The sequence below is a fragment of the Larus michahellis genome, chromosome 1 (assembly GCF_964199755.1).
Source record: "Larus michahellis chromosome 1, bLarMic1.1, whole genome shotgun sequence".
NCBI classification, from domain to species: Eukaryota; Metazoa; Chordata; class Aves; order Charadriiformes; family Laridae; genus Larus; species Larus michahellis.
The window spans coordinates 83,269,310-83,555,269 of record NC_133896.1 but is presented as its reverse complement, the minus strand read 5'-3'; the positions used below and the strand labels follow the sequence as shown (position 1 = coordinate 83,555,269).

Here is a 285,960-nt window from a genome sequence, read left to right as displayed (position 1 = left end):
GATTTCGAGGATGAAAAAAATAACCAAAACCTTTGCAGCCTTTGTTTAAGCCTTGAAAAACTATTTGCGTTTGTACTCACTGTTCCATATAGCTTCCCCTTGTTGTTCATTGCAATGAAGAGAGCACTTTTCACACCAAACAGGCTAACAACACCTCTCTCTACAGTGGATATTTCAAAGAGACCTAAAAAACGAGGAGTTCAATAGAAGTGTTATCGAAGAATTCATAGCTAATCAAAGGCAATTCAGAGATTATTTATTTATTTTAAAACATGAATGAACTTGTCATATTTTCTTTATTAGAATTATCTCCCTAGTCTAGCATAATAAAAATGCACAGAGAAGATCTTGTTTTTTACTACATGCTATAGGGTTTAAAAATAATTATTCTGGAATCATAGTCACATGCTGTATAATCTTTTTGCTCTATCAAACTCTTTTGATCTGTCAAACTCTCGGCCTTTCTAATAAGTATTTTTATCTAATTCGCTATGATTACAGAGTGTTTGTTATTCAGCTTTAGAGAAGTGTGGCTTGCATTTTGAACCTCCCCCCCGCCCATGATATCTTAGCTGCAAAAGATTTTAGCAACCACCCTCTACAGGAAATTCAAATCCATAGGGCTAATGCTCTTCTTTTAATCTTAGAGTTACAGAACAGCACCCATAAGAACAAGCAAGCCAGCAACAACAAGCCCCCTTCCATGACTGAGCGTCCCAGAAGCACTAGTCAGCTAGGATTTAAAAATCACGCTTTGGCACTCTGAGTTGAGCGACAACACCCAAAATTCAAAAGGCAAATGAGAAGGTGAGGAGTGAGCAAATGCAGCAGAGAGATAGTTTTCAACCTGGTTTGTCTTTTCTCAACTGCTCAGTAAAGCAGAGTAAAAATAAATTGTATCTAAATTAGTCTAAGCATTTGTGACATGTTTCAGCCTGGAGGTTTCTAATGTTTATTGATCCCAGAGACTTTTAAAAGGCAACAGATGTAGCACAGATTAATAATATCAAGTAATAACATTTGCATTCTATGAAGGGTAATTACTAGAGTTCACAGCAATTACGTGACATCTATTCTATTTCATTTCTGGATGCAACTCACTGTATTGGTTTTCATTGTGAACTCCGCTTATCCTTCCGTCTGGGAGGATTTGAAGGTGAAACCCGATGCCCACGTTGCAGTAAAGCCTCCGCTGCCTCTTGATTCCTAGCAAATAGTCACTCTCCCAGTTCACATCTGACTTCTCCCCTGACATCCCAGCAATGGACCTGGACAACAGAGATTGCCATCCTCTTTCCAGCAATGTGCCATTAGTTCTGCTTACAACTGGATGTGCTGAAGCAATCCCAGCTAGAAAACCCAGGAGAACGAAAGCAGGCAACGTCCGGTGAATGCTGGCTTCGCAGGACATAGTGATGAGAAGTCTTTGTGCAGTGGCCATCCGGTTCATCTCCTGGGCACGTGGTCAGAATTAATGGCCCTAAAAATACCGCCCTTCTTGTTTTTCTCCCTTCAGCATGGTGGCAGAGGCTTATTTTTGGAAAGCAAACAGAGATTGCTGACATGAAATTAAAGCCCGATAGCAGTTGGGTTGGAAGCAGAGTCAGGCCAGCAGGACTCAAACTGGTGGGGACCATGTTTTGCAGATCCTGCTCTCTGGTGGGCAGCCTCAGTTATATTTGATTGACCCATCTTTATAGTGCAGAGGCCGTCCCTCCCCACATCATCACTCTGACATCAACAGCTTGCCAAAGGTAAGCCTGCCACGGCTGTAACACTAACCTGCCGTCCTCCCCGGCTGGCTGAGGTTTGATGAATGCTGTCACCCAAGACCGGAGGCAGGAGTGGTGTTTCATTGGCTGTTGAAAGCAAGGGAGTTAAATTGGTCGGGCAATCGGAGGCCTCACAGGCGGCTTCCTTATTTAGAGAAGAAGGTGTAAAAACAGTTATGGACCTCATCAGCGAGCAATGAAAACTTTGCGGTCACTTCCTTGGTGGCACGATCGCTGGGTGTACATCAGGGCAGCTCAATATCTGGGGAGAATTGGCTTGAAGTGACCATTGCTCTTTTTGTACATACCTAGCAAATCCAAGGCACCTCCTACTGTAGTGGCCCACGTGCTAGCTTGGCTGTACCTCTGAAAGGAGTGCTCCTGGATGGTTAACACAGAGGTAAGCTGTGTTAAAAGGGAGAGGAAGCCCCGGGGCTTGCTCTTACTGTTTTTAAGCAAACACATTTCTGCTGCTTGCAGCAGAGGTTCTCCTGAGCAGGGAAGCAAGGCGTGCAGGATGGAGCATTGATCTTGCAGTTACACGTAGCTGGGGACATTGATATGTTCTTAAGTGTTCATGTAGTTCACTGAGGTGACTTCCAAATGATCACAGATATTTGGGGAGAGTGTGTGCCTCCCACAGTGATCCGTGGTATCTGTGCTGTTTTAGGGTTCTGGCCTTTTGAATACTCTTGCAGGGGTGCAATTGTGTTTGTGTTTGCAAGACAAAGGCTTAGGTAATACATTGAAGAACAGGAAAAAGGGAAATGACCACACCTCCCTACCAGTTTCACTGTCTCTTTTCCTCAAGCCCAAATACTCTTTTTTTATGATAATGTATGAGCATCTTAATTTTCCTCTCCTTCCCTTTGCTCAGACTGTCTTACTTGTTTCCCTTCATTTTGCACTGATGCTGTTACGGCTTCTTTGGAGCTGGACAGATTAGAGTTTTATCTTAATTAGTTTCACGGGACTTATTAACACATTAGTGGTAGGAAAATGTCTGAGATTCATGCAAATATTTTTGCCAATACGTCTGTCAGCTTTTCAACGCACAGAACTTGCATCGTCTATGTCATTTGAGATGCCTGCACGTTAATAAGGAGAGTACCTGGAAGCGTAATTGAACTGCGCGCACCCGGCGTGACATACGGTTTCACATTAACAGGAGTGTAATATGAGGCCTTGGATACTGCAGAAACTCAAGCAGGAGCACCGTGAGTGAAGGGGAGGCGATGGCAGCCCTGAGGCAGGTGAGCAGTTAGATTCGGTGACGTATGAAAAGCTGATTATTCTCTTGAGAGACACTCAGCTATAAAAAGATTGCAAACCACTGGACTAGACCCTGGCTTGTGCCAGGTGGCCTTTCAAAGCCCCTCTGCTTTTGTTGAAGCAGCACTCGGAATACCTTTTACCTTTTGCTCGCAACGATAATCTTCAGACCCTTTTCTCTCCTGCTTTCTACTTAATCTCATGATTTTTCAGCTATGCAAAGGGCATATATAATTTTTAGCAAGGAATTATACTAGTATTTTACACCCCTTCAGCATAGCTGCAATCTTTATGAGAGACCAGTGTTGGTGGGAAACAAAGCCCAGGGTCACTGCTATAGGTATGCAGCACTGATTTCCTAGATTGTCCTATGCTACAGTCTGAATACCTGCCCATTCCCAATGCATGTCACGCCTAGAAACATTGCCTGATCTCAAAGCCATCACTGTCTGCAAAATATGCATTGTAATATTTTCTTTCCAATTGATTTTTTTTTCACCTAGGGAATTTTTCAAGTGCAACTTTGCTCATGATCGGTGTTCTAGGAGGGAAATCAGAATACAGACGCCAACCAGCAGGCAAAACAGCATTTGGTGGTTTTGTACGTTGAGGGAGGAGGGTACAGAGCTGGCTTTCCATTACTGGCTTTTGATCACTGCCACTGCAGATTCCCAACAATCTGTTCTGATGGCTCAAGTCAAAGGAACGCTTTGTGGGATCCACCCTGTCGTATCCCAGTACTCTCGATCCTAGAATGAATACTAAATGATAGTACAAAAAAACAGGGCAAATTCTGCCAAGTCTATGGGATGCATTGCTTTGGTTTTCAGTCAGCCCAGCTGGAAAGTGACTGCTGAGAGCTCTGGTGGGCCAGGGTAGCTAGACCAGGGGACAGCCTCCCACCTGCAGTTTCTTGCTGAGCTCACATACTGTATGGAAAGGGTGGCCAGATTGCTTGCTTACAAAAATCAGGACTTCTCTTGCTTGATCTGGAAACCATAACAAATAGCTAAAAGTTTTTATTTCACTGGGACATCTGGCCCTCATAAGTCTTGGTATCTGGCCTAAGACCAAATGGTGTGCAGCTGGGAGATGAAGTGTATACTGTTGTCTTGTACTGCTCAGCAATTCTGCATCGGAGCTGAAATGAGTCTTGAACCATTCTGCAGCCTGATCTGTGGCCAGCAGGTTGCTGAGTTTCTGTATATTAGCAATGTAGTCTAAAGATGAACTGCCATGTAAATTCTGGAGCTTCTGATTCAATTAGGCAAGTCTTGTCTCCTCTAAAAGTTGTCTCACTCTGGTTAAACTTGTCCTCTTTGCACATAAAGTAACTATTTCCAGAAAACACACTATAACCCTTTGATTTTCAGGTAGCTTGTTGTTATGGCTCCGTGTGTCCAATGAAATTTGGAAGGCATCAAGGAAGACACCAATAGCGTTTTCAGTAAAATAAATCCTGTGAACTCCAAATTGGTAAAAATGTACTTCAACTATCATCCTTACTCAAAATCTTAAGACCCAGGATGACAGTGCTTACTGCCTAATTAAAGTAACAAGTTTTCATTGTCAGTATTTTAGTACAATATTAAAATAACCCCCCTTTGGAACACAGCAGTGCAGATCCACTTTCGGATAGTCTAGGAAAAGCCATGCAGCTGAGCAGTAACACGATATGGATGCAGAGCACGTCTTTCAAAAATGCTTGATGACTTAGGGTCCTAAGCTCCATTTTCAAATCTCTTAAAAGTCTCTCCCTATTTTAGGGCCTGGAAAGAGCAATGGCTCATTCAAACACAGAAGGACAGATTAAAATCGTTCACTTGGCTTGTGTTGAAGACCCAGCCTGGTGGCGAAACAGAGGAGAAGGGAGATTTCCAGGTGATAAATCTGACTGCCGTGGCCAGGCAAGTATTGCAGATTCTGTATAACTTGCATAAAACTCTGTTAGCCCAAGTATGACCATGGAGCCCCATCGGACCATCTTTAAGCTAATGGGGTTTCTTGGCCAGCATGTAGAATTTGTAACACAAATACTAGGACTAGTTATGAATGAAATATGAATCACAGTATGAAAGTTAGCAGAAAAAAACAGTAGAAGAAATGTTGCAGGGACGGCCTGTATTGATATCCAAGGACCCGACTAATAACCATAAAAGTGGTAAACAATGAGGAGTGTGCTGTTGGCATCAAGACTAGATTGGATTAGGGCCACAGCATAGGTGATTGATCAGCAGAAGACCTGAGCTCTGGTAGCAGGAGGATGACAAAAAGGGTTATAGCACACCGCATTTGTTGTTCCTCTTCCTGTTATCCAACAGAGAGGCAGATTTGTAGCCATACAGATACCCAAAATGAATAAAGACGACAATGGATGGCAACCTTGCCTAAGAATCTTAGAGGCTGAAGCTAGCAAGCTTCTGAAGCAAAAGTACCACCTCATTATTACTGCTGATTCCTAAAGCAAATAAAAGACCTGTTCGAAGCCAGTTTGTCACCTCCAGTCAAAAGGAACCTAAGATACGTAGTGAAGACCTAACAGGGGGGTTCCTCTTCCTCCATGTCCGCACAGGCCACTTGGGCACATGCATCTTGGTGCATGTGCATACATCAGTAAGAGAGTGGGTTAGTTAAACAAGTTAGAAAGTAATTTAAAATAATTATCATTCCATTCTGCCCCAAGGGCCATCACTGAGTTTTCACATGCTAATTTCCTATAGGCAGGCACAAATGACAGTACTTATTCCTGCTATATTTTTGGAGGAAAGAGGGGGGGAAAAAAAAAGCTAGCTTGCTTGGAAAAAAGTCTGGGTTTACTGCTTATTCATGCCAAATTCATATTCTGAAGAGGGTATGTCAAGCACAGAAATATCAAACATACCCATCTTTTTCCCCTGAAGAGTTACCGCAGAAGCTAGTCCACAGGGACACAGAGTAACTTTGCTGTGTGTGCACACAGACAGGGTAATGGGCAAATCTTTCTCTTAATGACATGACCACAAATTCCTTCTTGCAGCAAAGCTGTTCTCGATGTACCGTGATGGAACAGAGCCAAACTAGCATTCCTTATCTTTTCTGTTTTCTGCAGAAGAGCTGTCCTAGATTTATGCCTGTTTATAGCTTGGCGTGGAAACTCAAAGGTATGAAGCCCTGTGGGAAAGGAAATTGTGTTTCATCTTCTCTTCTAGGTCTGGGAGAAGAAGGTAGCCCACATAGCCTGCTGAAGCAGTTGGCGTTGAGCCAGAAAGGGAACAGCCAAAGCTGCTAGTGATTGCACTGACTCCCCTGTGGAGCTCTTGCCAGTGCAGGTGGAAGGAGACTTGGAGATTTGGAGCTTTCTAGGAGTGCAGAAAAATCCTTCTGTGTATTTTATTGCAACTGGCTTTCTGGTCTTTCTCCATTCGTGGCACAGTAAAATCTCACCAAGAGCAGTTTTGAGGTGTCCGTGTCTGCCTCTTGAATATCTTATAAAGGTTGAAATGACTGTCATAAGACAGACCAGTGATTCCATGGTGAACCTGTGGGTTCCCAAGCTGGTGTTCTGCACACCAGCCCCCTCTGCCTCTCTCATCACCTCCTCAGCTGTTCCCACTCCACAAGGACAGGCAGTCTGAGGGCAAAATGCTGAGCTTAAAAAAAAGAAGTGACAGCCACCAGCCCCCACAGAGATCTGTTCAGTGTTATTTATTAGAAGAGTGGAATGACGTGGAACATGTTTAATTTGGTTTTAGTTTGTTACGCGTATGGTTTTCTCATTACAGCAGGAACAGGGACACTGCAGGAACAGGGATGCTAAATGCCCCAGTTAGTTAGCATTATTAATAGGAAAGCAAAAATAACTTGTTTTTGTTGGTGGTGATGATGAGGTTTTGTCTAAGAGGCCAACTGGCCACATGTCTGGGTGTTTCCTAACTGTGGAAGCCATTCAGATCATTTGCTGTAATCCAGTATAGAAGGTTAAAGGCAATTTCTGCCATTTACCAGGTAGCTATGTCTTCCTTGTGCTGTACCATTAGCTCAGTTGAGGACTTTCTCTTGCATGTCAGTTCTTCACCTATTCATCCAGATCCCTCCTCAAATTTCAGAGAAGTCTGAATCCTGTGCTTTTTGTGCAGTCATCTGAACTCTTTCCTGGTTTTGTCAAGCTTTTTTCCTGCAGGGCAGGCAACACTGGGGGTCTAAAGCTTGTAGTCCAGCTTTTATAGCCATTGTGATTCATTTGTTTCATAGAAAGAATCCTGCCTTTGACATCTCCTCCTGTCTTCTTCCCCCACCCTCTCCCCATTCCCCCTGCTGTGTTGGTGGGGGAAGAGAAGATAGGAAGATGCTGGGTGGATAGATACTGCATCCCTGAGTCCTGGCCACGGCTGCCTGAGGCGTGGAAGTGAAACCCCTCAGATCCCTGGTACTTAGGGAATACAGTTTAGTCTTTAAAAGGAATACAAGACTTGAACCAAAGCATAACAGATGTTTCTAGCAGACACCTGGATCGTCCGCTGGTCCCCAGGAGGTGAGGGAAAGGAACACTGCTTCGTGTTTTGGCTGCACTCACTACATCTGAAGTCTTGAAAATCCCATAAGGCAGACAGGTGTGTAACCCTTGTTGTCGTGTTGCTCTTCCACAGAGGAAGGCTGAATGGGTTACTGCAGAGTGAGGGTATGTGAGAGTTACTGCTCTCCCACCACGAGAGGAGAGACTGGTACTAGGAAAAGAGTCCTTAGGCTACTTGGGGTGGGAAACTGCTTTATATTCGGACACCAGTCTGAAGGTGCCTACATTTTGGAGGGTACATATGCACTGAAGGTCTAATATTTCACTACAATTGATGGGGATCTAGTTAGTACAGTCAAGGAGCCCAGTAACTGACACAGCTCACCAGCCACTAGTTTCTTCCTCAGGGTGAACTGAAGCACTCTTGGGACCTCCCTACCTTCACTGACAAGCTTGTGTTTCACAGGAGCTGAGACACATGGAGACACCTAAATTGAAGTCTCGTAGTCTGGAGATTAATCCCTTCCCCGGCACCCTGCAGCCTACCTGCCAATGGAGCAGCAGACTGCAGGTAAAGGTATGCGGACTGGTGTCAGATCCAGCAGCATCTGCAGTGGCAGTGTCTGTTTGGAAACCTCTTGCATCTCTCTCCCAATGGCACAGACACGTTTCTCAATCAGAGTCTGAAAAGCAATCTTAAGGCCATAATCTGAAGCCTTGCAGACTTCACACGTACTTGTATCAGGTGGGTGTCTCAGTATCCTGGCTGCAGTATCCTGGATGTTTTGGGGGGCTGGGGGGATGTTCCAAAGACCATGTTCCATTGTTTTGTGCTGGAGCATTTGCGCATTGCCAGCTACTTAAGGGTGGGTGGAGAGTGGCTGCACAATATGCCTCATCCTCACCCTGCTTGCATCCAGATCTGCATGTGGGAGAACTTTTTAAAGGGCATCAAAATTCCAGACTGTGCTAAGTGATCCATGCAGAGGTTTGGAAACCCCTGGCTTCTGTAATCAGCTGCATGTGCTTTCCATGTGATTAAGCACCCTAGGGCTAACAGGAGTTCAGGAACACAAGTCTCACCAGTCACCTCCCAAAAGCTGGGTCATGCTCTGAATACTTTGTGGAACCACAGCAAGAAAAATAGATTCTCCAAATCCTTTATGTTTCTGAAATTAAATTGCAGGAGCCATGGGACTCCAGCTCCCTGTTTCTTCCCCGTCATACCCATGGCAGGTTTCGCAGACTCAGCCTTATCCTGCCCGTTGCAGAAATACCTTGTTTCTTCCTTGGGTGTTTAATTTTTTTGGTTTCAACATCATTCTGCAATGTGCCCATCGCAGTATTGCACGTACAAAAAGAGCAACCATGTAATAGCTCATGAAGGGAGGAAATTTAGACTGTCAATTATATTACTGAAGAACTCATCATGTCTTCTCCTTCCCTTCCCCATTAATCTTCTCTCTGATTCCTTAACTCCCTGCGTAACTACTGAGTCAGAGTCACAGAAAGATTTATATTAGAAGGGACCTGGGGAGTTCATCAAGTTCAACTTCCTGCTCCAAGAAGTGCTAACTCTAAGGCAAGAGCAGGTTGCCAAGCCAAATCTCTAACATCGTCAGGCAGCAGCCAGAACAGGGCTGCTCCACAAGGGCAGGCAAGGCAGCAGCTGAGGGTGACTGCAGTGTGGGCAGCAGCAGTGCCTCCAGCCAGGGCACAGTCAGAGGTCCTCACCAGCGCCCAAACTGGGTGAGCAGAGCGGGAGTGCTGATACTAACAGGTCCCATCAACAGTCCACGGCTCAGCACAAAAAGGCAAAGTAACAAGACAGGTCCCAGGTGAAACCAGGAAATCCAAACCGACAGCACAAGAGCCATTGGGAACCAGACAGACACATAAACACTTACGCTGTAGCTTAGGCCAGGACTGAAGGCGCAGCCCTGAGCTTAAAGGTTGCTCCTGGAGCCGTGGGCAAGAGGGTGCAGTTTGGAGGGTACAGGTAGAGCTGTACGGAGCAATTATACCTGCCAGGTGCGCTCAGCGCTCTGAAAACGTATCCTCAAAGACAGGAGATTCCCTACCCTCCCTGAGCGCCCATTCCAGTGCTGCACCACTCTAAGGGGTAAATATCTTTTCCTTATAGAACTTTGTCCTTAAAACTGTCCAAAAGATTCAGTGCTTTGCCTTCAGTCCCTGGGAGCATAAATCAGGTAGCTGTCAGCTTGAACTTTTCAATGGCTCCAAAATGTCATTTTAGCTTGAGGATGGAGATGGCGTTTCCCTTTCAGGTTGCTCTTTATATGAACCTCTGTAAATAGGCAAAGGTAAGTGGGAGGGTAAGGCAGTTTTACTTCTTTGTTATTTAGTATAAATAAGTTGATTAAAAGAGACCCAAAGTTAAATTTGATCTATAAGAGTAACAGTAGATTTTTCCTTCCCTCTTCCAAAATGTGCATATAAAACTGTATCCCGTTCTCATCACCAGAGCTGTAGTAAAGCTGCAGGCTGCATTCTCAGAAAGCTACCTAGGTGGGTGGCTAAAGCTCAGTTAGCCATCAGAAATTCATCTAAAGAGGAAGTTCATTGTCTAAATGAAGAAATGGGGCTATTTCAGAAGTGATCTACATTCTGGTCAGGTTTGCAAACAGGATGAGTTTTCATATATAAATGCGGTAATTCAGGTTTTGTTCCTTTAGCTCCTTTTCTGAATAGAAGGAAGAGAATATGGTAATTTTTAGCTCCTCAACAGGGTGAGTAATACAGCAAAGGGGGCTCAAGCTATGCCATAGCATATTGAGGAAGTCCAATTTTGTATAGACCTTCCAAGGGAACAGGAATACAAGACAGGTGAGCTGTTTAAGGCTATATAACTGATAAGACTTAGTTCTGCAAAGAAATATTAAGGGAAAAAATCTGCCCAAGAAATGGAGAAAAAAGGAGAAGAACAGCAAAACCACTTCATTTTGAGACAGAAGGGTGATGGTGAGTTATTCAAAGATACCAAAAGAGACTAGAGGGAGACTTTTGCAGGCATACGGATGGAAATTTATCTTGGAAATTATGAGGATAACACCAGATCTGCAGGGGCATACAGGAAAAAATAGAAAAGGTTAAAATACGGACCAAACACTAAAAAATATATGGGGAATAGACAGCTAGTCAGCATTGCGGCTTACATCATCAAAGACCAAATATATGCAACAGGTGGCTGGGACCTAATTTTTAGCAAGTTGCACTTTTGGAGTCTGTGATTGTTGGCTTCTGTGGAACCTGGGACTGTTCACACACTCAAAATCAGGCACATGCTGCAGCAGATTGCTGAACTGGCCTGACTTACAGCGGCAAAGATAGGCACACGTAGAAGTAGTTCTAAGATTAGAAGCATTATGGAGCAGAGGGTGTAAAAAAGCAGAGTGAGTGAACCTCTTTGGTTTCAGTATTGGAGAAGAGGGGAAGGAGACAAGACAGGCTATATCTCGGTGCAATAACAGGGTTAGTAAAGAGATTATAAAAAGAAACATGGAAAAGCTAAAATATGGAGTTAAAGAAGTGGAACTAAACCATAATATCAGTTCTGGTCGTTCTATGAGACCTGTACAGTTCCTGCAGAAAGCTGTTAGAGCTGCGCTCTGTTGGTGTCTTCTGTGCTTGAAAAAGGGATACATTTATGACATATATGCAGCATTCAAGTTTTGTGAATTTTCCGCATAAGGATGAGATAATTTCCCTGATGATATCCAGGACTTTATTCAAAACGCACCTTTCTGAGACAAACAAAAATATTTTTTCTTTACTAGGAGGCTAAAGCTCTAAAATGCTACAAACAGTTTAGCAATACCTTGATCCTTGTCAGTTGCCGAGGGCACCTTCAGCCTGTCCTTGAACATCTTCCATGTCCTTCAGTCCCCTGTACATCCTAGTGGCTCTCCACTGGACTCGCTCTGATTTGTTGACCTCTCTCTTGTGTGGGGATGGCCAACACTGGACACAGCACACCAGATGTGGCCTCACCAGCGCTAGCTACAGGGAAAGAGTTGTTTCCCCCAGTCCTCGGCCTCCTGGCTGCATTCTTGCTAGTGCAGCCCCGTCTGTGGTTGGCCTTCCTTACCGCAACTACTGGTTTAGGTTCAGCTCGCTCCCCACCAGGACCCCCAGCCTCTTCTAAAAGCAAAGCTAATACCTCACCACTCAGTGCTCAGCCTGTACTATTGCCAGGAATAATGTCTTCCCAGGGCCAGGGCTTTGCAGTTTTTTAATGCCAGGCTGAATGAGGGTCCTGTCAACCCACTCCTCCATCTTTTCAGGGTCCAGCTGGATGCCAGCTCTACCCTCATTGCATCAGCTTTTCCTACAATTTGTTGAAAATAAACTAATCTAGTACTAGTGATGGATTCTTTCTCAAATGCCTACTACATTTACACGACACGTTGTTTTCACTCTCCAAACTATTATTCATTGTGATTTTGTGACATGTGGTCATCCCATATAGTACCCATAGTAAAAAACAAAATAAATAAAAAAGGTTGGGCTTTTGCCATAAAAGACCTCGTTCTTTAAACCTCATATTTTTAACACCCTCTTTTTGATCTGTGTATGATTCTAGATGTTTTGCTACTAATCCACGACTGTTCAGCACAGTTAAACTGACTAAAGCTTCCCTCCAAGGCACACCCCAAAGACAAGATGAGATCAGTAAACCCAGTTTTAATCTCTTTGATTACAATGGTCATTGGGTAATATTTTTAAAGCCTGCAAGTCCCGTTTTCAGAAAGGAGACCACCGCTCTGTGTCAAAACATCCTCTGCTCCCAGTGCATCGAGGGGTCCTCAATGCTAGTGCCATTTTTCACACTGGAGTCTGGGAGCTGTTGAAGAGCTGGCTGTAACTAGAACACCAGTGCTCTCTCTCCAAATGTCATGCAGTTTTGCAAGTTTCTGTGGTTCAAGACTGCCTCCTTCCTTGCCTTGAAATGATAATTTTTGATACTTACTCTGATATAAAAGTAGCAAACCTAAGCACAAAATAAATGCTTTGTATTTGAGGCTGCAGCCACCTTGTTGTTTCTCCGTCAGGAACTGCAATGTAAGGTATTTGTTGTGATGGCTTTTAACATATGGAAGATCAAGATCAGATTCCTAAAATATTCTGAAAACCAGTTATAGCTTTAACAGTGACTGCAGTTAAATATAAAACCTAAGTAATTTGTTCTATTAAAAAGTCAGAGTCTTATTTTTATCAAGTGATGTTATGAGGGCATGTTCTAAATCAGCCAAAAGTTCTTGTAGCTATAAGAGTTTCATTTGTGTAATTTTTAACAGCCCAGTTAAGTTGGTGTGGCTTCTTTACGTGTTTTCTTAGTGCAGAATTCTGCTTCTGACACTGGCCAGATCAGGTAGACTCTAGAAGATGAAACATTTGAAGAAGACACAAGCAAGGAAAATGCAAGAGCTAAATGATAACATTGAGTTTATTTTTCCTCTGCAAAGATGAGTCTCGTTTGGAAGGGTCAGGTGCATTCATATAACACACCTCCTCTTGACATCCCTCTCCACACTATCACGCACTTCTCCGTATGCAGGGGCCAGTTTAAGATTACGCAGCTAATGATGATATGCAACTATTCCAACCATCCTTTAACCAGAATGCGTTTTCTATGCAGGATTAAAGAATAGTTTGTCTGATGCACCCTAGACAGGCGGTATGGAGCAGGGTCAAGGCAAGCATGTATCAGAGCTCTGAAATTTCCTTTTTGATCAAGCAAGGAGTGCGCATATGTTCACAGCTGGAATGTGTGCTCAGCTTACTTCAGCGGAGTTTCAGCACTGACCTTTTGCTGCATTCCTCCTGCAGCAGTAAAATGGTTCTGCTTAAGTAAACTGACATATACCACGTGCAAACCCAGCTGTCTTCTCCAGCCCACCATTTCTCCTACTGTTACAAAAAGCCTGAAGGCATTGGGAATGCTGTAATTTAATGTTTAACAGCCTATCATGAAAATAATGTTGTGAAAAATGATTGTGCTCATGGCACAATAAAATCCACCTTGAGAAAACTGTTTAAGAACTGGCCACAGGACTGCATGTTAATGGGTCCTGGATTGCTGTACTTTATTACTATCCGGTTGACACAAACACAAGAGGTTAAAGCCTCCTACACCATCGGCTGCTGAATCCTGTTGCCGTCTCCGGCTTAGACCATCCTTACCCCTCTTTGGTTGCTTTGTGTTTGCCACCTTTGTTCTTGTTCTGCTTTGCTTTTCTAAGCGTCTGGCAGGTCTGGCTCGTGTATTACTCCACTGTAAAAACTCAGGTGGTTTATGCAGCAAGCAGGTGATCTGGCAGGCTCTTAGTACCGGGCAGAATCCTTCTTTACAGAGCTACTTATGATAGCCGCGTGTGAGCAGACCACAGGGAAACACACAGGCCGTGCCCCTGTACTGTGGTACTGCACTGCACGCAGACCGAGACTCTCCAAGATGGCTTGTGATTCCAAGTTACCCCTATTTATGATTAAACTTCAGACATGTGGGCTTGGCATTCAGAAAGCACTGAATATCTCCCATCTGAGAGCCAACGGGCTTAAGCTGCCTTAGTTTCGATACTCAAGACATTGCTTGGTGTTTGGATAGACAGAAGAGATCTTTCCTTTATGTGTGTGGCCTGAGCTTCCCAAAAGTCACAACTTTGGGAAGTTGTCTCTGCTGTGAAATGCATGTTTCCCCATAAAAGAAGCAGAAAATACACAAATGACATGGGTATAGCATGTATCGTATACAGCCTGCACTGCCACATTCTTGATGCCTTTTTGAGAGGGCAAAGCTGAAAACCCTGGTGAATGGGAAGGGCAGTCAGGAAACATCCAAAGGCTCTTTTTTTTTTTTTAATTCTCTCATAGGAATTAGGGTGCTGCCTCCACTGCCCTGCTCAAATGAATACCTCAGCCTTGATCGAGTTTTCTTTCCGCTGCCATGACATCAGCTGAAAGATTATCACCTACTGCTGCTCGTTGCTGCTGCCTTTCACTCAAAGGGAGGTGCGCCAGTTTATACATGGCAACCAAGGAGCTCTTCTCATCCACCTCATTTTGCCTACGGAGGCTCAGGGAGGCATTTTGGGGAGTGTTTCACTCGGTGGGGGTGTCAACCTTCAGCAGAGAGGAAGGCAGCCAGGGTGACCAGCTGCAGGCAGTTACCCTCCCCGCGGGCAGAGCTGCAGCCAGAGAATAAGGAGGGTTCAGAGCTCCCCCAGTTTTCCAGCTCCCGATGTGTGCGGTCCCACGCACGTGCTCAGCCCTGTGTAGCACTTTGCATGCCGCGGGCTGAATCCAGAGCCCCCTTCGCCTCCCGGGCAGCAGCAGAGGAGCATTAGTCAGCTGGGAATGACAGCAGCCAGCAGACTATGTAGGAACCATCTACTGTAGTCATAAGGGAATACTAAAGGGGTTCGCAAGGGCCACCAGATTCAGGCCCTTCTTTCAGGTCTGGATTCGTAGCCCCAAACCCTTTTTTGAGGTTAGGCACCAACAAGGAAGGGAGGTCAGCCTGCTCTTTGCTGCCATGGCAGGGATGCCCTACGGTTGTATATATTTGCCACTGCATAAGACTGTATCAATCTCTTTGAAGCAGGGAACTCGGTTTACAGGCCCACTTTGTCCTGAAGATGTTCAAATCCAGCTCTCCCCTGAGAATGGCTTGACCATCAAAGGAAAAGAGTGTGTTAAGAAGCCAGGCTTGGCTGGAATAAGGGATGAATGAGAAGAAACTGTCACTCTTAGAGCAGGTCCCAGAAGCTAGGGAACGTATGGATGGGGCATGCATCCTCACTGCATGATAGGTGTGTTGCCAGTCTATCTGAAAGCCTTGTGTGGAGCTTAGTCCATACACCCAAAAAGACACCCAACCTGGTTTGGAAGCACTAATAAATGCTGAGGCTATTGTGGATAGAAATAGAGTTAGGAACAACAGCCTTGACCGTTAACTCAGCCACGAAAATAACTTTCTGTTTTCATTAAAACCTTATTAAAGTGGTGCTTAAATCTGAGCATAACTTTAAGTCTGGGTACACTTTACATGTCTGCAGTTAGACGAATACTTGTTTTCTGAATTAGGGCCCTACACACTTCTGCAGAGCTGTAGTCATAATTAAATTGTTTCTCCACCTTGACTTCGGATTTTGTATATACAGTGGGTCTGATTTATTTTAGCTGTGAGACAGACGAGCTCTAAGTTCTCCAACAGCACAAAAAGAAGTCTGAGCTTTTGGGACTCAGAGAATTCCAGAGCACTGGGGGTTGCCAAATCCAGGCTGAATCCAGACGGGGCTGATGCAGCTCCATAGACCCAGTTCCCCCCAGTAGCAAGGCTGGGCATGCATTTCTAGTAGCCATACATGCACATAATACGTACATACATATCTATGGTTCTACAGACCAACACAGTCAGATAACACTCAACCAAACACAAACAGCACCAATGGCCTCATCCTGTTACATTCTCCAACTGATGAGGATGAAAGCCCTTTAGTGGTAAATGTATGTGTATGTATGCATGTATGTGTACATATACATCCATACATACATTCACACATATATTTGTACACACACACCATCCCTCCAGCAGCTGATGTGCTTTTAGACAGTCTATCCAGTAATTTCCCCTGATCTTTGGTCTCCCCTGCTGCTGTCACTTGGATGTACGAACCCCTGCGTCCTGCAAACCTTGTTGCTGGTACTCAGACTTCCTTGCATACCTACACAGACACACACACGCCCTACAGATCCCCCCAGTAACTGGACGGAGCTGTTGAGTCTCCCCAGTATCTGGCCCCTGGATCCCTATCCTCCCCGTCACCGCAGACATACACAAACAGGTCTCTCCACTAGCCTTCCCAGCAGCTGACCCCCAGACGCCCAAGTCCCTCCAGTAGCCAACTTTCAGACCCTCTGGTTGTTTACGGCCACTCCAATACCTGGCTGCCAAGACTCTTATCCTATTTGTAGGTAGTGCAGCGTGATATTCACTAGCAAGGACACACGCTGACACCCACACCCACACAGCAACAGGCACGCTTTCCCTTCTCTCCAGTTGCTGGCTTCTCAGTCTCATGGCCCTTTTTGACTTGTGGGCCCCTCACCACTGACTGGCACTCAGACCTCCATATACACACGTGCACACAGAACAGAGAGCCCCTCACCTGGGAAAATAGTCAGGAACAAGAGTTTAATAAGACAGAAGAACCTGTGGTGACCAGGTGCAGGGCATGGCCAGACAAGTGCACTGACCACCAACCTGTTTACAGGCAGCTGTCCCCTTTTGAGCCCCTTATTGCTCTGTTTTCCCACACTTGTTCCTCCCCAGTCCACCTTGATCCCTCCCCACCTCTGGTCCTTTCCCTAAATATCCCATAATATGTCTGGTGCAATCCCAAGATGCTTTTTTCTCCGGCGTTCCCTACTGAGTCCCACACCCTCGTAGGCAGTAACCCCCCTCAGTCTGTAAAGTGCCATGAAGAGAGCCTCTCCAGGTGACTCACCTGTGTGTGTGGTGTACAAAGACAAAGAATCAACATGACTGAAGGACCCTTCCTTTAAACTCTTTATATATGAATAATGAGCTCTGCACATCCCAAAGATTTTTTATAAATTAACACGGTCCCTTTAATTGCAATATAGGTGTAAGATCATGCTATCATAGAAATGTTGGTTGGGAGGGACCTCTGGAAGTCATCTAGTCTAACCTCCCACTTGAAGAAGGACTCTTGCCAGCTCTAGAAAAGATCAAGCCATGGCTGACCTTCATGCTGTATTTCCAGCCATAGAGAGTTATCCATCTAACTTAACATATGATGATTACTATAGGGCTAAGAATAATTCTCTGACTAGGGTGATCTTTTGAACACGCTGCTTGGTATCTGTTTCAATTTATTGCAAAGACCTTTTGCAATGTATTTCTCTCTTTCATTCTGTCTTTCTGTCTTTATTTGTTTTTTTATCTGCAAGTTAAATGTTCAGAGCTTTTCCTTCTTCTGCAAGAGACCAGATCTTGTGAAAACAAAAGCACCTGAATAGTGTTACCAATGTGAATAAAATGTGTGACGTTCTATTAATTTGTTTCGTTTTTCATGAGATTTACACTACCTACGCTGATACACTGCTAAGAAGGGGGCTTTGGGAAACGTATGTTTGAATGGTGAAGAGCTGCATATATTATTACTGGAAAACCAGCTGCCCACTGGTGGTTTAAGTATATTATGACACTTACCCAGCACTCTTGTACTGTATATCTCCATTTCGCAAGGGTGAGTTTCATAACCCACGGTTTTCAAATTAAGTAGCTGAAAGGGAATATCTTGGCTAAAGATGCCATGAGGCATTGGTGGCACCGAGGAAGCCAGTCTTGTTCTTCTGACTCCCAATCTGGATTTTGAGCCTTTAGATCTGGCTGTTAGATGATCTTTTGTTTAGAAGAGCTGCAAACATTTGAGGTCTTGCATATTTTGCACACATTCATCTTCTTATTTAACCATTACAGACTGCTAGAGATATGCTGGGAAGTGAAATCTTGAGCCCACTTGCAGCCAACAGCAAAACTCCCACAAAGTTCAGCAGGGCCAGTATTTAACATTATTTTGTCATAAAAAGCCCTGAATTTGGCTTAGGCATGCAATTGAGTGGAGGAGACTGACTGCAAAGTCAGCCTATATAATGGCATCCAGCAAAGATTCATCATATGGAAGTTTTATGCTTTAGCTTTTCAAATTCTGTAGTTTCAGCGTAAACAGCCTTGATGGTGCACTTTACAGAGCAAAGAAATTTAAACAGATGGGCACAGATTTTCTAGGAAACGTCCAGAGAGATTCATCTCTAGCTTCACCACTCACATCACATTAAGTAAAAGTTACTTGAAAGTATTGTCTTAGTGTTGGTTTGAGTCATCCTCTTGAACATAGTATTTTATTTTTATCTGCATTATTCTTTTGATCAGCAGAGAATTTTCTCGTCTTCACTATGTTTTTCTTTTGTTTTTTGAGGGGGGAAAGCCTGCTAAATTCCCCTAGGAAGTATTTTATGTATGTGAGAATTAAAATAGGCTAATGAACCGAACCCTAGTTAATCTGATATCTTAGAGATAACAGTCCTGGCAGAAGAGCTGAGCCATTCTAGTTCAAATCCTGCTGTTTTCAGGGGGGGAGAGCACGGCTGCTTACGTACGTTGGTCTGACTTGAAGATCCCTGTAATGGTCTTTTTTTCTGGTATGGGTCTGCAATTATAAGTAATTAACTTCAATTGACCTGTGGGTGCTGGTATTTTCTCCTGAGGTCTTATCAGAGTTTGGACATGCTACTTACCCCACCGCAGACCACGATGGTCTGAACACTGATGGTTGCTGGTGCTTTTGGCTGCAGAGGCACAAAAGGCAAAGGTTGTGACAAAAGTCTGGCCAGACGGCAATCCATTTAATAATAAAGGGATCAAAACTCCTAGGAGTTGATCTGGAGATCTCCAGTGCTCTCGAGTCACTGACTTTTCATTTTCATTAATTCCAGTAGCCTGTGAGTTAGGACTTGCGTGTCCTGGAATATGTAACAGAGGCTGGTCTCACAGAACTTTGTGTCCTGCAAATAGTGAATTAGATTGCTTAAAGCAAGCAACCAACAAACACAAAAGCAACAGGCAAGCTTCCTTCCTGCTGAGGGGTGCCTATGGTGGGGTTAACGTGAACCTAAGGCAGGAGAGAAAGCTACGGGAACGAGGAGTGGCCTCTGTGCTTCACAGGGAGGAAGGTTGCTCCCATCTCTGCGTGACAGAATATCCCATCCGCTGTCCAGGTGATTTTTAATGCCTGGGTGATTTTAAATGATTTTAACTTTTCTATAGCCTGATAATGTTCCCAGTAAGTAAAGTTTTCCTGATCAAATGCATTTAATCTCTCTGCAATTTATCCTACCATTATCTGGCTCACAGTATGTAGCTACAGCGCTAACGACAACAAGCCCTTAAAGCCTGTCTTTTGTGTGACTGCCAACCAAATGTCGTTCAATCACTTGAGCCCTTCAGTGTCTGTATCAACTTGGTAGAATAAATTGTTTGATGCAATGACAGGAGTTTTAAAAGGACTAGATAATTTGAAACATAAGGAGTTTGACTTTGCTGCGTGCAGGTACTACAGGGTGAGGCAGCTAATTCCCATTAAGGCTACGGTAATCAGAACATAAAGCTTTGCCTTCTGTACTGCTGTGGTCACTCGTGTGCTGGGTGTCATGCTGAACATCCAGAGGTTTTACTCTACTCGCGTTGAGCGCTACATCTCTCACTTAGCTTTGCCTGCACATCGTCATCTCTGTTGGGACTCAAAATAAATGCCGGCTACTGAGTGATTCAGAAATACAAGTAGGAAGTGTGTTATGGGGAAACTTTGCCTTCCTTGAGGAGTCCAGAGTGCATCGATGATTAAAGGCAGAACTGAAGAAGCAATGGCCCAATCTGCACAGCAAGTTCCGTCTACTGAAACAGCAGAAACTGTCACTAGTAAAATCATCTGCACCAAGGAAAACACAATATCTCTCACGGTTAGGAAGCACTTCCCTGAATTATTTTGAAGGTTTAGAAATCAAGTGAACCTCAGAAAGATGCAGCAATTGCCAACGACATATTTTTATCTGCAGTTAGTATTTCTTAACAGGAAGGATCTCTAAAGAGAGCTGAGCAGGACTGGCTATCGACGCAAGAGTGGTGTGTACCATTTCACATGTAGTAACATCAGCTTGCAAGACTTGCCCATAATTTATGGGGTGCTTGAAAGAAAGAACCACTTCCATGGGCAGAGAGAATTGCCTGAAATGGCTAAAAACATATCCAAGATAACAACTGGTGGTCAGGCAGCGGTTTCCAAACAGCTACTCAACAGAAGTGCTCACATCCTCTTGTGTAGCTGGTCAAGCTTGAGGCCAAGCTCCTGTCACTGACCCACTGCAATTTCCACCTTTTATTGATGAGCGAGGAAAGATTCATTTCTCAAAAAAGAAGTCTTGGCTGGCTTGCGCTGGTAGGATTTCCGCTGCGGAAATAGGCATGCAGAGGACTGATAACGTGGATGCTGCACACACGAGGAGTGGCGGAAGGAAGCAGGCCCCTGTTTGTGGAGCGATGCTATTTCTGCCGGGATTTAAAAGTGTTCTTTGGAACAAAGTTGAAACAGTCACTATAAATGACTTGCATGAGTGAGTACAGAGCATTTTGGAGGATTATAATTTATGCCGGGCAGGAGCTGTTATGGTTCAGTTTAAGGCACTTAAAATTAGACTTTTGGGAGACAACCAAACCAGCTTCAGCTCTGGTAACTTCCCAGTTCAAGACACTCCTAAATTTATATCTACAGGGTCCATTCCTGTGTGGGGACAAGGGCCTTGAACCCCTGTTGAAACCACTAGGTCTCAAAGATGCTCTGATGATGTTTGGCACCATTACGAATGAACCAAAGCCCATTAGGGAAGAGCTGACAATGTCATGTAGCATATGACTCTTTACACCCCCTATCCAAACCTGAATTAATTCAACAAGAGGCTTTCTTCCCCCAAAGTTTTGCCTTCACAGAAAGGGCATCTTGAAGGAATGGAGAGTTTTTCTCCATAGTATACTCCTTTGCACAGATTTAAAACCCATCAACATAACAAGCCAACTGGGAACAAACCACGTTTGTCTGGACCCAGATGGTCATGCGTGTGCTTCCCAAAGATGGAAAAGAAGGAGGGAGAAATCAATCCGTTCCATCTGAGCAATCAGAAATGAAGCCCTGTCTTGCCATCTCCCAGGCAGCTTAAGAGTACTTTATAATGCAAAGGCATAGCTGTATCCTCTTGTCATTTTGTAAATTACAGAGTGGATATCTCTCCATTCTCAGAGAAATTTTTGTACATTATAAGACTGATTTCCAAGTTTTTTGGAAATACTGCTTCTCTAATTCTTACGTATTTTTCTTTGCTCAGTTTTATCCCTGTTAGTTAAGTTAAAATCCTTCTTGGAACATGCAGTTCAAACCCGCCTCCTCTTTAATCTTTGCACCCTTTAAATATTTACAGATGGTTTTCATATTCCCCTTCAGTTGTCATTTAGCCAGTGTTACTCTGTATCTCTTCAAACTTAGCACCCTTGGAAGGGCACACAAGGCCAAATTCTGCTCTCAGTTACATCTGTGTAATTTTGGAGTAAGACAGTGATCTTTAGGAGACTTTGAATTTACATCAGCAAAACGCAGAGCAAAAGGTGGCTCCTAAATAAAAGTGACTGCTAAACAAAAACTAGGAAGACAATCAAAACTAACGTCTCATCCTCCGGGCCCTGGACTGCACAAGGTTGGTGGCTTTTCTATGACGGTATCTTTTGCTGTATGCCTAGCGACTGGAGCGAAGATTTAGGAGACGTTGTGAACTGCAGCGGCCATCTGAAACATGCCAGTATGTCTTCTCTTCTGAGAAGTGCAGATATAGCACATCATCACGTGCTAGTCCATGCTGATTTCTTTTATGAAATATTTGATACTAGATACTTCATATTTATACGTCTGTGCTACAAACATGACACAAGAACCTTGTTTTGTTCAGTGAATTTTTCTTCCCTGTGGGTATTGATAAATATCCCCACTAGAGAAAATTTCTCCGCCTTTTCTCAGCCCCGCATAGGACTGGTTGAAAGCACCATTCCATGGCAGTTCTGAAAGGAGAGAGACTGGTCGGTGAGACAAGAACTCTGCATCGGGCACTTAAGTCCATAGTGCATTTTCCAATGAACGAAAATACTTCATGCGTGAAGAAAGCGCCCAGAGGAAGCTTTGCTAACCAACGCTATCTCATCTTCCCCGAGCTGCACTTGCCACCCCACTCTTTATACTATCTTCTACCACCTCTGCAGTCTTTTTTTTTGTGGCCTGCTTGGTCCGTTCTGCTATATTCTACTAGCCATATAGTGAATGTTTCATGGTCTGCAAAATCAGCTTAGTTACTTCCCAGCCATACCCCTTGGCCTTGTCTAAATTGCATTGCCGTTCCAGCTGACTTACTTGTACGGACACTCTTCCTTATGCCACAGCCACATTAGAGGTTGTTAATTTAGTCAGTGTTTTCTGCTTGAAAAGCATTATTAAATTTAGCAAAAAAGACCTGCCAGTCAAAGAAGTTTCTCTGGGCTGTTTTACAGTGCACTCTTCCACTCGATTTATTTTCCTTATGCTTTGGGCCCTAAATACCCTTAATTAGGTAGTATTAGAGGGTGCCCTCCATTTCTCGTCCACTCAGCCCAGCTATTTCAGGTGTGATGCCTGAACTGCTGTCACCTCTGCAGGTCATCCACTTTCCCAGCCTTCCCATGGGCCTAACAACAGACACCTCCTCCCAGGAGACCAGTAGAGGCTCCCTCCTCCTCCACAGACAGCGGCCACCTTCCTTCCGCTTATTCAATGGGACACAGGCAAGGGACTAAACACCTTTTTCCTTACCCAGGGTACAGCGATATATCTGTCTGAGCCAATGGGTGGGTCACTCCTGCTGTATTCTAATCCTGATGTACACAGCATCCTCTACAATGATGCTGTCGGTAGGTCCTCGAAGCAACGGACTTTGGACGTGACACTTTGCCCATAGAAGTTGTACCAGGGCATCTTATATAAGAAGGCAGAGCTTGCAAGACTTCACATCTTACATTGACTAGTTTCAACGGCTTTTCTCTTTTGGAGCCTTTACTATAAAGGGTGAAGACTGTTTTTCTCCCTTTGCAAGTTATTCTGGCAGATGTGGGAATGGAAATAAAGAACCACGAACCACATTTATTTTCCCATATTCTGTCATGATCTCCAAAAAATAATCTTAGAAAGAACTTTGCAGGCTTCTTGTGGCTTCCTCTATAGCCTAAAATCACCAGGACAGCCTGGATCATGTGCAAGAAAGAAGTTAGCACATTCCAAATGGGAATTAAGATGCAATTTATATGCCTACTTGAGATGCTGTGAGCACTACCCATGCTTAGCCGGTACCCACCTATGGAAGTGCTTGGTATTGCAGCATGGGAAGGAAAACTTTTCCAGGAACTTAAATGCTCTGCTTCCGAGTATTTATAAATTCATCTGCATTTCGTGACTACCAAGCACATTGGCAATTGGCTATGTCCAAGATCATTCAGGTTATCAGTTAGGTTGTCTTCAGTCTACATGCTCACTGTGACTCAGTCTGGTAGATGTGCCAGCTGTGTGTCGTGCATCCAGGAAAACACTGCCATCATACGAAGCTCCCCACTTAATATAAAAGCCCACCCATTGGAGCACTTGCTCAGCGTGTTCAACACCACAGTTCAATTTGCTTTATTATCATCTGAGGGGACTTGAAGCCACATTTGCTACCAAGCTACAGACTTTGCCGATGGAGGGGTATTACCCCGGTCTGCCTGTGGCAGCTGCTTTTCCAGCAAGCACAAGGTGGAGCACAGCTTACGACAGACGAATGGGTCCCATCTGCTGACCACGCTACCTGTAACCGCTGGACTTCTTTGCCTTCTGGGTTTAGTCCAGCTTTCCAAAGTAACTTTGCTAACGAACAGCTTAAGCTCTTCTAAGGACTCCTTCATGCACGGAATACCTCCCTATTGCTGCAGGCAGTCTCTTTCCCTCAAGCGTAACAAGTTTTACCAGGGTACTCAGTTCATCACTATCTTGCTTCTGATGACTGTTGTGGCTGGTCTGCGCGTGCTGATCCTTGTGATGTGTGCTTTCTTTCTTCCACTTGCTTCTGTGCTTTGGGGTTAGATTAAAACTTAGTGTTTAAACACTATTATAGCATAAAGTCAAGCCCTTGAACTTACACAACCAGAAATGAGGTTGTTTGTATTTGTGCATAATAATATATTCTTGCAATTCCGCGGTCCCATGGGAAAACAATTCTGTGGTTGCTACTGACTTCTACCACATCCAGTATACAGTATGAAGTAATACAGTTATTTTTATGCAGCACTGATGGCCTGTCCTGATACCTCAGTGAGGCAAAGATACAAGAAGAGGGTAGGCATCTCTTTACACTTCTGACCTGGTGTGAATACCAGGGAAGAGCACGTATTTTTGGATACAGTACAGGCAAGAAATAAGAGTAAATGTGGCATGCAAGACTGATGCTCAAAATACTACACAAGCATAAATTAAACTTTCCTCTAACGAGGAGAAAACAAGGTACTGATCAAACGAACTGATCAACTCTTAAGCTCACAGCAATAACAGAACTGGGTTAGAACTCATAATCTTAGTCATAATTTCCTCCTTTAAATTGTATCCCCTCTCCCTAATCACCTCCTGTGACTTCACTCATCTCTCATACAATGGGAAAAGTTATAAAATAACATCTTTCAGCTGCGCTTCATTAACTTAGATTCTGCTATCCAGGGTGAACTATTGCAGAGGGAAAGACTTGAAATGCGATTATTACCTCTCCAGGCAGAGACGTCTACTAACAGTGAAATTTCTGGAATTACAACAGGGTAAAAGCAGCCTGGCCAGGACGAGGTCTGTAAATCTGTTTCTCAACTGTCTGTATTCTCCTCCTCCTTCTGTTTGTTACCAGTCACCATGTAAGCAAATGGACACAGATGATGTATCTGAAGACAACAGGCCGAAGGTCAGTTAACTATGTCCTTGACAAGATGAGACTCTCTACATTTTTTTTTTTCTTGTAATAACTTCAGTTCAGATTCTGTAGAGGGCACCTGCGGTTTGTACTGGTCACAAGCAGGTTAAAAAGAAAGCTAAACAGTGACTTTCACTCCTCATTTCTCCTGGTGGCAATAACAATTTATTCAATGCAAGCCACACATACAATTTTACGCAACATTTTCAAGGCATTAAATACTGTCATCCTTCCAAGGAACGCTGCACTGTATATACAAATAGAAAACCTCATGCCTATTGAGTCATTTTCCTCTTAATCTCAAATAGCTTCTCATGACCCAAACACGATTTCTCACGTGGCTTTACTCCATAAATTGCAGTCTGTAGGCTACCGTTCTGTACGGCTGCCAGGTACAGATCAAACAGAAAGTACAGTTGAGGTCATCCCACCTCTATATTCTGTTTTTCTACAAAGACAGCTAAAAATCCGCTGGTAGCACTACCTCCTCGGGAACAGATATGAAAAATGGGAATAACAGATGTTGTATCAAGTGTCCTTTAGACAACGGTTCAGTTTGGCAGGCCAATTCGGATTTTACAAGGGGCAGGCTTCAGTACGATTTTAAGCAGAACTAATAGTTTTCCCGTACCATTCCTACCACTTTGATTTTCCAAAACCTCACCACTAGAGCTTGCTTGTTCTTTTTAGTATCGAAGACCAATTCATTATTATGCTGAAAAATACATACGTAACCCACTGAGGACTGAAAACACACAGATTCAAAAAATTAATTTTAATTTTTCTCACAAATTACTGGCAGTTTTACACTGGTGGTACTAAATTAAATGGTGTCTTTGGGTTTTGGCAAAATAACAGGAGAATTCAGGCATTATTTTTATTAATAGAGTCTAAAAGTGTAAGCTAGATGATTTGCTCAAGATTTTTTGCTGTTTTACAGGCTACTTCTTGATAGATGTCCTCACTGAAGAAAAAAAATTAAATAAATAGAAATACCAAGTATGTAACACAGAACTCTTTTATAATACAGATAAGTCTTAAGACTTATAAAAATGAATACTTCTGCTACCGCGCCTTTCACAAACAGAATAGTGGTTAGAGCATTTGCTTTTCTGGGACCAGTTTTGATTTCAGCTTAAGGCCAGCAATGTAAAATGAGCTCTAAGAAGATTAATCCAGCTCCTTCTAGATGAATTTACATCCTTCTTTTCTAGAACACCAAATTAGGTCACATTACTTGCATGGTTCAGCAATAGATGTTTGCTGGGTCACTTACATAGCTTCTCTACAGCATGCAGGACTCGATAAAAATACTAGGCTAAGAGTTCGTTAATTACGTAGTAACTTTATAAACATCTTGAACTGCTTAATATTCCTTTGATTCTCTGTGAGAATTTTAAATTATGCCGTTTCCCCTGAACAGAGATTTGCAATCTTCACATTTATCAAACTAAATGATAATATTTAAAAAAACCCCAAACTAACACACTGAAAATAGAAAATAATTTGATTTTGAGTTGGCTTCCAGGACCTCCAGTTTTCAAGTGCGGAATTTCAGCAATACATAGAAAGAGACTGCAGATTCTGAGCCAGTTCTGCCAGGATCCCCGAGCTTCCTACAGAACAGAACCGTGGACTTCAGAAAGCTACCTGGGACCTTCACCACCCCAGCTGCTTCGCTGTAAGCCTGACTCTTCCGGCAGCCCTGAGAATCCCAGTTTCAGACAGGACTTTCCCTGTGGCCAGTCTCAGCACTGAAGGATCGATCCCAGCCTCCTGCCGGGTCCACAGCTGAGCTTAAAAGGCTTGACTGTCCAACATGGGGGAAAGGTAGTTCCCGACCTCCCCGCTACCCAGCATCATGGGGAGGCAGGGGCTTTTTTTTTTTTGGACTGGATTCGTTTGTCCCAAGAAATTTCAGAGCTGCATCTTGAGCTGTCTCCCCAGCATTTCTGATTAGATTGCTTAGTCATAAAACATTAATAATTAATAGGCAGCAAAATATACCTGTACCACAAAGTAATGAGAACACCATTGTGTTGTTATTAAGTTGTTCACGTGACAGACTTGTCCATGTGAAATCTTGAAATAAAGCAAAAAGTTAACATACTAGATCAAAAAATAAGAAAGGAAAAATAATTTAAAAAAAATTAACAATTCTGTGATTTACAAAGTGCAGCAGGCTAAATGCTTGTTTCATTCATTTTGTAATAGTAAAATGGTAAAATGAGGCAGTGATACATTCTATTTTGTGGTCACTGTGACCCTGGAAAGACAACTGTGACAAATTACGTCAAAGTTATTCTAAGGAGACACCTGACATTGTTCATAGTTTTTTAAATGTCACTGAGTAAATTCAGAAAATGTTTTTAAAACCCAACAACCTGAAGTCCACCCAGAAGATCCTATTCCTACCATAAGCTCTTATTCCTACTACTTAATTATGGGAATGACTTATATTTCTGTAAATCACATACAATAAGTTACATTGAACATCTTTCAGATAAAGGTGAGGAATTCAACATTAATACTCTGCTGAAACAGAAAGCAAGAGGCAAAAATCAACTGCTAATACCCATCTACAGACAGCTTTTATCTTCTATTATGATGACATGATTCTTGAAGTTGCAACAAATACCATTTCAGGGTCATCATCCCTCAGAAAAGAGACATTCCAATCCAGAATCTCTGTAACCTCATTCTTTGTCAACAGCATGCATCTTACGGATGCAAAAAATTCAGTGCTTAGAGGTCAAAGTCAATGTAGAGGACACTCTGAAGATTTGTGGAAGCATATTACTCAGTTGGTAAAACATTTCCTCAGAAATTGTCTGGAAAAAAGAAATTAAAAAGATACACCAGTAAGCTTTGGCTTTTTGCTGTAGTTTGGAAGAATTAAGTCTCTCTCAATTTTGTTTCTTGACATTTAAGAAAATTGCTGTTTTTCAGAAGAACACAGAGACCATTTTCAAACTATATGTTATAATTCTACTTAGTTTAATCAAAAGAAAAAGATTTACCTAAAAATACTGTTTGGCTATTTGTGTGACATATCTGTTTCCAGTAGATTTCTCATTCCAGTAATTGATTACTTCTGCCTAGCACAAGCAGGATGGTGCTGTTTGTTATCTACAGGACTCCTGCTCTCCAAATTCCAGAATCAGATTCAACTTCAGTACTTGGTTTATTCTTGGCTTCCTCCTTGCTCAACCCTTTACTATTTTGTCAAGAAATACATGTTATTTCTTTCCTAACATAACTCTGATTTGTATATTACTTCCAGTACCACTTTTTAGAACAAATAAAACTTAGTGCTGGCCACCTTTGGAAAACTTTCTGTTTCTCAAGATCAGCTAGAACACCAAATTAAGTAGTTTCAGAATCTTAATTTCAATTAACTTCAAATAGCTAGAGTCATCAATGAGTCTGTGGAAGCATGACTGAACTCAATGCATTGCAACTTTCCAAGCTGTTAGACAATATAACTAATTCACATCTAAACTTATGTAATGCAAAGTTAGGCCTTCTCCTCAGAGTAAATAATAGCAGAAAAGTATCTTTTTCAAAGGTCAGATATTCACCATTTGTAAAGGTGAACTTCCCAGTTTGAAATTCTAGCATCCTCAGAAGGTACTACAGGATATCCAAAAATATAACCCCCTCTATTGCTGTTTTATAGGCAAGGGACCAAAACCACAGTGATGAATTTAAGCTTACTCGAAAAGAAATCAAAACTGCTAACATTTAACTTCTTGTTCCAACAGTCTCCTAGTCTGGCTATGAACTCGGTTTAACCTACCTGTGGTACCAAGAATTGTACAGTTCGAGAAATTCCTCCATCCCACGAGGCCATTTCCATCATGAAACCTAAAAAACAGCATTCATACTGTATGCAATACCTACGCAATCTTCCCTGTCAATTACACCATTATCAAGCAGTGAGTGAGTTTTCACATACAATTAGGATTTTAGCTGCCTTAACTAGGGATAGAATCATAGAATCATAGAATGTGTCGGGTTGGAAGGGGCCTTTAAAGGTCATCTAGTCCAACCCCCTTGCAGTAAGCCGGGACATCTTCAACAATGTCATTAATGTCATTAATCACATTTAAATCAGACTTGGCCAATCCCCTGACTGAAGTCTGCTTTAACTGGAAAATCTGATGAGTTCTAGAGAAAATCAATATACCATTGAGGAGCAGAATAACCAGTGCTACTGTATGGCACACTGCTAGCCAGCAGAAGCAAGAGATTTCTCCAAATATGACGGTTATGAGTTCTTTCAATGGCTTGCTTTCATTGAGAAATAGCTCTTTCCTTTAGCTCTCACATGATCCCATCCACATGAATAAGTACAAGCCTCTCACCAAAAGTACACTGACAATCTGTCAGCAACAGAAAGTACCTGGACTTACTTGTATGGAAAAAGCTCAGCACTCATTTACTGCTCGTTACAATACAGCATTTTTATGCTAGCATTTCCTTACTGTAACAAATGAACTACAAGGTCCACAGGAAAACACTCGTGACAAATATACTCAGAAAAATACCCGTTTAATGAAAATGGCTATGTGGATGATATTTCATTGTGAATTACTAAATGTCACGATAGGAAGAGGTTCCTTGAGTAGGTTGTAGAAAGAACATTAACACTACTAACATTTTAAATACTTGAAAAGACCGGTTCAAGTATGTAAGTGCAGCACACAAGAACACAGTAAGTAATAACACCACTTGGAAAAACAGAAAACCAAGTTGAGTCATGACAACCTTCCAGCAAAGACATTAATTAGGGTATAAATTTGTCTTGGAAAAATGTGGGGAGTCCTCATTGTTTGAGGAAACCAAAATACAAGAGACACCAGAAATTACACTATAGAGAACGACCAGCTTTTGCTCTTCTTCAGAGATGGCTCAAAGCAGCAGTAAGGCAGTTGCTGCTATGTTTAAGTTGAAAAGATACTTTTGAAACATTTTTAGTCTCCATTCTAAGTGTCTGAGACTATTTCCTGGTAGGACAGTTACTAATTTGAAAGAGGAAAATCTAAGTGTATATCTTAACAAGCATTAAATTATTGAAACCACCTTTTTTTTTGTAAAATATACAGCCTGAGCTAAGGCTGGGTGTCACCAGATGCAACACAAACAGCTGAAGCATTCACTAACATACCTTTGACGCACTTGAACACAAGCTCCGCCCTCTTTAAGCACCACGGAATGGTCATTTCCTAAAAATTAATAAAAGAAAAGCCTCAATGCCCAATGGATCTAACCAGCCAGAGTAGCAGGGAAGTTATTAAAAATAATGCATTCTTGCCTTAGAACCACATTTTTCCATCAGGTATTCAGGTAGCATTACAGGCCACAAAGAGGGATTCAGTTTTCCAGACTATTCTAGGCAGGTGGTATATACCTTATAGGTGACCATAAAAGCACTGCCACTGCTTATTGGTAGGAGAGCCCAGCGTCAGAACAGTCTATACTTTTTTAAGCTGAGATCTTGAATAAAAATATTGTTGATGACCCTATTAACGTCACTGGAAATGGGTCCATTCAATTCCCCTGTGGACCTTCAGAAAAATGTGTAACATCCAATGGATAACGGTCAGATTCATGCTTCCGCTAGCCAAAGATAGGCTCCTGACCACATCTTAACAGCAGTAACCAATGATTCCTAGCTGTTCTCGATGATTCTAATTAAGGTTTATTGGCATACCCACTGCCTTCAGTAAAAATCTTTTCTCTAATACTGAAACTGGAAGAAGCCCTTCTCCCCTATAGATGCATATTAACAGACAGCAAATTCTTACCTAAATATCAAGATGGGATACGAAAATCACACTGGTTTAAGATATCTTAAGATATGGCTACAAGCACTGGTCTAAATAATTTAAGTAACAGTTTAAATGCTTCAGTACACCAAACATTCTTTGGCTGTACACTACAAAGTGAATATTCCTAGTCAAGGACAGAATGACTGTCACTGTAAACACTTCTCAGAAAGAAAATAATACCTATTTGTACTCTTCAAAATCAAAATGAGCCCTTCCTAGTCTGAGTACAGGAATATAGACGTGGAAACAAATTTATCATTCTATGTACCTTTTCAAATTTACACTTTATGTAATTTTATATTCAGTAAAGCCAGCCTTTATTTGGCAATGCCAAACACGGTGCAATCTGTCATTTCCAAAGAGCTTAATTTCAGGATGAAAAAAAGTTACTTGAGAACCAAGGTTATTTAAGAACGCAAACTGATAATACTGAAACAGTATATTGAACATAGCTGCATTAAACAACTGCTGAAAGCCAAAGTTCCTACTTAGGTGGGAGTGTCTCCTGCCATGCCCAAAGTATGTAATGTGTTAAAATCAGCATAAGCTAGAAATCAATTTTCAGAAAACTTTCCTTCATGATGTAAAACACTGCATAAATAGATGCTGCTTGTAGAGTCTACAACACAATAATCAGACAGAACAATGCTGGACAAGATTTTTTTTTTTTCCCATTTCTAAGCTTTCTGGAAGAAATATTTGGTCTTTGTTATAATTTATTTGCCTATGTGTGCTTTCTGTCACAAGTAACGTAGGCGTTTACTGTTAGCTTTGATCACTGTTACGGCTTAGGTAAAAGCCAAGTGTCTAAAAAGAAATGTCCTGTTGCTCTGAAGGCAACTCAGGAGTACCTTGCGTAATCAATAAAGGGAACTAAGCCTTAAAAGGACTGATCAAAACAGCAGGATATGACACCATTCCTTGGACTATTTCAGAGGAACATAGATGTTAAATCTTGTGGGCACTCATGGAAATAACAGGTTGAATCCAGAATGTCACTGCGTGCAAGCCACAAGAACTGAAAATGACACAGTAGTGATTCAATTCTAATCCATCTTCAAAAATGCAAGTTCTCACAATTTTGCCATGTTATCAGGATTTTTCTCTATATGCAAATTAAGTAACAGCTAAACGATGAAGGACTGGCTAAGTACCAACTCAAAATACAGCGCCGGGGACAGGAAAAAATAAAGCAAAGACCCCCTCTCCTATAGTGAGTTTCGGTTAATAGCATTCAAGCAAGTAAAAAAAAAACACCTGGGACTTTTGGTTTTGTTCACTAGCAGAGAACACACCTCACTCCTTTTTAGGATGCAATGATTTGTTGTCAAATTAAGATTTCTTCTGCTTATTAAAAAAAAAAAAAGAAGCCTGATTAGAAAGATATGTTGCAAACCTTTTTATTCAAACAGATCTGACAGACTCCCTACATGGGGCTGCTGCTTTTCTAGAGCTCAGGGCTCATGCCTTTGCAGAACCATGTCATAACTAGGTAATGAAAACACTGAAGTCCATAAATGTCCTGTGGGAAATAGGTTTCAAATCAAATTTCAGTGGTTAATTTTAGTAAGTTAAGAATTAGTAAGATGTTTACTCGAATTATATCTACGCAAATCCTAAACACTGTACGAGCAACTATACATTTAATGGCAGGAAACTCAGACAAATATTTGAGGTTAATATACCATCAATACTCTCTTTACATAAACCATGTTCATAAACATTTGTTACACAGTTTATACTCCCTTCATTTCTACTATTTTTAAAAACATTTTTGTCTCATGGTAATAGAGACAGCTGCCTGAGATCCTTGAAGAGTCAAATTTTTCTCAGTGTTGCTGTGTGGACAGCAGCAATAGCTCCTATGTTGAAACTACCAAGGAAATGTGCCAGCTCTACCACTTCTAGCGATATCATGCCATTAGAGCCATTTCAATCCCCAGTTTATATATCAGTTTATACTAGATTGAGAACAGTGATCAGACAGTAACACTCCAGTTGTCCTGAATTTGAACTTGTCTGCTTTTGCCTTTCTCAAGTACCGAACTCAGTTTCTTTCCTTCATTCAACTTAACGATCAGAACAGAGAAATCAGGTTTTGTTGTTCTCGTCATAAGAAAAACTAAGGAAAACAGAATTCCTAATTTTTTTTTTCACAGAAAAAACATAAATTAGTTTTATATAAAGGTCAAATAACAATGAAATGTAATGGCTTCATTGAGACTGACACACTCGTTACTTCTGTGAGGTTATAAACACCACTCTTCCATCCATAAAAGAAAACCTTTGGGAAAAGCACAGCCAAAATTCATGATGAATGCCTGTCACAGCATAGCATGCAAACATCTCTGCAGCTGTGCTCCTGGTTAACCACTTTACAAAAATGTTTTTATGTAGGTGGTAAATGCAGATTCAAAACTGGGGCTGCTGAAGGCACCAAGTTCAGGTTAACTTTCAGAAATCTGTTATTATTCACTTTTCCCTCAACAACAAGTTACATATTTGTGTGTTTCAAATTAGGTCAGCCAGCTGCAAAGCACTGTAATAAGCAATGCTGCTAATGCAATTCACACAATGCGGTTTTGGCTAAACATACACTTATCATACAGGTCACCTTCTGCTTACTCTGCAAAGACTTAAAACTTAATATAAAATGTAAATTGTTTTACCAGAACCTTTTAAGAACCCACTGATAGACAAGAAGATAATTCTTCAGTTTCACGCATCCAAGCATCAACACACTCTCAAAGCAAGTTGAACACTTGGTCTTGTGCTTTATCAGTATTTTAAAATACAGATATGCAAATGAAGGCTAAGAGTAACAAGGTTTGAGGAAAAAGAAAAGAAAAAGAAAAGAAAAAGAAAAGAAAAAGAAAAGAAAAAGAAAAGAAAAAGAAAAGAAAAATAATATAGTCATATGGAAACTTGATTAAGAAAAAAGGTCAATAAATTTATGAAACACAGTAACTAGGTCCCATGAGTAACCCGGGCTACTGTCCTGCAAGTAGATTACTTGTACTTGTGCCCCAAAAAAAGGACGATACCATAGATGAAAAATTTCAGAAATAATATCATCTGTTCCTAAAAGTATACTTTTATGTATGGAAGTATATCCTTTAGAAGTTCGTTATTGGACATTTTTAACTTTCACAATAATAGACCCTGATCTTGCAAAAGGGGTCACTTCTACGCTGTGTTCCAATCAAATTATGTTAAAAAAGTCACTATTAAAGTTAATCCACTGGTGAGCCTTTATCTTACTATGAGTCAGGCATTTTCAAAGAAGGAAAGGCAGCATAGAAATTTACAACTGAAAAATCAAAGAGTAATTTACAAAAAACCCACAACAGACTATAATTATCTGTGCAAGGGCATCAATAATGGCAGCATTACTTATTTTTCTCATTTCTTTAAGTTTATAGACTTGTCACCTCCTAAGGAGGTGAGGCATATGGATGTACTGCCTGTACACTGCATCTCTCCTTGCCTCCCCACCCCTTTTTCTTCTCTGCTATTATCTTGTGTGCCAGATGCGACAGAGGAAAAGAAGTTGTCAATGGTATTCATTTACTATGCACTGTGAAAGCTTACAGGTGAGTAAGAGACAAGCTCTACATTAGCGTCCCACTGAAGAAAACAATACAAAAGCTCAACACAATAACTAAGCTCACTGTATCTACAAAGAGCCTCAGCAATATGCTGCTTCTTGCCCAGTTAGTATCTGGGGGACTTAGAGAGGAAACAGGGGCAGAAATTAAGGATGCAAGTGATTAGGCAATGAAGAAGGAGACAATTCAGAGCAAAGGTGAAATCTGGTTGCTGCTGTGTAAGGCTGAGGTGGTGTTTAGGGATACAGAACTCTAAGCCAAGCTTTGCTAGTTCTGCTCATAAAACTTAGTTTTGAGGTTTTCTAACTAGCAACAATCAAAACTGGGGATCTGGTATCACTATCACATCAGCCACTCTGAAGGTTCAGTGTCTAAGCAAGAGCTGTTGCCAGAAGACTTCCAGGCATGTAGTCCCATCTTTCATTAATACTTGTGCAATGAGCTGGATCAAGGAAGTGAGGTGTCCAAAATGAGGGGTGGGAATAAAAAACTAAAGCGATTCACCAGGCTGTAACGCTTTTAACTGGTTCATTTCCTTCATTTGGGTTACCATATAGATACGAGTGCCAGCACAATGATGTGGCAAAAGCATGTGACTGGGATAAACCATCCCATTTGGCTTAAACCAGCATAAAACACACCTTTTGCAAAAAACACTTTCGTTCCATTCTATAAGATAAAAACAAACCAAATCTTTACATTTACTTACTTCTGACATATCATGCACCAACAGGAGAGGAATACTAATGGTAGTAATGTCATGTGTGCAGCAAACTTTGAGAATGTTTCTGAGTCCCATGATTGCAGGATCCCGAGCAGTTATGTTCCCAGATCTTACATTATCATCCACACAGAGGTGAAAAGCAACATGAATTTCAGAAAGATTTGAATGGCGTGTAATGTAGAATTCTCCTACAGAATAATATAAACCAAGAAGGCAAGATATCATGGTAGTGATCTGTGCTGAACAACAATTGTTATGCAACGTAAGGACAGGGTCAGTTAAGACAAAAGGCAAATACAAATATACACCGGAGATCAGAACACATACATAATGAGATAAAAAATAGTTAGAAACCAACTGATCTAAAATCTCTTGGAATATCATTGTTTTACATTCATCCTACACTCACTTCCCTGCTTTGATGGGTTTCACTGGCATCACAGACACCTGGTGTAATAAGACATAACAGTGCCAGTACAGGCGGATATGATCTATATATAGCATGAAACAGAAAAACAAACGCAGAGGAGGTGTAATACTCAAAATATACAACGTAAGCACTGAATTGCAGACAGATGTGGGAGGCGGAAATATACCAAAAATGGATAGGTTAAAATAAAGGATGTGAAAAGTCTGTGGAAAAAGATAGTGGGTTACGTAACAACTGAGATATGTACTGGAAGACGAAGGTATCAGTGATCGTTAGAATTTAAAATAATTCATAGTAATGGGAAGATCAGTTACCGAGTTGTTTTCAAAAAGTTACCAAGACATCTTACTGGGTTATTTTTAGACTCGCTATTCATTTATCAAAGGTAAAGAAAGGATAAGGGGCAGTGAAATGCAGGTCTCTCCATCTTACCTTTCTGCTTGAGATAAAAAGTCTATACTAGACTCAACAGAAAAGCTGGTATACAATACTCCTACTGTTTCAGTCAACATCTTTCCTCAAACCTGTTGTCACTGGTCATTTAAGTTAAGATACTACCTTTGTACTGGGACAGCTGAAGCATGGGTATGTACTCCTTTCTGATGACTGCTAAGGAGGTAGTAATCCCCAGCAATGATCATCTAAGAGTAATAATACACAAGCCACTGCAGCAAGATTCACTGGGATTTATCTGTTAAGGACCCGAGTTGATTTATAATCCACTTACATTAACAAGATCTAAGACAATCATGAAAGCGATATTAAGAAGCTCTCTTATTCAACCATGGGTCGTGTGGATTTAACTCCTCCCTCCTTCCACTGCGTATTCATCTTCAAATTCCACAGAAGCTTTCCTTACTAAAATTCATAATACATATAGAAGATACTTCCTCTCTGAGAGGAATGGATCTGTGCATTCTCAAAGTTAAAAAATACATTCTAAAATGCTTTACTGTATCAGGACAGTGACATATATATAAATATTTTCAAAAATAAAGTTAGTTGCTAGTCTTTAAGTTTCACCTTTTCCCAAGATGCTCAGAGATCCTTTTTTCACCCTCAAATTCTGAAAAGAAATTTTAGGCATAGAGACGTTAAGTGATTTGCCCCAAGTCACATGACGCAGCGGCAAAGCTGGGAATAGAAACCAGATGTCCTGACACCCAGTTCTCTGCCTTAGCCACAAGAACATCGTTCTCCTCTGATTGAGGTCAACTTGGGTTTGGTTTATAATTTATGTTCTGACTTTAGAGCTAAAAATGCACATCTATATAACACAAATTGCTTTAAGAGGAGGGGGAAAATGCAGCGGAACTCACCCGGCAAAATATTTGACTGGTTTCGTTCAATATTCTTTAATTTATCTTCATTTCCACTACTTCTGTTTTCTGTACATAAATACATAGCAAAAATATTTAAACATATAATCTATTAATTACACTTTTTCATGAAAGTTTGATGTACTAAGATGATATCTGGCTTGAATTTTTACCATAAAGTTACCATAAAGTCCCCCAAAAGCAGACGGATGGACAGGAAGTGTTTTTGCTGTCTTTAAAAGACACTGAACTGAATCCTATCTCAAATCATCAGCTTTCTTATTTAATCATCTTATGATACCTCTTCATTTGGACAAAAGAAAACACAACATTCTCAAACATAATAAACTTTCCAAATCACCCCCACAGCTACATAGTACCTTGCTATTGCTTTTTAAATAATGTAACTATTTAAAACAAATTTGTTTCTAGTATTACAAGCAAAGACGTTTACATAAATCAGCAGTATAAAACCAGCTTTCAGTATTTTCCCCAAGCTATAGCAATATGCAGGCTCCTAAGAAAACTTGTTTCTCTATGTACTGTTATGAATCTATTCATGTTACTGACATATTTAAACAACATAAGTAGTTCTCTGCAAGAAAAACAAAGTTTCATGATGTACAAGTACTGCCTTAACACCGTGTGGTCAGAAAATATCACAGCCATTTGTAAATATAACTGCAAAGTAAATCATTCACAAGGATCTGGTCAGCACTAAAAAGTATACACATTTAGTCAATTTATTATTCAGTTTTTAGCATTCACTTTTACAGAAGGGAAAAAGTCATAACTCCTCTTCTGAAATTTTTAAAGCTTTACATTTAAATAAAAATAAAAAAGTCAAGTAAGATAAAGTCTGTGTGTCTGCAGGCAGTTTAAACTGCAGAGGAAAGCACAACGACCCTATACACGTATGCTGTTAAAGAGTGATCAGAACCTAAGGACTCGTACACTTATTTTTTATTTTTTTTGTGGTAAGGTATGTCTGTTATAGCACCAAAGACATCACGTGAACATGCTATCTGTGAAGAGAGAACTTCATGCAGACTTCTCAGATTTTATTGATAAACTCAAACATTCTGTTTTATAGATCAGGTAACTGAAGAATACTGAAATCAACCTTCCTGTAACAATAATCATTCAGCTGACCACTATTCTATTTCAAGGAAAGTAATTTTGGTTGTCACTGACCATGATGTCTTTTCGACTTACTGCTACGCTGTGCTCTGGCCTTAAGTACAACCTTCTGGACAATTTCAAGCTGTTCTTGAATTCCAGGAAAATGGAAATCCGTGCATTCTTGGCAAACAGTTGCAAAATCTAGGAAAAAAATAAGATCAAAATCCACATCATAAGGCTGTGCTTAGTAACATTACATAATTCTGCTCTACTGTTCAAGCAAGGCCAGTTACAAAGGCAACCCGTCCCAAAACTAGACAAAGCCCTGCTGTACACCACTTCAAATTCTAAAAAATTTATGGCAGAGACAAAACGTTTTTTGAAAGAAATTAATTACTTGGGGGAAAAAAAAAATCCTTGACTGCTGTTGCTCTTCAAACAAAACCCAAAATAACAGCAATAATATATGTGCATTAAATTTATTTGTGCCTTACAAATGATGTCTTATGACCAACAGTCCTTCAATCTGTGATACTTTACTAAAGCATATATAGTAGGTACTTTCAGCAGCAACAACGGCATTCCAATTTGCTTTGAAAAATCAAAACTATTAATGAAATTCATCAACAGTGTATCTGGAAAGCTGGAATTACAGTTCTTTCCTTTTAGTTCTCAAAACACAGATCTGAAAGCTAAAGAAAAGTGTCATCAGCTGAAAAGAGCTGCAAGTTTATTTTCCTGATAAGTATTACATCAGATTTGGAAATATTATACTGATAATTAAAATCATAACATACTGCTTCTGTGACTGGTATTCTAAGCTCCTTATTCTGATGTCCAGTCATCTCTCCAAGCAACTCAATGGGAGCCAAAACAAGCTATCATCAAGCTGGACTATACTAAGCAATTGTTACTTATTTCCCATTTTGAGGTACCTGCTCTAATCCTCCTTAAAGTTCTTAATGTACTCTGCCTATCTGCAGAGCACCGTATACTCCTGCGAACAAGCTGCAACAGGAACTGGCAGGGTAGAGAGAAAAATCTTAATATATTTTATCTTTTTACAAGAAGTCTTGTCTCCATCATAAAACCTATTTTCAAAAGGCTTTATTAAATTCTAGTGTCCAAAACCAAGGGAAGAAGCAGCTCATGTTCCAAAAGATTGTGTCTTCTGCGTGTATCAAGATAAAATATGGTCACAAGACATTTTATTTGAAAGAAACAAATGAAAAATATCTTGTATTTAAATTAAAATTAACTTTAATTATAGTTTATCATTTACCTGAGTGGCTACACCTACTCAAAACCTGACTCACAGTAGCCCTACGAAGTCCCAATATAAGAGACTTGAGCTAGGAAATATATAAAGTAAATAAAGAAACTATTCACCTAGCTTAGAAAAACAGTCTGAATGAAATGAGCATGTTGAAAGTTCATGTATAAGTTTAACTTTCTGTTCAAGGCTGTTTTCTAGAAAGGCGTCCAAGTCTGATTTCAAAAGGTATTTTTTGCTAGTTGCTCTTTACACATTGCAAGAAATACAGAAAACACTGCAGTCATGGTTTTCGGTCTTGCAAATACCTCTCATACATCCTGAATTTTGAGATAAATGGAACCATTTTTGGATAACAGATTTACCAAAGATGCAACATTAAGATGTTTGCTAGACAAAGCAGAACTAACAAAATACACTAAAAGAAGCATATTCTTAAGCTTCCTCAGGATACAGCTAAACAAACATCAACCACGTAAGTTGCAGGACTTCATGTGCCTGGAGCCCGTCTCCGTTTAATACTTGATGAGTGGCGGCTGGTGTTCTCAAAACAATGTCAAATGCTTGGATAAACAGCATGCTTACATGAAGCTCATTTACACCAGCTACCTTTGAAAACCTCAGACATTTAAGGGAGCTTCTAGCCCACCACAAAATGAGGGCTATTTGTATTTTTCCCCATCTTTAAAATGGAAGCACAAAATTGTTTCTGCACTTTTATAACCCAGAAATTTAGACTTCACAAGTCATTACCTCTCTATTTAAACAATAGCATCAATGTATTATCTAAAGGTCTTCTATAGAGCAATTCTACGAACCTTTGAACCCATAGCATATTTATTTCTTAAAGAGCCTGTTAGGAAGGAGAATTGGTTCTGGCTAGTGCTCTTGCAACAAACAACTTTAACAGTTTAAGAGCAAAGTCTCCTCTCAAAGGTGTTTATTACTACTCTTCCACCAGAAGCTACCACTTGCACCACAGAGTGGATTTAAAGAAGTGTGCCCAAACCTTAGTTGCTGCCTATAATGATTTGGGGTCTCAGTACAACCAGATATTCACTAATGGCTTAAAGTAATATATCCGACCAGGTCAGAGGAGCTGAGATATGAGACACATTCATTTCTGCAACAATTTTAAAAAGAATGGTGGTGCAGGCAGCTATGGAATGTGCCCACAGTTAAGTTCGCCAAAGTCCCTTCAGAACTCAAAGAAATCAAAATTTATTGAGGATTATACTTTAGATTGTGATACAGTCCCTTATTTTCCCCTCTACTGTGGCTGCAAGATCTAATTGGTGGCTAGAAGATGCAATTTTGTGCTTAACAGTATTACTTAAATGTTTGTCTTCTCTTATCACCTAAGATTTAGTACAAAACCAAATCTTCTCTATTTGTTATTAATTTAAATATTTAAGCAGTAAAAAAAAAAGTAACCAAAAATGAGTACAAGTATGAAATAATACTGTCGGAACAAAGCAACCTGGAAATCATCAACAGCACAAATGCAACTGCAATTTTCACTGGTATACTTCCCCTTCCTTCTTGCAACAAGCCCGATTCCACACTGGTTTTCAGAGAATAGGAACAACCAGAGTCTATTTTTTTTATGGCATGCTAGAATAATGATGAGTAATAGGGGCTCCAGGCAAAAAGACATTTCAAGTGTAAATATTTTGGTATTAAACTTCAAGAGTAAGATGAGAAACTCAATCATGTGGTTCAGAGAAAGCCCCAGTGACCAAAACTGAAACAGGAACAAATACGTTTTATTGGTTAACCTTGATACAAAATGTCATCATAGTGTCCAGTTACTCCAAAAGGCACACACTTAAAATGGCTACTAATCAAGCTTTCCAAGAGTAGGCAATTAATATCCCTATTGTTCATTTTCAATGGAATTCATAATCCTGCAGATACCAAAAACACATGGTATTTTTATATATTTACTTATCAATTTAAAATTTTAGCCTATTTCATTTTCATCTTTGCAAATAGGGTTCAGTATGCTAACATGACATTAGAGAGTTATAAGCCCCTATAGTAAGTCAGTCTAGGGCAGGGAAATCAACATTGAATGTTCACTCTAACATGTTCCTTACTCAAACACAAAACCTAGGAAAGAGATGAGAGAGAGAACAGCGTTATCAGAGCATAACTCTGTCCCCCATCCTTATCCATACCCGTTTTTGCATTTGTTACCCTTTTTGCAATACCACGTTCAAAGCATTAGGGTCTCTAGTAAATTTTAATTCCACAGGGAATATTTTTTGTCAAAGAAGAGTTTTTAAGTGACATTCATTTCCACTGACACAACATACCCCATTAGAGGGCTCACCTCTTTTGATGCCGCTATATGAACTGATACGGTTATCTACCAATAAAACCAGGCCACAGAGAGAAGTTGAATAGAGAGACATGGCGGTTTGAAGTCTGTGAAGTTTTACTCCACTTCGATGATTGCGCTTATGTTTACAGAAATCCAGCATATCGGCTCTCAGTAATCTCAAGTTATGCATGGTCTTCAACTGAGCTCCTGTACGGAATATAAATGATTTTAAAACACGCATTAAGAGAGGAAACTCAAAATTGTTACTAAAATGCAAGGGATCAAAGTGCTACCCTAAGTTTTGTGAAAAAGGTCTGTGAGGGAAATATAATCAATGATACTCAAAGAAAGTTCTTAACCATATATTCAGTTTTACATACATATCAGCAATTTACAAAATAAGAGTTAAAATACAATATTTTCCACATACAAATTTTACAAAGCAATGCTTACCTATACCTGAAATGAGCCTTGTTCCCTATTGTAAGGCTATGGATGAAATACTAATGCAGTCAAAACAGTGTAAGAAGTCTCTATTGCATAAACAAAAAATAAAAGTTTTAAGCATCTATTTTTCTGTTAATTTATTGTGGAGTTGAATTTAATACCCACAGTTTCTTACCAAACATAAGAAAAGTTAAAACATAACCTTTAACTGCTATGTGTTTTGATGTTAGTATGCTTTTCTACACCAGTCACCTTGCTAGAGTGGATAAAAACTTGCTTCTAGAATGTTTTCCATTAAGTATATTTCAGGTAGCTAGATACTGTTTGATACAGTTTATACCATACTGTACTTCAATTACAAACTGTATATATTATAGACATTAACAGTCAAATACTGTAAATAATAGATGGCTTAGATACATTATTTATTAGCATCTGTTATTATGTTTGGTTTTGGTGTCAGTTTACTTACCCAAGTGAATAGTAAAACTTTCTTCTAACAGCCTTTGCTCTTCATAAATTCTTCCATTTCCTTCTACAGATTCTCTCAGTTGACTGGGCTGAACATTAATTTCATCACTAAAATAATAAGAAACATACTGAAAAGTTTATTGTAATTTTTGTTCAAGACCAGCAATATTTCTGAAAGCTCTCTAAACTATTTTCAGCTACTTTGTGGAAACCAAGGGACTAAGTCTATTTGAATGAATTCCACCCTTATAAGGTTTTGCCTTTCTGGCATGCAATACTCCAGGTGCATACCAGCAGGAAGAGCAGACTCCGCTGTTAGATTTACATTACCAGCTCATTTGTAAAGCATTCTGAGATTGAGAAATAAAAATAAATCATAATACCTAGTTATAATAAGAATATAGGATAAAAGGGGGGAAAAAAGATTTCTTCTTAGCCTATTTATAATAGCCCAAACCTTATTTATGAAGTTACTAGATAAAAATGTTTCTTCCCCGCCCAAAATAGGAGATTTAAAAAAAGCCAAATCAAATGCTCCACAGTGTTCAAACTAGCCAGAAAGATTTCAGATATCAGTTTTAATTTTTTTCATAAATTCAACTGTCTGGTAGTAAGTGATATGATAAGGACTGTTTCTGCTACATGAAAGAACTTGAACATCTCTCCAATTTGTTTCTGCATTAATACAAACAGTGAAATAGTGTTAAAGACAGACATTGTAAATAAAAGTAAAAACCCCGTTCGGCTCAAGTTGTAGTTCAGTGCATTGCAACACTTTCTAGCACAGAAAACTTACAACATTACACAATGAAGAAACTCTTAAAAATATACATATTTAATTATGATTGTTTATTTGCCTTTGATTTGCTTTGATTATGCTATTTAAATGGCTAATCTGAAATAAAGACTACATAAAAGCAAGTCCTTTGAACTATTACAGATGGAAGTCAGCATCACAGAGGAATTAAATACCTGACTGAGCTGTTGTTTGGATTCTTTAGATCCTGATGAAGCTTTATCACCCATTCCTGATATTCCTGCTTCTGGATAGCAGTAGACTGTTTTAATTCATTTGTCCATTTGTTCTCCAAATCCTAACAAGACAATAGTGATAATTTGAGTGTTTTGGGTTTTCTGTTTAAGACAATTATTTGCATGACATATTCTAGTTCACTGAACTTAGTTTACCTGCTGAGATTCAAAATGCTGAGCCGCTAATGAATTTACATCTTGATCTGTTAGTGATTTCCCTAGCTCCTGCATCACCTTATCCATTTCTGCTCCTTGTCTGAAAGAGAAACAAATATAGATTTACAACAAGCAACACTTCCAAAAAAAATGGCAGAAGAACACCCGTTGTTGTTGATACAGTTACAGATACAATGATCAGTTGTACCAGTCAACTCGTCAATGCTCACCACAAGCAGAAATACAACTGAACACATAGTTGAAAGATACGTCACGTCAGGCAATATTTTGTCCACCTGCTCATATTGGAATTGGAATTCATACACTTAAAGTCTGCCCTCACAGATATTCAAAAGAAGGTACGACAGTATCTCCAGATATGCTAATAATAGCACTTTGTTATCCTTAGCATTAGAACAGTTTTTGAAATGGACCTACTCAAGTCCCTTGCTTTCCTCCCTCCCTAACCACAGTTGATCCAGGCAGGTAAACACCAGGAAGCAGGCTAAATGCACCTATTTTTAATAGTCAGATGAGCTTCCAGCTCAAACTACATTCCGCAAGGGGACATGGAGTTAAAGGGCAGATTGTCCAATACCTACTTCCTCCTTACTCTTCTTAATCCCTGGCTTCACTTAGTCTTTCACATTAAGCCCTTTCTTCAGCAAGGAATTGATTTACCCTAGCACAGATTTAGCAATGAATATCCACCAAACAAATTTGAGTTGAGGGTCAGGGATTCCAAAGCAGCTCCTGTGTAAACAGAACAACACCTACACTCATCTGGGACAGTTTCAGCTGCCACCAACACATGGAGTTTCTTGATTATGACAAATAGATATGGTAAATTCCACCAGAGTCAACACATAGTTAGATCACAGTAGAGCTCTACAAAATTACTGCTCTTTGGATTAAGTGCTCTTTCTTCCAGATGCATACTTGATAAGAGTCAATAAGCAGAAAAAAGTTTTGCTAGCACAGTATTGGCAACATGTATCCCCAAATTAGAGATATGTAAGATTCAGTCTGGAAGAAACTATATAAACAGGTATGCATTGCATAATGTGAGCTTAAACAAACACAAGTCAAGAGGAATATTGCCACTTAGAATGCTAAAACATACCTACTTAGAATATTCTGGTATCTCACAAGCTTCCCTAGTATTTAGTACCTATACTATATCTATATTTGCGTGCATTCATTTTTCTTAACCTAATTAGTCTCGAAAAGAAAACTCTGCATTGTATGTGTTCCCTCTTGTGGGCAGAGCAGTCACGTACAGCTATTCAGGCTTATTTGGAAACTCAGGATCCCACGTAGACTTTCCTAAATTTCATATTCAACAAGTTTCTGATTTAAAGTTGGTTCAAGCCTTTTGCTCATCTTTTCACCCTGTGGAACTTCCAATTTTTCACTGAAATTACATCATAACAAAGGCAAAATACGGTACATAAATATATTTTATTTTTTAGATATCTTAAGCACTTTACATTGCTATACCACTTACAACATGGACAGAACAGTGGAAATCAAGCCTTGTATTACGTTGATGGCCTTAGCCTACAATATTTTCAGTGACTGAGGATAATATAAGATAACTGACCCTAAAAATATAGGCTACATATTATACAACTTTAAAGAGGGAAACATAAAATTAAAATAGGCGTTACATAGACTAATACAAGTTGACACACATCATTCTATAAGTTGTATGCACCCAGTGGCATGCACCCCTATTTAATAAGATTGGGGGGAAAAAAAAAAGAAAAAAAGAGAAAAGGAAGGAATACCTTTCCCGTAGTTTTTTCAATTCGACATCTCTTTCACTTATTAATTCTGAGATACTAACAAAATAATTGTGTTCCAGGTTTAACAGCATTTCAGAAGCTGGAGAATGTATCAGGTCATGATAAACATCAGCAAAATCTTCATCCCAGCTGGTTTCTTCAGGTTTTGCATATTCTAATGTTGTCTAAAAATAAGAGATTTTAAAGCATATGGTACCTTTGGGACACGTAAGGATTCCCCACAATGGTGGGGCAAAACCAACTGGGCACGCACACTGTTGCACAACCTTCAACATACATGAATTATCCTTCCTAATTTGAGCTTTCTATATTCTGATGTAGCTTTAACATTTTCTCCCCTCCCATACTCTTTCTCTTTCAATGCAACTAACAGCAGAAACATTAAGGTTTTGACTACAGTGAGGAATACCAGTTTTCCGCCATCACCAACTTGGAAAGAACAATAATATCTGCAATATTTGCAGTTGGTGAATTTTAGATAGGGCCCAAAACACCAGCTGTGCAAACAAAAATGTTTTGCTAGAAAGGATGACTAACCTCTGATGTCACTAGAAGTTGATCAACAACACTGATTTAAGAAAAGCAATTTTTATTGAAGAAAGAATGGCCCAAAGATGCCAGTTTTGCAAGCTCCTTTATACTGAAACACTCCTTACCTTTGCAATCATTCCCACCAGACTCAGCTGACAAATTGAGATTGTATCATTGAAATGCAGGTTAGAAATGCCAAGAAATGATCTAATCGTAACCCGTACGCTCAGGCTCAGCTATACATAGAAACCGCTAGCACCAGACTGTACACTCTTTCAATGTTTTATCACATTCCCATGCTCACCTAATACAGATTTTTCCTTCTTAAAGGTTAAGTTAACTTCATTTTGTTAATGTTCATTAAGGCAGATGATTTACTTCCAATTCTCTTTATAACAGACATATGTTTTGGAATTTTTCACCACTTTCTTCTATATTCCATGGTAAGCAAATGCAATTCCTATAAACTTTTCCTCAAATGCTGCAGTTTCTATCATTCTTTTTTTGCTAGGACTCTTCCAGTTCTTTTACATTCCACTATTTTTAAGATCACATGCAAAACTGGACACATTATTCCAGCTAAAGCCTCACCATTGCTAAATAATGTAAAATAGTCACATGAACTCAGAAAATGAGCTGAAAAGTCTCTTCCAACTATACACCTTCTCTTTGGAGTTTTCATTGCTGATTTTCAGATCTAGGATAGGAGTGCCACTTTACTATTTCTTGGTTTGATTTTAATGCACTATAACCCTCAGGTCTATTTTTGTTTTAGTATTACTAGCTATTTACCTCTTGATTTTTTATCTTTTAACTCTACTACATTCAGGAAAAACCTGATTGTAGAGAGAACTCATACAATAAAGACTTAGTGATCCCTTTCAGATAAAAAGAAAAAAAATGTAAGAATTGATCAGTAGAAGTGAATTCCAATGCAGTTTTGTGTCTTCACAGAAGTGATTCTGCCTGTACACGCACACCCACTCTCACAAAGCAAGTCCTTAATATTAACTTTTCAGCCTTAATCTTACCTCTTTATAAGCTTTAGCCCAAGTATCTGCCAGCTGGTTTATGTCTACTTTTCCTGATTTCACTGCTTCCAGAGCCATTTCAGCTTCTCTATCGTAATCTTTTATCGTTTCCTCTTCTATGAACTTATTAAGAGATTGCTTCAGGTCTATTGTAACAAGAAGAAAATTGTCCATCAACAAAACACATCAGTGGAAGTATCAGCTATCATCTAGGAAGCATACAAATAAAGTTTTTCGGAAAACCTTTTACTTGGCCACCTTACTTGCTGGTGCTGACAGTAATTTTCTTTAATGTTTTGCTGTTTTAAAACCAAAATTTTTAAGACTGTTCTAGTAAATACCCTTCGTTTGGTTTTCTTAAAGCAGGTTGTAAGACACTTATGGAAACGGGTATATCACACTAATCTAAGAAATCAATTCTTACCGTTTTCTATAAAGCATGGCAGATTGTGCAGAAGCATTAGACGCCCATGCAAATGACTAATATTCTCTTGCACAGGGAATTTGAGAGGCACAGTAAGCACTAAATGTTGATTTCCTGCACTGAATTTGTACACATAGTCTCTCTCCCTAGTGCAGGTCTTTCCTTTATTAGGCTTCATCTTCTTGAGTTGATTTCCTGCATGAGAAATGAAAATAACGTGAGTTACATTCTTCCAAAATCATAAGCAAAAAATGCTAACTAAAAACCTGGCTTTGTTAATAATTAACAGCTTCCAGCAAGCAAACTTAAACCCCCAAATGTTTCACAGGTACTCATCTCAATTTGACTTCCAAATACACAGGTCGGAAATGAAGCATAAATACCAGTTCCCAAACCACTGAATGCTTCTAAACTGTAACTGGGTGTATCAATATATGAATTTGGGTAATTACTCCTACAAATTACAGTATAGGCCTCTTGACTTAAAGGAAGAACCAGGACAGAAAGAATCCTCATAAACAGCAAACTTTAACTGAAACACTGTAGTTGCTAACACGCATGACTCAAAATCTGAAATCCTTCACATCACATTAGGATTTTATTTCTTCCTTTCTGCAGGTGGTAGACTTGAGGGTGGGAAGTTTGCAATCATTTTTAGAAAAAGCTTATTTTGTCATTTTATAACCTGCTTAGGATAGACCGTCATTATTTTTAAATGATACCGCTAAAAATAGGCCGAAAGAAAAGCAAGAGAACCGTCTACAGGATGAAAATACAGGACGGGAGCACATACCCGTATCAGTAATTTTTCCCTCCACTAGGGCTCCACTCCATTTGCATCCCTCTTTTCTGAGCAAAGCTGGTACCCACTACACCAGCCGACGAAACCTCCCCAGCGCTAAAAACCACTGTCCAAGGCGAAGAAAAGCAGAAAACGAAAGAAAAAACGTATATTTCCACAGCAAAATTAACGGGACGAGTTTATAGGTTTGGGTGTTGGGTTTTTTGTTTGTTTTTTTTTCTTTTTTTTTTTTTTTTTGTGAACGAAGCTACATGTTGGAAATGGACTAACCGAATCAGTTACAAATCGCCTCAAGACAATAACCCGATGCCTCTGACCCCGGCGCGGCCGAGCAGCCGCCCTGCCCCAGCGGAAGGGGCCAAACACCCTTTCCACAACCGGCGCCGCTGCTGCTGCTGCTGCTGCTCCGTCCCCAGCTCCGGGGTGCCTGACCGGCGGCCCACGCCACGGCGAGCAGGGTTAGCTCCCGTTACTGAAGAAGCCGAAGCAAAGCCGGCGGCGGGCGGGAAGGGCCTGCGGGATCCCGTCCACCTTCACCACCCCCCCGCCCCCAGGAAGGCACCAAACCCCCAGGGTAAACATGGCCCCGCAGCTGGGATGGGGCAGAGACCGGGGCCGCTTCCTCCGTGGCGAAGAGCGGTGCCCTCGGCGCTCACCTGGGTGCCGGGCGGGCGGCGGCGGCTGCGGCGGGGGGGTACCCGGCCGCTGAGGGAGGCGGCGACACCAGGAGGTTCCCGCCTCCCCGTTAGAACCCGCGCGCCCGGAGCCGCCGATTCGCCACCCGCCCGCTTCCTGGCGAATCTGCCGGCAGCGCTGTCGTCACCGGCACCGTGTGCCCCGTCCCGCCCCCACGGCCCTCGGCCGCCGCGCGCCGCCCGCCCACCCTCCCGCAGCGGCGATGGCGAGGCCGGTGAGGAGGTGCGGGCGCGCGGCGGCGCGTGGCGGAACGGGGTGGGGTGGGGTGGGGGGAGCCCCCGTTGCTGCCGCCGGCCGGCCCCGAGGCGCTCGCGGGCGCCGGCAGCTCGCGCTCGGTGGCGCTGGGTGGTGTTTCCTAGAAAGCCTTCAGGCGCGCGCGCTGCCGGTGGCCGTTGCCAGCTGAGGGAGCGCGCGGGTCCCCCTCGTCGGAGCCCCGCGCCGACAGACCTCGGGCGCGGGGGGGACCCGAGGACGGGCCTGCCCCGTCTCCCGTCCCGCTGGAGGGAAGCGCGGGGCCGCTCCCGGGTGCGGGCGGCTTCCCTCGGGCGGGTCGCGGGCTGAGGGGTGGGCTAGGAAGTGCGGCCTGTGCCCTCTCCGGTTAGGATCGCACCTGCGCCGGCGGCGGCCTCGGAGGTGCGCGGGAAACGCGTGTCAAATGCCTGAAAATGACCCAGGGGATAAATAATCACCGTTGCACGGTGGCGGCTCTGGGGCGGCCTGTACATGAGAATACGGTGCTCCCACCAGAGCAGCTGTTTTAATATTTTTTAAAAAATCTAGAACCTAGTCCTAATAACCACGTTGTGTATGGTAGCACTGGTTATACATATGTTTGAACGTGTGCTTTTTTTCTTGTTAAACGATTGACCCAAACCCCAAGAGTTAGCAAGGCAAGATGCTCACTCTGAAAGGATCAATAGTGTATGCTTTTTTGCCCCAGGAACAAGAAAGTTGTCGATTATTCTCAGTTTGGGGATTTGGACGATGATGGTAAGTGGCGTGGTCTTGTACGTAAGAAAAATGCCAAACGTTAATGTAACCACCCAAAACATCTCTAGAGTGTTTTTTATTAATTAATTCATTCATCGAGAAGGCTGTTAACTGTTTTCACTGGAAGTAATCGGTGCATACTCTTAGATACCCTAATTAAAGAAGAATATGATGCCTGTAAACCAGAGTATAACAACAGTATGTCAGGAAACTGGTGGATACATAGTGTCTTGTTGCAGGAAAATCTTATTTCTCTCCCTCCCTCAGTGTTCAGTGGTGATTGGTGGTTCCATGTCCACCTGCTTATAAGGTCACAGGATTGTAAATCAGAATATAACGGAGGTGTGAATCATCTGTACATAGGTCTAATGTTTCTCCTACACCTCTGTGTCTTGATGGGTTTTGGTTAAGGACATGGCAGTCAAATTTTGAGTTTGTTGATAAGAAGACTAGATTGCAGGCTATTTGTTTTCATGACAGGCCTCCCTTACTTCTAAGCCCTAATGGGTGCTATGCATTTTTCTTACAGAATTTGGTTGCTCTGTTGGGTTTTGGAGGGGTTTTTCCCATGCTGTTTGCAGGATCTAGGGGACAGTTTGAATTGGTGGGAAGGGGAAGGCAAAAGTAAATAATTTTTATTTTTGCTGTGAATCATGTGGATTAGTGGAGCGTCTTAGTTTCAGGAGTTTAAATGTGGTGCATGACTTTTCTTGATTTACTAGTGACCACATATGATATTAAAGAAAAGTGTAAATTCTCAGAAACATTAGTGATCTTGTCTAAGGTTCTCCATCATTTAGAGAATACTGAAAATTATTATTTTTTTCCTTATTTTGCACTGTGATGTGCAGTGTCTTCAGTTGGAAGAAAGGCAGCTTTCATGCCTTCTAATTTTCTTTGAAAATTGGAGAAATGCATTGTATTTGGTAAGAGCCAATATGAAAATGGTAGAAAAAAGGGAGCAGGCAACATTTTTTAAGACGGGGAGCGGTTCCCAAAGCACCAGGAACTCTAAAACTGTTTAATGACATTGATTGCTATTATAAGTGATTGCTCTTCAGCATATCAAAAGGTGAACTTCTAGTTATTGAAAAGCGGGTAACACATTGGACATTGAAGCTTTATTGACATATTGGTACTAAAAATTGAAATAATTACCTCTTGAATAAAAGTATATGCAAAAGTGGTCTTGTTAGATTTTAATTTAAAATATATTTAAGAATAGTATAGTTATAGTTGTGTTCTTTTAAAATAGAAATAATTTCAAAAAGTTTATCTTTGTTATATTTTCATTGTGACTTCTTTTGGTCACATGGAAGAGTACAGCAAAACTCATTAAAGCTTATTGCTGTTTCTCAAACAGATGAAGACTTTGCATGTATAGCTGCACCTTCAAGCAAAAAATCCAGAACACAGCTCAAGGATCCAAAGAAGGACAAAAAAGAGAAGCAAAAAAAGCCACACATAGAATTGACTTTGTCACAAAAGCAGACACCTTGTAAAAGGTAAGAAATGTTGAAATGTGGTCAATTCTGTATAAAGCCAGATATCACTAATAGTATTTGTTTTTTCCTTTTTTTCCACCCCCTGGAGTTTTAAGCAGCTGAGAATAAACAACTAACTTATTAGTGTGATAAAGATTTTCAGCCTTATTGGTATCGTTGCAAACCAGGGATCATGTAATTATGCATAAAGTCAGGAAAACTTTCCTGGGTTTGGTAGTGGGCTATGTCTGTTTTGTTACTTCTCTAAAAAACTCCAGCAAGTGGCCTGCATAGATGCAGAAACAGGTTTGCATGTCTGATCTTCTCTGGACATCTCTAGGGTGCAAAGTAACTGTAACAATTCTGAGTTACTTAAGAACTCCTAAAACTGAGAAATATAAAGCCAAGTTGGACTCCTTAAAAAATAATATATTTAAAGCTTGATAGAAAATACAAAGCCAGTGACAATGAAAAAAGAAATCTGATTATTTTGGTAGTAAAGTTGTGTATAAATATTACATTTCAGTGTGGTATTTCAGGCAAACATAATCACTTCTTTCTGTGATAATACCAGTCACTAGTTCATATATATACATACAATGTTTTGCAATCATAATACTTCTAAGTATAGTGTGGTTTAATTATTAGTGTGTACTTTGTCTAAATTATTTTAGGCAGTAATTTTCATAATATGATATGCTATAAGTATGTATTGAAATGTTAATCTCTGTACAAGTATATGAATTTTTAGAAGTTCAGTGAGTCAGAAATAGATCTGTAACACTCATGTCATCATTTTATTATTTAGCATGTTTGGGGTTTTTTTCTAGGATATCCTTGGATGACAAACTTTATCAAAGGGATTTGGAAGTTGCCTTAGCCTTATCCGTCAAAGAAAAATCTGCAAATATCCTTGAGGTGCAAAATTCAGAAGAACAAGGTTATTTTACAGTTCAATGCAACATTATATTTATATGTAGTGAATTCAAACATGACAATTAATTTTACAGTGAAATAGGTTGGAAGTTGTGTTTTATTTCAAGATATCATGGTAAGGAAATGAGAATTTTTAGGTAGTACCTGTGTTCTTGTGTTCTTATATTTTTCTGTGAGAAAAATAACTCTTCTGTAAGATCTTCCAAACATAGTTTCTTTAGAGAGAGACAGATAAAAATGTTATTTTCATTTCTTAACATCTTGACTTTTTATAATGTTTTTTTGTATACTAATATTTTGTATTATTTATTGTTTGTTTTCTGAATTCTAAAACAGGTAAGAATATTGAATCAGAAAATGTACACAGGAGACCCCCTTTTTCCAACTGCAGTGTAGACAGTGAACTTTTAGGTAAGTTGTTCTCATACTCTGTCTTTTCAGAAACAGCATTTCAAGATACATTATAATAGCTTACCTCTTCCTTGTTTCCATTGTTTTCTGTTTTTCACTTATGTGAAAAAAAGAGTATCTTAAATAAAGACTGAAGGATGAAGGACGCGTTAATTTTTTCATTAAAATCTTGGTCCTGGTCTTAAAATGGGAAAACCTGTGGATTGTTGAATGAGATTGGTACAGATCATTAAAAGTTAGTTGGAAAAAGCAACAGATGTGATGTTTTTAGATGCTGAGTTTGCTTCTTCGAGAAGCTACGCTTACCTTACTCTGCTTCGTGGATCCATAATGCCTAAGCATCAAATAAACGTGACCAGAAACACTTGCTGCGCCACTGGAAACTTTTTCAGTTTTCCAATTTTATTTTTGGTTATCTGTCTGTTTGTTAGCTTGATTACAAATAAATATTGATAACTTTCACAACCAGAAAGTAGAGTTTGGTCAGTTAATAGAGTAAAATGAGAATCACCCGAAAACAAGTGCCAGTGATGTTCTTGTGTATAGTATACTTCAGAATCACAAAAATGAATTCTGAGGAGTCAAATACCTGCTTCTTTTTGAGAAGGAGAATAGATTTACTGTGAATTTGAATTCGTTAGACCACCGTCTCTTTTCTAGGTCTCAATCAGGTTATGGATGACGATGTACCCAGGGGTGATGGTAGGCAAGGGATAGCAGCATCTAAAGTCTCAGCACATCAGAAGAAGTTACTGACCATTGACAGTGATGATGAAGGGCATGCTACTGACTCTGAGCCAGAGTCTGTACCTAGTAAGTTCTTCTCTATAAAAACCCTCTCCTTTAAATGTGATGCCTTACATTTAGTTTATATTTTCAGTGAAATGCATACTGCTTCTATTGTATCTTTCCTCCTCCCCCTTACTGAAGCATTATCTTTTAATACTAGTGGCATCTCAATTGCACTTTGACATTAAATCTAAACATTGGAGCTTATTCATACACATTCGCCAAACTGGCAAAAATGATACTGCTTCTCTGCATTTGCTGCAGTATGTCAGAACAAATTTCTTCTACCCGCTTTCTCTAGGAAAGTTTCGTCTCTTTAAATAGCCTCTATTCTCTTTCCCAGTTGTTTGGGGTTTTCATCAAAACAGTGGCTTTGGAGTAGTGTCATGTGTTAGTGCTTTCACTATTGTCTTTGTTTAAGCTTATTTAAAAAAATAAGTAGCCACCGTTCTTTCCTTCCTCCAATTCTCAACTCTTAGAATACCATGCTGCATCTGATTGGAGGTCAGCCTAGACTCGTACTCTGCTTCTGGTAGCAGCCTAGTAGCCTAGTATTGAATGCAGAGTATGATCACAGAATCATAGAATGGTTTGGGTTGGAAGGGACTTTAAAGATATCTAGTTCCAAGCCCCCTGCCATGGGTAGGAACACCTCCCACTAGACCAGGTTACTTAAAGTCCCATCCAGTCTGGTTGTGAACACTTTGAGGGACGAGGCATCCACAACTTCCCTGGGCAACCTGTTCCAGTGTCTCACCACCCTCATAGTGAAAAACTTCTTCCTAATATCTAATCTAAATCTCCCCTTTTTCAGTTTAAAACTGTTACACTTCATCCTATTGCTACACTCCCTCATAAAGAGTCCCTCCCCATCTTTCCTGTAGGCCCCCTTTAAGTACTGGAAGGCTCCTATAAATACTTTTAAGTACTGGAGAACTCCCTGGAGCTTTCTCTTCTCCATACTGAATGACGCCAACTCTCTCAGCTTGTCTTCCTAGCAGAGGTGCTCCAGCCCTTGGATCATCTTCGTGGCCCTTTTCTGGACCTGCTCCAATAGGCCCATGTCCTTATGTTGGGGGCTCCAGAGCTGGAAGCAGTACTCCAGGTGGGGTCTCACCAGAGCAGAGTAGAAGGGCAGAATCACCTCCCTCAACCTGCTGGCCACGCTTCTTTTGATGCAGCCCAGGATGTGGTTGGCTTTCTGGGCTGCAAGTGCACATTGCCTCCTCATGTTGAGCTTCTCATCCACCAGCACCCCCAAGTCCTTCTCCTCAGGGCTCTTCTCAATTCATTCTCTGCCCAGCCTGTATTTGTGCCTGGGATTGTCATGACCCAGGTGCAGGACCTTGGCACTTGGCGTTGTTGAACTTCATGAGGTTTGCATGGGCCCATTCTCAAGCCTGTCCAGGTCCCTCTGGATGGCATCCCTTCCTCGCAGCATGTGGACTGCGCCACACAACTTGGTGTCATTGGTAAACTTGCTGAGGGTGCACTCAATCCCGCTGTCCATGTTGCCAGCGAAGATGCTAAACAGCACCAGTCCCAGTACCAGCCCCTGAGGAACACTGCTCATCCCTGGTCTCCACTTGGACATTGAGCCATTGACTGCAACTCTTTGAGTGTGACCATACAGCCAATTCCTTATGCACTGAGTGGTCCACCTGTCAAATCCATGTCTCCAGTTAGAGACAAGGATGTCATGTGGCGCAGTGTCAAATGCTTTGCATAAGCCCAGGTAGGTGATGTCAGTTGCTCTTCCCTTAGCCACCAACACTATAACCCCATCATAGAAGGCCACCAAATTTGTCAAACAGATTTTGCCTTTAGTGAAGCCACATTGGCTGTCACTGATCACCTCCTTATTTTCCATGTACCTTAGCATAGTTTCCAGGAGGATCTGCTCCATAATCTTGCTGGGTTCAGAGGTGAGACTCACTGGCCTGTAGTTCCCCGGCTTTTCCTTTTTTCCATTTTTAAAAACGGGGGTTATGTTTCCCTTTTTCTAGTCAGCGGGAGCTTCACCGAACTGCCATGACTTCTCAAGTATGATGGCTAGTGGCTTAGCAACTTCATCTGCCAATTCCCTTAGGACCCGTGGATGCATCTCATCAGGTCCCATGGATTTGTGCACCTTCAGGTTCCTTAGATGGTCTTGAACCTGATCTTCTACAGTGGGCTTTTCTTTATTCTCCCAGTCCCTGCCTTTGCCTCCTGCAACTTGTACGTTATGGCTTCACTTGCTGGTGAAGACTGAGGCAAAAAAGTCAATGATTATCTCAACCTTCTCCATATTCCCAGGTAACCAGGTCCCCTGTTTCCTTCCGGAGAGGGCGCACATTTTCCCTAGTTTCCTTTTATCACTGACGTACCTGTAGAAGCTTTTCTTGTTGCCCTTGACACCCCTGTCCATATTTAGTTCTGTCTGGGTTTTAGCTTTCCTATCCTGATCCCTGGCTGCTTGGACAATTTCTCTGTGTTCCTCCCAGGCTACCTGTCCTTGCTTCCACCCTCTGTAGGCTTCCTGTTGCTGTTTGAGATTGTCCAGGAGCTCCTTGTTCGTCCATGCAGGCCTCCTTATATTTTTGCCTGACTTCCTCTTTGTTGGGATGCATCGCTCCTGAGCTTGGAGGAGGTGGTCCTTGAATAATAACCAGCTTTCTTGGGCCCCTCTTCCTTCCAGGGCTTGTTTCCATGGTACTCTGCCAAGCAGATCCCTGAAGAGGCCCCTGAAGTCCAGGGCAGTGAGCTTGCTGTGCACCCTCCTCACTGCCTTCGGAATCTTGAACTGCACCATTTCTTGGTCACTGCAGCCAAGGTTGCCCTTGAACTGGACATTCCCCACCAGCCCTTCCTTGTTGGTGAGAACAAGGTCCAGCATAGCACCTCTCCTTGTTGGATCTTCCATCACTTGGAAAAGGAAGTTATCATCCTGGATTGCCTATGCCCTGCTGTGTTGTCCCTCCAACAGATACCAGTGTGTTTGAAGTCCCCCCTGAGGACCAGGGAATACCTGTAATTCTGCTGTTAAAATCATTATTCTATGCAGTTTATACCAGGGTGTTCAATTATTAAAGTGCAAAGCAAGAATTCTGTAAATACATAATGATTTACATGTTTTATTTCTGTTTCTTTCTCAGTTCAGTATATAGATACGTGCAGTTTTGCTTTACTATATTCTTAAGACATTTTGGTTCTTTATGTCCAGAATGTGATTAGAAGGCCCTGAAGTAATAGTAAATTGCATTTCCTGTAAAGAGATGACGTCCCTTTTCCTTGCTGTAGGTGAGGATTCAGAAGAAGATTCAGATTATAGTGAAGGTGGTGATGAAGACTTTGCTATGGAAAAGAAAAAAGCCAAAGGAAATAAAAAGAAAACCAGACAAAAGATGCCAGCTGAAAGAGAGAAGAAAAATCTGAAGTCCAAGATTAATACTACAGGTACCATGAATTTGAAATAGACCTCTTTATAATAAAAGTTCCTTTTATTTTGACTGAAGGAATAGATAAATTTGGCTGACAAACTGACTGTAGAGGTTTATGATGAAAATTACTATTTGCATAGGAAAGGGAGGAGAGTAGAAAAAAATCCTGAAAGAAAAAACCTTTTATAGTAAACTAAAACCCCTTACTATAAAAGCAGACAAAAGTGAACAGACTGAGTTAATTTATTTTTATATAACTGTACCTAGCTTTTAAGAAAAGGCCAAATAACAATCAGTGATCTGAGGATTATTCTTTTAAAAATTAAAATCTCAGAGCCTCCTCTTGCAGTTGCATTTATAAATTGTTAGTTCAAGGACAGCTAAACAATGCTAGTTCTACTAACCACTTGGTGAAAAAGATTAAATATCCATGCCCTTCAGGGTTAATTGTTCACTGTGTTGCTAACGCAATTTACCTGCGTAGCTTAAGAAAATTCTTACCATGGTGTTAATCTTGTGCCTGACTTAGTAATGTGTTTTAATTTCGTGCCCGAATTTACAACATGTAATTTAGTTTAAAACTAGTTTTAGTTATGACAAGGAATTTGCTTTGTGTAGCTGACAGAGGAATCTTCTGTCTTGGAAATTCGGTATCTGGCTTGTTTCAAGAAGAAATTGTACTGCCTATTTTCAAACTAGAATTGAAATTCCAGAGTATAACAGGACTGACTGTATAAATATATGCTCTTAAAGATGTGACAATCTAGTGACATACTCATTATTTCACTCAGAAATTATTTCACCCAGAGAGCTTGTGCTGTACAATGATCTATCATCTTACACATGTGCGATGATTTCTCTACTAAAGAGTATCTTTCTAAGGTTGTTTTTATTTTCCAACTAAGCGTCGCCTGTAGTTTCTCCTTCACGGATAATGGAACAAAAATCTGAGCCAACACAAACAAAGATGTCCAGTTCTTCAGCACCAGTTGGGAGGCCTTTACATACATCAAGTCCTGTAACAGACAAGAAGCCTAAATGGATACCACCAGGTACCTCTAAGATTGTATCTATAAACAGTTACATTAGTTGACTTAAGTTTTTAGCAATCTCTCCTAAAGCAAACAAAAAAATAAACAGTATTTCAGAAAAATTACTGCCCTCGTACTGACAGGTATTCTTTTGACCTTAGATTAAAAAAAAAAAAAGAAAACCTATCTCCCTGCGTCTTTCCCTCTTACAGAATTATCCTTACTTTATGTGGGGAGGTTAATAAAATATTTTCCAGAGCATGCATCAAATCTTAATCAAGAGATTGTCTTGTGGCCATTTCTCTTTTATTAACAGCTTGCTTTATCTCTGGTATGTGCTGCATTGTTATCTATTCTAAAGAAATAATATTAGAAAAATGTTGGAGTGTTTTAACTGCTTTAGTAAAGCAAATGCTTATAAGCTTTATTTTCTTAAAGTGTTGGAGCATGCTGCTGCTGACTCCTGCCTCTTACTTAGATTTTCCTTCACATTTACTATTCTTTTCTGTACACATTTCTTTCTGTTTGGCTCCTTTCTCTCGAGCCTTATTTTCCCCACTTGGAATTGTGTTCAACTGGGTGATTCTCTGGGGAGCACCTGAAAATGCACAGTACTCTGGGAACAGTTTTTATGTGCTTGTCCATTGTGTTGCTGGTTACTTAAAACTGCACCATACCTGCTGCATTGGCTTCCAAATAGATTGATTCCCGGTGAGTATGTTGATTTTCTCGTGCTTCTGTGGTATGTTGTTCAGACCTTTTTGCAGTATCTTTAGAGTACTTTTTTGTTCTGATATAAAAACTACAAAAAGACAACAGGTTTATGATTATTTTTTTCCCCTCTTAACTTCTTGCACCTTCTTTTTGTTTTAAAATTATTTTCAGCTGCATCGGGAAGCAGTAATAACTCTATGAAGTATGTTTCGCTTAAGTCACCTCCTCAGTGTCTTAGACTCGGCCTCTCCAGACTAGCAAGAGTCAAACCATTGCATCCCAGTGCTACCAGCAGTTAAGTGGTCAGTGACAAGGTGCCACGTGAAGGAAAAGACTTTGGAAAGTGTTTTGCTTATAAATACACAGTGGGCAGCAAAAGCTTCTGTTTTGGAGGACTCTTGTTTATGTACATGTCTAATACTATAATGAGTTTTTATTCTGCAGAATGCTAGGCATCTTTAAGTGCTACTGAATAATAGTGTTATTTAATCGAGGTCACCAGCTCTTCAATTTATTATATTCAGAGATGTGGGTTTGTGATAATTTTAATTCTCTGATATCTAAACTCTTCGCATTAAAATAGTCTAGACAGCACTATGTCAGTTACAGAATTTGATATCTCAAATGGTTTCTCAACACAAGTGAAAGTCACAGTTTAAAAAATAATTCTTGGAAGTGTTAAGTTATCACTTTCCACCCCCTTCTTGGAAAGTTTGTCACCACTCTCAAAATCTGTTAATGTTTGCATATTTTATTTGTGGATTTTAATGGATTTTTATGTATTATAGATAAAAATGTTTTTTAGAATGTTGTATTTTTTAAAAGCTAAAATAAAATACTTTATATAATCTAATTAATCATATTAATTGACTTTATTAATTTTGAAAATCACTTCTAAATTTTGGCTACAGTCTGGCAAATATTTCTGCATGTGCATACTCTTGTTAGAAGTCAGCAGCGTTAGTTGGGCTCAGACAGTGAGGATTTTGCTTTGAGCACCTTGGTTTTCATTGAAGACCACGATACTGTGTATAGTTAGTGGATTTTATAAAGCGTTGAAGTGATAGTTACTGAGTAATGAGACTGAGCTTTCAAACTTATTAGTCCACACTGTAAATAATCTCCTATTTAAGCATATTGACTATGTGAGATGACACAGCGGGTGCATTTGTCCCTGTATTACTTAAAGAATCTGGTCATGACTGAGTGAATTGCATTAACAAAGGAATATATAGCCCTATTCAGAGTAATTACACAGACAAAAGCATGGTCCTGCCTAAAGTAAAACTACAGTATGACAAATTACTTTTTAACTTTATAGCACTTACATTGTTAAAACATGATACTAATAAATGCCTGTTTATTCAAAGCAATATGCATATTACCTTATGGAAGGGATGAGAAGAAATCTGTGGCTGAAAATCTGTTTCTCAGAAACAAACATCAGCATTGTGACATACAATCTCACATCATCTACATTTTGGATGCCTGACTCCTGGCATGGAATCACATAGCCCTGAGTGAATTGTGTGCTCCAGTGAGCTGGGCTAAGTGCGTTTAGGAGAGGAGGCACGTGCCTGCTGTCTCTGGTGCTCGTCTGACTCATTCATGAGTTGTCTTAGCTTGCTAAAATGCCACATCAAAAAAACGGAAGTTTGCAGCAGGTTGCCATCAGACGAGCTTGAAACTGCTCCCAAACAAGGGTAAAGCAGGAGTACCCACCGGAGGAAAGGTAGGTATCCAAGCATAACGTTTGTGACAACTAGTATGTAATATGTATGCTATGTTCTTTCCTTAATTCCTTTTCTTTGTGCTTACATAGCCCCTTTCTGAGGTGTACAGTGGATAAGTAGCTGCAGCAAAATGGGAAGCACAGAGAGCCTTGGGTTTACATAATTTTCAGTCCATCACTGTCCTTGAGCCCCTCCTTAAGTTTGTACGGATTTCCAGTTCATGAGGATTTTCCAGTATTTCTCTACCTTTTTTTTTTTTTTTTTCCTGAGTGAAGATTCCGGATAGGCAGTTAGAAAAAATGTCTTTGAAAGGGAAGTAGTAAATATTCTTGATTGTATGTTTCAAAGCTACTCTGTACCTGACCTGAAGAAAATAGGTCTTGCTGGTAGATGCAGATTATTTTTATAAAACAACTTTTGTGTCCTAGATTATTAAAGGACATGCTGCAAAGCATCCAAATTGATTTAGGGGCTGTAATTGTTACAGTAATTATTCTGCTAGTAACAGAGAGGTTGTCTGTGTTATTCCAGCTGCTTTCAACATTGGAAAATTAATTTTTTGCTGAAAATAACATTTACAGTACGCTTATTCCTCTAAACTTGAAGCAATGCTACACAGAATTGTCCATGCATCTTTTCTCCAATAGTTGCAAATGGTATGATGTGAAATGCATTTTGATTTCCATTTGTAAAGCAATAAGAAAGTGTGTATCAGTGGTTTGTGTGTCAGAGTTTACAGTTTTCACACACTTGCTGCTTTAGAGCTGCGTCTGTAATTACTAAAAAAGAACAAGATCATTAAAGAAGAGATTGCTATTTATAGATGTAAACTTTGCTGCCAATGCCCTCAAAGTCACGGCTGTGAGTAGGTAGAGGAGGTACCCTGTCCGATCTAGAGATCACCTCTTGCTTCAGAGCATCAGAGGAGTTTTCCAGCATTGATTGTGGCTGCGGATATTCCTAGAGATGGAACCAACAGCATGGTAGTTGAAAGCTGCCTTAGCACAGCTGGGTGAGCTGTGCCCATGGGGACACGGCTTGGTTACACAGAACAGGGCTGCATCACAAAAACACTCCGCAGAATTCCACCAGCCTGAAGGCACTGTGCTCCAAGACTGATGCATAGGCTTGGTCTGAGACGAGCTTAAAAAAAACCAGTTAAAAATGGCTAAAATTTAAGGACACAGCAGTGTGAAATTGCTTCATAAAGCAAGTTTTACGTACCTCCAGACACTCAGTGTCATCGGTGCATCTCTCACTTCCTATTCTCTTTGACAGTACTGATAATGCCCCAAAAAAAGAGGAAATCGCCAGACAAGCAAGACCAGCAGAAACCTACAGTGCAAAAGTACGGTGGACTGGTGGGATAAATCTGTGTGTCTGAGGGGACACCTGTGGCACCTCTTCACGCTCCGTGCCACAGAGACTCTCTTTTACAGAACGGTGATTGACTGGGCATTTCACAGAATATTAAGATCCGTGAATGACAGCTTGGCAGTTAATCAGTTTGGCACAGCAATTTCTAAGAACTGCTGGTTTAACAGTACCTTTTAATGCATTAAGGTTTAGACTTTAAATTTGCTATTTCTAATACTAAATGCAGAGCATTATTTAAAGCAGAATATTTACACAGAATATAAAGCAAGAGCAGAGCTCGGCCTTCCTGAGTTGGTTGAACACAGGGTTTCAGAAGATGCTGAACAGACGTGGATTTGGTACCTCCAGCGTCAGAATTAATAGAGTAGAACCGAATAGACTATTTCAGTTGGAAGGGACCTACAACGATCATCTAGTCCAATTGCCTGACCGCTTCCAGGCTGACCAAAAGTTAAAGCGTATTGTTAAGGGCGTTGTCCAAATGCCTCTTAAACACTGCCAGGCATGGGGCTAAGGAAATGGGCACTGTATTTATGAAGGCTGGATTTTGCAGTGGCTTTGTGGTGTTCAGAGAGCAGCTGAGATAACATGGTCACAGATGATTATTTCTGTGGTGTTGAAATCTCACAGTGGGATAAAGGAGTTAAGATATTTTGATTTGGAAGAATAAGAAACCATCTTCAAAATAGAGTTTTATCATTGTTGTGAATATGATTTTTTTTTCTTCATCCTGGTTTTCTAGCCTACATACAAAGGGAAATAATTTAATGGCATAAAACAACAAACATAACATTAAGAAAAATAAATAAAATCATTGTATAAAATCATAATTGAGGGGAGTTGGGGATAGATGAATAATTGGTTGTAGTGACTGGTGAGTTGTAAATTAGTGCAATAGATTATATAATGCGCGAGTAACCTTTGTGATAAAAGCTGGTTTTGAGTGTTTGAGGTGCTTATATTTTTCTACTTATTTGTAAGTTCTGGAAAATAATTTGTTTAGGCTTTTTTTTCTATGCTCAGACTCAGCCCTGCACTGAATTTCAACAAGAGAGATCTAAAAACTTGTAACGGAAACTACCCATAAAATTTCCTTCCCTGGGGATTAGATGAAGTAAGTGTTAAAGAGACCCTGAGCAGTTGATATCCCCAGCGTGGAGGCAGGATCTCTTAGTCCTGTCCTGACCGAGGCTTGTCTAAATCTTCTCTGAGTGGTGGAGAGTCCCACCTTCCTTGGGTGATGTGTTCCAGAACTTGAGCCTAACAGAGCATGCTGTTAGAAAGCTTTTCTGTCGTGGTAACGAGATGAGATCCTTTAGTTTTTCGTGTAGCTGGTAGGCTTGTCGCACTCTCCTGCATCTCCAGGTATAAACCGATCTCTTCAGGCTTGGTAGAGCTTGAGTCTAATCAAAGTCTAATGCTGACATGTTGTCACATTGTTTGAATCTCTCTATGCAGCGTAATTATTCCTCTTTTGCAAAATTTTGTTAACTAACTCATGGGTATTGTCTTAATACAGTTTTGTCAGTCTGAGTTTTTCCTTTGGGTTTCTCTGTCTTGTCGTCCTGTTTCTGGTAATGTATCTGGGAAGCAACATGTGAGAATATCAGAATCTTGCTGCTAAGAAATTAATGCAACTTAACTGACCAACAATTCTTACTGAGCAGCCACTTCCGTTCTTTAGCTTTATCTTATAGAATATGATATGTGCAGAGGATGATATGTGTCAAATCTCTATGAAATATGAAGAATCACTAACTACCACTAAATACTTAGTCAAAGACATGTGCTGTTACCATCATCTTTAATCCATGCCTTTGCAAATCATTCCATTAATGGCTTCACTGATTTTTTGCTTGCAGCTTTGTTGTTTATATATTTCCTATATATTTCTTGATATGTTACCAATCGTGTTACCATCGTAAGACAAAAATCACTATTTCAACTTCAGTTATTTCAAAAAAAAAAAAAAAAAAAAAGAATTTACTTTTGATTCAGAAGCTCTCATCTCTCATCTTGTGAATAATTCATTACATGATTCAAAAGGTCTGAAACCCAGTCCTCATTTCCCTGGTCTCTATTGGTATTCTCAGATATTCTGGTAATGAGGAATTCTGTTATCTTTTGAATAGCTAAATAATAAAGGTGTAACTTAATGCTTGCTCAGAGCCATGGGTTTTAATAAGGGAAACAAACCTTTTCCCATTACTTTTGTAATAGGAACAAGAATGCCCAAATGCCATTTCCTGAGATCAATTGCATCAGGAATTCCGTGCAGCTCTGAGGGCTGCCCTTCCCTAAACTGCTCTTTAATTTTTGACAGAGGGGTTGGGTGTAAGTTACCAGATGCACCATCTCTGGGCACATAAATGTCATCTGTCTTTCATGTTTGATCACTTCAGTTGTCTCAGCTTTCTTTTACCCAACAGACTAGTAACCTATCAGTGCAAACCACGAAGATGAAAAACCAGTGTTACCGCTTCCTGTAATCCTCTGTGCAGAAACCAGCTCTTTGCATTTTAAAACAGTTTGTCCTGCTACTTCAAAGAATTATTGGTCTGTCTCCACTCATGTGTGGCATCGGTCTTTTGAGAGGAAGCCAAAAAGCTGTGAAAAAACCCACATCTTTTAATTAAGGCTGTTTCTGCTGTGCTGAATCTTTCACTCTTCACACAGTCAGTATTCACGATGCTTGTGTACCTTTTAAACAAAGACTTTAGGCATGCATTGAAAATCTGAAATTTCATTTTCTTAACTTTCTTTTTCCCACTGTTTGTTTTTTATTTTGAGTTTTTTATTTTAATTGCTTTTGACTATATCTCATCTCTAAAAAGCTAAAGATGAGCCTTCCCTAGCCTTGACTGAATAAGAGCACAAAAGGATCTGAAGCTTGACTAATTGGCATTGAGTATAAAGGACAGAATCTACATGTTCCGTAGTGTATTTAAGCTTCTGTCTATTTAATGCTCAGGCATCTCAATTCTTCTCACCAAATTCTTTTTCATAATTACAGTCCTTGGGGCCAAGGCAATCATATATATGGTGTCATTAAAAATTATCAGACTGGTGAACAAAGAAGTCATCTGAAATACGAGACAATAGAACTGATCAAACATGGAAGACAGATGATATTTAACTGCTTGAAGAAAGACCATCTTGTAAAGTAAAGCCAGAGATGACAGGTTATCTTTCTGTTTCTGTCCTTGAACAGATGAGAGATCTTTCTTGGGTTTGTCATGGTTTTTTTTAAATCCACTAAATCTGTGTAAATCTTGTGTAAATCTAATTCTGTTAAATTTGTAGGATTCATTAAACTAAAGGATTCTAAAAAGTTATAATCAGGTAGTCCTTTTAGAAACTCCCTGTGAACCCCATCTCAGCGGAAATGTTAAGATAGGCGTACATTTTTTAGAAAGCGAACAGAAGCTTGCATCTATGTCAAAAATCAACATTAGAGGGCAGTACATTGAGTTATTATTCCAGTACAGTAGAGCTATGTGTTTAACATTTGTATTTGTAAAGTGTACGCGTATCAAAGAGTTGGATGACATATGTGAGTATTAGAGGATGTAAATAGAAATAATGCACTACAATGAAATTGGGAAACAAAGGTTAAAACAGACAGTGGGACTATTAGGTGGTAGCTGCCAGCGTAGTTAGCTGTTCGTCAGGTCTGCTGTAGATTTTTTGAATGTACGCAGTATTTTGGCAGAAGGCAAAATAAGAACAAAGACATTCAGGTATCGATACTGTACTTGCATCAGCAGTGACTGGTGCTTCTCAGTTATCAACAGCCTAGCATTTGATTATCCAGTGACAGTGAGTCTTAGAAAAGTGCGATTTGCCTCTAATTCCTATAGAAAACAAATATGCACTGATTTGAGGATGATCTTATAAATCTTTTCCATATTTGATGTCTATTGTTATTTGAACACAATTCTTTTATAAAAAATGCAATTATCACTTAATAAATAAAATATTACATTACATTACAGTACTAGTGCCCTAACGTAGCCCAGCTTTAAACACCTAGTATGTTTTGACGAACAGGAAAAAAAAATAACCAGAAGGTGTTCTAGTTATCTAAGTATTTTCCAACTATCTTTTTTGAGTCTAAAACATCTAGTATAGAAAAACAAATGGAAATGTAATAAGCATTAATTGTCTTACCTTTTGTCAAAGTATATCAGCAACACAATTTTACTCTAATACACTTTTTGTAGAGGAAGTAATAATGTTAGTAGGTATTTCCTGCATTATTTCATTTGGTTATCAGCTTTAATGTATAATGTTTGCTATAATTTTTCTCAAGCATTTTTACCTACCCCTACCCGGGTAAAAATCTTATTGATGTAATTCATGAGTGCGGTCCCGCTGATTCAGTTTCTCTGTCACCATTTCGTAGGAACGAAGTTACCAAGTCAGAAAACGTAAGAATAGGCAGATCTGTCATCTTCCCCAGCATAGCTGAGTCAGGAAAGGGGATGCATTCAGCACCACGAAAGGTAAGAGAACTGTGTAGACCTCAAAAGTTGGAAGCATAGATTTATCTTACCAATAATTCAGAATGCCATAGTGCTACCCTTTATTGAAACTAGCTAGCAATTGGCAGCTATTGTCCAGGTCCAGATGGTAGGTAATCACTCAAATCCTTCTTCGTTCTCTGTGCTCCTCTCGCAAAGGCCAGCTGCAATTATGAACTTGTACTTGAAGCACTGGATTGAAATCTGTCTTCTTGTGCCTTAAGACAAACATCCCTCTAAGGAGTCAGAGAGGACCAAGGCCCCTACGGTGGCAGAGTAGACTATGTCTTAGCTTGGCTTGCTCCTTTCCCTTTACACATTTGATTGCTGTCTCAGAAAGGCACTTCTCTCCTGATTTTGCCTGTGTAGGATGTTCAGAAGAGCATAGCAGGTGGCTCTGACCCTCCTTCACAGCCTGGCACCCCATGTTCTTCAGTGGATTGCACCTCCCAGCTTCCTCTGTGACAAAGCCAACGTGTTCTTGACCACCTTCTACCATTGTTGCCCAAAGATTGTCCAAAGTTTTCAAAGATGTGTTGATCTGTCTCCTTGACGACTGAAGGAGACCCAGAGGTCCACTGACTGGGGGAACTGCTAACTGTGGCTTCCCTGTGTGAAAACAAAAAGTGATACCAATAATGGAAGATTTTCAAATAATCCTCTCTTCTCTTCCAAAACTGGTATTTTTTTCTAACTCAGGGTTGCACAAGTAACAGAAAAATAAAGTCGCAGCTCTACACAATCATTATATATGTTAACCTATGCTAGCAAGTGAGGCATGCTGTGCCACACATGTTACATGCCTTGGATTATTATAAAGGGGATGGGAAGGATTGTGTTTTGCTGGAGGACCACGAGCAGAGTGATGATCCATGTGCAACATGGGGAAAGTAGTCTTTTTTTTTTCTTCTAAATGTCAATGAAAGTGAGGGAATCGGCCACTGGGAGACTCATGGAGGTAGCAATAGAACAACAATGAGGAAAAAAATCAAAATTGTATCTTTTTTTGGATTAAATATTTCTTACAATCAACTTTGACATAAGGGGCAACTTCCATCTATCAATGGTTTCACAGGTGTCTAGAACACTCAGACTGCAGAATAGCTGCCTTGCTCTTAGAAGAACTCAAGTAATCACATCACTCATGATGCTGTCGGTTCATTCTCAATAATAAGTCATTAAATGCGGAATTCATAGCTGATTTCATGATACTGTGATTTCTTTTGGTTGCTACTTGTGTTTTTCACTTTTGCAGGATTAGTCAAATCCTGATTAATTATTAAAATTCTGATTATGTTGATTCTCAACAATAAAAGTAATCTCTGCTGAAGTGTTGACAATTATTCTTTTAATTATCGCTAACATTTTGGCATACATTTTGATCTGTTACTTTGATGCTTCCAGGGAAAATCCGTGATCCAATGAACTGACTGCTGGAAATAGGAATGCTTGTGTAGAACTTGCTATTGAATAGCTATGCTTTATGGAATATGAAAGGAACAAAACATAAGAAACTAGAAGCTAAACAAGTTCCTGCTATATATAACATGCTGTACAGTAATTTCAAAATTAAGTAAGAATGAAGATTGTTAACACTGCCTTAGATAATTTATTCTGGGCATAACAGCTCTACAGAGCAGGGACACAAGCTTTTACTTCCTTCCAAACATAATCACAAGAGTGATAGAATTTCAATATTCAATAAAAGTCTATTTTAAAATAATGAAGTGGTGAAAGTTTTTAGGTTAACACAGAATTCATGGCTAAGAATTATTCACAAGCTATAAGACAGCATGTCTCTTTCTCTTTTCCTCCTGACATCTGTTTTTCTTGCCTAGTATGGCTGCCTTTGAGACCGTGAGCAGTTAGGAATTGACAATATTAATTATTCTACTTTTAAAAATCCCAGCAAACAAGGCCACAATTTGCTGAGGTATTTCTGTGCTCCCAGTTTAAATGTCAGACAGTAATGGCAGCGTCAAAGCACGGCAGAGGTGCTACCAACAGGGTACTTCCATCAGCATGACGAGGCAGCATAGACTGACAACCACTGCTGAAAAAGGTACCCTGACCCTGGTCACTTGTCCTTACCTGCAGAGAACGTTTCTGCTGCTGTATGGTGAATTGCAAGAGGGATGATGCAGGTTAAAACTAAGCTGATTTTGCTTTGCTGGTTTAATTTTAACCCGAGTTATTTTTTGAACCAATTTATTGTAAGACTTCATGAACATTTGTGCTGGCATGAAGAAGGGGACAGCTGAGGATTAAGAATAAATAGCAAAGGGAGAAGCAGACTTCTCCCCCCGGCTCCCCAGCCCCCTTTTAGCAACAGTGCTGGTTTAAAATGCTCATGAAAGTACGGTGCTCTTCTTTGTCCCGCTGTAGTCTGTCTCAGTGTGCATGAAGAAACATCTTGGACATCTTGTTCTCAATAGTTGTCAGTCTGGACCTATCCGTAATGCTGTTATTAATTCTAAATATTAGTTTGGTGTATGAAAGAGTAATGTTTTTTGAAGTGTGTGTTAATTAAAACAATGATGGGGGAGAGCAGACAATAGCAATGTTGGATATATACAGTTTCTTCTATATTTGGCATTTTATTTGTGATAACACAGCCCAATAGGAAAAGATGTGAGGAATATGTGCCAATTACACAGAATCCCAGAATGGTAGGGGTTGGAAGGGACCTCTGGAGATCACCTAGTCCAACCCCCTGCCAGAGCAGGGTCACCTAGAGCAGGTTGCACAGGAACGTGTCCACGCGGGTTTTGAATGTCTCCAGAGTTGGAGGCTCCACCACCTCTCTGGGCAGCCTGTGCCAGTGCTCTGCCACCCTCAAAGTAAAGAAGTTCCTCCTCATGTTGAGGTGGAATTTCCTGTGTTCCAGTTTGTGCCTGTTGCCCCTTGTCCTGTCCCCGGGCACCACTGAGGAGAGCCTGGCCCCATCCTCCTGACACCCATCCTTTAAGTATTTATAAGGGTTGATAAGATTCCCCCTCAGTCTTCTCTTCTCCAGACTGAAGAGACCCAAATCCCTCAGCCTTTCTTCATAAGAGAGGTGTTCCAATCCCCTAATCATCTTGGTAGCCCTTTGCTGCACCCTCTCCAGCAGTTCCCTGTCCTTCTTGAACCGGGGAGCCCAGAACTGGACATAGTACTCCAGATGCAGCCTCACCAAGGCAGAGTAGAGGGGGAGGATGACCTCCCTCGACCTGCTGGCCACACTCTTCTTGATGCACCCCAGCATGCCATTGGCCTTCTTGGCCACAAGGGCACATTACTGGCTCATGGTCATCCTGTTGTCCACCAGGACTCCCAGGTCTCTTTCCACAGAGCTGCTCTCCAGCGGGTCAGCCCCCAACCTGTACTGGTGCATGGGGTTATTCCTCCCCAGGTGCAGCACCCTACACTTGCCCTTGTTGAACTTTATAAGGTTTCTCTCAAAGAGTTTGACCGAGCATTAAACATGTCTTTATTTAATCAGGTTATGGCAAGAGGACACAAGGGCTTTTGACACTGGGGACTGACTTAGTCTCAAATGTAGCAGGGCAATGGAATTATACTACTTTAAGATGCAGAGTTTCTCACTTCCTGCGCTGGTGTCCAGATAGTATTGTTAAAATACCTTTAAGGACCATCAGCTGAAGACTCACAGGCATTTTTCTTTCCCCATTTTCCATTTGTAGTGACAATTCGTACTTAGTTATGCTTGGTCATAAGATTTCAAACTTCAAAAAAGAGCAATTTTGGTAATTGTCTTTCTTTTCCCAGACCCCTATTTCAGTCCCATAAGCTGTAGAACTCCACAGAAAATGCTTATATTCTGAAATCTTTAAGCTGTTTTAGAAATATAGTTAAATATTAGAATTTTGTCCGTAGAAATTCTACTGAAATTCATCACATTCACTCCCTCTAGTGTACACGTTGCATGATTATGGGTTATTCTGGCCTTACGAAATCTTTGAATATTGCTAGTTAAATGTTATAACTTTTTCAGGAAATAAAAGATGTAAATCATAATGATAGTTTTATGTAATTTGTAACCATCAGATTTTTAAAATTCTCCTTGTCCCTGACTATTTTAACGTTCGTTGAATTTAGTTGTATCTTATGCCAATCAAAGGCATTAACTTTCTGCAGAATGTGATGTATGCTAAAGCTCTCTGTCTGCGTACATGAAAACCCAGCAGCTTGATCATAATAATTTTACTAACATCTAATTCTTTTGTAGTGGTTTTAGGTAGAACTCAAATCCCTTATCAAAGATGCTCTCTTTGGCTGTGTTCACATGGCTGTGCAGAAGTAACCATGAAGCCACTGCCAGCCTGCAGGTTTTGGAGAGGCAGGCCAGCTGGTATGATTGAGAGACAGATCCTTAAGTGAACGCTTCTGAGCTCATTTTCCTGCCACGTGGATGGGTCTTAGTGCTCTTGTGCCTTGCCTGGCTGCCCCCACCCATTCCATCTGCCCGTCTGACAGATCCCTGCAGCCAGTGCTGGGCAGACACAATGGCCCAAAGCCTTTTTTAGGAAGGTTTAAGTGTGCCCATAAAGCAAAGGCAGATGAGATATTTTTACTAAGAGCTGACTGAATTTAGGCTACCTGCAAAGGAACTTAAAATGTGAAGTGGAGAGCTGCCAAAGTTCCTGGGAACATTTAAATCAGCAAGATATAGATATAGCACTGCATAGTTTTGAAAGCATCATTTAAAGAAAAATCATGGTCTGTATGGGATATGTTTTCCACCTCTAATTTATGCAATTGCATATAGAAAGTCTGATTCTTCTCATTTACCACCTTTGTGCACTCTATCTTCATTAGCCCCAGTGAGGTTGTAATAAAAATTAAGTGATAATAGAGTGTGTGTTTTCCGCAGAACTGTGTACACTTTGGAACATGAGTGAGCTTGTCTTCGCTGAGATCAGCTCCTGCTTCCCTTTTTTCATTTGCTTTGATTCATCTTTCTTGCCAAATGAATTTGGAGGCAGATTTTTCCAGCTGCTCCTGAAAGAGTGGGGAAGTATGTTACTAAAGTGATGTGAAGCATTCTGTCCTCCGCGCATCACAGCCAGGCTGTTCCTAAGCAGGAGCTGTGCCTAACTCCCAAATTTTGATCTGTGTCATTCCCGAGACATGTTACCCAGCACATACTGCAGTAGCTCCTCTGTACGGTCTTCATGCTTTCTGCGCATCTCTCTGTAAGGGAAAAAGTATTTATGAGCAAACTTCGGTTTTGTTAACATGATATAATTTATTACTATTCTGATTGTGACATTATTTTACACTCTGTAGTTGAACAGACAGGGGGTGTCTTTGACAGAGGGTAGGAAAATGAGTGTTATTGTCCAAAGTGTGAGACGACTGTGGTAATAACACCAGCAAAAAGACAGGTCGGCACAACCTTTCTGTGTATGGTAAGCAGTGATACTGCAATACTACAGTGACAGAACTGCTTAGGGTGGAAGGTGCCTCCTGAGATCATCTACTTCAGGCCCCAATTATTCTTTGTACAATAATATGTAGTGGTTAAAGAAATAGTTCTCCTTTGAAATCTGTCTATTTATAATGCATGTGAAGAGAGTATTACTAAAGTAGTTTCACCAAATAATAGGAAAGCTCCTTTATTAAATGCATATTTCTCCCCGAATCCCACCGGGGCATGATTTGTAACACATTCCTCCTCTCCAAAGAGAAAGTGAGGCAAAATATATACTTAAAATCTTTTATTTAAATTAACGGTAGCAATACACATGTGCCAGGTATGGACTTTTTGGCACATCCATCTTTAACACAGGGATTAATATATTAAAATTGTATTAAATGATATTAAATCGTGTTATATTAAAATATATTAAAATGTGTACTGAGATTGTGTCAGTACCTGGATCTAGCAAAGACTGTAAGCACTCACCTTTGACGTTCACGGAACCTCTTGCATACTTCAAATTGACTGCGTGCTGAAATACCTTACTGAATCAGTGCCTCAGACCGCTAATTAACTCAGGTCTCCCCCACAGAGGTGTTGCCTTAACCGCATGTTATTCAAGTCATAGTTGACGGCTCAGTTTAATCACAGCATGCAAAATGCAGACTGCAGCCTGAATCCCAGGGGTTTCCCGTGGCGTCCAGGTACCGAGAGGTATCTCACCAGACCAGTGGTCGCCAGCCGGTGGTGCACATCAACATCAGAGGTGAATCCAGGAGGCCTGCCAGGCTTGCTTACTTGACCCCTTTGCCGCACACAGCAGCTGCCAGGAGCTGTTAACACCCGGAGGAGGCTGCAGCGGGAACGGTAGTGCTGGTAGTATGGGAGGCAGTGCAGACCCTTCTCGTGCCTGGTGGCCCTTCCTCCTCATACTGCAGCACTTCTGTACCTCTGGCTGCAGCCATAGCACTGTGCCTCTACGGAGGCTCAGCGCTGACGCAGGTCTGCAGGAAGAGGTGGACGTGGGCTCCTAAATGAGGCACTGGATGAGAGTGGGAGGAAGAGGCCAGCAGTGAACCACTGCACTCAGCATACACCTGCATTTCTGGTATGCCAACGTGCCTACAGCATTTCTCAAAATTGTTTTTTTGGCTACTAGAACCCTCATAGCTAAATATAGGTATCTTGCAATAGCTAAAAGTAGATACCTGCAGTAGACAGTCCAGCCTCCCTAAATAAGATCCATGGGCTTCACATCTAGCCCTTGCAGGGAGGCAGAACCATTCGAAATACCCAGAGGGAGTCACCCAGAGCTAGTCAAAAGCAAAATGTAGGCAGAGGGATGTGCCTGGAAGTTATATCCTGACTTTACATACTCCCACCTAATCATTAGATCTGGTTTTATTCCTAATCAAAAATATATGGATAGGGCTGCCTTTATTTTTTAGTAGGAACCATGTTATTGCAATTGTGATGACTAGTGATGTAAGTGAAGTAGGATTTGGAGAGAGGCGTAATTTCTTTCACTGGCCTGATTCAAAATATTGGAAAGTCACAGACCTACTCCTTTTTATGGCTGTTGTTATTGTTTGGGGTGTTTTTTTCTTTTAATCTGGGTTCTGTTTTCTGATAATGATTAGACAGTTCGTCTGCAGAGCCAAAGTTTGTTCCTGTACTTATCCACTCATTCTGATTACATTTTCCATATACTTTTTCTGTTAAATTGGTCACTGGCAACCATGATGCAGTTGCCCAGAAAAAAATGTGGCTTTCTATTTTGTTGATCGAGACTAGGTTTCTCTCAGCTTCAGAGTCATACAAAGTTATGAAGTTTCACATTTTCAGGTGACTGCATATACAGGTGCCCATGTTTTATTGTATTCAGTTATCTGCTTTACTTGCATTTTGCATTCAGAATTGAACTGTCCAGTTTTGAAAGTGTTTTGTCTTTTCCTTAAATTGTCCCTTCTTCCAACATTCTTCACACATTACCTACTATCACCCTCTGCTATGTAGCTGCAAAAGCCTGTGATTGTCTCTTCGCTGTAAAACTTCATTGTACTGCTGTGATCTTTTCTTCTTCCTCCTCCTCTTCTACCTCCCCCTTGGCCATGACCACTGGTGTCACCTTTACATGAGACCACATTCTGTGGGTCCGTCCCTGCCCAGCAGTGTTAAGTATCATTAACAGCACAAAGATGTCCTGAGACCTGACTGATAACTCCAGTCAAATAGTGTATAAAGACATTAACCAAAAAGATTCATCAAATAGAAACTCCTCAAGAAACCCCAAACCTGGTCAGCAAACAAATGTTATTCATTACATCTATATTGACTAGTATTCATTAATTTGCTTTGTAATTTTTTTATTTAAGCTTCTGTCTAGCAAAGAGTTTTGCTCCGTACAGGGAGCTGCAAGAATCAGAGGTGTAGTGAAGCAGTGTGGAAGCATAGAGGAGCGTGTTGAATTGTTATATGCATGGTTTTAATAAACCAATTATTTTATCTTACTTGAGCACTCTGTATAAAGAAGTGAAGTGATTCACTCTGATGACAGAAGAGACATGGCCTATGATAAGGAGCAGTTCTCTAGAAACTTCTAGGGAAATGCAGCAGTAAATTATTTGCAAGACCGACATGGAAATACTAGTGTAATGTAAATGGAAAAAGTATGGGAAGACAAATGTCAGCGGCATTGTTGCTTGATGAGGCCTGAGGTCCATTCAGCAGAGAGTGAGGAGATATCTGCTGTAAGGTAGGCAAACGTTTAATCGCTGAAGTAGATGCTGCAATGATAGAGAGCACTGTGAATTTTAATTTCCAGGGAGGTGGTTCAACTCTCACGGGTCTGGGACGTGCCTGGTTGGGAGATCCTCGCTGGGATCTAGACTGTGCCCTGCTCAAACTCCCATTTGCAGTGCATACCCATTCATTTTTCCACAAACGCAGATCAAATTATGCTCTTGCAGGAAATACAAGTTAGATTTACACCCAGGTTCGGCACCTCTTACTGTTGTTTTCCAAATGTCAATTATATGTGCTCTAGCAGTATACTGATGTCAAGTCAATGCCGTGCACCACACTTGTTGAGCTCTAAAAGGAGCTGGTGCAGATTCATTTGGTTGTCTCTCCTCTCCTCCCAAATCAATTTAGCTTCTCCAAGTAGCTGAAACCAGAGTCAATTCGCCCCCTCCTGGCACGTCCACATTAATTTGTTATGTATTGTAACCTACACTCAAATGATCAGAATTATTTGGCACCTTTAGATTGTCATGGTCACTAATATTGGTTTTGTGAAAATTAGGGTAGTCGTGACAGGCTTCTCAATGCTTGAACGAAAGCTCATGTTTCTCTTGTTGACCTGCTCAGTTCATAGCGACTGTGGTTTGGGATCTGGGGAATGCTCCATCTTCCGCTACAGTTCTCAAAAAACTTACTTGATTTCATACAGTTTCTCCATTTTCCATCACTTTCCTTGTCTCCTTTCAAGATCTAAATTTGACTCCCGGAAACAGAAGAACCCTTCACTGATATGAATTGGAGCAGGATATAAAGGCAAAGGCAGAATTTGTTCATTATAGACTTTATAGTGCAAGTCCTTCCATTTATTATTTTTATTGCTGTATGTCCTGCCATGTGAAACAAACTGCTGATTCTCTGAAATCTTTCTCAAGTTTTGAGATTCTATTTGGTTTGTAACAAAAGTTAGTCTTCAGATTTTATAGTTTGTTTCTTTGTTGGTTTTTTTTTTTTTTTAAATTAAAACAGTTTGGGTTTTGGACCTCTTGGCATTTATGTTTTATCATCCAATTGTCTTTTTCTCATCCTTCTCTTTCCTTCCCTCCCATTTTTTTTAAAATTTCCAAAGGAAATAAAAATTGAATAAGGAGAGACTATAATTTCAATGTCTCTGTGGTCCTGAATCTTTTTTGCATGAAAATATTTTGAAATAAGAACCATATAATATTAGTGTTTGTAAAATTATTTTTTAACATTACAAATATAAGAAATATAACTGGTATTAATTTCAGTCTTTTCTAAAAGCAGATTTGGAGATTTCTCTTTTTTATTCCAAACCCACTATGGCTTTATTGTCATAAGGCTTGTGTTGCTCTTCTGCTTTTTTAAATCTTCCACATTGACAAAAATTTTGTCTGCATTTTTTCTGCTCTTTATGAAACATGAATTGCTTTATCGTTCTCAGCAGAAAAGTAAAGAAAATAATGAATTGAGACTAAGTGTTAGCTATTCCCCCGTGGAGCCTGTCAGGATTACAAAAATAGATTACAGCATGCTGAATAAAAGATCACTGAAGTCTGTTCCCTCAATATTCCAAGCTAAAGCTGCTCCTTCTGCAAGCATTTGTTTTGCTGATGGAATATCTAAAAGGCTGTCGGGGGCATAGAGATTAAAATTTAAGCAGAGGCAGGACTACCTAGAAACATTCACTCCAAGACTGTAAGTAGTTTTGAGGGCTAAGAGGAAGCTGTGAGTGAAATGCTTGGAGGCACTCTTCAGATTCTCACTAAAACGCTGAATTACCTTCGAATTACCTTCATTAAACAGCTCATGTTTATAGCAGGAGAGCTAAAGCTATGGCTGTGTCTTTGAAAAAGGAAAAAAAAAAAGAAGAGAGGAAAGCAAATGATGGCACCTTGTGGTGCCTCAAGGGATGGTTTTGCAGTCATGCTGAGCCTAATTGACGAACCTGTTGTGTTTGCGCTAAGTCCTCAAAGATTTCATAGCACGTCAGCAAATATGCTACTATTCGCAGTTCGGTTTGATATTATTTGGTTTGTGTCAATGCTGTAGAACTGTGCTAAAACAACATGTGATCTGATCCCAGCCAGCTCACCCATAAAAATCATCGATGAGCCCATGCTGTTATTCATAGAAGAGCACCTGTGTGGCTGGGTTGGATTAGTTGAACAGTAGCGTCAGGTTTAAATTACAAGGAGAACAATTTAATGGAGAGAGATTTAGAACATGGAGCTTTGTCATTATGGGGAAAGAAAGAAGCAGCGAGAGCTGCTGTGATTTCAGCTTCTTCAATAACTCTTGTTTACGAATGAGAAGAAATAGAAGAATCCAGCCTAAGGTAATAGTGGTTGGCATTTGTTTTTATTGTTTGATGATATACCTATTGTGAGGAATGGAAAATAACTATTAGAAAACAGAAAGAAGACAGTTTGATTAGTTGTACCATCAATTCCATATGATGTTTTTATTGCATTAATCATTACTTAAATTTGTTTGCACAAGAGGAATTAAGATTACAATTTTTAATGAAAACATTAACATTATTAATGCTGCAAAATTAAGAACTGTTAACATTTTTAAGTTACAGGAGTATTTTATAGGTTGCTGCACAGGATTAGTTTGTAGAATCCCAGAGTGCCTAGGGTTCTACAAAAGGTTTCAGAATGACCTTTTGGTTTATGTGAAAGCCTTTTTAGTGTAATAAAAATATAAGTATATTCTAGACAGCCAGTCTATTTTTTATTTTAGAGAAAAAAGATACTCTATAGAAATCTCAGTGAGTTACACTAATCTGAAATCAAAAGTTCTGCCTTTTAAAAAATGTGTGTTTCTAAGTTTAAACCTAACATTTGATCATTTTGTTTAAACCGACCTTCTACAGGAAAATCAATGTGAGGGTTCATTCACTGATGTGATACTGATTTTATACTTGTACAACAGCTTCACAATGAAGTTGTGAAATGATGCCCCTGGTTTTCCTTCCCAGATGGCACTATTTAGGAAGTCATCTGAATGTATAGGTGAGTATCTGAAGTCAGTAGTATTTGGGAAGATATTTAGTAAGTGTAGTTATGAACTACACAGTGACTGAGAGGCCTTGATTCTTCTGGTTTAGCCATTCCAGCTTCCACTTCCATTCATCACAGGGGTGACACAGATGTTTCCCAAGTTTGACCTGCAGATTGGCAGAAACAGCTGGAGCTCTTTCAAGAAAGGAAGACCTGGCAAGGCTTTCAGGGCTTGATAGGAAATTTTTATTTTTTTTTTTGCCATCATGATAATGATCTTATTTGCCTGTCCTCTTTTTTTTTGCCTATGACTTTTCAACGTATCTAAAGCTACATTTCATCTGTGCACCCCACTCGCTTTAAATCAGCTTATCTGGTCCATGTCCAATTCCTGCTTCTCATGTGATTCCTCTTCAGTTTGTCAGTCCAGGAATAACCATATTTTCTGTTCTTGGAATAGTCCTAAGAACAGATTGATGTGTTAAAAAAACCAGTTTCAATGTACTGATTTCTAGGCTATGTCCTTTGTTTGCCCAGTCTGTTTCCTAGAAATGATGATGTTGCTAGGGCCCTGATGGCTTCGTACAGTCAAACAGCTCTTTGGAAAATCCCCACGTACCCAAATTCTATTTGAATCCCATCATGGACCCCTGCTCAGATATTAGGAATTATCTCCCAAGGTTATGATAATTATGTCCTTAGCTAGACAATGCCTTAATTTCCTCCTATGTCAAACTGCATTCGTGATTCTTATCTAGCCCTTTTAGAACTGAACAGCATTATTAATTTGTTTTTCTTGTTTACTAGGAGCAAGAGCAGATCCTAACCATGATACGAATTGTTAATAAACTAAAAAGCCAACTTCATAGTAAATAATTTAAATGTTAGAAACTTGACTTTATCACTCTTCTGTGGAAGACACATTCTAAAGAAGTCAGAAACTGTGTGACTGGCTTTTGCATTTCCAGCAGACTTGGACTAGTTGGTACATCTGGTGGGATCTTTGCCCAAGTAAATGTATGCAAAACCTTAAATCACCCATCCCTTTTGCACTGATTTTGCAACAATCTTATTGACATAGTTCATGTGGTTTATTACAGCAAATAGAACAGGAGTGATTTAAGAAGTTTTCTGGCAACTCCACTCACATTATTCTTTAGGGACTTTTAGTATTCACCTTTGTATTTGACTTTCTCTATGGCACTGGACAAGCCTGTATGTATGCCACAGCACAAGGCTGGAGACAAAGTGTTCACTTTGTTGTTCTTCTGTATCTTCTGTCCTCACTCAAATCAGAGGGATAACTGCGTAGGGGGACTAAAATGTTTTCAAGTCAAATTTTGCATTTGATATACATTTTGCATTAGAGGAAGTGCTCTGCAAGGTGCATTGCAGTGCAGGAAGACCACAGTAAAGTAGAATTAATCTAATCTGATTTTAGGGATATAAAAATTCTGGATAGCTAGTCTACATTATTTGCATATCCTTCTCAGGCCAAGCCAGTTCACTTCTACAGGGAAATTTGTTTAAATTGAACCTTTAGGTTAAGATGAAATGAATCCTCTTCCCACTCCAGAATGCCTGTTCCTTTGCAAGAGAAGTTCTTTAATGTCCTTTACCTCTAATACTATTCTACTTCACAGAGATGTTACCAAACTTAATAAATTTGTAGTTAAGGTTTTGTCTACGTGATGATCACAGCCAGTGATTGCATCCATGAGGAACTTATCCACCATTGCACTTAGCTCCTTTAATTAAATATTTTTCAGAAATGGGTATTTTTTAAAAAATGAGTGACAACGACTGTAAATATTTCCTTCAAATTTAACCAAGCTGCTTTGTAATTTATAGCTGAAACATTTTATGCACTGCTTTTTACTTCAGTGTATAATGACTGAAACTTTGTAGTAATACTGGCAGGTTTATTTTGCTCTGAGACTATTGTTGAGAAATGTAGGAAAAAACTTTATACACTTTCTTGCATTGTCAAAAATTCATTGCTCCTCTTCAGGTATGAGAAAAGAATCATCCTAAAGATTGTTTTTATTCCTGCATGACTTAGCACACCAAATTTGAATATACTTTCGAGAATGTAATCAAATGAGAATAGAAAGCATTACAAAGAACAGAAATAAATCAAAGAAAATAAAGTAGTAGACATTCTTCTTAATGGGAGACAGTTGAATGCATGGTCAGATCTGTCCTTCACTCCTTTCTATGTAGGCTGTCCTGGGAATATTAATAGTTTCTCAACAGGAGTCAAAACCTTAGATGGAAAGGTATAGCCCAGAGGGTTGTGGAGCTACATAAAGCTGTATTATAAATCTCATTAAGAGAACGGCTGCGCCGGAGGGAATGCAGTGTGCAGCTTTCTGCCACATACCCCACCTCATACACCCAGGGGAGCTGGTCAAAAGAAGACCATTGCGTGCTATTAGCAAGTGGCAGTAGCGATCGCAGTACTTCCTCATCTAGGTAATACATAAACATAATATCAACAGTGGACTGCGCTGGTAATTTCCAGTATCACAAATCTATATTTTCACAGTTCGAATATACGTCACACACTACATTAGTTAAATCCCTTCGTGTAAGCCTTGGTGAAAATTGCTCAGAAACGCTTAATATACCTGTGGGATAGAAGAGCTGGAGCGTAACTAGCTGTATGCGCTTGCACGTGCTTGTTTGTATACATTTGTGTGGGAGTGATTTAACTTAGGTACAAGTGATGTGTGTTTGTGCCGTTTAGTTTGTATTCCAGCACATGGCAACTCCATGCATTCCCAGGGCTGAACCGGTTCTGCTGGCATGACAGTCAGTGTGATTATTTGGCTAGAGAATGAGACGGTTCTCTTGTATGTGAGGTGTAATACTGGGGAGGATTTGTTGACTAGAGAGTTGCCAAGCTTGGAAGAATGGAAAAGTGGGAATGATGGAAATGGGAGTGATGTGCCTTATAGGATGCTGCACCTCAGCAATTATATTAGGCAAGGGCATTGCATGGACCACCATGCAAAGAGAATAGCTGTTTGTCCTTTGACCACTCTGTGAAAAGTGGTGCTCATTCCAGGAGCATCAGTAGAAGTGGCAGCCTTCTAGAATAGCTTCTGTGGGTGAGCCTGTATTTCTTCTTTGAAAACCCTGAGTGAAAGGAGAACTATTCTGTGTTGTCGACAGATTTAAGACCAGCAGGGAACATGCCATTCCGTTGCTATATGAAGGAGGAGAGCACATTGTATTTTCATTTTTAGATATCCCCCTAAGACGGTGGGGGGATAGGGACGCCTCCATTAGTGCTCCGTCACACACGCACAACACCCAAAAGAGGAAAAGGAAAGACAGGATGGCAGCTAAGCTCTGGCTCACTATCCACACCAAAATGAGAGCCTCATTATCTCACTGGGTAGAGCAGCTCTGCACTCATGCCAACAAGAACCACAGACCAAAGTGCCACAGTTTGGTCCTCAGTGAATGACACATAATATCCAATGAGAAATCAACCCTTGAGGTATTAATTTATTTTCATTTTCCAGTCTGGCAGTCTTGGTGAATAGATTTTACTCACTGTATAGCAAGGTCGCTGGGACAAATCTTGAAAAAATACAAGTTCAAGTGTTTTTTCGGTTTCACAAGCACATGAGCTCAGTGAGAAAGAACAGACTGAGACGGCAAGGAGAACAGCCAATCCTGTTATATTTGTCTTTCTTATTACCAACTTGCCATGATAAATATGGAAAATTATATTTGGCTAGAAGGAGGCTGAGAAAGGGAACAGATGGCCACCAAAAGAATACTAGAGCAGCTAATAGTCACTGGCATATTTCCGGGATAAAAATTTAAATCTGAAACCAAGCAGAGGGTTATCCATTTTTTTCTGATCAGGGTACTGTGTATGAAACTGATCCTGCTATGCTCTGACTAGATGAAGGTGGGCTTTCTGAAATGCATTCGCCGAATGGAATAAACAACCTCCGTCCTGCAGTTAACGACTCTTGCCGTTATGCTGACAGAAATAGTTGACAAGGTGGGGAGAATGTTTATGTTCCTACTGTATTTTGAGTGAGTGAGACTGCATTTGTTATGGCTTTTTAATATATTGCATGATTTAACACCTACATTGCATTCTCTCTATGTATTCTACAGGCTTTATTCAGTTTTGATAGAGGACAGAGAGAAGTGCCCATTTAAACAAGGAGACAATGGAGTCTATATTTTATATAGTTGTGTGTTTTATAATTTCTATAATTCTAATACATTTCTGTTTCTGTGGTCAACTGGATACTGAAAAAAAATAAGCTGACCTTTTGGGAATTATGAACGTGTGTCACAATTTCTGATTTTGCAGAATGCTGTACGCTCAGTACCTAAACCTCCTTATGACTGCAGACTAGGTAGTGAATGAGGACATTGTTCTGTTTCTTGAGCAATAATTAGAATTAGCAAGGTAATGGCCAGTAATAAATGATTTGAAAGGCTGGAATAGCAGGAGATGATAGTTTGGGATTGAAGTGTGATGTTGGAGTTGAAGGACCGGCCAAGTGCTATAGGAGTTGGACGGCTAGGAGTGAAATGGAGTGAAATAGTAACAGTTGCTGCAGTTTTTCTTCAGAGTGCATCTGCCAGAATTAAACCAGTCTCAACAGCTCAAGCGTAGATCCCGTACTAGATATACAGGATTTCGTTAGAGCAGCAGGTGATGGGTCATCTGGATCAAGACCATCATGTAAGTCCCTGTTGTGGACTAACTGATAATCCACCTGCTCCCCATTCAGCTACGGGCAGGACTGTTGCAGGCACAGATCAGTTTTTCTACTGGGAAAAGACTATGCTATTTACCTTTTTTGTGGGACTGTTATGAGGGTTGATCAGTTATTGATTTTAAGGTGTTTGGAATGAGTTGCTTGAAGAGTGCTGAAGAACTTTAAACGCTTAGTAAGTAGGTTTTGAGAAAAAGAGACAAAGAGAATCACAAATACCCATGATTTAAAAGAGGCACAGCCATGGGCTGATGGGCTGATTTTGCTTTTGCAGTGTAAAAGGAGAAATGTCCATCTCAAAACCTTACCAATCTTTCCCCAGTGAATGGAAATTAGATGGATTCCAAATACTGGGGGCATATTTTGGTGCTTGCTCACCTGCTTCCTTAGCTCTTGCTGAGTTTTAAAGGTATTTTGTGAATTGCTCATGCTCTATTAGTGAATACAATACATTTTGAATGTTATATTTAGTAAAAAAAAGTATTACTAATAAATAAAATGTCATTTTGGAGTGAAGAGTCTGCAGTCTGTACAGGTATTATGTGAAGTCCACTGTTTCTCTGGATTTCAGAGATAGCTCTTTCTCTCTAAAATCCTGGTTTTATATTGACTTGTAGTTAGAAGAGCACAAAGTGGTTAAGGGACTGTCTCTAAACGAAGTGCAACGTTTTCATCAACTCCAGAAACTGAAAAATAAAGCTAGCTGGGAGTACAGTATGGATGAGGTGTGAGGAAAAGCATAACAGGCACTAAAATTAATATTCTCACTAAGACCTGGGCTGATATATCTAGTGGAGTTATGACTGTGGATCCCAGACTCATCTTCATAACAAATGTGATTCTCCCTTGAGATGCAGGATATGTAGTTTGCATGTGAAGTGTTTGTCTGTAAAAATATTCTGGCACTGTATTTTCCATAGATCATCTATGTAAATTCACACTGGAGGATGGTGACCACAAGGACATTGGATGTACTGGGAAAAGTGTATCATGCTCTAGGACATTCATATGTAGGATGCAATAATCCAGTGGTTCTTTCCTGGGGGCATTTGTTATGGTGGCTCTGGGGATGTTTTGGATTTACAGCACATAATCCCTTACCCCTGGTCAGCTGATCTCCAGTTCCAAAGATGGGAATTACTATTTCCTGCAAAGACAAGCCTTAGTAGCTTTCCCTTTCCTAATATTCTCCTCTGCGCCACAGATATCCACGACTTTTCCTCTCAAACTGCACCCAATTAGCATAATAAGGCTAAACCCAGAGCTGTTGTTCTCAGCTTGTTCGGAATAGGAAGTTTACCCTTTAAGCTTGCAGAAGAACTTATTTATTTGTGGGATTTTCTCCCCTGACTTTTCAAATGAAAAGAAAGAGAGAATACCTGCCATGGATACTAACAGCACAATTGTCCAAAGGGCAGTTTCTAAATGGCATGCCCAGCTTTAGTAGTGTCTTTATGGTTGACGGTGAGACAGTGGAACCTGCATGTCAGAGGGCGGTAAATCCTTCATGTGATCAGGTAGGTCCGTACATAGAGTTTTCTCTCCATATTTAGTTTGGAAGGAGATTCCACAGCCTCTCTGAGCACCTCTCCCATACTTACAGAGCACGATGTGTTAGAGCCATTGCACGCGTATCTTCAGCTTGATCTGCACCTTTGTAGCAACGCCCTGGATATATTGCCCTGGATATATAATCCACACTGTATGTGTGTGGATTAGTTTGTAAACAAGCACCCATCACCCACTACAGCTCCCGTATATATGTGGTGTATTGGCACAGATGCAGCAGTCTAAGTTGACCCTTCTTCTTTCAGGCTCAGACAGAGGCCCTTTTGGCGTGGCTAGGCTGCATCACGGCAGATGTTTCGTGGCACAAGCCAGTACAAAACACGTTAGGCATACTCCACCAGTATGCAGACATATTTTCATGTGGACTAACTGAAGTCCATGACAAAGGCCTTTAAAAAGTGATCCCCTGGCACTGGTGCTAGCACTGAATAGGCTAAAAGTCATTTTAAAGAGCAATGACTTTATCATCTACAGGTGCTCTGCCCATTTAAGACTCTGTGACAGGTATAGGCCATGGAAGCCCTGGCTGCAAAACAGATGAAGAATACCATGTTGCTTTATTTAAGTATTTTTAATGTGCAGCTCACATCTGTAAGATAATTTTTTTTGCAAATTCGTTATTTTGATACTCCAAATTAAAGTTCCACACTCATGCCTCCAAGTTCCTCTGCTTCTAGAGAAAATATTAGTGTTCAAGCACTTCAAAACTTCTAGAGTGGAACTAATGTATCTACTTGGACAAAGATGATTTTTTTTTGACTATGAGTGGAATGACATTGTGTCTCAGAGCCCAGGATCAAGGCAGCACATTTGACTGAAACCAATGGGGTTCACTCCAGCCTATAGAGTAGAACTCCAAGCTGCTGTAGCCACAGAATTTTCAGTATCTAAATTATTTGAAAGATTTCTGCAATTCACTACAGTCTGCTATTGGACAGAAATGCACAGTGCTACTTACCGTGTTCATCTTTATAAAAAACCTGCTGAAAGTACTAGTAGAATCTTAAAAATGATGAGCTGCTTAGCGCTTTCCCCATGTTCCTTTTTTTTTTTTATTTGTTGCTAATATTATCTGTCCATTGGAACCCATGTATTGTTTTCTCTGTCTCAGCAAATTTAAATATTCATTTGTGTTCTTATAAAATCTGCACCACACGTTGAATGAGTTTAATGCTGCTATTAACAATGGATGGGCTCACAATCTACCTTGTGAGGCAGTTTAAAGCTGTCCTTCCAAGCAGCCTCACTATCTGCTTTTGAACACATATTTAGGGATGCCAAACACACCCCCCCACCCCCCCCTTCCCCTCCGCTGACCACATGGGCATATCAAGCATGCTGAGAGGCATAATAGGCAAAGCAAGCTGTCCCTGCACCTGCCCACAAAACAGCTGTTCGACTGGGAGAGGAATTGCTAGACCGTAGCACGTTTTCAGCAGCTTTTGTGGTCCTCTCTTGTACACTGTGTTGGCACAGACGTTGCCACGAAGGAAAGAAACACAGAAACTGCACTGAGATTTCAGTACTTTTTCCAGAATTATTTTTATTAAAGCATCATTTCATGTTTGCAGCCTTCCCATGTGGATGCATTTTCTCAGTCTCAACTGACGGTTCAAGAGAGAGATCATCTGGGATCTAACAGAGTCTTCCATCAGGTACGTGACTCATCAACTGACTTGAGAAATACCTGAATGCTTGTTTTCTAAGAGACCCCTTATAATAAATGAATCTGAGCAGAGGCAAGTCTTTTATTCCCTGCCTTCTTCCGTTTCCCCTGTAGCTGTATGACTGTCCCAAATGCCTGCGATTATTTTGTTTTGGCTAGCTGTTCAGTAGCATTTGAGGCATTTCTTCTGCCCAGTCACTTCTGTTTCCTGAAGCTTTCATGAGAAGTCCGCTGGAATCTCAGTTCTAAGGTTTTAAAGACTTTTCCATTGTATTGGAAAACTTATTTATTCAAGTTGGTTGGATTGAGAGCTTTGTTTCTTTGCTTTTTGAAAAAAATACCAAACCTCTCCTTTGTTGTCAAATGCTTGACAAATGTGTTTCTATCTTTCCCCAGTGACAAAAAATTCACAGTCTTATGTAGCCTTAACTTTCTGGGCCTTGTTCGGCATTTGATAGCAGATAGTTGCTCTATTTCAAATCAGTTTTTTATTATTTGCCAAAGAAATAGTCTACCTCGAAAATTTTCTTTTCTGCTAAGAGCATGATTTCTCTCACTTTAGATATCCAAAAATATTAGAGGTCCTAACGTTCATAAACCACATGCTTAAATGACTGGCCTTAAGGAACGGGTGGTATAGAAATGTTTTGCAAATAACAAATGGGAGAAGTCTAAAGGAAGGACTAATATTCCTGGAGCTTTCAAATGGGTATAAGCATTTATTTTTCAATAAAGTTTGCACAGAGCTTGCCTTTTCCTCACTAACGAAGGGTGCAACAAAGGGGCCTAGTCTAAGTGAACTCTATGGGAAATGAGGGGGAATGAAATATTGAGAGACCCGTGCAGGGAAGACCCTCCCACTGTCTTCACCGCGGTGTTTGGCAGCAGTCCAGTCCCAATTTCTCTTCTACCACTGGGAATAGCTAGTAGTGTTGCCTGCCATTTAAAATTCATGCCTGCTTATTACCCTGGATGTGCTTTATTTTCCCCCCTCAGAGGAGTCCTGCTGCCTGGAACGGCTGTCGAGTTGCCAAGCCCAACCACCTTTTCCAGCTGAAGCAGTCAGTGCTCTGATGCTGGATGGAGATGCTTTTGTGGGGAAACTTTCATGCCCTAAAATGTGCCGGGCTGCCCGATTGCCTGGACAACCTCGTCCTGCCCATTAGTACAACTGGGAGCTGCCGGAGAGTATCTGCTCTTTTCCCCTTCGCCATTAGGTGTCAGAACTGAACCACGCGCGTTTTCCACGGTTTTACATCCCTCCGTTTTTCGAAGCTGTTGCCCAGAATTGCTTGCGAGGTCGTTATGTAATATTTACTTATGCTTTCCATTTAGAAAGTCAGTCGTGGTGTTCTTTCCCTCCCGCATCTGGAAGGTCAAGCAAAGCATGGTTTGGTTGCAGACGCTGCAAACCTTCCCCCCCTTGGAAGCAGCCTGCCTCAGATAACAAACAGGAGCTTGCAGAATGTCCTCCCCTCTCTTCAGGTGAGCGAGTTATAAAACTCTTAGACATCTTGTGCTTGACTGGTTAATCAGCTTCTTTCTAGTACTGCAGTGGCAAAGTGTCACAAGAGTGTTTGTGCGTGGGAAGAGAGAAATAGTTTAGTGTCAGCGTTTGCATCAGTTTCTGTTTTCAGCCACAGTTAAAGAGGAAAAAAAAAAAGGAAGAACTATAAGCAGTCAAATAGATAAATTGCTTACCAGCATGGTTGTGGGTATCTCCAGATATTTTAATGGATGACCAACATCATGGGAAGGTTTTGAAGTCATCTTTACATTTGGCATTCCTTCTTTCTCATTTTTTCAGAAGTCCCATGCCTGTCCCCTGTCTGAACTCTTCTTCCTTTCCTCCTCCTCTCCTCAGCAAATCAGGGACCTGCACTACTCACCACCACTACTCCGATCACTCCCTTTTTCACCTTTCTTCTACTTCCATGGAGTCTCTTTATTGAGAGATTTTACAGGTTCTTTAGGGCTCTGATATGAAGTCTTTTCTGATCTCTTGCACTGCAAGTCCCCACGTAATGCGTTTTATTTGGGAAGTCAAGAGTCTTCTCAAATACTTTGACTTTGAAATTGGCAGCTTGCTACTACTATAAAATATTTAATTTAGTTAGGGGGGCGAAGCTACAAAATGCAAAATAGCATGAATGATGAGGTGGAATGGGTTAGTCTCCAAAATAATTTACATTATTTTTAAAGCTTGGTTCTGTGGCCTTTATAAGTCAAACCTACACTCAACTCCCACAAAAGCCAATGATTAAGCTTTGCATCTGAAAAATGAACCGTCCCCCCATTTTATTTTCTGTGAAAAGATTGGACCCAAGCATTTTACAGAGGTGTGGGGTTTTTATTTTATTTTATTCTTAAATGGAACTTGTAGACTTCTATAAGAAGCTGTGAAAACACCAATAGGAAAGCCTTTTGCTTGGTTTAGAAGTGCCCGGGGACAATAAACACTTCAGTCTAGAAAGCATGATTATGTGCTGTCTGTTTTGGAGACCTTCTTTGTTTACTCTTCCTTAGAAATAGCACAGCATTGATGAACTGAGGGAGTGTGTATCGGAATGGGGAAGCAGTGGAGTTCTCAAGCTGGGGCTCAGCAGGATGGCAGTAGGACTGACCTGTGGCAGCACAGAGCTGTACTTGAGCTGTTCAACTGGTGTCACTCATACCTGGTTGTCCTGCTTTTGTAGCAGTTAATATTGCCAAAAAAAAAAAAAAAGTAGCAAGGTTAGATGCAAGTATGGGAAGATGATTTTCTTTTAAAACAAACCCATTTTCACTTGCACTAACACATTCTTAACCCAAAACTCACAAGCACCAAGATGCATGTATCCAGGTGGTACCAGCCCGGACTTCTTGCAAGGACATGGTGGACTATATCACCATGTGCTGGTTTTTGAATATAGCTTTTGTACCCTTCTGATACTGAGAGAAACTGATATTTTGTGTCTCCATCCTGTCCCACTTCTCTGAGTCATCAGGACTTCCTCAAAGGATGAGGAATTATAAATAAATTAAGGAATAATTTAGCTTGGAAAGGACCTCCAGAAGACATCTAGCCCAACCTTCCACTCCAAGCCAAGCAAACTTGGAGCAGGTTACTCAGGGCCTTGTCCACTTGGGTCCTGAATATCTCAAAGGATGGAGAGTCCACAGCTTCTCAGGGAAACCTGTTGCAATAGCGAACCGCTCTCATCGTAAAAAATGTTTCTCCTAATATCTAATCAGCATTTCCTGTGTTGCAACTTGTGTCCATTAGTGGCATACCCATTTTGTCCTAGGACCATGCACCTCTGGAAAGAATCCGTCTTTGCTTTCTATATATCATCCTGTCAAGTAACTGCAGACAGCAGTTCACTCCTGAAGCTTCCTCTTCTGCAGGCTGAACAAATATATTTCCTGCAGCCTCTCCTTGTACAGTATGTGCTCCAGGTTCCTGACCATCCTCTGACCTCTCCCCTGAATTTGCTCTGGTTGGTCCCTGCCTTCCTTGTGCTGTGAAACCCCAGACTAGACACAGTACTCCCAGTGTGGTCTCACAAATGCTGAATAGAGGCGGAGATCACTTCTCCCACCTTGCTGGCTATCCTCTTACTAACACAGCCTGGGACGTGTTTGGACTTCTTTGCTACAAAGGCACACCGCTACCTCATGTTCAGTGTTTGTCTGGCCCTCCCCTGCAAAGATGCATCATTTCAGTTGTCCCCCAGCCTGTCCTGTTGCATGGGTATATTCTGTTCCGGGTGCAGGACTTAGCATTTGTCTGTGTTCAACTTTAGAAGATACCCATAGCCCATTTTTCCAGCCTGCTGAAGTCCCTTTGGATAGCAGCCCTGCTATGGTCTGTAGATTTGAGAGGGTGAACTCATGCATTGTCCAGGTCATTAATGGACACTAAACTGTACTGGCCTTAGTATTGATCCCTGAGGGATGCTGCCAGTAACCAATTGCAGTCCTTGGAACTTGACCATCCAGATGATTTTCCACTTACATTATGATCCATTTATCCAGTTCATGTCTCACTCTTTGGGCTTCAAGCACATTGTGGGAGAAAGTGTCACAGGTCTTCCTGAAGTCAAAATATACAACATCCACTGCATTTCTCTCATTGGTCAAGCTCATCTCACATCATCAGAGAAGGTAATCAAGTTGTTCAAACACCATTTGCCCACAACTTATGTTGGCAAATCCATACTGGATGTTCCAAATCAACTTCTTGTCTTTCATTTGGTTGGAAATGGCTCCCAAGAGGAATTGGCCCTCCCAGGGACTGAGTTAAGGCTGACCAGTCTATCGTTCTCTGAAGCCTTTTTCTTACCCTTTTTGAAGGTGGATGTGATGTTTGCCTTTTCCAAATGGTCAGGAACTGCTCCTGATTGCCATCAACTTTCAAAGATGACAGTGAGCTGCCTTGCAATGACACTGGCCAGCTCTTTCCACACCCTCAGGTCCATCCCATCTGGTCCTGCAGACTTAGGTATGTCCAGCTACTTAAGTGGTCCCTAACTATCTTCCTCTACTGCAGGTAATGCTTCTTTACACTAACGCTACTTCTAGACTCAGGGACTGGGGAGGCCTGAGGGCAAAACTTACCAATGAAAAGCATTGAGTACCTTAGTCTTTTCCTAATCCTTGGTCACTAGGTGCCAAATTCCACTGGGCAGTGGGTTCACATATCCCAAAGCCTTCCTTTTTTACTGTTGATGTACTTACAAAACCTGTTCGTATTGATTTTCACATCCCTTGCTAGCTGTAATTCCAGCTGAGGTTTGGCTTTCCTAAACAAGCCTGCATGTTCAGGTAGCGTCTCTTGCATTTATCCCATATAACCCATCCCTGCTTCCGCTGTTTTTTTACCTCCTTACTGTGTTGGCACCTGATCAGAAGTTCCCTTTGCATCCACGCTGGCCTTCAGCAAGGTTTGCTTAACTTTCTGCATGTTGGAATGGACTATACTTGTGCTTTACGGAGATTAACTTTGAAGATCAATGAGGTCTCCTGATTTCCTTTGCCCTCCAGGGCAGTCTTCCATGTGTTTTTGATGAGAAGATCCCTGACCAAGCCAAAAGTTGCTTTCCTGAAGATCAGCGTTTGTAGTTCTACCGCTTGTCTCACTCACTCCTCTGAGGATTTTAAACTCCACAATCATATGGTCACTGCAACCAAAGCTGCCCTTCCCATAGCCTTCACATCCTCAACAAATTGTTCCTTGCATGTGAGCAACAGGTTCAGCAATGCATCTCAGATAACCGGCATTAAGAACACAGTCCAGAAATCTTCCAGAATGCTTTTGCAACTTCAGCAGATACTGAGGTGACTGAATTACCCTATGTGTATCAGGGTCTTTAGGTTATGATGCGTGTTCCCTAATGTACCTAAATAAAAACATTCTCACTAGGTTAGGAAAGCTGATTGCAGGCGCACTTGCCCTGCTTCATCAGATGGATGCTGTTTCTGCTCAGCGGTTCTTGTTCCTCATCCTATGTTCATAGAAGCCATAGCACTCTCTGCAGCTTCAGACAGGTATTGATACATTGGATCCATTGTCTCCAGATGAGTCTTTTCCCCTCAATGAAGGGACTGAGAAGAAGATGACCTGGGCCCTCACACCCTACATCCTTATCCCAGAGCACAGTCTTCTGTCTCCTTATCTGGCTCTCTTTTATATCTAAACCTCCATCATCTCTTTATGGCTTGATTCTGTAGCCTGTTCTTTGTTTTCCAATTCTGGGACCCCTGAGAATCTACATGTGCTGCTGATGTACATCTGTATATCTGTTCTTCTGCAATTTGTTCCTTCGAGTGTTTCCGCACCCACACAGGCCCATTCATTCCCCATTCATACCAGTCTTGATGTTTCTGTTGCAAATGTGTATATGCGCAGACCCAAGCTGGTGTGCCTGCAGTTCTGTGGGCTGCACAAGCAATCTCAAGGATTCTAGCACAACTCTTCAGTGGATATGCCCACATAGAAATCTGAGATGGATATTGTCTATTATTCTATCTTTCCTGCCCTCTGTACTCAGACGGCTGGACATAGACCTTTCCCTGGCTCATCCAAGTTACTGCAACTTAATCAAACGTAGCATTTATAGAAAGTGAGTGCCCATGCATTGAATGAACCTGGAAGATGAAGTTCACAGAATCATAGAATGGTTGGAGTTGGAAGCGACCTTAAAGATCATCTAGTTCCAACCCCCGGCCTTGGGCAGGGACACCTCCCACTAGACCAGGCTGCTCAAAGCCCCATCCAGCCTGGCCTTGAACACTTCCAGGGACGGGGCATCCACAACTTCCCTGGGCAGCCTGTTCCAGTGCCTCACCACCCTCACAGTAAAGAATTTCTTCCTGATATCCAATCTAAATCTCCCCGTTCTCAGTTTAAAACTGTTACCCCTCACCCTATCACTACACTCCCTGATAAAGAGTCCCTCCAATCCTTCCTGTAGGCCCCCTTTAGGTACTGGAAGGCTGCTATAAGGTCTCCCTGGAGCCTTCTCTTCTCCAGGCTGAACAACCCCAACTCTCTCAGCCTGTCCTCGTAGCAGAGGTGCTACAGCCCTCTGATCATCTTTGTGGTCCTCTGCTGGACCTGTTCCAACAGGTCCATGTCCTTCCTGTGCTGAGGACTCCAGAGCTGGACGCAGTACTCCAGGTGGGGTCTCACCAGAGTAGAGTAGAGAGGCAGAATCTCCTCCCTCGACCTGCTGGCCACACTTCTTTTGATGCAGCCCAGGATGCGGTTGGCTTTCTGGGCTGCAAGTGCGCATTGCCTGCTCATGTTGAGCTTCTCACCCACCAGAACCCCCAAGTCCTCCTCAGGGCTGCTCTCAACCCATTCTCCACACAACCTGTCTTTGTGCCTGGGATTGCCATGACCCAGGTGTAGGACCTTGCACTTGCCATTGTTGAACTTCATGAGGTTTGCACGGGCCTGCCTCTCAAGCCTGTCAGGGTCCCTCTGGATGGCATCCCTTCCTTCCAGCGTGTCAACCACACCTTCTGTGTCAACTTCCTTCTTTTATTTAGAGATTTATCTTTCTGCGATCCAATAGCCTCTAATGCTATTGCCACAATTTGCTCTCTGGGTAAGCAGGGCATTCTAGTCCCCAAGCACGCTTGTTCTGTCTCAGCATGAGGCTGACACTCAACAAATCCAAAATAGATACCTCACAGATTTGTCTTTGGGATCATAGCATTTTTCAATATATTTTTGTATATATTTATACAATTGCAGATTAGTTGAATGTTCATCAAAATACCTGGAAGCAAAACTTACCTGTTTGGTTTTATTTTTGTTTGGCAGGAAAACGGAAGTCAAGGCAATTTTTCCCAATTTAACTTTCTGGACAGCCTTCCTGAAAGTGATACCAGAGCCCAGACAAAACCATCAGAACTGGAAAGCACCAGCATCAATGTCAAACTGCCTATGACAGCTTCAGGTAGAACATAGAGCGTGCTAAAAAGACTGGAGTGACAGGTTGCCTCCACAGATAGGGAGTGTATGCAGTCAGGATACACAGTGACCAGAGGTTCCACGCTAAATGGTCACTGAAATATTTTACAAACAGTTTGGAGGAAAGGAATATGGATGGGTTTGGTGACTTATAAAAATCCTACTTGGGGATGTATGCAATAGGAGAATGAATACACTGACACAAATATATAAATGAGAGAAGTATGCATTATACAAAAAAAATGTATATTTGTCTAAGACTTATGGCAGGTCATGTAGCTGACAGCAATATTCTAGTACGGTGATAATTTCCCACTTGCTTGTAGCTGTATCACATTTTATCAATGTGGGATAAATTGCATTTTTGGTGTTCTCAGATCTAGAAAGTTTCTGGCAGAGTTAATTTATTTTTAGAAGGAGTCTAGGAAAAAAAAAAAAGTAGTGGCCTTTTTCTTTTAAATTAGTTAGCATCCCTGCATTAGTGGATGAAGATCTGCCACTGTTTAACAGAACACCCACATGCATGCCTAGAGAACACTTTGATTTGTAACGCTACCGTCTGATTATTTATCTAGATTTAAATGATGTAAGTGGAGGTGTTAGGGTAGCTGAAATGTTTCTATGCAGGAAGAATCTGAACTAGAAGAACGGCAGATTTGGGCCCCATTTAATTCCTAATCTTATGCATCTAAACTTGACATTTTATATCAGAAAAACAAGTACTTGAAAGCTTTGCTTAACTAAAGCTTACTGCCATTTTATAAATACAACAATCAAACCAATAAAAACACACCATTTTTTTACGTAAGCTATAAAGCTTGCTGAAGCAGATAGACAACAGATGGGATTTTCAAAAACATCTAGGTACATAGCTTTGCTCAGAATCAAATAACTTTTACCTAAGTTTTCTTAAAAGTCTTTCTGACAGATGATGAATGTTTTGTTGAACACAATACTGTAAGTCAGAAAAAGAAACATAAATTTATGCAAAATGCCAACATTGTAGAATCATAGAAATGTTGGTTGGAAGGGACCTCTAACAGTCAGCTACTCAGCCTCCTGCTTGAAGTGGCATACTCTACTATAAAATGTTCCATTGTAAAAGCAATTTACCATCAGGTTTCTGACATTTTATTGAATTTTGGTTTTATATTCTTTTTTTTTTTTCTGATTTAGAAGCCTTGAAATATTTTAGAAACCAGTTAACAGTCTATGAGCAAAAAGAAATTTTCAATTATACAGAGCTATGGTTTCTTGGGCTGGAAGCTAAAAAAATTGAAGGTTTGCCTGAAACCCAGAATAATAATTGTTACGATGATGAGCATGGTTCCTACTTAAAGGTAAGTGGAAAAATTATGGTATTAGTTTGCAGCTCAATGAGTTTGTTGTGACTGTCTGCCAACTCTTAAGTGATCCATGTGAGATAAATGTTCTTTCTATAAGATAAATATTCACATAGTGAAAACATCAGTACCAATCACTTTAAAGCTCGGAAGAGAATCCTAAAGAGAGATTCAGGATGGATGGAAAGTAGGTGGATTAATGAAGCATGCATTTGTTATTTTCTCTGTCAGCCTTGTTTAATGTAGACTTCACTTGCTACCAGTCTCACATCTTTCACAGAAAGTAAACTCACATGCACGAAATGCTTTAAAGCCTGATCTTTTTCATACTATCTGAATCTGAACTATTTGTTTTCTTTTGAAGGTTTTGCATGACCACATCGCGTACCGATATGAAGTGTTGGAGGTGATTGGGAAAGGTTCATTTGGGCAGGTGGCTAAATGCTTGGATCATAAAACCAATGAATTAGTGGCACTGAAAATAATAAGGAATAAGAAAAGGTGAGACATCTGTTGATTTTAAATCAGCACAATCAGCTCTCTGTTATATAGGCAGTGGCAATCTGGGATAATGTGAACAAAGCAACATCAAACCCACTGTACCTCAGGCTTTCATTAGACACAGTGCGAACAGAGTGAAGAAAGGCGATGTCAGGGATTCAGAACTGGCCTGGACCCAGTGGAGACACAATCTATGAAAGCAGGCACAGTTTTTCCAGACTTAACAAGCAAGTCTCTGTATCTGTGACACAGTTAATACACAGCACAGGTAACCAGCCCTGCGTGACTGAGAGCTGGGAGCCTACATTCCCCCACAAGACAACAAAACCAGAGGAATACGCTGGGAGGCTCCAGTTGCTCATTTTAACACAAAAAATTCTACACTACGGTCCTAAGCAACCTCTGCTTCTTATGTGACTGGTTACCAATTTTTAGTTGAGTTTAGCTTGAACCAGAGTCAATGAAGCTGATGAGAATGATGCTGTTGACTGCAGCAACAGTTTTATCTGTTCACTTTTCCTGCTCAGTGAACGCTAAATGTAAAGGTGCTCTTCAAAACTGTCAGTCTTACTGGGGTTGGTGTGAAATATGACCTTGTTTGACTAAATGGAAGCATTCCTATGGATCTTGAAAGCACTAGGATTTTACTCTGGATGCTCATTTGAACTGTTTTTCATTTAAATATTTTTTTCAGACACGTCAAAATAACTACTCTTAAATGCTATATAAGGCCAGTGTATTTAGACTAGGCAACAAACATAATGAATCAAAGTTACAGTAGTTAACAGGGGTGAATGGTGGATTTTTAATCACAGCACCACATGTTGAGTTTACAGTAAGATTGTGGTGTTTGTAACATTTGTATTGCCACAAATGCTAGATTGAGTTAATGTTACCGTTCCCATGTCCTGTGATATTTCAGATTTCACAGCCAGGCTTTGGTAGAAGTGAAGATCCTTGATGCTCTCCTGAAGAAGGACAAAGATGATACTCACAATATCATCCACATGAAGGAATACTTCTACTTTCGCAATCACTTCTGTATTTCCTTTGAACTGCTGGGGTAAAGTATACTTTCCTTTACACAAATCTTAAGGAACACTGTAGATCTTGTGCTTTACAAGATTTAATTTTTGTGCCCTCTTTGGAAGAATTTACTTCTCTTAATGTTAACAGAAAGGAATACTGTTTAAATACAGACTTCACACAGACATGATCCATCCCTTATTTTCTGTGCTGTGCATTGAAGTCTTCTCCCCTGAAAGACCTAAGGGGAAAAAGAGTAGAACAGTGAATTAATGACTAGTAAACTTCAGGGTATATAAATATGAATAATATTAAATAATTCAAAAGTATAGCTGTATCTTGCTTTCTATGAATGTATGCTGCAGGACATATCTTAGGAGGAATTTTGGAGAAATTTTAGGGAAGTCAGACCATTTTATTGGCCAGCCTCCTTGTAATCAGAGCATCAAAGTGGGATTACAGAGGTTATCCATGGTCCCTCATCCCTTGAAGTAAAGCCCCATTGTTGCACATGTTCTAGCCCTTGCTGAAGATTCATGGTATAGAAGGCTTGATCTCAAACAGACACAGAGGGGTAAGAGTCGACTCCTCCTCTCCAGGAAAAAAACAGCCCAGTTTTTTCAGAAAGCTGCTAGGAAACTTGTAGGAAAACGTTCATGGGATAGCCACCATGTTCAGCTCTTTACAGAAGAGTTGAAGACTGGTTGTGATGTAAAAATATTTGTCTGGTGACATATTTCGTGCTTCTAAAATATAGTGAAAACCCCTTAACCTGTGAACTTTATTCTCCATCAAGTCCTGCTAACTTCATTTACTTCTGAAGGAATGGGCCTTGCCTTACACCAGTGGATGCACAAGCGGGGAAGGCAGAAAGCTACAGTTGCTTGTGTCCTGCTGAGGACACCTCTGGAGATCATACTGCTGAGGACAAGCTTGTGCATCCCTTTAATAGCCACCATCACTGTGGCCATTTCCTCCTCCGAAGAATGGCCACACATTGAGCACTCAGTACTTGTCAGGGCGCACCCCAGGCTGGGGGCTCCCTGGGGCTCTGGCAAAGGGAGCTGTGGGGGCTCCCTCAGGGCAGGGCCTGGCAGCCAGGAGCAGGGAAGCTGGGGCACACCATGGCAGCCCCAGCCCTGGGCATTGGGCACCTCCCTGGGGACAGGGACAGGCTGAGGCTGGGCAAGGACATAGGTCCATGGGTGGGCCCAGCTTGGGAGGACCCATAGCAGGGGAACTGGAGACCGGCCCTGCTGTGGTGTCACAGGGGCAGGCGCTGATGGCCCCGTGGGGCTGACATGGGGACCTGGGCCGTGAGCAGGTGGGGGGAACCCCTGGCTACTGGGCAGGGCCATCAGGGCTGGTGGTGCCCCCAGGGTCTCAGGGCAGCATTTATATGTTGCCAAACCACACTTGGCAGAAGTTAGCAACATCCTCCTGGAAGGAGCTAAGATATGATGGTGACAGGAAAAATACAAAAACCTAACGAGACCTGAATTCATGGGGTTATTTATCTAGAAAGTTTTACTGCTGATTAAAGACTCTTCAGACAAAAAGGGTTTGCACAAGGTGACAAAGCAAAGACAAATGACAGAGAAAGGAGACTGAAGAAAATTTATTTCTCTCAGTTTCTGAATGGTAGTTGTTCTTGGTGAAAAACAGCACAGCCGCATAACAGCACTGAGTTTAGCCAGCAAGCAAGCAAGGCCATTGACATTATGTCTTCTTTAGATCTGGAGGCTCAGGGAGGTGTTTGTGCATATTACGTGCAGAACAGCAATCTCAAGGAAGAAAATAGCTAAGTCATTTTCTTTTGCGTGAGTCCTCCCTCATGTAGGAAGACATAAATACTCTCTCCCTCATGTAGGAAGGCTAAATACTCTCTTAATGCACTGTAAACTAATGCCGTTAAAAATAAGTTCCCTAATCTTTTTTCTGCTTTCTGTCTTCTTCTTCTTCCACCCCCACAACGCCCGCAGAATAAATTTGTATGAGTTGATCAAAAAGAACAATTTCCAAGGTTTCAGTTTGTCTTTAATTCGACACTTCACTCAGTGCGTTCTGAGATGTTTACAAGTGCTCTACCAGGAAAGAATCATTCACTGTGATCTGAAGCCTGTAAGTACAGTCATTTCATAAACTATTATACTGTACGGAATACATAAACTTCATCCTATTTTTTGTTGATCGAGTGGAAATCTCAGAAGAATCCTTAAAACTCAGTAGGATATTTGTACATAAGCTATAGTATATTTCACATAGTATTAGTACTAGATTTGAGTGATTCTTTCCATTGATTCAGTTTATACACTGTTTATACATTGATTCAGTTTATACATGATTATCTGGTTGCCAAAATGTATGCAAATATGAATGAAATGACTTTTTGCTTAGAGAAAGAATAAAGTACTTGTGAAATTAAGTATTTCAATATGAGGGACATTATAATGCAAGGAGACATTCCCAAAGCAGACTGTTTCAGGTTATCCTGTTAAGTCTGTATAATTTCATATGTAGAATTATAAAATTAGGTAGCCTAGTAAATGACAAAGCAATTCTATAGTACAGTATTTAGGGTGCTCACCTGTTTCTGGAGGAGCACCTGTGATCCCATTCCTGCTGCTATATCTGCTAAGCATTCATGCTAGGTGAAACATTTCCATTCTCCTTAAGCCCAAATCTTAATTTTTTACAATTTTGTGAGATTTCTAAAGTATTTTAATTATGTTTTCATTTCGGGTGAATGTTTCTCTTGATTTCTTTTTCAAAACTGCAAATGGACAAACAAATTAATAAATAAATAAATAGGCTCTCAGGTAAAAATGCTAAGGATGAAATTCTGCTTGCACTTTGCTTGACGTATCTCAACTCAGAAGTTGAAAGAGTCACATACTGTCTGTACCCATTGGCTTGCCAACATCTTTGCCAGACCAGTTTGCAGTGAGAAGTGAAGGCTTGCAAGATAATCAAAATATCTTAACCAGAAACAATCGGCCCAAGAGGAAATCTGTTTCCGGGCAATCACTGGCAAGGAGTGAGGTTGACAAGATCAATGAGTGTAGTATGTATTTAAATAGAGTAACATATTAGAGAACATTGAGTGAGTTAACTAAAAGAGAATTTTGTTCTCATCCTACAATTGTACACTTTAATGAATTTAATTTATGTTGCCTGAAACTCACATCTGTTATTCCGTCTGCCTCCTATGATATTTCTGAACATAAGGTAGAGTATGGAGTTCCTCTGGACTACATGCTACGTAATTATTGCCCTCCAAAACCTGGTTTTGCAGTTAATCAACTCCCTTGCATTATGAGAGATTCAGTATTAGAGACAGAGTCCCACCAGGAGCACGAAGGAATATCTAGCTGCAGAGAGAGGATGCTCGCTCCCATAACAGAACCAAGAGCACCTGCGTAGTGGAAGTCAGTCCTTGCCTTGACTTTCATCTGTAGCATCTTCTCCCTCCTGTCATGCACAGTATTTCCTTATGAGTCCACTAATTGCCCAAGAAACTGCCCTATCATTGTTTGACAAGGGAACTGCTCAGTCCTTCAAAGCTTTGATGTATGATCACTTTAAAACTGGTTGATAAAGGTAGCCATCTCTCTGCTGAGAAGTGGAGAAAACTGTATGATCAGAAAGGAAATCAAAGGGAATCCTTGATTTAGGTAGATTTCTAATGATGATAAAATTCAACTCTGCAGACGAGAGCTAATAGGCTATGTTTACTCATCAGTGCACATATTCCTGAGCTAGCTGTTTAAGAATTACTTCTCAAGCTGGAATTGTAGGCACACAGTGCGGCACCCATCTACACCCAGCCAATAATCCATAGGGCCCTAGCACTTCTGTTCATCCCTACCATGAGATCTCTGCATCACACTGTTGTGAGGTGGAGGGGTGTATGCTTACAGAAAGTCTGGAGAAGGTTGAAAGCAATCAAGGGAAGAATTGTGAAGTACGACTCATTCATGGGGCAGGGACTTTCTGTGGTTACAAAAGGATGGTTCTGGTTAATTTAGCACCAGCATGCAACCAGATGCATTTGCCTTTTACTAGATTAACAACAATGAGTTTTGGGGAGCTCACTCTGCTCACACAGCAAGCATTCTCACTGGCTGGTGCCTTGATAGCACCGCACACTGCACAGTGCAGTGGCTTGGATTGTATGTAAGGGACTAGTGTCCCTGTCTAGCTAAGCTTCAAACTGGGTACCTTTGCAAATTTCCCCTCTGCTTAGGTTAATTGCACATTATTGGATGCCTACAGGTTAGCAAATGCATTCCCAAGGAAGTTGAAGTTATAAGTTTTTATTACACAAATAAATGTAAACTCAATGTGTTATGCATTGCTTCTTTTCCGAAGTATTCACTAACCTAACATGGTGCTAAATCCCTTTTTTTCCCCTGTGATTTTTTTTTCCTCTTTAGGAGAACATATTATTATACCACAAAGGCCAAGGTTCAGTTAAAGTTATTGATTTTGGATCAAGCTGCTATGAACACCAAAGAGGTTTGCAGAAAAGTCAAGTTGATGTAATTCTCTTAATAACCTTTCTTAATTTTAAAAAATGTGGAAAAAACTATTTCTTTGATTGAGCTAATCATAGAACCATTTAGGTTGGAAAAGACCTTTAAGATCATTGAGTCTAACCATAAACCTAACACTGCCAAGTCCGCCAGTAAACCACGTCCCTAAGCACCACATCTACACATCTTTTAAATACCTTCAGGGAGGTATTTAAAGAGGTAATTCAACCACTGCCCTGGGTAGCCTGTTTCAATGCTTGACAATCCTTTCGGTGAAGAATTTTTTTCCTAATATCCAATTTAAACCTCCCATAACACAACTTGAGGCTATTCCCTCTCGTCCTGTCACTTGTTACTTGGAAAAAGAGACTGACACCCACCTCACTACAACCTCCATTCAGGTAGTTATAGAGAGCGATAAGGTCTCTCCTTTTCTGCAGACTAAATAACCCCACTTCCCTCAGCTGCTCCTCATAAGACTCGTTCTCTAGACCCCTCACCAGCTTTGTTGCTCTTCTTTGGATGCCCTGCAGCACCTCAATGTCTTTCTTGTAGTGAGGAGCCCAAAACTGAGCACAGTATTCAAGGTGGGTCCTCATCAGCACCGAGTACAGCGGGATGGTTACTTCCCTAGTCCTGCTGGCCACACTATTTCTGATACAGGCCAGGATATGGTTGGCCTTGGCCACCTGGGCACACTGCTGGCTCATATTCAGCCAGCTGTCAACCAACATCCCCAGGTCCTTTTCTGCCAGGCAGCCCTCCAGCCAGTCCTCCCCAAGCCTGTAGCACTGCATGGGGTTGTTGTGACCCAAGTGCAGGACCTGTCACTTGACCTTGTTGAACCTCATACCATTGGCCTTGGCCCATCGATCCAGCGTGTCCAGATCACTCTGTAGACCCCTTCTACCCTCAAGCAGGTCGACGCTCCCACCTAACTTGGTGTCATCTGCAAACTTACTGAGGGTACACTCAATCCCCTCGTCCAGATCATTGATAAAGATATTAAAGAGAACTGGCCCCAATACTGAGCCCTGGAGAACACCACTTGTGACCAGCCGCCAACTGGATTTAACTCCATTCACCACCACTCTTTGGGCCCAGCCCTCCAGACAGTTTTTCACCCAGTGAAGAGTATGGCCACCCAAGCTATGACAGCCAATTTCTCTAGGAGAATGCTGTGGGAACCAGTGTCAAAGTCTTTACTGAAGTCCAAATAAACAACATTCACGGCCTTTCCTTCATCCACTAGCCGCATCATCTTGTTATAGAAGGAGATCAGGTGAGTCAAGCAGGACGTGCCTTCCATAAACCCATGCTGACTGGGCCTGATCACCTGGTTGTCCTGTACATGCCATGTGATGGCACCCAAGATAGTTTGCTTCATGACCTTCCCCAGCACCATGGTCAGACTGACAGGCCTGTAGTTCCCCAGGATAATATAGTGGCCTATGCCCCTAATTAAAATCTGATGAACTGTTCAGCCATTGGTGGTGGAACAAATACTGGTAGGAGGTAAGAAAGCTATTACCATGCTTTTTCTTTGTCCCAGGCCTGATCAACCCTTCGACTGCTGTTGAAATTAGAATTGCATTTGCAAGAGTGGTTAACTGAAATGGGCCTATCAGGATAATCCCACTTAACAAGGAGTTTATAAGGTCCAGAGATCCTTTCCCATTGAGATGGTTAAATTATAATTGGCACTTTTTGGATTAATACAATGGGGACAATGGGAACTATGCTAAAAGTTTAGAAAGTCTGAGTTTTGGGGTTTTTTTCCTATCAAAGATTTAAGCAGAATGTGCAGGAGATAAGAAAAAAAACCCTGTAATGGATTTTTTAACCCTTAACTTTAACTCTTAACTTTTAACTTTAAAATTTTTAACTCTGTTAAAAACAAACAAGCAACCCCCCCAAACAAACAAGAAATCTGTATTGCATTCTATTAATTTAGAAAAACAAAACCAGTCTTAAATGGCTTGGGTTTTCCTGTGAAATACTGATATATAAACTGAGCCAAAATGTATTTATTTATATTTTGGGATTCAGCCTATTAGATTTACAGGAGCATATGTTTATAGGACCAGGTAATAATTTTAGGTTTGCCCATGTTTGAGTAGAGTGCAATCTGAGACACAGCCCGAAATATTTGAGGAGAGTAACAAATAATTAAAACTGAAAACAAGTGAAAGAAAAGATGGAGCATATCGGAGAAGACTGTCAGCTGAAATAAGAATTGGTGCAACCCTCAAAGTGGTACAGGATTAGAGATTAGAAACCAAAACATCAGTTATTTATTTGTGACAAAAATGACAAAAAGCAGACAATTATGCAACTGGTCAAACGCACAAAGACACAGACTGCCACCATGGTACTCTCCACCTGCACAGATTTAGTGAAATCACGTATTGTGCAGCCTTACCTTTCAGGGTACTTTCCTTCCAGAAAGATGTTGAATACGTGGGAATGCAAAGAAGTGCAGGAATATAAACAAAGCAACCAGCAGAGTGATAGGAATAAGAAAATAAGAGAGTTTGCATGCTGTAATCATGTTCCGATGTCTGAATGACAAGAGGTAAAATTAGTCTGCTCACTGTGATGAGTCCCAATCTTGGAACGAGATCTTTTGACACCTACTGTGGGGCTATAATGCATTAATGGGGAAATCAGAAGGCAGCAGGAGATGTTCCCTAGGTGTCAGTGAAACCAGTATTTCCAACAGCACAAGCCTGTGACAATGGAGAACTATTGATTGATGCAAGGGGAAGACCTTCAAATAGGAAAACGCACATGGAATAAGCTGAATCACAGCATTAGTAGAATAATTTCTTTTAGTTAAAGTTGTTGAAGAACAACTGCCAAATATAGTGGAAAGCATATCACCCACTGATTTTAGGATAGAAATAGAAAAGGTTTTTACAGCCTATGTGAGCAATCCCTTAATGGCAGCTAATGGATAGAGTAGATATCTGGTGCCTGAACATGTATTTCACTTTTCTGTGAAATCTGGAATCAGCATTTCTGTCCCGTTTCTGATATTTTGCTTCTTGTCTGATTTTCTGTTGTGATATAGTGTACACCTATGTTCAGAGCCGGTTTTATCGCTCGCCTGAAGTGATTCTTGGTCATCCTTATGCTATGGCAGTTGATATGTGGAGCTTAGGCTGTATCATAGCTGAGCTTTACACTGGCTACCCACTGTTTCCAGGGGAAAATGAAGTTGACCAACTTGCCTGCATCATGGAGGTAACTTTTGGGATTGACTTTTGAATTACATACTCATTTGTTAAACTACACCGCCAGCAACAAAGAGAAATGTCAAGAAGTCTTGAAGTATATTTGTCTATGGACCGGCTTTTTAGGGAGAGGTTTATTACAGCCAAAGAACTCTTTGGAAGGACGGGCTCTAGTGCAAAACTGTTATTTCTATTTCATGTGCCAAACACTGCTTTGTACACTCACTGTCTTGCTTCTGAAGGAAACATATTATAGTCTGGTCAGAATTTTTATGGAGAAGTTAGACCAGAAGAAGAATATCTAAGGCAAAGGAAAAGCAATTACAACAGGCTCATCTCCTCTTAGGAATCATGTGTGGGTTGAATTGGATCTCCTTAGTCCAAACTCCTGCTGAGAGAGGTATTTTTGCTAGCATTTGATTAGTCAGCTGTGTCTAGCAAATCCTGAAAACCTCAACTACTTGAGTAGAAACTCTCTGGGTGTCCTGCTCAACTCCTGCTCTACTCTCCTGGTGAAAAAGTTTTTCCTAATAGCCACCCTGAACTTATCAAGCCACAATTTGTGGATGTTGCCTCTTCTTACACTGGCTGCCCCTACCAAGGAGTTTGGCTCTGTCAACTTTGTAACTGTTCTTCAAAGACTTTTAGGAATGTACTCTGACAACTTATACCTCAGATCATCTACCCAGTGCAAGTGTTAGAATAGGTGCAAAACTGACCCATGAAAGCAAGTTACATAGTCTATACAATCACTAAACTTCAACCTGATGTCGAACTCAGCCCCAAGTTCAGATCCTTCTAGTGCTGTGTTAGTTTGTACAAGATTTCTCAAAGATGGCATCTCTCCATGTGTCATTAACAGAGATGCTTGTTCTTAGAGTCTTCTGTGGTAGTGAAGATCCCAGGGTCACCCCTTATAAGATCACATTTTCTATGTAAGAAATCTTTACGGAATCCCTTAATTCCTTCCACAATAAATGACATGAGGAAATGGTTTGTAGACATTTCACAGTAAACTCCTACATTCAGCTTCTTTTCGTAAGGAGGTGGTTGAAATACCTCATCTCTCCTGACAGTTGTTACGTATGTTTGTGAAATGAAGATTAACTCCATTAATTCATTTTCTGTGTTGAAGGTATTGGGTCTTCCACCAACCGATTTTATCCAGGCTGCATCAAGAAAGCGAACGTTCTTTGGTAACTGCTTGTGATTGTTTGTCCTTGTGGGATTCCTCCCTGGTAGTTAATCCCTAGTTAATATCACTGGTAGAGAATAGAGTCAGAGAACCTTTGCTGCGTCTTAGATGACAAAACTTCTTTCAGGAAGAGGTATTAAAAAGAAATTAATAGGTAACATGAAGCTACAAATGAACCTGGTACTGCCCTTTTCATGTTTTATGGACATTTTGTTGCCAAATTGATAGGGAAGGGATTGGTAAATCCATTCCACTGTTACTCCTTAAAAACATTATTGCTAAAAGGAACGCCGTGGGCTTTGGGAACTAATTTATTTAGATTAAGTTCATTTCTCCGGGTATAATTTGTTTTTGGAAATTACACAAAACAAACAAAAAACCACAGTGCAGGTTGTGGTCTTTAGGATGTAACCAGTATTGTTTTCTGGCAGGCTATCAAGCCAATAGAGCAAAAGTGGAGTTAGTGGGATGGATATGGGTACTGTTTTTGCAACTCTCTTAAAGACTCGGTGAGGATTTTTAACGTATTTTTTTTGAGCATGTCTTTATTTCTTTAAGATTCCAAAGGTTTTCCTAAATCCATAACTAACAGCAAGGGAAAAAAGAGATGCCCAGACTCCAAGGATCTAAGCACAGTACTGAAAACCCATGATGCTGGTTTCTTGGACTTTCTGAAAGGATGTCTAATGTGAGTTCATAGTTTTGACTTATAAGCAGCAGGCTAGTTTTGACTCTGTTTTCATTCTCCTTGTGCCTTTAAAATCTTTGAATCTGTTGGGGTTTTTTGGTGTGGAGTTTTGAGTTGGTTTTTCTTTTTCTGTTTTCCTTATGGTAGCATTTGGATAATTATTATATTCACAGCTTATTGCAGGGAGAAAACATTGCACAAAAAGGCTCTATGGGATTAGTCCAAGGTTCAAAAGAGAGCTGAGATCATCATATCTAAAAGCAGATCTTCATCTTCTGATGCTGGAGACTAAACTCTAAAAGCAATAGCTTTTACCCATTGAGGCCTTTGTGTTAAATCCTTTATGTTTCATCTGAGACAAAAGTTCATTCAGATAACATAAATAATGGTAATGCAACGCCCCAAGGCAGTGCATATCTGGAGATCAAAGTTTGAGTTTGTACTTAAATCTAACTCCTGCTTCAGTGGAAAGAAAGTCATTCAGTTTCCTCCAGGAGGAGTTATATTGGGAGCTGACTTAGCTGGCTTGAATGTCTTGACTATATTTTCTGTGCTAGGTCTTCGGAATGGCAATTAGGTGATATGCTGTGGTGTATGTATGAAAACAATTCTGCTTCTTTGAGTACCTGCTCACAAAGATCTTGCTCTCTGCGTGCATGTTCCCTTGAGTGAGATTAGACTCTTTTTTAGTTCCAGTACACTATACGCCTCCCCCATAGCAGAGGATAAAAAGGCAAAGTACATTCAGCCATGTCTCCACCCCGGAGTCAATGGTATTGTTTTCTTGCTTCCTCTTGAATGTGGCAGTTAGCGTGGAGAATTACTTAGCTCAGTTACCAGAGTGTTACCTTGTAGGTTTCATGATGATTTAAGACTTGTTTGTGCTTATCATAGTTACACTTGTTTTTCTTGCACATTTGAAGAATTATTTGATATACTGCATTTTTTCATTCTCTTGATTGGAATGGATTTTTATAAATCACTGGAGCTCAGAATGAGAGAAGAGTCTAATACATCTCAGATCCTGTCATTCTAGGATAAACTTCGACTTTACTGCAGTCAAGGATTTTGCTACTGAATACCTGGTCCACAGCTGTTTTCTTAAAGGAAATGGAAGATTTGAACATTTTTGTGAACTCATAAATGCAAATAACGTGTAATAATTAACAGTCTTCACACAAGGTAGAAATCCCACAGATTCTCTACGCCAGGAACTTTTTGCCTAGTATCACAGAATAATTTAGGTTGGAAGGGACCTCTGGAAGTCATCTAGCCCACCCTGCCACTCAAAGCAGAGCAAACTTGGAGCAGGTTGCTCAGGACCTTGTCTGGTCAGGTCCTGAGTATCTCCAAAGAGGGAGATCCACAGCCTCTTGGGGCAACCTGTTCTGATAGTGAAACACACTGATGGTGAGAGTGTCGGTGCTAAAGTTGGGGAAAGAGAGATGTGATTTAGCATCATCAGGGTATCATCTGTCATCACCAAGTAAATGGGACTTTTTAATAAATGAATAATAATGTAATACAATAATGTGGGAGAAGCAAAACTATTTTGTGGCTCAAACATGATCATGTGTCTTTTCCAAGGCAGTCGGGTTACTAAGCATTTTACAGGATGGGACTCCATGGACCCTGCTGATATGAGGTGTCATTTCACTAATAGGTCTTTTTGCTTGGGAGATGGCTACTAACGAGGTTTTAGTCATGGAGCAAACTAAAAGACTGAGCACGTAGGAACAAACTTTTGTCTGGTTGCCTTAAATACTGACCTCTTGCATAGAGGTTTCAGGCTTTCAGTAAAGCCTTCAGGGTGAGCTTGGATCCTAATTTGTACTGTGTAGCGGTACCAGAAGCTGGTCCCATACCTTTTCCAGTGTTAACCTGTATCTTGTGCAAGGTTATTTTTTTGCATCTTCTTTAGCACTGACTGTAAGGTTCTTTCTAGCATTTTAGTAGTACTTTCCTAAAGAAATCCATGCTAACTTGTGGTTACATGAAAAAAACGGTCATCCCTCCCTGTTTCACAAGAGAGGTGTTTTTAATGTTCTCTGCTTGCTAAAGCTGTATGAATCATTGATTCTTTTTGGTTTGCTAGCTGCATCAGAACATTTAGGAAATCATTTCAGTGAAGAAAAAAAAACCTGTACACAAGTCATTTCAGGTCACACAGAAAAAAATGTTATGTGTTTGGATTGTTTAAATTTTCAAAGGAATGAAGTAAGGTTTGAAATGAAAACTCTTTTTGAGACAGAAAAGAACTGAATTATTTTGTCTGTTTCAGTTGTCGATCTGTGTCTGTGCAAAGCAGCCTGATACATTTGCCATGACTTCACAAACAGTTGTGTTCAACTTATATGCACCTGTTTTGTGGATGAACACATCAGACCAAAAAAAAAATATATTCAATCAGCTCTTGTGATGACAAGAATATCTTTTTTTTCCTACATTATATCTGTACAGTTCTGGACAGCACTGAAATTAGAGAAAACAGAATGAAATAGTCTGCAACTCATGTAGAGATTAGTAACAGAAATATTAGGATTGATAGGAATGCAGTATGAATGGAAAGGTATGCGTGTTTAAGCACTGGAAGAAACAGTAGAACAGGGATTGAAAGAAAGGTGTGTATTGGTAACAAAGGACAGTGCTCCCGCCTGTAAAACTGGGGAGCATGTTGTCTGTGTCGCAGTCAGGAAGCCTGCAGTCTCTCACTCTGGTGAGACCGCAGCGCAGGTGACCAGCAGTGAGAAATCTCAAAGCTCACCGCAATTGCATGGCGACTAGGTTGCAGAATATCACATATGCTGTTCATTTTCCTGTTAGCCCGAAAGGAAAACAAACATATGTTCCAAAATACAAGGCAAAATAGACATGAGTAGCTACCTTGCCTAACATTTATGGAGACTGAAGTCAGCACGGTTCTGATCTGAAGGACCGTGCCCAAACAGCAGCTGACTCCTAAAGGATGTAAAAGATCTGTCTAAAGACTAATACATCGTCACCAATCAAGGACTCCAGAGATGTGATGAGGACTCAGTAGCTGACAACCCTTGTCCTCTGAGTGACACACAAGTGGTCTTGGCCAGAACACTTGGCACTTGTGAGTATGTGGGTGTGAGAACTGAATAAATGAAACCCGTGAGAGGATGAAGTCAATGTAGAGATTTTGGAAAAAAAATAAAGTCACCTTTCGTTTCCATAATAAGATCTTACCTCAGTTTTGCTACACTAAGCCTTTACGGTAGTTTCAGGTGCAGTTAAATTAGGGAAGACATATCTTTTAGTGAATTACCCTATGTCTTATTTGTTATCCCTTTCTTGGAGCTTGCATTGACAGAATGTGAAAACCTTGAAACAATTATTCAGTAGAGTCCCTACCCTGATAACACCGTGAACTGCATATTCAAATTGGTTTGATACTGCAGAGGGTTTGATCAGCAAAGCACACAGTGCTGGAGTAAATACAAAGTTTAGAAGGATGGAGAAGATCACATAAGATTTTTCCTTGTTTTCAGTTAAAATTCTTTTGTTTCAAAAAATGTCCTCATGAAATGACTTTCAGAAGACAATACCGAGTATTTTGGCTTAAACTGACTTTCAGTTCAAACTGTTGTTAAATAACTATTTGTGTACCATGGATTTAAGGTGGGAACCTGCTCTGCGCATGACTCCCGATGAAGCAATGAAGCATGCGTGGATCCAGGAGCCAAAAATACACAGAGCAAAACAGAAAACACAGACTTCAAGGAAGCTGAGTGATGGCGCTCTCTCTACATCAGAAGAGAAAACAGAGAATATTCGTAAGCATCTGCTATCTGGAGAACCAAGTGCATTTCTGTCAGTGTTTGGTGTTTCTTTATATTTAATACCATCTGTCTGAAGTAAGGTGAGGTGGTAATACACAGTGTGCAAGTAATGGATAGTCACTGGAATGTGGTGGATAGAGCCACTATTTATCACTTCTATAGGAACCCATTGCTTATGTTTTATAGTGTCTGCCAGCAAGAAGACTGGCAGTACTAAAGATTCACATAGAAAGGTCTTTTCCCTACTGACAGAAAAAGAGTTATGATATCTGCCACCACACCATACTGCACTCCACTTTCAGAGCAAATGAATGTATTGATGGTGGTTGTAAGATCCCAGAGACAATTTTCAACTGTTTTTTTTTTGTGAATTTGTGGTGATCGTTTTTATTTGCTGCTAAGAGTCTGCAGTCTTACCCTATCATTTTATTTATTTATTATTACAGAAAATGTCTGGAAAGATACGGCTGACAAAGTGAGAAGTGATCTGGCTGAACGACTGACTCCCACTGTGCCCTCCACAGGCACAACAGAAAATGATGTGCACAACACAAGGAAACGTGTTATTTCAGAGAAACATTTGGAGACTCAAATGGAAAAGCCTATAAAAAATCATCAAGCAGAACACAGTGGTGAAACAGCTCTTCCAAAAAATTCTCTTTTTTTCCCACCAATTAAGTAATACAAAGTACAAATGATGATTGCTTCAGTTGCATACTTGGTATATTTTGTAGGTATTTTTTGTACTCAGGAATATAAGCTGTATCTGTCTGTACATGGGCTGTGCTCATTGTAAGTATATTTAACGTTCATTTTACCCTGAAATAGTCCAGTCAACCAAAATAGAATTTCAGATTCATTCTTTTTCCTCATCTACATCCTTGTTGTGATCAGAGGTCCTTCACAACCAGCAGCAATAAAGTGGAGACTGTAGAGGTGGAGAGTGGCTTATTCTTGATGTTATAATAGACTTCTGAATTTTAGATTTTCCTGGAGCTAAAAGAACAAATTCATTGATTGAAGAACCTGAATCCTTTCACTTAACATCAGCATAAATCAGGAATAATTCATGGATAGGATTACTGGGTTTACTTCTGTATAAAAATGAGAAAGCAAACCCAGCAGCTTCACTTTCTTCCTTCTCTATCTCCCACTTCTTTATAGCGAAGCACTAGATGTCACATCTTCTTAGCACATTTAGAAATGTAAATTATGTTCTTTAGCTCTTTAGCAGCAACAGAGTGGTATTCTGCGCCCACTTCTGCAGAGGCTCCACTCAGTATTCATATCAACAGGAAGGATGGCTTAAAGCAAGCTGTTTTGATTCAGGGAATTGTCCTCTGCAGGAAGTTTAACTTAATACTCTGAAAAAAACAGATTTCTATGACCCCTATAATTTCTATGTTTAATTTAGCTCTTGGACAATAGACTGTCTTTTCATTGCATTTGTAAAGCACCCACCTCGGTATGACTTTTATGCTTTACTGTGACTTATAGAAAATACCGCAATTTAAATGGAAATAATGAGGAAATTGTCCTACAAAATGCAGCTGCTACTTTAGCGGTACTGTACTCCCAAGAGAGATAGGTGTTCGTATGTGTTAAGAGTCACCATAACAGCAAACTCCCGCAGGCTCTTTGTGCGAAAGGAAAACCCAAAGGATACAAAAATGGTCCTAACACAGTTCTAGTGTAACAGTGAGTAAACAAGCCATCTGACAGGCTGCGGAGGTGACTGCATGACAAAAGGCCTATAGCAGGTGTGCCCTCCTACTGAATGGAAAGTTAATGCTAACAGTCATCTCAGGGAAAACAGACCACACACTGCAATGTGACGATTCTCTTGGCTTCAGGCAAATCCTGGGACTCATGAAGAAACACCTGGAAGATGAGTGACCCAAGCAGGGCAATAGCCCATTATTGAGCATAATTGAGCAGTTAATTAGAAGGGTACTTTGGCAGGCAAATATCGTCCTGCCGTGATGCGGACATTTCTGACAAGCAGGCCAGCTTGTAGTACCAGAACTGTCTGTATCTCTGGCTTCAGAGAGACTCCTTTGCAGCTGAACCCTCCTGGAGGCTATCAGACGCTCCCATTGATCACCAGAATGCTGCGCTGGGAAAAGTGAGTTCTCTTATGTACCGTGTTTCTGTGACTGGGCTGAATACCCATGGTGGGCAAGCATCTTGTAGAACGCAGGCAGAGCCCTTATCACATTTCACAGAGGACTCCTACCCCTAGTGGGAGCTGAATGAAAGAGTTAGACTCATCATCGGTTTTAGGGAATATTCGGATAAGTTTTTACAGATATTTGGAAAATATTGTGGCTGATTGTTTGCAAGTAACACAGAAGATAAGAAGCAAAGGGTTTATGTTTATGTGTAAGGGTTCAATGTGGACTAAGAACAACAAAAGTACCTATCCTGATACCACTTAACTAAAAGGTCGGATCCTTATATCCTTGGAACTATAATTTGTACTGTTTCAATTCAGTTGCTGTTGATTCTCCATCTCTGTTGTGCTATGTTCACTTGACTGCTTAGGCTGCTCCAAGTTAAAATATCTGTCTTCTCGTAATTGTACACTTGTGTATTTGTCTGCTCTACCTCAGAGGCAAAGTTTGGGATCAATTATACCAAGTGGCTCTTGATAGTATTGCTTAGTCCTTGTAAAGCTGTGAACCTCATTTGATGTATGGGCTCATGTGCTGGAGCTGCATGTTCTTCACAATTAATACATTTCAGTAGCTTTTTGTGGTAAGCAGCACTGTATTACTTCTCATGGCATATGCTGGTGGGTTTTTCAAGGCATTCATAGAGTTAAGGGAAAGTAAGAAAGCCACCTGAGACTGCAATTCAGTTTGGTTGTCCTTTTGTTTGCAGAAGGCAGGCAGATGGCCTTTCACTGTAGCTAGCTGGCTGCCGTGTATTTTCTGTCTTCCCTTGCTTGCTGACCTGCTGTTCTTTTTTAAATTCCTTCAGCCTCCACAGTGATTTCCATCTTTAAAATCTTTCCTAATAAGGGCTCTGGTAGATAACTGTTGGATTTTTTTTCAGAGATGACAGAAATAGGTAGAAATTACTTGGCAGAAAGATCTAGCCCTCACATACCATCATTGCTTTCACATGCCTATACAGAATCGAGCAGACCCAACAGATACAGGTAGCATCCTCTTTTCTGTGCTGTAAAAGGAGAGCCTTCAAAATGTTGAGAAGATTTCTCTGACTGCTGGTCTGCTTGAGCCACCCACAGACTGGTAATGGAGTAAACTCATAGAGAGACAAAACACTAAGTGTTCAATTTACTTGATTGAAAAACACAAACCGTGCATCACGTTTTGTTTCTCTATGATAGAGTGACATTTTAGCTACATTTGCCAAGAAAATGAGGTGGCTGCTTTCTTGTCTCTCTCTGCACATTGACCTGATGATCTTCCGGTTGGTGTCCTCTTCCCCTGAGCTCTTCAGCCTATTAACAGATACTAGCTGAGGTAGGCAGAGGAACAGTGTTCTCAAAAGTATTTTGCTTCTGTATGCTACAGTTGACAGAGGAGTGAGACCCTATTAGTGTCTGCAACAAGTTGCCCGGAGAGGTGGGGGAGGCCCCATCCCTGGAGACATTAAAGGCCAGGCTTGACAAGGCTCTGAGCAACCTGATCTAGTTAAAGGTGTCCCTGCTTACTGCAGGGGGGTTGGACTAGATATCTTTAAAGGTCCCTTCCAGCCCAACACATTCTATGATTTTATGAGTGTTACCAGTGAGGGAAAGGCAGGAGAAGGTTGTTATGGTCAGTTCTGCCAGACCACTGAGAAGCATGAGACTGCTGGCTGCCCAGGGACCACACGCATCATTCTACATCACTGTATGGATATGCTGCCCCTTGACCATGACCTGGGCCAAACAAAAGCCATTAGGGAATATGTGACATAGAAAGAAGTAGCCATTTTAGAGTGGAAATAACTGATTTGGGGTGTTAGGCTTGAAGGGGCATCATTGTATGGGGAAGTGCTGGGAAATTGTATCGTCGTGTTGAAGAGAAGTTGCAGGAACAAGCACTGTTGAAAAAGTGGATATGTACAGGATGTAGGACACAAAATCAAGCTTTGAGAACACAAAGGCTCAGTGAGCAAGTTGTTATACCTCTTCTGTCTTTGAAACCACATTAAGAAAATGTTGCCTGTAAAAAAATAACGATAATGCATGCTCCTAGCCCTGCTGCCTTTCTGGAATTAAATGCATTTTGCAATAATTGCACTTCACCACCCCTTCTAGGAGGCTGCCAAAGTATAATTTCTATAAGTCAAATGCACAGTCACTGCTAGAGCCCAGACCAGACCATGGGGATCCTAACAGTCGTGCCATGCTCTTCTTTGTGCTCGATCCTGAAGTTAGTTCTTTTATTCAGGGTCAATAAAGATATCTGCAACCATCTTGAAATATCACAATCCAATTTTCATAATGCAGAGTTGCAGCTGGTCGTGAGGTGTTGCCTGTACAGTGGTTTTGGATCCTTCACTAGTGTCCCAATGCCATCTAATGTCACTACAGGTTGCCTGTATTCAATTTTGAATGCATTTCTAATGGCTCGTCTTTATCACGTTCCCCTTCCTATGAAAGAGTCTTCCTGTAAAAAAGTCCACCAAACACATCTCATAGAATGCTGAGTGTGTGACAGTTGTGAGTCCTCTGTTTATATCTAGAATGTTGTATCTTAACCTGGGAGCAGAGTGCTTCAAGGTTAAGCAGGAATAGCAGTATTTGGGCAACACTGCAATGGGAAAACAAGCCAATGGCAGTGAAAGAGCTGAAAAATGATGTTAAGCAAAGGTGAAGTCATTTCACAAGGCAGCTCATGAAACAATGGGTCAGCAGCTTTCCTTCAGGAATGCATGCTTTACTCAGGAAAGAGCCTATATCTCCTCCTCTTCTTGCTATGGCTCCCCATATGATTTGGTAGAAGCAGTCTTGCGGATGGGCGGCAAAAGGTAAGTCAGCTTCAGTTTTTTTGAATCGTAAAGGATCTGGGATGGATCCAAACATGGAAAAGAAAGGCTGTCAAAGATGTGCAGGTGCTGAGTGTGTGTGGTGTGGTGCTGAGTGCAAAGATATTTTTAGCCCGGCTACCAAAGGTTCAAGTTGTCACTCTGCCAGAGCATCTCTCTGGGTATCAGTCTCCAGTCCTTTTTAAACCTCTAGTCAATTTTACTTCAAATAGTGAGCATAATATAATAACACATCATACAATGTCTTATAAGGGAGTATCATACCATCTCAGTACGATATAGTACTGTGCACCACATTGTAAAACATAGCATTCTAAACTGCAGCAGCTCATAGTGCAACATAATGCATTTCCCAAATGTAAGGAGCCCTGCATTGTCTTAAGTCCTTCTAGAGGACACAGTCATTGAGAAGGATGGAGATGGGGAGGGACAAGAAGTCTTTGTCATGCTTGAAACCTGAACTGCTGAGAATCAGGAAACAAAGTTAGTAAATCCTCTAATGCAGCCTTGCTTCTGCCCTTTTCGGTAGATAAGCTAAAACACCACTAATCTAACACACTTGCACCATATCAATATGCCTTGTCCAGAGAATAGGGAATATTATAAATATTGCAAGCACAGTAACAAGGTCTATCAAGCAAACCTTGTTTTGAGCATGAGGCACAGAGCTGAGCTGCCTCCATTTATTTTAGTCTTGAAAACCTTGATTCCCCCACTGACACCCTCTGTTTCTTGCCAATGCTTACAAACCCTTCATTTTCACCCAGGGCATTCCCTTTGCTACTGTCCTTTCAGTTGCCTTTCATTAACATCCCCCTTTTATGTTCCCTTGGGTAATACAGCGAAGACCTGTTAAAGGAGGATAACAAATCGATGCCAAAATAGCAGATATTCTGTTGGCTGTGTATTGACTTGAGATACAGGATTCAGCTCCAAGCCTTGTTCCAGACACCACAACACATGGCCCAGAAGCAGGATATCAACCTACCAAACATCCTTTCTAATTAGCACATTTGGGCAGTCATTTCTTTTTCTCTTTTTTTCAGCCACTAATTCCACTTGGAACTGAAAGCCTCCCCTGACAAACTGTTGGCAGCGTGGTATATGTGAAAAGCTGTGGTTTCAGCAAGTCCACATTTTTGGAGAAAAATATTTGATTTGAAAAATAAGTGACCAACTCTACTGCTTTTATTATTGTTCCCTTTACTGTTTAACAAGCCTTTCTGGTCTTTCCACCGTTTTGCTTGAAACAAAAATTAGCATATTTTCATAATTTCCATATTTCCTCTCCAAAAAACATCACAAAAAGTAAAGAAAAAAGTAGATTTTAATCTTAGTCTGGGCATAGCTGCAGAGCAGTGGTTCTTAACACCTTGATAAAATGAAGGATAAAACTAGAAAATGGTAATTTAAAGCATTTTAAACAACAATATTTAGTTTTGTTCCTATCACCCACCACAGCAGAAGTGTCGACGTTATTACAAGTAGGCGCCTTTAACTAATCTTACACATGAACACTGGCAGAAGTAGGTGGTTTTAAAATGCTGCCTTTATCCCTCATTAATCCCTCATTTTGAGGAGATATAAATCTGTTGTCCAGGCTTTTTATTGTCACCGAAGGCATGACTCTCTTGTCTTAACGTAGGCATAAATAGCTATTTTTGATGGCCTAGCGATTGAAGATGTCCACACAGAGCTGATAGAGATGAGACAGGTACAGCAGGAAACCCATGCCCTCCTGGAGCAGCAGGTGAGGCCAGGTGAAATACAAGTGGGCATCTCAAAGGGCACTAGACACCTATGTGTGGGCAACTAAATTAGGTCTCCTAGAAGTCTCTTAGCTGATCTTCAGCAAGATCTTGAGGTCTTTCACACTGAGTTTGTGGGGATTAGAAGTGAATGTGTTGAAATGAGTGACTAGCTTCATATTAAAAAAATGATAAGAAATGTAAAGGGTATCAAAATGCTGCATTTTGGATTCATTCCATGTCACTTAAGTAATTTTAAAAATACTTGTTTTGTCTAGGTTAGTCTAGGCTTCCTCTGCCACTGATCATGAAGTCAACCTGAATAAATCCCTTTGACTGGATATCCAATTTGGGCAGCTTGTGGTCTTTGAGGTGAAGGTTGCATTTCTTTCCACATTTCCAAAACAAGACTCTGTGACTTTTTTTTTTTTGTAAAATGGAGTATTTTGTTAAAAATTGGCCTAGAAGAAGTAGTGAAGTTATTAAATAACCTCAACAGAAGGTCAAATATTGTGAAATTAAATACTGACATTGCTTCAACTGGTTGCAACAGGAATCCTATGCTTCCCTCCCTGGGGAGACGCGGGGGTTGGAGTTGTCTGGGTGTCTGGGACAGGTGTGCTGCCAGCAAAGGGTTTCAGCAGTGGAGCCTTCAGGGTCGTTTCAAAAGAGTACTGGGCGTAACACTTTCATTCTTCCTCATCTCCCGAGTTGGTTGTATATCATCAAAACCCCTGAAGAGAAAACACAGTGAAACATCACTGCTTCCCTCTTCTCTCTGGGTGTCTCTATCTGCCACATGAGGCAGATCCTTAAAAGTGCTGTTGCACCCTGTGGTTCTGACCCTCCTCTTTCTTTCCATGCTGGGCTCCTGTATGAGCACTTTGTTTTCTAAAGGGAGGGGGTTTGTCTTCTTTCCTCTACTCAGGTAACCTATAATTTCGTAATCTTCTTTGGCATCTTGCTCACTGCCAATCTGTGGTATCTTCCTGTTCTTGGATACCTGTTCCATGCCCATCAGCAGTGGCATGCAAACACCACATCCTGCTCCATCAAAGAGACCATGCAATTCTAATCTTTGTCACGCAGCTGAACCATGTCTCCTTGTGATCCCAGGATAGTCACGCCTTCCAGCAGCGTCTTAGTTGCATTCCCTAATCTCATGCTCTTCTCCATGTGAGAAAGGGATTTTCTGCTTAAGAGTGGAGAACTAGCAAGTGAAGATTTCTCACACCAGCAGCTCTGCAAAGCACCCTAATGCAGCCGTGCAGATTCCCTTCCCTTATTCCTTCCCCACTTCATCATCAACTCTGTCTTTGGTTCTCCTCACACAGGGGCTGTAGTCCTCCAGTTGTTTTAATATCCCTGTGCTGTCCTGGCCTTGAAATACTTACTTAGCATTACCACGTCCCTCAGCTCTGTCTAGTGCCCCCAGAACAGTGTCTTGGGCCTCTCTGGCGCAGAGAAAATTTAAAATGTTGGCATTGTATTACATAATTCACAAAAGAAACCACAAATATACTTGCTGTCTAAAGCAGGACTGCCGACAAAGTAACCTGGGATTCAAGCAATCTGTATGCAATTTGATCTGTTTAAGCCCTGTCCCTGAAGATCAGATTAGATATCTCTCCTTCTCGGTTACTCATCTATTCTGTGAGCACTTGTCTCAGAAGATTAATACAAATGGGCTTTTCTTGGCTTTCCTATCAAGTAACTAGGAATAAATTACCACATCCTTCAAAATCCACAGACCCAGGCTATGTTTTGTAGTGGATTACGCTACTGTGCAAATTGGAGATGAGATGCACAAGGCACTTCCTGGCAGAAACTGTTGGAAAGCTGCTGAGGCTCTTTGTTTTTCGTATCATTATGCTGAAAGGTCTTAGGGCAACAGATGATGCCTTTTTCTCCTTCCACTCATTCCCAGCAACATATAGTGCATGGAGCATTTTTCTTATTCTACTAGTTGACTACAGTCCAGGAGCCCTTTTTATGTGGCACAGTCGTTTCCTCTGAGAAGCCACGTCACTAAGAGTCACCAGCCCATTCCCAACAAACTTGCAAATAACCATCACACCAGACAGTAGGGTTCATTTCAGCATTTGCAACAGAAAGGCAAATTAGGCAGAAGAGACCCTTTCCCTTGGTGAGGAGAGCCAGCATTCACCCACCCCAAGTAGTGGGTAGACTTTGTTGCTTTTTTTGGTTGTGTAGTACAAAACAGCTCTTAAAAATGTTTTAAGATGTATATGGGATGGCCTCCTACAATTTCACTTAGGCAGGGTGCCAGGACATATTACATAAAGTGTTATCTTTCCTACATGTTACATTGGCTATAGAACAGTCGGTTTCCACTCCTCCTTTCTGGCAATAGGCCCAGCCTCATGCACTTCCATATAAACTGGGCTCCCATAGCAGAATACCTGCCCAAGGTATCAGCAAGAATTGCAAACTGCAGTGGTCCTGCCGGCGATGGTATTTCTTTTTTCAAGAATCAAGGGTATGCTCTTCTTCTTGTTCCTCCCATGCTTTTGTTCTGGCCAGCCTGCACCTCCACCGCTGCGTTTCTCTACTTTCCTGGATCCTTCAAACATGGTCTGCCTCCGCTGGGACCATGATGAGCAGGAGCTGATGTCATTTGAACTGCAGGTCCATACAACTGGCTGGGTGGCATTTGGATTCAGCCCTCATGGAGAGTTGCCTGGATCTGACATTGTGATAGGAGGTGTCTTCCCAAATGGCAGCATCTACTTCTCTGTAAGTTGAAAAGACTTCTTCTGCATCCCCTTTTGCCAAGGGTCATGCTCTAATTATATTGCTTGAAAGCACATGGGCTCAACTGGCTAAAGATAGATGTCCGATGCCATTTGAGATGCTCAGTTGGCATGGCCTCTGTCTGAAAGTCCAGGTCTTCTGCAGGTCCTGTGTCATGCCTTCTAGCCCCATACAACTACCTGAGATACCCTATGATATCCCAGATGGCACTAGATGATGTTGTTTAGGCAAATAAACTGATCCCACCTGCAAGTCAAAACCACAGCCAGAACCAATTAGATATGACTGCAACAATCTCTTACCATGAAGCTAGAAGAGGCGGCTAGGAGAGTAACTTCTGATTCATGCAAACCAGAGGTCAGTTCATCCAGGAGTCAGATATGAAAGTCTCATGTTTTCCTTCACTGAAGCTGCTCAAAGGCTAATTTACTTGGTTTCCTCTGTAGTAAGTGGAGACATGTGTTCACCTCCAAAGGTTGCTTCTTTCTGATTGTCTTAAATGTCTCGCTTAGGAATCGGATAGGACATCATGGGACTTGCTGATTTTTCCATTGTCTGTAAAGGCAACCACTAAGGATAAAGGCCTGATGTTAAAACAGCTGGAGTTTGGAGTAGTAAAATGCCACTGAGGCTGCTAAATAAAAGACGTGGGTGTTGTTTCGTTTTGGTTTAATCATGAAAGAGAAACAGGCCGTTTAATGCTATCCAGATACAGAAAGAAGAAGAGTTTACACTGATGAAGTGTTTGTCAGTCATAGCGGTTTTATTTTGTTCAGCTGCTTTCAGTTCCTTTTTCACACAACAGTAAAATGTGTTTTGCATGAAATACGTCTCGGTGCTTGTCTAAAATGGCTGAACTTTGGAGGGGGGGGTGAGGTAGCTAGTCTTACTTATAACGGTTAGTTGCAACACTGCTCTTGTAATACCCACTTTTGAAATCTTCTTGTGATTGTGACACAGGCAGGGAATTTTTGGCTGTCAATGACCCCAGGGAAAAAATTACGATCAATTTAGAAGAAGCCCTTGTTCTTTATTTTTTAGTAATGATTTTTTTTAAAGTGATTTGGGGTAAAACCAAAGCATTTATTTTCTCCTAAAAGAACCTCCTGAAAGGAAAAATTGAAGTGTTTGGTTTCAAAAATATTAAACATTCCATTGTTTTCAGAAGAGATATTTAACATTTTCAATTTTTTTTTGCATTGGTAGCTGAAACTCTTTGTTTAAGTTAGAAAATAATTTCCGTCCCACAAAAGTTTTTGGTTTTTTCAACTCTTTTATTTATCAGAAAATATCTTCCAATTATTTAAGTCTGGAGACATTCCAGTAAGCAAAGTAAGTTTAAAGAAAAAATATGCTAGTTACTGTAAATGAAGTTTAAGTTTGCACTCTTCATTCTAATCCTCTCTTGCGTCTTTGGGTTTTGTTTCAGTTTTCTGCTTTACTACAACCATAACAAATTCATTATCTGAATAATGTCCAATGGAAAAAACTTGCCAAAAAGGTTTGTTTTCACAAACGTGGGGTTTTTTTCAGCTGTTTACTATCTTCCTCTTTCATAAGGTATATTGAATTTTAAATAACTTGTTTATTTTCAACTAGCTTATTTGGAGACTTTGAATTTTGATCTTTTAATGAAAGAGTGCAATAGGTATTTCAAAACATAGGAAAACAAAAGCTGTATTTTCAAACTATTATATGTCCCTCTGTAAATTGCGCATTTCTGTTAGAGAAAAGTTGCTTAGATTATTCTGAAAGTCCAAATCCATGGATAAAATCCAGAAGATGAAAGAATATTAGAGGAGATATGGGAAAATTTAGCAAAAGCTGTAAACAGGCTTTGAAAGAATCACTTAAAGGAACAGAGATGGCTAGAAAAAAATATCAGGAAGGATTTTACATAAAGATATTCTTCTTTGACCAGACTGTTGTCTGGTAAAATTTTTCTCTTTTCTTTTATCCCTCCAAAGTTGAATACTGCAGCAAAACTCCTCAATGTAGCAGTTAACAGCTGTGCATTAGGGAGACATATGCCTTATTATATTTCGTGTTTCTCTAGGAGAGATTTTCATCCTGTCTGCAGCTACCACCTTCTCATTTCTGGTCACTTGAACTCCTTTGCCACAAAAATATGATGCAGTCTCAGTCAGGCAACTTAGAGCTTTACTCCTTTTTATTCTTCTTCTCTTTCTGCAGCTGTGTCTACAGTTCCACCTTTTCACCTCATATTTTCATAGCAGCAGTTATTGTGGCCCATTCTGTTCCCACTGAGATTTATACAGGAACTAGACAACTCGGTGCTTTCAAACCCTGTCTCATTTTTCTGTACCTTTTTTCCAAGTAACAATTGCATTTGATGACCTCGGCTATATGTTATTTGTTTTTTTCACTATGCATATGCTGCAAAAAACACTGGTTAGTTATGGAAAACCTAAGAGTTAAAGTAGAAGCTTTAATATGCCCAAAAGATTTTACTTTGGAACTACCTCTGTTTTCCAACAGGACTTATTTCATTTCACACCCTGTGTGGTTGAGCCAGATGTGGTAAAATGTCCCAGCGTGCAGCATGTCACTCAGGAAGCAGGGAAGATCCTCTAGGATCCATCCTGTCCAGGCCATCCTCTGGGTGATGGGACCCCGGGCCTGCTCTTTTCTTGAGCAGCTGCATATAGAAGGGACTGGATCTGAGTTCTCTTCAATTGGTTTGTGGAAATCACCAGTGAAAGCAGAGGAGCTTTTTGGAGAGTGAAATGCTTGGATAATTACTCATATCCCACCAGCAGTACTTGGAAACATGACTTCTTGGGGTGTAGGAAGCTCTCCTCTCCATCTCCCTCTCCCTCTTCTCTCCTCTCCTTCTCTCTATGGCTTTCACCCCGCTTCTTTTCCAGGATTATCATGTGGTAGATGAGGCAACCCTTGAGGAAGATGACAGTCAGGACTACCAACTGCTGTCAGTGACAGAGAATGAGACCTCCACCACCATGCTGTTCAAACGACACCTCCGGACATGTGACCCAAATGACCTGGATATCACAGTAAGAAAGGGGACTGCTCAAGCAACATCCCAAACAAACCTGCTCTCATGCCCCATTGTATTCCCAGATCCCCAGGGTCAGATCTGAGGATGACAGGAAGATATAAATCTCAACTCTTTCTTAAGTTTGAACACAGGTCTTAAAAATTTTGCTCATTTGTCTCTCTCGTTTGCCACATATAAAAAAACAATCTAGTATGGGAGATGAGGCTTGTATTTGTCTAATATAAGGCAGTATTTTAGGAAGAATTATGTTTAGAAAATTCAGAATGCTTTGATAATTGGAGTCCTTCTCTCTTGAATGTTTAGAAAATTCAGAATGCTTTGATAATTGGAGTCCTCTCTTGATGCGATACCAGCTTCATACTGGTATTGACTGACATTAAATACTTGGCCAACCCAAACTGGTATTTTAAGTCAGAGTTTTTTCAAAAATATGCTTTGCCAAGGTTCACAAGCACACTAATGCACACAATTTCAGAACTCTAAGTATATAGACACTGTTTTCACTGTTTCACCTTTGCTTGAGGGACTACTGGGTAAATTAGCATTATGCGCAAGGCTTAGCCCACTCAAAAATGTTTGTCCAGAGTTAGGTGTACATTAGCTATTTTTCCAGAGTTCAAATTCATGTGAAAATAACTGGATAGATGCCTTTGTATTTACAAACCTTCTTAACGACCTTTACTAATTGAAAGAGATATAATCCCATTCTGAATGGGAAGAGCCCAGAGTTTCATGGCTACTGCTGTCCTTACATGATGGGGCAGATCCAGGAGGATCACTGAGTACATTCATGCTCAACAGTAGCTGTTAATGGGGAATCAGGGGACTACAGTTCTCTTAGCTTTGTGTAAATCTCTTAGTAAAAGTTTCCCAAAGGGCATTAATAGTATATACAGATAAATGAACTGCCTCTGCTTGCTCGTGTTTCTATCTGGACAAGACAAATCCTGTGTATTAAACTGCTTACTTTGTGTTGTGTGTTCTGACATATTGTCTGAGTGTCTGGGTACATACCAAATACATAAAGTGATATTATTTTAGATTATTTTTAATTGCACATGGTTAGTATGTGGGTTGCACTTTAATACATACGTGGTGGTGCAAGGCATGTGATTGTGGGGTGAACCTGTGTGTGTGGTTGATGGGAAGGAAAGAAGGAGAGTTTCCAATGAAACCCTCCCATTACAGGTGGACACAGCACGCCTCGTTACTGCCTTTGGTACTGATGACACAGTCCAATTCTTTAAAGGACAAAGATTCTCCAAGTCTCTTTTCTTGATGAGGTACAGAGCCCCATCTGACTCAACTGACCCCAAAATATTCTTCACCTATGACCTGAGGCTGGACAATGTAAGTATTGGGCAAGAGCTTTACTTGGCATGTTAGAAAATTTTCCTCCTGCCTTTCTTTGCAAAGTTGATCATGTCCATGCTGGAGGTTTGGATGGCACAGATCAAAAAATGACTGATCTTGGAAACACACAAATAGAACTGGCAAGAGGAGGAATGAATTGGGAAGACTTGCTGTGTGGAGGGTAAGGGCTTATTTGTTAGGAAAATGCTGTAAGGTGTAGTCTGTTCCCTTGACTAGAGTTTAAGGAGTCAAACAGAGGTGGTGGTACTACTGAATTACAATATAATTAACAACTCAGGCATGTATGTATACAGGTCTATTGTCCCATCCACATAGAAAAATATCTATAATATACTGAAGATATTTACTGATTCTCATCTTTGTTTTGTGGGAATTCCACAATATCACAGAGGAAAGAAATAATGGGAAAGCATTTGAATGCTCAGTGGCAAGTCTGTCTAAGAGCTCAGAAAATGCAATGTACACTACTGTGTGTGCTGCCTCCAGTATTAACTTATGCTGCATCTCAGTGTCAGATGTAAGGACTAACCAGGAGAGCTGGAGCCCCGCCATTAGCATCACCTCGTGGTACGTGCGCCATCCTTGGCAAATGGAGTCCAAAAGTACCAGCTCAGTGTGGTATTGCATTAACACCTTCCTTCTTTAAACAGCATCAGCCCACACAGTCAGCACTCACTCAAGACACAGCAGCATCTGCTGATCAGCATGGGCAACATTCCATAGTAAAGAGGGGCACTATTTTTATGTAAAGATTTGTGGGATTAGCGCTATCATGTGTTGTGCTTGTGACTCCAGAAAACAGGCAATTAAAAATGTTGATTGAAGGAATGGATCTTTCCTATGCTCAGTTCATGTTACAATACGTAAATTAGTAATGCAATTCCCTTTTGGAAAAATACAGAAAAAATCTGAAAGAAAATGAATTCAAGACCAGGTAGAGCTGACAAATGTGTTTGCGCTTCACCAGAACACAGTTTCATCTTCCTGACGTCACTCGTTGCAACCAAAATACAATCAAATGCTTGCTAAATGCATCATCCTTCCTGCCCCCTCCTCTTCTGGGTCTCATTCTCCTTGCACTGCCTCCCTTTGGCTTCTCCAGTTCCCTGTGCGCTTTACTGAGTTGCCGGGGGAACCTTCAGATGACTCACGTGTCTGTCTCTTTTTCAGTTTGCTGTTCCACTTGAAGAAACCAAGTACGCCTGCACCTTTATCCCGCTGCCCATGGTCGATCAGAAACACCATATCTACAAGGTAAATTTGCAGGTTGTATCACAGTGGAAAAAACAGGGCAGAACAGAGTTACTCCTTCAATTGTGTGCACAAGGCTGTCTTTTACAGCATTTTAGTAAAAACTTGGGAGCATTCCATCTGTCCTTCGCTGCCATTGGGATGAGCCAGCTAATTTGTCTGGCTTGTGTGGAAATAAGCTCTGTCTTGTTTCTAGCTTTGGAAGTAGCTTTGTCTTCATGTGCATCACCCCTGAAAATACCTTGCTACAAGTCTGATGTCTTAGCGCAGTGAGCTCAGGCCATGTTACCTATTGGTATCTTTGGGAGCAAAAGGAGCCTCCAGAATTTTCTATATTTGGAATGACTTTTGCTTTTGCTCTTGGAAATTCCTAAGAATATTTGTATAAAAAGCAAACCTAACATTTTTGCAGTCATGTTTTCAAGATTCAATATGCAAAAAAGAAGAGCAAAAAAAAAGAAACAGGAACTGTCCAAAGCAAGATTAGTTTACTTCTCAAGTTAAGATAACTTTGCTTCAAGGTCAAATAACCCTTCTTAGTTTTGTGGGTTTTGAAGGTTTAAAAACAGATGTTCCACTGAAATGGCATAAGGCAAAATTTCATAACGAAGAATTTTCATGGACTGGAAAAATGAAGAATATGACAGTTAATCCTACAGAACAAACTCAGGAGCTTTAGTCAGCTCTCAGGGTAACATCAGGATTTTGAGGCCTGATCTCATCAGTGCTGGTAAAAAGTTCGGTGGTTAATGAGCAGTTCCAGGTTATTTGCGGGGTTTATTTATCTTGATTATAGTACTTTTGGCACAACTGAAGGAGCAGTGAATTATAGTGAACTTGAGATCAGGGTCCCTTATGTTGCTTTGCAGCCAAGAAAATGGTATATGAGGTAAACTATTTACATTTCTAGTCTGGAACCACGCTTCCCAGCATAACAGGTCAAATAGACACCCCTGTGATTCTGATTAAGGAGAGGTGCTTTAGAGGAAGATTCAAATTGTTTCTGGACAAATGGACTCTGCTGGGTGCATACCAAAATGAGTTGATAAATCATCATCCAGTTTACCACCCATTTTGCGAATCAGATTGTATCGGTTCGCCTAAGGTATGCTTAACTGCTCTTTCTGGTTGCCTGAGAAATAAATGTTTTAGAGTCGACAGTAACTTTTTTCACTCTTTCTTTTGGTTACAGTTCGAACCTGTAATAACACCCCACAATATATCCTTGGTTCATCATATTCTTGTTTATGCCTGTGGCGATGCCAGTGTGTTACCCAGTGGCATAGATGATTGCTATGGAGCCAATCCAGATTTTGCCCTGTGCTCTCAGGTGCTTGTGGGCTGGGCTGTTGGAGGAGAGGTGAGTCTGCAGGGCACATTCCCTTCCCCATTTTTTTTGTTATGAACAGTAGTAACCTTCTCATCAGCTTGTCCATTAAGACCCCACAGTGCTGCAGGGCCAGCCAAACCGGTGATTTTCCTCATACTGTCCCCATTCAACTCTACTTCTGCTGCATCAGGTCGTGCTGTCGATTTCTACGGAGTTCTCGATACTCTGCATATGTGTGCACGTTATTATCATACCTGCATTAAACAAGTCTTGTAAGTCACATAAGAAGACTTTCATTCCAACCTTTTGATAATGTTGCCATTAATTTCACAAAATTCTCCTTGTGCTAGTCTTGTGTAACAGAAAGAAGTGTACCTACTTTCTGCTTTTTTTTTTTTTTCAGCAGAGTAAAATTAAAAGTTCAGTGAAATTGATGCTTCTGGCTGAGTGGCCGAGTCAGTGCTGCACAAATATTATCGTCTATCTTGTGATGGTCACTTTGCCTTTCAGAGCAAAATGTATTTTGTATCCCTATAGTATACATGTACATGGGGAGAAGAGAGGAAGGAGACACGTTTTAGACAAAACCCTTACACTAATTTTATTCAGATTTTCTATTATGCAGTGCCAATACTGATATGAAATTCGCTGCAAGAGTGTACACATTCTATAACCATTTCCTACTAAATATAGTATAAAAATAAAAATGAAACCAATCAAAAGGGCAAATGAAAAAAAAAATTTGAAAATTCTTCCTTGTTCTGATTCAGAAGGAAAAGAAATGGAACTGGCAGAATTTCCGACAATATTTTGATTTCTATCAGTGTCTAAATAAATATTCAGAGATGAAAGAAATGAAAAACTTTCTTTTTGTAAGTTTTCAATCAAGAAACAAGAGAGAAGAGTTAAAAACTAACTACTTCATATAACTTTTTTCCTCCTCTTCCTCTTTCCACAAGTCTTATCAATTTCCAGATGAAGCTGCAGTTTCCATAGGGACACCTTGGGATCCTCAGTATGTCCGACTAGAAATCCATTACAGCAATTTTGACTTGTTACCAGGTGGGTAATGCTGGGCAGTTGTCTGACAAACAACAGCCTCAAGATGGAAGCCTCAGACCTCACCTACATGCTTCTTAGAAACCAGCTTCTACATGAAACATTTCCGTATGCCGCTCAGTACAGCCTTCAGGACAGTAAGAAGAAACTGGACTGGGCTCCCACCCAGGAAGAACTTAAACTAACTTTAGGAACATAGGTAGTTACATCTACTTAGATTGGACACGTCTTACCATTGAAAAAGCTGAGCACATTTCCTGTTGTGATACTAGTGGGACTGTTAGGGAAAATGTCAGGGAAAAGTGGGCATTATGGGGAAAAAGGAAAGGACAGAGTGGCAGTTGGAGAAATAGGTGTACCAATGGTCTGGATAAAGTCCTGAAAACCTAATAATACCACCTCAAGCTTCTACCGTGACCTCCAGCTCTCAGTCCCTATGTGGTGGTGATGAAGAATGCCACCACAGTATACGCTATCATTTCACAGAAGGGGAAACAAAGGGTGGAGTGATTTTATGGGAATCATCTGAAACTGTAAGTGGGGCCGGATCCAGATGCGCTATGAGTGAAGATCTGTGCAACTGTACACCTTGCATGACTTAATACACTGTAAATTACAGTGGACCATACCACAGGGGTAGGGTGGAAGGCTTAGACCTTCCTGTTAATCTGTGCCTGCTCCCAGCCTGTGACTGGGAAAGAGACACTATATGTGTTGTTGCTTCAGGCCCTGCTTCTGATGTTTCTGGAGTCATTGCTGAAAGAGTGGTCATTTTTCTTTTACAGGTTTGATCGACAGCTCAGGGGTACGAATCTACTATACTCCGGAGCTACGGAAATATGATGTGGGGGTTCTGCAAACAGGCATCTTCACTTTCCCTGTGCATTTCATTCCTCCTGGAGCAGAATCCTACAGATCCTATGGCCTTTGTAATTCCAGCCAGTTTGATGAAGTGAGTGTGCGGAAAGCCATGTGAAATCCTTCTTGATCTTTCCTGCTTTGGTTTTTCATCTTGCTCTAGACATGTCCAAAAGCTATTTGGTGCAGGGTGCCATCTTAGCCTCCGTTTCTGCATGCCACAAAATTAATATCTATTCCAATGAAACTGCTCAGCAGAGACACAAGGTTCGGACCAAGAGTTAGCAGAGCTGTGTAAGCATGTCAGAACCATGGCTTGAATAGCTGTTCACCCCATCTAAGTGAAAGGGAAAAAAAAACCCAAAGGATGTAGTGCTACCCAAGACCCCCAAGGGAGTCTACGCCACGACATGCAAGAGGCCTTTATCCTGCCATATGTGTGTGGTACTGGTGAAGGAAGGCAGTACCTTTCTACACCAGGTGTAAGTGCTCTCTCTCAGGTCAAGAAGATAGTTCTAGAGTGGAGATCTAACATCCCGCAAATCACAGCCAAGAGGGGGCTAACAATAATCGGCTCTGGCGGACTGTGGGATCCACAGGATTCGCAGGTTCCTCCAGGACTGCTAGACGTGAGGTTGCCACTTTCCCCTTTCCCAGGCCCAGCAGGTGCTGCGGCTGGGGGAAAACTCCAAACATATAGACAACCCGCACCCTACACAAACATGCACACTCAGAGAGCAGACTCAGCTGCCACAAACAGATTGACACAGATAGGAGTACAGTATCTTTACAGGCACCATGCAGGCATGAATATGGACAACACAAATGGCCCAATCCTCTTCCTCCTCTCTGACTAATCAGGCTTAAAGTTCACTAGAGGAACATAACCATAAGCACGCTCACTCAGCTACCATATGTAATCATATTTGTTGGTCTCTCTGATTTCTGGTGCAGACCATAAGTCCTTTTAGCATCTGTGCCCTGGTCCAGGGCCCTTTTACGCAGTCTGTGACCTGCATCTTGGGTCTTTCTAGCTTGAACTTCCCTGGTGGATCATCCCATCCCAAAAACACAGGCACATGCATATACGCAGTATACAGAGCGCACTCACAGAGAAAATAGTTAGGAACAGAGTTTTAATAAGATAGTCTAGATTGCAGTGATCAGGTACCAGATTTGGTCAGACAAACATATTGACCAGCAGTCTGCTTAAGTACCACTGGATTCTCCTCTTCCTCTCTTCATTTTCCCATGTTTGTTTCTCTCTTTCCCTACCTTTGACCTTTTCCCTAAGCATCCCACAATAAGTTTTGCACATTCCCACAATCCACTTAGAACATCCCATAAATTTTACACAGGCCCACAATCCCGCTTGAACAACCCATATGCTTGCTCCCTCTTACGAGGCCTGAGGTAATCTTGGTTTTCTTCTTTTCATCAGTTTTCAAATATTTTCTTTGAATCATTTAACATTTACATTTTGATGGTTCTTTTAATGGCCCATTGATCAGCATCTTACAATTTCTGCTTTTACTCTTTCTATTACCTGCTCTTCCTTAGAGTTCATGTATCTGCATGTTTAACTTATTACCTCTCCTGTATCTTGTCTTAGTTTTTTCACATATCTGATAGCAAGATATGGTTACAGTACCCAGCATGAGATATCACAAACTCAGACAACTATGCCACAGTATCTAAAGCCAGAAGAGCAATTTGCAGAAAGGCTCTCCAGGGCAACCTTTCAATCAGTACTGACCTACACGAAGAAACAGCCTTAAACTTCCCTTAAAAAAAAAAAAAAAAGGTGAAGCTGACGATTACACAAGTTCCATCAAGCTTTTGACTTGATGGGCAGGCCTGAAACTTAGTGCTAAGCTGTGACTGCCAGGCTCTGACCTACTTCATTTTGAACTGCAGATGAATGGGATGCTGGTTGCAGATCTGCATGTTTTTGCCTACTTGCTTCACACCCACCTGTCTGGCAGAGGAGTGAAAGCTGCTCAATACTGGTAAGAGAAGCAAACTTACTTCCGGTAAGAGAAGTATTGCTGCCTGTGTCACAGGATCAGTCCCTGCCTCTTTGGCTAGAGTGGATGAGAATGATGTTCCCAGGTTAGTCTTCATCTGTCTGTTAGTGCAAGAGACTGCAGTGTCTGAATTGTAGTATAAAGAACCAGCTCCTCAGGAAAAAGGGGTCAGCTGAGCAGAGAGTATGAGACTGGGACTGTGGCTCCTGTTCAATAAAACAGGTCCAGGCAGTGAGCTCAAGCACTGGACTACTGCTTGTCCACACTAAGCTGCTAGACAGTGCCCTTGCATAGCTTGGTCCTGTTCACCAGACTCACGCTGAGGCTACGCAGGCACAGTTCTGGGGACTGAGTGTACCAGTTTGCATGGGCAAAACTACACTGGGTTTGGTTTCCTCCACCATTCTCCCACACTAAAAGCTTCAGCACCCCTATGCGCTCTCTGATCACACCCCAGCCTATGAAGCATGCATTCTCAGTTTCAAGCTATGAAAATAGCCAGTCACGGTCTCCAGCATAGCATTTGAGCTCTACTTCAGAATTTGAAAACAAAACAAAACCCAGAACTAAAAAATTATTGCGCTGTAGGCCAAAGAGACATCACAGAGGTCCATGTGCTTGGTAGTATAGGTATAAGGCCTATCTTCTCCTTAGGTTTCTAATTTCAGAATAACCCAACATAAGCCAAGCATCACACTGCAGACAGTTACAGGGAGGCAGACACTTAGTCCATGCCAGTGAGCCAAAGAACAATCCATGATCCTATGATATTTAGCATATGAATGTAGTCGCAGTAGCATGTGAGTGAGATGTCACAGTGACACTCTAATCTTAGAGTGCTCCCTGTGACACCTTCAAGATCAAGTTCCTTGCCTGTCTACATGGCATTGCTGGTGCACACTCTAGGATGTGATGTGAGTTCCATCTAGAAGGCAAGGGGAAATTTTGGCATTGCCTGGTCCTTAGCTGCCCGTGCTCTGACACCAGATCCCCAGATACCTGCACTGTCTCACATACTGCCTCACGTGCTGATTCACCCAGCAGAAACTCCACACATACTAAGTTGATCACGTAGGTCTGCAGCGAACCTGAACTGCACTGCACTGCAGGCAAGCTGTGGGAGACAGGAGAGTGCCTGGCCCCCTACAACCAGTGCAAAGCTGAGTTATGAACAGGGCAGACGTTGTCTAGTTTGGCTTCTAAGCGCTCATATGAAATATCATTCAGAAGAGTCTAAGTTGTTCCAAAGTTGCACATCTGCCCTTGAAGATGGCCTTCCTCAGTTATCCTGAAACTGGCACCCTACAATCAAACATGGTTTAAACACCCTGGCCCTGTGCCTCTCTACCCACTCCCCAGTATGCCAAGAAATGGGACCAAAAGACTAGAAGCTCCTTCAAAGGCAACCTCAGAAAAATGGGAAAAGGAGCAAAGCAGACATCAATAAAACCTATTGGCTTCAAAGCCATCCCTGAGTTTCAATGCTAGTGGTCTCCAGCCCAAACTGACCTGACACTTGGATTGCTATGCTAGGCAGCAAGAGAAGAGGAATGAGCCTCCCTCCATCTCGCTGGCTAGCACCTTCCATGTGCATGCTCCAAGTAACAGGGAGTGATATATACAGTAGAGTTTTCCTTAAGCCTCAGAAGAAAATGGAATGTTCTGTCTCTTTGCCAGGAATCACCTGAGGTCAGTCTAGAGAGGACTAAGGCAGCAGTTCAGTTTGCTTAGGATGAGCATACATCTGATAAAGGACCTTTACAGACTTCACCATGTTAGGACCATGTCCTGGAGCCATCTCAAAGACAGGCTCGAGAGCAGAAGGTCAAGCATTTGAAACACCTTCTGGAAGGAGATGATTCAGGCACAGTGACTGTTTTTTTTCTGGGATTTCCCCTGTAATGTGTAGGATAACTATGATGTTCCTAGTCACTCGTCCAATTAGTGGAGGCCCTGGACTCTTTGGAGGTTGACCTTGGCAGAATATAGCAGATTGTGATCTTTGATAGCAATTTAGGGGTAGGCCTGTCTCCTTTTCAGGTGTTAAATCCAGAATACCCGAGCACAGGCCAAAAGTCACACATAGTCAGTATGAGTGACTTAGCCAGAGCTATTTTATTCCAGACAGTAGCAATAGCTTTGGCTCCTACGCTTTATGCAAGTCGCATGGTATATATAAACCATGTGTCACATGATGGGAAATCTTTTTTCTTGACTTGAACTTTTGTGAAGCTGGCCTCTAAGACAGGTTCCTCCCTCCTGAACCCATTTTGCTATGAGATGTGGCTGGAGAATGTTGTGAGCCTACCAGTTCACCTGCTCAGAGCTGCCAGCAGTCACAGAGCGAGCCTGCAACAAGCAAGCAGGGTGTGCGGCAGCTGCTGGGACAGCCTGGCCATGCGCACCACAAGGAGTTGTGGGCTGGGTGCCCTGATGCACCTTGCTGTGTGCGCTGTGGATGTACTTAGCAAGATCTAAGGACGTGTAACGTGGATGGAGAAGAAGTGCTCAAGCAGAGCAGAGGCCACCTAAGTAGCAGTATCACAAAGCACTGTAGAAATAGCAAGGAAGGAAGAATTCACATTTGATACTTCTGCATCTGCAAGGGAGGTCCTAAACAGCCTGACAACTCCACTCTGCTAGGTTCAGAGAGTTGTTTTTTTTTTTTTTTTTTTAGGGCAGTGTGTTGTAGTGCAGGTATTGGAGTTCTTACTTCTGGGATCCCAGACTGTTATCTGAAAGGTGAAAGTTTCAAGGCATAATGATTACTGACAAGTAAAAAGTCCATATTTGGACTCCAGACCAAAGAGGGCTGGGTGAGAAATTGCAAGTGTATGTTTGGGACTGACTGTCACTGAAATACATGCTGTGAGTTAAGGTACAAAAGAGAGCAGGCATGATTTCTGGAGGGGATTTTTCTCAGCTCTGTTCAATTCATCCAGGAATGGGTTATTCCACACCCCTCCCTGGAAACATTATAACTTTATCCCCTTGCTTGTCTTCCCCAGGAATGGTGAGCAGCTGGGGATCATCTGTGAGGACAATAAGTATGACTTCAGACTGCAGGAGATTCGGGACATGAAGGAAATCCTTATAATCAAACCAGTAGGTTCCTCCCCTGGGATGTAGCCTTGGGCAGGCAGGCTGGGAAGTGGTGAGCACCAGAGGTCTCAGAGCATGTCGGCATATTCTGTCCTTCATTCCATCTCAGGCTGTGGCCCATTGATTTCACACAGTTTCCTGGTTGCCCGTGTTGCGAGAGATTGTCTTGTGTGCTTTACTTGTACGGCTCTGATGGTGTGACCTACTGTGTTCCCTAGGGGGATGAGATCCTGGTCGAATGCAACTTTCAGACACTGGATCGGTCAGGGGTTACTTTTGTAAGTTTGTTTTTCTACCTACAAATATTGCATTACTTTTAAAATTCCTTTATCACCATTAAAATCCTTTGGGCAGACATACCCCTATTCCACCAGCAAGCGCAGTCCTGGTAAAGGCTTCTTGTGCCAGATGCAGTATCATAGACGTACTGAGGCATGCCTTGCACAGCTGCTCTCCAGCTCTGCAGCAAGACCCTACTACTAGAGGCTTACCAACAGATCCCAAAGATATATTGCATCTAATACTATACAACGTAACTCTTTCCCAAAATGTCAAGTGCAAGTAGTGAAACTTGCAGCTAAGTCAGTTTTCAGTCATCAACCATTCGGATGTAGTGAACAGACAGATGTCAAATACAGAAAATTACATAACCTGGACCTGATTTGGACTTCTCAAAATATGAAGACATTCATTTTGGTTCTTCTTATTTAGACCAGACATCAGTTTTGCAGAACTTAACTGTTAAACAATTATTGCCATACTCAAGATTCATAACTTATTTTAGAGCTTATGCCATGCAAAGGAGTTAATGATGTTATTGCACTTAGAAATGTGCGTAAGAAACTAAGATTTGACCTAAAGAGGATTATAGTTTATATTCACAGAGAGCAACACTGATTTGGTTGGGCCTGTTCCAAAAGTAGGGATCCACTGAAAAATTCTGATGTGGAGGCCACAGATGATTCCCTGAATGTTTTAGTTGAACTTTCCAAAGATTCAGATTTGGGGGTCTTGTAGATTGAAATACAAATACGGTAGTATTCCTGAAGGAAAGGATAAGTAGATTTAGCTATAAAACTACAGAGCAGCCTATTTATCAGACTCTTGTCAAAGGATACTTTGATTCTCTGTTTCTGTCAAAGACATAAATTCTTTTTTATTAACCACACAGGGTCTTTGTGAGCTGCGACAAGAGTGCTTTCCTGAGGATAAATAGTCTCCTTGTTGTGTCTCAGCAGACATTTGAGTCATCCTTGTGTCTTGCAGGGTGGGCCGAGCACCATGAATGAGATGTGTCTCACATTCCTCTTCTACTACCCTCGGAACAACATCTCCAGCTGCATGGGCTACCCTGACATTTTGTATGTTGTGCGTGTACTCAAGCAGGAGGCCTCAGAGTGAGTCCAGAGTCAAGACGTTTCTGGAGCTAGCGGAGGAAAATGTAGCTATGAAGAATGCTAAATGGAAAAAATAATGAAAATGAAATGTTGCTGATAGGGAAGGGCGAGCCAGGTACCTGGATCTATCAAGTTGAGCTGCCTTGTTGCAGGAATCTATCAACTGTGATACTTTAACAATCTCTTCTCCTTTATCGTTTTTCCCCCTTCCTTTCCTTTTTCCTCCCCCCCCCATCTTCTCATCATTTCTCGTCTCCACCTCCCCATTGCCCCTTACTCTCTCCCCAGTGCACTGGAAGGCATGATGGCCATGGACTTTGTTGACTGGGACAATGAGACTGTCAAAATTGCAGAGAAAGCAGCCAAGGAGGCGGATCAAGTAGTCATGATTAAAACCATTAATGTAAGTCCCGCTTCTGAACAATATGTGGCTGGGAAAATGGAGTCAGCTCTGACGTTCCAGAAGTAAAGCACAGCTGAGAGATAGACCCAACACACAAAACCTTGGGTAACACCAATTGCTGATACCTTATCCCTGGCTGTAGGACCTGAAAGGGACTACCTGAACTGTAAAGTCCTATCGCTTAGGCTGCAGTTGCAAGTAACCATCCAAGACACATTTAGTCACCACTTAACTTTCAAAAAAAAGCTAAAATTCTTCTCCAAAGAGAAAAAACACTCCCACGTCTTGGTAATATAACATTGCTTAGGGGGTGATGCCATGGCAGGGCATTTTTGACAGAATAAGGAATAAAATAGTGCTGAAGGTCCCCCAGACGTCATGCATACAAAGGGAGTTAGGGTGATCCAGAAAGTCCACATACATGGAACATAGCTTACCTCACAGAATCACAGAATGGTAGGGTTGGAAGGGACCTCTGGAGATCATCTAGTCCAACCCCCCTGCCAGAGCAGGGTCACCCAGAGCAGGTTGCACAGGAACGCGTCCAGGCGGGTTTTGAATGTCTCCAGAGACGGAGACTCCACCACCTCTCTGGGCAGCCTGTGCCAGTGCTCTGCCACTCTCAGGGTAAAGAAGTTCCTCCTCATGATTAGATGGAACTTCCTATGTTCAAATTTGTGCCCGTTACCTCTTGTCCTGTCCCCGGGCACCACTGAAAAAAGACTGGCCCCATCCTCCTGACACCCACCCTTTAAGCATTTATAAGCATGGATAAGATCCCCCCTCAGTCTTCTCTTCTCCAGACTGAAATGACACAAATCCCTCACTGCATTTCAGTGCGTCCATCTGGTACCCACTCATCTTAGAGGTAAATGAGGGAAAAGTCTGAACTTGAGAAAGGATCAAAATTCCATCTTCTTCTCCTCTCTCAGAGAGCTTCTCTGCTGTCAGGGGGGAGACCCATTGTGTGACTTTCTCTGAGGTGCTAGTTACACATCCAGACAGTAAGAAAACTGACTAAAACGCATTCAAAACTGGCAGTGTTATGCCAGAGTCTTGTGGCTCCCAACGCAACAACAGATCATGTGATTTTATTTTTCCCTCTTTCCTTCCACCCCCAGGAACTCCAGAGAAATGAGACTGGTCTAATCAGAGATATCAGTATTCCAGAGCGGGCTGCCTGTCACAATATTTCTGGATACCTCTCGCTGTCAGGTCTGAGGGCCACTGCAAACCTTCGCTTGACTGCAGCAGGCACTTCTGAGTCATCAACCACCAAAGAAACTGCTTCACTTCCTCTTCTTTCTCTCACACAGCTGCTCTTTGCTTGGCTTATCTTGGCCTCTGAGGACAGGAAGTGAGGGGCAGAATACCAGAACAGACCGCTGGCCCAATGAAGAAGTCTCTGTAATTACCGCCTGTTAGCAGGGTATCTACATACTCCTTCTACTTAGGTCAATATAGGAAACTAGGCTCCTTAGCTCCTTAGTTATTAAATAATGTGACTGATTCTTAAACGAATCCTGCTGTAGCCATCAGTGACTGAATGGCAGGGGATTCACCTGCTGATTGCCAGGTAGTAATGAAGCAATGACTTGGTGTTTGCTGAAAAATAGACCTTATGCTCTGTTATATAGCAAATCTATGAATTCCAGTTTTACAAAAGCCGAAACATTTGCTGTTCTCTTTTCTTCTACTTTTCCCCCAATGTGTACATGAGAATTAGAAGAGCAAATCTGATGATAGTTATGTTCTTTGTCATCGTACCGACTCTTCTAAGTCTCAAATTCCATGCTGGTACTTCTCAACAATTTCTCTCCCCACATTCCCAAGGCAGAGTCTCTGCTTATTTTGACAATAATTAGTACACCAGATAAAAACGCCCTCAGACATTATAAGCAAGCATCACAGAATGGAGTGATTAGGAGGGTAACTAACCACACAGTGTGGATTCCTCCCTCACTGGGATGATGAACATTTATTAGCTAGTAATTAACTTGGCTAAAATTGAAGCACAGACAGAAAAAAAATAATATTTGCCTTGAAGGCAAGCTCATGAAAAGAATCCATGAGATTCCAAGAGAATCATCCAGACACCAAGAGCCATGTCCCAAATAAAACTTACATTACTGAGGTCACAGTGCTGTGCTTAGTAACATGATCTTCATTGTCACTAAACAATTTTCTCCTTCAAATTCCTATGGGGATATACCTTCAAATTCCTATGGGGATATATCACATTCCATCTCAAGTCACAGCAAGGCTGGTAGTACTGAGTCACACATTCATCCTCCCTTGTATTTAGTTAGGGCGAGAGGCTTTACAATAGAATAGAATAGAACAGAACAGAATAGAATAGTTTCAGTTGGAAGGAACGATCGTCTAGTCCAACTGCCTGACCACTTCAGGGCTGACCAAAAGTTAAAGCATGTTGTGAAGGCCATTGTCCAAATGCCTCTTAAACACTGTCAGGCGTGGGGCATCATCTATCTCTCTAGGAAGCCTTTTCTAGTGTCTTACCACCCTCTTGGTGAATAAATGCTTCCTAATGTCAAAAAAGAAACAAAGAAGGAATGGGGATACGTTGGGAGTGATGGCGCTTTGTCTTCCCAAACAACCATACTACGTGAAGGAGCCCTGCTTTCACAGAGCTGGCTGAACACCTGCCTGACAATGTGACGCAGTGAGTGAATTCCTTGGTTTGCTTTGCTTGCGTGCATGACTTTTGCTTTACCTGTCAAACTGTCTTTGTCTCAACCCACGCGGTTTCTCACTTTTACTCTCCCAGTTCTCTCCCCCAGGCCACTGCGGGAGGGCGGGAGGCAGTGTCTGTGTGGTGCTTAGTTGACAGCTGGGGTTAAACCACACCGGCCCAGAACCGCGCACTGTATTCAAGGTGAGGCTGCACCATCTCTGAACACAGCGGGATGACCACCTCCTTTGACCGGCTGGTTATGCTGTGTTTGATGCACGCCAGGATGCAATTTGCCCTCTTGGCTGCCAGGGCACACTGCTGACACATATTGAGCTGCTGTCGACGGGCACATCAGGCTGGGTGATCGGGCTTCCATGGCAGCCAGATTACATCTGCCATCAGCAAAAAGCTAAACCTGGCATTTTCAATTGGCAAATGCTGCTATGAGCTAGGACGTTTCCTCTAACAATGATTCACAGCGCAGTGTCCACCTAGCTGCCACCTCCTGCTCTATGAAAGCATTAGTCATGCGCCAATTCAAAAGCTGGGTAGCCTAGGGGTTGTCTTGTTTAAAACCTAAACTAACTACTAACCTGACTAATTGCTAACCCATTCTACTTGCTGCCTTTGCACATTAGGCACCCTTGGCCCTTCCCAAAACAAACGGGAGCAATCCCACTTCATGAATCCCCATTGGCCATTAGAAGTTACCTACCGAGGGGAAGAGCATGTTTCTGAGCCGCACAAAACCCACATTCCTCAGGACTCAACACGCCAGCTCAGTTCGGCTTTAGAAGAGCTACAGGCACATAACAGAGCCCCAAAGAGCGGCAGGGTCCTGTTTCAGCAGCATTCCGTACCTTTCTCTATGGATCGGGGCAAATGTGTCCTGCTTTCAGATGTCTGCTTTTGAGAGCGCTGCCTCTGGACTCCGCAGGGCTCTTCCCACGATGTGCCATGGGTCCACCCTGAGAGCTTCACTCTGCTTCCTGGTGCTGACTTCTGAAGCTCTCTATGTTTCTTCCCCTTTCCATTTCATGTAACAAAACTTGTCCTTTCCAAATACAAAGGGAGGAAGGGCGGGGCTGGGTGTCAAGATTTGAAACTCAAAATACTACTAATGCCAGAACCACTTCCCGATGAAGGTGACCACATCAAGGCCACCACCTTACATTTAACATGCTACTATCAAAAGATCAATTAGTAGTCTTCTTTTGTCATTATGGGTTTCCGAATGAAAGAAAGAGCGAAGAACTTCCTCCTGAAGGTTAGAGAGGGGCGGGAGCTATGAGTTGTTGGTCCAGAGTACCATTTTAAAAACAGCAGTGAGAGGAAACAAGAAGGGGGAGCAAGAATGTCAGAAAATCGCATTTACGCTGACTTGAACGTGACCGAACCAACCAGGCCCAGGCTGCAGAAGGTCACTGATGTCCAAGGTAGGTCGCTCAGTCTGCACTGAGCTTTCTTTGTGCTCTTCAGCCTCCCTCCCACATCTTTTGAGTGAGTGTCGTGTGTTAAAAAAGTTTTTCTCCACCCTAGGTTTCCCATAGCAGTGTCTCAGGCAATAATTCCCTCCCCCAGAGAATTTATTTGAGTAGTACAGCAGCAAGGACCGCTCGAGCTGGGTGCCTGCGGAGAGGGCCCCAGAACAAAGACATTCCTGAGCAATTACACCCTTACAATCTCTCTATGCATCTGCCCTTCACGCACTCTTCACGTGACTTGCGTGCACCCCTTGGTCCAATGGTAATTTATGGTCTGGGGTCTTCTTATTCCTCATTAGATTCTTTGTCTGCCTCTGGGCAGGCCGTTAACTGTTCTTATCTTGTAGGTTTGCAGCCTCTGCAGATGGTAGTAGCTTCCTTATCTCCTGGTTTGTACCGGTCTCAGGGCCTTGCTTTATGTAACTAAGTACAAGTTCAAAACAACTTTAACTTATCAAGATGAAAGTTCGCAGCTTGCTGCCCAGGGCTTCAGGAACTTTAGCTACCTCTGCTAAGTCAATTCTATATAAGTAGTATGCCAACGAGGCCTACCACTAAGCAATTAACTCTAAGCAATTAGTTTTATTTAAACTGAACCACTAATATTCCATATTCCTTTACGCATGGACCACCAAAGCCCCAGAGAGGACAAAGGAAATGCCGGGGCCAGTGCTGTGAAAAATGCGCAGGTGGCGTGTCCATATAGGTTTTCTGCCAAAAAAAAAGGGAATTGTTACAAGGTCTACTTTTCATTTGTTAAGTTGCAAGTGTGAGGGAGAGTTTCTTGTGTGACATTACGAATAGTTTCTAGCAATTTAGGAGACTGTTCCACAGTCATTTTATCCTGAACCCGGCATGTTCTCATGCAGCAGACTCCAATTCCAGCTGCAAACCGATCAGGATATTGAGTGCTTAATGTTTCTGTTGTTTGAAGCCGTCTTGCACGTAGCCTGTTTCTGCTAGCTGAACATAGTAGGCATTGTTTTGGGTATTTTACCTCGTGGCTTTGTCTGTACAAACTACTTGTTTAATAAATCATGCATAAAATGTTTCATGGACAGATCTAGTTTGATTCAGTATAAATGACTTTGCAAAATTCTAACTTAAAATTTATCTTTCTTTAATGCACTAAGAATTATTGCATAAACATTCACACTGGTTTTGCTACATCTGCATAAAATTACATCTTAAAATAACAGACTTTATACACTTTGTGTTTCATTGTCCTTTTTCTTCCCTTCTTGTAAAATTTACTATGTCTTTGACGGAAATAGTAGTTTCTATTTCTTGCCATCCTGTGCTTGTCTTTTGCATCTATTTTCAGATGGCTGGATGCTATCTCTAATTAGGATTTCTAATGCTCCAGAAAACAGTGTTTCTACCACCACTTTCAAGTGATTACTTCATGACTTCCCCAGATTACTTCCCCACGTGCTTTCTGCCATCTGTTATCTGCAGATGTTAGAATAATTTTCACTTTTCTCACCATCTTATCATCAACTAGTTACCACCTTCAAGTTTAGCATGATCTGCAGTTTTCAGGTTTGCTTTGATGTTGTAGCCATTCTCACCACTCACATGTGGATGTGAATTTAATAAGGTAAGCAGACAACCTTCTTTCTCCACTTCTGTTTGGATTTAAAATGCCTGTGCATGTGCCTGTGTCTCCTCTGCTATTGTCTGCACAGAAGATAAACCAGATCTGTTTCTGCTTTTAGCGAGTCCTGTAGCAAGGTGTGACTGCAATGGACAAAAATATTATTCAGGCATAGTTAAACACAGTCCTATAAATCAGTTGCTGTCATGTGTTTAGCATTTCTCATCATTTCAGTCACCTTTGTTCCATTTAAGTTGTTTCTCAACTTCCTCTGCTCTCTGTTGTTTTTGCCTGCTTTAAGGTTCTACATATGCAGAAGTGAAAGTGCAATCCCTGGATACAAATGCTCCTGCTAGCTACACATCATCCGGTGAATTTTTAGCTGTCTGCTAAATTGATATGAACGTAAACAATGAGAGGAGAGGAGGCCATTCCTTATTTTTCCTTATTTTCCAAAAATGCAGTGATATAAGGCTGTATGGCAGACAGGAAAATACAGTTACCTGATTTGCATAGCCAAAGCAGGGGGCAATTGACATGTTATGTTATACCTGGCTAAATACTCGCTGGGTTCACAGGTAAAGGAACACATGGCTATTTTGGGACAGACAAGAAACCACCTAGCCCAGCCTCCTGTCTCCAACAGTAGGCATAAGTGAAAAATGAGAGATGAATAAGAAGAGGGCAGGCACATATGATACCTTCCTGTAACACTTCCACATGCACGCATCTACTCAGGGACTTCCTGAGACAGATGTGTTTCTACTTACATACCCTCAGTGGATTTCTCTTCTACAAACTTGCCCAATCTCCCCTTGGTTCTATACACAGCCCTGACTTCTATAACATCCTTTGATGAGGGGATCCACAGTTCTTTTCAACATCACACAGAGAACCAGCTGCATTTTTTAATTCTGAAATGGCCTCCTATTAGTTTCAGCTGATAGTCCCTGAAAGAGACAATAAGCAGCCAAACTCTACCCAAGGTCTCCATGACAGGCAGGATTTTATATAACTCTGACATAGCTTCTTCTTCTCATCTCTTTTCCATACTGCAGGAGCCTAGTCTACACCATCATTTACTGCTTCCCCTCTCTGAACCTTTTTCTATATGCTTTTTGAAATAGGAGTAGTAGACCTGCATGCACCATTGAAAGCAGAGGCGAATCATGGATTTATAAAAGCATGCAGCAGACAAAACATCCCTGATTTTTGTTCTTTTTCCTTCTGGATACTTCCTACAGCTGAGGTTGTAGAGTCTTCATCCTAGGAGATATTAAAACTCTAAGTGTGAGCACGGAAAGGGCATCTGTGAATGAAGATGAAGAGTTCCTTTTCCAGGTGTTGCCCTAATCTTGATTTTTTCTGTCTATCTGTAGGTAAAAGCTGTTCCCCCAGAACACGTGTTGCTGTATTTGTTGCTGTGATAATTCTCCTACTCGTCTTAGCAGTGTGTCGGATACTCATGTGTAAGTCCTGCTAAAAATGTAGTAACTGTACCAATGTTCTAACAGTAATTTATTATACAAATGTTTTGAAGAAACAAGTCAAGGTTAGACAATGTCTATTAGTATTATGATTGTTATCCGTGAGAATATTTCAAGGCCATGGTCTTCTATCTTGTCATCAAGATATCCATAACACCAAAAATCTTTCACCAAATATTAATAAAAGTTCAAGTAGCTAACAGGTAGCTTAGCAAAGAGGTAGAGGTAGCTAAGTCACAACTTAAAGGAAGTTGTTTGCACTTTACTCGAATGAAAGCCGAGTACTAGGTCTCTCTCCATGTATATCACTGAGTCCATAAGAATCTTTCAACTACATAAAAAGATATAAAGTTTTCTTTAGCAAGAAAGCATTCTCATCTCCATTGGAAAAAAGACCAACAAATTTTCAGAGAGCCATGTGGTACTTGCCTTTGAATATTTTCAAGGAATCATTTTTAAATTTCATGCGTGGTTGCTTGTTTCTTTTCATCCTTTGCTAGTTGAGCAAGCTTAAGAGGCTTCCACAGTCAATCACACCTTTGCTGAAACCTTTATAATATTAAAAATTCCATGGTTGGGGGAAGTCAATGGTTTTTTCTTTCTCAGGGCAGAGGATAAAGGACAGATGTCTGATAGTGCTCTGGCCTTTATAAATGTAAAACACTGCAGGAAGGGAAAAATTGAAAAAAACCCCAAAACCTAAGCCAGCACAACATAACAAGGTGAAATTACCAGCGTTTAATAGAGCTTTAAATCCGGAGTTGAATGAGGAGTCATTAGACTTTGATTCAGGGCTGCTTCAGTTACAGGTACTTTGTTGTTTTCAGTACTGCCTCAGTGAACCAGAGGGTGGAAGCAAGGACAGGCAGCCTGGGAGGAATACAGAGAAATTGTCTGAGCAGCCAGGGATCAGGCTAAGAAAGCTAAAGCCCAGATAGAATTAAATCTGGACAGGGAATTCAAGGGCAGCAAGAAAAGCTTCTACAGGTAAATCGGTGACAAAAGGAAGACTAGGAAAAATGTCAGCCCTCTCCAGAAGGAAACAGGAGACCTGGTTACCCGGGGATATGGAGGAGGCTGAGGTACTCAACAACTTTTTTGCCTCAGTCTTCACCAGCAGGTGCTCTAACCACAACGTCCAAGTAGCAGGAGGCAAAGGCAGGGACTGGGAGAATGAAGAAACACCCACTGTAGGAGAAGATCAGGTTCGATCTTCCTTTCGCTTCTTTTCCCACATCTTAATTTTGAGCTTACTGCTTGTAAACAAAGTTCTTCCTTTCATATTCTGCTTCTTTTACACTTTGCCTCTAGTATGAAGTCTGCAGAGACATCAGTTCTTTCATGCTCCATGCTGTTCTGGTACAACTTTCTCAGATCTTTCTTTAATTCAATCTTTTTCTCATTTTATACATTCTTCTTTATAAGGAATTTATCAGTGGTTCTTTCAAGTATAAGAATTCTACCTCTATAACTTTTAGTTTAATGTTTCTGTACTGTTATTATTCGTCATTCATTGTTCAGCTCCAAATAACCTCAAAAATGCCTCCTTACACTTTGTTATAGACAGTTTAGTAACTCACAGTCAGGTGAACTAAGAAGACCCATTCATGGCATGGGCACTTGTGTCTTTAAAGCTGAGGTTTCCCTAGCAGAGAAGCTGGGAGAATGTAAAGATTTTCTTTCTGCTACAAAGAGCCAGCTGGAACAACATCATCCTCCTTTAGCTTAACTATGAGTGATCCCTGAACGCCATGCTTTCAACAGGAGTTGAGGGAGTTTCTAAGCTGATAAAACCAAAGCCCTGAGAAGACATGAAAAATACATAAAAATCACATGAGCTTCTCCAGTAAATTACGCATAAGTACTGTTACTACTGTATGGTACTACAGTTTTGGAGTTTTTTCAATAGAGGGGGAAACAATGAGAGGAGTAGGCATTCTGTGTGGGGTGATGGTGGGGGTCAAGGAGGTCCAGAAGAGCTATGACCGTGTGTGGCAAAATGGTCAGACATTCAAAGCAGAAATTCTACTCTTCTTTCCAGGCTGTCCAACTGCAAGCAGCCCAGCTGACTCAAAACCATTCTCCAACAACTCTAAAGTGGCACTAGGTAGGTAATCCTCTGTCATTCAAAAGACAGTGTCCAGAAGCCTGATGGATTGCCTTTTAAGGGGAGGAGTAGGGGGAAGGTGACTAGATTTTGTTCAGAAGAAAAACAAACAAAGAAACAATCTGACATCTCAGGAATAAATAACCTTATCCCGTACAGTCACAGGACAAGCTCTCAAGGCCAGAGACATTTCGCATTTTCACCTTCCTTAAAAGTAGTGCTTGGGCAGCACTGCGTTACTGTTTCAGAGGGAACAACTGATTACTCTCTCATGCTAGTGCAGAAGAGCCCATGGGTACGTGAACAGACATGAATATAACGATCCCTCTGGTGAACATGGATTTTTCCACACCTGTTCTTCCCTCCTGCAGGCTGCCCCCGAAACTGGGAAAAACATGGGGAAAAATGCTACTTCTTCTCTCAAATTCAGGAAATCAAAGACTGGAATGCCTCCCGTAAAGAATGTACTGACATGAATTCAGACCTGGTGGTCATTGACACCAAGGATGAACTGGTGAGATCTGAACTCAGGGGGCTGCTTCTAGGGTTGCCTGACCTGTATGCCAAAGGGCTGACGGGTTACACTTGTGTCTTCTCATGTTAGATGTCTCTGCGGGTCCATAATCTACTGCTAGCCCCCTATACACCAGGCCCCTCTGGATGGTACCAAACACCTTCACAGTAAGACGCATCTTGGTGGTTGAAGTCCTCCATCCAGAAGCTTCTCTCTGCAAGCATGCTCCCGTGGGAAGAGCAAAGTGTCTGCCCAGCTAACTTATGTTTTCAAGAGATTTAGCACACAAACCAAGACCAAGCAAGTCGAACAGACACTTCTTTGTGAGATCCATTGCTTTGACAAAAACGGAAAGGGCTTTCCCATCACAATCAGAATAGAACAGTGTCTCCAGGTATCAAGTCACGCCTGGTGAATTACAATGTATAGCTTTATTGGTATCACAGTTGTGTAATTTTTCTATTTAATCTATTCTTAAGAAGCCCCAGGAAGAGGGATGAGATCAAATAAAAATGGAAAAATTCAGCCTCTGACGCTGTGGAAAGAGATGGTGTGGCTGGATGCACACTGTACTTTCCACAGAAAGCTGGGGATTTTGCACTAAGCTTTCTGTGTACCTCTGGTGAAGAAAACGTAATTTCAATGTATTCCCATTGTTCATTTCCTTTCCAGATTTATCTTATGTTTCAATCAGAAAATTATTACTACTTTCTTGGTCTCACATACTCTGAGAGTGAGAAGAAGTGGAAGTGGATTAACAACATGGAACATAGCACAGACATGTAAGCTTATTCCAGCAAGTCACTGTGAGGTAACACCTGGAAACAGTAAAAAATAAAATAAATTTGTAACAACCTGATTCCTTGAGGTTCAGGTGCTTCAGCACGTCTCCTGTGACAGGGAGCCTGCAAGTCACCAGTGGGACCACAGGCAGGTCACAGCGGGATGGCAAGAGAGGATACAGCTGTAGGAATCTGACTAGATGGAGTTCAGTGGGGAAAGAAAGGATATGGGATGGAGGGACAAGAGACAGTGTGATGTCAGCACCACGGAACGGAGGCTACCAAAGAAGGGCAGGTCTCTGGAGGGAAAGCCTAGCCCATGCACTTTTGTTGAGGTCTGGGGAAGAAAATTAAAGAATGGGAGGGAGACTCCAACAAGGCAGCTTCTAATCCCACATATTATGACAATAATATAATTTAGCAGCAAGGCCAGGTGCCACAGTGTCTTTCATGGAAGTGATAGTGACTGCATTGCATCCAGATAAGTTAGGAAGGCAACTAAATCTGCCTTTCTCTCCCTTTTCAGGTTTAATATAGAAGGAGACTTTACTGACTATTTCTGTACTGTCATTGGACATGAAAAAGTAGAAACTGCATCTTGTGATGGATCCTCAACAACACAAAATATGTGTGAGAAAGCTGCAAATCTTTTAGAAGAGCAGAAGGAGAACTGAACCCAATAGTTCCAGGCAGGCAGGTCATCCCCAACTTCCTGCAGGAACGGCAGATGGGATTTCTCTCCTTTATCTTTAGCCGTCTAAAAATCTAGTCAAAGGGTCTCACAGGCTCCCTCTAGACACCTTGCCAAGCTTAGCATGTTCTTTCCCCAGGTGGGTGTCGGAGACTGCATGAATCCCCCTCTAGAGGAACCTGCATTTCCACACATTAGGAGTCTGGGTGACTTTCTCATGCCAGACGCCTGAGTTTCAGGCAGCCCCTGTTAGATGATAGGAGTCCAACCTCGGTGATAGGGGTGATCACAAACAGATCCTATCTCTCACAGACACATGCCTATACACCCATACATTCTCAGCCCTGCCTGTGCTCAAGGAGACACTTCAAAGCCTTGCCATGCACTGGTCTTCCCTGCAGCCACAAGTGAAGGTTAACACATACTTCTAATTTGGGTCCTCTAGAAAAGTGCAACCATGCTCATTGCCATGTGGATATGATTGACAGGACAAAGTCAAATGTGTGTGTGTATAAACCTTACTCTGTTAAAAAACCACGCAGGATACCAGACCGTGTGAGGTTAAAATGTGATTCACCAAAAGGGAAATGATCCTACACCACAGCTCTGCGCATAACATCACCACTAATCCTGTGTAGGTCAAGGGAAGTATATCAGCTTTAGACTTAGCCCTGCTGAGGAAGTGCATAAGATGAAGAGCAGCTGAGACCACCAAAGCCTGAAAAACAGAGTCACCATAATAGCGTCAACTGGACAGAAAAGAGTCAAATCAAACCCACAGTTATCGGTGAAGAATCTGGTGAGAAGTATGAGGGTGAGCTACAGAGAATGACAGCAGAGGACTGTCCTGTTTTTCTTGGATAATGATCAAAGTCGAAAATCATGCATGAAGGTTTTTGCTGCACAGAAATATTAGAGCCAACAGCAGAAACAGGTGGTACCAGTAGAGCAAATATGTGACCAGCAAACAGTGAATATCACCAAAGCTCTTCCAATGTGCTTCAGTGGCTCATGAGACCCTAGGGCTTTTCTGACGCCAAGGATTATCGTTCTTACTGTGTCCTTTGAGGCAGAATCGTTCCTACTGAAAATGGTGCCATTCATGGCTCTCTTCTTCCTCTGCTGGATGGAGAAAGCTCTGTGAAGTGACAGAGGTGTCATGCTTTCTCTTTGGGAAAAAAAAAAGGTTTTGCTTAATCATAGAATTTCTCTCAGAATGTTGTGGCTATGGGTAGTGATAATGGAATCATAATGGAAAAACTCCCTCATTCTGACTTAAAAGCACATTTCGATGTCCCTCAGATGAGCAATGCTTCTCACTGCCCTCATTCATCAAGGCTCTTTTGAAACATACTTGTAGTTCCCCACTGACCTGTAATCACCAAAGAACAAAGTAAGAAATTCCCCCAAATCAAAATTGGAACCCAAATGGGAGGGACCATGCACTGTTTTATTGTGTTCTTCTTTTGCTGCTGAAGTGTTAGGGAAAGAAAATTGGATACGCCATTCCCATGGCAAGCAAGCGGTGGATAGCCCAAGCAGCCGACAGACGGCAGCTTCCTGAAAATCAACAGGGAGGAAGTGGATTGTTTTTCTACTCTCGGTACTGTTGATGTTGATGGCTGCTACAGCACAGCTAAGTATGACATTACAGAGAATGGATGATCCAGAGTGGTGGAACAGCAGTAAAATGAGAACAAGAAAAAATCTACATAAAATAGAGGGACCTGGCTTCCCGACAGTAATCTTATTAAGTCTGTCCCTGTTGTAGTTGTGGCTGATAATCATCTTATATGTAAAACTGGGGAGAATGATCGGGCAACTGGAAAGGCTTCACGAGCTTTGTTTAGCATGTTAGCAGGGATGCTTAAAGAAAACAAAGGGAGGAGCTGTTGAGGGATATGAGCTGTTTAGCATAAATAAGTAAGCTTTACTTAGGATAAATTACTTAGGGTTGTGTGGTGTTAACATGGTGTGATTTAAGCAGTTTGCTTAGCTTTACTTAACAGGAGTGGCTAAATTTGGTGAAGGCTTTAGGCTGTGATAGAGTTATTTGTCTTAGTAGTTTTCCCACCAGCTGGTAGAGTGCCGTGTTTAGTCTTTTAGTATGAGAAGCGTTTTGATACCACACTGATGTTTTGGTAGTGTTTTTCCCACGTTTGGGACTCTTCAGTTCTCCATGTTCTGCCAGCGAGTGCAGATGCCCAAGGAATGTGAACCAGAAGGTACAGAGGCTCCAAGCCTTGGCTGAAACTGCAAATCAACAAGATAAGAGTCTGCCTGCCTGGACACAGAAAAGGACTCCAATTAGATGTCAGAAGACCCCAGACCAAGAAGCACCATTGGACTAAAAGATGCGTGGACAGCGTGTGAAGGGCGTGTGAGGCGAGGGTGTATAGATCACAAGAGTATCATTGCCTGGGGTTTCTTTGCTCGGGGTCCCTCTCTTTGGAGGCACGCAGCCCACGCTGTCCTTGCTGCTGTACCTTTCAATTAAATTCATTATTTTATAAAATATAACGCCTGAGACTCTGATGCAGGAAACCTATCGCCGAGCCTGAAGAAGGACGAAGCACGTCCAAGAGTAAATGTGTGTGTGTGCGACACCATGAACGGTGTGTGAATGCTCAGGCAGTGATTTCTCCTTTAACAATTTAATAATAGCTGTGACAGAATAACCTCAATGGCAGAAACCAGAATCTAAACTATTATTTCAGAAGGAAGCTGTGCTGGAGGGGCTCTTTCTTTCTACTCAGTTTACCAGAGAGTGGGGGGACAGGACTCCACATTGTGTTATGTGTTATGGAGCAGCCTGGAGGAGGGCTGCCCTTTTATTTTCGTATTAGAGCTGCTGGCCTTTGATCAGGCGGGCTCTACTGAAGGGGAGAGCCAAGGAAATATCTCTTCCCTGGGAGCCACTGGACCTAGTGGGATTTAGGAGGCTTCAGCCAGCAGCAGATCCGAGCTGCTGTGCATCAGAGGTGACAGAAAGGGGAAAGCTCTTCCACAGGGTCACTGTGGAACCACATGAAGTTCATTAAACCCTGAGATAGAAAGTCACAGGACTAAGGAGCAAACACTGCTTACAAGGAAATCCCTAACAAGGGAGGAAGTCCTATTGTCGTAGACCCATTGCCCACTGTGTTTCAGGCAAAATGTGGTCTTTAGTGGATTAACTGGCTTACTCTGCTCAGTCACTGGGACAATGTTCCTCCAGCCTCACTTCTCTAGTTGGTAAGAGTTGTCCCCTCCACTTTTAGCTGTGATGCTGCTGACATAGAAACATGATGTTGATGCAAGCATTAACAGAGGTAAGTGGCTCTGCACATGCTGAAGAGACAATATGTGTTTGTGTGTATATGCACACACATAGACACAAATATGCACATCAACCCCAGGAAAAGCTTCCTTGGTCAAAACTCTGTGCTGATGAAGCTCTGCCCACATTCCATTTTCAGAAGGCTGGGTTTTCCTTGGGTTGGTTTGTTTGTTTGTTATTCCTAGTCCTGGGAACTTATGCTTGAGCATGTTGAGTACATGCCGAATCTTTCGAGGGGAAGTTACCAGACTCTGCTGAGTCTCTAGTGAGCACATACAGGCAGACACGAGCACAACTGGGATAGGGAGGCTGTATTTAGGGAAAAGGGTAATTTCCCTATCAAATTTCTGATCCTCGTTGATGGAGGTGCTACAAAGTTTCAGTGAATTGTCCGTATACGTACTTTCAACATGACTAAGTGTCGTGGTTTAGCCTCATACGGCAACAAAGAACCACGTGCCGCTCGCTCGCGCCTTCCTAATACAGGAAGAATCGTAAGAAAAGGCAAGACTCTTGGGTTGAGACAAAGGCAGTTTAACAGGACAGTAAAGGGAACAGGCAAACAACAACAACAACACGGATAGGGGAATATACAAACGCGATTACGGAACTGCCGCTCCCCGCCGCTTGCCGGCCGGACCGGACCCGGGACGCCCCAGCCCGCTTTTAAGCAGCAACTTCCTGCCCCCTCCCCCGGCAGCTCAGGGTGGGCGTGGCTCACATGGCATGGAATACCAGGAAAAATTAACCCTATCCCCACCGGAACCAGGACATTATCCACCCCTTATTCCATACCATCTATGCCATGCCCAGCAGGTTCCAATGAATTGCCACCACTTTCCCCTGTTATATATATATACATATATATACACACATATAATGCCCTTAGTTTATGGGCCATCCCTCCAAAGTGTCCGTTGAGTTCTTTTAATCCACGGCTTTCGGCTCCATCTGTTAGAACAGTCTCTCAGGGCAGGTGAGATGCTGGGTGGTGCTGGTCTGTTGCATGCTGTATTTTTCGGAGCTTGTGACTGGTGCACCTGGTGTGGCTCATGCACGCGGTCCGTGGGCTGAAGATGTAGATCTTGAGGAAACTGCTGGGCGCCAGCTGCTGAGATCAGTTCTTATCCCATCATCCCTGTGCCTTACTTGTAGTACAACTGATAGCAATTATAGCAATGAGGACATACAGTGACAGTGTTACTTAGCAATTAACAGCACACAATCTGATTCATTGGCTATTCTCGCCCAAAATCAGATCCCCATGAGGTACACATTGGACTTCCCCATCCTTCCGCATCACCCACCAAGTGCACCCAGGTCCTTGGGCAAAAGCAATCCCACGGATGGGTTTGCCTTTGCCTGAGGCAGGACTAACCCAGACTGTCTTCCCTAGCATATTCTTCATGTGCACTACGGGGACTTTATCCCCTTCTACAGTACGTGGAAGTTTTGATTGGGCAGGGCCAGCCCGATTGTTAGATCCCCTGGTGTTAACTAGCCAGGTAGCTTTTGCTAAATGAGTATCCCAGTGTTTGAAAGTCCCACCACCCATTGCTCTCAGTGTAGTTTTTAACAGTCCATTATATTGTTCTATCTTCCCAGAGGCTGGTGCGTGATAGGGGATGTGATACACCCACTCGATACCATGCTCTTTGGCCCAGGTGTCTATGAGGCTGTTTCGGAAATGAGTCCCGTTGTCCGACTCAATTCTCTCTGGGCTACCATGTCGCCACAGGACTTGCTTTTCAAGGCCCAGGATAGTGTTCCGGGCAGTGGCATGGGGCACAGGGTATGTTTCCAGCCATCCAGTGGTTGCTTCCACCATTGTGAGCACATAGCGCTTGCCTTGACGGGTTTGTGGCAGTGTGATATAATCAATCTGCCAGGCCTCCCCATATTTGTATTTCAGCCATCGCCCTCCATACCAAAGAGGCTTCAAACGCTTGGCTTGTTTGATCGCAGCGCATGTCTCACATTCATGGATGACCTGTGCAATAGTGTCCATGGTCAAGTCCACCCCTCGGTCACGAGCCCATCTATATGTCGCATCTCTCCCTTGATGGCCTGAGGAGTCATGGGCCCACCGAGCTATGAATAGTTCACCCTTATGTTGCCAGTCCAGATCCACCTGAGCCACTTCAATCCTAGCGGCCCGATCCACTTGCTGGTTGTTCTGATGTTCCTCCGTGGCCCAATTCTTCGGTACGTGGGCATCTACATGGCGTACTTTCACAACCAGATTCTCTATCCGGGCAGCAATATCTTTCCATAGTTCAGCAGCCCAGATGGGTTTGCCTCTGCGCTGCCAGTTGCCCCGCTTCCACTGCTGTAACCACCCCCACAGAGCATTTGCCACCATCCATGAGTCAGTGTAGAGATAAAGTACTGGCCATTTTTCTCGCTCAGCAATGTCCAAAGCCAGCTGAATAGCCTTCACCTCTGCAAACTGGCTCGATTCACCCTGTCCCTCACTGGCTTCTGCAACCCGTCGTGTAGGACTCCACACAGCAGCCTTCCACTTTCGATGCTTTCCCACAATACGGCAGGACCCATCAGTGAACAGGGCATATTTCTTCTCATTTTCTGGCAGTTTATTATATGGTGGGGCCTCTTCTGCACGCGTCACCTCCTCCTCTGGTGACATTCCGAAATCCTTGCCTTCTGGCCAGTGCATGATCACTTCCAGAATTCCTGGGCGACTGGGGTTTCCCATTCGAGTTCGCTGCGTGATCAGTGCAATCCACTTACTCCATGTAGCATCGGTTGCATGATGTGTGGTGGGGACCCTTTCTTTGAACATCCAACCCAGCACCGGCAGTCGAGGTGCTAAGAGGAGCTGTGCTTCTGTACCAACTACTTCCGAAGCAGCTCGAACCCCTTCATATGCTGCCAATATCTCTTTTTCTGTTGGAGTGTAGCGGGCTTCGGATCCTCTGTATCCACGACTCCAAAACCCTAGGGGTCGACCTCGGGTCTCCCCTGGTGCTTTCTGCCAGAGGCTCCAGGTAGGGCCATTCTCCCCGGCTGCGGTGTAGAGCACATTTTTAACATCTTGTCCTGCCCGGACTGGCCCCAGGGCCACTGCATGGACTATTTACTGTTTGATTTGTTCAAAAGCTTGTCGTTGCTCAGGACCCCATTTAAAATCATTCTTCTTCCAGGTTACTTGATACAGAGGGCTTGCAATTTGACTGTAATCTGGGATATGCATTCTCCAAAAACCCACAATACCTAAGAAAGCCTGTGTTTCCTTTTTACTAGTTGGTGGAGACATAGCTGCTATTTTGTTGATCACATCCATTGGGATCTGACAGCGTCCATCTTGCCATTTTATTCCTAAAAACTGGATCTCCTCCTCGGGTCCCTTGACCTTACTTCGCTTTATAGCAAAACCAGCGTTCAGAAGGATTTGGACTATTTTACTCCCTTTCTCAAAAACTTCTTCTGCTGTGTTTCCCCATACAATGATGTCATCAATGTACTGCAGATGTTCTGGAGCTTCACCCTGTTCCAGTGCAGTCTGGATCAGTCCATGGCAAATGGTGGGGCTGTGTTTCCACCCCTGGGGCAGTCGATTCCAGGTGTATTGGACGCCCCTCCAAGTGAAAGCAAACTGTGGCCTGCACTCTGCTGCCAAAGGGATTGAGAAGAATGCATTCGCTATATCAATCGTGGCATACCACTTGGCTGCCTTGGACTCCAGTTCGTACTGGAGTTGTAGCATGTCCGGCACAGCAGCACTCAGCGGTGGCGTGACTTCATTCAGACCACGATAGTCTACAGTTAGCCTCCACTCTCCATTAGATTTTCGCACCGGCCATATGGGACTGTTAAAGGGTGAGCGAGTCTTGCTGATCACTCCTTGAACCTCTAGTTGACGAATCAGCTCATGGATGGGAATCAGAGAGTCTCAGTTAGTGCGATACTGCTGCCGATGCACCGTTGTGGTAGCAATCGGCACCTGTTGTTCTTTGACCCTCAACAACCCCACAACAGAAGAATCCTCCGAGAGACCAGGCAAGGCAGACAACTGTTTAACTTCCTCTGTCTCCAAAGCAGCTATGCCAAAGGCCCAGCGGTACCCTTTTGGGTCCTTAAAATACCCTCTCCTGAGGTAATCTATACCAAGGATGCATGGAGCCTCTGGGCCAGTCACAATGGGATGCTTTTGCCACTCATTCCCAGTTAGGCTCACTTCTGCCTCCAGTACAGTCAACTCTTGGGATCCCCCTGTCACCCCAGAAATACAAATGGGTTCTGCCCCTCTATAGCTTGATGGTATTAAAGTACACTGCGCACCCGTGTCCACTAGAGCCTTATACTCCTGTGGGTCTGATGTGCCAGGCCATCGAATCCACACCGTCCAATAAACCCGGTTGTCCCTTTCCTCCACCTGGCCAGAGGCAGGGCCCCCCTAATACTGGTCATAGTATCCATTACTCACTTCTTGCATAAATGACTTGGAAGTTCCTTCAAGAGGATCAGAAGCAAGATCAGGCCTTCTGCTTTGTCTGGGGAACGGCCCACTGGAAACTGGGGTGGCACTTTTCCTGGAGGGATCCCCTTTTATGGTTGTCCTTCCTTGCAACTCCTGTACCCGTGTCCGCAGGATCGAAGTAGGTTGTCCATCCCACTTCCTCATGTCCTCTCTGTGGTCCCGCAGGTAGAACCACAGGGTGCCTCATGGTGTGTACCCTCTGTACTCTCTCTCTTGAGTGGGGAAAACGCCTGCTCCTAAGAGCTGAGATGCTGGCCCATATAGGTGGGGAGTAGGACATGGTCTCTTCAAGTTGCTGGACCTTCCGCGACAGTTTCTCCACAGCTGAGACAAGGGGGGAAGAGAGACTTTCTTCATATTGCTGGAGCCGGCCAGCTACCTCATCCACCGTTGGTCCCTCTTCACCTTTCCATTCCATTACTGCCAGGGAGTTGGCATATGACGATGGTGCGCTCCGTACAAACTTCCGCCACATGGGCCTTGTGCATCACACCTCATCAGGGTCTGTGGGTAAGTCTGCATTGTCCAAGTCATAATAAATCATCTCCCGCACGGCTAATTCTCTCAGGTACTGGATACCTCTTTCCATGGTAGTCCACTTGCTTGGCTGACATACAACATCCTCACTGAAGGGGTACCTCTCCCTCACGCCTAACAGGAGTCGTTTCCAGAGGCTGAGGGCTTGGGTCTTTTTCCCAATCGCCTTGTCAATGCCGCCTTCCCTAGACAGGGATCCCAGCTGCCTGGCCTCCCTACCCTCTAATTCCAGGCTACTGGCCCCATTATCCCAGCACCGGAGCAGCCAGGTGACAATGTGCTCGCCTGAAAGTCGGCTGAAATCTTTTCGCATATCCCGCAGCTCACTCAAGGATAGGGATCGAGTAATTATCTCTGGTTCTGCCTCTTCCTCCTGCTCTCGTGATGGCCCTGGTTCATCATCATCTCTTACTAAGCGAACTGATTTCTTTGTGTACTTCTTCTTCTGTATGGGGGCAACTGATACCGGCACGGGTTGGTTCCCTGGTTCAGTGGCAGTGGCTGCTATGGGGGTTGGAGTAACTGCAGTGTCTACCACAGGGGTTGCAGTAGCCGCAGTGTCTGTCGCAAGGATTGCAATAGCTACAGTGGCTGACGCAGGGGTTGCAGTAGCCGCAGTGTCCGTCGCAGGGGTTGCAGCAGCCGCAGTGGCTGACGCAGGGGCTGCAGCAGCCGCAGTGGCTGACGCAGGGGCTGCAGCAGCCGCAGGGGCTGACGCAGGGGCTGCAGCAGCCGCAGGGGCTGCTGGTCTGGTTTCCATCTCTTCCCCTTGAGGGTGCTGCATAATTCTGAGCAGTGCCTGGTAGATACTGGCCAGGGCCCAGCACAGCGCGGTGAGTTGTGCCTCTCTAGAATAGCCACAGCATTTTCCCTTCAAATATTCTACCACTTTATCAGGGTCCTGTAATTGTTCAGGGGTGAAGTCCCAGACCATTGGAGGTGAGTAGTTCTCTAGGTACCTGCCCATGCTCTCCCACATGCCATGCCACCCCTGACTATCCAGCCTCGGAGGAGATCTCTGGGTGGTAGTCTTAAATAGTCGCTTAACCCTAAACAAGACCTGGAACGTATTCAGGAGACATAGCACTAGGAACACGCTGGTTTGAGTATCCCAAGGATATTCAAAATTCTCAAAAGCTGTCATACCTGACCCGAAGGAGAAAAGGGAGGCAAAAGGGCTGGGGAAATTATTAACAAATTCTGAGAGATGGTGTCCAATGTACGGACAGGACAGCAAAACCACATAAACACCCCAAAATAGCCGTCTGAACAGTGATGTTATCATATCATAAACAGATAACGCACAGGACAGGAGAATGATAATCCTCATCCCTCTTCCAGACATGGTAAACAGCATCGCAGGGAGTACATAAGCCATATAGGAATTTATGTAACACAGCCATGAGAACAAACCAAGCAACATGATGACCAGTTATCTCAACCCTTCGAGCCCCACGTTGGGCGCCAAAAAGGACTGTCGTGGTTTAGCCTCAGATGGCAACAAAGAACCACGTGCCGCTCGCTCGCGCCTTCCTAATACAGGAAGAATCGTAAGAAAAGGCAAGACTCTTGGGTTGAGACAAAGGCAGTTTAACAGGACAGTAAAGGGAACAGGCAAACAACAACAACAACACGGATAGGGGAATATACAAACGCGATTACGGAACTGCCGCTCCCCGCCGCTCGCTGGCCGGACCGGACCCGGGACGCCCCAGCCCGCTTTTAAGCAGCAACTTCCTGCCCCCTCCCCCGGCAGCTCAGGGTGGGCATGGCTCACATGGCATGGAATACCAGGAAAAATTAACCCTATCCCCACCGGAACCAGGACACTAAGCATGTGATTTTTCCTTATTTCAGCATTAGAAATAACAGAATTCTTGAACTGAGACTTCAACTATAGGTGCTATATGCACCCATGTTTGCTCCATGTATCAAAAAAGGAAAAAAAGCAAACATTTCTAAAAGTGCCTGCTGATACTGGCTGGCTTTCCAAAGGCCAGTTTTGCTCTCTCACCTACATCTTTGTTAAGAAAGGGACCCTTCGATATGAACAGAAATGCTTGGCAGAGACCTGACTGGTAGGAGTTTCACACAGACCCCCTTTCTCCTCCTGGTCCCAGACTAGAGTCTGAGGGCAAGTGAGTGGTACAAAGGCTTCCTACAACTAAGCCAGCGCTTGGACATGATGTTGCAATTGCTACAACTATTTTGTCTCGGTGTGGTATTTTCTTGATGCAGGTTGGTCAATTATTACTCCCCAATGTAGCTCTGATATAAGGGAGCTCCTACTTGGAGAGCATGTTCTCTTTCCTTCATGAGCCGACCAGCAGAGCGCCTGTAGAGTAGCTATGCCTGTGTGACTAAAGTTTAAAACTTCCAGCATTATGAAGGCCTGAAAATGTGTGAACCTTCTTTCTTGTGGGTTCATCTCTGAAAAACGATGAAGCTAGGCCTTTATTTGGCTTCCAGACTTTGTGGGTGTTGCTATACTTGTGTTTATCTTTCTAGAGAAGGTACCATATTTTTATCATCTTTTTGGAAACACATTTTTGCTTTCACTTTTGATTTTTGGGAAATCAGCATGGTTTGCTAGAAGAAGCAGCCCTAAGATAAAAATACCTCAATGAAGTCACCAAAGGGAAATCCGTCTGGAGTGCAGTTAGGTGCTAATTCGGAACTAAAACACTGAGAGGTTAAGTCTCACTTCTAGTGATTCATCTACTAGAGATGGAGACTGTGGAAGTGCTTAAAACTAGCTGAGGTGGTTTGCTCTGAGGGAAATTGCAGTAGAGTTTTAGGGAGAGGCGCTTTAAGGAGATGAGTTCAAACGGACACTGAGTTAGGACAAAAGCTTTAGATTGTGGCAGAAATTACCTAGGAAAACAGCATTTCACATTGCCAAATAGAAAGGGAAACAACATGGCAACAAGCGAGTATGACAAATGCTCAGCTTTCAAGGAGATATGAGTCCCGTGGTCCTCTTTTAATCATAGGAATATATTCTGCCGAAATCAGTGGGAAGGAGTGTAAACTGTACAATCTGATCAAAAGGGAAAATTATGAGGGCTGGGACTAAATTTGAAGATCAAACAACCAGAGACATAATAGAAAAAATAATTATTTCAACTGTGCAGGGATCCTCTGGGAGAATAAAGTGCATTTGCAGATTGATTGTAGGTTTTAAGAAAAACGTGGAGTTTGCTGAGAAAGCAATTTCTCTGCAATGGGCTTCAACACACCTTATTTACTTTTTTTTTAAGTAAGATACAAACAGAAAATTGTATACCAGGAAACTTAGTATTGGCATAAACAATAAGGCATGACACAGTATTTTGTCATGTTCTTAGTGTGCATAGAAATTCATATTTTTAACTGATGGTAGCATGGGTGACTAAAAACTTGCAACTGTACCAAAGACTTGAGGGTAGCCATTGCCATACTAACAATGTTTTACTTAATCTGAAAAATTTGTTTTCAGATGTAACTTATTTTCCCACTTCCTGCTCACCATCCTCCAGGTCATTTAACAGCACCTTCCAGCCTTGCACAGCACTTAGAGAGGTTCTACCATTAACTGTAATATGCCAGTCATCTCTCCTGTCTCATAAATCAACAACAGGATTTCCTCTTGCAATTGCAGTTACTTTGTTTCTTCAACAAGAATTTCACAATGGGATACAATGAAAGGCTTTTGGAGAGCCTGACTGGCTCCCCAGTTGCCCTCTTGACTGTAGAGGGAACTGGAAAAGACAAGAGAAACCCAATTTTCAAAAGCAGGAATCATGCTTGTTGAATTCAACTGTGTATCAGAGACATCCAGGGAGGATATTAAGGAAAAGCAGCCCACAGACTAACCCTGCTGAAACATGCCTCTCTGCTGTGCTCTGGTGAGAACTCACCTCGACCACTGTGTCCAGCTCTGGAGTCCTCACCACAAGAAGGACATGGACCTGTTGGAACAGGTCCAGCAGAGGACCACAAAGATGATCCAAGGTCTGGAGCACCTCTCCTATGAGGACAGGCTGAGAGAGTTGGGGTTGTTCAGCCTGGAGAAGAGAAGGCTCCAGGGAGACCTTATAGCAGCCTTCCAGTACCTAAAGGGGGCCTACAGGAGAGATGGGGAGGGACTCTTTATCAGGGAGTGTTATGATAGAACATGGGGTAACGGCTTCAATTTGAGAGAGGGTAGATTTAGATTGGATATCAGGAAAAAATTCTTTACTGTAAGAGCAGTGAGGCACTGGAACAGGTTGCCCAGAGAAGCTGTGGATGCCCCATCCCTGGAGGTGTCCAAGGCCAGGCTGGATGAGGCTTTGAGCAGCCTGGTCTAGTGGGAGGTGTCCCTGCCCATGGCAGGGCGGTTGGAACTAGATGATCTTTAAGGTCCCTTCCAACCCGAACCATTCTGTGATTCTATGAAAAAAACCACTTTGGTCAACTTGGGTCAGCTGTGCTGGCTGTTTCTCCTCCCACCTTCTTGCCTACTCATGGCAGACGGAGGCAGGGGGCAGAGTAGGGAAACAAGAAAGCCTTGATGCTGTGGAAGCACTGTTCAGCAGCAGACAAATATTAGTGCGTTATCAAAACTGTTTCAGCCACAAATCCAAAACACTGCACCGTACAGGCTGCTGTGAAGAAAGTTAACTCCTTCCCAGCCATGCCCAGTACAATCTCCACCCCTTATTCCCTATCATTTGCATCATGCTCATGTGCCGTCATCAACACCCACCCCATCCTTTGATATAAACACAGATGTCATTCCCCTAAGTCTACAGGCCATCCCCCTCAAATGTTGATTCCAATATCCACTCAAATATCCATTAAAGTCTGTTCAGTTAATTAGTCCATAACTTGGGCTCCATCTGTTACGGTGTCACTCAGGACAGGAGAGGTGACATGTTGTCAAGGGCTTGTTGGGTGCTAAATACAGTCTGGGAAGGGTTATCGCTGCACTTGCCCCGTGTCTTGTGGGATGATTATCCTCCATTGGTTCAGGTAGCTCCTGCCATAGTAGTTCCTATAACATACAACTCAAATCATGACTAATTTTCCCCTGAGGTTAAATCTCCTTGAGGTACATGCCAGTTTTCACTATCCTTCCACGTTTCCGCACCACAATTGCACCCACGTCCATGAGTGAAAGCAATCCCACAAATGGGTTTACCTCTTCACAAGAGAGAAGCAACCCACGCTGTCTTCCCCAGGCCCTTCCCTTACATGTACTTCGGACACCTTACCTCCTCCTGCAGTGTGTAGGGCCTTTGCTGGGAAGGGCCAGGTCAGTTAGCAGAACCTCTGGTGTTAACCAGACAAGTGGCTTTCGCTAAATTTACAGCCCAGTGTTTCCATGTTCCTGCACTCATCAAAGTCGGGATAGTCTTTAGCTGTTCATGGAGAGAATCACTGTTTGATTTACTTGAGCCCATTACAAAAGTAGGGATCAACTGAAAAATTCTGATCTGGATGTCACACTCAGTTAATTCCCAGAATGTTTTAGTTGAACTTTCCAAAGATTCAGATTTGGGGGTCTTGTAGATTGAAATACAAATACGGTAGTATTCCTGAAGGAAAGGATAAGTAGATTTAGCTATAAAACTACAGAGCAGCCTATTTATCAGACTCTTGTCAAAGGATACTTTGATTCTCTGTTTCTAACTGTCAAAGACATAAATTCTTTTTTATTAACCACACAGGGTCTTTGTGAGCTGCGACAAGAGTGCTTTCCTGAGGATAAATAGTCTCCTTGTTGTGTCTCAGCAGACATTTGAGTCATCCTTGTGTCTTGCAGGGTGGGCCGAGCACCATGAATGAGATGTGTCTCACATTCCTCTTCTACTACCCTCGGAACAACATCTCCAGCTGCATGGGCTACCCTGACATTTTGTATGTTGTGTGTGTACCCAAGCAGGAGGCCTCAGAGTGAGTCCAGAGTCAAGATGTTTCTGGAGGTAGCAGAGGAAAATGTAGCTATGAAGAATGCTAAATGGAAAAAAAAATGAAAATGAAATGTTGCTGATAGGGAAGGGTGAGACAGGTACCTGGATCTATCAAGTTGAGCTGCCTTGTTGCAGGAATCTATATGTGGCTGGGGAAATGCAGTCAGCTCTGGCGTTCCAAGAGTAAAGCACAGCTGAGAGATAGACCCAACACACAAAACCTTGGGTAACACCAATTGCTGATACCTTATCCCTGGCTGTAGGACCTGAAAGGGACTACCTGAACTGTAAAGTCCTATCGCTTAGGCTGCAGTTGCAAGTAACCGTCCAAGACACATTTAGTCACCACTTAACTTTCAAAAAAAAAAGCTAAAGATTCTTCTCCAAAGAGAAAAAACACTCCCGCGTCTTGGTAATATAACATTGCTTAGGGGGTGATGCCATGGCAGGGCATTTTTGACGGAATAAGGAATAAAATAGTGCTGAAGGTCCCCCAGACGTCATGCATACAAAGGGAGTTAGGGTGATCCAGAAAGTCCACATACATGGAACATAGCTTACCTCACAGAATCACAGAATGGTAGGGGTTGGAAGGGACCTCTGGAGATCATCTAGTCCAACCCCCCTGCCAGAGCAGGGTCACCCAGAGCAGGTTGCACAGGAACGCGTCCAGGCGGGTTTTGAATGTCTCCAGAGACGGAGACTCCACCACCTCTCTGGGCAGCCTGTGCCAGTGCTCTGCCACCCTCAGGGTAAAGAAGTTCCTCCTCATGTTTAGATGGAACTTCCTATGCTCAAGTTTGTACCCGTTACCTCTTGTCCTGTCCCCGGGCACCACTGAAAAAAGACTGGCCCCATCCTCCTGACACCCACCCTTTAAGCATTTATAAGCATGGATAAGATCCCCCCTCAGTCTTCTCTTCTCCAGACTGAAATGACACAAATCCCTCACTGCATTTCAGTGCGTCCATCTGGTACCCACTCATCTTAGAGGTAAATGAGGGAAAAGTCTGAACTTGAGAAAGGATCAAAATTCCATCTTCTTCTCCTCTCTCAGAGGACTTCTCTGCTGTCAGGGGGGAGACCCATTGTGTGACTTTCTCTGAGGTGGCTAGTTACACATCCAGACAGTAAGAAAACAGACTAAAACGCATTCAAAACTGGCAGTGTTATGCCAGAGTCTTGTGGCTCCCAATGCAACAACAGATCATGTGATTTTATTTTTCCCTCTTTCCTTCCACCCCCAGGAACTCCAGAGAAACGAGACTGGTCTAATCAGAGATATCAGTATTCCAGAGCGGGCTGCCTGTCACAATATTTCTGGATACCTCTCGCTGTCAGGTCTGAGGGCCACTGCAAACCTTCGCTTGACTGCAGTAGGCACTTCTGAGTCATCAACCACCAAAGAAACTGCTTCACTTCCTCTTCTTTCTCTCACACAGCTGCTCTTTGCTTGGCTTATCTTGGCCTCTGAGGACAGGAAGTGAGGGGCAGAATACCAGAACAGACCGCTGGTCCAATGAAGAAGTCTCTGTAATTACTGCCTGTTAGCAGGGTATTCCAGATCTGATGGCCCTGAACATGAGAGGATACTTACATAATAGAAAACCATCTGCCTTTGGAAGAAAGAGATTAAACGGGCATTGGCATTTTTTTTTATTTTCATAAAATTACTTTCTTGTATAGTTTGTTCTAAATCAGAAAAGCTATGTATGCGGTAAAGACCAGAATACACTCATGTCTTCAGTAGCTCCTGATTAATTATTAAATCCAGAGCTTGCATAGGTGCGCTACTATAAGTATTTGCTCACTGGCATTTGAATAATCATTATGTAGTCCCAAGCCATCTACATACTCCTTCTACTTAGGTCAGTATAGGAAACTAGGCTCCTTAGTTATTAAATAATGTGACTGATTCTAAAATGAATCCTGCTGTAACCATCAGTGAGTGAATGGCAGGGGATTTACCTGCTGATTGCCAGGTAGTAATGAAGCAATGACTTGGTGTTTGCTGAAAAATAGACCTTATGCTCTGTTATATAGCAAATCTATGAATTCCAGTTTTACAAAAGCCGAATCATTTGCTGTTCTCTTTTCTTCTATTTTTCCCCCAATGTATACACGAGAATTAGAAGAGCAAATCTGATGATAGTTATGTTGATAGATAGTTGGCTAAAACTGGCACAGGCAAAAAAAAATAAAAATTTGCCTTGAAGGCAAGCTCATGAAGAGAATCCATGAGATTCCAAGAGAATCATCCAGCGAAGTCACAGCAAGGCTATGCAAATCATCCAGCAAGTCACAGCAAAGCTGTTAGTACCAAGTCACACATTCATCCTCCCTTGTATTTAATTAGGGCAAGAGGGAAGGGAAGGGAAGGGAAGGGAAGGGAAGGGAAGGGAAGGGAAGGGAAGGGAAGGGAAGGGAAGGGAAGGGAAGGGAAGGGAAGGGAAGGGAAGGGAAGGGAAGGGAAGGGAAGGGAAGGGAAGGGAAGGGAAGGGAAGGGAAGGGAAGGGGAGAATAGTTCCAGTTGGAAGGGACCTACAACGATTGTCTAGTCCAAATGCCTGACCACTTCAGGGCTGACCAAAAGTTAAAGCATGTTGTGAAGGGCATTGTCTGAACGCCTCTTAAATACTGTCAGGCATGGGGTATCAACGATCTCTCTAGGAAGCCTGTTCTAGTGTTTCACCACCCTTTGGCAAAGAAATGCTTCCTAATTTCAAGTCTTAACCTCCCCTGACACAGCTTTGAACCATTCCCATGCTTCCTATCACTGGATAGCATCGAGAAGAGGTCAGCACCTCCCTCTCCACTTCCTCTCCACAGGAAGATGTAGAGAGCAATGAGGTTGCCCCTCAGCCTCCTTCTCTTCAAATTAGACAAACTCAGAGTCCTTGCCGCTCCTCATAGTACATGCCTTCCGGCTCTTTCACCAGCTTTGTTGCCCTCCTCTAGATGCATTCAAGGACTTCCACATCCTTCTTCAGTGGTGGGGCCCTGTGCTGGATTTGGCTGGAGATAAAATTAAGTTCTTTTCACAGTGGCTTGTATGGTGCTGTGTTTTGGATTTGTGCTAAAAACAGTGTTGATAATTCAGGGATGTTTTAGTTACTGATGAGCAGTGCTTACACAGCATCAAGGCATTTTCTACTACTCATGCCACCCCACCAGCAATTAGGCTGGAGGTGCACAAGAAGTTGTGAGGGGACACAGCTGGGACAGCTGACCCCAGCTGACCAAAGGGATATTCCATACTGTATGACATCATGCTCAGCCATATAAAGCTGAGGGAACAAGAAAAGGGATATGTTCAGAATGATGGCATTTTGTCTTCCCAAACAACCATACTACGTGAAGGAGCCCTGCTTTCACAGAGCTGGCTGAACACCTGCCTGACAATGTGACGCAGTGAGTGAATTCCTTGGTTTGCTTTGCTTGCGTGCATGACTTTTGCTTTACCTGTCAAACTGTCTTTGTCTCAACCCACGCGGTTTCTCACTTTTACTCTCCCAGTTCTCTCCCCCAGGCCACTGCGGGAGGGCGGGAGGCAGTGTCTGTGTGGTGCTTAGTTGACAGCTGGGGTTAAACCACACCGGCCCAGAACCGCGCACTGTATTCAAGGTGAGGCTGCACCATCTCTGAACACAGCGGGATGACCACCTCCTTTGACCGGCTGGTTATGCTGTGTTTGATGCACGCCAGGATGCAATTTGCCCTTTTGGCTGCCAGGGCACACTGCTGACACATATTGAGCTGCTGTCGACGGGCACATCAGGCTGGGTGATCGGGCTTCCATGGCAGCCAGATTACATCTGCCATCAGCAAAAAGCTAAACCTGGCATTTTCAATTGGCAAATGCTGCTATGAGCTAGGATGTTTCCTCTAACAATGATTCACAGCGCAGTGTCCACCTAGCTGCCACCTCCTGCTCTATGAAAGCATTAGTCATGCGCCAATTCAAAAGCTGGGTAGCCTAGGGGTTGTCTTGTTTAAAACCTAAACTAACTACTAACCTGACTAATTGCTAACCCATTCTACTTGCTGCCTTTGCACATTAGGCACCCTTGGCCCTTCCCAAAACAAACGGGAGCAATCCCACTTCATGAATCCCCATTGGCCATTAGAAGTTACCTACCGAGGGGAAGAGCATGTTTCTGAGCCGCACAAAACCCACATTCCTCAGGACTCAACACGCCAGCTCAGTTCGGCTTTAGAAGAGCTACAGGCACATAACAGAGCCCCAAAGAGCGGCAGGGTCCTGTTTCAGCAGCATTCCGTACCTTTCTCTATGGATTGGGGCAAATGTGTCCTGCTTTCAGATGTCTGCTTTTGAGAGCGCTGCCTCTGGACTCCGCAGGGCCCTCCCGAAGACGTGCCATGGGTCCACCCTGAGAGCTTCACTCTGCTTCCTGGTGCTGACTTCTGAAGCTCTCTATGTTTCTTCCCCTTTACACTTCATGTAAAAAAACTAGTCCTTTCCAAATACAAAGGGAGGAAGGGCGGGGCTGGGTGTCAAGATTTGGAAACTCAAAGTACTACTAATGCCAGAACCACTTCCCGACGAAGGTGACCACATCAAGGTCACCACCTTACATTTAACATGCTACTATCAAAAGATCAATTAGAAGTAGGTTCCCCTTCTCAGTGCGAGTTTCCGAATGAAAGAAAGAGCAAAGAACTTCCTCCTGAAGGTTAGAGAGGGGCGGGAGCTATGAGTTGTTATCAGTCCGGAGTACCATTTTAAAAACAGCAGCGAGAGGAAACAAGAAGGGGGAGCAAGAATGTCAGAAAATCTCATTTATGCTGACTTGAACTTGACTGAATCAACCAGGCCCAGGCTGCAGAAGGTCACTGATGTCCAAGGTAGGTCGCTCAGTCTGCACTGAGCTTTCTTTGTGCTCTTCAGCCTCCCTCCCACATCTTTTGAGTGAGTGTCGTGTGTTAAAGTTTCTCCACGCTAGGTTTCCCATAGCAGAGTCTCAGGCAATAATTCCCTCCCCCAGAGATTTTATTTGAGTAGTACAGCAGCAAGGACCGCTCGAGCTGGGTGCCTGCGGAGAGGGCCCCAGAACAAAGACATTCCTGAGCAATTACACCCTTACAATCTCTCTATGCATCTGTCCTTCACGCACTCTTCACGTGACTTGCGTGCACCCCTTGGTCCAATGGTAATTTATGGTCTGGGGTCTTCTTATTCCTCATTAGATTCTTTGTCTGCCTCTGGGCAGGCCGTTAACTGTTCTTATCTTGTAGGTTTGCAGCCTCTGCAGATGGTAGTAGCTTCCTTATCTCCTAATTATCTACAGCACTTTTAAGTTTCTCTGCTTATGCCTTTCTGGAAAACCCCCATCGACTCCTTTCTTCCATGTGTTCATTTTATTTATGCATACTATTTCCCAGGGATTACACATTTCTTACAAAAAAAGAGTTCAAACATTGGCTTCTGTGTTCTTTTCTTTTTCCTGCAGTTTGCTATTTTCTGTTTGATAGTGGATTCCCTGGATCAAATGAGTATTCACAGAGGAATGAAATTAATTTCATAAGCCAGAAGGCGGCACTTAAACTCACAGAAGACGTTAACTCTGTAGGTGATAGAAACAAACAGGCTCAGTGCTGTACATCAGGATGACTTTGAATGGTTCATAAAATTGCAACATCATATTTCTTTCTGCTCACTTTTTATCTGTCCTGCCCTACCTTCCTTCCTTCCCCGCATGCTTTCTTCCATACTCATTTGCATTTATTATCTGCAGATGTTAGAATAGTTTTCACTTTTTTCACCATCTCCTCATCGACTAGTTACCCCCTTCAAGTTTAGCATGATCTGCAGTTTTCAGATTTGCTTTGACGTTGTAGTCATTCACAGCACTCGTGTGGATGTGAATTGAATAAGGTAAGCAGACAACCTTAGACAGTTTTCTCCACTTCTGTTTAGATTTAAAATGCGTGTGCATGTGCCCGTGTCTCCTCTGTTATTATCTGCCTGGAGCAAGTCCTGTAGCAAGGTGTGACTGCAATGGACAAAAATATTATTCGGGCATAGTTAAACACAGTCCTATAAATCAGTTGCTGTCATGTGTTTATCATTTCTCATCATTTCATTCATTTTTGTTCCATTTAAGTTGTTTCTCAACTTCCTCTGCTCTCTGTTATTTTTGCCTGGTTTTAGGTTCTACATATGCAGAAGTGAAAGTGCAATCCCTAGATACAAAAGTTCCTGCTAGCTACACATCGTCTGGTGAGTATTTAGCTGTCTGCTAAACTGCTATGAATTTAAAGAATTAGAGGAGAGGAGGCTGTTCCATATTTTCGAAAAATGTAGTGATATAAAGCTGTTATGTGAGACAGGAAGATACAGTTATCACCATGACACTCAGGGTTTTATATAACACTGACATAGCTTCTTCTTGTCAACTCTTTTCCATACTGCAGGAGCCTAGTCTACACCACCATTTACTGCTTCCCCTCTCTGAACTTTTTTCTATATGCTTTTTGAAATAGGAGTAGTAGACCTGCATGCACCATTGAAGGCAGAGGCGAATCATGGATTTATAAAACCATGCAGCTGACAAAACATCCCTGATTTTTGTTCATTTTCCTTCTGAATAATTTCTAAAGCTGAGGTTGTAGAGTCCTCATCCTAGGAGATATTCAAACCCTGAGTGTATGTGGTCCAGGACAACCTGCTCTAGCTGATGCTGCTTGAGCAAGGAAGTTGGACTTGGTGATCTGGAAAGGTCATTTCCAACCTAAAGGACTGTGACTGTGTGGTCAGGACAGAAGACTTGAAGTTCACAGACCTCCTCTAGAACTTTTTTATTTTTTTATTTTTAATTGCCACTAGATCTGTTACCTTCTAGTCCCCGAATGCAAAGATATCTTTAAGAGTAGGATTACAAAACAGCATTAGTAATCCAGCTGTCTCACACCTGGTGTGAAACAACTCTTGGAAGTTGTTGGTATGTCCATTTTTTTATTTGGGCCATATGTCTTGTTGTCCTTCAATAATATATGGTCTGCCTGTAAGGATTTCATTCTCTCATAGCAGCCCTTTTTAGCTTCTTTTTAATAAGCGCCCTCTCCTGCCTGTAGTTCCCCTCTTTTACCTGTTAGTGCTCTATTTTTCCTTATTTGTTCTAGTACTATGATGCCTCTCTTCCTTTTAACCACTTCCTCACACACATAGCATACTGGGATGCTGTTCACTTACCCAACCACAGGTGTCCAGAGCCATCTGGGAAGCATCAGGACGTTCAGTCTGGCTTCAGTATGCAAATTGGGAAGGCCACAGATTCTTGGAGGTCCTGTGTAACAACTTCCAGGTCTGTGCAGTTACCTGATACCTGGGGGTATCCCAGATGGCAGAAGCCACCCATTTTCAGGTACCTGACATCTGACTATTTTAGACTAGGATGGGACATTCCAGGTTTTCCCATCTCATTTTTCAGACCTCTAGGATATGTGTACAATGAGGTGTTCTATAGCTGTTATGTGCTTCTTAAGGCTTTATTTAAATGAGAGTCAGTTTTCCATCTTCTGCTTGACTGTTTCTACACTCTGACCTTTCCTTCTCCTGAGGACACAGTGGTTTTGAAGTCACATGTAATGGCAATATCACCCTAAACTGCTCTTTAGCCTCTATCAGCTTCCCTTTCTTCATTTCAAGAGTTACTTACAACCATCAGCCCTTACCAGCTGGTTATTACTACTGTCAAAAGTTACGTAAAACCTTCTAGAAGTCATGTCCATCATCTTGACTCCCTTACAGTCAAAATGAAATCTGTTCCTCCAGAGTGGTTGGACACACTGCACCAGATGTGTCCCAAATTCCTCAAGAACCAGAATTCTAGATCCATACCCCATCTTCTCAGACAGGGGCTAAAATGCTGCCTTTTCATTTCTCCCTCCAGCCCTGCACAGGGCACTGGGACCATTTCAGATTTGCCACCTTAGGATTCCCGGTCACCAACTTCCTTCCTAGATGATTCCATTTTGCCACTGAAATTTCTCTCCACCCTTCCCGGTCTCGTTGGTAATCACGTGGACTAGGGTCTCGGTAGACGGTTTGCACCTTTCCAATGGATTTGTTGGTTAGTGCCATCAACATGTTTTCGGGGTGCAACCGTTTCCTGACCAAACCTCCTCAGGCAGAAAACCTGACAGCACAGAGTTCATCTTCAGTGCCTTCATCTGGTTTAAAATCAGTCTAGTTCAATAGTACACTAGGTGTGACAGCTTCTTGGCATTTCAGTAATTCCAACCGCAATGCACCATAAACTTCAAAGACAGCAGACAGGGTAAGTAAATACTCTGGCCGATACGTGAAGCAGGAAGAGATGGAAAGTTCTCCTTGACCTTTTAATTCAGTGTCTGATGAGTCCGGTCAGCCACCGAACACACTGTTTGTCCCCTCTTGGGACTGCTTGTGCTCTATAGCACCCGGCCGCTACCCACTGAGTTGGCAGACTAATGAATATTGCAAGGATCCCCTGAACAAAAGTCCATAAAGAACAGTCAAAACAGAAAGAGGAGACAGTTCAGCTCCTCTGAAAAATCTGCTTTGTTGAGAAGTATAACCAGCCAGGACCTTTATCGGGTAGGTTGATTGGGTTTTGCTTTCATACAATTTTGGAAGGGGAGATAAGGATCCCAGTGAGCATGTTACTCCAGTAATAAGTGCAGTGGAATTTACTAAAGTATTCCAGGCAATGGCAGAAGGGTTCATGGTGAATATCTGTGATGGAAAAAACCGTGTGTGCACAGCATATCTACCACAAGAACAAACATCTGAAGGGACAGCACCGAAGGGCTTTGCTTAACTTGAAAGAGTAATCTCAGTGTGAGCCTGAAAAGGGCATCTGTGAATGAAGATGAAGGGTTCCTTTTCCAGTTGTTGCCCTAATCTTGATTTTTTCTGTCTGTCTGTAGGTAAAAGCTGTTCCTCCAGAACACGTGTCGCTGTATTTGTTGCTGTGATAATTCTCCTACTCATCATGGCAGTGTGTCTGATACTCATGTGTAAGTCCTGCTAAAAATGTAATAACTGTAATTAGTTTGTGACTCTCCCCCACGCACTGACATCTAAATCATGACATCCAAAACCAGTAGCAGCAGAAGGCTGGTTTGAAGGCAAGGGACAGGAGTTTTTAGCCAGCTGTGGCTGTAAGAGGAAACCTGTAAGAGTCGAGTGGCTTGAAAGTTTAAAATTCCAAAAGAAAAAAAGCCCAAGCCCAATTAAAAAAATGACAATGTTCAAACAGTAAGTAATTTATTATACAAATGTTTTGAAGAAACAAGTCAAGATTAGACAATGCCTATGAGTATTATGTTTGCTATCCATGAAAATATTTCAAAGCCATGATCTTCTATCATGTCACCAAGATATCCATAACACCAAAAATCTTTCACCAAATATTAATAAAAGCTCAAGTAGCTAAGAGGTGGCTTAGCAAAGAGGTAGAGGTAGCTAAGTCACAACTTAAAGGAAGTTGTTTGCACTTTACTCAAATAAAAGCCGAGTAGTAGGTCTCTCTCCATGTATATCACTGAGTCCATAAGAATCTTTCAACTACATAAAAAGATATAAAGTTTTCTTTAGCAAGAAAGCTCAAACAAATGGAGATAACCATTGGGGAAAAAAAAAAAAGAAACAACAAATTTTCCGAGAGCCATGTGGTGCTTTCCTTTGAATATTTTCAAGGAATCATTTTTAAAATTCATGCGTGGTTGCATGTTTCTTTTCGTCCTTTAATAGCTCAGCAAGCTTAGGAGGCTTCCACTATCAATCGCACCAAGTCCCAGAGGTTGCCACCTACTCAGAGATGCACACGGAGAAACTCTTTGTGAGGACATGCTGAAACCTTTGATCCATGGAACTTAAAAAATTCCATGGTTGGGGGAAGTCAGTGTTTTTTTCTTTCTCAGGGCAGAGGATAAAGAACAGATGCCTGATGGTGCTCTGGCCTTTATAAATGTAAAACACGGCAGGAAGGGAAAAATTGAAAAAAACCCCAAAACCTAAGCCAGCACAACATAACAAGGTGAAATTACCAGCGTTTAATAGAGCTTTAAATCCGGAGTTGAATGAGGAGTCATCAGACTTTGATTCAGGGCTGCTTCAGTTACAGGTACTTTGTTGGTTTCAGTACTGCCTCAGTGAACCGAAAAAATGCTCCTAAGAAAATTGAGATCTAGATCAAATTAATTTTGAATGTCAATAGCATACAGTTTTCACTTGTACTCCAGATGTTAACTGTTGCCATTTTTACTGTTTGATTTCTAGGTTTTAATTTTATATGAGTTTTCCGTGTGGTTTTGTTTTGCCAAAGATACCACTGCTGACAAACAGCTTCCTTAAATGAGCTAAACTGTCACCTCTTGATATTGCTCCATCATACAAGAGCTCTGCAGGCCAGAAGGCATTTTCCACTTGCGTTCACAAAAATGACAACAATTGTACCCAGTGGAACCCAACCAGAAATTTTTAAGATTTTTATAGTACATTGATACTATTTTCTGTTTCCTTGTGAGAAAATGTATCTTCTAGTAAGTAAAAAAATGTCCCTGCAGTTCTTGAGCTGGTCTTTCAAGAACAGGCAAGTCTGACTTTGTTTCAAATGCTCCTTCCTATGCATTAAATTGTGCTCTTTTCTGAAACCGGGAGCTGATATCCAGCCTCAAGATAAATGCATACTAATGCATGCATGAAAAACATACCATTTCAAACTGATTTTTCTGTTTCATTTTCTCTTCTTGCTCTAGGGATTCAGTGAAAGGCAAAGAAAACCTTGGTGTTCCCAGTTAGCATATGACTAAAGCACCATAAAATTCAGTGCTAAGTTGCTCCAATTACAAAAGAATTCTTGCTTTGTTAGGTTTTGGTGCCTTTCAGCCGTTTTCACTAGTGCTGCTCTCTGAATCTCTCAGGCGGATATCAGAGTTCAAGGTGGCAATATTCCAGGAGGAAATCTTGAGCCACCATTTCCGTGCTGTAAATTGATTTCCATCCAGTAGGAGAATCAGGAGGGTGCTGTTCATTTTTGTAATGCATTCACACAATGCGTTCATTTCTAATTTTTCACAGAAATACATGCTTTAGAATTACGTGAGGTAGTTTTAGTACCGGTATTTGGTACTATTATACACTAAGGACTTCAGGGTACCTTTATGAGCAGTACTTCAAGCTTCCACCCACAGGCTCAGGCTATATGCAAAACCCAGCTTCTTCATCTTCTGAAATGAAATGGTCCTGCCTCTATGCAAATGCCCGTAGCATGGAGAATAATCAGGAGGAGACAGAGACGTGCACACACCTGCAGGGCTATGATCTTACTGGCATCACGGAGATGTGGTGGGATGGCTCCTGTGACTGGAGTGTTGGAATGGAAGGATACAGGCTCTTTAGGAAGGACAGAGGCCTCTTCAGGTACATGATTGGCATGGGAAGAAGACCCAGAGGGAAGAGGGGCCCAGGAAAGCTGGTTAATATTCAGGGATCAGCTCCTCCAATCTCAGGAGCAATACACCCCAACAAAGAGGAAGTCTAAAGCCCTGACAGAAGTAAATCTGGCCAGGGACGTCAAGGGCAACAAGAAAAGCTTCTACAGGTACATCAGTGATGAAAGGAAGACAAGGGACAACGTGGGCCCTCTCCAGAAAGAAACAGGAGACCTGGTTACCCAGGAAAATGGAGAAGGCTGAGGTACTCAATGACTTTTTGCCTCAGTCTTCACTGGTAAGTGGTCTATCCACAACATCCAAGTCACAGAAGGCAAAGGCAAGGACAGGGAGAACGAGGTACTGGCCACCGTAGAAGATGATGAAGCTTGAGACCATCTGAGGAACCTCAAGGTGCACAAATCCATGGGACTGGAAGAGATGCATCTGCAGGTGCCGAGGAAACAGGTGGATGAACTTGCTAAGCCATCATCCATCATACTTGAGAAGCTGTGGCAGTCCGGTAAAGTTCCTGCTGACTGGAAAGGGGAAATATAACATTCATTTTCAAAAACTGAAAAAGGGAAGAGCCGGTGAAATACAGGCTGGTCAGTTTCACCTCTGAGCCTGGCAAGATCATGGAGCTACATTTATGTTAAAATAACAATTCTTTTTTTTTGCCAGAGGTGGGTACAAGGCAAAAAAAGGATTCTCTGTAGCAGAGGTGCTCATCTTTCAAACTCAATAGTCACTTTGTGTCAGCACAGTTATGGCTACACTCTGGTGGGATGAGCCCCTTCCAAAGTATCGTTCCTACTGCCCTATAGGGTCTTGCATCTGTAAGGATGCATAGGTACAAGGCAAGTGGTGCTACCCCACATAAGAGCTCAGGATTGTCACCTTCCTTGTTGACAATTGCAGTTTGGATGCTCTGGGCTAGTACGTCATCCTTTCACTACCAACTTGCAATGTCCAGAAGAGACGAGGTGTCATCCAATTTAACTGCCACTCCACTTCTTTTCCCTCATCTTATTTTTGAGCTTACTGCTTGTAAGCAAAGTTCTTCCTTTCATATTCTGTTTCTTTTACCGTTTGCCTCTGGTATGAAGTCTGCAGAGATGTCAGTTCTTTCATGCTCCGTGCTGTTCTGGTACAACTTTCTCAGATCTTTTATATATATATATATAAGAACTTATATATATAAGTTCTTTCTCAGAACTTATATATTCTGCTTTACAAGGAATTTATCTAAGTTGGTTTCAAGTATAAGAATTCTAACCCTACAACTTTTAGTTTAATGTTTCTTTACTCTTATTATTCATCCCTTCCTCCTCACTGCTACACAGAGCCATCTGGATCAACATCATCCTCCTTTAGCCTAACTGTGAGTGATCCGTGAACAGTTTCTAAACTGATAAAACCAAAGCCCTGAGAAGATAGGAAAAACACACACAAATCACATAAGCTTCTCCAGTAAACTAAGTTTAGTTCATCTGAGACGTCAGCTATTTTCTTCACCCTCTCAAAAATTTTCTTTCCCTATTCCTCTGTGATAAATTCATGCAGTCTAGCTTGTCATCAGATGACAAAAAGGAAGTTGTAGGCCTCCCTCCAGGCTCCCTTTTTATGGGAGTCAGAAGCCTCCTGTGAAGCACAAATCCCTCACAAGCGCTGTGTCAGAAGAAAGAGGAAAATCAAGGCTATTTCAGCCTGGGTATCTGCTTTAAAACCTCGAATGAACACCATTGTCTCACTTTGCTCTGGGGAAGCAACACTGTTAGACCAGCTTCCAGCTGGGGCACAGCTGTGCTCTGCCTGAATATCTCATCCCAGCTGTCTGGAGTAGGAGCAGACTGGGACTGCAGCTCCAAGCTGTGCGGCAGCATGCTTAACCAAGAACAGATTGGCTTGAGCACTGATCTCTCAAAGATGGCTCTTATTTCTTATTGCTATAGTTACTTGTATACTCCACATTATAGAGTACATACTGTACAAATACCATACAAATCCTCTACATATACTGGACATACTGTGCATTTACTGCTATTCTGGTTTTTTTTTGTTAAGTTCCAGCATTAGGTTCTTTGCAAATCTGGTTATGGAGCAAATCATATGGTACTACAGTTTTGGAGTTTTTTCAATAGAGGGACAAAAATGAGAGGAGTAGGCATTCTGTGTGGGGTGATGGTGGGGGTCAAAGAGGTCCAGAAGAGCTATGACCATGTGTGGCAAAATGGTCAGACATTCAAAGCAGAAATTCTACTCTTCTTTCCAGACCGTTCGACGGCAAGCAGCCCAGCTGACTCAAAAGCGTTCTCCAACAACTCTGAAGATGCACGAGGTCGGTAATCCTCTGTCATTCAAAAGACAGTGTCCAGAAGCCTGATGGATTGCCTTTTAAGAGAAGGGGGGTGGGGTGTGGGGGGAAGGGAGAGTGTCTAGATTTTGTTCAGAAGAAAAACAAACAAACAAAGAAACAATCTGACATCTCAGGAATAAATAACCTTATCCCGTACAGTCACAGGACGAGCTCTCAAGGCCAGAGACATTTCGCATTTTCACCTTCCTTAAAAGTAGTGCTTGGGCAGCACTGCATTACTGTTTCAGAGGGAACAACTGATTACTCTCTCACGCTAGCGCAGAAGAGCCCATGGGTATATGAACAGACATGAATATAACAATCCCTTTGGTATCACAGCACTGTAGTGAGCATGATGGATCAAAGTACATACACTGCTTTCCAAAACCCCCTCCATTCTTAGCCTTTTAACTAAGTGCAATTCCCTTTTGCTGTTTACGAGCTGCTGGAAAACCAACAAAACTGTATCACGCAGTCCCTACCTCGCTTCCCAGGTCCCATTCTCTGTTCCTTCCAGTACCCTCCCTGGCAACGGAGAGAAATGTTTTTTCATTCAGTAGCAGCACTTTTACCATATTTTGCAGCAGGCAAATCAGAGGTTTGCAAACTGAAAACTGCTTTTTGCTCTGACCATTTCTCTTTATCTCCTGAGCAAGGATTTAAAAGACTGGATAATGTTATCTGTGATTCCACTTCTGTGATTCATGCTTAGTGACTCTTGGACTGGTATTTTCTACAGAGACTGGCACGCATCCCCAGTGGTCGGGTGAAAACGACAAGCAGAAACGCACAGGTACTTTTCTGGCTGTGACTTCCTCTCTTACCTTTCTTTTGTAATGGCGTCCTTTTGTTTGTGTGAACATGGATTTTTCCACACCTCTTCTCCCCTCCTGCAGGCTGCCCCCGAAACTGGGAAAAACATGGGGAAAAATGCTACTACTTCTTTCAAACACAGGAAACCAAAGACTGGAATGCCTCCCATAAAGAATGTACTGACATGAATTCAGACCTGGTGGTCATTGACACCAAGGATGAACTGGTGAGATCTGAACTCAGGGGGCTGCTTCTAGGGTTGCCTGACCTGTATGCCAAAGGGCTGACGGGTTACACTTGTGTCTTCTCATGTTAGATGTCTCTGCGGGTCCATAATCTACTGCTAGCCCCCTATACACCAGGCCCCTCTGGATGGTACCAAACACCTTCACAGTAAGACGCATCTTGGTGGTTGAAGTCCTCCATCCAGAAGCTTCTCTCTGCAAGCATGCTCCCATGGGAAGAGCAAAGTGTCTGCCCAGCTAACTTATGTTTTCAAGAGATTTAGCACACAAACCAAGACCAAGCAAGTCGAACAGACACTTCTTTGTGAGATCCATTGCTTTTAGCCTCTGAAGCTGTGGAAAGAGATGGTGTGGCTGGATGCACACTGTACTTTCCACAGAAAGCTGGGGATTTTGCACTAAGCTTTCTGTGTACCTCTGGTGAAGAAAACGTAATTTCAATGTATTCCCATTGTTCATTTCCTTTCTAGGATTACCTTATGTTACGATCAAAAGCTAATTACTACTTACTTGGTCTCACATACTCTGAGAACGAGAAGAAGTGGAAGTGGATTAACAACATGGAACATAGCACAGACATGTAAGCTTATTCCAGCAAGTCACTGTCATGTAACACCTGGAAACAGTAGGAAAAAAAATAAATATCAAGAACCAACACCAGAGAGTACAAGAGAGATCAGGACCTGCAATTTGTAGCAACCAGATTCCTTGAGATTCAGGTGCTTCAGCACATCCCTGTGCTGTCCTGTGTCCTCCCTATCCCAGGGAGCCTGCAAGTCACCAGTGGGACCACAGGCAGGTCACAGCAGGAAGGCAAGAGAGGACACAGCTGTAGTTGTGGTGGGAAAGGAGGCATCTGACTAGATGGAGTTCAGTGGGGAAAGAAAGGATATAGGATGGAGGGACAAGAGACAGTGTGATGTCAGCACCACGGAACGGAGGCTACCAAAGAAGGGGAAGGTCTCTGGAGGGAAAGCCTAGCCCATATAATTCTGTTGGGGTCAGGGGGAGAAAATTAAAGAATGGGAGGGAGACTCCAACAAGGCAGCTTCTAATCCCGCATATTATGACAATAATATAATTTAGCAGCAAGGCCAGGTGCCACAGTGTCTTTCATGGAAGTGATAGTGACTGCATTGCATCCAGATAAGTTAGGAAGGCAACTAAATCTGCCTTTCTCTCCCTTTTCAGGTTTAATATAGAAGGAGACTTTACTGACTATTTCTGTACTGTCATTGGACATGAAAAAGTAGGAACTGCACCTTGTGGTGGATCCTCAACAACACAAAATATGTGTGAGAAAGCTGCAAATCTTTTAGAAGAGCAGAAGGAGAACTGAACCCAATAGGGTTCAGGCAGGTCATCCCCAACTTCCTGCAGGAACGGCAGATGGGATTTCTCTCCTTTATCTTTAGCCGTCTAAAAATCTAGTCAAAGGGTCTCACAGGCTCCCTCTAGACACCTTGCCAAGCTTAGCATGTTCTTTCCCCAGGTGGGTGTCGGAGACTGCATGAATCCCCCTCTAGAGGAGCCTGCATTTCCACACATTATACAGCATAGAGCATGGCTAGTAGAAGCAATATCATTCATTTTCAATGACATTTCAAAAATAGCCCGGACACAAGCCAATAAGGATGAAGATTCTGACTTTCCTTTCTTTCTCTCTTTCTTATTTCAAATTGAAAACCTGAAAGCAGCAATTTCAGCTGTGCTGTAATTCAACTGGATGCTGTGAATGAACTGTCTGGTGCTCTCCTACCCTGTTAGATGACAAAAGTATACTCAACTCCAATATAGGACAGGAGTCTGGGATAGGAGACAATGCCAGACCTGAAAATTAGCCACAGGGACAGGTACCTATAGACAAGCACATTCCTACAGATTAATAAGAACATGGATAGCATCACTGCTTAGTGGTTTAGGAAGTTCCTTGGAAATGGATCTGACTGTGGCAGGTGAAACTGCGCTGAGTTGGCAGTGAAATGTAGAGATTACAATTTTCTATAGCTATCTATCACAGACAATGAAGATTTTTGTCATTAAGCTCAATGATACCAGAAGAGCAACGCATGACTCTTTCTGTAACAGCTTCTTCCTGTCTCACTGTATTCTAGATAAAGCTCTTAGGAAATTCATCCTGAAACAAACCGCTTTGTATGAGGATGTACGTTGAGAAATTACTGATGGAGAGCGTCAGAAAGGAGAAAATGTAGAAGAAGCTTCAAGAGCAGGAACAGAAGCTGTATCCAAGGGTATTTTAAAAATCTCCTCTAAAACTGTCCTCAGAAGTACTCATCACCACTCCCCCTATTTGCAGTGGCAGAGATTTTTGATAGGCAAATACCTTTACCCTACAGATAGCCACACTCAGGATTCTCACTGCATTTCATCTTGAGAGAGAGAGAACTCTTACAGCATGTCAATATCAACTCTTACAGCTGATTCATAATAGTTCAGGATTCCTGCTTGAAATTTACAAGTTGCTTTTGACCATAAGGATAATACCATGTAAGAGTAGGGTGCCATTTTTCTTTTCAATCATTTGATTTGTACTGTATCTTTCATTGTTTCTTAGTGCATTAAGTTTAATTCCTTTTATTTACAACACAAACACTCACAACACACCTTGAATTCCTCGTTCTCATTTCCTTCTCTTGCATTGCAAAATTCAAGTTTTGCAACCGAGAAGAAAACATAGTGTCTGTGAGACAATGGACAATCCTACGTGGTTCTTTCCCCAGATGGGTGTCGGAGACTGCATGAATCCCTCTCTAGAGGAGCCTGCATTTCCACACATTAGGAGTCTGGGTGACTTGCTCATACCAGACGCCTAAGTTTCAGGCAGCCCCTGTTAGGTGATAGGAGTCCAACCTCAGTGATAGGGGTGATCACAAACAGATCCTATCTCTCACAGACACATGCCTATACACCCATACATTCTCAGCCCTGCCTGTGCTCAAGGAGACACTTCAAAGCCTTGCCATGCACTGGTCTTCCCTGCAGCCACAAGTGAAGGTTAACACATACTTCTAATTTGGGTCCTCTAGAAAAGTGCAACCATGCTCATTGCCATGTGGATATGATTGACAGGACAAAGTCAAATGTGTGTGTGTATAAACCTTACTCTGTAAAAGGTTGTCTCTGTTAAAAATCACAACCTCAATAGCAGACAGCTCCTACAGGTCAGTCCCAGTGAAATTCCAGAGCAGCAAGGAAGCAAAGAGAATAAGAAAAGCAGAAGTGAGAAAACTCATGGCTTGAGATTAAGCCAGTTTCATGGGTGAAAGTAAGAGGAAAAAACCAAGGGATGCAAAAGCAGTCACTCCCTCCCTCCCGCAAGCAAACTAATGCCCAGTCAGTCTCTGAGCGACAGCCACCTTGAAAGCCAACCTCCCCCCACCTTCTTTCATTGATGACTAAGACATGATATGGTATGAAAAAAAACCTTTGGTCAACTTGGGTCAGCTGTGCTGGCTGTTTCTCCTCCCACCTTCTTGCCTACTCATGGCAGACGGAGGCAGGGGGCAGAGTAGGGAAACAAGAAAGCCTTGATGCTGTGGAAGCACTGTTCAGCAGAAGACAAATATTAGTGCGTTATCAAAACTGTTTCAGCCACAAATCCAAAACACTGCACCGTACAGGCTGCTGTGAAGAAAGTTAACTCCTTCCCAGCCATGCCCAGTACAATCTCCACCCCTTATTCCCTATCATTTGCATCATGCTCATATGCCATCATCAACACCCACCCCATCCTTTGATATAAACACAGTTGTCATTCCCCTAAGTCTACAGGCCATCCCCCTCAAATGTTGATTCCAATATCCACTCAAATATCCATTAAAGTCTGTTCAGTTAATTAGCCCATAACTTGGGCTCCATCTGTTACGGTGTCACTCAGGACAGGAGAGGTGGCGTGTTGTCAAGGGCTTGTTGGGTGCTAAATACAGTCTGGGAAGGGTTATTGCTCTGTTGATTTTGTTGTCTTAGTTTTTAAATAAACCTTAGCTTTGCCATTTGGGATTCTTTTATCATCTTTTGCCACACCCACTGCAAGGAAAAAAGTGGAACATTGCACACTAACTCTGGCTTGGGCAGGGTCTCATCCTGATGCCACGGAGCAGGAGTCCCAAACCAACCCAGACCCAACTTCTGTGGTTGGTGCCTGCAGACAATTACATGGCTGGTTTTAATTCTTTATGCCATTGAGCAATAGGCTGACAGTCACGTGGATAGGTCAGGCTGAGAGTTTCAGCGTAATAGGCTGACCTCCTAGACACATGGCAGGCTCCATTGGTGATCATTATCAAGAAGGACCAGCGACTGAGAGACACCTCCAAGAGGTGTTCCTCAGGAATCGTCCTATTGTCGTAGACCCATTGCCCACTGTGTTTCAAGCAAAATGTGGTCTTTAGTGGATTAACTGGCTTACTCTGCTCAGTCACTGGGACGATGTTCCTCCAGCCTCACTTCTCTAGTTGGTAAGAGTTGTCCCCTCCACTTTTAGCTGTGATGCTGCTGACATAGAAACATGATGTCGATGCAAGCATTAACAGAGGTAAGTGGCTCTGCACATGCTGAAGAGACAATATGTGTGTGTGACAAATATGCACATCAACCCCATGAAACGCTTCCTTGGTTGAAACTCTGTGCTGATGAAGCTCTGCCCACATTCCATTTTCAGAAAGCTTTTTCTTCTGAAAAGAAAAAAACGCCAATGTTTCCTTTTCTGCTAGATCAACTACTAGATGAGGAGGAGGACCATGGGAGGAGAGAAGGATCATTTCCAACACAGGAAATGCAAGTTTCATCTATACAGGGTTTTTTGGGTTACTTGGTTCGGTTTTCCTTGGGTTGGTTTGCTTGTTTGTTATTCCTAGTCCTGGGAACTTATGCTTGAGCATGTAGAGTACATGCCGAATCTTTCGAGGGGAAGTTACCAGACTCTGCTGAGTCTCTAGTGAGCACATACAGGCAGACACGAGCACAACTGGGATAGGGAGGCTGTATTTAGGGAAAAGGGTAATTTCCCTATCAAATTTCTGATCCTCGTTGATGGAGGTGCTACAAAGTTTCAGTGAATTGTCCGTATATGTACTTTTAACATGACTAAGCATGTGCTTTTTTCCTTATTTCAGCATTAGAAATAACAGAATTCTTGAACTGAGACTTCAACTATAGGTGCTATATGCACCCATGTTTGCTCCATGTATCAAAAAAGGAAAAAAAACAAACATTTCTAAAAGTGCCTGCTGATACTGGCTGGCTTTCCAAAGGCCAGTTTTGCTCTCTCACCTACATCTTTCTTTGTTAAGAAAGGGACCCTTCGATATGAACAGAAATGCTTGGCAGAGACCTGACTGGTAGGAGTTTCACACAGACCCCCTTTCTCCTCCTGGTCCCAGACTAGAGTCTGAGGGCAAGTGAGCGGTACAAAGGCTTCCTACAACTAAGCCAGCGCTTGGACATGATGTTGCAATTGCTATAACTATTTTGTCTCGGTGTGGTATTTTCTTGATGCAGGTTGGTCAATTATTACTCCCCAATGTAGCTCTGATATAAGGGAGCTCCTACTTGGAGAGCATGTTCTCCTTCCTTCGTGAGCCGACCAGCAGAGCGCCTGTAGAGTAGCTATGCCTGTGTGACTAAAGTTTTAAAACTTCCAGCATTATGAAGGCCTGAAAATGTGTGAACCTTCTTTCTTGTGGGTTCATCTCTGAAAAACGATGAAGCTAGGCCTTTATTTGGCTTCCAGACTTTGTGGGTGTTGCTATGCTTGTATTTATCTTTCTAGAGAAGGTACCATATTTTTATCATCTTTTTGGAAACACATTTTTGCTTTCACTTTTGATTTTTGGGAAATCAGCATGGTTTGCTAGAAGAAGCAGCCCTAAGATAAAAATACCTCAATGAAGTCACCAAAGGGAAATCCGTCTGGAGTTCAAAGCAGTTAGGTGCTAATTTGGAACTAAAACACTGAGAGGTTAAGTCTCACTTCTAGTGATTCATCTACTAGAGATGGAGACTGTGGAAGTGCTTAAAACTAGCTGAGGTGGTTTGCTCTGAGGGAAATTGCAGTAGAGTTTTAGGGAGAGGCGCTTTAAGGAGATGAGTTCAAACGGACACCGAGTTAGGACAAAAGCTTTAGATTGTGGTAGAAATTACTTACTGTAAAAACTTGCAATTATACCAAAGACTCGAGGGTAGCCATTGCAGGAGTCATGCTTGTTGAATTCAGTTGTGTATCAGAGAGATCCAGGGAGGATATTAAGGAAAAGCAGCCCACAGACTAACCCTGCTGAAACACGGCAACCTGGAGATGGCAAGGAGCATAGAGGCAAATTCCATATTTCCTTTTTGCTCCTTAACTGTTCTATAACAATTGCTAAGAGCAATGAGTCTAAAACATGCAGCATTTTACCAGACAAGCAGGAGGATAACGCAATATCCAGAAAATAACTTGCACCAGTATTTTACAAGAATTAGTAATGAGCACTTCGGATGGTAGAGTTGGGAACACAGAAGGGTCTGTACAGGACTTGGGTGTAGCTTGAAAACGAAAAAAGCATTGACACAAAAGTTATTCTCCGGGAGAAAAAGCACAGTATATAAATGAACATAGGGTACGCACCGCTGCAGCATTAGAGGTCAGATCAATTTAAAAATCTTCATTTTCCTCCAGGAATTTTGATTCAACTACACTTTGTGCCCTGCAAGTAGCACATTATTTATGCCAATGAACCTCCGTAAAGCAGGTATCACTTTCATGGACTGAGCACAATCGCTCCCGAGCACATGTTCGTCCATTTCCTGTCTTATTGTGCTTTAGTACTTTTTCCTCTCTCCTTAATACTGGATTTCTGTCTAACACAGAGGCCTGTTTCATGGAAGCTGAAGATGCCTGTGCCTTGTCTGTAGAGCTTGGGCACAGGATAAGTGAGGAAGCTGGATTTGGTGTCCGTGGCTGAGATGAAGCTATGGTCCAACTGCCTGACCATTTCAGGGCTGCCCAGATGTTAAAGCATTTTGTTAAGGGCATTGTCCAAATGTCCCTTAAACAGTGTCAGTCATAGGGCATCAACCACCTCTCTAGGAAGCCTGTGCCATTGTTTGACCACCCTCTCAGTAAAGAAATACTTCCTAATTTCAGGTCTTAACGTCCCCTGGCACAGCTTTGAACCATTCCCATGCTTTCTATCACTGGATAACTGGGAGATCAGCACCTCCACCTCCACTTCCCGTCCCCAGGAAGATGCAGTGAGCAATGAGGCCCCAAAACAGATGGGACCAATCCCACTTCATGAATCCCCATTGGCCATTAGAAGTTACCTACCGAGGGGAAGAGCATGTTTCTGAGCTGCACAAAACCCACATTCCTCAGGACTCAACACGCCAGCTCGGTTCGGCTTTAGAAGAGCTACAGGCACATAACAGAGCCCCAAAGAGCGGCAGGGTCCTGTTTCAGCAGCATTCCGTACCTTTCTCTATGGATCGGGGCAAATGTGTCCTGCTTTCAGATGTCTGCTTTTGAGAGCGCTGCCTCTGGACTCCGCAGGGCTCTCCCCATGATGTGCCATGGGTCCACCCTGAGAGCTTCACTCTGCTTCCTGGTGCTGACTTCTGAAGCTCTCTATGTTTCTTCCCATTTCATGTAACAAAACTAGTCCTTTCCAAATACAAAGGGAGGAAGGGCGGGGCTAGGTGTCATGATTTGAAACTCAAAATACTACTAATGCCAGAACCACTTCCCGACGAAGGTGACCACATCAAGGTCACCACCTTACATTTAACATGCTACTATCAAAAGATCAATTAGAAGTAGGTTCCCCTTCTCATACAGGATTTTCTGTATCAAAGAAAGAGCAAAGAACTTCCTCCTGAAGGTTAGAGAGGGGCGGGAGCTATGAGTTGTTATCAGTCCGGAGTACCATTTTAAAAACAGCAGCGAGAGGAAACACGAAGGGGGAGCAAGAATGTCAGAAAATCGCATTTACGCTGACTTGAACGTGACCGAACCAACCAGGCCCAGGCTGCAGAAGGTCACTGATGTCCAAGGTAGGTCGCTCAGTCTGCACTGAGCTTTCTTTGTGCTCTTCAGCCTCCCTCCCACATCTTTTGAGTGAGTGTCGTGTGTTAAAAAAGTTTTTCTCCACCCTAGGTTTCCCATAGCAGTGTCTCAGGCAATAATTCCCTCCCCCAGAGAATTTATTTGAGTAGTACAGCAGCAAGGACCGCTCGAGCTGGGTGCCTGCGGAGAGGGCCCCAGAACAAAGACATTCCTGAGCAATTACACCCTTACAATCTCTCTATGCATCTGCCCTTCACGCACTCTTCACGTGACTTGCGTGCACCCCTTGGTCCAATGGTAATTTATGGTCTGGGGTCTTCTTATTCCTCATTAGATTCTTTGTCTGCCTCTGGGCAGGCCGTTAACTGTTCTTATCTTGTAGGTTTGCAGCCTCTGCAGATGGTAGTAGCTTCCTTATCTCCTGGTTTGTACCGGTCTCAGGGCCTTGCTTTATGTAACTAAGTACAAGTTCAAAACAACTTTAACTTATCAAGATGAAAGTTCGCAGCTTGCTGCCCAGGGCTTCAGGAACTTTAGCTACCTCTGCTAAGTCAATTCTATATAAGTAGTATGCCAACGAGGCCTACCACTAAGCAATTAACTCTAAGCAATTAGTTTTATTTAAACTGAACCACTAATATTCCATATTCCTTTACGCATGGACCACCAAAGCCCCAGAGAGGACAAAGGAAATGCCGGGGCCAGTGCTGTGAAAAATGCGCAGGTGGCGTGTCCATATAGGTTTTCTGCCAAAAAAAAAGGGAATTGTTACAAGGTCTACTTTTCATTTGTTAAGTTGCAAGTGTGAGGGAGAGTTTCTTGTGTGACATTACGAATAGTTTCTAGCAATTTAGGAGACTGTTCCACAGTCATTTTATCCTGAACCCGGCATGTTCTCATGCAGCAGACTCCAATTCCAGCTGCAAACCGATCAGGATATTGAGTGCTTAATGTTTCTGTTGTTTGAAGCCGTCTTGCACGTAGCCTGTTTCTGCTAGCTGAACATAGTAGGCATTGTTTTGGGTATTTTACCTCGTGGCTTTGTCTGTACAAACTACTTGTTTAATAAATCATGCATAAAATGTTTCATGGACAGATCTAGTTTGATTCAGTATAAATGACTTTTGCAAAATTCTAACTCAAAATTTATCTTTCTTTAATGCACTAAGAATTATTGCATAAACATTCACACTGGTTTTGTTACATCTACATAAAATTGCATCTTAAAATAACAGACTTTATACACTTTGTGTTTCATTGTCCTTTTTCTTCCCTTCTTTTAAAACTTACTATGTCTTTGACGGAAATAGTAGTCTCTATTTCTTGCCGTCCTATGCTTGTCTTTTGTATAAAGTGTGATCCCTTGGCAAGTATTTTCAGATGGCTGGAGTCTCTAATGCTACAAGAAACAGTGTTCCTACCACCTCTTGCAGAGGATTACTTCATGGCTAAATTGGCAGGCTTGCACAATAGATGCCACCTGATTAAAAGTTTCATTTTTCTTATAATGTAATCCATGCATTCCTACTTATAGTTTTCATACAATTTTAATACCATTTTTATGTTTCTCTGCTTGTGCCTTTCTGGAAAGCCTCCATCAACTCTCTTCTTCCATGTCTTCATTTTATTTACGCATACTATTTCCCAGGGATTACACATTTCTTACAAAAAAAGAGTTCAAACACTGGCTTCTGTGTTCTTTTCTTTTTCCTGCAGTTTGCTATTTTCTGTTTGATAGTGGATTCCCTGGATCAAATGAGTATTCACAGAGGAATGAAATTAAGTCCATAAGCCAGAAGGCGGCACTTAAACTCATAGAAGACGTTAACTCTGTAGGTGATACAAACAAACGGGCTCAGTGCTGTACATCAGGATGACTTTGAATGGTTCATAAAATTGCAACATCGTATTTCTTACTTTCTACTCACTTTTTATCTGTCCTGCCCTTCCTTCCTTCCTTCCTTCCTTCCTTCCTTCCTTCCTTCCTTCCTTCCTTCCTTCCTTCCTTCCTTCCTTCCTTCCTTCCTTCCTTCCTTCCTTCCTTCCTTCCTTCCTTCGCCACATGCTTTCTTCAATACTCGTTTGCATTTATTATCTGCAGATGTTAGAATAGTTTTCACTTTTTTCACCATCTCCTCATCGACTAGTTACCCCCTTCAAGTTTAGCATGATCTGCAGTTTTCAGATTTGCTTTGACGTTGTAGTCATTCACAGCACTCGTGTGGATGTGAATTGAATAAGGTAAGCAGACAACCTTAGATAGTTTTCTCCACTTCTGTTTAGATTTAAAATGCGTGTGCGTGTGCATGTGCCCGTGTCTCCTCTGTTACTATCTGCCTGGAGCAAGTTCTGTAGCAAGGTGTGACTGCAATGGACAAAAATATTATTCGGGCATAGTTAAACACAGTCCTATAAATCAGTTGCTGTCATGTGTTTATCATTTCTCATGCACCTGCATGCACCATTGAAGGCAGAGGCGAATCATGGATTTATAAAACCATGCAGCTGACAAAACATCCCTGATTTTTGTTCATTTTCCTTCTGAATAATTTCTAAAGCTGAGGTTGTAGAGTCCTCATCCTAGGAGATATTCAAACCCTGAGTGTATGTGGTCCAGGACAACCTGCTCTAGCTGATGCTGCTTGAGCAAGGAAGTTGGACTTGGTGATCTGGAAAGGTCATTTCCAACCTAAAGGACTGTGACTGTGTGGTCAGGACAGAAGACTTGAAGTTCACAGACCTCCTCTAGAACTTTTTTATTTTTTTATTTTTAATTGCCACTAGATCTGTTACCTTCTAGTCCCCGAATGCAAAGATATCTTTAAGAGTAGGATTACAAAACAGCATTAGTAATCCAGCTGTCTCACACCTGGTGTGAAACAACTCTTGGAAGTTGTTGGTATGTCCATTTTTTTATTTGGGCCATATGTCTTGTTGTCCTTCAATAATATATGGTCTGCCTGTAAGGATTTCATTCTCTCATAGCAGCCCTTTTTAGCTTCTTTTTAATAAGCGCCCTCTCCTGCCTGTAGTTCCCCTCTTTTACCTGTTAGTGCTCTATTTTTCCTTATTTGTTCTAGTACTATGATGCCTCTCTTCCTTTTAACCACTTCCTCACACACATAGCATACTGGGATGCTGTTCACTTACCCAACCACAGGTGTCCAGAGCCATCTGGGAAGCATCAGGACGTTCAGTCTGGCTTCAGTATGCAAATTGGGAAGGCCACAGATTCTTGGAGGTCCTGTGTAACAACTTCCAGGTCTGTGCAGTTACCTGATACCTGGGGGTATCCCAGATGGCAGAAGCCACCCATTTTCAGGTACCTGACATCTGACTATTTTAGACTAGGATGGGACATTCCAGGTTTTCCCATCTCATTTTTCAGACCTCTAGGATATGTGTACAATGAGGTGTTCTATAGCTGTTATGTGCTTCTTAAGGCTTTATTTAAATGAGAGTCAGTTTTCCATCTTCTGCTTGACTGTTTCTACACTCTGACCTTTCCTTCTCCTGAGGACACAGTGGTTTTGAAGTCACATGTAATGGCAATATCACCCTAAACTGCTCTTTAGCCTCTATCAGCTTCCCTTTCTTCATTTCAAGAGTTACTTACAACCATCAGCCCTTACCAGCTGGTTATTACTACTGTCAAAAGTTACGTAAAACCTTCTAGAAGTCATGTCCATCATCTTGACTCCCTTACAGTCAAAATGAAATCTGTTCCTCCAGAGTGGTTGGACACACTGCACCAGATGTGTCCCAAATTCCTCAAGAACCAGAATTCTAGATCCATACCCCATCTTCTCAGACAGGGGCTAAAATGCTGCCTTTTCATTTCTCCCTCCAGCCCTGCACAGGGCACTGGGACCATTTCAGATTTGCCACCTTAGGATTCCCGGTCACCAACTTCCTTCCTAGATGATTCCATTTTGCCACTGAAATTTCTCTCCACCCTTCCCGGTCTCGTTGGTAATCACGTGGACTAGGGTCTCGGTAGACGGTTTGCACCTTTCCAATGGATTTGTTGGTTAGTGCCATCAACATGTTTTCGGGGTGCAACCGTTTCCTGACCAAACCTCCTCAGGCAGAAAACCTGACAGCACAGAGTTCATCTTCAGTGCCTTCATCTGGTTTAAAATCAGTCTAGTTCAATAGTACACTAGGTGTGACAGCTTCTTGGCGTTTCAGTAATTCCAACCGCAATGCACCATAAACTTCAAAGACAGCAGACAGGGTAAGTAAATACTCTGGCCGATACGTGAAGCAGGAAGAGATGGAAAGTTCTCCTTGACCTTTTAATTCAGTGTCTGATGAGTCCGGTCAGCCACCGAACACACTGTTTGTCCCCTCTTGGGACTGCTTGTGCTCTATAGCACCCGGCCGCTACCCACTGAGTTGGCAGACTAATGAATATTGCAAGGATCCCCTGAACAAAAGTCCATAAAGAACAGTCAAAACAGAAAGAGGAGACAGTTCAGCTCCTCTGAAAAATCTGCTTTGTTGAGAAGTATAACCAGCCAGGACCTTTATCGGGTAGGTTGATTGGGTTTTGCTTTCATACAATTTTGGAAGGGGAGATAAGGATCCCAGTGAGCATGTTACTCCAGTAATAAGTGCAGTGGAATTTACTAAAGTATTCCAGGCAATGGCAGAAGGGTTCATGGTGAATATCTGTGATGGAAAAAACCGTGTGTGCACAGCATATCTACCACAAGAACAAACATCTGAAGGGACAGCACCGAAGGGCTTTGCTTAACTTGAAAGAGTAATCTCAGTGTGAGCCTGAAAAGGGCATCTGTGAATGAAGATGAAGGGTTCCTTTTCCAGTTGTTGCCCTAATCTTGATTTTTTCTGTCTGTCTGTAGGTAAAAGCTGTTCCTCCAGAACACGTGTCGCTGTATTTGTTGCTGTGATAATTCTCCTACTCATCATGGCAGTGTGTCTGATACTCATGTGTAAGTCCTGCTAAAAATGTAATAACTGTAATTAGTTTGTGACTCTCCCCCACGCACTGACATCTAAATCATGACATCCAAAACCAGTAGCAGCAGAAGGCTGGTTTGAAGGCAAGGGACAGGAGTTTTTAGCCAGCTGTGGCTGTAAGAGGAAACCTGTAAGAGTCGAGTGGCTTGAAAGTTTAAAATTCCAAAAGAAAAAAAGCCCAAGCCCAATTAAAAAAATGACAATGTTCAAACAGTAAGTAATTTATTATACAAATGTTTTGAAGAAACAAGTCAAGATTAGACAATGCCTATGAGTATTATGTTTGCTATCCATGAAAATATTTCAAAGCCATGATCTTCTATCATGTCACCAAGATATCCATAACACCAAAAATCTTTCACCAAATATTAATAAAAGCTCAAGTAGCTAAGAGGTGGCTTAGCAAAGAGGTAGAGGTAGCTAAGTCACAACTTAAAGGAAGTTGTTTGCACTTTACTCAAATAAAAGCCGAGTAGTAGGTCTCTCTCCATGTATATCACTGAGTCCATAAGAATCTTTCAACTACATAAAAAGATATAAAGTTTTCTTTAGCAAGAAAGCTCAAACAAATGGAGATAACCATTGGGGAAAAAAAAAAAAGAAACAACAAATTTTCCGAGAGCCATGTGGTGCTTTCCTTTGAATATTTTCAAGGAATCATTTTTAAAATTCATGCGTGGTTGCATGTTTCTTTTCGTCCTTTAATAGCTCAGCAAGCTTAGGAGGCTTCCACTATCAATCGCACCAAGTCCCAGAGGTTGCCACCTACTCAGAGATGCACACGGAGAAACTCTTTGTGAGGACATGCTGAAACCTTTGATCCATGGAACTTAAAAAATTCCATGGTTGGGGGAAGTCAGTGTTTTTTTCTTTCTCAGGGCAGAGGATAAAGAACAGATGCCTGATGGTGCTCTGGCCTTTATAAATGTAAAACACGGCAGGAAGGGAAAAATTGAAAAAAACCCCAAAACCTAAGCCAGCACAACATAACAAGGTGAAATTACCAGCGTTTAATAGAGCTTTAAATCCGGAGTTGAATGAGGAGTCATCAGACTTTGATTCAGGGCTGCTTCAGTTACAGGTACTTTGTTGGTTTCAGTACTGCCTCAGTGAACCGAAAAAATGCTCCTAAGAAAATTGAGATCTAGATCAAATTAATTTTGAATGTCAATAGCATACAGTTTTCACTTGTACTCCAGATGTTAACTGTTGCCATTTTTACTGTTTGATTTCTAGGTTTTAATTTTATATGAGTTTTCCGTGTGGTTTTGTTTTGCCAAAGATACCACTGCTGACAAACAGCTTCCTTAAATGAGCTAAACTGTCACCTCTTGATATTGCTCCATCATACAAGAGCTCTGCAGGCCAGAAGGCATTTTCCACTTGCGTTCACAAAAATGACAACAATTGTACCCAGTGGAACCCAACCAGAAATTTTTAAGATTTTTATAGTACATTGATACTATTTTCTGTTTCCTTGTGAGAAAATGTATCTTCTAGTAAGTAAAAAAATGTCCCTGCAGTTCTTGAGCTGGTCTTTCAAGAACAGGCAAGTCTGACTTTGTTTCAAATGCTCCTTCCTATGCATTAAATTGTGCTCTTTTCTGAAACCGGGAGCTGATATCCAGCCTCAAGATAAATGCATACTAATGCATGCATGAAAAACATACCATTTCAAACTGATTTTTCTGTTTCATTTTCTCTTCTTGCTCTAGGGATTCAGTGAAAGGCAAAGAAAACCTTGGTGTTCCCAGTTAGCATATGACTAAAGCACCATAAAATTCAGTGCTAAGTTGCTCCAATTACAAAAGAATTCTTGCTTTGTTAGGTTTTGGTGCCTTTCAGCCGTTTTCACTAGTGCTGCTCTCTGAATCTCTCAGGCGGATATCAGAGTTCAAGGTGGCAATATTCCAGGAGGAAATCTTGAGCCACCATTTCCGTGCTGTAAATTGATTTCCATCCAGTAGGAGAATCAGGAGGGTGCTGTTCATTTTTGTAATGCATTCACACAATGCGTTCATTTCTAATTTTTCACAGAAATACATGCTTTAGAATTACGTGAGGTAGTTTTAGTACCGGTATTTGGTACTATTATACACTAAGGACTTCAGGGTACCTTTATGAGCAGTACTTCAAGCTTCCACCCACAGGCTCAGGCTATATGCAAAACCCAGCTTCTTCATCTTCTGAAATGAAATGGTCCTGCCTCTATGCAAATGCCCGTAGCATGGAGAATAATCAGGAGGAGACAGAGACGTGCACACACCTGCAGGGCTATGATCTTACTGGCATCACGGAGATGTGGTGGGATGGCTCCTGTGACTGGAGTGTTGGAATGGAAGGATACAGGCTCTTTAGGAAGGACAGAGGCCTCTTCAGGTACATGATTGGCATGGGAAGAAGACCCAGAGGGAAGAGGGGCCCAGGAAAGCTGGTTAATATTCAGGGATCAGCTCCTCCAATCTCAGGAGCAATACACCCCAACAAAGAGGAAGTCTAAAGCCCTGACAGAAGTAAATCTGGCCAGGGACGTCAAGGGCAACAAGAAAAGCTTCTACAGGTACATCAGTGATGAAAGGAAGACAAGGGACAACGTGGGCCCTCTCCAGAAAGAAACAGGAGACCTGGTTACCCAGGAAAATGGAGAAGGCTGAGGTACTCAATGACTTTTTGCCTCAGTCTTCACTGGTAAGTGGTCTATCCACAACGTCCAAGTCACAGAAGGCAAAGGCAAGGACAGGGAGAACGAGGTACTGGCCACCGTAGAAGATGATGAAGCTTGAGACCATCTGAGGAACCTCAAGGTGCACAAATCCATGGGACTGGATGAGATGCATCTGCAGGTGCCGAGGAAACAGGTGGATGAACTTGCTAAGCCATCATCCATCATACTTGAGAAGCTGTGGCAGTCCGGTAAAGTTCCTGCTGACTGGAAAGGGGAAATATAACATTCATTTTCAAAAACTGAAAAAGGGAAGAGCCGGTGAAATACAGGCTGGTCAGTTTCACCTCTGAGCCTGGCAAGATCATGGAGCTACATTTATGTTAAAATAACAATTCTTTTTTTTTGCCAGAGGTGGGTACAAGGCAAAAAAAGGATTCTCTGTAGCAGAGGTGCTCATCTTTCAAACTCAATAGTCACTTTGTGTCAGCACAGTTATGGCTACACTCTGGTGGGATGAGCCCCTTCCAAAGTATCGTTCCTACTGCCCTATAGGGTCTTGCATCTGTAAGGATGCATAGGTACAAGGCAAGTGGTGCTACCCCACATAAGAGCTCAGGATTGTCACCTTCCTTGTTGACAACTGCAGTTTGGATGCTCTGGGCTAGTACGTCATCCTTTCACTACCAACTTGCAATGTCCAGAAGAGACGAGGTGTCATCCAATTTAACTGCCACTCCACTTCTTTTCCCTCATCTTATTTTTGAGCTTACTGCTTGTAAGCAAAGTTCTTCCTTTCATATTCTGTTTCTTTTACCGTTTGCCTCTGGTATGAAGTCTGCAGAGATGTCAGTTCTTTCATGCTCCGTGCTGTTCTGGTACAACTTTCTCAGATCTTTTATATATATATATATAAGAACTTATATATATAAGTTCTTTCTCAGAACTTATATATTCTGCTTTACAAGGAATTTATCTAAGTTGGTTTCAAGTATAAGAATTCTAACCCTACAACTTTTAGTTTAATGTTTCTTTACTCTTATTATTCATCCCTTCCTCCTCACTGCTACACAGAGCCATCTGGATCAACATCATCCTCCTTTAGCCTAACTGTGAGTGATCCGTGAACAGTTTCTAAACTGATAAAACCAAAGCCCTGAGAAGATAGGAAAAACACACACAAATCACATAAGCTTCTCCAGTAAACTAAGTTTAGTTCATCTGAGACGTCAGCTATTTTCTTCACCCTCTCAAAAATTTTCTTTCCCTATTCCTCTGTGATAAATTCATGCAGTCTAGCTTGTCATCAGATGACAAAAAGGAAGTTGTAGGCCTCCCTCCAGGCTCCCTTTTTATGGGAGTCAGAAGCCTCCTGTGAAGCACAAATCCCTCACAAGCGCTGTGTCAGAAGAAAGAGGAAAATCAAGGCTATTTCAGCCTGGGTATCTGCTTTAAAACCTCGAATGAACACCATTGTCTCACTTTGCTCTGGGGAAGCAACACTGTTAGACCAGCTTCCAGCTGGGGCACAGCTGTGCTCTGCCTGAATATCTCATCCCAGCTGTCTGGAGTAGGAGCAGACTGGGACTGCAGCTCCAAGCTGTGCGGCAGCATGCTTAACCAAGAACAGATTGGCTTGAGCACTGATCTCTCAAAGATGGCTCTTATTTCTTATTGCTATAGTTACTTGTATACTCCACATTATAGAGTACATACTGTACAAATACCATACAAATCCTCTACATATACTGGACATACTGTGCATTTACTGCTATTCTGGTTTTTTTTTGTTAAGTTCCAGCATTAGGTTCTTTGCAAATCTGGTTATGGAGCAAATCATATGGTACTACAGTTTTGGAGTTTTTTCAATAGAGGGACAAAAATGAGAGGAGTAGGCATTCTGTGTGGGGTGATGGTGGGGGTCAAAGAGGTCCAGAAGAGCTATGACCATGTGTGGCAAAATGGTCAGACATTCAAAGCAGAAATTCTACTCTTCTTTCCAGACCGTTCGACGGCAAGCAGCCCAGCTGACTCAAAAGCGTTCTCCAACAACTCTGAAGATGCACGAGGTCGGTAATCCTCTGTCATTCAAAAGACAGTGTCCAGAAGCCTGATGGATTGCCTTTTAAGAGAAGGGGGGTGGGGTGTGGGGGGAAGGGAGAGTGTCTAGATTTTGTTCAGAAGAAAAACAAACAAACAAAGAAACAATCTGACATCTCAGGAATAAATAACCTTATCCCGTACAGTCACAGGACGAGCTCTCAAGGCCAGAGACATTTCGCATTTTCACCTTCCTTAAAAGTAGTGCTTGGGCAGCACTGCATTACTGTTTCAGAGGGAACAACTGATTACTCTCTCACGCTAGCGCAGAAGAGCCCATGGGTATATGAACAGACATGAATATAACAATCCCTTTGGTATCACAGCACTGTAGTGAGCATGATGGATCAAAGTACATACACTGCTTTCCAAAACCCCCTCCATTCTTAGCCTTTTAACTAAGTGCAATTCCCTTTTGCTGTTTACGAGCTGCTGGAAAACCAACAAAACTGTATCACGCAGTCCCTACCTCGCTTCCCAGGTCCCATTCTCTGTTCCTTCCAGTACCCTCCCTGGCAACGGAGAGAAATGTTTTTTCATTCAGTAGCAGCACTTTTACCATATTTTGCAGCAGGCAAATCAGAGGTTTGCAAACTGAAAACTGCTTTTTGCTCTGACCATTTCTCTTTATCTCCTGAGCAAGGATTTAAAAGACTGGATAATGTTATCTGTGATTCCACTTCTGTGATTCATGCTTAGTGACTCTTGGACTGGTATTTTCTACAGAGACTGGCACGCATCCCCAGTGGTCGGGTGAAAACGACAAGCAGAAACGCACAGGTACTTTTCTGGCTGTGACTTCCTCTCTTACCTTTCTTTTGTAATGGCGTCCTTTTGTTTGTGTGAACATGGATTTTTCCACACCTCTTCTCCCCTCCTGCAGGCTGCCCCCGAAACTGGGAAAAACATGGGGAAAAATGCTACTTCTTCTTTCAAACGCAGGAAATCAAAGACTGGAATGCCTCCCGTAAAAAATGTACTGACATGAATTCAGACCTGGTGGTCATTGACACCAAGGATGAACTGGTGAGATCTGAACTCAGGGGGCTGCTTCTAGGGTTGCCTGACCTGTATGCCAAAGGGCTGACGGGTTACACTTGTGTCTTCTCATGTTAGATGTCTCTGCGGGTCCATAATCTACTGCTAGCCCCCTATACACCAGGCCCCTCTGGATGGTACCAAACACCTTCACAGTAAGACGCATCTTGGTGGTTGAAGTCCTCCATCCAGAAGCTTCTCTCTGCAAGCATGCTCCCATGGGAAGAGCAAAGTGTCTGCCCAGCTAACTTATGTTTTCAAGAGATTTAGCACACAAACCAAGACCAAGCAAGTCGAACAGACACTTCTTTGTGAGATCCATTGCTTTGACAAAAACGGAAAGGGCTTTCCCATCACAATCAGAATAGAACAGTGTCTCCAGGTATCAAGTCACGCCTGGTGAATTACAATGTATAGCTTTATTGGTATCACAGTTGTGTAATTTTTCTATTTAATCTATTCTTAAGAAGCCCCAGGAAGAGGGATGAGATCAAATAAAAATGGAAAAATTCAGCCTCTGACGCTGTGGAAAGAGATGGTGTGGCTGGATGCACACTGTACTTTCCACAGAAAGCTGGGGATTTTGCACTAAGCTTTCTGTGTACCTCTGGTGAAGAAAACGTAATTTCAATGTATTCCCATTGTTCATTTCCTTTCTAGGATTACCTTATGTTACGATCAGAAAGCCATTACTACTTTCTTGGTCTCACATACTCTGAGAGTGAGAAGAAGTGGAAGTGGATTAACAACATGGAACATAGCACAGACATGTAAGCTTATTCCAGCAAGTCACTGTCATGTAACACCTGGAAACAGTAGGAAAAAAAATAAATATCAAGAACCAACACCAGAGAGTACAAGAGAGATCAGGACCTGCAATTTGTAGCAACCAGATTCCTTGAGATTCAGGTGCTTCAGCACATCCCTGTGCTGTCCTGTGTCCTCCCTATCCCAGGGAGCCTGCAAGTCACCAGTGGGACCACAGGCAGGTCACAGCAGGAAGGCAAGAGAGGACACAGCTGTAGTTGTGGTGGGAAAGGAGGCATCTGACTAGATGGAGTTCAGTGGGGAAAGAAAGGATATAGGATGGAGGGACAAGAGACAGTGTGATGTCAGCACCACGGAACGGAGGCTACCAAAGAAGGGGAAGGTCTCTGGAGGGAAAGCCTAGCCCATATAATTCTGTTGGGGTCAGGGGGAGAAAATTAAAGAATGGGAGGGAGACTCCAACAAGGCAGCTTCTAATCCCGCATATTATGACAATAATATAATTTAGCAGCAAGGCCAGGTGCCACAGTGTCTTTCATGGAAGTGATAGTGACTGCATTGCATCCAGATAAGTTAGGAAGGCAACTAAATCTGCCTTTCTCTCCCTTTTCAGGTTTAATATAGAAGGAGACTTTACTGACTATTTCTGTACTGTCATTGGACATGAAAAAGTAGAAACTGCACCTTGTGGTGGATCCTCGACAACACAAAATATGTGTGAGAAAGCTGCAAATCTTTTAGAAGAGCAGAAGGAGAACTGAACCCAATAGTTCCAGGCAGGCAGGTCATCCCCAGCTTCCTGCAGGAACGGCAGATGGGATTTCTCTCCTTTATCTTTAGCCGTCTAAAAATCTAGTCAAAGGGTCTCACAGGCTCCCTCTAGACACCTTGCCAAGCTTAGCATGTTCTTTCCCCAGGTGGGTGTCGGAGACTGCATGAATCCCCCTCTAGAGGAGCCTGCATTTCCACACATTAGGAGTCTGCGTGACTTGCTCATCCTACTGAAAATGGCATCATTCATGGCTCTCTTCTTCCTCTGCTGGATGGAGAAAGCTCTGTGAACTCCTTGATGAAGTGACAGAGGTGTCATGCTTTCTCTTTGGGAAAAAAAAAAGTTTTGCTTAATCATAGAATTTCTCTCAGAATGTTGTGGCTATGGGTAGTGATAATGGAATCATAATGGAAAAACTCCCTCATTCTGACTTAAAAGCACATTTCGATGTCCCTCAGATGAGCAATGCTTCTCACTGCCCTCATTCATCAAGGCTCTTTTGAAACATACTTGTAGTTCCCCACTGACCTGTAATCACCAAAGAACAAAGTAAGAAATTCCCCCAAATCAAAATTGGAACCCAAATGGGAGGGACCATGCACTGTTTTATTGTGTTCTTCTTTTGCTGCTGAAGTGTTAGGGAAAGAAAATTGGATACGCCATTCCCATGGCAAGCAAGCGGTGGATAGCCCAAGCAGCCGACAGATGGCAGCTTCCTGAAAATCAACAGGGAGGAAGTGGATTGTTTTTCTACTCTCGGTACTGTTGATGTTGATGGCTGCTACAGCACGGCTAAGTATGACATTACAGAGAATGGATGATCCAGAGTGGTGGAACAGCAGTAAAATGAGAACAAGAAAAAATCTACATAAAATAGAGGGACCTGGCTTCCCGACAGTAATCTTATTAAGTCTGTCCCTGTTGTAGTTGTGGCTGATAATCATCTTATATGTAAAACTGGGGAGAATGATCGGGCAACTGGAAAGGCTTCACGAACTTTGTTTAGCATGTTAGCAGGGATGCTTAAAGAAAACAAAGGGAGGAGCTGTTGAGGGATATGAGCTGTTTAGCATAAATAAGTAAGTTTTACTTAGGATAAATTACTTAGGGTTGTGTGGTGTTAATATGGTGTGATTTAAGCAGTTTGCTTAGCTTTACTTAACAGGAGTGGCTAAATTTGGTGAAGGCTTTAGGCTGTGATAGAGTTATTTGTCTTAGTAGTTTTCCCACCAGCTGGTAGAGTGCCGTGTTTAGTCTTTTAGTATGAGAAGCGTTTTGATACCACACTGATGTTTTGGTAGTGTTTTTCCCACGTTTGGGACTCTTCAGTTCTCCATGTTCTGCCAGCGAGTGCAGATGCCCAAGGAATGTGAACCAGAAGGTACAGAGGCTCCAAGCCTTGGCTGAAACTGCAAATCAACAAGATAAGAGTCTGCCTGCCTGGACACAGAAAAGGACTCCAATTAGATGTCAGAAGACCCCAGACCAAGAAGCACCATTGGACTAAAAGATGCGTGGACAGCGTGTGAAGGGCGTGTGAGGCGACGGTGTATAGATCACAAGAGTATCATTGCCTGGGATTTCTTTGCTCGGGGTCCCTCTCTTTGGAGGCACCCAGCCCACGCTGTCCTTGCTGCTGTACCTTTCAATTAAATTCATTATTTTATAAAATATAACGCCTGAGACTCTGATGCAGGAAACCTATCGCCGAGCCTGAAGAAAGACGAAGCACGTCCAAGAGTAAATGTGTGTGTGTGCGACACCATGAACGGTGTGTGAATGCTCAGGCAGTGATTTCTCCTTTAACAATTTAATAATAGCTGTGACAGAATAACCTCAATGGCAGAAACCAGAATCTAAACTATTATTTCAGAAGGAAGCTGTGCTGGAGGGGCTCTTTCTTTCTACTCAGTTTACCAGAGAGTGGGGGGACAGGACTCCACATTGTGTTATGTGTTATGGAGCAGCCTGGAGGAGGGCTGCCCTTTTATTTTCGTATTAGAGCTGCTGGCCTTTGATCAGGCGGGCTCTACTGAAGGGGAGAGCCAAGGAAATATCTCTTCCCTGGGAGCCACTGGACCTAGTGGGATTTAGGAGGCTTCAGCCAGCAGCAGATCTGAGCTTCTGTGCATCAGAGGTGACAGAAAGGGGAAAGCTCTTCCACAGGGTCACTGTGGAACCACATGAAGTTCATTAAACCCTGAGATAGAAAGTCACAGGACTAAGGAGCAAACACTGCTTACAAGGAAATCCCTAACAAGGGAGGAAGTCCTATTGTCGTAGACCCATTGCCCACTGTGTTTCAGGCAAAATGTGGTCTTTAGTGGATTAACTGGCTTACTCTGCTCAGTCACTGGGACGATGTTCCTCCAGCCTCACTTCTCTAGTTGGTAAGAGTTGTCCCCTCCACTTTTAGCTGTGATGCTGCTGACATAGAAACATGATGTTGATGCAAGCATTAACAGAGGTAAGTGGCTCTGCACATGCTGAAGAGACAATATGTGTTTGTGTGTATATGCACACACATAGACACAAATATGCACATCAACCCCAGGAAAAGCTTCCTTGGTCAAAACTCTGTGCTGATGAAGCTCTGCCCACATTCCATTTTCAAAAGGCTGGGTTTTCCTTGGGTTGGTTTGTTTGTTTGTTATTCCTAGTCCTGGGAACTTATGCTTGAGCATGTTGAGTACATGCCAAATCTTTCGAGGGGAAGTTACCAGACTCTGCTGAGTCTCTAGTGAGCACATACAGGCAGACACGAGCACAACTGGGATAGGGAGGCTGTATTTAGGGAAAAGGGTAATTTCCCTATCAAATTTCTGATCCTCGTTGATGGAGGTGCTACAAAGTTTCAGTGAATTGTCCGTATATGTACTTTTAACATGACTAAGCATGTGCTTTTTTCCTTATTTCAGCATTAGAAATAACAGAATTCTTGAACTGAGACTTCAACTATAGGTGCTATATGCACCCATGTTTGCTCCATGTATCAAAAAAGGAAAAAAAACAAACATTTCTAAAAGTGCCTGCTGATACTGGCTGGCTTTCCAAAGGCCAGTTTTGCTCTCTCACCTACATCTTTCTTTGTTAAGAAAGGGACCCTTCGATATGAACAGAAATGCTTGGCAGAGACCTGACTGGTAGGAGTTTCACACAGACCCCCTTTCTCCTCCTGGTCCCAGACTAGAGTCTGAGGGCAAGTGAGCGGTACAAAGGCTTCCTACAACTAAGCCAGCGCTTGGACATGATGTTGCAATTGCTATAACTATTTTGTCTCGGTGTGGTATTTTCTTGATGCAGGTTGGTCAATTATTACTCCCCAATGTAGCTCTGATATAAGGGAGCTCCTACTTGGAGAGCATGTTCTCCTTCCTTCGTGAGCCGACCAGCAGAGCGCCTGTAGAGTAGCTATGCCTGTGTGACTAAAGTTTTAAAACTTCCAGCATTATGAAGGCCTGAAAATGTGTGAACCTTCTTTCTTGTGGGTTCATCTCTGAAAAACGATGAAGCTAGGCCTTTTTTTGGCTTCCAGACTTTGTGGGTGTTGCTATGCTTGTATTTATCTTTCTAGAGAAGGTACCATATTTTTATCATCTTTTTGGAAACACATTTTTGCTTTCACTTTTGATTTTTGGGAAATCAGCATGGTTTGCTAGAAGAAGCAGCCCTAAGATAAAAATACCTCAATGAAGTCACCAAAGGGAAATCCGTCTGGAGTGCAGTTAGGTGCTAATTCGGAACTAAAACACTGAGAGGTTAAGTCTCACTTCTAGTGATTCATCTACTAGAGATGGAGACTGTGGAAGTGCTTAAAACTAGCTGAGGTGGTTTGCTCTGAGGGAAATTGCAGTAGAGTTTTAGGGAGAGGCGCTTTAAGGAGATGAGTTCAAACGGACACCGAGTTAGGACAAAAGCTTTAGATTGTGGTAGAAATTACTTACTGTAAAAACTTGCAATTATACCAAAGACTCGAGGGTAGCCATTGCAGGAGTCATGCTTGTTGAATTCAGTTGTGTATCAGAGAGATCCAGGGAGGATATTAAGGAAAAGCAGCCCACAGACTAACCCTGCTGAAACACGGCAACCTGGAGATGGCAAGGAGCATAGAGGCAAATTCCATATTTCCTTTTTGCTCCTTAACTGTTCTATAACAATTGCTAAGAGCAATGAGTCTAAAACATGCAGCATTTTACCAGACAAGCAGGAGGATAACGCAATATCCAGAAAATAACTTGCACCAGTATTTTACAAGAATTAGTAATGAGCACTTCGGATGGTAGAGTTGGGAACACAGAAGGGTCTGTACAGGACTTGGGTGTAGCTTGAAAACGAAAAAAGCATTGACACAAAAGTTATTCTCCGGGAGAAAAAGCACAGTATATAAATGAACATAGGGTACGCACCGCTGCAGCATTAGAGGTCAGATCAATTTAAAAATCTTCATTTTCCTCCAGGAATTTTGATTCAACTACACTTTGTGCCCTGCAAGTAGCACATTATTTATGCCAATGAACCTCCGTAAAGCAGGTATCACTTTCATGGACTGAGCACAATCGCTCTCGAGCACATGTTCGTCCATTTCCTGTCTTATTGTGCTTTAGTACTTTTTCCTCTCTCCTTAATACTGGATTTCTGTCTAACACAGAGGCCTGTTTCATGGAAGCTGAAGATGCCTGTGCCTTGTCTGTAGAGCTTGGGCACAGGATGAGTGAGAAAGCTGGATTTGGTGTTCGTGGCTGAGATGAAGCTATGCCAACCCTTTCCTATGGAAGCTCCTTTGCCAGTTCAGGAGGACGTTTGTTCAAGGCCAGATTCTGACTAAATCATGCAAATTTAGTTTAGAAAAATGTCAATGACACCATTACACTTACAGAAAAAAATCAGTAAAAAGCTACTTGTGATACCTAATTAAACAAAAGCTCTTGAGAGACCAAGAAGATGTTTTCAATGCTACTTCTCTGTGTTAGAATTTAATCCATTTCCCTCGGATGTGGAAGGCAGGTGTGGAGCTTGAACAGGCCTGTTTGTTATTCAATTTATTTTTTTAAGTTTGAAATTATTAATTACAGGAAATCTAGGTATCCATTTAGTGATGTTTGATATGAGGCACAAGTAATGTGTAGGCATTTGTGATCCCAGAGGACCCTTCTGGATCACGAGCCTCTGCCAGCTGGTGTTAAAGCTGGTGGTAAATATCGTAACTCGGTGGCATCATCCCTGTTTCCTTTGTTGACTGTAAAGCACCCAGCCTTCTTCAAAGGCCCAGTAAAACACAGATGCAGCCTTGATGAAGGGACAGCACCTTCTACTTGCTGTCCGATGAAATTTATTCTGCCGCAGGGTGTCTGGAGGATCACTGACTGCTATGGGCAAGGGGACCAGCCAGCGCTCCCCAAATCCCATCTCTGAGAGATACTGGCTGTTCCCTATGTCGACACAAAATACAGACTGCTAGACTCAGCTCAATAACACAGGCAGTTTTCAAGTAACTTTTGAAGGAAAAGGTAATACACATCACAGAGGCCAATAGGAGAAAAAAAGGCAACGTGAATATGTTTACAAGGGTAGCTCATCCTGGTCAGCTTTCGCCGAGGACATGACTGACTCATCCAAACTTAGGATTTTAGTAAAACATTTGACTAGGACTCCACATAGGGAATTATTAACAAGCTTTTTGGAAAAAAATATTGTATTTTATACATTCAGTAGTGGTCTTGTTGCAAAATGCAGATATCTGCTAGTAATGTCTAACGTGACAGAAGGTTGTGTCCGAATAACGCAAGACTGTAAGACAACGTCAAAATGGGTGAAGACCCAAGCCTAATACAGTAAGAACTGCATGACCTGAGGAGGACTCTAGTAAAAGAAACTAGATGAAACGGAACAGCAGAAAGTGCAGTGGTACAGACTAATAACAAGAATTAATCTGTGAGGTTAGCAGTTGGAAATGACAAAAGACCTGTGCACCTCAGCCAATGCTAAGTGTTTGTATGGACTAGCTTAGTGAAATGACACATTTGGAGGAATGCATTTATTGTCCATAAGCGTGTCAGAATTGGTTAGGATGGAGGGAGAAAAGTTAAGGTGAAGTACAAATCTGGCATGAAGTAAGGAATAGACTGTCCATCTTAATTTTAAGATGAAAATCTGATTTAGGGTAAGATATGTGAGGATTGCATTGAAAAAGTGTTAAAAATAAAGCCTGCTCAGAAACCACGTATTAGTTTTAGGATACAAGATATTTTTTTTTATTTTCTCTGAAGTCTATGTTCCCTAATTTCCAGACCTAGTTTTTTAGAAAATTTAACTTGAAATCTTAAATTTTATCATCAAGTGGACTTCCGGCTGTGTCTCCAAGCAGCTGAGACCTGGGGCTCCGGATTTGGCTCTGAAATGTACAACTGCACAAGAAGAATTTTATGGATAATTGTCATCGGAAATGGGGCAGTAATACCCAGGACTTGTGCACCAGACTGTGCCAAGCTCCTCCAAAACACAAGCAGTTCATCCTTTCATAGTCAAACAGGGCCTCTCTATGGAAGAATGGCACACCTGTTACCTGGACCATGGATGGTGGTACCCCCCACCCTCTCTCTGTGTGTGTTATCATTTGCATTCTAACCACATGCCTGGTTATATCAAGGGAAGGAGAATCTTGGATGGTGCAAATTTCTACTTTGGAAAAGAGAGAAGCTGGTGAATGTATTTCATTACAGGAAATAACAGATATGACCAGTTTTCGACCAGTGAGTTTTCAACATTAGAGATTCACTGGCTAAGAAAGCTAAGAAAGCAATGGGCATGTTGTAGGTAAATTAACAGATGGCTAGTATTGGCATAATAATTTGATAATAGATCCTTTTCTAGCATATGAATGGAAGATACCTTGATGTGCTACTCACAGCTATGTGTGAGTCATTGCCTCCTAACTCCTGTGGAGGGATAGTCCCATGCAAATGGACTTAGCCATCACAGATATTCCTTTGCTTCAAAAGACACTTTCTAGCCTAGTATACAAATTGCAACCATTTCTTGGTTTTCATCCTGCCACGGAAATATGCAGGCAGTTTCCTTCCACATCCCTCTGCCTCCACACAGTCTCATCTAACAGAGAAAACAAACACCAGCCATGAAACTACATCATCCAAGATAGAATGAAAATGTCCTCAGCCAAAATTAACATCCCTTTGCAACAAATAGTTCCCTCTGCAATTGCATTGCCCCTTCATCTGGTGGCCTTTCTTTGGCAACAGACCTCCTTACCAGCTAAATGTCCACACTTGCCCTGTGTGAAGTTCAGCAGCGGAGAGCCAAGGTCACACAGTAAATGGGATGTACCTTGAAAGTATGGCTGGCTTTTTGAAACTCTTCCTCATTGAAAAAGGGCTGTCATGTCAAGGTGACAAAGAAACAAGAAAATGATGCCCACATAAGATCTGCAATAGGAGAACAGCAGAACTTTAACACGGAAACTGTGTGTAAAATTACACTTTTGATCATTATCATGATTGCAGAATGTAAGTGCCAACTAATTCAATCTATTTGTTTACATTGTAGATACTTAAGAAGATTGGGAGGGTAAGGAATCACACTGCTCTGGTTTTTAAATGAGCTGTCCTGAAATAATTTCTATTAAAAGGATGGATGTCAGTATATAATAGCAAATTGATTTCTTCATACGTTCGCACAACTCCTTAAATGAATGGTATAGTGACTCAGTAATGTAGAATTTTACAGACAAGAAGAACATCTGTGTATATGGATTAACAAGGAGCTCCTGGACAAATTCAAAAGCAAAAAGAAGGCCTACAGAGGGTGGAAGCAAGGACAGGTTGACTGGGTGCAATGCAGAGAAACTATCTGAGTGGCCAGGAACCAGATTAGGCAAGCTAAAGCCCAGATAGAATTAAATCTAGCTAGGGACATCAAGGAGAACAAAAAAAACTTCTATAAGTACGTCAGGGATAAAGGCAAGACTAGGGAAGATGTGGGCCCTCTCAGGCAGGAGACAGGAGACTCCCATTTTCAAACAGGGAAAAAAGGAAGACCCAGGGAACTACAGACCGGTCAGTCTCACCTCTGTGCCTGGCAAGATCATGGAGCAGATCCTCCTGGAAACTCTGCTAAGGCACATGGAAAATAAGGAGGTGATTGGTGACAACCAACATGGCTTCACCAAAGGCAAACTGTGCCTGACAAATTTGGTGACCTTCTATGATGTTGCTACAGCATTGGTGGATAAGGGGAGAGCAACCGACGTCATCTACCTGGACTTAAGCAAAGCATTTGACACTGTCCCTCACGACATCCTGGTCTATAAGTTGGAAAAGCATGGATTTGATGGATGGACCACTCGGTGGATAAGGAAGGAACTGGCTAGATGGCTGCACTCAAAGGGTTGCAGTCAGTGGCTCAATGTCCACATGGAAATCAGTGACAAGTGGCATTCCTCAGGGGTCAGTACTGGGACCAGTGCTGTTTAACACCTTTGTCAGTGACATGGACAGTGAGATTGAGTGCACCCTCAGCAAGTTTGCCGACGTCACCAAGCTGTGTGGTGCAGTCGACACGCTGGAGGGAAGGGATGCCATCCAGAGGGACCTGGACAGGTTTGAGACGTGGGCCTATGCCAACATCATGAAGTTCAACAATGCCAAGTGCAAGGTCCTGCACCTGGGTCATGGCAATCCCAGGCACAAATACAGGTTGCGTGGAGACTGGGCTGAGAGCAGCCCTGAGGAGAAGGACTCGGGGGTTCTGGTGGACGAGAAGCTCAACGTGAGAAGGCAATGCACACTTGCAGCCCAGAAAGCCAACCGCATCGTGGGCTGCATCAAAAGAAGCGTGGCCAGCAGGTCGAGGGAGGTGATTCTACCCCTCTACTCCACTCTCGTAAAACATCACCTGGAGCACTGCATGCAGCTCTGGAGTCCTCAGCAGAAGAAGGACATGGACTTGTTGGAACAGATCTAGTGAAGGGCCACAAAGATGATCCGAGGGCTGTAGCACCTCTGCTATGAGGACAGGCTGAGAGAGTTGGGGTTGTTCAGCCTGGAGAAGAGAAGGCTCCAAGGAGACCTTATAGCAGCCTTCTAGTACCTAAAGGGGGCCTACAGGAAGGATGGGGAGGGACCCTTTATCAAGGAGTGCAACGAGAGGACATGGGGTAATGGTTTCAAATTGAAGGAGGGGAGATTTAGATTAGATAGTAGGAATAAATTCTTTACAGGTAGAGTGGTGAGGCACTGGAACAGGTTGCCCAGGGAAGTTGTGGATGCCCCGTCCCTGGAAGTGTTCAAGGCCAGGCTGGATGGGGCTTTGAGCAGCCTGGTCTAGTGGGAGGTGTCCCTGCCCATGGCAGGGCGGTTGGAACTAGAGGTCCCTTCCAACCCAAACAGTTCTATGATTCTATGTTATATTTATATATATATATACTGGAAGTTAGTACTAGGGCAGTGCTCAGCTCCTCTTCTCTGCCATACACCAGAGACATAGATACGGAAGACCTTTTCCTCCATGAATTGTATATGTTTTCTAAACCCAGCTGCATCATATTTATTTGTGCCTAGTCAGAACTGACAGGGTGCTATGAATACTCCATTTTACATTTGTATGCACGGTATCAGGTATTACAGGACCTTAACAATAAATAACTACTGAAAAAAACATATACGTGTGTCAGTAGAGTAGATAAGAAAAAAGGAGTCTTCCATGAGCTCTGTGAGCATAATAATCAGTTAAGGAAACACCATATACCCATGCAAATTGCTTTTGCCTACTGATCTAGGATATTTCAAATATCTTATAAGCAATCTACAAGTAAGCTCTTCCCATGGTACATGTGCATGCTACTGAATGGCACAAGAATTTCAGCAAATCTCTCATCAGCCACTGTAGCACATTTCTTTTCATACAAGGTACACAAAGTAGGTGGCCACAAATGGTTGAATGTGACTGGAATGTACTATGGCCTAAGAAAATTACCCACAAGATCTGTTAGAGCTTTTGTGATTTTTTCAGCTACTTTGGACGTTCTGCTTTTGTTCTCTTCAACAACATAGTTTTCTATTTTTTCCTCTTCCACCAGAAAATTTCTGAGGCTGGGCAGTGCCCTTCTTCATCTTTTTCTTAGAGCTTGCACCGAAATGGGAGTCCTTTGCAGTTCACAGGCTCAATTATGTGGTACCTTTTCCTCAAGGCTTTCATGCCATGAGACCCTGCATAACTCAGAGGCTACACAGTAACTTGTGTATTTCAGTTTATCTTAAAGTATACTGAACTGGCTGTATAAAAACAGGAGCAACAGAGTATGCTAAGGGTACTAACCCTCTCTTCCCTACCTTTTTCATTTCTTCTTTCTGATTTACTCCAGCCCTTTCCACGGTACTCTATGGAAATCTTCATACATAAAAGCAATTGACTCTTTAGCAGCTTTTATAATGAAGTTGTCAATGAAGGGTGATTCACAGGTTAAAAAAAAAAAAGGAAGAGGGAAATGGAGAAGAAAGGCTGCCCCTTTTTTTATATATATATTAGATATTAGGAAGAGATTCTTTACTGTCAGGGTGGTGAGGCTCTGGAACAGGTTGCCCAGGGAAGTTGGGCAGGAAGTTGGGCAGCAGATCAGGCTGGATGAGGCTTTGAACAGCCTGGTCTAGTGGGAGGTGCCCCTGCCCATGGCAGGGGGCTGGAACTAGATGATCTTTAAGGTCTGTTCTAACCTAAACCATTCTGCGTTTCTATGAAATTGGATAGGTTTTCATTATATATAAACAGTCTGTGCAAATATATAAAGGCGTTTTACTTTTTAATCGGAAATTCATGCATTGTCCTCCCAGTCTTCTTGGAGGTCTATGTGATTTCGGAAGATGCATGGAAACAAACCCACAATAACTGTAGTTGAAAGCTATTTTAATCCTGACTGTTTAAATAATTTGATCTTTGCCACTTTTATTCACATGTATTTAACAGAAAAAATGGAGAAGTCGTCTGTTCAGTTCTGATCCTTGCCAACCCTGTTTTTTGGGGACTCAACAGGTCCCCCGCTCTTCAATGCCATGACCAACGTGGGGAACTTCAGTGGGATCTCCTTAGACCAGGTTTTACTCTTGTAGCATTTCTAGTTCAAAAAAATAAACAAACAAAAAAATCGCCCCTTCCTCCCCCAAAATCAAAACAAGAGTAGCAGCACAAGCCATTTGCTTTTTTCATCAGAAAGTCTAGGGAGAATCAAACATTATTTTCTTCCACAGTTTAAAATCGCTGACTAGGGGACATAAAGAGTTCCTGAGTAAGTATGCATAGGCAATACCAGAGCAAGCATCCCACAGCGTCACTGACCATGTATCCTAACATGGAAACTCCTGGGCAGCTCCAAAAGGCAGAGAGACTGCCATCTGTGCAGGGACTTTTATTGTGCAAAGATCCAACTCTAAATCTTTGGAATTGACCAGACTGCACTTTTCCCTTCTTCTATGCATTCCAAAGGCCTTTTAGAATCACTAAAACTAAGCTTTACTCGTGCAAATGTATGACAATGACCCCAGATTGAGACGAAAGACCAACACAAGGGAATGATGAACAAGCCATTCACACCCATAGCACCTTCTTTTCCTCCTGTCTGTTGTCAGTCCAGCAACGCTTGCCCTGCTTTTCTGGGTTCCCACAACAACATCTGAATGGCTAGAAAATAACAGAAGATTATCAAGATGAAGCTGTGCAGCTCTTCTCTGCCCCGACTTTTTAGGTGTGGGATATCCTGCAGAACGTCGGCCTCACATGCCGGGAGCCTCTCCTTTCCCTCTGCCCAGCTGACCGTACTTGGATGCTCTCAGAGAAGGCAGTCTTTCCTCCCTTCAGAATTTTCCACTGCCCAGGGCATAAATAGACAAAACCAGCTATGAACAGAGTTACTAAAATGCTACCCAGCCTGTCATGCCCTCCATAGCTTCTCTATTAAAATTGCTAACAAGCACTTATTGCTGTCGGAGGCATTTGTGGTCCCTGCCATATTGCTGGGACTAAAGAGCGTGAGCTCCCAAGGGGCTGAGTGACACATTTTTTGTTAAAATAATACTAATTTATTTCTACTTCGGTTATTCTGATTCTCAACACTAAATTATTTGGAGTTTGCTTTCTCATCCCTTTTCTCCAAGCACAGGAGCTATGGGCCTCCTTTTAAAAAAACGAAGATAGATTCTTATACATTCAGGTCTTTCCAGGAGATGGAAATTTAAGGGAAATGGCAATGATCATGAAAGTTATGATAAATTTACCAGAACTACAACAATTTGCATTGGAGCAATAACTAGAGTTTGTCTTAGATCCCATAAAGTGTCGTCAGGTTGGAGGAATATTTTAACTACGTTAGATTCAGTTATACTGGGGCTGTTGCTAAAGTGCTGAGCGCTCAACTGCTGATCTTCTTCATTTTACTTTTTTAGCTCTTTCTCAGTCTTCAGTGTTGCTCCATTGCCTGAGCTGCTAAGAGACTTCACTACAGTGTGACAGTCTTGTGCTCTGGTGGGAAAGAAGTGCAATGATTTAGCAGAGCTCTTGCAGTGTCCCAGGACGGACTGGTGCAGGCTGGAAAGACAGGTCTTACCCACAACTTGTTACTCTGAAGAAGCCCCAAAGGGCACGGAGAATAAAAGCATAAGGAACACATTTTTAATGCTTGGGAAAGAGCTGTATACATAGATATGGCTCAGTGTGTGTTACCTACGTATGTGTATAAAAACTAAAAGTTAGATCCAGATCACAGTGGACACCATGTAAAACCAAGAGGACACCTGCATCTCCTGAGTTAGTTCAGTCATGAGGGCTATCAAAATCTAGGGTCTAAATGTTTTTGGCAGCCAATTCTGACTAGACCTTCAGAGTACAGTGACAACTATACAGCGATAGTCTCCTCCCAAAGATGGATGAGCCAATGAAACCAGAAGTTTTCTCACTACTTGATAAGAGGAACTTCTGGCAAAAACTAGTTTGAATAAGACTCAGGAAGAAGAAAAAATTATGAGGGACAGAAGGAAGAGCTAGGAAACTGATGATCCATTTTTTGACAAATAGTGTCACGGCACAGTTTCTCCCTAAGCGAAGAGGTGCCAGAAGCCACACATGATAACGTGGCTAGTGTAGGCAGTGGCCTCATCATCCAGGAAGGGCTCAGTCCACACAGCCCAGGTGTGGCAAAAGCAGGGCAGGACAGGTGGTAGTCATCAGGTTCAGTACAGAGTCTGGACCACCAGAGATAGCCAGATCTGCCAGGTGCATGTGAAGCCAAGTCAATTGTCAAGCCTGGAAGTCAGGGCCAGGATCAGGTCTGGAGACAGTAGCCAGGGTCAGACTCAGCCCAGTGACTGCCAGGCAGGTCCACAGCAACGTGGCAGGTCCCAGGTCAAGCCAAGACTTCACTCCAAGGGTCAGGGTCTGGATCAACAGGGCACGTGGCCAGGCACAGACACGGCTGTGACCCAGCTGCAGCTGTAGCTTGGGCAGGACTTAACAGGAAACCCCTATCCTAAAACAGCTCCTGGGGAAGGGGCGGAGGGGCAATTCAGCCCTTGCTGCAGCCTCTAGCCTTCTTCACAACAGACTTCAAGGTCACCAGGTGTGGTCTTTCCAAGCTAGCCATGAGCCCTGGCAGCCAAACCCCCGGAAGGCCAGAGGAGGCACTCCGGCTCTCACACACAGATGTTAAGCACAGTGACTAGAGGGGTTTCCAGCAGACATACACATCTGAAAAAAAGACACAAAACTCACGTATGTAAGCACAAGTGAGACAGAGAGCTGGGCTAGAATTTAAGTGTCATATTGGATTTCTGTTCCTTGCCTGAAGACAAACTATGGTGTAAATATGTAAAACTATAGACACATTGTGATAGAGGACACTAAATAAGTGTGTTTGGTTTGGGTTTTTTATTGCAAACAAGGATGAACATTTTGCAAAAGTGAAAGCAAGATATTGAAACAATGAAAATCCATAACCTTCCAATTAAAATATGGCAGGTAATTTATTTATTTGACATACATATTATTTGCTCAATATGTTCAGTTTATCAAGCTGCAGAAGGAGGTGGTTCTGCTTTTTAATCAGTAGACTAGGAGATAAGGTGCACACTTGTGGTCACACTAAAGGAAGGAAGACAGGGAATCAAATGGAAGATATGAGAGTGACTGGCTTCTCCCTGTGTACTCTTCATGTCCGTTTGTATTCGTTTTCAGATCAAACACAAGCCATTATATAAGCCACTGGTGGGATGAATAACAGACTTGGATCAGTGACTGTGATGGAAAGCTGCTCCTTGGCCACTCAGACTGCTGGAAACATGATGCCAAAGCAGAGAGAGCAGGCACGGTTAATGGACATATGGGGAAGATGCTCTTTCTGACAAACCCAGTTCTCCTCATCTCAGGTGCCAGCAGATGGGCACAAGTGGTGAGCCCTTGGATTCTCCTTCCTTCCTTTCTTCAGATGTTGTGAAATATATACCCATAAAACTACTGTTGTTGTTTTTCATGGGAAGGTCTTTCTGAACATTCCTTCACCCCTGCTATCATAGCACTTGCACATGAACACGGCTACTTCTAGGACATATATAAACCGTAACACAAAGCTAAATGTAACATCCTCAGTAAAATTCTAAGTGGGTCTTACTGGAAACTATAGGATGCAATATATATATATAATGTAATAAATAGGCTTTCTTTAGTAGTAATACAACAATTCAGCTGTGAATCATCCATTTCTTTCTGCTTTGAGGGTGATCATCTATATCAAAACTGCAGAACTACAGAAGTCCAGAGTAGTTGAGATTGGAAGGCACCTCTGGAAATCATCCAATCCAATGCCTTGCTCAAAGCAGGGTCAGCTACAGCAGGTTGCTCAGAGCAGTGTCCAGGTGGGTTTTGAGTAGCTCCATGGATGGAGGCTCCTCAACCTCCCTGGACAGCCTGTTCCAATGTTCAATCAACTTCACTGTAAAAGGGGATTTCTTCTCATGTTTAAGTGGAATTTCCTGTATTTAAGTTTATGCCCACTGCCTCTTGTCCTTTCACTGCATATCACCGAGAAGAGTCTGGCTCCATTTTTCACATTCCCTCCCATCAGGTATTTATACATATTGACAAGATCCCCCTGAATCTTCTCTTCTCTACCCAATCTTACCCTTTCAGACAGCATGATGGTGGGTTTTGATCGGTTTTGACCAAAGTTTATCTTTCCGATTACCAGTTTCATTAGAAAAAAGAAACTATGTCCATTTACCCATACAGCAATCTGCAAATATTTTATGCAGTAGAAAAACAAGAAACAAATCATGCTTAGCTATTACATCATGGCATATGTTGGCAGCCAAAACCACAAAACTGGAGAGTGTTAACACAGGGATTTCCTCACTCTTTTGCATATGCAAAGCCAGCAGACCTGTAGGATATAAAGCTGATGCTGTTACCAGTTACTATAAACAACAACGTGTTTGTCATCTTTAAATCAAATGGATTGGTTCATCATGTAAATGATAAGCCACTAGTTTAGGACAGGAATGCTTAAGAGCCCAGATTTGCTTTCCAGGATCCAAGCTGAATTTGCCCATTGGGTGGAAAATATCATCCTTTTTTTTTTTTAATAAATAAAACTTTCAGCTGAAGTGCACTTAAGACTTGAGAGGCCTCAGTTAGGTCTCCAGGTAAGATGCATCTGGACAGATGTCTCTATTATTTCTGGGCTGGGCAGGCCAGCAGCAGGAGTGGCAACAACGTGATTGAATGTCTGGGACCCAGCAATTTTGGTCTGGGAAGTCGCACAATCTGTGATGCCCAGTGGTAGCAGTACATCAGTACAACTGCCCTGGGTTTCTTTCCCTGACACAGTAGGTCAGGCCCCTTGCATGACACCCCTTCCCTTTTCTTGTAACTGTATATACCCAACAACTACCACCTGAAAATAACCAATGATCCACTGAAGTCCAGAGGGTCGCTGAGGTGCAGAAGAGAGAAGGAACATCTTGATGTAGGCAGAAATCAGCCTTGTAAAATGCTTTTTGTGGACTAAAAATGTCATCCCTGAAAAGGACAAGTCAGGGATTTGTCCTTCTGACAGACCACTGTTGTTCCCCAGCTGGAGCTCTCCAGGCCAGAAATAAAGGGCTGCATCACTGATGGCATCCATCTAAAGACACTGGTGTCCAGAAGGGATGAATTTCCAGAATCCACACTGGTCACTGGTGATTCCACTGCTGCTCTGCGCTGCCCACTGCTGCCCTTTTCATTAGCACTCTACCCCACACTCATTTACAGCACAGCAACTCCTTATAGACACTGACAAGACTAGACTTGGAGGTGAGCACTTGTCCCATCTCTTTTGTACAACCTACAGTGAAGATTAATTAAAGGGGATTTAGTAAAGAATGTGCTGTGCTCAACAGACAGTAAATCTCCTAGCCTTTTCTTTTTAGCTCCCCTGCAAATAAGCCTAAAATTGAGGGTAAATAAAGTTTTCCAGTGGATATTTTCCCCTATATTAGCCTTTAGTGAGCCCTCTGCCTTGTGCTTGAATGTCTGCATTTCCAAGCACTTTATATTTTAGACATTTTTCCCCTAACCTTTATCTTATGGGTGGCTCCTCAGGGCTGTGCATAAGTGTAGCTACCTCAGTAGGTGAAGAAAGGATTTTTTTACCTTTGATACTTACACCATAAACTTTTGGGCTGCCGGTATTTTAGTCTTGAAATTATTTGAGGGTCAAGTGAAAATAGAAAACAATCCCTTTTTATTCCTGCTACCCAAAGCTGTTTTTATCAAGAGCAAAAGATACATATCTAACTTGTCAACTGCTCGGAGTATAAACACTCTTATTATAATCTTATTATACTCTCAGAGCATAAAATCTCTTCACAGTTCTCTTTTATCTGGACGATAACCACTATTCCAGTGCCAGGACTCTTTCTCCATGCAGTGGGAAACAAACTGGCAAAAACAGGGCCCTTCATCCCAGTGCCCCGATGTGGTCCCTGAGTAGAACTGGAAGTGCTTCTTGGCTACACAACAGGCATAATCAGAGGAGAAATAGTGCAAGGCTCGCTGGAACATCTCTTCGGCAGAGTATTCTCCCTCTCCAAAAGTCTCTGAGAAGTGCCTTCTGCACCCTGCAAGGGAGATGTAAACTAACTGGAGTTTCACTCGGGAATCACAGCCAACCAACAGGGAATCCTTTATCAGCAATGAGTTGGCCTCACCAGCAACTTGGGACATCTCCAGAAGTTTCTCATCAGCTGATTTGATTTTATAGTTGTAGACATAATTAACAAGAGTAGAAAAACTAGACAAAGTTGCAAAGACCATAATACAGCCAAGGAAAGTTGTATAGGAGTCACCAGAGTCCTGGCCTAACGAAACAAATAAGAAGATGGCATTAAACAAATACAAGCTTCCTAACAGGCAAGCTGATATCCAGAAGATAATATTGACTGATGAAAAAGGTGATACCCTAGACGATACCTCATTAATCATCCGGATGGCCTTTCTGTAGACCTCAGTATCTTCACAGATTATCTTCAGCTGGTCAGGCAGTGCCTCACTGAATGTGCCTCCTCTGCATCTTGGAATGACCTGATCATCCACTGCAGGTAGGGCCAGGAGGGGTTTCCCATTGTAAAGGGATGGAGGGCTATAAGGAACCATGGTGGCATTCTTCATCTGATGGTTGGGAGTGCAAATGACCTTGATAACCTTATCCAAAAAGTGGGTGTCACTGGCATCAATGTAAGTCAAATGAGTGAGGTGCATTGGCACAAAACAGGGCACCAGCATGATGGGGATCACTGGCTTGCTTTCTAAACAGTCTTGGAAGACAGAGAGATTGGCTTCCAGAAGGCACCACCGACTCTGGACAAAGTCAGGGCTGAGGACTAAGACAATTTTCTGGCTTCCTTGAATGGCCTCAACCATGTTTTCAATTATTGTTTTACCTGGTATAAAGTCCCTCTCATGATAACAGGCCTTCAGATTCGGAATCATGGCTTCTAGGCTCTGGATAAGGTTCCTCGCCCAGGCTGAATTGATGTTACTATAACTGACAAAGATGTGGTGAGTCTCCTGGGTTGCCAGTGCAGGTAGCTCAGGAAGCATCTGTGGTCCTTGAAGATCTGTCATTCCTGCTCTTACAGACAATCCAGAACTGGTCTCACTAATACAAGTATCTGAAATGGGTTTAATTTCCTCTTTGAAATCCATCATTCTTTGCTGCAAAAGCAAACCATGAAGGCACAAATTATGAAATCATGCTCCATGAAACAAAGATAGAAATAAAATGCATAATTTTGCAAACTGTTCTGCTTACCAAAGGCATACCATTTTGCCTTTCCATCCTTCTCAGGCTACACTATAAACTTGTGGTTTTGCATTCACAGACATACTGATAACACTGACAGACTCTGAGTTCAGGAGTTGGGGTATCAAGCATCTGGCTTAGTCCCTGGCTTCAACTCAACTCCATGCTGGAAACTTAGTCACATTGGTGAGCACTGATTCATACTTTTAATTTAACACAGTGGAATTGTTTCTGAGAGCAAATGTTTTTCATCTAGGTAGAACTTTAATTAAATTACAATAGTAATTGTAAGTCACTATATATTCCATTCAAGCATTTGCAACAGCAAAGCTCCTTAGTGATAAATATTAATATTATCTACTTGGGATTTAATATTAGGAATGCACAGAATATTGTTCGCTACTTCTGATATCAACACAGAGAAGCAAGAAGCAGAGCTAGTATCATAAGTGCAGCAGCCCTCTCCAGACAGGTTCCACAGACCAGGAGAAAGTGTCCTGAACTTCCGCAGATGGTCTGTCCCTCACTTTAGCCTAGCTATGCAAGACAAGAAGGAAGCGATCAGATTGCCTTGGAGCCCTGTATAAGAGCTAGGTGTAATCGCTGTGGAGGTTTTTGTTCTTGGTGCGAAAATCTCTCTGAAGCAATCCACCCATCCACACTGGAGAGGCTATGGGGAGAATAAAATGATCTTTCCAAAACCCAGGGTGCTAGATGCCTGTTCCCCATGGACAACAATGTGTAGCAAGGCTCTATGTTGCTCCCTCTATCATCCAAGGCCTCATTAGTCTTAGAAAATATTACTTTTTGCGAAGATCTAGCACGCAAAATTTCAAGCATCTCTGCTTTATGAAAGCAAAAAGAAATAAGGGGTGCCAAACTGTGTCCTTCTACAGCCAAATATTGTCACCTCACCCAGCACTGGCAAGCGCAACACCAGAACAAGTCATGTGTTAGCTTGCCGAGAACTGCATGGGTGGCACTTATTGTTCCCTGACTTCTGCAGCCTCCTCATTTTCCCCTTTGCCAGCTGATTGCACGGAAGCCCTCCTCTTCTTCCTGCCCTTCTCCTCCTCCGCCTCAGAAAGGAATTCCCCTCTGCTGAGCTCACATGAGGATCTGAAACCAAAACTAACCAGAGCTGCCAGCACCAGCAGAAAGACCAGAAGCCCGACAAACAGCCACCTTTGTTTTCCCTACATGTCCCACCATGGCCCTTGGCTGCTGGGAGTGGGGCATCGCCTCAGGAGTGGGGCAGCATCACAGCTGCGTGAAGGAGAGCAGCACGGCAAGAAGGAGGGAAGCATTTACTCACTGCCTGGGAAGGGATGAGCGATGAGCCCCTGCGGCTGCTGGTGTCAGCGTCTCCAACTTCCCTGATGGGAAGGAGGAGCCTTAGCTTCGGAGAGTGACAGAAAGGGAGGGAACTTGGCGAGAAGACAAATATGGTGGAGCGCTCTCAGCTTCTCCTGCAAGCATCTCTACACACTTGGAAATCCCAGAACTCCGTTCTTGATGTTCCTTTCTTGTAGAACAAGTGCATTTGGTTCTGCGTGCCTGAACTTGTTTAATAACAATAGGTGTTTTCCTGCAAATTCTCTGCTATTCAATGAGGTGCTGCTGTTGTTCATGTCTCTCAAATGTAATTTCCTGGATTTCTGCTCACCTACTTTGCATGTAAAGCTAAATGCAAGCTGTAACAGTGAGACAAAAGACCCCAAGATAAGGAAAAAAAAGGTTTTCATTTTGCACTAAACTAGACACAAATCACAGTTGTTTTTCCCTGTGTACTTTTCCTGCAAATGCTTTGAGTCATCTGACTCTCCTGTGTGACAGCCACACCGGCTGGATAGGTAGAGGTTCAAGTCAGTAACTCAGGTTAGAAGCAAGTTGCACTGTGCGCCTGGATGATCAAAATGCAGCTCTTGCACGAGTCTACAATTGCTTGCAACAAAAAAAATACCGTGGTATATTTGAACCAGAAAGTCCTGGGCTTTGCTTGATCTTTTGAACGAAAACTGACAAATACCTTGTCCAGAGCACATGAGCAGTTCAGATGTGTAAGAAAAGAGACCTGTACTCAGAGAGCTTTCAGCACAAAGGGACGGAAGTATGTGTTTACACACACACCCCCCCCCTTTTTTCCCCCATCTTGTTTTTGGGTAGTTTTGATTTTTTCTTCCTGTTTTGCATACAGTTCTGGTTTGGCTGCTATTCTTCCAATTTCTGCTGTACTTGCTTTTTTCAGCAGACTACCACCTTGTTGCTTGGCTACTTCTATACAACAGCTTCTGGGCTTTTTATTTTTTTTTTAAAAAAACCTTGTCTTCATTCACTGTTTCCTCCTAAAAATTAAAATCCCTCAGTTGTGATTCTTGTCAAGATACTCATAGCATTTTTTACACGAAGTGTATGCTGACTGATACAGTCATGTCCAGCCTACCACATACAGTATCTGCCCCTGCAGCCATTACGTGTAGGGCATTCTTCAGAACAGACAGAGAGACGCCAGGATCTGTGCCGACTCACTGACAACAAAAACAATGCAAGGGCCTGCTCAAAGCTTCTGCAAGCAATCTATCCATCACGTTAGCAAGATGCAAACAACAAAGCTGCGCTTAAAGGTTGAATCCAGAACCTCGCTGTATAATGTACCACCAAAGCCTTAGCTGGCTTCACAAGCCATATGCCTGCAGCTGCAGCTATACTGCTCAGTAGTGAGAAAGGATGGACTCAAATACAACCCCATGCTTTCATACTGCGTGGAATGTATCCTCATAGTGCAGCCTACAAATATTCACGTCTGGACAGCCCTCGCTTGTGTAGGTCTGGACGGTGCTTCTTTGCACATTGCAGAAATACAAGTTCCTGAAGTATCCAAGCATCAGGTCCTTGGTTTACAGTTTAATCCAGAGCAGTTCAGCTCCCCACACAGCACATGAAAAGAACTGGGTACATTAGAATGGGACGCAAAATACTAATCACTGGGAACTGTAAAGCACAAGGCTGTGCCTGGACACCAACTTTTCTTTACAAATTAGATGCCTGAGTCAATAACATGAAAGAAATAAAAACATACCCTCAGGACCTATGATTGTCCGTGTATGTGTTTGTTTGGAAAAAGAGAGGTCTGCCAGCTGGTACACATGCACCTCGAAGTTCAGACATACCAAGTAGGCTTGCAAAGCAACTGAATATTCCATACAAGGTGAGAAAAAAATCCTGAAGGCATTACCGTGATTAGTCAAATTTTAAAGTGGTTTTCTTTCGGGGCTTACTATTAAAATCTTTGAATAAACGGAAGGTGTACAGCCAAGAGCTCTGACATACTAAGCCCTATCTACTGTAATTATCTCATCTCTTTACCATTTAAGAAAACATTTTTTAGAATGTAATTGCCAGGAACCTACTGTGTCTTGTCTATTAGTTTTATAAGAAAAACAAAGACACATTCAAGAAATGACATGAGCCAAAACAAGACCTCCCCACCACTGAGAAGGAGTTGTAGGAAGCCCGTACAGCTCACTAGCTCAGCAGAAAATTAACCCAAGAAAACAATGCATTATTTCTTTCTAGGCTGACAGTAAATTCAGTCTCAGAGGGATCCAAAGAGCATGAAAGCTGGCGGGCATACAGGGAGGGCAAGCCATCTCATCACTTCAGCTGTTTATGACACCAAGTCATAAAAGGATTTAAAAACCTTTTTGTTTTTCCACCCAGGAAGAACCTTTTGTGATCTGGTACCTCCTGAAGGTCACGTTGTCACTCACTCCTGGCTCCCACTGAAGTTCACGCAATACCCTACATTTACCAGTTTTGCAAATCACGCGAACTCACTTGAGTGGTGTTTCTCATGTGTTTTCTTCATTTGTCCACCAAAGAGAATTGCATTATTAAGAAGATATAGGAAGTCACAAAACCCTGTTCTTACAAGATCCTACCTGGCGAATCTTGTCTCTATAGAAGATCACACCGCTGCTGTCTACTCCAGCGCAGAATCTGTGACATCTGCCATTCTCCCAAGTTTGAAGAATTACCTTTCTTCTGTGGTGCATGATCAACGCTGTTTCACCAAAGCTCCTCGTGCTGAGTTACAGCTCCACAGCTGGGCTGCAACCTGTTCCTCCCAACCACAGTGGGTCAGAGGTATAGAAAACAATCTTTTATACAATGCATCAGTACTTTATGGTAAAGAAAGAAGCTTCTTTATATTTTGGACCAAATCAGTCACTGCAGGCCAATCTCAAGGTTTGGCAAACACCATTCATGTCCCTATCTATAGCTGTGCCCTACTATTGCCACTGAATTTCAGCAAAGAATTTACAGCAAATGGAATAAAAATCACATGTTTCTGTGATTTGGTTTCAGACAGGTCTTATTTACAATGACCACAATGAGTCAATAAAATGCCTAGTTGAGAAATTAGTCTGAGTTCATACTGATGTGAAAGCAGATTATATAGGCAGAATGATAAAATCTAGAAATGATAGGGTCCTCATAGAACAACAAGGACTTAACAATTTCTGAACACAAAAGAGGCAAGATCTTCCAGTAAAATGGACCAAAACTTTCAGGAGCATTCCTGAAATTGTTAGCATTTTAAGGCTATCCATGCCTCTCTTTTTTTTACAGAACATAATAGGGTGTATACCTTGAGCAAAACAGAGGCACACAAACATGCCATCCCACACAAATTAATTCTTCACCATTAAGAGCTCTATTCATTGCCTAGCACAATTACAGTACAATTTATTAAATAGATTATTCCATCTGGAGAGCACAGGTCCAAATTCTCACACCCCATAATATAGTCTCTATGCTTTTCTAAGCTATATCACAAAATACAGATGGACACACCACATCCCGTACCTTTCCCTAAAGCTCCCAGTGCAGGACCTGAAATAACACACAGCCTCATTCACTCCTTGGCAACCAAGTGAGAAAAATATAGTGAGAAAGAAACTCAGTTGTGTTTTGAACAACTGGTTTATTACATAGTGCATAAGTGATCTATGGCAACAACCTGTAAGTCATGAAACACATTTTTAAATGTTTGAAAGAAACACAGTATTGCTAATGAAAAAATGAACTGAGTGTTTTCCAACTCCAGAGGAATGAAACTGAATAAAGGCATAACTATTCCATTAATAAAAGATGCCATCAAACAAAGAAACAGTCCTCCTGCCAAAATCTGGTACTGATTTGCTAGTACTGAAAACAACTTACAAGTATAAAAGTGTTTCAAGTTCCTCCAAACAATGAACTTTCAAGCATCCTGATCACTAGACCAGCCCCACTGAAATCACCCTCCTAACAAATCAACACAAGTAGTGCTAGTTTTAAAACACTAACATACAGCAGTCTGCTTTATGGGCCAGTTCAGGAAAAGGATTTCAGAACCCGGCACAAATCCTTTTCTACAACTAGGCAAAATGAAAACAGTAGATGGTCTCTCACTTCTTCAGGTACTTGCTCTTCTGCCTCACTTCAGATTAACTTTGTGGTGACACCAGTACAAACTGTGGAGGACAAAGCAGTTCCCCTCCTATTTCACCCTTCAGGACCTTGAGACCCTGTGCTGCACAGAAGAAATTGCCCCAGTTTGAGGCAGCAGGATAGTTTCTTCTTCCCTCTTTTGCCCAGCGGAAGAACTGCAGAGATCAGCCAGGCCACCTGCAGGCTTTGCAAACAGCTAGTCAATAAGCCAAGGAAAGGACTTGCTGCAATCCAGAGCCTTCTGCACTTTTACTTCACTTAGTTCACCCTTCCCCAAAATGGCAAAGTTCCCCCAAAGTTGCCACCACATGACTGCTGACTTTGCTTGCACCCTTCACCTATTTGATCTGTTTAGGCAGCAACCAGAAGGCCAGGTTTTGCTACCTTTTCTCCAACATGAGGTCAAATTCTCGGCCGACCCTTAGACACCACAGTACTTGCATTTCTGAATGTTCACGCTTCATGCTTCACTTCCTGTGGCTTCTCTGAGTCCTTCTAAGAGAAAAGCCTTGATCATAGAATCATAGAATCATAGAATGGTTAGAGTGGGAAGGGATCTTAAAGATCAACTAGTTCCAACCCCCCTGCCATCGGCAGGGACGCCATAATTTGTATTTTCTCTAGGATTTTCTGAGTTTAATAAAACATCTGAGTTTTAATTTAAGAACAGTGGCCATATTCCTTCATCTGATACCACCAACACTGTCTTAATGCTTGCAGAGCTGCGTATGACAAGTCAGAAGTGGTTTCAGGTATATTGTACGTGTGCAAGCATACCAGGCCTTAGCATTGGCCCGCCATGGCACTCAGAGCAAGCACAGGAGTGGATCAGAAGCATAAAGCAAATGTCATAAGCTTTTTGCCCAAGCTCACAGAACAAGCAACGCAGACAGGAACGGACTATGATGATACACACTTCAAGCTTTTGGGTCAGTTACAGAGCTACTCTGTATAAAGGGGTAAGCCTGCAAAGCCCTTTCTTCCCTATCCTACCAGGGGCGCAGGAGTGAGCTGTGTGGTCCTAGTTGCCAGCTGGGGTTAAAGCATGCCAGCGCTCCACAGCCTTTTCAGGCATCTGTTCCTTCTTATCTTCATGGTAAAACATCTTTTTCCCTTTTAGAAAGTAGGAATTTCCCATGTTCCAACTTCTGTACATTGCCTGTTGTCCTTTAACTACATCTTTGAGAAGAGTTCAACTCTGTCTTCTCCACACTTTCCTCTTACCTGATTTTAGATAGCCTTCTCAAGTTTGAGCAAATCCGGGTCCCAAAGCCTCTCCTGCACATCACATGCTTCAGCCACCTACCCCTCCACTAGGCTCACTCTAGTATGCCAGTTTCTCTCTTGTTCGGAGGCATCCCAAACTGGACACAGTACTCCCGATGTGGTCTCACAACTGTTGAACAGAGGGGAACCACCACCTCCTTCACCAGAGTGGCTATAGTCTTGCTAAAGCTCAGCATCTGGTTGGCCTCATGGGCAGTCTGGTGACTTGGTTTCAGGGGTCTTGAGTCGCTCAGAAGCCAATGTCCCCACAGCACCGACAGCACAGATGCACACCTGTCTGTTTCAGGTTGAGTCCTCTGGAGTCCTTAGTGATCCAACGTGTATTGTCAAAGGAGCTAAGAGCAGAGAGGACGAAGGGATTTTCAGTCAGGACAGTTAGACAAGCAGACCACAGCCACCAAACATGATCAGATATTAAGTTAACACCATAATGTTAATTTCTTCCACAAAAGATTGGGAAAGCTTCTGTTATTGTTTCCTCGTCTACCCACAGGCTCTCTAAAATACCCATCTCTGCTTATCCTTGCATGTCTAAGATCGTGATTAGTTGCTTCAATAAATGCAGAGTGTAAGAGTGTTAAAAATACCCTGTAAAAATATTTCGTAAATCAAAAACCCTCTGTCCACACTATGCACTTATTCAATATGCATTACAGGGTTACTTTCTCCCAAAACACTTCATGTCAGCCAGCGGCAACTGCGTAGTAGAGCACAAAGTGTTCCTGCAGCCTTAACATCCCCTGATCTCAGCCAGACACAGCAAACTGAGTACTGTGCAGGGAATCATTACCGGGAACTGAGAAGCGGTCCGGTAGGTCACACCAGCTCCACTCATGTTGCAGCGTATGAATCTTCAGACACCCAAAGCCATACAGGAACAAGGCCCTGAACCTTAGTGTGCATCTCTGCCAACACCTTCCCATAAACTACTTTGCTCTGTTCGGTGTGGTTTTACACATTTTTGGTTCGATGGGGTTTGGCGGTTGTTTCCCCAACAGGAGAGCCAAGGTAGACCAAAGTCAACCCTGATCCCTCCACTGCCCACCTCCACCCCGGCCCGAGAATTACTGCAGCAGGTCCTCCCTTTGCGTGTGTTGCCTGCTGCTCCAGGCTCTCTGGAGTCCCGCTTCCCAAACACTGCCTGTCCCACACGACGGGGGCTCTGGGATCTGAGGCTGCAAACAGCGGAGGCGGGGACGAGTCTCCCTCCTCCTATAAAACAGGCTGAAAGAAGAATTCCTAGAAGCAGGAGCAATCCCCACGAGTCCGCACGGGGGCACCAACTGTTTGGATGGGGAGAGCAAATGCAGAGCGTGGTGTCCCTGGTAAAGCAATCTTGCTTCCCCAGTTTGCTTGGGGAATGTCCTGGTTTGAGATAAAACAGAAGCGATTTTCTGTTCAGTAATTTTACTTTGTAGCTAAGCCTCTTCAAACTCTCTGAAACTCTTGAAATTAACAGCATATTGTGCAGAAACTGTTCGCTCTCAGAGAGATAAGACCAAGGAATGGTATGCAGAGAGGCCCTTGCTTATACTTATTGCTATAGCAATCAAGGAGAGTTAACTTCGTTATTTGCCCCGTTGGAGGGTCGGAAGCAGAAAAGCGGAGAGGGGTCCCACCTGCGGGGAGGAGCGGACAGGACAGGTGACCCAAAACCGACCAACAGGGTATTCCATCCCATCTGCCCCATGCTCAGTATAAAAGCTGAGGGATCAAAAGTTCAGCGCTCTTTCTTCAATGGCTGGTGCCTGAGGAGGACTCTGTCTGTTTGCCTACCTTTGAACCCAATCCATGCATTCTGGAAACCGGTTCCTGAATCCAGTTCCTGAATCCAGTTCCCATCTGTCACTGAGTCCAGTCTGGGACTTTCCCTGTGCCTGCCGGTGATGTGATCGTCACCCTGGGAGTTTGATACGGTTTTGTGTATATAGTATCTATTTCATTATTTCCTTTTTATTATTTTATTAATATTTCATTGAAGTAGTTTAGTTCCTTCTAAACTCATAAATCTCTCTATCTCTCCTCCTCCTCTCCTTGGAGAGAGGGGTGGGGGAGACCATCTGTCGTTCTCATTGGCCAATCCGTCCCAAACCACAACAGGGAAGCAAGCTGCTTCCACAATTAAAAACAGTCCCTCTGCAAGGAGTCAGACCTCTAGGCAGAAACCCTCAGCCGGGTCAGATCACAGTCATTATAACATCATATTTATTGTGTGGATTTTGAGATACCACAGACTTACCTTTATAGTTTCAGTAAATTCTGACATACCTGTGAGCTGACACTTTGTCCCAACCCAAAGGGCTACCCAGCGGTGTGTGGAGATCGTGACCAGGAGTACACAAGAGTCCATAATACACATGGACATGGAGGCTTTTATCCTCTAATTTTCTCTGCTTTATTACGGATTATCACAAATACCACACAAATTGCCACTAGCAAGTAAATGACCACAAAAAAAAAAAAAAACAAACCAAAAAAAACCCACCTCCAGCAAGTATACCTATGGTTAAGAAAGCGAATATACGTATATATCTCAAGCTATTACAAATTACTATCAGTATTCAATAGTATAGTATCAATCAACTGTATAGCAACAATCAATTGTATAAAATAATTGTATAGCAACAATCAATATTATAGCAACAACCAATAACAGCAACAACTGTACTCCAAGAATGATGCAGTGCACGCTGCTAGAATAGTGTGTGTACCCCTCTTCACGGCCCAGCTCTCAATATCAGCTCCTCAAAATCTCTTTGGAGGTGTGTCTTCACAGTGTCAGAAAAGAACATTTTTCCTCATGCATGAGCCCTAATGTAATTGGAAAGTGATGTCTGCGGTGGCAATTCCACAGTTGTTTGGTATTGGAAACATATTATATTATTCCTCATTGAGAAATACTATGTCAGAATGCCATAGGATATAAAATGACCTCAAAAATTGCAGCAGCATTGTTCAGGGTTTGCCAGGGTAAAAGGCACAGGCATTTCGAAATGTTTTATAAACTATGTGGTATTGGTATTTACTGTTCACTCACTGTTATAGTCGTTTCTTTGCACCTGGAGGCTCCTGCTCTAGTTTTAAACCTGGGTTACGTTCACTCGGGATGGGAAGTGTCAGCAGCTCCCTCCATGCTGGGGATTGCTGGCACTCAAATGCCTCATGCAGCAGGCAGGGGGGCAAGCCCCACATCTCTACATTGCAGATCAACCTTTCCATGACCACTGTCCAGAATTTAACACCTTCTGGCAGAGCCTTCTGCTGCTTCAGAGAGGCTTTTCAAAGCTGGTAGCTTCTAGTTTGGTGGAAAGTGATGCGCTGAAATGGAGAGGTGTTAAAAAAGAGGAAAGCTCTCAAAGCCAAGAGGAAAACTCTCAAAGAAGAAGCCAGTGCTGTTTGGAGCAAATGTAGTTGAGAACATCAGCACTTAGGAAGAGATTATGCTGAGCAGCTCTGCAGGTGATGAAGACACGGGACACTTGTGCTATGAGCTGGCTTGTCCCTGCTGGTCCCTGGCAGAAAACGGCATCATTCATTACCATTGGCACTTGGAAATCTGTGCAGAAACAAATATGGATCTAAGCTCCTCCTGTCCTGGACAAGGTGGCCTTCCAGGAGGAAGGCTGTTGCAGGATCCTGACAAAAGCAAGGCCTGTTTCTGTTCTCTCACCATATTCTGTCTCTGGGAGAGCATCAATGGACAATGTCTGCTGGCTCTTAGGGTGGTTTCAAGGACCAAAACGTGCAGTGTGGGGTGCTCTGCTTGGTGTTCTCCTCTAGTTTCTTATTTTTAACCTTCCAGTCCTTGCCTTCGCTTTGTTTTTACCCTTTTTCTTCTGCAATCAATTGCTTTCTCTCCATGTGCTCTTTTGTTCTTGCTCCTACCCCACTTTTGAGGCAGGAGGCAGCATATATTTTTGTTATGGATGGAAAAACCACCCCTATGGATGGAAATAAAGAGTAGAGATAGTGGCCAGGAAATGAAGAGGGACTGGACCCCCACACTTTCTGCAATTCAGTAGGTGGCAATTCTGCTGAGTGCTACAGGAGCAGAAGCATGCACTCCTCCTCCTAGAGAGCTCGTTTCCTGGTACCTACCATCCTCCCTGCACGTGCGGAAGCAGAAGCAGGAAAGCTACCATCACCACCACAACCTCACTAAAACCACAGGAACTGCCGTACTAGTGCCACAACCCGTGCCTCCATCCCCATCTGCACCTTCATGGTGATCACCCGCCGCCCTGCACAGCGAGAGTCATGGGACGCAACTGCGTGCTGTCACCTTGGCCAGCGTGTCACCTACAGAGTGGGGAGCTGCTGCCCCTTTCCATCATACCCCATGGGATGCCCCACAAACACCGACACAGAAAGAAGGAAGGACAAAGTGGAGTCCCCTCCAAGCACATGCTCCGCGCTGCCCTGTGCCTTGCCTTTCTCGATCCCTTCCCCCTCCATATTTTTTTTAGTTGAGAAAACAGGAAACAAACAAACAAGCAAAAAAAGTATTGCTCTGTCCTTACAATGCAGAGATACTGTCTTGCACTACCCGGCTGACTGGCAAACATTTCTCATTGCTGTCATAGACCTTACAGGGGAGCATGTGTCTCAGCAGCTTTATTTCTGCAGACCATAAAGATGCAGGAGACGCAGTTAGCTACACTGGCTGCAGAGGAGACAGAGGAAGGGCTGGCGTTCACTCCAGGCTCGCTGAAAACAGTCCCTTCAGACTGCACTGCGCTGGTGTTCCCACGCATCTGAGGAGTGACGCATTTAAAGAAATCATCCATATTCCAGTACAGTTTGCTTTCCACCTCGTGCTCTGTGGGTCTAAGTCGGTAGGAGAGAAAGAGATGGAAGAACAGTTTGTTGTCATTTAGTTACATTTCTTTACTTGCTGTCTAACATAGCATCTTGGATTGTTTTAGAATACTCAAAAAGATTAAGGTATTTAATTAAGGACAGGAAATTAAAATTAGAGAAGTGTTTGTTTAACGTCCCAAGCCAAGAACTTTGAATATCATTAAACTGCATTTTTATATTAAGAGAGGAAAAAATATTCAAATTCTTTGCAGACCGTGAGATTGCAGTCCTTCAATACCAAATCTACTTTGAGTAACTTGTTCTACAGTTTCCTTTTCATTCAGACATCTGTTTATTGAAATTTATCTTGTGACAGGAAGGATGACGCACAAGACTGGGTCTTCTTTATTTCTCCTGCCTCTAGATTTCCTGTGTAGCCACGAGGACTGTAGCCCTCTGCACATCGATTCTCACCTGCAGAATGAGGATAACAATCATTTCTGTCTTTGGCCTTATGCAGACCTTTTCTATTTAGACTGCAAGCTCTTCCTGGCAAAGATACCTGTTGCTCTAGGTATTTACCTTACAGAGGCTTGCCTAGGACCTCAGTATGAAAGGAGCAGATATTCTAGTTTTATTAGCTATGCCTGGTTTCCAAACCACCAGCAGCATTTTTCTGTATCTCATCAGCCACACTCATTGAACACAAGTATTTTAAACAGAAATAGGTCAAGTAGTACTCATACATGCCATGCACACTGATTATTTTTCCCCATCTCATTCTGATTTTTAATATTTATGTAATAAATATGCCTAATCCACCACCAGACCTAATTTGGTTTTGTTGCTAAAGTATTTAATATTAATATTAATTTAATATTATCCGGGGTGGAAGAAGATAGTACTGACACAACAAAATTTTCAGGCTACCCTGGATTATTTAAGTGATCAAGGACTTCAACAGATAATGAAGAAATGCAGATGCCTACACAAGACACGTGAATTGACCTTACAGTGACAAGTGACGTTTTATGTCAAAAAAAAGAAGGAAGTTAATGCAGTACTGCACATGGAAAATTTTGTATATCATTCTAAATGATAAATGAATCGACACAAGAAAAGGACTTCGCTGACAGACGGACAGTTGGGTGATGATGTGCTGCCAAAGTAGATCTGCTGTCAGAACAGCAAGCAGGCTAGGACACAAAGAATATGGTGATGGATAGTGCTGACAATATTACAATGCTCGTATAAGTCAATGGCGTATTGGTTTCCTTTTTAGCACATACTCGTCATACCATGAGATGGTCTGATCTCTCTGCAGACCCATTAGCCCATGTAGGTCTCTCACTGCACTTCTCATGCAACATCCTTCCCTTGCTGTGGTCCACCAGGGAGAACAGCACTTCTTGCTACAGTACCTTCAGCACTACAGCATGCAATGCTGTGAAGAAAAACTGTTAATCTGGCACAGATTAGGAAAAGAAACCTTTTCGAGCAGTCCAAATGTTATTCATTTCTCTGATGGAAGGTGCTTGGCTCCACCGGCTGCAGCCATGAGGCAATTGCACAGGCTGCCGAACAGGGAACTCGAGTCGAGCAACTCTGTCAAGCCCGTGTCAGGATGACTCACCACTTCAAAAGTCACAGGTGATCGCTGCGCGCCCTTCTTCGTTCTCTTTGGTCGAGAATGGACCTATCAGTAGAAGCAATGCGGGGCTCTGGCTGATGATGTAGCTGCATGGGCTCATTTCATTTCTGGCCTCTAAGAGCTTCCTGGTGCAGATGCACAGCCTGCAGACGTGCTGGGGAGAAACTAGTGATGCTTGCTACCCGTACAGGGGACACAGTGACACCAGGCTCAACTAGCAAAATCTACAATTGGACTTTTTTGGAACCTTCTTTGGTTTGTGGCTGCAAAGGCTTCAAATGGTGAGTGACTTTTCAAGGTGTTAAACGTTATATTTCCTCTATGCTGAATCACATACTATCTGTAAAGAAATTCTGCACTTTCCTGGAAGATAACATTTACAGGAAGTACAGCCACTAATCGTTATTGGTGGCCAGACCATCAGGTTCTGTAGATAAACCCAAATAAGCTTCTTTATAACATCTGAGGTTTTCACCCTAGTCTCTCTGTCATGCTTATTTTTATAGTTTTATCTGTTTTATTCAGCTTACTAGTGTTAATTGTTTTCATGTCATTATAATGCTGTGATGCTTTCTCTTCTGTACTCCAACTCTCCCTCCTGATTTCTGTTCTCCCCCAGGTCATTTCCTTTTCGTTAAGGCTGTCAGTTCTTGAGAATGGGGTCTATGTCTTCCACTACATAATGGCAACACACAAGTGCTACAAACAAGTAAATAACAATCCCAGTGAATACTAGCCTCACCAAAAATACAAACACAGCTGATAATGTAGCTGGGTTGCTTTCTCTTGTGCCTCCCATTCTAGAACATTACAAAATAATGTTTTGCAAGACTTCTGCAGCTGAATGACTGAGCTTTTTTGGTGTAAAAGACCTCGTTGGCTGACATATGCAGCATTCTTAACCCAGCACTTCATAAAATGCTTAGTACTTTTCAAACACTAACTTAACTTCTGCAGTAAATGCAATCTGCTAATACCTCTGTAAAATACTTTCTAAAGGAGACCAACTTTTTTAATGTTCAAAACTGCACACACCATACCCCATAAGCCGCTTAACGTTATTTCTGCTGCATTCACCCTTCTTCCATTGTGTTGTCTAAAACATGGATATTTCCCGTATTATTTCTACTCATCTGACTAGTTTCAAGTTATACAGCAGACACGTTTGCAACTTTAAGATAAGCAAATGCATTTGTCTTTCCAGTGGTATGATTTCACTCTGGGAATTGCAGGAATCTCTCAATATCATCCTGAAAATATGTCACCTGCAAAAAGTGATAGGCACTAGAATAGTAAAAATTGTGTAACCATTAAGAAATAAATGTATTTTTGTTCAGCTGAATACAAGACTACTGAAAAATAAACTTCAGGAATAGTAAGCACAAAGCTAATCTTTCAGCACCTTCCTAATTCTTATTTACTGGCAGGATTCCTATGGTACAGAGGCATATTGAGATCAGGAGGCTTTGGGGGAGCACAATCAAAACATTACAAATAAGCCGTGCTTTTTGCTGCATGAGAGGTGGAGAGTTAATAGCATTAAAAAATGTAAAAAGAAACACATTAATTCAGCTTCTCTTCTAATAGATGGATTGGCCCAGTTCAGTGCGACCTTAAGAAACTAACACTTGTCTGATATATGTAGACTTTACAAGAGTTTCCAAAGCACCCTAAAATATCAGAAGTCAGTGTCTTGTTTGGGGTACAAATGCCTCAAGGTCTGACTAAAGATTTTTAACTCACTAACAGTTGTTCCATTGACTGCGGAGGGACATAGAAATGAACTGACAAAGTCAACCAAGAACCAAAAGCAAGGTAAGTTAGTCCACCCCGCTCTGTGCAATCGCAGCGAGATCGCTGCCAGCGTGGGAGCTGGTTAGTGGCAGTCAAACTCGAGCAGCTCTGCAGGTCGCTGCTCTGACCACAGCGCAGATGTTTCCTACGGGTATACCCTGCCTTTAAATTTCTGACCTGCAGTGATTTGCATAACTTGAGTGCAGTTCTTCAGAAAAGTTAGAGGTAGCAGGTTAGTGGGTGATAAAAGGTAATCAAAGATTACTTGTGGTAGCAGCAAGCAGGAGGTGGCATCACAGAATCCAACTATAACTTTCTGAGTCAGTCCCATGAGATTCCTAGTATTGCAGGAGCCAATTTTTTTCCAAATTAAACAATTTCTTTTGTAAAGTGCCATGCTTTTTACTTAGAATGTTTGCATTTTCTCCCTACATCATCACAATATTTTAAAGTAATTTTCCAGTGATTCAGTTTGCAGGGTATTTTTGTCTTTTGCCTTTTTCCTTGAAGAAATTCCTATCTTCTTTTTCAGTCTTCATTTTATAAAATGTGGGAACATTCCACGAAACCAAATACGCATGTAAAAAAATTAAATATATGGCCCTTGCAGTGCCTTACGGGAGACATTTTTTTCCCTGCAAAAAATAAAAACTTCTCCTCCTCCAAGATCAGCCTGAACACTCGGTGCAAATGCTCGACTAGTCTATTGGTAGTTCAGCAGCAGCCCTCCCTCACTGAAGCATTAAGCTGCGGCGGTAGGAGCCTGCCGAATCATGCGTCCTCGATAACAGCAGCAGGCTGCTTACTCGTCAGTCTGGAGGCGTCTTAGCCAAACATCATCAGGGAAAGCAAAGGTCGAGTGTCTCAGTTATAAGCATCTGGGGTTAATAACTATAGTAGTTTTGGAGCATCAGATGATTCACAACTGAATATGCTACAGGTTCTCAGGTGTTTTTGTCAGCCTGGAGAATGGCCTGCAACTGTCAAAAGTATCTTCTGTATTAGTGGGTGAGGAAGCGTGAAAAGAATACCGTGAATGCTCTGCAGTTATAAGCCACAGCATGTGATTTTTGACCTCAGTAACGGGCAGGGCTTCAGAGTGAATAAATACTGAATAACCTGTCTTTAGATTAACAGCTGTGCAAACATTCATATTCCACTATATCCTTGTGTGCAAAATCTGCTCTGTCTGACACAGGTATTGAACCTCTCCACTGCCCTTGTTCCACACCCCACTCTCATTCTCTGCCCCTCTGGACTCAGGTCTCGCAAAACCTCTTGAAGGGTCTACGGCTTGTGTTCTCTGCACCCATCACCTCTTCCCTCTCCCTTTCTCCCTCTCCTAGGAATCTTAAGTTCCCTAACTTACCTGAAGCCACTGTGCTTTTAGCCTTGTTTGCACGTATCTTTTGGATTCTTCTTCACCCTTTCACCTTTCTGTTTCTTCTCAAGTGTCATCCCAGGCATGCTGGGCTGTCCAGCTCTACCAATCCATTGGTTAAATGAGCATCTGCTGCAGACAAAGGCTAAAATCAACTGCAAATCGATTTATATTTATGAAAGTATAAAGTTTATATAGTTCTTTATTACCTGTAAATATAAACACCTGAAGATAATTTTCAGCAGTTGACTACTGCCCAAAATCATTGGCAATCAAAGTAATCAGAGACTGCAATGAAAGCATAAAGTGTAACCCTCTATTCTCATGGTTTTCTATTTAAGGTTTTCTCCTTAGGTACAGATAAATGCCTGTCTTGGACAAACCGTTACTGAATTCCTTGTCAGCCTTGCGCAGAGCCTGCATGTTGACTTGAAGGGAGACATGTTCCTCTGGCTATTTGAAGATGCAACACAGCTGAGATCTGTTGTAAGTAAACTGTTATCATAGAATGGTTACACTTGAAAGGGACCTTAAAGATCATCTAGTTCCAACCCCACTGCCATGGGCAGGGACACCTCCCACTAGACCAGGCTGCTCAAAGCCCCATCCAGCCTGGCCTTGAACACTTCCAGGGATGGAGCACCCTTCTCTGGGCAACAGTGTCTCACCGCCCTCACAGTAAATAATCTCTTCCTAATATCTAATCTAAATCTCCCCTCCTTCAGTTTAAAACCATTACCCCTCATCCTATCGCTCCACTCCCTGATGAAGAGTCCCTCCCCATCTCTCCTGTAGGCCCCCTTTAGGTACTGGAAGGCTGCTATAAGGTCTCCCCAGAGCCTTCTCTTCCCCAGGCTGAACAACCCCAACTCTCTCAGCCTGTCTTCATAGGAGAGGTGCTATTGTGTCTAACACACCAGATGAAACGCCTGTACCGTGTGTCAACCCTCCTGATATGTATGGTGCTGTCTTACAAGCAACGCTACAACTTCTGCAACACCTTCATCCCTACAGCTGGCAAGTCGGAAACATCAGGCTTTACGCTTTTGTGGGTGGGGCAAATCACTGCCCAGGTTTTCCAAAGAGAGGAAGCGTTAAGTAGTCAGCATTTAAATGCAAAGGCAGCAAGAGCCTTCTGCCTTTACATTAGGTGCCTCCCAAGTCCCGAAACATGCTGGCGCTGGAGAATCGCTGCGAGATCTGGTGGGAGCCAAGTTCTTCTTTAACCATTTCCCATTTCCTTTTCCTATCACAAAGCGGCGCCCCTTGCAGCGAGCCCACCCACCCTGACGATGGCCCATAGCGGGGGGCGGCCCCTCCCCGCTTCCCCCCGTCAGGGCCGGGGAAAGCGGATACCGTCCTCCGGTCCCCCGCCTACCCCCGGGGCCGGGCGCTCCGGCAGTTCCGTCCCCGTGATCTCCTCACCCGGCGGAGCAGCCGCTCCGCACCCATGGGACGCCGAGGGGGCGGTGGCGGGGACCGCAGCAGCTCCCCGGAGCGGGGGCCGGGGACCGCCAAAGGTGAAGGGGCAAAGGGAGAGGGGCCGGGGCGGGACGTCGCGGGGGCGCCAGTGGCCGCAGCCGGGGCGGGGAGCCGGGAGACACCGCCGGTGAGAGGGGCGGACAGCGGGGGTGTCGTCCCGGGGGGGGAGGTGGCCGCGCAGCCCCCGTCGCCGGGGCAGGGACGCCGGCCGCTCCGGTCCGCCCGGGCCGGCAGCGGGGCTGGGCGCGGCGGCTGCTGTCCCGCGGCGTCCCGGGAGCCGCCAGGCGGCTGGAAAACCCCCTGGCTGCGGCACGGCTGCGGGTGCCGCCCGGCGTGGAGCGGCCGATCCGATGGAGGTGCCGGCGTCGAGGGACGACGGCCGGCCGGGGCGGCCCTGGGCTGGCGGGGAGGCGGACGGCGCCTGGCTCCGGATTGCAAAAGCCACCCGAGAAACAGCCGGAGGTGCCGTCGGGCATCGTGTGGACGGAGGCGTGCGTGGGGCCGGCTGGGAATCGGCCCCGTGGCAGCATCCCGTAGGGAGGGACGCACCTTGTGCGTGGCGGCTAGATATCCCCATCGCTGTGCTGCGGCTCTTCACGGAGGTAGGAGGCTGCCCGGGCAGAGCCCCGTGCTGGCAGCAGAGTCGCCACCAGTGAGAGGGGACCCTCCCTCTGCCCCCACCCCCATCAGGGGCACCGCGTCCCCTGCGACTGCCTGCAAAGTTGGACGCGAGGCACGGCCGTGGAGAGTTGGTTGGTCCTTCCCCCCTCCAAACCCAGCTCACCGCTCGGCTCCTGGAAGGGACACAGGGAGAAAAAGAGACTCTGAAAAGCTATGGCTGTGGGATAAGGCTGGATATTCCTCAGAAGAAGTTTTGGACTCCAGAGCTGATGACTTGTCTTATTTCTCTTATCCATGCCATGTTTAAGCATCAGGTCAACCTCAGACTTAACTGTCTTCACCCTCATTTATTCCATTCTCATTTCTTTCTTTTTCGATCACTTTGGAGTGTCGGGAACTACCTTATTCTTAGGTTAAGTTCTGGGTGATGTAATTAAAATTCGGAGTAATTCACAGTTCTTGTTAGCTAAGTAACTTTGTGATGACAAGCTAAATGTCACACCCTTCCTAGTCTTCAGCTCTGCTCCCAGCCTGCTTTCCACGAAGAGTGACTTTTTTTGGAATAGCTTCATGGGTCCTGCGCTCTACTCTCCTGTCAGCTGGTTGCGGTTTGTTTTTTGGTTTGTTTTTCTTTTTTTTTTAAATCCTGACATTTCATTTTTTCAGGTCTGTTCTCAAATATCTGGTTATGGCGAGGTGTTGCTGGAGTCCTTGCTGCTGCTGTCATTTTGATTTTGTGTATTCAGTTTGGTAAGTGTGTAAATCATTTAAAAAGAAAGTATAATTAGCCTTAGAAATTAACAGAGTTTCAGGTTGTCAGACGTCCCTCAAAGCCTCAAAAAGTTTATTCAGACCTTACCTTATCTCAAAGTTAAGCAAATGTCTCATGACATGCTGTTTAAAATTGTTACCAAGTGCTGGAGAAATGACTCTACTAGTTGCAGTGGTGTTAGGGAGTGTTCAGTTTAGTCTTAGCATACTTCTGGCATTCAAGTTTATAACCTCACTGTTGGTTTTAATCCAAGTTCACGAAGACAAATAATAAATTGCAACCAATCTGTAGTCCTTCAAAAAATGACACTACAATAAACAAAGCTATTAATCCAGCTGTAAGGAAGCAACACTTGCAAAAACTATAAGTTGTAGAAGAGTTCTTGGAGGATACGTTATTATCACCTTCTCAGCTACTTCTACCAGCCTGCTCCTGATCATCACTTTAAAGGTATATCAGCAACAATAAGAGTGCAGGAGCCAGAGTATATAATTAATTTACAATAATTATTTCTGCTGGGTAGAAGTAATAAGGCTATGGTTAGACTTAGATGATTTCAGATGATGCAGTCAGATCAGAAAGCAAGCTAAAAAGCTCCAGAAACCTTTTCTAGTTGGAAGAAATGGGTAGATTGTTTTTTGTCTTTTCGCAGTAAACCGTTCTTCAGACAAAGGTTTTCCTGTTTGTCCTTCCCTGGAACTCTGTCCATCAGATTGGCTCTATTTCCAGAGGAAATGCTATTACCTCTCAGAGAGTGAAGCCAACTGGAACTCCAGTCAGAGCTTCTGCTCTTTGCACAATGCTTCTCTCCTGGTGATCGAAGATCATCAGGAACTGGTAAGGGAACAAAAAGGGGGTCCTCGTTTCACCCCATCTCACTTCTGGGGAGCTGCACAATGAACCAGTGTGTTCTTCCAGCTGCTTAAGCTGGATGGTTTGAAAGCTCATGCAAAGACAGTGATGAGTCACAGCTTGCTGAAGGCTGCCTGCCTTCCTGCCTCTCCCTGCTAACAGCAAACATCAGTTTTAGCAGTTGACATCTTAAAAAATGCCCGAGGCTTATCTGACTTTCATTTGGTGCTGCTCACAGCCGTAAGTACTCACATTGAAGGCAACTATCAAGGTAAACACTGTTGCATCTCATTCACCTTTTATTAGACAACTGTTCTCTCTTAGCAAGCTAGGTTAACGACAGCCTGGTAGATATGATAGTCTTGACCTTTGGAGTTACGAGATAGTCATCCTAACCACAGGTTTGAGCATCTTTTTCTGTATTATACCACAGTATTAGTAGAGTCCACCTAGCACAAAGACCTAGGAGAATACATTCTTCCATATCTGTTACAGACCTTGATAGCAGGCCTGGATAATTTAAAACAGCTTCTCTCTAGGTCAGCTCTAATCTCTAAAATGTCTTCCACAAATCCTTGCTATCTGGTAATAAAAACTCAGTATGGTGAAGATATATCAGTAATGGAGAAATGCGTTAGCTGCAAAGGTGTTCATCATTCTTTGAAGACTTTCTTGTGGAAAGACAGCAAAATGATGCATTTGCAGTTCCATAGCAGTTCATAATATTCAGTAGTATACTTGTGTTCTCATAGTTGGCATTTCTGTCACTACAGTATCTGAGTTCTGTCTCAAAATTAATCTGTTTGATTTCTGGTTGAGTTGTAAGTTCTCTTTCGGTTACGTGGATCACACAAGATCCAGATGCAGCAGTACTCCATAGATTTAATTTTTAATATTATTTCTTCGGGGACAAAGGCAATATCATTGTTTTGCTTTCTAGCCCTGGATCAAAGACTTTATGTTTTGATAATTGGACTGAGCATGCAAAACTTCTTTTCTCATATGGGTTTATTCCTACAGAGTTTTATGGTGAAGATAACAAAGGAAGACCCGTGGATTGGACTCTATAAAAGAAATGAAGAGTTCTTTTGGGTAAATGGGAAAGCATTAGACAATGAACTGTAAGTCGATGTTGAGGGGTTTTGCTGGTGATACAAGATTATAGGAGAGTAAGAAAGGATAACTAATAGAGATATAGACAGTGACTTGAAAGAAATATCTGAAGGGATGACTATGGATGGGAAGGGATGACTATCTTTATTTACAATGAAGACTTCACATAGCATTGTTAAAACTGTGACAGATGAAAGTTAGGAGATAAATTTGTAATGCCACGTTCAGAAGCAATGTGAGACGGGAGCTCATGGTAACAGACAGTATAGCAAAGCGAAAGTTAAAACCAAGATACCAAAGCAACAGGGGGAGGAATGGAAGATTACAATAACACAAATTCCTCATTATAGAATATATTTTACAAAAGTCTAACCTGCATGCAACCTGCATGAGGTTTATAGCAGAGATATTCCGGAGGCTTCGAAGAGATGTTTTCATACTTGTTATAGAATGTGCCTACAAAAAAGGCCGCCGGGGGGGGAAGATGAAGCTGTGAATTCATGTTACGTGAGTTGCTCTGTGGTCATGGCCCTGTGTTCTGTCCCACCAGTGTCAGGTGTGGGCCAGTTTGTTCCTCCCACTGATGGCTGTGCCATCTTCTCAGAGACTGCTGCTTCTTGTCCTGGGGCAGCTGCCGGCAGGATTTCATAGAGTTACCAGTGACAGTACTAAGCACTGAGATTTCACTAGTCTGAAATGGACTTAAAAAGTGGGAAATTTAAGTACTCTTAAGTTTGTGACATTACTAGTGGTGCGTGACTGTATTCAGTTTATCCTCAAGACTTGATCTGATGAAGAGCTTATGCATTTAATGTGAATTGTGAGCACCATGTAGGCATCTCAAGTTGAAAATTGCAGTCCTTCCCACTCTTGCTTATCCCCTGCCTGCCATACAAACATCGACTGTTTTCATTTTCAGTGATGAAGTTGACATTCTTAGACTTCTGCCTCTGTGCTTGCCTCAGACTGCCCCTCCTGTCTTTAGAAGGGCAAACACCTTGATGTCTAAGCTTGGTTGCTATTAGAGTCGTGTTAACACTGGTGGGGATTTGTCCCTTGGCTTTTCCGGAGGCTGTACTAGTTTGGGTGGCCTATTCACAGAACACTAACACTTGATTTGAAAACAGGGTTGGTGAAGGAGCGTACCTCTTAAGTAGCGACACCTACGGTGTGGAAACAGAGGTTCGCTTCCCATTTTCCACCGCCCCTTAACCATCGTGCCGTGTTCAGTTCTGAGGAAGAGGGAAATGAGAGAGCCATTTGTTTCACAGCTTCTGCTGGAACATTTTAGCTATATAGAAGGATGTGGAAGTCAAAGGTGGAGCCAGTCTTAATAGCACGGTGTCCTTGAGAAGGGCAAACTGGAATTCCAGTCTTCTCTCTAAGGGCATATTTCACATTAAGTGACCACTAGACAAGCTGCAGGAGTACTGCAAGTCTAGTTTTTGTATTCTGGGGCCAAGTCCCATTAAAAAAATCCAGTCTTTGTAGTGTTCTCTTCAAAGCACAAGTTATCATCCTCCCGCGATGCCTTGTCTGTGGTAAATCGGTCTTTGTACAAAGAGAACCTGTGATCCCCGTAGGTCCCTTTGCTCTATTGCGTTATTTGATTGTGGTTGTCAAAGTAAACGTGTCTTTCATTCTCCCTTACAGGATTGAAGTAAAAGGCTCTGGAAACTGTGCCTATCTTGAGTCAAAAGGAGTCTCGGCCTCTGGATGTTATTTAACCAGGAAGTGGGTCTGTAGCTTGAGTATTAGCTTAGCACGATAAAGGTGGATGAAGCCACCACCCTAACACTTAACTGCTCTGATATGATGCCTGCACAGGCTATGTCTATACTCTGGGTGCTGGGAACACATCTCAGCTCCTGCCTGGAGGTGAATGACCTTTCTGGTAGCCAGAATTCTCTGCCCATGTAGGAAGCTTCTGTTTTTTAAAGATACCGTTTAAAAGGCTTGCTTCAGCATCTTGATAAGTCATTTCCTTGCCCCATTTTTCTAGCTACTGCTCAGCCTATAGTTTCTTTCTGTTGTGTCATGAGTATTTCTTCCACTAACTCTTCTCTTGCAGGATCCTAAGCAGCTGCTCTTTCTTTTCCTTTTTGGTGTGCAGTTGGAGGCATTTGTTCTGCTTTTCCCTTAGCCAAGCTCTGTGTGCAGGGATGGTTTGTGAAGTGGGTCTGCCTGAAGGTCTACCAGTGCCTCTCAGATATAGGGTGATGCAGAAATGAACGCTGTTGTTTTAGACAGGGCCATTGCAGATTTTGCTCTCCTCATTTGATGGGGTGCATCTTTTGTGATTCCGCATTGTGTTCCATGTTTTGCTAATGTTATTTTGCATTAATCATGTTAAATTAGCTTGACAGTATTATCATTGGCATTTATGTAGCTGCACTGCGCCTCAGGTGGTTCTTCCCACAGCACTTACATTACAAAAAAAAATGTCATCAGAATAGATAGAATATTTATTTACCTGAGCATCTGCACTAATGGGGAAAAAGAGCTTGAACTGAAAAAGTAATAGTGAAGCTGCAGGTGTTAATGTTGTAAAGTTAGAAATAGTTCTCAGTGTAAATAGGCAAAATCATGAGTAGAGAATAAGAGAATGAACAGTAAAGGATTTTCTCTGTGGTTTTCTGGTGTCCTGTGCCTCTCAGATCATGAGGCTTCCAAGCAAGCGGTTCATTTCTGGATGGACAATGACTGTGTTTTTCCATGTGCGTATCATTTTCAGCAGCAACACCCAATGCTGTTGAGTTGCTATGAGCCTGAATAGAATCGGGATGCAGTCCTGCTGAACTCTGTCCACTCATGGCTAGCAGGTAACCCGAAGATTAAAAGTGCCATTTGACCCAGAGGAGGCAAAGCGGCTTATTTTCCTGGAAGGACTATTTTCCTATCGGGTTTCTAGAGGAGGAATAATGGGAAATTCGCGTGTATAGCAGGGCAAAATACTTCCCTGCCTAGAATAAAATCTGGAAAATTCGTTTTCGTGGGATCTGGGTGCTATGGAGAGGGCTATGGACTCCGCGGGACTTCTTGGAGGAGCAAGTGGAGCCAGTTTTGCAGTAGCCACTAGAGCGCGCTGTAGTTTCAGGGAAGGGGAGATAACTCTGCCTTCTCGTTTTTTAGGAATGTAAAGTTGCACCAGGTTTGACAGATTATTTGAAGTCTTGTTGGTGCGTTGGGGTTTTTTGTCCCATTTGTAATTATTTTTGCCTTCACCGTGTTTTTATGCAAATTTTATTGCTGTCTAGTTTCGTTCACGTCTCGGTTATGCTTTCATTATTTTCTGTGACAATAGGACTTTACTGTAACAGGCCCATGCAGTATGGATATTGTTAACAACTTGTGACTTTTAGATGTTTATTTATGTACGGTCACTAATGTTGCTGAACTACACCTTTTTTAATTGCTTGTATTCTTTATAGGCACAGTAACAGAACTCTACAGTATGAATACCCTAATAATCTATGTGTTAATTTATAAGTAACTAGTTGGGGGGAGGGCATTCTGCAATGTTTTTAAATTAACTAGCTCTGAAGGATATGGTATGTGCAATAGTCCTGAACGATAATAAATATCTTTACAGAGCCTCTGAATTACAGTAGTTTGTGTCTTAATACTGTGCCATTAAAAGTATTTTTTGGCTCAGGTACCATTTGGGAAAAATAAAATCACCAGACTGAAGCAAAATACAATTTTCAGGTTTTGAATATAAAAACATCTTTAATCAAAATATTGGGGTTGACATGAGACAAGACATTTGACCCAAAAAAAGAACGCAATTCGCTTTCTAACACTTCTAATACACTTTCACGCTTCAAAATATGTCAGACTCTTAACAAAAGCATTTAGCTGAAATGCTGAAGTACTTCTGTGGAAATGCTGAAATGTGCATAGTGAAACACACTCTGTGCAGTAACTTTGGAGGGAAACGTGGAATTTTCTGCAATTCACTCTTGTAAAGTTTTCCAAGTATTTGCATTAGGGGCATGCTAGAGGTACATTTCACAAATTTGGTAGAAATTGTAAGGGATAAGGAGTATTCATAGGCCATGTTGTGTCTTAGCCTTTCTTAATTAGCTGATTCACCTGAATATTTCCTTTAACTACAAAATAACATCACGCTTATATGTTTTTTTCTATCAGTGTCATCTATGGATAGAGTCCAAAAATGGGAAATTTTGGTTCTTTCAAGAGGTATTGGAGAAACTGTGAGCACAGTAGGTTACGATGAAAGCTCTTTGTAATCTGACTCTTAAGGGCTGCAGTTAGCATCCTCTCTAGTATCCAAAGTCTGTCATGCTAAGAAATGCAGGGTCAAGCTGCAAACTCACTTTACTTGGAGTGGTGTTTGATGAAGTACTTCACTTCAATGGCTTTTTTTTTTTTTTTTTTTAATTAGTGGAATTACTCAAGATTTAGTGACTGCTTAAAATGTAGGTAAGAGCTTCAGTAAGGCCCTGCAAAAACACGTTTAATTACATTAGTAAGAGCGAGAATACTCAAATAGTAGATGTTTCATGAATATTGTTAAAACCTAAACACCACAACCAATTTGAGAGAAGCCAGCTCAGGACTTTAAGTTTTCCTTGGTAAATTCAGTCAGCACGGCTCAAGAAACATCTGCCATAAAAGCAGCAATTCATCAGTTGTCTCCAATGCATGGAGAAGGGTATGCTTTTAAGTACCCTGAAGGAACATTTTGTCAATGGGGAATATATCTATATCTATAGATAGAGAGATATATCTAATTAATTTCAGACTCTCTCCTTGCCTTTGCTCCTCTGTCTAGAATAAACAGACCAGTCCCCACACCTGTGCTGCGCTGAGTTTGGGGGATTTTTTTTTTTTTGTTTAATCACTGTTGCAAAACAAGTCGCTGGAAATAACAATGGTACAGAACGTGAGAATAACAGCAGTTTTTCGAATGAGTCTTTAGCTGCTGATGTTGCATTCTGTAGGGTAAATCTGTGTTGGTTTTTTGTTTGAAAGTCAGCCAGCCACACAGAAGGTACGGTTCACTTTTTAATCTGTGGCCCCAAAGTCCTTCTGAAGAGCCGTTGTGCTGTGCTTGTGGAACGCAGCAGACTGCAGCACGTGCTTGGTGTCTCTTTCCACTGAAGATCTCTACACCTTTTCAACTCTCACTTAGATACATCTGCTACCTTCCCGGCGTCTCTGCCTGTCCATAATTAAGTGAGGTGTTTCCCAGCAGTGGCCATAGATGGAGGGGTGTAAGTCTGTTGGTGTTACCATATTGCTCACGAGCATTTTGTTCCACAGCTGCAGTCATGTGCATGCTAAAGCCGCGATACTTTACACCAAAAACTCATGTGCAAGCATATCTGTTGGTTGCTCATCACAAGTTGCTAGACATTAACCACAGCCACGGGGGCACCAGGCCCTACTGCCAGGTATGACTAGACCTACTGCAGGTATGAGACGACGTACCTGGGAAACTGCGGCTGCCTTTAATTATGTGTTTCATAGCAAAGGTGAGCTAAAGGCTCTACATTTCAAAAGCCATGTTGGACATGTTTCTCTCTCTCATCGCTAATAAGGACTTTAATTCCCGTCTGTGCATTTTTTGTTAGAGTAGCACATTGGATTTTAACGTTAGGTGGGGGTTTGGTTTGGTTTTTCTATCTCCAAACACAGCTAACGCTACATGGCTAGCATAACAGTACATAAAATTATAGTAAAACTCTGGGAACTTAGAATCTCCCCCTGACTGGCCCCGAAAGGGCCTTGAAGTCCCTTCTGCTATAAATTATTGCGTAGTTCTATGAAATGAGGTAAGAATTCAGCTTCTTATTGTGGAAAGCACAACACAGTAGAGTTAACTTCAGCAACAATTGAAAAGACCCTGCCTGAAACTGAATTATGGTGGGTAACATGGAAGTTTACTTAAGCAACCCTGCCTGTAAGCACAGAGAAGTAGATTTTACACCTTTACAAGACAGCAGGATGTAAGTATGACAGTGCCTCAGCTGCTTTGCCCTGCAATCTGAGAATGAAAGACTAGAGATTCACAGTTTAGAAAGGGGAATAACTTTTGAGCTTTCTGAATATTGGCTTCCACATCCAAAGTGTTTGATACTTTATTCAAAGAAAAAGTTGGTTCAGTTACCAGTTGAATTCTCCAACCTGTCATGTAGGTAGGACTCAGATGTCCCATACAAGAGATGGGACAGGACTGGAGGCAGGTACATCTTTGACAGAGCTCCAACAGAGGCTGAAGACCCAGAGAATCTCAGGAGGAGAGGCTGGTGAAGACCCTTAAGGCCTGTTAGAGGATGCAGGGCCCTGACAATACCCAAGAGGAGGTACGAAATTTGCAAACAGGAGGAAAACATTAGTATTACATCTCTACTTCCATTGTTCCCTATGTAATTTTTTTAACTTCCCTGTTTACACATTACTTGATTTGCTCACTGTTGCAACACAAGTCACTGGAAATATCTCAACAATGGTATAAACGTTTGCCTTGCAATTGGTCACTCTGAATTGAAAGACACGTTAGATACAGATATAAAGGAGTTATTACCTTTATTAGACTTAGGTGTTTTTAAAAGCTGAGACAAACGATATGTGTCTGATTTCTTAAAAATCAGTTCATGATATTTGTTCCTTTTTTTCAGATATATGAATCTCATAAAGGCACTAAGTCAGACTGCTCTTAGCATTTTTGTAGTCTAGATCCAGAAATGGCATGTATCCATGACACTTGACGGCCTAAGTGAAGTATTTACTGACTGCACCCACAGGCATTAATTTCACCAGCCTTTAGCTTTAGTACCTCATCATCATCAGTACTTAAAGGGGGCTTACAAGAAAGATGGGGACAAACTTTTTAGCAGGGCCTGTTGTGATAGGACAAGGGGTAATGGTTTTCAAGTAAAAGAGGGTAGATTTAGACTAAATAGAAGGAAGAAAATTTTTACAATGAGGGTGGTGAAACACTGGAACAGGTTTGCCCAGAGAGGTGATAGATGCCCCATTCCAGGAAACATTCAAGGTCAGGCTGGATGGGGCTCTGAGCAACCTGACCTAGTTGAAGGTGTCCCTGCTCATTGCTTGGCAGGGACTGGGAGAGGGGTGGACTAGATGGCCTGTAAAGGTCCCTTCCAACTCAGACCATTCTATGATTCCATGATTCTATGATCATCCCTTCCAGGCAGTAACTATCGTTCCACATTAAAGAATTTGCAATGTAAAGGGACAAAATATAGGCGGAAAGGCAGGCTATCATCTTAATTTTCTTGCACTGCAATGTTGTCTTACAGTCCAAGCCCATTCCCTATTTAAGAGCTTTCTTTCAGATCCCAAGGTTCAGCATCAGAAGAAGATGGGAGCCATCATCTTATTAACCACAAGTGTTAAGAATCACTTTGTGCCTGGTCTGGTATCTGTATACGTAGTAGCTGGGCAGGTCAGCTCTGAATAAGTATAAAACACTGTCTAAAAAATGCATTTTTCCCAGCCCTCAAGTGGCTTCTGTAAGTCATAATTAGGCTGTAAGAAAAAAAAACAAAAACAACAACCTTCAGAAAACACTAAAATACTGAAACCTAACTAAAAGGTGCCTCAGCTCAGCAGCCGCTGCCTGAGGGGTATATACAGCAGCAATGGGCTCCAACACAGCCTTCAGCCCCCACAGATGGCATCTTTCCTGCATATCACACGGTTCACGTGCACAGTGCTCATCCTCAGATGAGTACCTCTTCTTGCCTGCCCTTTCCTAGAGGCAGCTGCTGCCAGCATCTCTCCGTGGGAAGGCTCAATGCCCCCAAATCCACACGTGCTGACTTGCAGTCCTGCAGCGTGACCTTCACGCTGGCACCTGGCAACTTCTGAGTTCACTGTTTGCATCAGACAAAGTCTTAGGGGAGCACAGAGCAGCGAAATGCACATTTCTGTGCGTCTCATAAAATTATTTACATCATATGCTGTTTTATCAGTAAATGGGTCTTCTGACAAAAAGCTCTGCCAGTTTTCTGACAATTTGTCTCAGAGCACCAACAAAGTTGCATTCTTCTTACAGATCCACTTCTTTAAAGTCTGGCAGTTATCTGCTTGGATCATGTGTTTTCTTCTGTAAACAGCGCAGTTCTTGTCAGTCTCAATTCTTTTTACAGCTATCCTGCTGAGAGAGCAAAAGGAATACAATGAGTTGTCAGCTTTAAATTCAGTACTGGGTAAAAATATTGATAATATCCTGCGTGAGGGGTTTGGGTGATGCCCAGTTCCTCAGTTCCTCAACAGCCATGCCTGGGTGGGATGGGCACCCACAGCAGAGACTGCTGGCTGCTGAGGGGCGGGTGCTCAGGAATGTTAGCGTAAGAAGGATGAGAAAACCACCGCATGCAGCCACGATGCTGAGCTGTAACGGCAAGAGGGAGGGGAAGGACCCTCAGGCTGCACAGATCCCAGCACCCATGCGATGTGACAGGCGTCACATTCAACGGAGGCGGTCAACACGTGGTCTGTAAAGTGAAAGAGTTTGTTGACAGTGATTTCAGTGGGAGAAGTGTGTATTAATACATACATGAACTGTGACTGTGGTTGGTCTTCCAGACAGAAAACAAATCTGTTTCCAAAAGTGCCCGGCAAGAGCCAGTTAACCTGGAACTGGCTGAGAAATAGACCCTGAATAGGTACCTGAGGCTGCAGGACTAGATCTCTGCTTTGGGAAATTATCTTGGATTCAGAGTTGTATTTCCATGCAGAGTACCATTGCTGTTGCCGAAGACACCCTCCACCCACAAATCATCACCTGTTTTCTTTTACTCCAGGATCTTCAGCTGAACTCCATTCTTTCTTAATGTCTTGAGTCTTCAAACCAATCCAGATATATTTGGTATCTTTCTCTTTACTGTCTATAAATTCCTGTGGAACAAGTAGAAGCATGTTACCCACTAGCAGAGCTTTTCTGCTATGCTCAGGTCACTTTTCATGTAGTCTCTCACATGGAGAGCAAGGGCAGGGATCCAGCCGTGGCAAAGGAGCCCATTGCAACAGCCCATATGCATGCGACCAGCACAGAGTTTCATTTCAAGCTGGTGCTCGGGCTGACTGGCTTCCTGTCAGCTGTCAAAAAAAAACCGTCATTGATTCTCCTCACCCTAATGTGCCAGGTGGCAAAGCCTGGTCTTTAAGGTAAAAGACCTTTTCCTCAGGGGGAGGTCTCAGAGGGAGGACCTCCCTCTCAGAAGAGCCATTCGGTGGTACCTTGCTATTCATTTTCCCAAAGGAAAATGGGAAGGGGGGGTTGGCTGTTTGAATTTCCATTTTGCAGTTGAATCAGACCTCTCTTCCCAGAGTCAAGTAGTGGAAAAGGGTGAGAAGTCCCCAGCATTTCCTCCTCCCAGTCAAAACTACTCTGGCTTCCACACTTGCATCTCGTGCGCTTCTCCTCTTCAGCTCTACTCTGTTGACGCTCTCAAAACAAGCTCCTGTCCCTGGCGAGTCAGTTGCTCTGCGCCTGATGGGTCTCTTGCTTGCCTGCATGTATGCCTGACATCTGGGCCGTGTTCACTTGGTGAAATATTTGACTAAGGCGCACTGTAGCACAGTTTTAAGGCTGCTGCAAGACTTACCATCTCAATTTCATCTTCAATTTCAAGAAGCTGGGATTTCTTGGCCAGACAGTTTCTCTGGCTGTCATCCCAGGTCGCAGCCTCCTCAGAGAAGTAGTAACATCTCCCTCTGTGTAACTGCCACCCAGGAGGACACAGCTCGCATGTTGTTCCTGTGGGTATAGAGAGGGAACTGTTAGCTTGTACCGTGACTTGTTCCAGTTGCCATGTGCCTGTTCCAGTTATGTGCCTGCCTGACTGGTCGAAAAGAAGCCAGTCCCCACTCCCAAGCATGTGTTTGCTGCGTGTGGGGAGAGGTTTGAAGGCTCCAATGCCCCTCCTCTCCTCAGCTTCCCACTGCTTTGCCATGGTGCTATGCACTCCCACTGCACATCATCGGCTCTCCACCTCCCTGTGCACCTGCCTGGTTGAGAGCGCCGGCAGGACCCAAAGTGCCGCAAAGACACTTTTCATCCTCCCCCATGCAGCCCTTGTGAGGAGACACCGTGCCATATGCCATGTGACGTGATGTGGACTGTGTGGGTTTGACACATGATGTGATCAGAAAGCACAGGCATTTAGGTGAAGTCCAAACTATGTCCATGGAGCTGGAGAAGGAACTGTGTTAGGGGAACACTGCTATTCCCAGGTCTACTTCCCATTTCACGCAGAGCATCTGGGAGGAATGTCCCCCACATTTTCTGTCTTGGCTTCCTCTAATGTTTCAAAGTAACATCATTAAAAATCAGTCCTTAGAAAAGCATTAGTATTTGCCAACAAATAATAGGTCCACAATAAAAAGACCAGGAAGGTGTTCCTTTGCCTGATCCTCGCAAAAGGATAGGAAAGCTAAATTTCCTCCCATTCCTAGCAAAAAATTATTGTCTGGAAAGTGTTCTCCAGGACAAGGGGAGGATCTACGACAGCAGCTCCTGGCAGGAAGTAATATAAAGAAAGTACCGGAAACTATTTATACCAAAAGATGAGCAAAACTATTGTAATTGAAATGTAAGTTTAGATCCTGTCATCATTTCTGTGTGGGAATACCATGCTCCCCGGGTAGTGCCAGTGAGTTCCCATAAACTGCAGAGTGTCATAGAAAAGGGAACAGAGACAACAAAAGTATGCACGCAACACCTCCTCTATTCTCTGGAAGGACTAACCGTCCTTACCCTGTCCATCTTCACACAGTTCCTCCATGAGCCATTTCAGGAGCACTCCTGAGACAGTCTTCTCTGAAGGACTGTGATTGCCGGTGCTGTTTAGACCATACTGAGACAAACTTTCTGATTTTCCTGCTCTGTCCTTCAAAACTTGAACACAAATACACACACACACACACACAAAAAAAAAAAAAAAAAAAAAATTATGGTTAACAACAAACAGGGTCTTTGCATTCAGTATTACACTGCGAATGTGAGGATATGTGTGTGTGTGTGTGTGTACATTGCAGGGGTATGCACACTCAGTGATGAGCATACTCAGTGAGTATAACTGTCTGGCAAAGGGTGTAGCTGCTGAATAATATTGACAGTACAGGGAAAGAAAATAAGTTTGTAATTTTTGATAGATATATAAAGAATGCACAATATTTTTGTGAGATTTTTAGGGGGGGTTGGGAGACAAATGTTTTTTTCTGAAGTTTTTCAAGATTGTTTCCCCTTAGGAAATTAATATCTTCTCTGGAAATGTTCTTGTATAACTGGAGCATGCTGTGGATTATGATATTACTAGTACCAGGGAAGTCTGATTCAATAAAATGATGGGAAGTATGATTTTTATTTGTTCAAACCTACAAAGTAATTAAGTGAAACGGTCTCAAAGTAGCATCATGGATGCAACTTTTAACTTGTAAGTCAGGAAGGTCAAATGTTTGGATTGTCGTAATGGTTTGAAATCTGCTTCTACAGCCTTTCAGCATCACTGACAACAGGGTAGACTGCAGCAGCTCCCCTTCGTGTGTGCTATGTATGTTAAATGACAGGTAGTAAGTGTTCCCTTTGGAATGCTACCTTTATTTTCCTGTACTTGTGTATAACTTGACACCTTTGATGTAACACTAAGGGAATTTTTCTTTTGGCATCACTCTGCTTGTGAGGTTCAACCGCGTCTGCAACGAAGAGATGAAGAGGATGGTAGGATCTACTCACATGGCTTGGCTAGTGCGGCTATGACACCCAGCAGGACGAACACAAGGACTCCCAGGACCAGCACCACGTAGAACCAGGCTGAGCGCCCGTGTCGGCAGCCTGGAGGGAGGCAGGAGGAAGAGCGGCTTAAGGCCTTTGCACTATTAAAATTAACACTGCCTTTACGTATGCCAGTTTCTTCCGTGGAAACAACAGAGAAATCACCTGCCTAAAATCAGTCTGCTGTTTGAAGTATGCGGGGACACTTTACTTATTAAAAATTTGCATCCATTTTGCATACATGAAAGTGAAATCTAAAGATGATTCTGTGAGATGATAGTGCAAGTGATTTTCGGTCAATCATTCCATTAAGAATTCTCTCTTTCTCCTTTGAGTTAATTTTTTAAAGTGTTGCCTCCTCCCACCCACCCCCTGCAAGATCCTGCAGAGCAGTTCAGGGAAAGTATCAGTCTGTGGTGTGGTGTGGTGTGTTCCTCCTCTCTGGTCACACTCTCCTGCGCTAACGTACGTGTCAGGCGGCCAAAAGCTACCTTACCTGAAATGCACAGAAAAGGCAAAAAAAAAATCCCTTACTGACACCACAGCACAGCGAAGTATATCTGACCAAGCATCTCTCCAGCCATTTGGCATTCATCAGCTCGTGAGAGTGAAACACTCAGGAAGCGGCAGGTCCCGAGGAAATTTGGGGTCAGGGTGCCATTTCCACAAGCCACAGAGTTGCACTTTCGTAATTGCTGTTTCCCTGGCCTTGCCTGTGTGAGGTGAGCAACTGCCACATTCACCGGCTGCCTGAGAAGAATTTTGTGATGTTCCCTTTCAGCTCACAGAGTTCTGTGGGCCTGACTTCGTCTGGCACGTGTCCTTCCGTACAGAGAAGGTGGCAATCATCAGTGCACTAACTGCACATAGAGACCTGGGTATTATGCTACTTCCGAAGCCAAATGTGTCCCTGTGACTGCTCCTGCAGAGACACTCACAGGAGGGTTCCTAAAAAAATGTGGAGTTTTACCTTCCTTTGCTAAATTTTCAATGTAGGGCACAAAGGCGTTTTTAAAAAATTGTTTTTAAAATCTCTTTCAGTACTATTTTTGCAAGGAAAGTGCATGATCTGAGAACCCAACGAAAAAAAACGTATGAAATGATAAATCAGTTCTTTATTAAGAGATAACAGGTTTTACTGTTGGGTAACAGGAACGACTAAATCTATAATTAGTAACCAACAACCAAACAAAATAGCACACTACCCGAAGCGGAAGTCTCTGATCTGCTGCTCCCTTCAGGTTTTGGCTTCACGCGCAGCTCAGCGTATGTGATCGTGTTTCCTGTAATGAGTAGGGAAATGCTGACATTTGTGGTTGTGCAAGCCATTAAGTGGAGAAACAATAAAGAATTACATAGAAGAGCAAGTCTGTATAAAAAGGGGCATGCGTTCCCAGAGCTGCTAGTTCAGCTTTTTTTTTTTTTTCTTTCTCGAAGAAACAACAGGCAAGATGATGACTTATCATTTCCTGCTGCTGTCAGGAAGTAACTAAAAGCCTCCTCCATAATCTTTGCCTGAGCTACTTGGGTCCTGTGTGGCTGGACCAGGAGGCAGACAGACAGACAGACCGAAGGATGGGTAAGACCTGGGTATTATCCCTAGCAAACATCCCATTTGTTGCTAAGCCATCTCAGGAGGTATCATAGGGGCTTCAGGGGCACCAGAGCCATGACCACTTCACGGGAGCAGGGAGACCCCAAAAGGAAAACTGCCACTCAGAGAAATGCTTCTGCAGCAAGGTGATTCTCGGGGGCATTCCTGACTTGTGAATGTTTATGCCAGGATATTACATGATGCCTGTAACAGCAGAAGAACGGACCTGGTGGTTGAAGACATCCCTTTCCAGATGCACGTTGCCAAAACAAACCAAAAAAGACATTAAAATAGCATAGTGTGAGCTAGATGCACATGGATTCTTTCTGAACATATTTTCAATTTTGTTTTAGCTGGGTCTTTCGTAGAGCTACTGGCTAGTTTTATGGAAGAAATTTGGACCTTTGGTAGGCTAATCTGCTTTCCATAAATTGTGAGATTTTAACAGTCCGAATCAAGAATAAGCGTCTGTGCTACAGCCTTAGTTTGTGATCACTGGGGCTTTTAAAAAGAAGTAAGCAATTTGTGCTGTATAAAACTTCACTAATCAGGGAAAAATTGGCAGAAGAAGAGAGTCTCATCAGGCTAAAATGAGGTAGCATTTGATAGGAGAATTGTTGATGTGTGGAGAGCTTTTACAGTAAGAAAGATATCGAGGACCTGATTGGCAAATAGGATTTATTTATACAGGTAAGATGTTCTGTGCTTTAGAGAACCTGACCTAACACACCCTGCTGTTTGCTTTGTTACAAGTTATTAGTTCAATGAACTACAGAAAAATCTGTAAATTATATTTAACTGTATAGATAAGTAACTGTTCTCAAAAAGAAATGCTCATAAAAGTTTTTCTTCTTAGAATGTAAATATTTTTCAGAAAAGACCCATCAGGACTTTTAAACTTTTAAATGGACTACCCTTATAAATGGAGACACTTCTTCTAAAATACATACTTTAGAAAACCAGATATTATTACTAAATATTTTGTATCTCAAATAAAGGTCCATTCCTTTAAAGAATAGGTCTCAGGCTGTATGAATAAAAAATATTATCGCGCAAATTTAGGATGTAAAAAAAGGATTACTTCTATTACAGTGTGCGTTGGCGCATGATCATTTAAATGTGAAGTCCTCAGAAGTGAGCAAGTGGTTTTAAAATATCACGTAACCTTTATTTTGCCAGATGCTTACACACCCTTACCTAGTTTAGCCACAAGAAGCCCTGGTACTAGGTGGAGATCTCTCTCACTTACTAAAACTGAAATTTCACTTCATTTCTATATGCAAATTTCAAGTGCAGAAAGACATGTCTATTTACTGGAAGCTTCTACTTGGTGAATGTGCAGATAAGGAGTGCTTCTGACAGGTCATTCACTCCAAAGAGTCAGGCTTTGCAGCCACTGGGCTCTCGGAATCAACTGGACGTCAGTTTGAGTGTGAGCCCATGGTGGACCCTCATAGTCTCAGCTCATGCAAGCCACCAGTGGGGCTGCGTTGGGAGACCCCCTGGCCTGCAGAGCAGGGGAAGTTCCTGTGCTGCTCCACTTGCTGCTGCTGTGGCCACTCCTGGAACACTGTCTCCAGATGTGGGCAACCCCGTTCAGGGAGTATGGGGAGAAGCTGGAGAGGGTCCAGCAGAAGGTGGACCTGGTCAGGATCTGGAGGGGCCGAAGAGGCTAAGGAGGGGAACATGAAGCTAAGGGGAGAACTAATAGCAGCCTACAACTACTTGTAGGCTACTTTGACAATGGAGTTGAACTCTTCTTGGTTTGTTTTTCTGCTAGAGGAAAGGTCTTGTATGTAATGATTTAGGAACCATAATCAGGCGACTCTCAAATTATTATTGATTAAACTAGAAAGCAAAAACTGAGTCTTTCATCAGAAAATGGATTTCCAGGCTATATTTATCCTTGCTTGTATTTTTTGGAACGCTTTCCTACTTTTGAACATCTGTTTTGAAGCACATGCACCGTAATAGCACCTGGTAGCCCACCAAAGCATGTGCACAGACAGTACCACCTACTAACCCCTCCCCAACAAGCTCTGCTAGAGGATCCAAGAATCACCTCTTCCTTGTAACCCAGAGCACCTGACTGGCAGCTGAAGTCTAACTGATTGTGTAACAACCTGGCATTGACTTTCCCGTTGAAACAGGATCACAACAAATCCATTTCAATCACTTTTCTGGATGCAGCCTCCTAAACTTACAGATGCAGACATTTTTTATTGTGATGTTGTGTTAAACACTATTTAACTCAGTTTGTCCAGTCTATCAAGTTTATCCCGGTAGTTTTCAATGAGTGAGCTTTCCTCACCATCAGACTGCAAATTTATACATTTTTTGCAACTCTGCCACCCATGATTTTTATATCTTTTTCTTTATCCTCATAAAATACATTGAGTAGACTTTGAGATAAGAACAGTATTTGAGAGAACTCCAAGAAACTCTACATAATTTGACCAAACCAAATCCCTTTCTCGCAGATAAGAAAAATCTAAAAAAAAAAAAAAAAAAAAGAGGTGGGCACTGGATCTGTAAAGGGACTTTCATTCTCAAATCCAAATTTTACATATTTAAAACACCTACTCAATTACTAGAGAACCTTGGCAGAAGTTCAGCTCCCTGCATGTTTATCTTTCACATGCACCAGGTCTTGATGGCAGCTATCCTTTAGCAGGGCAAATTAGCTATGCCCCCCACTCACATTTCTAAGTATCTACTCCAGTAAATTGCATCTAATGGTCTGAAGCTTGCACAAAATGCAGCCAGGAGGAGGTGGACATGTTCCACTTCCCCATAGCCTAGTGATTTGAAGTCTTGCCTAAAGGGTGAGAGTCTGCCACTTGGAGCATTTATCTGCCACATTTGCAGTGGTGATTAAACCCAGCTCACTCGCCTCCGTGGTGAGAGTTTTAACCATGCGGTGCTTTCCCTCATGCCCGTCTTGAAACTACTTCTTTTTCAGACATTCCTGGCCGAGAACAAGACCAGCATAAAGTCTGGCAAAGGGAGGGATGCGGGCATTAGCCATCCTTCAGCAGACATTTCAATGTGTCACAGAGTCAGACAGTGCCAAAGGCAGAGCTTGTGATGCTCGCCACAGAGCATCCCATCACCTTGGAGCTGAGACCCTCACTTTGAGAATCAGCTTAGAATTCCTGCTCCAAATGGGAGGAAGCATTGAAACCTCTTCGTGCAGAGTGGGACATGCTGTTAAGTGTGTTTGGCATGTGGAAGCTGTCCTGTCCAAAGCAGCTTTGGGCCCAGTCCACGTAGTAGAGAGCTCCTTCTAGCTTGCAGGGATGGATCTAACTCCCAGAAACGGCAGACTGAGCAGCACCTCGTGTCATTGCTCTATCCTTTCACTACTTTGGGCAGTTCCCAGCTCACCGTGCTAGGATCCCTGACTCTCCTCCATTATCTGTAGAGAAATGCAGGGCATCTCAGCAAGGGTCCACTATGCAGCGGAGAACTTTAATGCTAATCATTGCTATACTTGCACTGAGCTTAACTCTGTTTCGTGAACATTGCTCAACATGTCCGTCACATTTCAGGATTTTTCCCTGAATTTCCTACCAAGTTTTTTAAAAATTACAGAACTAATTCCGTTGAAAAAATGACATTTTCTCCCATTCTTCCTATGGTAAAAGTGACTCTCTCCTTTTTGAAGATTTTTTTGTAATGCAAGACGACTCACCAATGGGATGCGTGTGTGTGAATTTTGGTCAGAACCTTAAAACTTCAAAGAAGGAACAAGCAACTGAAATTGTTCATATGAATTTGTAAAGCATGACAATACAGCTCAAGTTCTTGTCTATTTTAATAGCAATAAAACCCATGTTAGTATATGTTAATGATGAAGACAGAGAAATAATTGTCATCAGGGAGACATTTCTAGCATGTTCTATGTTGATATGAGGTCCAATATTGCTTAATACTATTTGGTGTTTTTTCAGTTTGTGTCAAAGTAAGTAGAAAAGTAATCGATAATAAAATCTGAAAAGAACAGAAAGGTTAGCAAAGCAATAAATAAAGACAGCCATATTGACAGCCCTGTAAGTCCAAGCTTAAACAAAATGTGTTTGAGTATAACCAGATACAAGGGTGGAGGAGGGTGATACTGGGAGTTAAAAACAGTGAAGGAAAGATTATTTAAGAGATTTTTGTCTCTGTGTAACTGAGACAGCGTAACTGAGGCTTGTAGTAATACTGGCGCCCATATTTTTTAAAGGAGATGGAAACACTGGGGAATGAACAGAAAAACATCCACAAAAATATTTAGAGTTCTTTGGAAAGTTATAAGTGAGAGATTTAAAGGCAAAAGGACACTGAGAAATTACTTCATTATTGTGGCCAGCAACTTCATGTGAGAAAATATTGAATGCTAAAATCTATTTGACAAAGGTTTCACAAGAACCATCTAGATGTTAATGAGAACTTTCATTGGAAATTAAAGCCTGGCCTATTCAAATTCAAGGTTTTTCTTTAGACAGCATGATCAAGACACATTTTTGGATGTCTTCAAATGACGATTTTATGTCTGTCTCCCTTTGCAAATAAATTATATCACCTCAGAAACTGGCTAAAATTCTAGGCAAACCCTTTGAGCTTTGTGTTGTACAGGTTACAGTAGTACAAACAACCTCCAGGGATGCATGAACATACAGTCTAAGGTAGTATTTTCTGTTAGACAGATACTAAAGAGAAGTCATTTTTATTTTGTAGATACAGTTCTTGTAAAAATATTGAGAAATATTTTTTTCCATTATTTAACTAGATGCAGTCAGAGCACCATCATCAGTATTAATCTACATTGTAAGTAGAACATCTTCTAAAAATGCTCATTACACAAGTGTTTTTTCCTTAAGTAATTAAATGCATTAATTACTAATGAACCTGAAAGCATGAAAATATCATCTTACTCTGACCACAAGCATTTCCTATTTGCTCATAGTGAGAAGATGTCATTCATATTAGCTGTGATCCTGAATTTTGACAAAATGCTTTCATGAATGAATTACATTTTTTCCAAGTAGTGGAAATTTTATTTCTTAAAAACAATTGGTTTAAATTATCTGCCTACCCTGAATATTGACTTAATCCTTTGTATTTTGCTACAAATATAGGAAGTGATCACAGGTTGATAATGTAGTTCTGGGAAAATCACTACTGGAAAACTAAAAAGGAAGAGCAGGAGGGTTTTAGGAGTCCTTCAGTACTTCCTCCAGTGACAGTGACTGCACTTTTGACTGCCACTGCTTTTCTGATTTACTCATTAATTTACTACTCCTTTTCCAGGAAGACATCATAAAATGCATTGATCTGATTTTTGGACTAGGTAGTAATTTGGTGGAGCATATTCTAACAGGGTTTTGATCACGTTCTTCGTATTAAAAAAAAAAAAAATTATGCTTATTGTTCAAAAATAAGCTATTTTTATTTCTCATTCTGTTACTTAAAACAAGGGGCCAGAACTGAGACACTACTGCATAGTGATACTGACTTAGGAGTAGCTTTGCTGATTTGTACCTCATTAGCATCTCTTCCACCATCTGCAACTTTTCACCCTTCCCATGACTTCTGCATCCAGCATTTTATAGCATTCTCCTAGTATAATCCAGTGACAATCTTAAAAATGAAAGAGAGAGAGAGAGAGCACACGAGAGAAAACAGCGTACACTCAAGAGATGATTAGATGTTTTACCTGGAACTGATGTCCGAGAAGGAACGTTTGGTCTTTCCCTTGGTAGCATTGCCACGTCTGCATATGTGATATCACCGGCCATTGATGAGCAAGTCCCTCTGAGTTATGGAAAGAGCTGGTTTAATACAGTGGGTTGCATCCTGTATTAGCTTTGCCTGCCTCCAGAACTATACATATGCCGTGCTATGGCTCTGAGGAAGGCTGAGAAACAGATTAAAGGAAGGAAGTTACTTCTTTCAATACAGCTTCAAAGCCTATTTTCAGCCATCATTCTGTCTCTTCTTGTGTGATCTCTTGCCCTTCAGAATACAGGAGAAAATAAAGATTTAAAAACAATCTTTTTATTTATACCAAAAAAAAAAAAATTGGCCAAAGCAGAGCAAAGTTTCTAAGGAATACCCAAAAACGGACTTAAGCCCTGTACAAGTCCTGTATAGGGTACCCTGTACCCTATGCAAAAGCTTTGCTGGTTCTCGTGAGAATCATGAGAATAGCTAAAGCAGCATGATCTGTGTTGTGGATGTATTATGCTCGTGTGCATGATCTTACACAGCCTATTCACCTAAAAGGAAGATGAACAAGATATATATCAGTATAAGATGTCTTGGGGCTAATGTAACTGCAACCACAGTTAGAGCTATAAAAACATAACCTACCGCATCCAACAAGTACTATAATGGTTTAACAATTGAATTTAGATTACGTAAATGATGCATTAAATTGAACTCAAAATAAAATTAAAAGTAATATGATCAATTCCTTTTAAAAGAATGTTTCAATACTTTACTGTAACAGTAGTTACGAGGACCAGAGCTGCTGCTCCTAAGTTGCTTGACCCAGCAACCCCACAGGCATAAAGCCTGAGTTGCCTTTAACTCCTTGTTGATGACCCATGTGTTTGCTGCAGGATATTTTGATGACAGTGGTTTTGGAAAAAAAAAAAATTACAAAAAAAAGCAACACCACCACCACCCCCAAAAAAACCCCCAAAGCCCTGCAGAGTTGAATTGAAACTTAAAGCCCTTCTAAAACCCAAAAATACATTCCAGAACACACAGATACAAAGTCCTGTGCATGCACAGTCCTCAAATTTCCTGTTAAGAGCTAGGCTGTTGGTTTTGTGCTTTATTCCCACTTAGAAAATTCCTTTAGAGTTTGACACAAATAGGCTCTACAAACCTACACGGCTCAGCTGAAAATAGTGTTTCTATTCTGTGATATAGCTTATTCACCTTTTCTGTTACATTCAGTGGGGCTTACAACACTCTAGATTAAAATGAAACAAGTTTGTTTTTGTGATCTTGTATTACTGATCTTTTCCCTTCCTACTTTAAACACCGGTAACAGTGTTAAGTGGAGAAACAAAAAGGTTTAGGGAAAAAAATGAACCCTTGATAGTCATGGAACAGATTACTCAGAAGTGCCGCTCAGGTACAGTCTATATGCAACATATCTAAATCATTGTTGCGCTATCATCAGCCACAAAGTGATCAGTATGCAGATGTGGATACTGTTAACTGGATACTGATAAGGTTTGTTTCATGGAAACCTACGTACCAGCCATATGACTGGTGCTAAGGTGAGACAAAACTTTTGTCCTCTGATTGAATCAGTTTCCATTGCTTCCTCCTGTACTTCTAACCATCCTTTACAGTAGGATATTTAGGTCTGAAATGGAAATAATAAAAAACCAAAACAAAACAAAAAAGAAAAAACAAAAAAACCCACCCAAAACCAACCCCAAACCAAAACCCACTTTCCTTATTTGGTTTTCTTTTTTAAACGTTAGTCCATAAAGGAGAGCAAAAAGGCCAAAAGGGTTGCTTGAACTCTCAGTCTCTTTTTCCATCACTGCATATACACTGAAGCAGTCTTTTCTCACATCACACCCTCCTAAATGATTCAAAACCATCAAGATGTAATCATGTATAGTCAGTGTAAGCAAGGGCCTTTTTGAGCTAGTGGAAAAAAACCCAGTGTTCCTATTTTAAAGGAACATGTCTCTCCCCTCTTCTGAAAAACACATTTTCAGACACAAGAACAATCTCAGTAAGTGTGCAGTGCAGGCCAGGCAATTACATCCTTTGTGACCTAGCAGATTCTCTCTTGCCTGAAGAAAATGGCAAATGCACACAGTTATTTTCCAGAGCAAACTTAAAAAATAGCCATAAGCAGTTCTCATTTTGGATTTGAAGTTTATGTGCTGTGCTCACGGTTAGGACAGATAATGAAAAGGAAGGTGAATTTTAATTTCTAGAAGGAATAGGTGAGTAGAAGCCTTTGCAAGGCATTTTTCTTGAATTCCTTCTATCCTACTGGGAAACCATGACTTTTTCTTACTTTTAAAACAGATATTGCACTGTTATAGAATTTGCATTTGATAAATATTTTCTTTAGTGTTAACAATTTTAACTCTGTAAGTATTTTCATTACTTTCTTTGTTTTCATTTTAAATTCTGGCTTTATTTATGAATACCCAGATGTGGGTCACCAAGTCTGACCCACTGATCTATCAGTGCCAACAGCACTTTCAGAAGACAAAATCCAGGCTGTTATAGGAAAATGCTATCATAGAACCAAGAAATATTTGTTAGCAAAATGTCCCACGGCTCATGAAGACAGTGGAAAGCCCCATCTTTCCTGCCGGTGTGTCTGGGGATGGCAGTTCCACTTAGATCAAGGAGTCAGGTTTCCAGGGCTAAGCAGCAATCCCAGCCTGCACATCGCAGGATCATGGAGTCATCTGGGGAGGAAAGGACTTCTGGAGGCCTCTAGTCTCACCCCTGCTCTAAGCAGGGCTGATTCCACAGCTAAATCAGGTCACTCACGGCTTTGTCCAGGGAGGTTTTAGAAATCTCCATGGACAGCGGTCCCACGGCCTCCCTGGCCACCTGTTGCAGCGCTGCGCCACTCTCATGAAGGAAGAAATTTTTTCCTTCTGCCTGGTCACAGTCTCTGGGCTGTACCCATGACTTGTACCCATTGCGTTGCTTCCTGTCTTCTGGCTTCTCCGTAACCCTCTTCTTGTATGTTATCTAACAGAATACTGCAGGCAAGCCAACAGGCTAACGTTGAATTTTATAAAGCAAGCCTCTTTCACTATGTGCCATGTGTCTTAAAATAAATTGTTGGTATTTCTTGTAAATTCCGCTAAACAGAGATCTTCTGGTTTGTTTAGACAGTGTCACAGCTGTACTTTTATCACATGAATATCTCCAGAACCTGAACATTGTGCCTTTTGTGACAACGTGCTGCTGTCCACTGGTGTATTTTGCAGAATAAATGCTTCAGAAGCAGAGCCTGCTTCAGCCTAGTCATTCCCCTACTATCATCTTTTCACACTCAGATGTCACAGTCTTTTTTGGTTTGATAATCCTGGGGGAAAAAGTCACCCAAATAGCAAAATGCATCTTCACAAGCTGTAATCTGGGTTGAGCATCCATGTGGTTTAACTTCTCCCGGAACCCACCATCACCTCATGTCTTTTGGATTCACCAGGTAGAGCCTTACCTCAACCCTCTTCTTTCCTCCTAGCCACCTGATTAATACGTTTAACTTAGAGTACATGAATGCTGGTGAGGCCAGGAAAACAGCAGGACTTGCTGTGTACGTCAGCCACGTAACAGGGAGGGCAGGAGTGATTTTTTTAGCCTTGAGTTTTCATACTGTTTGCCAGAGCACGGAGATATCTGTCAGTTCCGACTTTCTTGCAGCATCTGCGAGGAAAGATGGTGGGGTTGTTTTCTAGGATTCCTCTGCGCATCATTTAGGGTTTGGCAATCTGGAGCTTCAGTGGCTCTGTTGAGGTAGGCAAATGAATGCGAGCTCACATTTTTCCCCATCTTGACACGTGCTCCTGATTGCAGGTAGACTCTCCACTTCTAACTGTCATGCCTGAGTGGCGTCGCTTAGTAATGTTGTGGTGTTAGCACAGTTACCAGTTCCAGCCATGCACAGAGTAAATGTGATAACAACTGCAGACGACATCCCTTCTGTGGGTGTGACAGTGTGTGCTTCATTGCGTGCGAAGGTAAAAGTAGACTGAAAACAGCGACGTGGGCTGCAAAGCAGAATTCAGCACCTTCTGCCACAGGCTGCCCAGCCCAGGGCTCCATCTGTCCTGTGGTGCACATTTTGAAGAACTTGAACTGCTGCTCTGAAAACAAAATGGACTTTTCCACTTCCTGAAGGCTGAGCTGCAACACAGAGACTTCCGAGCTAAACTGAGTGAATCCCATGAGTACATCTCCAGTTTGGGTTTTGATTCTAAACCCTGTGTCACAGCAGAGCCTGTATGTACAATGAGGTGGAAGAGTGGTGCCCAGAAGAGGTGATCAGAGCTAGGGCTACAACCAAAGACACTTCCTGCCATAAATGAAAGTCTGTGCATTGTTATCCCACACTGCAGCAAAAAAGATGTCATCTAAACAGAGCAAACCCATGAATTTACCAAGAAAAAGGAAAAAAAAAAAAACAACCAACCAACCAACCAACCAACCAAAACACCAAACCAAAAAAAATTGCTCAGTGCACTAGCTGTGCCTGCAGATTGCAAGCTAAATATTTCCATGCCGGCAGCTTCATGATCAGCAAGGTGGGACTTGGAGTAGGTGAGATGCAAACAAGGTCAGAAGCCTGTTAGTTGGGTTTCTTCCCTATGAAGGGGTTTTGGGGCACGTCAACTCTTTCTGAACTTCAGGTTAATTCCCAAAGATATTGCTCTGCAGATCATTTATTCTGAGTGCCATGTATTCCCTTGGATGCGTTTTTCAATGCTGAGCAGTGGTGGACTGAATATGTGGGCAGGAGAACGTGCTCAGTCTCAGCAACAGTTTGGTGATGGCATGTCAGGAAGGAGCTAGTGAACATCCCTTCCAGCACACTGACATGTTGCCTTCTTTCCTTTCCTGCACTTTTGTGTACTGAGTTAGTTTTCCTTCAAAGGATCAAAGCAGTGAGCCTGCTGGGACCACTTCCATAGGTAGCATGTTCTTGGTGATGTTATAAGGCATGTTCTGGTCTTCTGGAACCCTGTATCTGTGACTTGGAGAATGACTGGTGGGGAAAAAGTGGTGTATCTCTCTGCAGACCATATGTCTACGCAACAGCATCTAGTGTTTTGGACAACAGAGGATGTTCTCTGCAAGGTGAGACATAGCAGAGGTGCTGGTACAGTTGCAGATCACCCTGACATCACCACAGCACTGTGGCTGAGTGAACACATCCTGGTTTGATGCAACTACACGGTAACACAGAGTGCTGGATACCTGCTTAGAACACAGTGCAGCACTGCGTCCACCATGTGGACTTACAGGTTGAAGTCTATTTGTTTAGGTCTTCCATGATGTGCTGTATTCTGCCATACAGACATAGCCTTCCTTCCTTCAGGTCTAGTTCTTACCCTCATGTATGATAAAGTGTTGTCTTTTGGGTAGTATTTTAACTTGTGAGTCTGAGACCACTTAGCAAAGAAGGGCATGTCACTATTTCCAGGACTCAATTGGAAGGGCAAAAGTAAAAGGACTTGCCCAGGAATACTCAGCAGGCCAGAGGCTGGAAGACTGCTCAGCACTCTGGTCCCTCAGCACAGCACTCCTTTCAGTAGCCAGGCTAATGATTGATGCATCATATTTTTGTAGGTTGTTGTTTCACAAACTGTAAGACTTACATCCAGATACATCAGTTTCCTTCTTCCCATGTATTCCAAAGCTCCTTCTGTAAATGCACTCACACGTAGAGTTAGACATTCCTTGGCCACTGATGTACTTAGTTACTGTCATGGAGCTTTTTGGCAATAATTTTCTTTCTGCTTATGAAATTGGAAGAAAAGGCGTTGTAAAAGCCTGAGCATCTATAAATTGTGTGGATTGAATGGACAAAAGGTGGCTAGATCACAGACAGCTTATAATTATTCCAGAAGGTATTGGAATTAATATCCATTGAGCAGCTTTACAAACATTTTAGATTTGCCACTGAGCTACATTTAAGTTAATATTCCTAATATTTGCAGATAATAGGGACACGTGTATCTATAAGCAGTAATAACGTTGTTGAATGTGTGCAGTTCTGGGCTCCCCAGTTCAAGAAGGACAGGGAACTGCTGGAAAGGGTACAGCAAAAGGCTACAATGACAATTAGAGGACTGGAACATCTCTCTTATGAGGAAAGGCTGAGGGATTTGGGTCTCTTCAGTCTGGAGAAGACTGAGGGGGGATCTTATGAACGCTTATAAATACTTAAAGGGTGGGTGTCAGGAGGATGGGGCCAGGCTCTTTTCAGTGGTGCCCAGCGACAGGACAAGAGGTAACAAGCACAAACTTGAGCATAGGAAGTTCCATCTAAACATGAGGAGGAACTTCTTTCCTTTGAGGGTGGCAGAGCACTGGCACAGGCTGCCCAGAGAGGTGGTGGAGTCTCCGTCTCTGGAGACATTCAAAACCCGCCTGGACGTGTTCCTGTGCAACCTGCTCTAGGTGACCCTGCTCTGGCAGGGGGTTTGGACTAGATGATCTCCAGAGGTCCCTTCCATCCCCTACCATTCTGGGATTCTGTGAATCATAATATATGTACTGTGTCAGTGGTATATATGCTAACCTTCTCCAAACTGCAGCAATGAGCAAGACTGCATTGGAATATCTCACCTAAGCCCAGTGATCTGAGTTAAGCCTCAGTTAGAGTAACTGTTAATGCCTCCTTCAGTTAAGTGAACGCAGCTCAGCAGTCTAGGAGGAGACTAAATTCTAACTTTGTGTCTGAGATAAGGAGCCCTCTGGAACTGCCTCTCTTTCCATCAGCTACAAAGACAGATTCAGCTTACAATATAAATTCAAAGGCAGGACAGATGAGTGTTTCCCCGCTTTGCAAGTATCTCTGGATATGCTGCAATCATTAGGGCAGAGATATGGAACTGAGATTAGATGGGATCTGACTGAGATCTCTGTTCTGCACCAGCAAACTAGGAAATGGGATATTCGTGCTTTAAAATCTCTTAGAAATAGTATAAAAGTATGTATACATACACGACACGTATATACATGTGTAACACATAGTAGTACTAAGCCTAGAACCACTATTAGAAGACAGAAAAAGCCTGTGACTAGATATATCTGAACACAGAAAATGTGCAACAGGTTCCATGCAGTAAAACATGCTGAGCAATGAATAAGCGGTGTGCCCCTATGGCAAGGAAAGCTAATGCATAAGGAAGGGCTGCACTGGCCAAAAAGAGCACAGCTATCAAGTGCTTATTTCGCTTTGTTCAACATAGTCATGAGGCCGCAGCTGAAGTACAGCGTCTCCTTTTCAGCGTGCTACTTCAAGAGACGTGTTGACAATCTCAGGCAAACTCAGTGGAGAGCCACTAAGTGGGTGGCAGAATCAGGGTCCAGACAGCCTGGAGAAGGGAATATTAAGGGGAAGGGGGTCTAGTTTGCCACCATCCACAACTTAATGGGGAGGGACGTATACAGAAGTTGGAGTCAGACTCTTCTCAGACGTGTAAAATAGGCAATGGGCACAAGCTGCAGTGCTGCGGAAGGAAAAATTTCTTCCTTCGTAGGAGTGGTGCAGCACTGGAACAAATGCCCAGAGAGGCAGTGTGATCACTGTCCTCGGCTGAAGCCCACAGGGACAAGAGAGCTGCCCCAAGTGACATCGTCTAGTTTCGAAGTTAGCCGTGCTATGAGCAGGAGGTTAGGCTAGAGACTTCCAGAGGTCCCTTCTTCCCCTATTTATTTGATGGTTTTATGATTCTGGGTTTTGTTTTTTTTTTTCCTCTGGTAGTTTAAAGGAGCACAGCCCTTACTTACTACGTGTTTTTCAGCCCAGTTTAGGGAGCAAATGAGAGTACAATGAACACTTCCTTCGTCAAAACTTCCAGTGCTCTCTAGCGTTACTTCTTTACAACTGCAAGTATGCGACATTTTTAAATTTTTCCCTAGGAGGCAGAAACACAACCATGAACGATTTTTTCTTGAACATACAATTTCAAGATTCAAAAGATAATTCTTTCAGTTATAGCTCCATAGAGCACCAGTGCTTATTCATCCTGGGACCAATTTACATGAAGCTAACGGATGTATTCTCCGCTTTCACTTGAGTGATTCTGTGGGAAGTGGACGTTTTATAGAATTTTTTATAAGGACTATCTAGGACTCCATTAAGAATCATAGAATCATAGAATGGCCTAGGTTGGAAGGGACCTTTCAGATCACCTAGTCCAACCATCAACCTAACTCTGACAAAAACCATCACTGAGCCATATCTCTAAGCACTGTGTCTACCCATCTTTTAAATACCTCCAGGGATGGTGCCTCAACCACTTCCCTGGGCAGCCTGTTCCAATGCTTGATAACCCTTTCAGTGTAAAAATTTTTCCTAATATCCCATCTAAACCTCCCCTGGTGCAACTTGAGGCCATTTCCTCTTGTCCTATCACCTGTTACTTGGGAGAAGAGACCGACCCCCACCTCTCTACAACCTCCTTTCAGGTAGTTGTAGAGAGTGATAAGGTCTCCCCTCAGCCTCCTTTTCTCGAGACTAAACAATTCCAATTCCCTCAGCCGCTCCTCAGAAGACTTATTCTCCAGACCCCTCACCAGCTTCGTTGCCCTTCTCTGGACCCACTCCAGTGCCTCAGTAAAGAAGGCCATGACTTTTATATTTCTCATAATACGCTGTATAAATAAGTAAATATATTTTTGTCTAACAGAAGGAAACAGTTTAAACCTCAGAATATAAATAGTGATCAAAATGCCTTGAAGATGAGGAATATAATACATGACCTTACTACATCGACTATGAGGTTGAAGTAGGGTTTGATATATTAAAGCTTTAAACTAATTGAAGTAGGTGCTTAATATATTAGAACTGTAAATTAGAGTAGGAGCTTAATTTAAGAGACTGGGTGCCTTAAGGCTGTAGAAAGAGCAGATGCAACAGTTGTAGTACTAAATGTTAGAACTTATCTCCTATTTTTTAAGAAAGAATGCTTTAGGTCAATATAACCTTGTAGTAGAAGCTTATCTCTCAAAACAAGGCACCCAGGGTTACTGAGGAATGCAGAGACTAGTCAAAACTAACACTTTTGATGTGCCAGCAAGAATAAAGAAGTAGAGCAGAGGCCTGCAGTTCACCCAGAAGTCACAACGATGAAGAGGAGTGAGGAAGTAAACGACCACCAGATGTCTCTGAAGACCACCGAGAGACTCTAGTGCGCATGCAGGAGTGGGCAGTAACCGGTAATAATGAGTTAATGAATAGGCAATCATTTCTTGGAAAACTAGTGAATATGCATACATAGTATGTATTTAAACTGTACATCTAAATCCATCGGCATGCACATTAGGTGGAGCAATCCCCTGTGCGCCTGGCGCTGCAATAAATACCTGCTTAATAGTCACCAAGGCTATTGAGTCAACTTTGGCATTTCACGGGATCAAGGTAGTGGCCCAGTTCTCAGTCAGAGGGAGTCAAAGTCAGCAGAACTGCAGTGTACCACCTGGGGTGGCACAGGACGGGGAGAAAAGGCTGAACTTGGACCCTGGAGAAGTTTCAGCATTAAAGCCTGAATCTTAATTGGTTTTCTATGCGAGGTAAGCTCCCTACACCATGTAAAACTTTGCAGGAGAACAAATCTAGCAAGCCAGCAAACTAACAGATTGCTATGAACTAGAAGGCTGACTGCATGGTTCTAGAGTTAGAAACTGGTGACTGGGGAGAAAGCACATGACGGTTCACAGGGAAGTGCAGCTCGCAATGCTAGAATCCTAAAGAATCAGGACTCCTTAGCCTGCCTTTGGGGTTTCAGCATAAAAATTTAGTGGTCAGAGGGATCTCAATTACCCATGTGTATGGGAAAGCTGTTTCATATTCTTCTGGTTTAGTAGGCACAGCCAAACAGGTTGCATTTCTGTTTGAAATGCGATGTACATAACGTGATCAAAAGTCTATGAGGACCAAACCATATCCTGAGTTGATAATCTTTCATTTTTCTATTATTTAGCTTGTTTATTTTGCACTTTTAGCAGTAATATTTGGTTAGCTATCTGAACTTCGCTGTTGACAGGCAACATAATATTTCCTTCTGGCTACAGCGCATTTATTCAGCGTGTTTCATTGCACACCTGTGTGCCCACAGGGCTCCAGCAAAATTAGACAGCAGTGAAAGCAAAGAAGCTGCTGAGCTCTCTAGGCTTGGCTGGATATCCTGATACAACTGTTTTTTCACTTTGAAAGCACACCAGTCAGTTGACACTACACTTACAAATACTGATGAATTTGTATTTGACAGAAAAACTTGAATGGTATTCAAGATGTTAAGGCACATCACGTAGATATAGCAAGAGCAAGCATTCAGATTACAATTCTTCATGTGTCTTTGAATAAAGCATTTTCTATTTATATCCATACAACATTCATATTACAACCATAGGAAAGGCCTCGTCACTCTTTTGTAGAAAGGCTGTGAGAGAACATGGAAAAGAACGAGACGGCAAGCCCTGTAGCCCAGTAAATAGGATCTTCACATTACCAGGAAAAGTGACAGGCTTTAATCCATCCATTTGTCTGCACTTGTCTTGGCCTGAGCTGATTTCAGCTTCTTTTAGCTGTGATAGCAGTTCTCTAGCAGCCAGGGAACAATTGCACAACTTGTTTTCAGTTAGCTCTGTGAATATCACATAGCAGGTGTAGCTGACCTATGCTGTTATTTACTAGCAAATATTAACCCCACAGCCTGAGGCTACAGAGGATATTGTGTATCTTTAACTAAGATAGTCAAATAAAGATAGTCAAACTATTAGTGGGAACCAGTTTATATAACTAAATTATATTAAAGAAAATATAACTCCAGCTTGAAACACGAACGAGGAGGAAAAAATTTAGCTCCATCAACAACATATTCGTCCTGAGAAACCACTTCATGGACACCAGTCGATGACTCCACACACCCCCTCTCCTTATTCTTCTCGTGTAAGAGAGGTACCATAGACATAGGACTCGTGGGGCATTGCAGTGATGAACAAAACTCTACTAGGAAGTACACTTCAGGAATTTTAATGTATTATTAATGAGACTTTTTCTGACAATTTGAACTGTACAGTATTATTGTAACTGGACTAATAATTTGTTATATTCTGATTAGACTGTTGCAACTTTAGTTAGCCAAACAATGACTTCTCGACTTTGTATATAAGGTGTGCGTTTCCTTTTGGCCGTAATAAGACCCAGAGTGTAACAAAGACTGTGAGCAGCTTTTCTGTGAAAGCCTTTCTGTGGATGGCAGTTTCTAGTGATCACAGAAGAACCAGAATGCAGCTAACGTGTTCCTGTGGTTCTGGCAAGCATCCTGCTTATACTCCTGGCAAGCATCCTGCTTATACTCCGTCTCCATTTTATAAGAACTGTTGGAATTGGGGAATGGGGTCGCTCAAGCACTGAGAGCCCAATTTTCATAACACAGATAAAGTTTGCAAGAGTTTGCAAACTTTAAAGTGTTAACACCACAACTTACCAGCAATGAGATCAAGCGAGGCAGCATATGGGCAATGTGGTCAGTGACACATAGGCTAGATCAGGAAATTCAGACTTCAAAAGCAAAGGCAAGAAATGAAAAGCTGAAATAGAAGCGTACTGAGTTAAAACACTGAGAAATTAAAACTCTAGATGGGATTGAAGCTGTAGAGCAACATTATATGCAAAGCAAGGCATGGACACAGCTCTTACCAAAGCACCCTCTCGTGATGATACTGACTTAGAGGATAGCGAATAATGGTTTGATCAAGATAGTGACCCTTCCACAGAGAAGTGTAAGGCTAAAAGTACACATTCTTCTGATGCTGAGTGCCGGCAGTGTTCAAAATGAACCCAGTACCACCCATCACTACCTGGGTTACTGTAAAAACGTAAGATGGGCAAACAAAATATAGAAGAGAAATACACAACCAGAGTCACTGAGTTGTTAGGGAGGAATCAATGATCACTGCTCACTAGATCCCAGAATAATCAAGAGTCTTGGCCCCAAAAGCCAATCTTTTAAACAAAAAACCTGCGTATTAAATGGCCTCTTAAGTTAGATGCTAATATTAGTTTAACCATGACTGATCAGGAGAATTCCTCTTGAACATCTGCTACAGCTTCTGGGTGAACTGGTGGAATATAGGTGCAGTCTTTGAAGTAGCAAATGATCATTATAAGTGAATACATCACATCGTATTATATATATTAGCACAAGTCAAATGTAACAGTAGAAATGTATTTGGCATGGAAAAAATTGTCACCTTCTGACCAGTCTTCTAAACAATAGAAGGAGACAAGCCCCAAATTATGACCAAGTTGTATTGAAACAGTTGTTGTGTATAGTCTAGCCCTGGGACATTAGACACAGCTATAAAGCAGGAAAAGGATCTTAAGGGGAATTTAGACAACATTGGGATCCACCCAAGATATGGAGTTGTAATGGTTGTGCTAGGAAGAGTCTGAAAGAATATGATTATCTACTACCATCTGCCCCATAGCAAAAAGAGCTCCACAATAGAGAACCAGCTGAAAAACTGAGAGAACTTTTAGTTTTTGAAGGCATTGTAGAAACACAAAGGGCCAGAGATACGGTCAAGGACAGAATACAGCAAATCACTATCACATTAGATTCAGAACAGATTAGTACAATAATGCAGATGACAAGGCCCCTAATTGATGATACTTGCATTGAAGGGGTGGTTAAACTAAAGAAAAGCCCTATGCTTGACATATAAGAATCTAGCTTGAGCAACAAACAGTTGCTCAGACTGAGCACTGACATCCACTATTGCTCGGATAGAATTAGCAAAAGGGATCCAGCAAGCAAGGAGAATTATGAGAAATGAGAAAAGGGGATAACAGCACGCTGGAACTGGTCCAGCCCATAACATTTGCTAACAGTGGACTGCAGCAGTGGAACTGGAGAAGGAGGGTAAGTACGAAGCAGGGTGTTAGTGGGAGTGCCCGATATTGTATGGACCTCGCATATGGAAAAGCAAGGAAGGATAAAAAAGAGTAGTACAGAAGAACAAATAAACCATTTCAACCCTAATGGTATTGCTGCTTCTAAGTTGCATTGATTTGGTTTAGCTGGTTTTGCTTTCTTGTTATTGTTGTATATGTATATATGAAATGGAAAAGATATAATACTGGGAGTTTTTTAGTCAATTCCCATGGCTGAAATTAAAATCAAGACCATCACATTCACCTATGAATACTGGGGAAAAATGAGACAAATGTTCCCATCTCCAAGCAAGGGAAACCCCATTTCTCTCAATTAGGATATACAGTGATCATGATCACTAATGTATTATTCTTGTACATGCAACATAAACATACATGAATGTGATGCGGTGTGCTTATAAAACATAATAGTTTAAGTGCTACAAAAAGCAAAGCTTAATCAATTAAGTATAGAAATAATTACGATGGTAAATTTTATTTTAGAAGAATGTATGCTATTGCGTGTATATTTGCAACATTGGGACTGGGAAAACTGCATGTTTGTGTAGTGTTATATATGATGCCAGAGATATAAAACAGCTATGTAAAAGTGGATGGGCTAGGTAGAAAACCAGAATTTCCTCAATTATAGAGATATAAAAAACTACATACAAGTATGACATACAACCATTTACCAATTTTATGAAAAAGACTTTTTTTTATCAAGGAGCTAGCCAGATAATGTTAGAAATGTATAACACCGTTGCAATTGCGTGCTCATCAAGTGCCCACAAATTACCTTATTGTGTATAATTTATCGACAGCAGATGTGTAAGTAACACCTGCTGAAGGATGTGGTTTTAATTACGTCATACCTATAGAAGCACCAACACTCAGCTCACAGGAATCATTGCAATTGTATGCTATGTTAGGCTCAGATGTCTTTAGGAATTGCCAAGCATTTGCTAATAATTTTCAAACAATTGCCAGAAATGCTAGAGCACCCCACCCTTACACCTGAGTCTGACATGTAGTATAGAAGCCACAAAGGGAGAGGTTACTGTACACCAAACAGATCACGAAGTAAACCTCAGTACTACCACAGTCTAAAATGCAACAGAATTGCCTCTCAGTGTGATCTTCCTCAACTTGGCTTTACATCCTAGAGTCATCATTTGAATCATTACACTTATTTTTCTTAGCTATAAAAATAAAATTTAACATGGTTACGGTTATACGTAACAAGGAAGAACTACAGATTACTCTCAGACCTGTACAAGTTATCTCGAGGTAAGATCAGACAGAAAAGAGCAAACATCTCTGAGATCTGCTGGCCTCGTCCTGATCAGTATCCCCGAGATGTAGAAGGGTTTCAACATCCATTTTTGACCTGTAAAAAATGTCTGTGAAGTGGACTAACAAAAGGAAGGATCATAGCCCTGTAGCCCCATAGCTATGATTTTTCCATTTCTAGTATGCATGAAGAAAGACATCATATCAGGCAACTAAATCTCACATCCAAATCGAAGAGATACTTATGGGGTTTTTAAGTGCCAAATTCTGTAACACTGAATGATGTCCATGAAATTAAACTTTTTTAAAAAGATACTAGATCTTGACTTTCTCTTGTGCAGAGCTATGCTGTCTTCCCATATTGGACCTCCAGTGGTGAGATTTCCAGGCTTCTTTAAGTGCATAGCACTGATTATCACCATTTCACCTGAAGTAAGTAGCAACAGCAACTTTTTGCCTGCTGTATGATCTAGTTACCAGGCTGGTAAAAAAAAAAACAAACTCATTTCACCTGTGTTTTACACAACTCTTAGACTCTATAAACTACTTAAAATTAGTAGGCTGTTTATTTTAATAGCTCTAAGGGGCAATGCATCAGCGTGCAGAAAGACACATAGATTTTGTACCTTCATCCTGAAGAGAGACACAAGCCTGAAATCTTCCTGGACTTTAGTTGCAAATAGAATCACAATGCATCGATTCATCGTAAGTCAGGTCAACAATTTCCCTTGCATTTTACATCAGATATCCTACCCACGGTAAAGTGGTCTAAACCTTCCAAAACCCTTCAAAGACCCCATTCACATTCACTTTACAATATCTTAGATACCCAGAAGGACTGCACTCTTCTTGCAAATCCACTTGTACAGGGAGAGGCAGTTATCAGCATGCATTTCTGTCAGCTTATAGACAGCACATTTTTCTTCTTTCTTCCTTCGTTTTACTGTAAAACTGCAAGAGCCAAACAACACAGAGATATGAAGATCATTGAAAAAATTTGTTTGCCTATACAAAGAATGAAACCACAAAGACTGGATTTGTTTTGGTCTTTATGCCGCGATTCTTTTGATTCTCTGACATACAGACAGGTTTTATTTGTTTACTAACCTTCACTCTTTCTCTGTTTCCCTGCTTGTTACGCAGCTGGAAGTAAAAAGCTTGCAGAGCAAAGGCACCTCCTAATAAAATTAGTTCCTTTTCTGAGAGCTGTCAAGGAATTTCATTTTTCAACTGCATGTTTTGATCAGAATTCCCTACTGAGAAAAATCAGAATAGACTGAGCTGCCTAACTGGAGTACAGGCCCTCATATCTTACTACTCCTTTCTCGCAGTCTAATGGCTGAACAGCCCATGCGCAGCGAGGGGAGAACATGTCATGGAAGCCAAAACATACTCACCCCACAATGAACATACCTGTGCCCTGGATGTTTGGGGTCGCTGAGCCATACCCATCTTCCTTCCTCGTCATCAAAGCTTAATCCAGTCCAAACGAAGCCAAGGCTTTTATCCTTCAGTTTGTTTAAGAAGTCCTAGAGAGAGGTATGTCTTTGAACTCTCATAATAGTGACACTTCATAAAACTCCAGCACCAGTAACGTGTAGTGGTAATTAATATTTTAAAACCAGCAAGGCTTTCATGCCCAAAGATTCCATAGAATGTTTCCCAGAAATTGAGAAGAAAGAAAAAAAAAACACCAACAAACCACATGGAAATTAGTTCCAATTCTCCACTATACCCAGTACCGTGGTTAATGATGGTAAGTGGAGCAACCAAAGAGCTAACCTTTGGCTCCTTGCTGGCCCCACACCCATTCCGCTAGCACACTTTAGATGATGAGCATCAGGCTGATCTGAATTACCGGAGCTGAAGCTATTTCCTCTTTTACCCCCCTACAAGGAAGACAGGAGATCATTTTGCCAGCTCACCCTCCTGGGTGCTCTAGAAGTGACTGCTTGAACCTGGTCACCTTTAAGCAAAATGAGGAGCACAAAAGAGGCACAATAGAGGTTAGGATTTTGTCCGCAGAACCGATTTTTCTATTGCTGCAGACATGGTACTGACATTTAAAAATGTATGTAGTACAGAGAAACAGCTTCATCTCCCAAAGAAAGGCAAGAGCCTTTATGACAGCTTAGTTCTGAAGAGGTTTGATTTGGAATAAAACATGCAAGAATCCTTCAAATCCCAGCTGCTTCTTGCTGGAGACAACCTCTAGGCATATCATTGCATGTAGGCTATCGGTCTTCTGTTTGACACAGATGTTCCTTTACGTGCAGAAGCCAATCATCAGAGCACTTTCCACTGACGATGCCTGTTATGAGCACATCTGTATTAGAAATGGCTCCTAAAAATACATGGAAAGCTATACTTTGATATGTGGATTCACAAGGTATAAGTAAAAAGAATATTTAAACCACAGAGTACCTTACAATAGCTTACCATTTCAGTCTCATCCTCTATGAACAGGAGCTCAGATTTTTTTCCTGAGCAATACTTTCTACTGTTCTCCCAGGTGTCACGAGTTTCTGAGTAGAAATAACATCTCCCATAATGCAGCTTCCAGCCAACAGGGCAGAGTTCACATCTGGAGTCTGTGAAGAGTTTGGAGTGAAGGGGTTTTGGTCACTGTTTTTTGTTTTTTGGGTTTTTTTTTACAACTGGTATCATTATTATTGGCTCCTCCTTTTTCTGTGGCTTTTGAATAAGATGGTAAAGTTTAAACTAGGGGTGGGGCAGAAATTGTGATGGTATAGCTCATTTTAAGAAAGCACGTTGTCCCTGCTTTACAGTGGCCGTAAGGATAGCCACAGTGGTAATAAGGATCGTCATTCTTTGCTTAGGGATCACTCTGTGCCTTTAAATATTTCAGAACCCTAGATAATTGTACTAAATATTTTACATAATAATCGGGTAAAGATCCCAGCTCTGCTGAAATCACTGGGAGGAGTGCAATTAAATGGCATCTATGGAGAAATAACAAAGATCTTCAGTAATGCTGCTCCACTCCTATTTTTGGCTTAAACTAAAATTTTCAAGGATGGAACTCTAAAATATATCACTTTATACTTATTTATCAATATATACATGCTTATTCTGTAATCAAAAGGTCAATTCCTTTGTGCAGGTGTTTATTTTTATATTAATCTTTTCAAGAGCTTCAAACCATTAATGCTACGATAAGCGAGACTATATTTCCTTACCGTTTGTATGCATGCATAAGCTTTCCTTTAATGCAGTCAGTGAGCTGTTTTCATGAAGATCTTCCCCAAAGATACTGTCACTTTCAGAAAGATTTTCTCTGGGCTTCCACACATGACTTGATAGCAAGTCACCTAGACAAGAACCTCCAATATTTTAATGTAAAGCTCACAAGTGCACTCTATAGAACCCCCACATTTTATCTATTCAATAGCTAATAACGGGAGATTTAAGTGGAAACTCAGGTTGCGCATTTGCCCTTCCAGCTCTCCTGTAAATGGTAGGTAGAGAGCTGAACATCAAGATCATCTACATTATACAAATGCCTGAGGTGACCGACTTCACAAAGACAGAGTAGAGTCCATTATCATCATGCTTTTGACAACATGGCATGCTACGGTTGTCTTTCAAATAACATGGTTGTGCCTTTGATTTTCCAGTTCCTGAAATTTGCATTGAGCTTATTTCAGAAAAGAATGGGTTGATGTGAGAGGGCAGGACTCGAGTCCAGGGAATGGGAGAACAGCTGACTCTGCAGGACATTCGTGCCCAGAAGTGCTTCTCAATTCTCATTTTCTCCTGTGTTCTCAAGTGTTTTTGATATGCAAAGTGATTTTGGTGTCCAGAAGCAGGCTGAACATCGGGACTAATAGATTTTCTAAAGGAGGAAACTAAAATTAGACTCCTTGATCAATGCTCATTGATGGCAACCTAAAAACTTGTTGAACTTGCTTAACCAGGGCAATTGCAACCATTTCTCTCTGATCTCTAGGTTTAGATGCCCAGGGATAATGGCACACGTCTGTATGCGCATGATCAGTGCCGGCAGTGACCCAGTGCTTATGCACAAGTTCTGTGGACAATGCAAAGGCCACTTTTACGAATTTAGAGGCACACGTTTTTATTTCGGTTTAGAGAGGTTTTTTCCAACTATATGTACCGTCTTCCAGCCTCCTATCTCACCCATCCCTGAAGTCCAGCTCACATTCCCATTGTTCACACCAGGGAGGACTGGCTGAGACTTAAGGTAAGCAAACCAGGGTGTCAGGAGGTGAAGGCTGGATGCGAGGATGAGGGGAGGAGGAGATAGCAGGGGTTCCAGCTGAACCATATACCTGGAGTGAGTTCTGTTTCATCACTAGAAGTGTTTTTCTAAACTGATGGATGGATGGATGGATGGATGGATGGATGGATGGATGGATGGATGGATGGATTTTTTTGGCTAGAAACCCTTGTTCAGTTTTGGAAAGGAATAGGAGGGACTTCCAGACTGGGGGACTGGAAAGTGAGAAAGACTCCAGCCCTCTTCATACACCCCAAACATGGAATGGTCCTCTGAAAGCCAATGACCTTCTGTAGATCCACAGCCCCAAAATGCTGGTGAGTCCCTCCCACCTTCATCAGAAACACAATAGTAGAAAGCATGAGTGGTCTTGTCACCTCATCAAAACAGTTTGTTTGCAAAACTTGTTGAAATTAAGGACTGATACCTGTCAATTTCACAGTAATTAAAGCAAAACATTTCACTCACATTGCTGAATTAGTGTGATCACAGCTCCCAAAAATATAACATTCAGAAATCCTGAGAGGGCAGCAAAGCACCGCAAGCCTGAAGAGTTAGGGGGAAGTTCTGCAAGAAATAAGAGGATTTTACAAACACAGCATGAATTGCTAACTATGACATAAATCTGGATTTCTCTAGACGTCTTTCAGACAGAACATCCATCACCGTCACATTTCTGTGTGTTTTGTCACAGTTGCTTTCTCCTTTCTGCTTGCCTTCTGCATATCAAGTGGTTCTTGCTTCTAATAAGCTTCCATTTATGAAAACTTTTGGGGGCTTGAATTTTCTCATGCTGTCTTCACCATTTGCCAGTTCATTTGAGGTTTTGTGTGGCTACTGAACAGCTTCTGCTTTTTCATAGCAGGGGTATGTCACTTGCAGATATCATAAAGACTGTTAGATGTCACAAAAAGCACTTAGCAAACATTGCTAAAGAAAACCTCACAAACTTAGTGAAAAAGGAAGAGCTGAAGTTTCTAACAGTTGCAGAGAAAGAGATGTATATAACATGCAAGAACAAAAATGAAGTTCTAGGACTATTAATACCAACACTATCAAGCAAGAAAGGACCAGTAGATTCTCTGAAAATTAAACCCTGTAACTCCAGGAGTCACTAATTAGTTTTATCACCTGTACACTGGATGCCAAGTCAAAGGCCTTTAGAAAAGACCACATTATAATTTGGATTTTTTTTTTAATAAGTCCTTGATGTTCAGCTAATCCCACATGGAAAATTACTACAAAATGTTTGAAAAATTAAGTAACAGGGCTTCTTTGCAGACTGGATGCTTGATTAAGGTCAGTGAATAGAGATGCAAAAATGAGTTCCCTTGCAACTCAAAGAAAATTACTTTTAATTAGAATCAAAAAAGCCTGGAAATGCACAATCATGATGAATCTTTCTTCTCAATATTACCCAACAATCTTAAAATTTATTCTTATAGGACAGTCACACTCCTGTCATACCACTTCCTAGTGAAACCTGCTGCTTCTGTTTGTTCACTCACTTTATTTAAAGATTTCTACATAGCTTGATATAGAATCACAGAACTATGTAGGCTGGAAGGAATGTCAGGATGCCATCTAGCCCAGACTCCTGCTTAAGGTGGGTCAGGTTACAACAGGTTTCTCAAGGCTTTGTCCAGTCAATTTCTAAATTTCTACAAAAAAGGGGATTCCTCTACCTCTCCAGGCTTCTGCCCTAAAGTTTGACCATCGTCACGGTAAGAAAAATTTTCTTGTATCAAATTGCGATTTTCCATGTTTCTACTAGTGTCTTTCGATGTGCACCTTCAAGATGAGTTTGGTTCTGTCTTCTCTACGCCCTTCCATTCAGTAATTAAAGAGGAAGGTAAGGCTCCCTTCAACTTTCTCTTCTTAGAGCTGCACAGTCAATTGTCTGAGCCTCTCCTCCTGTGTGTCTTCTCCAGCTCACTCACTATCCCAGGAGCCCTTTGCTGGACTTGTTCCAGCAGGTTGTCAGCATGCTCTTGGAAGGGCTAGCGATATAGTTAATGTAGGCTGCAATGCAGCAAAGCTCTTTAAAATAACTGAGGCATAAAGGATGTTCTATGATGCCTCAAAGGATTCCTTGGAGCAGGGAGAACAGTTAGAAGTTGTCCAGCTGTGCGGGAAATGTCATGTTAATTTTTATTCCTAGTTTTCTAACGTTAGTGCTTTCAGGAAATACCTTGTGAATGTTTTTCTAGAAAGACCAAGGCATAATACACTGTTCTCTTTGTTAAAACTTAACTTCATGGGAAAAAAGAATTTACATGCAAACCTTCCATGAGTTAGGACCCAGGAATAAAGTCAGAGAATAACAGAAGTTCCATTTCATGGAAACGGCCATTCTTGGAACAGAAAACAGGGTGCCGAAATGTTATACCTTTTAGAGAACTTGTTCTGTAACTTTTAAATAAGATCAGGAGGTACCCTATGGAAGTATCCTTTAGAAGCCCTTATATTTCAAATGCTGGTGGTCCAGATCAGATGTGAATCAGCTGTTTGAAAAGTTCTTTGCTTCTACACTACTATTTAAAAAAATTAATGCACAGAGCTGTATTTCAAATCAGGAAACAACTTGAATTTTGTCCGACATGATAAACTCATTTCCACTAACACTTTCGCTTCATGTCTAGCTATCACTGTTTTGCACAGAGGTCAAATATCTTTTCCCCTCAATTGTCTTCTCAAAGTGTGATTGTGTTCAGTCATACTTACTTGGGAAACGCTGTATCTGTGACTAATCATCTTTAAATATTCAAACAGCTAATGTCCACTGTTTTTATATTGTAATGCTATTTAGATGGCAAATAGATGTAAACAGAATGCAGTACTTTTCACTAGATAGGCAACAGTTAAGCACCTGTGTACATTTTCCTTCTTCTTTTGGGTGCTATGCAGTGCTTTGCACAAAAAAAAAAAAAAAAAAGGCATTAGGGATATCTGGTATCTAATCTTAACTTTGCCATGATTTTCACAATGTCTAGACTGCAGGCAAGACAGTAATAGTGATTTGCGTAAATACTCAGATTAGCACTCAGCTGCCCAGGGTGAGCTCTGGTAGCAGCAATACCGCAGGGCTGACAACGCAGCGTGGGCTCACGGCTCAGCGTTTGCCCAGCTTCTCCAGTCAGCTCTGTAGCCTGCACCACTGGCGAGAGCGGATGGCTCTGCAAGGGGGGAAGGGGAGCTCTGCATTTGCGGACTTCCTTCTGTACTACATGAACTGGCACGGATATTGCACTAGATCATGCCGATGAAGCGTTGCGACCGTTTCTAAGCACTCCCGTGAATACACTTCTGTATGCCGTACGTATATCATGCTAGCCTGTGTCTGGTCTAAAGCTAGCTCACACACCTTTTACTACAAGTAGAGACTCAGCCTGCAGTGCACTGTTTAACAAGCTAAATGGAAGCACTGCTCGCTTTAGTTGCTCGCTTGAAACCTTTCTGCTGCCCTGTTGTGTCATGCTACCCAATCATGCAGGTAGAAAATGAAGATAGGGCATTTTAAACCTGGCTTTTTCACTCAGTGCTCTGCGTGTTTGTGGTCGCATACTACTCGCCACGTACGCTGTGTTGGACTTTTCTGCTTCTTTCGAATGGAAATATTTAATGTAATGTACTCCGTTAACAGCAATATTTTTGCGCACTTTGACAAATATTTTAAAGACAATTGAAAGTTCTTAGTTAAATAAATATTAATTTTTCTGATTAATTTTTCTGATTTTTTGCTCAATTTTACTGGGTCTGTGCTTTTACTGCAGTTGGGAACAGGCTCACAGATAAGTCGTTGTAATAATAGACAAACATGCACAATTTACATCAATACAATTGCACACAATTTATTCTGCCGTAATGAGTAACTAAAGTTGCTCTTGCTTTTTGTCTGTTAAAAATTGTTCCTACATAATTGTGAAGCCAGGATTTATCAGGAACTGATGATCATTGCTAATTAACTGTTTGGAAACTGGGTATCTAATTACTCTACAGACTCGGTATTTATGATCTGAGAAGCTCTTCCCTGGGATACTTAAAAGAAATAAAGGTTAGCAAGGATGAGCTTGAAAACCTTCCAGCATGTATCTTTGTACTTTCTTCATTGCTGCTTCTGACACTTTTGATAACATCCACTGAAGTTTTTGAAAAAGCTTACTGGACAGCAAGTTACTGTCTTACCATTTTCATTCATATTATTCTTAAATTCTTCTTAGCTGTGATTTCTGAAAACAAAACAAAGCAAAGAAAACCAAAAACAAACCCACAAAAAAAAACCCCAACCAAAACCCCTGTAGATAACTTAAATAGCTAATGAGCCATTAACCACTGCCAAACTTGCCGGCGACTACCGCCTCATGTTTTCCTTATATGCCTCTATCTCCTAGTGTCTATTTTGTACTGGGACCGTCAGCGCCACTACTCCAAGCCTGGTGGTACTATTGGCTCTGCATTTTAACTACTACCCATCATATTTCTCTGTATACTGCCATATATCCTTGCCAACTTTAGCAACGCCAACTAAAATTTTGGGGGTTTTATGGTAACTCAAATATAGCTGGAGAGATCTGTTATTTGCAGAACAAGTCTGAAGGCATAGCATAAATGCTTACATGCTCACCTGCATTAGAGCTTTTCTTCCTGGTTTTGAAACGAAGTTCTGTGTAACCCTCTTCATTCTCCATCTCTAGGTCTTTTTGTCACTTCTTCCGATTGAAGACTGTTTGACTGCTAGTGTCAAGCTAGGTTATGGGAAATGCTTCAAACGAGCGTGATAAACAGGAAGGGGTCAGCGGATGGCCGTTTGTGCTTTTAGCTGAAGCCATGCAGTAGCAGGACTATGAAATGGAAAAACAGTGTAAACTGCACAGACAAGTAAACTCTTTGTCTTTTCTTTTTCACTTCCTCTGTCTTTCTCTGACAAAATGAAGACCCTTCTAACAGATACTTCTAACACTGCATTTTCTCCAATGAAATACCACATTCCTCAAACGCAGTCTTTCAATGCACACAGAATCCTGCCCAGAGAATAGATTTGAGTCCCTTAAGCAATGGATTGATGGACTTTTCTCATTTCCTTTACATTAAAATCAGCTGTGTAATCTTCTGTGTTTTTCTCAAATGCTGGGAATTGCTTCTTGCTTTACCAAAAGAAGATTGTGTGCGGTTATGTCTCATTAAATAGCTGAAAAGGGCATTTAAATACATGTATTGATCTTTGATTCTGCTTTGTGCCTGTCCACTTGAGCAACCGTTCAATGAAGTTGGGGATTCTAGCAAGTTCTTGGTGATCTTTTAAGTCTGGAATATTTCTTTCTGGAAATTGAGGATTCAGTAGAATGTTGCAAGTTGTTTTTTCTCTGAAATGGTTATAATGATTTCTGGCAGCTGTCAAATTCACTAGGTTTCATCAAGGTTTCCTTTGGGTCGGGACTACACCCTGGCTTCAACTTTAATGCGTCCATATGGTGTCTAGTGGTGACACAGCATGGGAGACAGAGACCATCAGGTCATTAGCTTTAGTATCCAATTAAATGCTTAGTGTCCTAAACACTTATCTCGTTTGGAGGAATATAAATGCATCCAGAGCACTAGACAGAAATTATTCACTGATTTCTTAAACAAAAGCTCTCTGATTATTAAGAATGGTCATTTAAGCTTGGAAACCAAAATAACTTTATCTCAGCTTTTATATTGTGGTTAGTACCTGAAAGCCAGGGTTAAGCTGTATGAAGTACAATCACATACTGCAAAAAAAAGTGGTGTCCAGAGAAGTCTTTCAAACACAAACATAATACTTGAGGCTGATTGATAGATCAACATGAAACAAAAGGTGCTGAGTGACCAACAAATATATTGTTTCTACAGGGTGGTAGTACTTAGCATCACAATGCTAAAAACCTCTCCTGTACCCAGTGCAGACAAATCCTTGCAGTGTTACCAGCTTTGTGAATTGTTTGGAAGGCAAAGTTTGAATATGGAGGTTTTGACTGTTTCTAGAACATCCCTGGAATGATTTACATGCTCTGAGCTATACCTTTTATGTTCACCAGATGCAACAGCTGGTCAAATAAAAGACATGACAACTCCAAACAAGCCTTCCTTCACTTAAGACACTTAGACTGTCCTGCATCCACCCCCACAGTGGATATGTGGGACGTACAGCGCCCATGCTGGAGCAGGTTTATCCTGAAGGACTGCAGCCCATGGACAACCAGTGCTGCAGCAGGGGAGCAGTGTGAGGAGGAAGGAGCAGCAGAGATTGACCCAATAACCCCCATCCCTCTGTGCTGCTCAGGGTGGGGGGCGGTGGGGGATGAGGGTGTTGAAGTCAGGAATAAAGCGGTGAAGTTGAGCCTGGGAAGAGGGAGCAGGAGGAAGGTGTTGCTTTAATCTTTTTGTCTTCATTTCTCACTGTCCAAATCTGGTTTAATTTGCAATAAACTAACTTTCCCCAAGTCAAGTCTGTTTTGCCCACGATGGTAACTGGTACATGACCTCTCTGCCTTTATCCTGACCCACAAGCTTTTTCATCTAATTTTCTCCCCTGTCCTGTTGAGGAGCGGGAATGAGAGAGGGGCTGGATGGGCATCTGGCAGCCAATCACGGTCAACCCACTACAATCATCCTATCACTCTATATTATTTTCTATATTATTTCTCTTTTTTCTTTTCTTCTTGTATATTTGCTAAGCTGTGTAAAGCTCTAGTAAATCAAAGGCATTTGATCTTGTGGTTGTCTCAAGAAGCTCGTAATAGGATTAGCAAAAAACCATCCATGGGAATAATGATAGAAATCAATTTCTAGGTGGATTATCCTCCTGCATAAGAACAAACCAGTTTAAAAAAGTCATGTATCAGGTAAATAAACTATATGAATATTATAGTCTTTTGTTTCACTTGTACTAAATCCTCTTCACACTCTCAAATTAGTTTTTAAAATTTTGGAGTAGAAGTGAAAATATATTCATATATCTACATGTAAAGATTGCCAAAAACCCACCTAAGGAAAGGAAAAACAGTCTTTCAGGCTAAAAAGAATAACACCCCGCCCCGATCCCCCAAATTAACCAAGCAATTGATGCATACATGCAGTACAGATCTAATAACTGATACAGCCAATTAACATGCATAGTAAATTCTACGCAGCAACCATTCTTGTTACAGTTTTTTCAAGGGTCTGGGGTTTTGACATCATTCTACCAAGGATGGCATTACTATTAATTTTGTGTACTGCAGCAATGCTGCACTGGAACGGTGAGTACCATACAAATGTATGACAAGGTGTTGATTTTACCTTGTCAAAGCTTATTTAGGTACTTTTACAAAAAATATGCCAAAGAGATGGATACAGAAGGAAAATGGAGGAGCATGGAGGACACAAGAAGGGTAAAACAATAATGCTGTTCATGATGGGTGGTGATCTCATAGCAATATCTGCTAAGCTTTTATCAAGGTTTTAGTTCCACACCAGCAGAAGGCAGCTTTGGGAAAATACCAGACAAAAGTCACGGACTCAGATATTTACAGGCAGTGTCCTCCAGTTGTGGCAGAGGCTCGAAACACAGAGCTGTTTATTAAATAAGTTAGTAAGTTAAGTTAAGCTCAAGTTTGTTCACAGGCTGGCAGCAGAACCGGATACTTTTGAGTATGTGTGTACTTACTGTTGATGTGCATAGTATTTTCAAGGTCACAAACCTAGTTCCTCTTATTTTTGCACACTCGGAGAACTGGTTTTGTCTTTCTTTCATCCTGCTTCTCGTTTCTCAGACTTCACACTTCACATTTTATTTCAGCAGAAAGAAAATTTCAAAGCCACTTATAGGCATATATAAAATGCTATGTCATTTCCTTTTCTTTTGTGAAGTCCAATATATGCTTCTAACTGAAAACAAGAGATTTTAAATTGAATTCTGGGAAAGGCAAACACATTATTAACACATTAATTTCCTGGGAAAGGCTGTGTCTCAATTCAGAAGGTTAGTGCAAGACATTAGGAACTGAACGAGCAAAATGAATAGGCCCAAATGGCTACGGTCAGATGCTATTCATCCAAGACTTCTGAAGGAACTCAGCAAACAGACATCCAAGCTGCTACCAGTGGTATGCAACTTGCTTAGAAGTTCTTGGTGTCAGAAGGTGAGTCTAGTTTTTAAGGGTCTCAGAGGAGACCTGGAATACTTCCAATCAGTAAATCTGATGACCTTTGGAGATCATCTAGTCCAACCCCCCTGGCAGAGCAGGTTCACCTAGAGGAGGTTGCACAGGAAGGAATCAAGGCAGGTTTTGAATATCTCCAGAGAAAGAGACTCCACCACCTCTCTGGGCAGCCTGTGCCAGTGCTCTGCCACCCTCAAAGTAAAGAAGTTCCTCCTCATGTTTAGATGGAACTTCCTATGTTCAAGTTTGTGCCTGTTGCCCCTTGTCCTGTCACTGGGCACCACTGAAAAGAGTCTGGCCCCATCCTCTTAACACCCGCCCTTTAGATACTTACAAGCATTGATGAGGTCCCCTCTCAGTCTTCTCTTCTCCAGGCTAAACAGAGACTGGTATCTCCATCCCTCTGATCATCTTCATGACCCTCCTCTGGATTCACTCCAACAGGTCCATGTCCTTCTTGTGCTGAGGACTCCAGAGCTGGACGCAGTACTCCAGGTGGGGTCTCACCAGAGCAGAGTAGAGGGGCAGAATCACCTCCTTCAACCTGCTGGCCACGCTTCTTTTGATGCAGCCCAGGATGTGGTTGGTTTTCTGGGCTGCGAGCGCACATTGCTGGCTCACGTTGAGCTTCTTATCCATCAGCACCCCCAAGTCCTTCTCCTCAGGGCTGCTCTCAACCCATTCTCCTCCCAGCCTGTATTTGTGTCTGGGATTGCCATGACCCAGGTGCAGGACCTTGCCTTTGACGTTGTTGACTTCATGAGGTTTGCATGCGCCCACCTCTCAAGCCTGTCCAGATCCCTCTGGATGGCATCCCTCCGGATGGCATCCCTCCCTTCCAGCATGTTGACTGTGCCACACATCTTGGTGTCATCCAAACTTGCTGAGGGTGCACTCAATCCCACTGTCCATGTCACTGACAAAAGATGTTAAATAGCACTGGTCCCAGTACTGACCCCTGAGGAACGCCACTCGTCACTGGTTTCCATGTGGACATTGAGCCGTAGAGCCCTTGTTAGTGAAGACCGAGGCAAAAAAGTCATGGAGTACATCAGCCTTCTCCATCTTCTGGGTGACCAGGTCTCCTGTTTCCTTCTGGAGCAGGGACACATCTTGCCTAGTCTTCCTTTTATCTCTGACATTCCTATAGCAGCTTTCCTTGTTGCCCTTTTTCCGAGTTCTCTGAGAATATATTGTCTATAGTGAATTTATGCCTCACTTAATTGCTCTTGATGGAATCAAATTTCTGTCAGGTCTCCTGTAAGACAATGCCAGTCTCGGTATTGTTGTTTTGAGGCTATCATCCTACACTGCAGATTTCTTTGAAGGGTAAAGTGTTTCTCCTGGTTTTGGGAACAGTTAACACAATGTGCAGATGCACTGTTCCTTTGTTTACACAGAGGTCTGAAGCATCAGATAAGTGATGGGACATGACTTCTGCTAAGTTACGCGCTTCCCTCTCCTAAACACTGGCTGCAGACTGTTAAATCTCCAGCTGGGGAGGTGAGATGCCTGATGTGATTCTGGGGATTGAGGCCACAGTTAGATGTGCCTCTGCTCTTGTAGTTGTTGAAGAGAGGGAGCTTTGCACATCACATGTGGTGTTTTGTACAGTTGAGCAGCCTACAGAGAGAAGGTGGCTCAGCACTTGAGCAAAGCTTCTTCAGGTCTAGCTTTGGGCAAAGTGCAAACAAGATAAATCTTTCTTATTTTTTCCTCATCAGATTGCATATTTTCTTTGTGACTATGTTGGGAACTAAGAACAGACCTCCTATGGTAGCTGGAATGGCAGACTTCACGAATAGCCTGAAGCCCAAAGCAGGCTCAGCGTGTCCATGCTGTGCATGTGAATTCAGGTTGTCTACATGTCCCAATTCTGCTCTGTGGCAAATTACCTTAGGGTCTTTCTGGGAAGTATGTTTGAGATGACATTGTCATGTGATAGGAAGGACAAGGAAGACACAAAGGCGCAGCTATGAATGGGGCATTCATCTGACTCCTGAAGTAAAAGGCACGGCTAAGGTTTTCTCTTCTGTACTACCTGGGATGCTCCACAACGTCTTTGGTTTGAACAAGGAAGCAGCACAGATAGTCAGTAAATTTAAAACACAGTGTAGATAAACTGAGGAAAGCTCTGCCACAGTGCTCACATTGGTGGTCTTCTACAGCTGTCTCTCAGACCAGCAAGAACTGTAGATGTTTGACAATGCTGGGAAAAGCCGGGAAGCAGTGATCACAAACTCCACTGTTATTTTGAGCAAATCCTTTTCACATCCTATTCTGTTCTCCTAGCTATGAAGCCAGACTCCAATTTCTAGATGCTATAATATTCTGTTAGGTAAATGTTGTCTCCCATAAACTATAAAAATGCTGTGAAAATCCTGAACCACAAGAACTCAGATTTTCTGCTGGAGACTTTTTACAATGTTTGGACTTTATGTCTGAGAAATCTCTTTACGTGCCTAAAAGAAACTGTGTTTTTAGCAGATCTGAGTGGTTTGCTATCACTCAGATGCATTGGGAAAATAAATCCATTTAACTCTGAAACATAATAACATTTATTTTTGTAAATATTTTAATGGTGTTGTGAACATTGTTACAGTGCAACATGTGATAAAACCACATTTCTCAAAATTCCACTTCAAAACATGTTTCATGTAAATGAAGATCAAAATTCCCGTAAGTGGCATTGACACCATGTAAAGAAGCAGGAAACTACTTAGAGATTTTATGATACAGATCAAAGGACAGTAAAAGTGCTTTAATAGAATGTAGATGCTCTCATACAGTCAGAAGAAAAACAAGAGCAAACAGATTTTGCAAATCTTTCAAATTACTAGTTCCCGGAGCAGTTCTTATCGGGTTACAGACACTTTTGTGGCCTAGTGTTCACAAATTCAAAACCATTCTTGTCTGCTAGCAACATGATCATGAGCAGATCTCGTCATGTCAGAAGAAGCCAGGAGCTGACACCCTCTTTTTCCACAAAGCCCCTTACTCTGCCTTTGGATTGCTTCTGTGATTTCCATCTCAATTTTGCCTTCTGCAAAGCGGCCCGGAGTAACGTGTTATGTTTCCTCAGCAACTCCTTCTAAAGCAGTTTCTTCCTGCAAAACAGGTACAGATTCAGTAGCCTTGATCTTACTCGTGGATGATTTTAAGACAGACGGTGCAAATAGTGTCTGAGGAAGCTGAGGACCTGATTTGAGCTACCAGCAAATGCCACTGTGGTTTCAGGAACCTTTAACTCTCTGAGTACTATGAAAATGGTTGCTGCGGGAAGTGGGGGTAGTGTCTATACATGGGCAGTTTCCGTTCCCTCCTTGCCAGGGCTGAGATGAACACCGCCTGTCACATCCACTGCCACCCAGCTGTCTCAGGCAGGGCTGGCTGGCAGACGCCTTGGTACAGTTGGAGGTGAGGCCTTGGGAGCTGCAGTTAGAAATGTCTGCGGTCTTGATAAGTCACCCATCTCTTCTCTGTGCTTAGGCTGTCCATTTGCAGCACCTACAATATCACAGTCAAAGCAAGTTCTTTAACCTGCGATTAATTTCCAGTTAGCGCTCTCTCTGTTACAGCAGGAATGCCCACAAAGGGGGTAGGAAGTTGGAGAATCAGACCCCAGGCATAGTTCTCACACATGCGTTTGTTCCTGCACTCAAAGTTATGTCCCCTCCAGGGACACACACACACACCACCCACCCCCGGGGTATTGCGGTCAACAAGGGAAGGAAGAAATGTTTCTGTGGGCGTAAATAGCCTGCAGCCCTGACACAGGGGGAAAAACTCCCGCCGCTGCTTTTGTCGGAGCCCTGTCCCAGCAGCCACCCCATTGTCGGGTAGTGCAAGGAGACAGCCTAGCTGCCTGGCTGCCGTGGTGCCGCGCATGAGACAGTTTCTACTTCACCACCTCTTTCTCCCTTCTCTGAACAACAGGGGCTGAGTCCTGGAGACCTGCCTTGTCGTGAGGGCTGCGATGTTCACCCTGTTCAGGTTTGAGAACATCAAGCCTCAGAAGTTGCGTGCAGCTTCGCTGGGTGCTACAGTCACTGTGGTTTCCGAACCCTGAACCCTCTGGGTCTGATGGGTCCCTATAACCACGCTTCCTAGAGATTTTTCAGTTAGTGCTACCAGAAACAGGATTATTGCACATGCCGTAAGCAGTTGCCAGATAAACTAAACGTAGTGGTTACTATCAGGATATTAGTGAGACAGGAGAGCTTCTCAGAAAGTGGGAATTCGTCAGAAAACAGAGTTACATTTATCTCAACATTAGAAGTCCCAGTAAAAGTAGGCATGTAGCCTAATTTTTATGTCTAGGTTTCCTCTATAAGCAGTAGTGAGAAGCTAGATCCTTCAAGGACCAAGTATTCCATAGTTAAAATACCTGGGATGAATTTTCCCTCAGAGTCTCCCAAATTTCAGGTGGCTAGGCAGGGCAGCTGCTCATCCTATCAGTGCAAAATCCATTGCTATATGCCATAGTATGTCCCACTCTGGTCCCTTTTCTTTATTTCTCCTGACTCTCCCTCCTGCTGACTCCTTTGTCCCCTTTCCCCTTGTCAGGGTGTCCCTGCTGCTCCTCACACTTCAGGGCCCACTGAACCGCGGGATGGCACTGCTCTCCATTTCATGGAGGTGTTTGCATGTATATCACTTCAATGTCACTGATGAAGACCATCTCTTTTGAGGACAGCCTCAGCTCCATATGCACATGGATTGTATGGGACATTCATCGTCATGGCTTCAGCCTTCT

General features: G+C 42.2%; 12 protein-coding genes across 28 annotated transcripts in view; 7 read left to right on the top strand and 5 right to left on the bottom strand.

The window, feature by feature from the left end:
• Positions 1-1,450, bottom strand: part of FGF6 (fibroblast growth factor 6) — a 3,708-nt gene extending 2,258 nt beyond the window's left edge. The window contains exons 1-2 of the mRNA XM_074572778.1: positions 1,102-1,450; positions 81-184 (exon numbers count right to left, since the gene is read on the bottom strand). Coding sequence (XP_074428879.1) covers positions 81-184; positions 1,102-1,450 — 453 coding nt within the window. The remainder of the gene's footprint in view (positions 1-80; positions 185-1,101) is intronic.
• Positions 1,451-25,951: 24,501 nt separating this feature from the next.
• On the bottom strand, positions 25,952-49,324 carry FERRY3 (FERRY endosomal RAB5 effector complex subunit 3). 4 transcript variants are annotated; one of them, XM_074589220.1, is made up of 15 exons: positions 49,186-49,324; positions 48,521-48,635; positions 47,728-47,922; positions 47,304-47,449; positions 45,724-45,905; positions 43,934-44,033; positions 43,718-43,839; positions 42,747-42,853; positions 41,837-42,034; positions 38,301-38,429; positions 37,107-37,175; positions 35,343-35,545; positions 30,362-30,419; positions 28,991-29,058; positions 25,952-28,022 (listed from the first exon to the last, which is right to left on the bottom strand). In XM_074589220.1, the coding sequence occupies exons 3-15, from the start codon at positions 47,903-47,905 to the stop codon at positions 27,930-27,932; spliced, it is 1,653 nt and encodes a 550-aa protein (XP_074445321.1). In that variant the 5' UTR covers positions 47,906-47,922; positions 48,521-48,635; positions 49,186-49,324; the 3' UTR covers positions 25,952-27,929. The 4 variants fall into 4 exon arrangements, with proteins under 4 accessions (XP_074445321.1, XP_074445336.1, XP_074445313.1 ...); XM_074589235.1 differs by having other exon boundaries at positions 38,322-38,429; XM_074589212.1 differs by lacking the exon at positions 48,521-48,635 and having other exon boundaries at positions 49,186-49,320.
• Positions 49,325-49,326: 2 nt separating this feature from the next.
• Positions 49,327-59,855, top strand: RAD51AP1 (RAD51 associated protein 1). Of its 9 annotated transcripts, none has more exons than XM_074589257.1 (10): positions 49,327-49,447; positions 50,106-50,215; positions 51,579-51,720; positions 52,530-52,639; positions 52,972-53,046; positions 53,707-53,859; positions 57,118-57,273; positions 58,163-58,309; positions 58,833-58,999; positions 59,174-59,855. In XM_074589257.1, exons 2-9 carry the CDS (start codon positions 50,149-50,151, stop codon positions 58,991-58,993), a joined length of 1,011 nt encoding a protein of 336 aa, XP_074445358.1. In that variant the 5' UTR covers positions 49,327-49,447; positions 50,106-50,148; the 3' UTR covers positions 58,994-58,999; positions 59,174-59,855. The 9 variants fall into 9 exon arrangements, with proteins under 9 accessions (XP_074445358.1, XP_074445352.1, XP_074445405.1 ...); XM_074589251.1 differs by having other exon boundaries at positions 49,366-49,447; positions 50,166-50,215; XM_074589264.1 differs by having other exon boundaries at positions 49,421-49,439.
• Positions 59,856-81,144: 21,289 nt separating this feature from the next.
• Positions 81,145-110,553, top strand: DYRK4 (dual specificity tyrosine phosphorylation regulated kinase 4). Of its 2 annotated transcripts, XM_074589177.1 has the most exons (15): positions 81,145-81,336; positions 81,711-81,852; positions 85,726-85,809; positions 87,156-87,305; positions 93,133-93,268; positions 94,459-94,622; positions 94,990-95,126; positions 96,049-96,189; positions 98,135-98,273; positions 100,589-100,670; positions 103,761-103,933; positions 105,059-105,119; positions 105,677-105,806; positions 109,452-109,606; positions 110,059-110,553. In XM_074589177.1, the coding sequence occupies exons 2-15, from the start codon at positions 81,829-81,831 to the stop codon at positions 110,292-110,294; spliced, it is 1,812 nt and encodes a 603-aa protein (XP_074445278.1). In that variant the 5' UTR covers positions 81,145-81,336; positions 81,711-81,828; the 3' UTR covers positions 110,295-110,553. The 2 variants fall into 2 exon arrangements, with proteins under 2 accessions (XP_074445278.1, XP_074445269.1); XM_074589168.1 differs by lacking the exon at positions 81,145-81,336 and having other exon boundaries at positions 81,457-81,852.
• Positions 110,554-118,851: 8,298 nt separating this feature from the next.
• LOC141737803 (putative DBH-like monooxygenase protein 2) lies at positions 118,852-134,697 on the top strand. The gene is made up of 11 exons (XM_074572777.1): positions 118,852-119,121; positions 122,028-122,174; positions 123,368-123,529; positions 124,724-124,807; positions 125,997-126,164; positions 127,094-127,196; positions 127,979-128,145; positions 129,969-130,060; positions 133,087-133,183; positions 133,399-133,458; positions 134,447-134,697. The coding sequence occupies exons 1-11, from the start codon at positions 118,867-118,869 to the stop codon at positions 134,579-134,581; spliced, it is 1,470 nt and encodes a 489-aa protein (XP_074428878.1). The 5' UTR covers positions 118,852-118,866; the 3' UTR covers positions 134,582-134,697.
• A 4,027-nt stretch (positions 134,698-138,724) lies between these two features.
• On the top strand, positions 138,725-148,857 carry LOC141744014 (killer cell lectin-like receptor subfamily B member 1B allele B). 2 transcript variants are annotated; one of them, XM_074589191.1, is made up of 6 exons: positions 138,725-138,942; positions 142,136-142,225; positions 144,285-144,350; positions 144,722-144,864; positions 145,537-145,646; positions 146,173-146,447. In XM_074589191.1, exons 1-6 carry the CDS (start codon positions 138,855-138,857, stop codon positions 146,318-146,320), a joined length of 645 nt encoding a protein of 214 aa, XP_074445292.1. In that variant the 5' UTR covers positions 138,725-138,854; the 3' UTR covers positions 146,321-146,447. The 2 variants fall into 2 exon arrangements, with proteins under 2 accessions (XP_074445292.1, XP_074445301.1); XM_074589200.1 differs by lacking the exon at positions 138,725-138,942 and adding an exon at positions 138,960-139,111 and having other exon boundaries at positions 146,173-148,857.
• Positions 148,858-165,154: 16,297 nt separating this feature from the next.
• LOC141744001 (killer cell lectin-like receptor subfamily B member 1B allele A) lies at positions 165,155-179,505 on the top strand. Of its 2 annotated transcripts, XM_074589141.1 has the most exons (8): positions 165,155-165,496; positions 166,803-166,871; positions 169,562-169,651; positions 174,345-174,410; positions 175,168-175,221; positions 175,325-175,467; positions 175,957-176,066; positions 176,678-179,505. In XM_074589141.1, exons 1-8 carry the CDS (start codon positions 165,415-165,417, stop codon positions 176,823-176,825), a joined length of 762 nt encoding a protein of 253 aa, XP_074445242.1. In that variant the 5' UTR covers positions 165,155-165,414; the 3' UTR covers positions 176,826-179,505. The 2 variants fall into 2 exon arrangements, with proteins under 2 accessions (XP_074445242.1, XP_074445252.1); XM_074589151.1 differs by lacking the exon at positions 166,803-166,871 and having other exon boundaries at positions 165,415-165,496; positions 176,678-179,500.
• A 3,718-nt stretch (positions 179,506-183,223) lies between these two features.
• On the top strand, positions 183,224-197,553 carry LOC141743991 (C-type lectin domain family 5 member A-like). 3 transcript variants are annotated; one of them, XM_074589118.1, is made up of 8 exons: positions 183,224-183,538; positions 188,420-188,509; positions 193,203-193,268; positions 194,026-194,079; positions 194,183-194,325; positions 194,998-195,107; positions 195,719-195,885; positions 196,023-197,553. In XM_074589118.1, exons 1-7 carry the CDS (start codon positions 183,457-183,459, stop codon positions 195,864-195,866), a joined length of 693 nt encoding a protein of 230 aa, XP_074445219.1. In that variant the 5' UTR covers positions 183,224-183,456; the 3' UTR covers positions 195,867-195,885; positions 196,023-197,553. The 3 variants fall into 3 exon arrangements, with proteins under 3 accessions (XP_074445219.1, XP_074445209.1, XP_074445230.1); XM_074589108.1 differs by having other exon boundaries at positions 195,719-197,553; XM_074589129.1 differs by lacking the exon at positions 188,420-188,509 and having other exon boundaries at positions 183,385-183,538; positions 195,719-197,553.
• Positions 197,554-209,819: 12,266 nt separating this feature from the next.
• Positions 209,820-215,583, bottom strand: LOC141737802 (uncharacterized). The gene is made up of 2 exons (XM_074572776.1): positions 215,527-215,583; positions 209,820-214,123 (listed from the first exon to the last, which is right to left on the bottom strand). Exon 2 carries the CDS (start codon positions 214,115-214,117, stop codon positions 212,774-212,776), a length of 1,344 nt encoding a protein of 447 aa, XP_074428877.1. The 5' UTR covers positions 214,118-214,123; positions 215,527-215,583; the 3' UTR covers positions 209,820-212,773.
• A 16,431-nt stretch (positions 215,584-232,014) lies between these two features.
• On the top strand, positions 232,015-239,066 carry LOC141743984 (C-type lectin domain family 2 member L-like). Its single transcript, XM_074589097.1, has 5 exons — positions 232,015-232,140; positions 233,390-233,473; positions 234,148-234,332; positions 235,368-235,468; positions 237,114-239,066. The coding sequence occupies exons 1-5, from the start codon at positions 232,071-232,073 to the stop codon at positions 237,229-237,231; spliced, it is 558 nt and encodes a 185-aa protein (XP_074445198.1). The 5' UTR covers positions 232,015-232,070; the 3' UTR covers positions 237,232-239,066.
• Positions 239,067-243,476: 4,410 nt separating this feature from the next.
• Positions 243,477-256,576, bottom strand: LOC141737801 (killer cell lectin-like receptor subfamily F member 1). The gene is made up of 8 exons (XM_074572775.1): positions 256,086-256,576; positions 254,529-254,827; positions 248,439-248,516; positions 247,195-247,293; positions 246,217-246,357; positions 245,066-245,217; positions 244,243-244,355; positions 243,477-243,612 (listed from the first exon to the last, which is right to left on the bottom strand). Exons 2-8 carry the CDS (start codon positions 254,608-254,610, stop codon positions 243,477-243,479), a joined length of 801 nt encoding a protein of 266 aa, XP_074428876.1. The 5' UTR covers positions 254,611-254,827; positions 256,086-256,576.
• Positions 256,577-268,171: 11,595 nt separating this feature from the next.
• On the bottom strand, positions 268,172-277,730 carry LOC141737600 (killer cell lectin-like receptor subfamily F member 1). The gene is made up of 6 exons (XM_074572544.1): positions 277,667-277,730; positions 273,511-273,609; positions 271,982-272,113; positions 271,221-271,372; positions 270,195-270,310; positions 268,172-269,732 (listed from the first exon to the last, which is right to left on the bottom strand). Exons 1-6 carry the CDS (start codon positions 277,728-277,730, stop codon positions 269,603-269,605), a joined length of 693 nt encoding a protein of 230 aa, XP_074428645.1. The 3' UTR covers positions 268,172-269,602.
• Positions 277,731-285,960: the final 8,230 nt, after the last annotated feature.

Excerpts from the sequence above, each read along its gene's own strand:
- LOC141737803 (XM_074572777.1), top strand. The coding sequence starts at position 118,867 with ATGCTCTTCTTCTTGTTCCTCCCATGCTTTTGTTCTGGCCAGCCTGCA. Across the intron at positions 122,175-123,367 it reads CAAATGACCTGGATATCACA|GTGGACACAGCACGCCTCGT; the intron begins GTAAGAAAGGGG and ends CTCCCATTACAG. Across the intron at positions 133,459-134,446 it reads ATCGGTCAGGGGTTACTTTT|GGTGGGCCGAGCACCATGAA; the intron begins GTAAGTTTGTTT and ends TGTGTCTTGCAG.
- LOC141737801 (XM_074572775.1), bottom strand. The coding sequence starts at position 254,610 with ATGGCCGGTGATATCACATATGCAGACGTGGCAATGCTACCAAGGGAA. Across the intron at positions 247,294-248,438 it reads ATCAGAGACTTCCGCTTCGG|GCTGCCGACACGGGCGCTCA; the intron begins GTAGTGTGCTAT and ends GCCTCCCTCCAG. Across the intron at positions 244,356-245,065 it reads TTGAAGATGAAATTGAGATG|GAATTTATAGACAGTAAAGA; the intron begins GTAAGTCTTGCA and ends CTTGTTCCACAG.
- LOC141737600 (XM_074572544.1), bottom strand. The coding sequence starts at position 277,730 with ATGGAGAATGAAGAGGGTTACACAGAACTTCGTTTCAAAACCAGGAAG. Across the intron at positions 272,114-273,510 it reads GATCACACTAATTCAGCAAT|GTGACTTGCTATCAAGTCAT; the intron begins GTGAGTGAAATG and ends GTTCTTGTCTAG. Across the intron at positions 271,373-271,981 it reads CTTATGCATGCATACAAACG|ACTCCAGATGTGAACTCTGC; the intron begins GTAAGGAAATAT and ends AACTCTTCACAG.
- LOC141737802 (XM_074572776.1), bottom strand. The coding sequence starts at position 214,117 with ATGATGGATTTCAAAGAGGAAATTAAACCCATTTCAGATACTTGTATT.
- LOC141743991 (XM_074589118.1), top strand. The coding sequence starts at position 183,457 with ATGTCAGAAAATCGCATTTACGCTGACTTGAACGTGACCGAACCAACC. Across the intron at positions 188,510-193,202 it reads AGTGTGTCTGATACTCATGT|ACCGTTCGACGGCAAGCAGC; the intron begins GTAAGTCCTGCT and ends TCTTCTTTCCAG. Across the intron at positions 195,108-195,718 it reads ATGGAACATAGCACAGACAT|GTTTAATATAGAAGGAGACT; the intron begins GTAAGCTTATTC and ends CTCCCTTTTCAG.
- LOC141743984 (XM_074589097.1), top strand. The coding sequence starts at position 232,071 with ATGGGACGCCGAGGGGGCGGTGGCGGGGACCGCAGCAGCTCCCCGGAG. Across the intron at positions 234,333-235,367 it reads TCGAAGATCATCAGGAACTG|AGTTTTATGGTGAAGATAAC; the intron begins GTAAGGGAACAA and ends TTATTCCTACAG. Across the intron at positions 235,469-237,113 it reads AAAGCATTAGACAATGAACT|GATTGAAGTAAAAGGCTCTG; the intron begins GTAAGTCGATGT and ends TCTCCCTTACAG.
- DYRK4 (XM_074589177.1), top strand. The coding sequence starts at position 81,829 with ATGCTGACAGAAATAGTTGACAAG. Across the intron at positions 87,306-93,132 it reads ATGTCCTCCCCTCTCTTCAG|GAAAACGGAAGTCAAGGCAA; the intron begins GTGAGCGAGTTA and ends TTTGTTTGGCAG. Across the intron at positions 105,807-109,451 it reads TTTCTGAAAGGATGTCTAAT|GTGGGAACCTGCTCTGCGCA; the intron begins GTGAGTTCATAG and ends CATGGATTTAAG.
- RAD51AP1 (XM_074589251.1), top strand. The coding sequence starts at position 49,428 with ATGGCGAGGCCGGTGAGGAG. Across the intron at positions 50,216-51,578 it reads TGGGGATTTGGACGATGATG|ATGAAGACTTTGCATGTATA; the intron begins GTAAGTGGCGTG and ends TTTCTCAAACAG. Across the intron at positions 57,274-58,162 it reads GTCCAAGATTAATACTACAG|CGTCGCCTGTAGTTTCTCCT; the intron begins GTACCATGAATT and ends TTTCCAACTAAG.
- LOC141744014 (XM_074589191.1), top strand. The coding sequence starts at position 138,855 with ATGCTACTATCAAAAGATCAATTAGTAGTCTTCTTTTGTCATTATGGG. Across the intron at positions 138,943-142,135 it reads CGAAGAACTTCCTCCTGAAG|GTAAAAGCTGTTCCCCCAGA; the intron begins GTTAGAGAGGGG and ends GTCTATCTGTAG. Across the intron at positions 144,865-145,536 it reads TTGACACCAAGGATGAACTG|ATTTATCTTATGTTTCAATC; the intron begins GTGAGATCTGAA and ends TTTCCTTTCCAG.
- LOC141744001 (XM_074589141.1), top strand. The coding sequence starts at position 165,415 with ATGTCAGAAAATCTCATTTATGCTGACTTGAACTTGACTGAATCAACC. Across the intron at positions 175,468-175,956 it reads TTGACACCAAGGATGAACTG|GATTACCTTATGTTACGATC; the intron begins GTGAGATCTGAA and ends TTTCCTTTCTAG. Across the intron at positions 176,067-176,677 it reads ATGGAACATAGCACAGACAT|GTTTAATATAGAAGGAGACT; the intron begins GTAAGCTTATTC and ends CTCCCTTTTCAG.
- FERRY3 (XM_074589220.1), bottom strand. The coding sequence starts at position 47,905 with ATGAAGCCTAATAAAGGAAAGACCTGCACTAGGGAGAGAGACTATGTG. Across the intron at positions 47,450-47,727 it reads GCCATGCTTTATAGAAAACG|ACCTGAAGCAATCTCTTAAT; the intron begins GTAAGAATTGAT and ends TTGTTACAATAG. Across the intron at positions 29,059-30,361 it reads TGTGTTCAAGTGCGTCAAAG|GTTTCATGATGGAAATGGCC; the intron begins GTATGTTAGTGA and ends GCTGTTTTTTAG.